Source organism: Telopea speciosissima, chromosome 2 (genome assembly GCF_018873765.1).
Source record: "Telopea speciosissima isolate NSW1024214 ecotype Mountain lineage chromosome 2, Tspe_v1, whole genome shotgun sequence".
In the NCBI taxonomy this organism is placed as follows: domain Eukaryota; kingdom Viridiplantae; phylum Streptophyta; class Magnoliopsida; order Proteales; family Proteaceae; genus Telopea; species Telopea speciosissima.
The window spans coordinates 50816608-51081977 of record NC_057917.1 but is presented as its reverse complement, the minus strand read 5'-3'; the positions used below and the strand labels follow the sequence as shown (position 1 = coordinate 51081977).

The window sequence follows — 265370 nt, the reverse complement described above, 5'->3', positions numbered from 1 at the left end:
CGACGATGCCACAGCTACTAGATCATTGTTACCAATATGCCAACATGTTTGATATCATGAAGGCGAGAAAAGCAGTGGATGGAAGGGCTCCCAAGAAGAAAAGGATGAGTGAAAAGGAAGACAAGAAAGGGGACTGCAAGAGAGCAAGGTTAGAGAGGGATTCACGTCCCGAGTATACCCCGCTCAATACCACCAGGACTAAAATCCTGATGGAAGTATCGGATCGAGGGCTACTCCAATGACCCCGACCAATGTTTTCAAAATTGGAGGATCGAAATCCGAATAAATTTTACGAGTTCATCGAGCGATAGGCCATGACACGGAGGACTACAGACAACTGAAGAGGGAAATAGAGGACATGATCCAGAGAGGCCACCTGAGGCATTACGTCAAGGAGGCGAGAGATAACCCTCGAGGCTGAGAAACCCCAAGGGATAACTGGCGAAGAGATGATAAAGCCTGAAGAGGTGGAGATAGGGATCGCCAAGGCGATCAGAGAAACAATCATCATGAAGTCAGGAGAAATCAGGAGGAGACCAACACATCCACAGCCCCGGCTATCCTCACCATCCTGGGAGGACCAGGGCAAGAGTCAACTCGTAAAGCTAAGGCGAAAGCGAGGTTTATGGCAGTAGCGGAGATCTCCAGAAAGATAGAGCGCACAGAGCCCGAGATCACTTTCTCAGACAGAGACATGGAGGGGCTGAGCTGGCCATACGACGATGTTGTCGTGGTCCAGGCAGTTATAGCCAATCAACCCGTCCACAGAGTCTTAGTAGATGCAGGGGCATCCGTAGATATGCTATCTTAAGATGCATATTTACAATTCGGGTTCGACGAAGGTACGCTGAAGCTCGAGACCGCACCCTTATACGGATTCTCGGGAGCGCCAGCGCCAATTGAAGGGTCAGTAGAGCTCCTGATGACAGTGGGAACCACCCCATGCCAAAAAATCGTGAAGGTCAACTTCATGGTCGTTCGGGCAGCCACAACCTACAACGCCATATTAGGCAGACCTAGTCTGAACGAGTTGGGAGCGGTAGTTCCTACCAAGCACCTGAAGGTCAAGTTTTCCACCCCTAATGGCATAGGGGAGTGCCAGACAGAGCAGAAAAAAGCCAAGGAGTGCCACACAGCATTCCTAAAGGGCATCAAGGGCAACTGTAGAGGAACAGCCTATCAGGTAGAGGTCGTTGACAACCGCGAAGGAGATAAACGCTATCAGAGGGGTGAACCAGTTGAGGAGCTCATGGAAGTCTGAGTAGATGAGCAGAACCCAACCAGGACAGTTAAGATCGGGTCCTCCCTAAGCGAGGAAGAAGCCAGGGAGCTCACCCTATTCCTACAAAGGAACAAGGACGTGTTCGCCTGGTCGCCGACAGATATGCCGGGCATACCCCAACAAGTCATAGAGCACGCCCTGCATGTGAACCCCAATAGGAAATCGGTGCAGCAAAAAAGAAGGACGTTCGGGCCAGAGAAACAGGCCGCGATGAAAGAAGAAACAGAGAAGCTAAAGGCGTCCGACTTTATTAGAGAAGAGAAATTTTCTACTTAGCTCGCAAACATAGTAATGGTACCCAAGCCGAACAGGAAATGGAGAATGTGCGTTGACTACACCGACCTTAATAAGGCTTGTCCCAAAGATGAATATCCATTGCCCCAGATCGATCTGCTGATAGACGCAACAGCCGGGCACGGAAGGCTAAGTTTCACAGATGCGTACTCTGGATACAACCAGATCCTCATGAAGGAGGGAGATGAGTTGTACACAGCATTTCGGTCAGACCAGGAGAACTTCTGCTACCTGGTGATGCCCTTTGGTCTGAAGAATGCGGGCACGAGTTACCAGAGAATGGTAAACAAGATTTTCAAGGCTCAGATAGGCAGGAATATGGAGGTGTACGTAGACGACATGCTGGTAAAAAGCATTAAGGCCCAGGATCACCTGGCCGACCTAGACGAGGCGTTCTAGGTGTTATAGGCCCACCAAATGAGGCTGAACCCTGCCAAGTGTGCCTTCGGGGTTAGCTCAGGTAAGTTTTTGGGCTATATGGTATCCCAAAGAGGAATTGAGGCCAAGCCAGAAAAAATCAAAGCCATACAAGAGATGAGCTCGCCCAAGACTGTTCATGAGGTGCAGAGGCTGAACGGGAGAATAGTTGCACTCGCACGCTTCGTGTCTCGTTCGGGAGACAAGTGCTTGCCATTCTTCAAAACTTTGAAGAACTTGAGAGAAGTGAAGAGTTTTCAGTGGACGGAGGAATGCCAAAAGGCCTTTGAAGACCTCAAAGCATACCTCGCTAATCCTTCACTATTGACGAGACCAGCACCAGAAAGGGTTGCTCCTGTACTTGGCAACGTCACCGGTGGCTGTGAGCGCCACCTTGATAAAAGAAGAAGACGAAGTCCAAAGGCCGGTGTACTACGTTAGTCACGTCTTGTTGGACGCAGAAACTCGATATCCCCAGATTGAGAAGCTGGCGTTTGCGCTGGTGAAAGCAGCCCGGAAGCTTAGGCCGTACTTCTAAGCCTACCCAAGTGTGGTCATGACAGACCAACCTCTAAAGAAGGTACTTCATAAGCCAAACATATTCGAAAGATTGACAGCCTAGGCGATTGAGCAGAGCGAGTACCAGATAGAGTACAGGCCTAGAACGGCCATAAAAGGCCAAGCTCTAGTAGATTTCATAGCTGAATGTACCCCAGGCGAGAACGAGCAAGAAGATGAGACCGTGTCAGAGGAGAAAATCAGCCCAGAGACATCCTAGACAATGTTCATGGACAGACCGAGTAATGCGGAGGTTAGAGGAGCAGACTTTGTCTTAACAAGCCCGGAAGGGTTCAAAATACAGTTCACGCTACTCCTACACTTTCCTGCCTTCAATAATGAGGCTGAGTACGAAGCACTGATTAGGGGACTGTGAACCGCAAAGGCTGTACAGGTCAAGAATCTAGCCGTACAGGTTGACTCGCAGCTGGTCGTAAACCAAGTCAATGGGGATTATGAGGCCAAAGATGATTGCATGGCAGCATATTTGAAAGAAGTGAAACAGTTGCTGAGCTCGTTTGAGAGCTTCGAGATAATCAGGATTCCACGTTACGAGAACGAGAAGGCAGATGCACTTTCACGTTTGTCTAAAGAAGAACTAGCACAGCTTGACAGGTCAGTATATATTGAACAACTTTATAGACCCGCTCATCTAGTTCGAGAGGTCGTGTTGGTCGAGGTTGAGCCCAGCTGGATGGATCCGATTGTCGCGTATCTGAAAGACGATGTCCTACCCCAAGACAAAACAAAGGCACAAAAGGTTCGAGGCCGCACCGCCTGATATACTTTAATATAGGGAGAGCTTTACAAAAAGTCGATCACAGGCCCGTTGTTGTAATGTCTAACTCCCACACATGCCCTGAACGCCTTGATAGAGGTCCATTAAGGCATATGTGGTAGTCACATGGGGGGACGCCACCTAACCTATAAGATACTGAGAGCTAGACTCTATTGGCCCAACATGCAGAAGGATGCCATCCAATACGTGAGGAGGTGCGAGCCATGTTAAAAGTTCGCAGACATACCGTGGCAGCCCACTACGGAGTTGGCTTCTATACTTAGTCCAATCCCCTTCGCTATGTGGGGAATGGACATGCTGGGTAACTTCACTCCAGCCTTAGGGAATAGAAAATATCTCGTGGTCGCGGTGGACTACTTCACCAACTGGGTAGAAGCTGAGCCTTTAGCCAAAATCACGCGGCAACAAATGGAGAAATTTTTCAGGGACAAGATTATCTACAAGTTTGGCCTGCCAAAGATCCTGGTGATAGATAACGGGAAACAATTTGACAACCAGCAGTTCGATGCATTCTGCGCCCAATACGCCATTGAACATCAAACGACCTCCGTAGCATATCCACAAGCAAATGGTCAAGCAAAAATACAAACCGCACCTTGCTCGCAGGAGTAAAGAAAAGGCTAACTGAAGCAAAGGGAAGGTGGGTCGATGAACTACTAAGTGTACTATGGTCGTACAGAACTACAGTTCGAACGCCCATAAGGGACAACCCGTTCAGGCTTGCCTATGGAACCGAAGCACTGGCTCCAGTAGAGGTCGTGGCAGGGTCACTCCAAAGTTTAAACTTCAATGAAAGAACATACTAGGACGGGCTGAGGGCAAATTTGGATTTTCTAGACGAAGTCAGGGAGGACGCGCTGATGAGAAACGTGGCATACAAACAAAGAACGGCCCGTTATTATAATTCCAAACTCAAGGAAAGGACATTCAAGGCAGGAGACTTAGTGTTACAAAAAGTTAGCGCCTCCCAACCACAGCACCAAGGCAAGCTGGACGCAAATTGGGAAGGACCATATGTGATCTCCAAGCAGATCAGGCCAGGGACCTATCACTTGAAGACCCCAGGGGGCAATAAGATACCTCGACCATGGAATTCAAAGAATCTAAAAAAAATTTATCAGTAAGTGATTGATGTTAAGTTATCCTTGATCAATGCAATATCACTTCGCGGTTCAAATATTATGCAAGCATCCAAGAAAGTCTGACTCCCGTAGTCAACACGAAAGCCTAACTCGCAAGGGCTAGCATGAAAGTCTGACTCTCGTAGTCAGCACGAAAGCCTGGCTCGCAAGGGCTAGCATGAAAGTCTGACTCTCGTAGTCAGCACGAAAGCCTGGCTCGCAAGGGCTAGCATGAAAGTCTGACTCTCGTAGTCAGCACGAAAGCCTAGCTCACAAGGGCTAGCAGGAAAGTCTGACTTCCCTAGGCAGAACGAAAGCCTAGCTCACAAGGGCTAGCACGAAAGTCTGACTCCCGTAGTCAGCACGAAAGCCTAGCTCGCAAGGGCTAGCACGAAAGTCTGACTCCCGTAGTCAGCACGAAAGCCTAGCTCGCAAGGGCTAGCACAAAAGTTTGACTCCTGTAGTCAGCACAAAAGCCTAGCTCGCAAGGGCTAGCACGAAAGCCTAGCTTGCCGGGGCTAGCACCCAAGTCTGACTCCCGCGGTCGGCACAAAGGCCTAAATCACAGAATTAGAAGAAAGACATGATCTCCTCAAGAATAGAGCTCAAACATCCAAAAAATAAAAGAATCTTTTATTAACCTCTTCAAAAATACAAGTACAAGCGAAGATCGCGATATACAAGAAAGTCACGGAGATCGTTCTCAGTGCAAATACAATAACCTGTAAGGAGAAAACGTGGAAAACTAAAAGTTCCATAGCCTTGCAAGCCCAAGGATGAAGCATCGACACCAGGGGTCATCAAGGGTGAGACAAGAATAGCATTGATAATCGCAACATCGGACGGGCTGATACAGAGCCCATCAAAAGTCATAGCCCTTGAGTGACCTGAAAACTGGAGAAGACTGCCATACTGAATGGGATTCACCATACAAATGCTCTGGACCCCAAGAAGCTCGGTCATCCCCTCCACCTCCTCGGCCAGGAAGAAGAGTTAGGGAGGAGTAAACGTGAGGAGGCTTAGGGTCCTTCAGCAGCTTCGATAACTCCACATCCCAACCTTGTAAGCACGTTAGCAGTGGAAAGCAGCAGCGTCAGTCTCCTCCAGATCTTCTACCCCTTTGTAGTAACCTTGCCACCCAAAAGAGATTGGTATGGAAGGAAACATAAAGGGGATGCTCCACGGCCAATCGCTCGAAGGACAGGACATGTCGACCGAGGATTGAAGCCGTGAAGTTCAATGTTAATGGAAGATTGAAGCCGAAAATAGAACTAGGCCAAGTCTCCAAAATTTGCAACCCCTGCGTCTAAAGAAATAGCGGAGCCACGCGCAACGGTAGAAGCATAAGTCCTTAGTGAGAATGAAGAATGGTGAACTAGCAGAGGGAGCCATAACCCTGTGAACGATGAAAGGATTGAAGCATGCAATCCCTATTTAAAGAAGAAAAATGACGGTTCGGTAACCTAAACTGCCTAGGAGGCGGATAAAGCCTCAAGCCACATGGACTAATCCCGCTGGCTCACGTTTTTCGTAGACATTGGAAAGGATACAGAGCAGAAGGATGATGGTTCAAAACCCAGAGCAACATAAATGGCAAGACACATCATGGGCTACGTGGCCAGATTCTGCTAAAGCACACGCCTCTCCTAAATGCTAGAAGCGGCGTGAATACAGGAATGACGATTCAGTTCCCATATATCCAACAGCACGTGGTCATCCCACATTGGCCCAAGGAATAATTTAAAGAGTGGCATTATCGAGAAAGCAGTTCAAAGGGCAGTTCCCATAAGTGGCAAATGAAATCAAAGGTCAATCGAAAAGAAAAGGCAATAAAGGCCTACTGGGAGGATTCACAGAAGATATTTGGGGAAAGGCCCAATGTCATAATGACACTCGTGTCTTGAAGAAGGAGAAACGTCAGAATTTCAAAGGGAAAAAAGAACGACGTGATCCAAGGTTCAGCTAGCTCGAGCAAAAGAATTCTTGATCAAAGGAAGGAACGTGTTCCAGTACTTGAGAAGGGTGTTTCATTAAAGACAAAACCAAGTTTCTACATCTCCCCCCCCCAAAAAACAAAAATAGAGAAGAAATGAAAGAGAAAGCATCAAAGCGTTCAGTTGCTGACGGGGGGATCGGAGATGGTGGCTGCCTCGGTGGGTGAAGGATCAGCTGGAGAAGGGTCCGACGAGAGATCTGCAGAGACCAAGGCTGCATCTTCAGACGGAGAAGCAGGCAGGATGAGCCCTTCCGAAGGAGCCACGATAGCGCTGGGGGAAGACGCCGGAGCAGGGAGATCCTCCTTGTCCACAAGATCTTCTACGCCCTCGGGCACGTCAGGGGTCGCAGGAACGAGCGAAACATAGTAACCGAAGCCAGAGAAGTCATATCCCGGGGTCACCTCAAGGACATATTTCACAGTATCTTCAACCCCAGTCGTGTAGCCCTTACGGCTCACCTCCCTCATATGCTCCCTCAGTTCATCTGAGGACTTGAAGGCCTCCAGTGCCACCTTGACAGCCTCATCGATAACTTGAGGCTGCCTCTGCTGAAAGACAACAAAGTCTGTAGCGATGGAATCAGTCTTCCTTACCGCTATGACAGCGTCATTCCTGGCTCTTGCCAGCTCTGTCTCCAGCATCACAATACGCTCAGTAAAGCACTTGTTCTCATCCTCATAACCTTGAGCTGCCTCAGTCATCCTAGAGATTGTGGCCGAGGCAGACTCCAATTGCTCCTCTGCGAGCTCCCTCATTTTCTTCTCCTCCTCATAGGAGGCAGACAAGGCCGCTACCCGTCGTCGTAGCTCGCTCGTCCCCCGAGTAACCTGAGAAGCAAAGAACACATCAGAGAGGACTTCAAAAGAACCACGAGAAGGACAGCCTGATTCGAGATATACCTTGGCAAAGTCCATTGCGAACGAGTTCAGAAGCTCCTCCTCTGGTAGAGATCGAAAATCCTCGACATCCTCCAAAGGTCCGTGGTTCATTAACTCGCCAGCCACACGAGGAGAGTGAAGGGAGGACTCCCCCTCGTAAACCTCCCACTAAAACTAAAGGTGTGTCTTCCCCCTAAGAGGAGGAAGAACGCTGGCTGAGCCCTTGTTGGATTTCCCCTTAGGAACGTCCTGGGGCACTGACTTGGGGGCCTTCGAAACTTGGATGGCCTCCCCCGAGGACACAACACCCTGTGCAGCTCTTTTAGAGGCAGGATCAGCACTCACTGCTTCATCACGCGGCCTCTTCTCAGGGATCTTGGGTGGCAGGACCTTGCTGGGCACTCTCTCTTTTCCCTTGGATGAATCTTCATGCCTCCTGTGGCCGCCGCTTGCAGAAGAGGAATCCCCTATGGAGATGCCTGGGAGCGAAGAACAAGTAGGACGTCAAGACTGCCTCTCCAATACCTTTCTCCTGGCTGACGTTGCCTGTTCATGAAGATCGTGGGTGTCCGGTTCGTAGTCCACTAGAAAAGACAGACGTAAAGTCAGATATGGATCGTGATCATAAAAAGATAAATTCGAGACGAAAGGGACTCACCCCGCGCTGAGCTCAGTTCGTGCTCAATCAACAGACCCTCATTTGTCAGACCATACACATTGAAAACCATGCCTGTCGCCACCATCTCGAGAGACCGCTGATCATAAGAGCTCAGTATAGGGACATGATTCCCAATCCGCAGTCGAGCGGGTCCCCAGTCCGCTCTAAAGGGGTTATCCTCAATGCGCGCAAAGAAAAAGCAATCTTTCCATTTCTTTGCCGAGTCGGGGATATGGGAGACGAAGGACTTGGGTCCATACGACCCCGGGGGACTGCATCGAGCCACATAGAACCACGCATCACCAGAGGGCTTCAGGTGGTAAAAATACAGGAATAGCGCCCACGAGGCCTTACGGCCGATTTGGGTAAAGAACAAGTAAAAACCTAGAAGATGCTTCCAGGAGTTGGCAACCAGCCGACCAAGGGAAATCCCAAAATGATCCAGCACTTCTAGAACGAACTGGTGAATAGGGAAGCGCAGACCGCACTGAAAGGCAACTTCATATAGACACACAGTATTTAGCCGTGGGGTGTTCGCCCTCTCAGTCCGGGTAGGGACCCAAGTCTCTACCAATGTAGGAAATCTGTATCGGAGGCGGAGGGCGGACAAAGAGCCCTCGGTCATGGTACTTTCAAAGGCTGCCACACCGGTGGACCTCACCGGGGCTCCCTCTTCCTCCTCAACTCCGGAGGCACTATCGCCATCGGTAATGCGCTCAACAGAATTTCAGATGTTGCTCTCTCACCGCTAGGCTGAGCGACAGGGTCTTGGGTCAATTGGCGGACCCGAGCAGAGAATCTCTTTGACCCAAAAAGTATAGACCATTCTTCTTGGGTCTCTTCAGAGCTCGCCTCAGGGTCGAAACCCCCACTCGTTTGGGCAGCATTACCGGAATCCCCGTGGGACTCCGCCTGGGAAGAAGAAGAAGAAGACATGATCGAAGAGACTTACTGGTAAAAGTCAGGAGGGGTCGAGAATGGGATGACCCTACTCGATCGACGCAAAGCCACAGAAGAAGAACTTGGTCCGAGAACTCGCAAGTACGATGGCACCGGAGTAAGATGCTATGACAAAAGACAGGAATGACGAGAGGTGCAAAGCTCAGAAAGGGAAAGAATCAGTAGAAGATTGATGAAGAAGTGAAATTTCAATTTATGCATGCGAAGAGGAAGGGACGTTTCCAAATCCAACGGCCAAGGGACGCAACCCATCGAATGGCTAGGGGTAGTTGGCGTTTGGCGTCTCCCAGAGAAATTAATGTTCATGCCACCTGACAGAACCGCACTAGAAGACCTGACATGACCAGGATCAATCAACTATAGGCTTAGCCTAGAGCTCATAATGCCTACGGACACGCGCCCGTACATTGGAGGAACGTCGAACGTCGCCTTGAATCGAGATACCTTTAGAGTTTTTTTTTTTTTTCTTTTTCCGGTCATGTGGCCTATGATGGCTGAATCAGCAAATCACACTCAGCCGCCAACTTGCCATATCACGTGCCGAGGAGATAATCGTAGAGCAATCCTAGCTTAACCCCCCCCGGAAGAACGCGTCCAGGGGAGTGGGGGACTCGTGTTGGGATAAGAATACCGGCCCCGGTCAGAACGAGCTACAGAGATCGTGAAATCTAGGCCCCGCTCGAGAGGACGATCGAGGGACAAAGGTGTCATTGCACATGCCCAACGAAAGAGATATCCTATGAAGCTTACGTAGGACACTCCAAGTCTATCAGGGATCGACATGGTCCTAGACTTCCGCCCACTTCACGCCTAATCAGGGGCGTGGGAATCAACGGATAAACATTATCTCCGAATTACATTCTCCAACGGTCTCACTCCACTCCGAGATTTCAGCTTTCCAATTCCGGCACAACTCGGACTCTCCACCACCTTAAATAAGGGAGGTAACACACGTCCAATCCATTTGAATTCTAATTTTTCTGACTATTGCTCAGGGATCTAACTTAAGCATCGGAGTAAGATCATCGGCCTGGCCCGGTACTCTCTGCTAATCCTTGTCTTGCAGGAAGGATTTGCTCCGAGAGGATTTCTGACGCAACACCCCCCATGAAAGACAAAAATCCAACCCCTATCAATGCTTCCACGTGCTCCCATAGTCCCATTCCTCCCCCTCCATGGTTCGTAATCTTGGATCGGATTGGTATCGGCCGAGGCCGATCCCGAGATTAGAACAATCTAGCAAGGTATTCCTAGATCAGTCAACTCGGTTGGATCAACCGATCCGATCAAATACTTGTCATTTTTTTGGGGTTTTAACCGTTATTTTGAGGATTTTAAACCCCCCCTTTTTTTTAATCTTTGATCAATCTGTACCGATTTTTAGTATTTTATAAATATTTTTCACCGGTCCAAGCCCGATCCACGCCAATTTTTTATCGACCCGGATCCGTACAAAAATCCAACCCCTATCAATGCTTCCACGTGCTCACATAATCTTATTCCCCCCCCCCCCCAGATCGTTGTCCCCTTTTACCTGCCCTGCCCAGTTCCCCTAGTGGCTGTAATAAGGGGGCACAATGACCACCCTACCCCTGCCCGAACACTCTACCCGGGTGGGGTCCCCACCCCCCTTATTACAAGCACTGGGGAAACTGGGCAGGCAGGGAACTGGAGGAGATAATATCCCCCCCCTCCCACTGGCACAGGGGCATGTTCCCATCGAATTATTGTCAATGAGCTCGGACCGTTGGATGTCCAAGCTATGATGTATTCATGTGTTGGCATCTCCACCTAGCATTGCGGCACTGCTGAGCTTTAGGGAATTGGTGAGGATATTTTTCCTGTTCGCAGATAGAAAACTCTTTCCAATTTGTAATGACTCGTCAGTCGTCACTACTCACTCGTCTGTTGAGGAGGGCTGACGTTGGGAAATCTGAAATTCGGAATAGCTTGCGCTGCGAACTGCGAAGAGCTGCTGGGAGTTGGGACTGGAACAGTGGAGCGACAAATATGTATGGATATGAAAGTCATGAATCTCGCATTGTGGTCTTCTCATTGTCGCCCTCCCTTCAAATTCATTTCAACTTCTTGGCGTTTAGGCCATTCAATTCCTTCATTTTCTGTAAACCCAAAACAAACATTGAAATGGGAAAGAACTCGATATTCGATCTATGGAGACTACAATCCCAAGTCAGTCGATTCAGATATCTATAACTGTAATTTGAAGATTACAAAATTGGGCCGTCAAAGAAAAGTTGAAGAAGCACGACAGATTTTCGTAGAAATGCCTCATCGGGACATTGTTTCTTATACTTCTATGATCACCGTCTATCTAAAAAATGGAGATCTTTATAAAGCTGAAGAGCTCTTTCGGACAATGCCAGGGAGAAGCATTGTTGCTGACTCTGCGATGATTGATGGGTATGCGAAAGCTAATCGAATCAACGATGCTAGGAGAATTTTTGACAGAATGCCTGATAGAAACGTATTCTCGTGGACAAGTTTAATTTCTGGGTATTTGAGTATTGGTCGCGTTGACGAAGCTCGTCAGTTTTTTAATCAGATGTCAGACAGAAACATAGTTGCATGGACAACGATGGTACTGGGTTATGCTCGGAATGGTTTGATCAGTGATGCTCGAGATATTTTCGACAAAATGCCAGACAAAAACATCGTTGCATGGACTGTAATGATTAAATCTTATGTGGAGGACTGTCAAATTGATGAAGCACGGAAGCTGTTCAATGAAATGCCTCACAGGAATCTGTACTCTTGGAATATAATGATTTTGGGATATCTAGATGCTGGGAGAGTGAGTGAAGCAATTGAACTTTTCAAATTAATGCCTCAAAGGAATGCAATTTCTTGGACAACTATGCTTACCGGTTTGGCACGAAATGGGCTGATAGAAAATGCAAGGCAGTACTTTGATCAGATGCCCAAGAAAGACATTGCTGCATGGAATGCAATGATCACTGCATATGCTGATGATGGCCTAATGTCTGAGGCAAAAGAGCTTTTCAATTTAATGCCAGAAAAGAATATTCTCACTTGGAATACAATCATAGATGGACATGCGAGGAACGGACCCAAACACGAGGCCTTGAAGCACCTTGTCCTCATGCTTCGGGCTGGCAGTAGGCCAAATGAGATTACTGTAACGAGTGTATTGACTGCGTGTAATGGTTTGGTTGAAACCGTGCAAGCGCATGCACTTGTTATATTGCTTGGGTTTGAAGATGATACTTCACTGACAAATTCACTGGTTACTATGTATTCAAGAAACGGAGACATTGGCTCTGCTAGGATTGCTTTTGAGAATCTTAGGGCTAAGGATTCTGTATCATGGTCAGCAATGATACTAGCATACTCAAACCATGGGTATGCAGACCATGCATTAGAGGTCTTTGCGCGTATGCTAAGATCTGGAACCAAACCACATGAGATTACCTTTGTGGGGGTCTTATCAGCCTGTAGTCATGCAGGTCTTGTTGATAAAGGTCTGAGGCTCTTCTACACAATTAGCCAAGCTTATGGTTTAGAACCAACAGCAGAGCACTACTCATGCCTTGTTGATCTCCTGGGCCGAGCAGGAAAAGTCGATGAGGCTTTTAAAGTGGTGAGTCAGATGCCACAGGGGAAGCAGGATGGGGCTATTTTGGGGGCACTGCTTAGTGCTTGTAAATTGCATGGGAATGTTGCTGTGGCTAACCAAGTGGGAGAAGCTCTGATAGAGCTAGAGCCAACCAGTTCAGGAGGGTATGTGCTCTTGGCTAGTGTTTATGCAGCACATGAAAAGTGGAGTGATTTTGCAGGAGTGAGGAAGAAGATGAAAGAGAGAAAGGTCAGGAAAGTACCTGGGTTTAGCCAAATAGAAGTGAAGAACAGAACTCATGTGTTCTTTGTGGGGGATAAGTCACATCCCCAAGTCAAGGAAATATATGCACTGCTAAAAGAGATTCTTCTACCCCAAATGATAGATATGGGTTACTGTAAGAGAACCCCCATTCTACTTGTATAGTTAAGAAGGAAGGAAATGTAATTCTCCATTTTACGGTTTACTTCAGATGCCATTTTGATCATGCTGCGTTCATTAATTTGCAGATCCTCAAAAACCATTCCCTCTTTGTTGTTTATCAAGAACCAAATAAAGTCTTTTCCTCTCTCATGATTGAGAGCGTGGGCCTTGATGCAATGGTTAGGTTGCTCCATTGCAATTGGGTAGTCATGGATTCGAATTGGAAATAGACTAGTGCATTGCGTATCAGGGATTGAGGTATCGTTAGCGGTCTTTGTCAATACTGTCCCGGATCAACCTATATTGGGCTTGGATCGGCCAAATAAAAGGAAATTACCAATTTTAGGAATTGGTCCTTGGATCAGTAATAAGATTTTGAAAAAAAGATCTTAAAATTTTTAAAAAATTCAGAAAAATGGAGGAAAAAAATGAAAATACCTAATTTTAGTGAAATAATGGACAAAAATAAATTTAAAAAAAAAACGTACAATTAAAATGTAAAAACTCTTAGAAAAAGTACTTGTGATCCAGGATCGGGTTGGATCGGCCGATCTAGATCCAATACCAATTCCTGTCCTAGGATTGGCCAAAATTTTGTTTTTTTTTGTAAAAATTGGCCAAGGATTGATATCAACATCGATAGATACTGTGCCTCTGAATCGATACCGATACCTCAATACATATTGGGCATGTTTTTTTTGGGAAGCAGTTTTCTGTCTGGGAGTGTGGCCTACTCCAGTATTCCCATGTGTCTATCTCCTCAGAACAAGGGGTAAAAGTGTCTTTTCATGTGGGGAAGAGAGAGATAGACTCATGGTAGTGCTGGTGTAGGCCACACTCCCGACAGATTTTTTTCTTTTTTTTTTTCTCTTTCTATGGAACTTGAATAAATTTCCTTGAAAATTGGAGATTGTGGTCCGTGGTCAAAGCAAGGAATAGAAGAAGACGCACAACCTAATAATCTGTGCCCATTGGAGACTGGTCCACGCCAAGTAAGCAAGACAAAATGCAAATTTACAGTCGAAGAAAGGAAGAAAAAAAAAAGTACAGGGCATATTTCTTTCTTTCGTTTTTTTTTCGCGCCAACGAATCCTTAGCTTTTCTCCCGGCGACCAGACTTCAAATGAAAAGAAAGCCTTCTACCAAAAAAAACAAAAAAAATGAAAAGAAAGCCTCAAAAGCACTCCTAAGTGACTTTAAGTTCAAAATTTTAACGGTCATATTCTTTTTCTTCACTATCCAGACGCTTTTCGTCGTACATTTTTTAAGATGTTTTCCTAGGGTTTACCACTCTTTTGCTTCAAGCTGACGATTCTGCTCAAATGCTGGCCGACAACAATGTCATGACCCCCCGCCTGGCTGTTTTCAAAGTTTTTTTTCATAGAAAATATGAGAAAGTTCTCCTCCACCGGGGTGGAATGTTCACAGCATCATTTTAGGGCAGGGATTAAGTTATCGGTATGGGTATCGGTCTCTATTGATACTATCTGGATCAGTCTCCACCGATATCAATTTGGATTGACCTGTATCGAGCTTGGATCAGTCAAAAATTGGGAAAATAGCAATTTTAGGGATCGGTCCGTGTATTGACTTGGATCGATCAAAAAATAAAATAAAAAAAAATCAAAAAAATGGAAAAAGTGAAAATTATTTAATTTTAATGAAATTATGGATAAATAAGAAACAAATTTACAATAAAAATGTTAAAATCTAAGAAATAGTTTACAAAACAGTTTTTAGTGGTTTTTTTGGTGAAAAAATCCACCAAAAACCAAAGTACTTATGATCCAGATCAGGTAGGATCGGCCAATTCGGATCTGATATTGATTCTTGTCCAAGGATTGGCCAAGGATCGATATTGGCCTCAGTCGATACTGTGCCAATCCATGCCAATCTGATATCAATATCTCAACCCATGTCTTAGGGTTCACAAAACCCCCTATAGGGTTTTAGTATGTTCCCCAAAACACTCTGCTGATACCCTCGCACATTTTAACCCGTCGGTAAAAAATATATATAAAAGAACACTAATGTGGCCGCATGTAGCCTACGCCTGGACACAACCCTCTAAAATGGTCGTCATGCCCCCTACAAAACGAAAAATCCCCCTATCGATGCATCTACTCCTCCCCTTGTTGGACACCCACACTGGTGCAAGGACCGCGTGATCGGGCCATGTTGTTCTTCTCATTAAAGGGATCTAAAAGATGCTAGCGAAGGATACACTAACACCATCTCTTTTTTATCTCCCTCTTCACCTGAAATGTCCTCTTTGTCCACCTACTACTGTTCTGTCATCCTTTATTTTCTGTCCCTACCCACATACCCTTCGTCAACACTCCCTCTTCCTGATAAAGTAGGAGGTAGGAGAGAGTCGATCCTACAACCTCCTGGACCTCTACTACCTCAGGTAAGGTACCACTAACTACACTAGTAGTTAATTCTCATTGGGCTAAGTCACCCCACGTGGCAAATTAGATGGGGCCCAAATTTATGGATGGGCTAGATCCCTTGGTCTCTTGGTCTCCAATCCATGTGTCAAGTTTCATCCTAAACAGAGTTCATTAAAAGTAACAATACTATATGCTTTGAAAAAACTCTAGAGACGACATGAGGGTGCATGGGCATCACTGGACAATTGAATAACACAATGATGCATGACAATACAGGGTGTAGACGCTGAATTTTGTCTCCCTCGGCGATGACGACAACAAGACACAAACAAACATCAGTATCTCTCACGAGAAGGACTCTTGCCCTTGCACCCCAAGCCATATAACCCTCACATCCCTAAAAATAATTTGAAAGACCCTTTTACCAAATGCTGAAGGAGGTACTACTCACCTGACCACGGCGGTCCCGCTAGTCGATTAGAGGGTCGTGGGAGTTGTAGAGGGCAGGTAGCCCCCTGTTGGGGGATGTAAGGGGACGGAGCCCTCGACATAAAATTTTATAAAGAGTCAAAAGGGAACTAAAACCCAAAATCCCAAAAATGACATAATCCAAATTAAACTATAAGGGGCATCCGCGGTGCCGTAGTATTTTTATTGCGGCGCTGCGGTTAAAGGTGAAAGTACCGCGATCATCAGCATTCTGACTTCATGTGCCATTTTCTCCACTTTCCTCCCATTTTGAGCCCCTTATCCACTCTCTTGGACTCTTTTTCAAGTTTCATCCATCATCATCCATGAATTAGACTCCTGTTACTCTGTCCGAGAGCTGAGTCACCCGAAATCCCATTTTCCATATTTCATAACTGCGTTTAGCCTTCTATATAGTTGTTACTATGTCCAAGGATAAGTATTGAAAGTCTCATTTCCAGCCATTACTCTGCTCGAAATCTAGTAGCGAAATTCTCATTTTCAGCCATTACTCTACCCGAAGTCTTAGAAGCAAAAAGTCCTATTTCTAGCCGTTATTTTGCCCGAAGTCTGAGTAGCAAAATTCCTATTACAGCTGTTACTCTGCTAGAAGTCTGAGTAGTGGGATCCCTTTTACATAGCCATTAATCTGTCTGATAAGAGGGAGGCAAGTCAATCGTTCGTCTACACCTGAGCTGTGGGGACACCTCATATTTCGTATTTTTTGCATTTTCTTTACTTTGAATAATTTCGTTCGTAGGTATACATCTCTACTCTTCCCTTTACTTTGGATACAATGTACACCATTAAAGTAGTTTACTTTAGCGTACATAGTAAATAATTTTTTATTCTTTTCTTTCTTATGTTTGATGCATCGCAATCTAGCCTTGCATGTTGGTATAAGACGTGTTACTATAAGAGAATTTTTGGAATCTAACATCTAGTAGAAAGATCGATTTAACCAGGCGAAAATGAGGTGCTAATACTTTCCCACGCTCGTAACCTAACCACTTACCCAGAATCACTGACTAAATCATATAGAATAATGTAGCCATTTCCACTCATTCTGGATGGGGCTACACCAATTGGATCCTGGGCCCAAATCCTAAGTGGTGACAACATTCATTTTGATATGTGTAACATTATCCCAAACCCTAGTCGCCAAGGGACCTCGATAAGTGAACAACTCTTCGGATCCCACTTGCAAGGCGAAGAACCCCGCATCCGAAGGTCGCGGTACTCACAACGAGTGAGTATTTGATTGTCTTAGCATCTAAAATTTGACTTGTTGCTCATCCATTCCTAAACTTATAAATCCAACAGTTATAAAATCCTCATCATCCTTCCACGTTGCTAAAAGTTAGAATTGCCTCATCATCCTACCACATTGCAAAAAGTTAATGAACCACCATGATAAACTTGTGATCTTCAAGTGGTTAAACCCATGACTTAAATGTTTTAATCGTGTTTTACAAAAAAATAAATGTTTTAACCGCGTGTATGGGTAGAATCCATCGGATGGTCTTTTTATGTAATCATTATTTTTTATAATTTTAGGGGGTGTAAAGTCCACTTCGGATGGTCATGTGTGAAATTTGGTGGTTTAATTCTATTATATGATCCATTGATATTGAATTCTTCCTTGTATAATTTTTAATATCCAACCTATTTTATTCATATATATTTGAATTTTTAGTTAACCTTTGACTTTTTTCCCTCCATGTGTAGAATTTAGAATGAGTTTGAAATTATATAAGAAAATGGGACCGATTGAACCTCCTAATTAGGGCTGAAATAGGTCGGGCTTTTTAAACCCCCAACCTAACCTTGAGTCCCCTTAGCTGCGCTAAGGCCCGACCCGAATTGACCCTAACTCAGGGCCTGGAAAAGCCAACCCTGACCGCCCTTAAGGTCGGGCGAGGCTGACCCTGATTGGCCTTGTTCATGGAATGGAGGAAGGGAGAGATGCATGGATTAATGGACTGAGTTAGGCTAGGTCGGAGAGAAAATTATCAATTTTACATAAAATAATAGATATAATAAATATTGTATCACTTACTATCTTCATATATATATATATATATATATATATATATGATGCATCTACTGAAAAGGGTTTCTAACGTGATGACTCCCAACTCCAACTAAACATGCATCACTCTATGAGTGTGTTGGCTGTGTTGACAACAATGAGCAACACCATAGCCAAACCGCATTGCTCAACTTTGGACATTATGGTGTATAAATTGAGAATTGATATTGGATGATATTAGATGACATGTCTTGTAGCTTACAATGGGTTGTGGAATATATATTGATTAATTTTGGATGTTACGGTTGATTAATTTTGGATGTTACGGTCGTTTTGAACATTAGAAGCATGTATTTCAAGTAAAAATTCCTCAATTTATATGAGAATAATGCCCTTTTTTTAAAATATAAACGTTTAAAACATGTATCGTCCGTTTTTCATTTTTTATCGTTCTTTTTTTTTTTTTTTTTTTTTACAGTTTTATTTGACCGTCCATTTGTAATTTTTTAACATTTAAAACCCGTACCTTTAGACTACGTTTTTTTGTCGTTCCCATTTTTGCTAACTGTGGACCCGCCCTCAAGGCCAAGTATCTCAGCCCAATCCCTATTCGGGTTTACAGTCATGTGGTAAATCTAGTGGGTCATTCCGTCATTTTATTTTACCAAAAAAAAAAAGAGTCATTCTGTCATTTTACCTAGGCGTTAAACTATATTTAACAAAATAAGGAATAGGAAAAAGGACTTTGTTCAGGAGCATGGTGTATGCATCCAAACACAGGATGGGGTGATATATTGACCATGTACTGATGTAGGGACCATGCTCCCAAACAGAAAACTCTTCCTCTAAAATCATATACACTTTTCTTTTTTTTTCAAGAGAGTAATTAAGAGGGCTAGATTGTATACACCAGTAGGGTATATATACCTTAGATTAACCTGAAGGATATAATTGGATCTAGGTCTAGTTTTACATGGGTCACCACAGGCTTGCATGATAACGCTTCTATGTTTGAGCCATGTTTCTATTCCAGAAATGACTTTTTTGTATTTTTGTTACTGAGCCAAATTTTTGGACAAAAAAACATGATTAATAACACATAGTAATTTCTATTTCTGGAACTTCTGTAAATTTTAAAAAATGCCCTTAAATACCCAAAAAATTGGTGGAGGTGGTGGTGGTGGTGACAGTGGAGGTGGTGGTTGTGGCGGTGGCGGTGATAGCAATGGTTGTGGTGGTGGTTGAAATTGATTGGATGTGATGTTTTATTTTGAACATGAAATTACTGCTTTACCCATCAAATTAACCATGTGCTTATTAAAGAGCAATCCCCCCCTTTATTTTTTCTTTCTATTTTTGGAATAGAGAAGCTTCAAATTGGAGCTTCTTTTTATTTCTCAACTACTTTAATGAATCAGTGTTAATAAACAGATTTCTCTACTTGTTTTTGTTCATAGAAAAAATAAAACAAAAAATTAGTGAAACTCCCTGGACTCTGGTGTGATTTACTTTGCAAACTCATGGCCTGCTCCTTTTCCATCAAACTCCAGGGCAGTTGTTTTAATAACTTTGAACCTGCCAGGGGACTAAGACAAGAGTGTCCTATGAGTCCTTACCTGTTCATTACTGCTATGGAATGCCTCTCCAGACTCATCCAAACCTACAGAGAACTCAACATGTTCAAAGGTATTAAGATTGCCAGAAATGCACCTGAAATCACTCATTTGCTGTTTGCTGATGACACATTACTCTTCTGCTGATCCACCATGGAAGACATGACCACCTTACAATCTATCATTGCTCTGTTTGAGGACCTCTCTGGTCAACAGATTAATCTGGCAAAAAGCAGTGTTTTCTTCAGTCAAAATATCCCTCTGGCCCATCGCAAGGCGATCATGCTTAAATTGGGGATTAAAGAGATGGAACCTTGCTCCAAATATTTGGGAACACCTATCCTACCACCAATCTCAAAAGCCCGTTGCTTAAATCACATTGTAACCAGAGTCCAAAATAAGCTCTCTTGCTGGCGCAGTCATCTTCTTTCACAAGCAGGCAGAACCACCGTTCTCATTAAATCCGTCCTACACTCCACCCCATCCTACCTAATGTCATGCTTTCCTTTCCCAACTTCTACTTGCAACCGATTAGATTCTATATGTGCAAGTTTCTGGAGGGGAAAACAAGTGGGACACAGGGGCTTAGCTTTTATTTCTTGGGCCTCTATTTGCTGCCCAAAAAAATTTGGGGGACTTGGGGGTTCAGAATAGAGCTCTCTTGATGAAATTAGGATGGAAACTCCTGATTGAGAATGACCCCCTTTGGATCCAAATCTTACAAGCTAAGTACTTGCCCAACTCCAATCTCATCAATCACCAAACACTGAAGAAAAAGAATGGCTCCTGGGTCTGGAAAGGAATTTGTTCCATTTTTGAGGATCTTAGTAAATTCTGCTGTTGGAAGATCGGGGACGGAAAGAAAGGACATATTTGGAAATCACCCTAGATCTCAACCCTACCCCACCACTGCATCTCCGCATCCATCATCCCACACCCCTACTATAATAATGTTGAGGACTTATTCATCAACCAAGCTTGGAATAGACCTCTAATCTACTCAATCTTCCCTGCCTCTTTGGCACAAGCCATCTGCAAAATCCCTCTACCAAGTCACCCACATCCTGACTTCTTGATCACAACCCATAACAAAACTGCTAAGTTCCTCACCCAAATTGGCAATGCGTCGCTTTCCCATTGGAATGCTATTTGGGACCTAAAAATTCATCCAAAATTCAAACTTTTCGCATGGAGGATGTTGCGGCAAGGAATCCCAACCAAATGTAGAATCACTACTTTGTCCCCTTTGCAAAGAAAGGGAGGAAACGGAATGGCACATACTTTTCGCCTGTGAATTCTCAAAGCGGATTTGGGCTGCAGGCTCCTTGGGCCTTAGAACGGCTCACCTACATGCCACAGATCTAACTCAATTTTTCCATTCCTTCATGGAGAATAACACACTGACACGGCAGCAGAAGGATACCATCCTCAGTGTGGTTTGTATTACTAGTTATTTCCTATGGCAAGCTAGGAACTCAATGAGCTTTCAAGAAGGTAAAGTGGTCCTATAACCATCATCAAAAACATCAAAAGATGGGAAAAGGACCTGAAAATCTTCAAAAACCTTGAGGAGGTTGCACAAATCCCAGCTATCGAACTGTTTAACACCCCCACCAACATTAGATTATCTCCTGACCTTGGCACCTCCGGATAGATGTCTCATCATCACTGATGGTAGCTTTGATCCTGCAACATCCATTGGAAGGTGGGCAGCGGTTATTTGTACTAATCATAAATTTATTTCTGCAACTATGAATTTTGGATGTATAGGTACAGCTGATGAAGCAGAAGCCAGAGCAATCAAACAAGGACTCCAGAGTGCACTTTCATTGGGAAGAAGGAGCATAGAAATATGGACGGACTCATTGTATCTAACACAATGGTTAATGGATCAGCCCACCAATCCTTGGCCCTGGGAACTTTTTCCAGTTTTAATTGACATCAAATATGTAGTTAGTAAGTTTGAGGAAGTCAAGTTAATTAAGAACCTAGACATGATGTAACTACTGCACATCAGCTCGCACGATATGGCGCAACAGAACTATTTTCAAGGAGATGTACTAGACGATATTTACAGAAGTTCCAGAAATAGAAATTACTATGTGTTATTAATCATGTTTTTTGTAACTGCCCCGCGTGTGTGTGTGTGTGTGTTTTCATGGTTTGAGGTATTGGTTTTGGCTCGAGTGATTTGTATCGGTATCGTCGATTTTGATACTTGGTTGATCTTGTCTTGGGGTTAATAGAGACGAGATGTATAACATTTCAAAAAATCCGATTTTTTGAAGAATCAAGGGTAAAATTGTTCGATCCGGATTGATTCGTGCTGATCTATATCAATGTCGTATCAGTTCAGGGATAGCCGATAGTAAATCTAATACTATGCCCTACAAATCCATGGTTTGTTGGAACAAGGTTATAGGTATCGGTATCAATGGATGTATGGGTCATTGTCAATGTCGATACAATATCAATATGAATTGGGCCATATTGACCCGTATCATATGTGAATAGATTGAAAATAAAAAATCAATCACTTTTTAATTGATAACCTTGATCTAGACTGATAATGTATCAATATCGGTTGCCAACAATATTGATATGTATCAGTCAATACAATACCAATACCTTGACGACTTGATCCATGGTTTGGAGAGTAGGGGTCTTAGCAATTGTTGTGAAGAACCATATATTTATTTCAACAGATGAGCTCATATCCATGGTTCTAATAATTGATTTTTAATTACCAAAAAAAAAAAAAACAAAGGTTTTGGAAATTACGCTTGATGCTGATATAATTCCAATCATTCATATCAACATCAGTGAAAATAAAATGGGAAAAAGAATGTTGTTTGGTAGTGTTGCTTCTACACCCAGATAAAAGCACACAAATTACTATTCATTTTCTCTTGAAATAAAAAATCTCATCTTTATTGATACTCTTACACTTATCCTCATTGGCCCATGTGTAGTTGCAAGCATGGTTTTAATGCACGGTATCAAAACGAATATCAACAACGCCCAAAACCGCTACGATACCAATACGGTATCGACTTGAATCGAATGTATTAGGCAAAATTACCCTTAAATTTTTTTTAAAAATGAATTTTTTGACCATTTTACCCCTTGTCCGTACCATGCTACCGATACAATATCAACACAATATAGATATCGATGACTATCAAAACCAATACGTATCGCTCAATACAAGCGATACGATACCAATTATTAGAACCATGGTTGCAAGGATACACGACCAATGTTTTGCAACAAAGAAAATTTATTGAAGTGGTTTCCATCCATAGTGGAATGAGCCGTGGAATCCAGATACCAAATGGTGGCCCAAACCACTACTACTACTACCACCACCACCATCACCACGTAAGGGAAGAGGAAAGATTAGGAGCAAACGTGGCAGTAGGTAATGTACTATTAAGTATCTAACCATACCCACCCAAACATTCTATAATATTACATGCCTAACCCAACCTCCGTTCTCTTTTTTATCTAAATATTCTTTTTTAATATCTAATGGAATACAATTTAGATCGGTTAATGGTTATTGGGGATGGGTGGTTGTTGGTGGGAGGGTCAGGGCCCGGCCAGGATAGTTGTTGGGAATCGGAGCGGCACAGCCCCTAAACGCCGTTTTCATGGGACCGACGGGCGGAGGGATTGGATAATAAACTTATGGACTAGAAAGTGTGTGTTCTTCTGGAAAGAGAACACCATCCAAGCACCTGATTCATTCTGATTGTAGTCAAAAGAAAGATAAACTTGATTCGGTGACATAATTACACTACTTTATTAAAATTTGTACTGTGGAGAGTGGGGAATTGGAATTGACCCAATAGATAGGCATAATCCCCTTTACTTCTTCCTTTATTAATTTTTAATGATTTCTTATCATACATAAGGTCCTCATTCATCAAGCCAATAAAAGAGTCGCTATACTTGAAAGAAGACACAAAGTAGGAAAAGAAGAAGACTGGAGATAAAAAGAGAGTTAAAACAAAGGTAAGGTGAGTCAGGGGAGAGAGAGATTGAAGTGGAGTGTAGTGAGTGGACCATGGTTTTAGTAATTGGTATCGATATCGGTATTGGTATTGGTTTTAATTGATATCAATTCAACATCGATCCAGATCGGACAGATTTATATCTGTTTTTTATTAAACTTTGAATTTTTTTTTTTTATATTTTTACCCTTATCTTTACCAATTCATCGTTATGGGATTGGCCAAGAATTGGTCAATCTGATACCGATTCCTCAAACCATGGTGTGGACCATAGAGGCAGTGTGAGTGCGAAGTAAAGTCTTAGGAATCAGTATCGTATATTCTTATATGTATAGAAAAACATCAATATGGATATACCGGATCGATGATACAATACCAACATAGGGTAAAAATATCAAAATCCATGTTGATATCGATATCTTTGAAGGTAAAAACGTTTGATACAGATCAACACGTATTGATATTGATATCGATTTTAGAATTAGCCAATATTCAAACCCGCATGTTTCTAAGATACTGTTTCAAAAATCATAATTGGATTGGTTGAATTGATCGATTCAAATTGAAAGATGCTTTGATTAATCCCAATTATGGAGGTTTCGAGTTTTTGACACCGGATAACTTGGGTTTTCAAATTTGAAAGGCCAATTCTCAAGTTTTTAGAACCGAATCTGATCCAATTGAAATCAATAAGAACCAATTCAACCCCCGATTCCGAGTTTAAAATCACTACATCGATCAAAAAAAAAAAAAAAAAATGATCAATTTTTTAATACCGATTCAATAAGGCCAGATCCGTATCAATGTGGTATCAAAATTGGAAACCAATACAGAAACCCTACGGATATAGAAACCTTGACCCTTTACAGCAAGCTAAAGACAAGACTGTAATAAATTTAGAAAGTGGTGTGGCGTGGTGGGGCAATAGAGAATGGCAGTCAAAAGTTGGGTAATTACTAATTTGTGGTAGCAGAATAAAAGCAGCAGCAGCAGAGAGCAGAGAAGAAACACAACACTGCACAACGGCAGAAAGTCTCAGACCTCTCTCTCTGTCGTCTCTGTTCCGGTGTTTCTTTCTCCTGGTGAATATTTCACATTACACAGACAACCCTACACGCCACAGTAGCAGAGTTGCAATAGAACGATTAGGAAGAAGAGAGAACCCCCAGAAGGGAGAGGAAGAGAAAAGGCTAAGAAAAGAGAAACATCATCTGCCATGGTAGGAGCTTCGAGTTTTAGAAAAGCAGCCACAAAGATCAAGTTTCCTTGCGCTTCTTTCTCAAGGAATCAACTACCTAAAGACGATGCTGTCCTCGTCGTCGTCAACAACAATGTAGGTTTTCTTATTCCCACCTCCCATTCCCTTACCCAACGAAACGAAAGAAAAAAGAAAATTCCTTCCTTTCTTTTTCGTTTTCTTTTTCTTTCGGTGTTTCGATTCTGCGTTCTTCTTTGTGATTAGGGATTTTCAGGCCACCGGACCTCTGTAATTGTGACTCCACTTCGACCTGTTTTCTCCAATCCGAAAAGTAACCATTGGGTATAGAGCTTCAGAATCTCTCCTTTTTCTCCTTTTGTTCATTACTATTTCCAGGCATTTTCAAATTTCCTCTTCGCTACCAAAAAAAAAAATTGAGTGGAACTAGAGAGAGAGAAAAAACCTTTACTCTTGTTTCTTCTTGGCGTTCTTAGGATCTAACAGGGAAGGTAACAAGGAAGGTGAAGAGTGTCCAATCTCACCTCCACCTAGTCCTTGATTTTTCACGGTTTCTGGTGTCTTAACCAAAATTTTTTTTTTCTGGAAAACAAAGATGAATCACCCAAATATTTTAATTACCTCTTCCTTGTTTTGTTTTTCAGATCTCGAGTTCATCTCTAGCAATGAAGCAGGAAAATGCCTCAGAGATCGTAGAGGAGACGGAATGCAGTAGCGTCAGCAAGGTAAATTTAATCCACCGTTTTTTAGGATTTTAATGAATTAAGAAAAATTTTGAATTCTCTCTCGCGAACACCTCAAGGTCTTAAGACTCATGGTGGTGGTGGTGGTGTTTGCAGAGCTTGTGTGCGATATGTCTGGAGTCCTTAAGTTACAGCACGACAGTGGGCAGCCCCGGGCAGGCTATATTTACGGCGCAATGCTCACACGCATTCCATTTCAGTTGCATCTCCTCCAATGTCCGCCATGGGAGCGTTACCTGCCCCATTTGCAGAGCGCACTGGACACAGCTCCCACGCAACCTCAACCCACCTCTTCTCCCTTGCACCACTACCCAATCGGATCCCGTCCTCCGTATCCTCGACGACTCAATCGCCACCTTCCGAGTCCACAGACGCTACTCCCTTCGCTCCGCCCGCTACGATGACGACGACCCTGTGGAGCCTGACTTCACCACAACCCACCCACGCCTCCACCTCATTTTAATGCCAATTCCCTTTACTCCTCCTCCGCCAACACCTCCTTACCATCAAGTGTCAACACCAGCTGTGCCACCGCTGAGAAACAGAGCTTATCTCTCTGTAACATTGGCACATCACCAAGCGACAGACCTCGTCCTTGTTGCCAGCCCCAATGGGCCACACTTGAGGCTCCTCAAGCAATCAATGGCATTAGTGGTCTTCTCGCTTCGCTCCGTAGACCGTCTAGCCATCGTTACCTACTCGTCTGCCGCAACTCGTGCATTCCCTTTGCGACGTATGACATCCCATGGTAAACGGGCAGCCCTGCAAGTCATCGATCGCCTCTTCTACATGGGGGAAGCTGACCCAGCTGAAGGCCTTAAGAAAGGCATTAAGATACTGGAAGATCGTGCTCACAAGAACCCCCGGTCTTGCATCCTGCACCTCTCTGATAGCCCCACGAGATCGTACTTTGGCCATGGCATTGACATGCAAATCCCAGTTCCGGTTCATAGGTTTCACATTGGCTTTGGCTTTGGCACTTCCAATGGATTCGTGATGCATGAATTCGAAGAGTTCCTGGCTAGACTGCTGGGAGGCGTCATCAGAGAGACCCAGTTGAGAATTGGAGAGAATGGAGGGGTTGTTCGGCTTGGGGAATTAAGGGGAGGGGAAGAGAGGAGAATTCCTCTGGACTTGGGTGACTGCGAATTCATCCGTGTCGGGTATAGTTATATGGAAGGTGGGGTGGATGAATGCATAAGATGCGGAGAAGTTGTGGTGGGCGTGGAAGACAAGAGGGAAAGCAGCCATGGTGGTGGGAGAGACGTTAGCATAGGCGGGAGAACCAGTGTTGAGGGTTGGGATTACCATGATCCTTACATGGCTAGAAGGTGGGCAAAACATTTACATGGATATAGGCTTTAAATCATCCCTAAACCTAAACCAAAACCAAAAGAAAAATCCATATATACACAAACACCATCTGTATCAATTGGCTCTGTTTAGTTCATGTGTTTGTAACAATGCTTTCCCTCTGGTGTGAGCCTGTGAGGTGACCAACTATAGAGCTATTGCTCCAAAGTTTTCCAAAATTATTCCTCAAGATATTCTCCCTCTTGTTTGGGAGCAATTGTGTGTCTGTATTAGTGAATCATAGATCCTGTAACTCGAGAGCACCTTAGCTTGTACAGAGAGATTAGATGCTTGACTCATTCTTAAGAATGTTTAAAGTTTTGGCTTTCCAAACCCATCTCTGCATCCATGTTTATGTGGTTTTCATGCCCTGCAATTTAACTCATAGGGGAAGAGAAGTACAGGGTATCCAGACTCATTAAAATAGCAGAGTTGCAATACATCTGCTTGGCAATAATTGTGAGTCATCATTTGTGAATCAAACAAAATGTAACTAGGAGCACCTCGCACAGAACAGAGAGAAGAAACCTGACTCATTCTTAAGAATGTTCAAAGTTTCACTATCCAATCCCTCCTTTGTTCATCTGCAAATTAATTCAGTACAATGGAGTGTCCAGTAGATAAAACTCTTTCTAAAACTACCACAGCGGTAGCATATTCTGTTCGGAGTAACACAACATGAGTTCTACTAAGTTCTTTGGGATGCCAATGATATGTAATCTTGTAATACTCATGTTAGGACTTTGCGGAGAGGCTGTTGATTCAAACCCGTGACCACCAGGATGAAATATAGCAACCTTACTGTTGCACCGAGGCCTGCACTCTCATGTTAGGCAATCTCAAAGCCAAAAATTCGAACAAACCTGCAGCAAAAATGTAGACACAATTACTAGCCCTCATCATCTTTCATCTCTAATAGCATTTTGGGAGTACCAATGGTTTGTAAAAAAACACATTCACAAAGGTCTTTTTTTTTTTTCTGATCAGAAACTACTGAGATTATGTTAAAATCATAAATACAATCATTTGTCTTGGTACAGCGGGTTTTAATAGCTAAATTATGAGCCAAAAAAGCATCAGATCTATCTTTTTTGGAAATACAAAAAGTTGATGCCTGCTTCAAAAAGACCTTAATATCCCACAACATCAACAATAATTCCCATGGCCATTCCTTTGTTGTGTTAGTGAGCTAGTTGATGATATCACTGCAATCAGTCCAGATGTTTATAGTTGTGCTTGGAGATGGCTTTGCTTGCTGCAATCCGAGTAACACCCCTTGAGCCTCGGCCTCTTGTGAAGTTCCTGTACAACCATAGTTAGAATAAGCCCCAATAAAATAACCCTGAAATAGTAATGCTGCCCATCCTGCTTCTTTGGTTGTTTCCAAGAAGCTGCCATCACATATAATTGTGATAGAGTTAGGAGGAATAAGTTGGGTTAGATCCATTTTACTTAAACAGGAGGGTGGAGGCCTAGGACTAGGTTCCTCATGTGGTTCCTCAAGTGGTTGAGGGATGAGGTAGAGCTCATTGGTCCATGTACAAATGTTATGCATAATTTTCAAAGGATTGGGTTTACTATTGGTGGACCAGCAGTGGTTCCTTTCGGACCAGATGAAATAAGCGGTGATAGCAAAAAAAGACATGAATTGCTTTGGTTGTAAAGTGGGCCATGGTTGCTGGTCCAAAAGTGATGAGAATAGCTGGCATAGGGAGTCAGCACGGGGAGATTCAGTATGAAAACCCAATGGACCTGACAACCAAATATGTTTTGCAATGTCACAGGACAAAAAGAGGTGCCATAAGGTTTCAATGCTCTTCCCACACAGGACACAAGAATCAGTGATTGGAAAGATCTTTTTTAAATTTTCTCTATTACCAATGCCATTAAGTAGAATTTTCCAACAGAAGAGTTTGAATTTAGGGTGGATCTTCAAAGACCACAAGGTTTTCCAAAGCTTAGGGGTACACTGGGAAGTAGATTGTTGGATTGTTTGGTTTTGGAGAATGTGTGCAGCAATTTTAGAGGTGATGGCTCCTGTTTTGGAGTATGGGCAAAAGAGGAAGTCCTCATGGGTATGCAAGGAGAGAGGTATTTTAGTGATTGCTGTCACTAAATCTTGAGGAAAAAGGGATTGAATGAGAGGTAAATTCCAACTTCTTCCGGAGATGATATCAGCTACAACCTGCAGTGGTGCATTAGGAGTTTGCAATTGAGTTGTATAGGGGGGTATATAATTCGGGATCCAGTTACTGTCCCAGATGGGCACACAATTCCCCTTCCCAATCTTCCATTTTGTGGCCTTCCTCAACTCAGGTAGGATCCTTCCAATACTGTTCCATGTCTAGGAACCAAGTTTTGGTTTGAAAGCAGGGTTTAGAATTGAGGATTGGGGAAAATATTTGGCTTTAAGGATTTTACACCAGAGAGCATTAGGTTGTGTAAGAAGTCTCCAACCAAGGCGAAGCAACAGGGCCTCATTGTGTAGAGATGACTGCTTTATACTTAATCCCCCATTGTTTTTATGTTTGCAAACATTTTTCCAAGAAATAAGTGGAAGCAGTTTTTTGGTGTTTCCATCGCCTCTCCAAAACTTGGAATTTATTGAATCAAACTTATGATGAACAGATTTAGGAAGGAAAAAGCATGACATAAGATATGTGGGTAAAGAGCAGATGACAGATTTGATAAGTACAGTGCGCCCTGCTTGGGATAAAAGTGATGCTTTCCAACAGGAAAGTTTCTTTTGAATCTTGGAAAGGAGGTTTTGACAATGGTTGCTCTTGTTCTGAGAGATTAGGAGAGGTGTTCCCAGATAAATAGATTGATTACTCATCTCTTGCAAATGGAATTGGTGGCAGATTTGGGTTTTAGTGGCAGGGGTTGTATTCTTGCTAAAGAGAATTTCACTTTTACTCCAGTTGATTGAAAGCCCAGAAATATCTTCGAAAAGTTGCAAGATGGCTTGGATGGGGTCAATATCTTCCAGGGAAGCACGGCAGAAAATCATTGTGTCATCCGCAAAAAGGAGATGTGTGATTTCAGGAGCACGTCTAGAAGTTTTTATTCCTTTGAAAAGATTAAGCTCTCTGTAAGTAGCTAATAGATGTGACAGACCTTCCATTGCAAGAATGAAGAGATAGGGGCTTAAAGGTCTATTATTTTTTCAAATGTCAAGGCATCTATTTTGCCATGTGGATAGAAGATATATCCATTCTGACTATTGGATAGAGCAGATATGGTGATAAGTCACATGTCAAATGTCAAAGTCTAATTCAATCAAATAATCCCTTTTGCATTGGCACGCGGTGTATGTCCATGCATATGTAGCAGTACTCTAGATATTACTGTGCATTCTTCCAACTCTGAGGGAAGAGGTGGTTCAAATTACAAAAAAAAGAAAAAGAAAGAAGATGGATGGCTCAGATTTATCTTGTGATTTTTGGAAGCATCACCATCCATTATTACATGGATAACTACCCTTTATTTTATTTATTTATTTTTGTTGGAGTGCATATCATGAATCCACCATTCTCGTCAGTATTCCTTTACCAGTAAGGGAAAAATTAGTAAACTGAGTTAAATTTTAATATATCCCCAAACCCTGTTAGAAATATAATGTAATGGGCAATAGTTTATGACTTATTTGTTTGTATGGCAATTTATTTGTATGTCACCGAAATTTCTTTGTAGAAGTTGGAGAAAGGACTGATAGCACGAGTATCATCCTCTTGTATCACTTGAATCAGTAAATACGTACTTGAGTTGAGTCGTACTAACATACTGTCTTTAAGGTATTTAAACAACCCGAATATGTGAGTTCACCTATCTTTTGAGCCTAGTAGCATCGAGTTTCACCAGGTGAAATTGGAGATACGATCGAATCTCTGATCGAAATCCTAAAAATTAGGGTTTGGAAAGTTTTTACCCAAACCATTTGGGATTCGATCTGTAATAGGTTTGGGAGTGTGCAAGAGGGTGCAGTACCCTCACACAAACACGTTCCAGCTGACCTCAGTGCTCAACACTGGGTTTCAATTGAAACCCAATCAAAAATCCTAAACCCTAGGTTTATAAAACCTTAGAAATAGAGGGAAGGAGGTGGGAATTGATGGTCTTACCTTAGATTCAAGGATGGACAACAAGTCTGCACCTCCAAGCTCTAGTCCTTCTCCCTTCTCTTCTTTCCTTTCTTTCTCTCCTTTTTCGTTTTTTGGTGTGATGTTTATGAGCCAAGAAAGGCTCACTTCATTATATAGGCAAGGGCCACATAGGCCTGTTTGCCTGCGCACCTAAACCCAGTCAAACCCATTAATTTTCCAGTTTGACCATGTCGGCCCACCACCTTAACTGCACACTGGTGTGTAGTTGTACAAGGGTAGCACAACATGATGGGACATGTGAGGCCAGGCTTGATCCAAAGCATCGGGTCTCACAAACAGCAATTCCATACTAGGGAGTTCAACATTCCACCGTTTAATGCCATAAGCAAATCATTGATCAGCTTGTGATGATCGACTGGTGGGTCATACTGTCGTGTTCAAACTAGATTTTCTCCAGTGTTTCTCACCCACTCTCAAGGGTGTTTAAGTAAGGTTTGTACACAATATAATGGGAATATTCTACCATGCATGAAGAGGTTAAAGAAGCATGGGTAAGTTACTTACGACCAAACATCTGGAAGTGTATTTAGATATCTCTTCCTACTCCCTTCACAACATGAGCACGTGCATGGAGGAAGTCCAACAACTTCACCTTACTCCTTGACGTTACTGCTCACATGTCACCAGTGTTGACAGTTGCTGGAGTAGTACCTAGACACCAAGTTCAAATTAGACCTGGTTTGGGCATGGGTGTAACAGGTTCGGATTACTCGGACTTCGGGCAGAGTAATGGTTGCCAAGTGGATTTTTGCTACTCAGACTTTAGGCAGAATAACGACCACGAGAGGTGTAAAAGACCTAGCACTTGCTCTTCGGGCAGCGTAATGGCATCACAAGGAACTAATGGGGAGTTACCTAAAAAGGCTTGATGAAAAAAAATGGGGAAACGGGGTTAAAATGGATAAAAATGTGGCATCGGGTCACTTGGGGTGCTGACGGAGTAATGAGGCTTGATTGTGGAAGCGGGAATGCGACAAACAAAACTTTGAGGCAGATCAAAAGAAGGCTGAAACACACTAAAAGGGTGGAAAAAAGGGGACAAATAGTGCGCCTCTCGAGGCTCTAGAGCTCTTCCTCAAATGGGGGCGAGACCCTCTATTTTTTGAGTTTTTTGGCAATTTTTTGGGGTTTTGGGTCCTTTTTAACTATTTGATCAAGACATTTATAATATGTGATAGATATTGGAAGTGTATGTAACAGTAGCTAAATTAGATTCCTGCTGAGCTTTAAGTAGCATAGTGAGTAAACGCCAAATATGAAGTCCATGAGGGTCAGTGACAATATTGTACAAACTCTTTTATCCTTAGTTTAATATAATTTCTCTTTTCCCATAAAAAAAAAATAGGAGAATGTTCTCTGTGCCGCAGTGCAGCCTACGCCCAGGCACATGGGCAGCCTGTGTAGAGGGGCAGGGTGGTCATTGCACCCACCCCCATGTGCCTAGGCGCAAGCTGCGCTGCGGCATAGAGAATAGCGCCCCAAAAAATATATATGTCATAGATATAGGACAATGGGAGTGTGTAAATGACACCTCTATAGTTGTATTTAGAACTTGACACCTTTTAATTGCCTCATTTATACTAAGTTCCCAAAAGTTATTTATGCTTTTTTATTGGAGGTAAAGTAGTTTTAAACTTTTCAGTGCAAGGATTTATGTAACAATAATTCCTCAATTTATATGAGTATATTTCCTTCTTTTTTTTTTTTTTTTTAAATCTTGTGTATTTAAAATATAAATGTTTAAAATGCATATTGTTTGTTTTCTTTTTTGCCATTCTCAAAATGTTTGACCATATTAGACATGAACAATTTTTTTTATTATCATTTTCGTCTTGACTATGGCTTGGTCTTAATTCTCGTAAGGTAAATGTAGATTCCCGTGTTATATTCATATTTTTAAATTGGAGAAAGAACGCTACATGGGCACGTAAGGTGTGCTGCCCCTGCGCCTAGACATAGGGCGAGCGAAATGATCATCGCGTCCTCATAGAAAGGCAGAATTTCCCGGGGTTGCAGTAGTCATTTCGCCCACCCCTATGTCTGAGTGCAGGGGCAATATATCACACACGCCGAGGTAGCGTTATCTTTCCTTTTAAATTTTGGCACCTACCTTCTCACAAAGTTTAAGCTATATCCTTACTAATTACCACTAGGGTTATGAAAATCGGATTTGGGGCAATGCGGATTCCAATAGAAAGGGAAGAAGGGCTTTGTGGCCATTAAAATTGATATGGCAAAAGTCTATGATAAGGTTGAATGGGGTTTAATTACCTCATTGTTTGGATTTTGGGGGTTCCCCCAGGAATGGCGCAACATGATCTATAACCTCATCTCATCAACCTCTTTCTCCACCAAGATTGATGGGAGTCCCTTTGGAATTTTTACTGCTTCCAGGGGCATCCGACAGGGTTGTCCACTTAACCCCTACTTATTCATGGTTGTCATGGAAGTCCTTTTTCGACTTCTTCTTACCTACAGGGACTTGGGGATGTTCCAAGGAATAAGTGGCTAGGAATGCTCCTGAAATCTCCCATCTTCGTTTTGTGGATGATACCTTTATCTTCTGTCATGCCTGTGATGAGGATATCCTTACTATTAAATCTATCCTTGAGCATTTTTCAGACTTGTCTGGGCCGAATATAAACTTTGGTAAAAGTGATTTATGTTTTAGTAAGAATGTTTCCCAGACTAATCGAATGAGACTTTCCTCCCTGATTGGTACAAGCGAAATGTCTCCCGATTCGTGTTACCTGTGTTCCAGACTTTTTCATGCTAGATCTAAATCAAAGGATTTAGGGTTCATTGTAAAGAGAGTCAAGAATAGATTTTCTTCTTGGCGGGCTAACTTTCTCTCTTTCGCAGGAAGATAGATTCTAATCCAATTGGTTTTAGCCGCTATCCCTTCCTTTTTGATGTCGTGCTTTTTGTTCCCTCTTAAGATTTGTCGTTCTTTGGACTTTATTAGTCTTAATTTTTGGAATGATTCTGCTGGTAGTCACAAAAAGTTCCATCTCATTGGCTGGGACAAGATCTATTCCCTTCTCACTGCCAGAGGGCTGAACTTAGAAAAGCCTCATCCCACAATAAAGCTTTCCTTTTAAAACTTGGATGGCGTTTGATTACTAATAGTGATGCTTTTGTGGGTAAGACTTTGAAGGCTAAATATTTTCCTAAGTCATCATCATTTGATTGCAAAGCAATTTTTAAACGAGGCTCCTGGATTTGGAATAATATCACTTACATTCTTCTTTCTTTAAAGAAAATTACTAAAGTTTCCATTGGTAATGGGAAGAATACTTATTTTTGGATAGATCCTTAGATACCTTCCATTCCTGGTTTCTCACTCCCTTTTGATCTTCACCCAGGTGAGAATCAACTATTGGTGACAAATGTTATCTCACACATGCAATGGGACAAGCCTAAAATTGACTCAATACTCCCCCCATCTTTGCAGATGTCACTGTTGATATCCCTATTTTCACTTAATGATGATAGATGGTTGTATACCTTATCTCCGGATGGCCATTTCGCTGCTAGTCATGCTGCTAGATTTATCTCCCTTCCTGATTGCCCCTCTAGAAGCTCTAGTTTCTCCAAGTGGTGGCGCTTTCTTTGGAAATTAAATTTACATCCTAAATTTAAACTATTTTTTTGACGTGTTTTACATGTTGGAATCCCAGTTAAAGCTATCCTCTCCAAATGAATCTCGATCGAACCATATTGTGTTTTTTGTGGCTCTTGTGCAGAGAAAATTTGGCATCTCTTCATCTCTTGCGAATAGTCTAATCGTCTTTGGGCTGCAAGTCCTCTAGGATTGAGATTTGAATGCTTTGCTCACTCCTCATTTGCTGAACTCTATGTTTCTATTTTCACTGATGGTTCTCTTGATAAACCATCCCTTCATTGGTTTTTATTTTCCTGGTTTTATTGTAACTTGTTATTACATTTGGGTTCTCCAGAACAAGGTTTCTAAGGGCTTAGCAAAGCCTGATCCTATGTATGTACCTAATTCGGTCCGCTACTGGATTTATGATATGAACATTCACCCTCCTTTTTCCTCTTCCTCACCTGATGATGACATTGATGTCTTTTCACATATTCTCTATGATCCATGCTTTGACCCCTTCCCCCTTTTTAATTTCCCAATTCTAATATGGGATTGCTAACCCAACCCTAAGAACCTCTCTACATGGGCTTTTTACGTTTTGGTGGATGGATCTCTCACTATAGTTGCTGATTTTTACAACCATCCAATCCTTTTGATGCTAAGCTGCAGGGAATTGTCGAAGGATTATAATATACAAGCAGAAAGAACATCCTTAGACAGGAGGTTTGGTGCAACAACAACAAAATATCTCAGCTTTTCAATCAGCCTACGAAGGCAACATGGACTTGGAACATTTTCTCAATGATAACCCAATCTTTTGATCTTTTTAAACATGATATCTCTTTTGTTTATAAAGTAGATAGTGTTCTGGTCATAGCTTGATATTTTGCTGAAAATTTTTTGCTGCTACACTTATAGCAGAAATGTTCCTGCTACAAAACTGCTATCAGTGTAGCAGCGAAATTTCGTCTATATTTTGCCACTACTGTGTTTCTAGGGTCATTTTGATTTTTTGTATACTTCGGATATGTTTTGTTATTCCTCTTAAGCAATCTATTTATCTACCATAAAATAAATAAAAAAAGGGGGAAAAAAAAATCTAAAAACCCAGTGATCCGAGGAGAAAAAACTTGGAATCGAATTCCATGATTCATATCTGAATCGCCCCGATCCGAATCCGATTTTTTAAACCGTGTTACCAGCCTTGAAGGGTAAACGGTAAACTATGTCCTCTTTCTCTCTATCCATCGTTGTGTCCTTCTATGATTAACAACAGCTCACGCTGCCTTCTCCTGTTCTCCAGTTATCCCCCACCCACCCACCCATCCATCGACTCCAACAGAACGAGGCCCTAGCCGGAATCTGGTTGAGATCTGACGCCGATCTCGCCTCTAATCCTTTTCGGAAAAAGGAAGGAAGAGGAGAAAATGTCATCCGGCAGCCGGTATATGGCTTACTCACCTTCTCCTTCTACTGCGCCTCACTCTCCTCACATACCTGGCGTTCGCTCTGCTACCAACGTTCTTGTCGAGCAACAAGAGAAGTAAGCTCTCAAAACTCGCCTCATTTACTTCCTTATCTCCCCCTCCCCCATCTCTTCGAATCGATTCAACGAAGCTTCATATAGCAACAGTTTAAAAAAAAGGGAACTCATTTTTCTTCTATTTTGGATCAAAAAATTAAGTTAAATTCTCGCGTTTCGAGTTTGTTAAGTGTTCGATTTCTGCTAATTTTTTTTTTGTTTTGGTTTGTTTCTGGTGAGTTGCTTTCATTCCATCTCTCTTAAGGTCAGTGGAAGCCGGAGATTCCCCATGATATGTCTTTGTTTCACATGGCCGCAAACGATTCTGCTACATCGATGAGGTTAAGCTGATAGCTCTGAAAATTAGGGTTCTTGATGTATTCGAGTCATTCATTTTTCAAGTATATCTATCACTCCCTCTGCGTAAGATCATTCGTTGTCTAGATTTCAGCATCTAATAAATACCCGAAGCTGATCCTAGTATTTGATTACATTCTCACTTACGCTCGCGGATGAGATTAGGAAAGTTTTCTTATTGCTCCTCTATTTTTCTCACTCCCCTGCTTTAGTTTTGGATGTTTCCTGCATGGATAATGGTTTAATTCCCTATAACATGCTATTCTCTCAAGGACAGGTTATAAACATCTACTTTTCAAGACTCTTTTTTGTCTGGCAATTGTAGTTAATATTTTTTGTTTTCACGTATGTTTGCTTACTAAATCACTCGATTTTGCCATTAATTAGGCCTGTAGATTGGTTTCTACTTTACTTTGATATGCTTTAAATGGAAGCCATTTCATTTATTTTTACAATGCTTTCTTTTCAATGGCATTAGCTTTAACTGTGTCAATCTTACTTTTTTGGTAATAAAATCAACCTTACTATTTGTTGGTAGGTATCTCTCCGAGTTACTGGCAGAGCGTCACAAGCTCAGTCCCTTTATGCAGGTGCTGCCTCATGGCTACCGGTTATTAAATCAGGGTGGGTTTCAACTTTACAATCTACTTGCAATTGCAGAAATTCTGTATTGATCTAACATAAGGCTACATGTTCTGCGTTCTATCTGTAGAAAATTTACATTCTTGAAAGTAGTTAGTTTTGATAATCAGAGTCATGGAGAAATTTGTATGTTTGGGATTCTTTCCCCCATTTTGCTTTCCGTTGCTGGCTTCAAAAAATGTTATGGGTTATTTTGGATTACGTTTGATGAAGAAGATTGGCTAATATTTTATGAACTTAAACCTGAGTAACCCAAAGCATGGATTAAAACAGGAACTCGAAGTGCTGCTAAAGTTTGATAGAGCGAAAATAAAAAATCTCCAAAGGTTGGCAGTGGATTTGGAATGTGTGTGCATGGAAATCATCGTTGTTCCTTAACTAAATCTCTTATCTATAAATGTGTATTAGGTCTTAAAAGCGTAATCTGTAGGAAGGGAATTGTAAATTGCAATTAAAATTGTTTATAGATGTACAGTTTTCTTTACTCTTCTAAGTTAAACTGCAGGCTTTAAATGGCAAATAAGCTGGTTATCTAATTGTGTTTTGTGTTTGTGAGAATTTAGATGAGAGAGGAATAGTGTATTAGGATCTCAATTGAAGAAGAGAGAGATAGCGATGGCAAGAGCTTTTAGTAAGGTTTTGGATATATTTATATAGGAAAGACATGATCGACTAATGCCTTAAAAGATGTGATATGTTGAGATGAGAAAGACAGTTTATAAAGTAAGGGAGCAGGAACACAAAACCTGAACCACATTTAATAATTCTATAGAGCATGATTCTTGGGTGGATTCACTGTGAAATCTCTTACATGTGGTTCATAATATAAAAATGCCTCCAATTGGGAATTATTTCAATTAGCTTTAGTGGTACTGAATGCTTGCTTTTGAATAGGTTCAAGATGAGATGTTTCATTTCTTGGGGTTTCTTGAGGGAGATTTTTTAGACTATGAATGTTAGTGTAATGTTACTTATATCATTTTAGAAAACGGTTAAAACATGCACCATGACTTCGAGGAGAAGTTATGCTTGCTGATAATTGATAAATGATTATTGTCGTGAACTTGTATGTGCTTCCATTGTTGTTAATAAAAAACTATAGAAATAATTGAACAAAAAGAAACTCAACCAGAACTTAGAAGACAGAGAACTACCGAAGACTTGATTTAAGTTAAAACATAAGGAGCGCAAATCACAAAATTTAACGAAACAGATCAATGGTTGCAGGGAACAACCCAGAATTTTAAGACACATAGTAATAGCAAGCCAGAAATTTCTAGAATCAATAACTAGCAAAAAGGAAGGTCTGGCAAACTGTTCTAGGACAGGCAAGGGTTACTTTCAGAAACCTAGACGTTTCTAATTGAAGCATACAACCACTTCATAAGAAAGGTAGTCAACTTTTTCCTCCTATTGTTCTTTTGGTCGTAATGGCTGAAACAAAACAATTGCAATAAAGGCAAAGGACCGTAATTCTTCTTTGGGCTTCAGTGTGTAAAGAATTTGAGGGTATGATTATTGCAGATATTAGAAGTAGTAGAAAAACTCCTTGGTATAGTTTTTGCTTTCACCTCTCCTAACACAAGCTCTGATTGAAATGTGAAAAAAAAAACCGAAAGAGATGGATAAAAGAATGACAATTACTAAAAATATGGTTTACCTTTTTCGAGTCAAGAGAAAACTCTTACAGCAGTCTTTGTATCCCTAAATGCGAAATCCTTTGTGGGATCTATACATTGCAGATGATGGAGGTTGTTTGATGCCAAGGCATTTTGGTTATCTCATTCCCTAGAGCCTTGGGGCCGAAAAGATCTATAGGTGCCAGAGACAACTTAAGGGAGACATCGATCAATAAGTACGCTGAGCTTTATGTTCTACCACATAAGCATGGATATTACAGTTAGATGATTGGAGAATTTGAAGAATCATGGGCTGGAACCATACTGAGGCTGTATCAAGGATGATGCACAGGCAATGGATTGTGTCTTTTGGGGATTTGTGGTTATTTTCAACAATTATTTTTCTGGATGATTGGGCTCTTGTTTCAAGCACCGGGTTTTTTGATGTTGATTGATTCTCTCTGTCATTATCATATATTGAGAGAAATTCAACCAAAGAGATTTCACAGAAAAAAGGAGGTGCTGAACATACAGGACATTCACAGCTAATTAGCTTTCACTAATTTGCCTTGCTTGTGTGTTTTTGGTCTGTAAATGCTATGTCCAGAAAGCTGTCACTCTGCTTCACTAAGAATTTGTGGCATCATTAAAGACTTGATCAGAAACATAGATGTGATTATTGGGCTTTGCTTGCTCCTTGTAATCTCATTCTGTTGCTTTTAACCGTTATCTTAGAAGCAGTAGTGTCATTTACAAGGGGAATTTGTGATTTCTCAGAAATTCCTTATCGTGCATCAATGAAAATTTCATATAATCAGATGGAAGTATCAGGTTGATGAACTGCTAGTTTTGGTTATATTCTCTTTCTACACCCTCCTTTTCATCTGACGTCATGTGTGCTTATGGTATATAGTATCTTTCCTTTTATTATTAAATAACATACCATATTTTGGGTGCATGGGGACTTTCTTCAAGTGGCTAGAAGTTTATGTATTTGTTAGGTGATTGTCTTTTTGAATTCATGTAAAACAAAGCTACAGTTTCCCCCTTCTAGGTTACATTCCTAAGATTAACTTTATTACATAGGGGGAGTGCTGATTTCTTATTAACCCATTTAATCGACCAATGTTGTCTGTCCGTTCTGTGGTGACTGCCGACTAATTTCTTAACAAATGCTAACCGGTACATCTTATTCTTGAAATTTGACATTTTGGAGCAGAAATATTGCGTGTAACCACTCTGTTGGGGAATGCATCACTTTTAGATCAAAGTGGGCTTGAACATGCTAGCCCCCTGACATCTGGAGGAATATTTTCAAATGGAGGAAGAGCCGATATGAATGGATGGACCTCAGCAATTCAATCAGAAGTACGGATACTAACCATTAACATAACTTATTTTTCCATCTAATTTTATAGCTCTTCAGAAGCATTTCTAACATAATTCTGCACGTCTAGTACTAACCTGAATTACGTTTATTGAAGTGTCTTTATTTTGAATTTCTACTGTCCACAATGAAAGGCAGTCTAAGACTAACATCTCCCTACTTATGTTAAAAAGATTTAATTTAGTAATCTAGCTCCATTTATAATCAGAAATTGTCCTTTCTCCTCTCCATCTTTTTGAGGTTAAAAAATAGATTATCTGCTATTTTCATGGAACATTTATTATGCCCCGTCACTGTCTTCTAGTATGGAAGCTCCGGATTCACAATTCGTGAGTGAGGACTATCTCTAGTACTTCTTTATTTGGTGTTGCTGGGACAAGCTGGCCCCCTCCCCAACGCCACGTCAAAAAAGGTGGGGGGGGGGGAGGTTATTAGCTTTTGGGTTGTAGTATTCACTAAGGCCTTTTTATAGATCTAAGTTTTAGGTCTTAAATCATTATTGATTCTATGTCCTTGAACATCCGGTTGGAGTGTATACTCACATACTGAACTCCATAAAAATGATGACTTGAATTGCAGAAATTGCAAAATGAATTTCAGCAATGGTGTTTACATTTTAGGACCTCTGGATTTAATTGAGAAATTTCTCCATGCCAGAATATTATTTTAACTTTTGCATGTTGTATTTGTTTCTATCCGCCAAATACGTACTTACTATGTGTGGACTTTATAATATATTAACCTACACCACCCTTTTGTTTTTTTTTTTCTGAACCTTAAGGATGGTAGTTATTTCTTACGCTTCCAAACTAATTCTGCAGTCACCTTTTTCAATTTCTGCTTATCAACACATGGAAATTTAACATGCAGAGGTTAGGATTCTTACAGTCCTCACCAGCACAAAGTTGGCTTGGATCACAGGGTAGCTCTTCAGGTCTTATTGTCAAGAAAACGATCCGAGTGGACATTCCTGTGGACAAATACCCTACTGTATGTGAGAAATATGTTGCTTTAATATTATAAGCGAAGAAGTTTTCCTAGACGGCCGTTTAGGAAAAAATCTCCTTAATGGGAACATAGAATTTTGCCACGTGGAAGTGTGATGTGGCAAATTTGACCGTTGGATATATAGGAACCGTCTGAATAAACCACATGTCAAATTTCAGCCTCAAATTCGATCATTTACCCTCCCATCTAATGCCTTACCTTCCCAGCTCCAATCCATGTCCATGCACCCCCCCCACACACTGTAGTCCTGTGCACCCTCTTGGTAGTCCCAGATTTTTCACTCTCTTGTTTTGCCACTTGGCAAGCTTGGATTGATCTGAAATTTGGCATATGACAGGGGACCTTGAGCTTTACTTGTCCACAAAATTTCAACCCCATCTGACCTACCATGTAACAGATCTTGATGCCCGTTAAGGAGATTCTTTGCTTAACATCCGTGTAGGAAAACCAGGTCCATGTTATAATGCGTTGTTTTATCTGGATTTTGTGGTGTTTGACATTGAACCGTTGTGTTCCTTTTTCTTTTGTTTTCCCATACTCTAGCAGTACAACTTTGTTGGCCGCCTCCTTGGTCCTCGAGGCAACTCTCTTAAACGTATGGAGGCAGGCACTGAATGTCGTGTCCTGATCAGAGGGCGTGGCAGCATCAAGGATCCCATTCGGGTAATATTAATACTGCTTTATCATGCACACGATGGGTGGATGGGCACATATCATGCATTTTGTAGGGACTAAAATGAGTGCTAATGGCTATTGTTCACAATTTTCAGATAACTAGCTACTTGGATATTACCTTCAGAGTGACTTGTGTCATGAATGAATATGTGAAATTTTAGATAGATTAGATCCGTGAAATAGTTAGCAAGTTTTATAGGGTCTGACCATGCTTTAGGTTGGCAATGATGAGACCTGGTAATTTGTTTCCCAGGTACATAAAGCTACAAAGAAATGCCCATCATTTATTTTGTTTACAAGCTGTATCCCTTGCTACAGAAACAAAATAATATCTAGCTGCATTCCTGGCCCTGGTTAGCCATTAGCAAGTGGACAGAGCCATATCTGTTGTTTTGTATCATTTATATATCAGATAGCTTGTTACTAGTGTCTTTTGATTTCCTTTATAGGAAGAAATGATGAGAGGAAAACCGGGATATGAGCATTTGAATGAACCTCTCCATATACTTGTGGAGGCGGAGTTGCCTGTGGAAATAATTGATGCCCACCTGATGCAAGCTCGTGAGATCCTTGAAGATTTGCTCAAGCCTGTGGTAACTTCTTCCTCCTTTCTCCCTGGTACACTCCATTTAATTCATATTTAGGAACGGTTTCATTTGTAGTTCTTTGCGTCACTGCATTTCCTTCTAATGATTTTACCTTTCTCTCCCTCAACATTCAGGATGAATCTCACGATTTCTTTAAAAAGCAGCAGCTCCGAGAGCTAGCAATTCTCAATGGTACACTCCGTGAGGAAGGATCACATTTGTCTGGTTCTGTTTCCCCATTCCACGACAGCCTTGGAATGAAGAGGGCTAAAACAAGAGGATAACTCAAAATTATCTCTTTTATGGCTTTTGGAGTCCGTGTGTTATATTTAGATTGGGCCAGCTCATTCACGCACGATAGGTGTCAGTGTGCTGGCATATGCAATCAATTAATTCAGGGACACACATTGATGCGTGTCGGTTTCAACTGTTTCCATATGATGTATGCTTATCTCTTATTTGGGTTGTGGAGGTTTGATGATACTTCCGAGTAGGTTGGGGACATCTTCGGTTGAGGTCTAGCTCTATATGTTGATTTCACAATTTTTTTTTAGAATCTCACCGAGTGTTTCCTCTATGTTATTTAATGCAAGCTTGCGATGACAGTTTTGCTTCAGTGATGGGAGTAGTCATAAAGGTCGGAAAATGTTTGGTTTGTATACAAAATGTGATACAAAATAGCATCCCATGATGCAGGTGGTTTGGTAGGTTGATCCTGTATTTATGAAGTTGTAGATTGTTCAAGTTGGGGATGCCGTTCCCTTATTTACACGGATGTTCAGATATTGTATGGATATTATGCCTTTTGGGAATATCTGGTTCCGAAAATTCTGCATTTGTTTGAAGGGCCTTCTTCCTCAGCTGGCTAGTGAGGTATTAGTGTCAAATCCTGTTTCAAATCCTGTTAATGTAATTTTCTTAAGATATGGTTGCAGGCTGTTTCATGTCACTCTCATCTTATGCAGGTCCCTTTGACTCCTACCACATTGATCGATTTAATGTTTGCTGAGATATATGTATCAAATTTTTGTCTACTTATGCCATGGCAAACACAAAAGGATCACTCTTTAGTACTTTTCTAATGTGTATTCCTTGACCGAAGGCCCATCTATGCACCTGTTCTAAAGAATAATGAAAGGGGGATGGAACATAGTCTTCAAATGGTGATAGAGGAGGCTTGTGATCAAGTCCCACTCTTAATGACCAAATCTTTCTCTTAAAGGGTGTTTCTTCCACTCAATCCTTGAATTCAGTTGTTTGAGAACCCACTCTGAGAAAACCAGAGTGAAGAATATGCTCGAGTTAAATTGAATTTTAAATTGGAAAATTCTATATCTAAAATCCTGTTGGATTTGACCTTGAAGGTGGTTCTGTTGTTCAGCATCATTGATTATTCGACTTAATGATGTTCAGGAGACCCCATTTAGCTGAGTTTCTCTTGACCCGTTGGCTGTGCCTCTTTCCTCTTTTATCTTTTATCTGTCATTTCCCATTTTTTATGTCTCATTTCATTGACCATCCTTCTTACCTAACTCTATCTCTATATTCCCCTTGAAGTAGGTGTGTGGTTCTCCATAAGATGGGTGCATTCATTTTGCTAATGCAAAAAGATAAGATGGCTGTCTGCTAACGCAAGATGATCCCAAAAAATAGGTGCTCTCTATTCAAATTTTTAGTATTATACAAGGGAACTAAACCCATAAACCTGGTGAGGTGGAACCTACGGGTCAAGAGACTCGGACTTGGGGGTGGGGATTAGGAGTACGTGTGGCTTTACAGCATATCTACCCAAGGAAACTAAACGCATATTTTACTCTCTCACACACATTAACAACAACAAACTCAGCCTTATCCCAACTTAACGTGGTTGATCACATGAATTCAAACAAAACAAAGTAGAAGTCTAGTTGGGGGGAAATAACAATGAGATTCCAATGATGGATTCTCTTCATGCAACGAAACTTTCTCCGTGTAATTTTAATTTCAAAATTAATCTCTTGTTACATCAGGTTTACATTTGACCTTTTTATGTCTACAACATGCCAAGGAAGTATGATTGATGATGGCCAAACATTAGCAATCCCACATCATCTTTATTTTCCACACATAATTTTTCAAATACTTTCTTTTTTTTTTTGTTTTTTTTCGTGGGGTGGGTAAGGGAATGAGGGGTATCTTAGATTTCGTGGAATAGTAGGTCTTGAACTCGAAACCTCCTTGGGGTTAGGTTTCTACCACACTAGCCTCAAGCCAGCTGCGCCAGCAGCTGTCCTCAAATGCAGAATTTTTAAAGACCTCTTCCAGTCTCTTGTTATTAGGCCAAATTGTTTAGCGCTTTTGTTTCAAGTAAAAAACTGAAGCATTCTTACTCGAAGTGTTGAATTGGAAAATACGGCATGGGATATTCATGAATATTATAAAGAGACTTCAATGTCTAGGAGAAGACGCTCTTAACACTGAACTTGTACACTAGGGAGAGAGAGTTTACATATTCAATAGTTTGTATAATTACTCCGGGTGATAATCATACACGGTGAACTCATACAGCAGCTTACCCTCCTCATCATAGTGCAGAAGATAATAGCAGCTATGACAGAAATAGCACGGGTTCTCCTGGGCCCACTTGTCGTCCACCGTCACCTTTGTAGCTAGATAAATCTTGCATGCTGAACATTTCTGATGACGGCTTTTCAATTGAAATGTGAGAACCGGATAAGCTACCTGGTTTTGTACATCCTCTGGGTGTATCAATCTCATGTCTCTAATCACAATGGCATGCTTGCAATCTCCCTGTACTAGCAATATTAAACCAATGAAAAAGGAAATGTTCATAAAAAAGATAAATAAATAAATAAATAAAATCTCCAAGGCAATGTGTGTGTGTGTGTGTGAGAGAGAGAGAGAGAGAGTAGACCACAATACAACTTCACAATGTTTCGTCCATTGTTTGAATGCTATTTTACTAAAAACATTATGTACTGAACTAAGTTACTCAATATTGTAAACTGTGACAAACCATCAAAGTGGAGGTCCAAATGAAGTATACAGTCAGGCACAAATGAAAAAAATAGCTTCATTGCTATCATCAATAATAGCGACATCAGTGCTTAAAATTTCACCAATGCACTCAGTAAATATCCGTCTCACTTAATGGTAATGTTAAACAAAAAAGGAAAAAGGAAAACCATAATAAATGGTTCTTAGACAAGTGACTCACAACTATGAGTGAACAAGGATTCAAGGTTATTTTGAAAACAGGTCCAGGTAAGAGCAAGGATTCACTTTCTAATGGAGGTCAGTCAGTTCAGCCCTCACTGAATAAGCATCACTTGTAACAGGGTCTATTTTCTATTGGAGTTTGCTATCTTAACACACTTGATGGAAGAACTGGGAAAGAACAAAAATGTCGTCTGGTAAGAGGTTGCCTCCAAAGTATTTGTTTGGTGCAGCTCCTCCAATTTCAAGGTTATTTTAGTACACATTCTATGAGAAGTTGGTTAACATAGTGTATTGTTCCCAGGTTGATACTGAGAGGGGGTGTGTGAATCAGTGGACTCTAAATTTTTTTTCCTGCAATCAATACTAGCCGTTCCCAGGTTGATACTGAGAGGACGGGGGGGGGGGGGGTGGGGGGGGGAGTGTGTGAACTCTAAAAATTCTTTCTTGCAATCAATACGAACAGAAACGTAGTCCTCTTGAATACACAAGCACTCAAACACACACTGACTGGCACTCAATCACAATCACAGACTCTGTTGCCTAGAGCTGATGAACATAATGCTGCCAAGAGCTGATCCTCACACTCTGCACCTCTCTATCAGTCATACAACCTCAAACACTGCAGGAGACCATCACTATTAGCACATAAAATCACAGAGAGTCGTGTAGAGTTCGGAGAGATGAGAAATCTCCAAGTTGGATCACCTCATTTGACCATCGGATGAGGAAGTTATGGCATTTTGAATTTCGGTCAACTAGGAAGCTCAAAATGGAATCTCAGGGGTGTTGTGCACGTGCACGCGCAATACACAATCACAGGGACCATGGGGTGCACAGATTCAGATCTCATGTGGACCGCACGATTAGAATAAGATGTTGTGGCGTTTTAATGTGCATCAGATGACAGTAAAAACCCCAAAAGCGTGGGCCAATGGAATCGGCAAAAACATCTCGAGAGGGTGTATCGAACACACACAAAACACCGAAACATGATGAACATCCTGTCACGACTGAAAAGGTAAAGACAATTTTCATTTCTGCGAGCATCGTACACCGCAAAACGCACCTGAGCGTTGCAATTGTCGGATTGGGCGGGAAGGTGCCTGTGCCTTTGGATTGGAATCTCAATCAGACCCCTTTCACTACGGTGAATCATAAAGCATTTTTAGGAATCCCTAGGTGCCCTATGGTGCGCATGCATTGCACCGAAACAATACACTTTGCAAGGTTCGATGCTTCATGAAGAGCTGTCCACGATACATCAACTCCAGAAGGCCAATAATACCGTGCGAAATAGAATCTAACCGTATTCAATGGTCAACCAATCTCAGCTAAAGATATTTGAATTTTCTCAAATTCCAACGTAGCCCTTAGCCCAAACTTCTTATGCACCTGTAACCTGAACTCATGTGCTCGATGAAAGGACAGCCTTTGGCCTTGAGCCTCGGCCAGTCCATACGGTTATGGCACCTCACATGCACACGGCTGCGGGAGTGGCCGCAACACCCTGCCTACCAGCCTGCCCACTGCTGCCAGTTGGAACTTCTCAGCCACATGGCCTGCCACTGTGCAGCCATGCTGTACTTCCATGTGGCACTGTGGGGCCAGCTAACATTTTCTCTCTCCTTAAACTTCATATCTATCTCCTCATTTTGCTTCTAATATCTTCTTCATCCAGAATCAAAACGACGCACTTCCAGTTGCGTTGGAAAGAGGACTCGATGCACTACATTTCTCATGAAGATTGTTTCGCCCAGTTCTGCCATTTAGCCCTCCAAAATGCCGACGAACCCGCTGCCAGTACATAGACCTATGAAATCAATATTCCAGAGGCATCAACCCATCACCCAAGGCTGTCTGAGGCTGCCAAACACTGAGAAAACATGCAATAAGATCCCCTATGCTGCTACATAGGATCGGATGCACCTGAATCACTGCCAATATGTCACATCATTGCCAAATGTCAAAAATACCCCTTTGAACTGTACCCACACCCCCACTGACCTCTGTGACTGACATAATAACCAAAACAACCCTGTATGCTGACTGTAACCTGTTTAGGCCATCTATGCTCTGTAAAATTACAGAAATGCCCGTGATGCTGTCCATGCCTGTAAATGACAAACCCCTAGATGATTCCCAAACACTGTGGGACCTCCGTGTACACTGCCAAACCCCTATAATGGTGTCACTGGCATTATGAACACTATAAGAACTGTTGGGGATGCTACGAACACTGTCCTGTCACTGCCTACACTGCTAGAAGTCTGCCAACTCACTAAAATGTTGCCTATACTATTTTGACCTTTGTAACTGCCCTGCACTGCCACTGTATACCATAGCTGTCACGGCGTCACGGCGATCCAAGTCGGTGGAGGGGTGTCACGTCGATATATCGACATGTCGCCCGCCATGGCGTTGCCATGGCGAGCATGTCGACCATGTTTTATTTTTTATTTTCTCTATTTTTAATGTGTTAATAGATGTATACTCAAGCCATGTTTTATTTTTTCTCTATTGTTTCTCAAGTTTTAAGAAGAAAATTCAGAAATCGAAGAAGAAATCGAAGAGGGAAAGAAGAAATCGAAAGAAATCGAAGAGGGAAAGAAGACAGGAAGAAGAAATCGAAGAGGGAAAGAAGACAGGAAGAAGAAATCGAAGAAGAAATCGAAAGAAATTGAAGAGGGAAAGAAGAAATCGAAGAGGGAAGAAGAAATCGAAGACAGGAAGAAGAAATCGAAGAGGGAAAGAGAGTCAGGAAGAAGAAATCAAAGAGGGTCGTCATGGCGTAGGTCGCCATGCAGCCCTCTCCAGCGCCAGGACGCCATGGCGTCGCCATGGCGACGCCATGACAACTATGCTGTATACTCCCAATAACACTGTGATGCACCAATATGCAGTGTTGACAACAATGACAACCAACACCCACTCACTACCATCTGCACTATGTGTTCAACAATGTGAATAAGAGGGACTCGCACCAAAAGGGCCAAATCAAGGTCTGGCACTGGTGCTCAAAGGATCCTAATCTGACACTGAAAGCTATATAAGGATAACCTACTAACTGGGTCTCTTAATCAAAGCTAAGTGTAACAGGGTTTTATTGGAGAGAATGAAGAAGAGAAGTGGAGAGGCAGTTTGAGAGCAAAGAAAAAAAAGGGGCATTACCAAGGATTAAGGTATCAGTCCATATCGTATTGTATCGCAGATACGTATTGGTATTGATATGATACACGCCGATACAATACTTTTTTAAAAATGGTTAGGCATCAATAAGAATCGTACTGTATCAGCCGAAACGGTTCAATATGGTACGATATTATCAATACCTATCGATACTTATCGATATGCCATTAAAGGCGCCTTTATGTTTCAGAACTCGAAACGAAGAACTCTCAATCGAGACTCCCAAGTTGCTCAACTTGGTGTTTTGCATAGATTTGAGTTGGGGGTTTGATTCAAGCATAAAAAGCGAATCAAAACATGCTAATAATTTTTTTTTTGGATCATTCAACAATCTGAAATCAGAGATTGAAGGAGAACTGTGCAGAGAAGGTAGGTTTCAAAAAAACTTGATTTTTTTGCTTAAATCATTGTTTTTAGACCCCTCCCCCCCTTTTTTTTTGCTATAAATCCATGGAATTAAGTAAACCTAACTAAATCATAGCATCAAACATATTTGTGCTCCGATTCTTGAAATTTCAGAGAAAAATGAAAACTGGTCATAATGGATTTTCTTTTTATTTCTTGCAAAAAACAAGGCATATGGACTTGGGAAAATTATATGTAAATCACAGACATCAGATTTGTGAACTGCAAGCATTGCACTATTTTTTATATATTTTTCTGTATATATATATTTATTTATTTATTTCTTTATTTTCTGCCGATTTTCAGGAATTTAAAAATAATTGAAAAAAATGAAAAAACTGAGGATTTTTTCATGAAAAAATTACTTCAATGTAGTTTGATAAAAACCTATAATGGATGAAATGCATCATAAACCTTGGATTGATGTATTTTTTTTCAAATGTTTCTATATTAGTTCAATTTATTTATTTTATAGAAAATAAAAAAAATTTGATTCAAATTAGTGTAATGTAGTTTGATAAATACCTGTAATGAATGAAATGCAACATAAAACTATCATACAACCGGCTATGATGTATGGTGTGGAATGTTGGGCAATTAAGAAGTGTCAAATAGATAAACTAAGTCTAGCAGAGATGAGGATGTTGATGTGTGGCAAAACTAGGAAGTAAGGAATGACCATATTAGAGCTGATTTGGGAATAGCTCCGATACATGATAAGCTGTGAGAAAGTCATTTGAGGTGGTATGGCCATGTTCAACGGAGGCCTTGGGATGCTTCAACATGGGGGAGTGATTTGATTCAGATTGAAGGAACTAAAAGAGCCAGGGGCAGGGGCAGGCCTAAAACAATCATAGGAGAAGTAGTGAGGAAAGCTATTCTAGCTTAGGCCTTGTATCATGTATGACTTTGAATAAAGTGGATTGGTGAGCAAGGATCCATGTAGCCGACCCCATTTAGTTGGGATAAGGCTATGATGTTGTTGTTTTTTTATTTGCTGGAAAATAAAAAGTGAAGGAAATATTTGAATTTTTTTTTTTGATAATTGAGGAGCATTGGTTCAATGTAATTTGATAAATACCTGCAATGATTGAAATGTAAATATAAGCTTTATGTTATCTTTTTTTTTAATGATTTTAATGCTTATGTTTGGTGTTTAGGAAGATGCCATGCCATGAGACAAACATTTGGAGGAATTATTGTCAGAAAATAGGGAATAATAGACTACATACAAGATGCAAATTTTGTGACACTGCCCATTATGGAGGTGCGGTAACTAGGCATAAACAACACATGAAAGTGCCCTGTAGAGTTAAGCAGGGCAATGCAAAAACTTCGAAGGGACGGTAAAGATAGATCTGATAAGGCAAAGGAAGATGAGGTACTCAATGGAGGATCTTGAGAATTATAAAGGGTCAAATATGAAAGCAGAAGAGGATCTAGAGTTGGCATGGGCGATGCGTGAGTCACGAAATGAAGCAAGACTGCAAGATTAGAGAAATGAGCAGTTGAGAAGAACTCAGTCCGCTCGACCACAACGTTAGGGCTCTGATTAAGCTATTGTTGGCTCCTCGTGTCATCCTCATATAGGTAAGAGCAAGGGTAAGGAACCTGTTGGGCTTAGTAGAGCATCTAGTATTATGGAAATGTTTGACCAGTTTGCTAAGAGTGACAAAGCCGAGGGTAAGAGGAAGAAGATCCCAGACATCTGTAACATGTATCCTGCTGCCTATAGAGGGAGGGATGAAGGGCAACAGAGGATAGAAGAAAGCTTTCATCCAAAGACATTGAGTGAAAAGAAAGGCAGAGCAATCTCGAGATGGTTCCACAGTGCCATGATTCTAGGTTCCAGCTCACAAGGACAAAGACATTTATTTCAAGGCCATGGTAAAGGAGATTCAGCATTATGGGACAAGTGTTAAGCCACCAACGCTTTATGAGATTGTTGGGCCTTACCTAAATGACATTGTGGAAGAAGTGAATGAGTATATTGAAACATTCAAGGAGAAGTGGCCTCCATATGGAGTAACCATTGTGTGTGATGGGTGGAGTGGTGAAGAGAGTGTCCATCATCAACTTCCTTATTTTTTGTGATAGCCAAACGATCTTCCACAAGTCCGAGGCGGACTATATTTACTTTCGAGTACGACCGGCACACATCTTGTTTGGCAAACTAGGTCACCCACCCTCCAAACCATGGCAATCCTTCACTAACGTCCCCCCCCCTTTTTTTTACTAAATAAAATAAGGGCGTTAGCTTTAGCTAGCGCACCCAGCAAGCGAAGGGTGGTCGTAGATCACAAGCAATCCTTCCGCGCATGTTAGCACACGCCTGTCAACACATTTAGTGATATTTGTATAAGTTAATGGATGAGGTTGTGGAGGAGATTAGGTAAAAGCGTTTATAGATAGTTGAGTGAAAATGCGGCAAATTTCAAGATGGCCGGACATATGCTTATGTTGAAAAGGAAAAATCTATTTTGGACATTGTGTGTAACACATTGTATTGATTTGATGTTCGAACACATCAGTGAAATGCCCAAGGTCCAAAAGGTGGTTGTTGATGTAAGGAAGATTGCCAACTTCATTTACAATCACAGTTGAGTTTTAGTACTGATAAGGAGGCACATGAGAGGGGATTTAGTGAGGCCTGCAGCCACAAATTATATTGCATTTGATAGCCTCCGTTCTCGAAAAGGTCTGGTTCAAATGTTTACCTATCCCGACTGGTTGTCTAAGTCTTACACAAGGTCTGAAATTGAGAGAAATGTTCAAGACCTCATCACATCCACAAAGTTTTGGGAAAGGGTGCCTACTTTATATGGTTATGATGCCACTCTTTTCAACTTTTTAGAGAGGTTGATGGGGATAAGGAGTAGACCATTGGTAAGATAGTAGAAGCCATGATTGTAGTCAAGAAGAAGATACATGACGACAATCCAATGGGAAACAAACAGTTTCTAAAAATTATAGAAGCCCGATGGGAAAGGATGTTGGTTCAAGGCATTCATTGGGCAGGTCATCTGATAATTCCTTTCAAGTACATGACTTAAGTTTTCATTTAAACACTTATTATTTACTAATAAAATCCTAATATCAATTACCATGATTTGCAGCATATTATTTGAATCCGGATATTCACTATAGCAACCCTATAAGGTATAACCAGGATGTTGTAATATGGCGTATGAGTAAAATTGTTCTTAGGAGTTATGTAATGTTGCCCTAGGGGCTTTATTATCTTTGTACCTCACATCTTATTTATTATAAATAGAGGTGGACTGGTGTCTTATTGACACAAGTCACAATCCCAAAACCATCATGGTATCAGAGCTCTAGGGAAAATCGACCTAGGGATTTCCAAAGCCGCCACCACCGCTCTCTCTCTTCTCTTTCTCTTTCTCAGTTTTTCCTTAAAACTGCCACCATCTAACCATCTCCGTCTCCTTCCACCTCACCACCGCCGCCACACCTTACGCCTCCCTCTCTCTTGGTTTCTCTTCTAACGTCACCGACAAACAGGGACTTCTGCCTCCCTTCATCGCCACCCCTTGATGGTGCTTTTTCCCACTGCTGAGGGCTTTTTTCCCTTTTTGTTTGTTCGATCTGCCTTATTCATGATCTAAGAAGGCTGTGTTTTTTTTATCCAGTGAAGTTTTTGTGGATCTGTTGATCTAGTCTTTTTCCTTCAGATTTGCGGTTGATTATCCCTTTTCTTTGTCACGATGTCGGATCTTTCTTCTACTACATCTGGTATAGAAGGGGCCGAAGGGCAAGTTCGCGGTTCTCATGACGGCTTCCCTACTTTCTCTGTGTGTGTCGTCCGTTTGGATGGAAGCAATTATTTGATATGGTCCAGATCTTGTTATCTCAACATTGACTCCCGCAAGTATTTGGGTTATCTCATTGGTGAGAAGGAGAAACCCACCACTGCATGTCTTGAACAAGACAAATGGAGTTCTTCCAACTCCCTGGTGATGTCCTATCTTCTCTCAAGCATGACAGTTCAATTTGCTCGTGGTTTTCTCCCGTTAGACACGGCTGCAAAAATTTGGAAGGCTAATCAAGAGACTTATTCACAGGTTGGGAATGATGCACAAGTCTATGAATTGCGTAAGAAACTTCATGAGACCAACCATAAGGAACTCAGCCTGTCCCAAGACTACTCTGAGTTGCGCGGCTTGTGGCAGGAATTGGATTTTTAAGATACATTCCAGGCCTCTATCCCTAAAGATGTGATCAAGTTCAAGAAACGAGAAGATAAATTTAGGGTGTATAATTTTCTTGCTGGACTTAATGTGGAGTATGATCAGCTCCGTGCCCAGGTTCTTAGCAAGGATGTGATTTCCCTACTCTGGAACAGGCTTACTCCCTGATTCAACACGTGGACAGCCATTGCGCTGCTATGCTGCCCCCTTCTTCCCAAGACCGATCAATTCTTCTGTTTGGCCTCCTGTGCAATCCAAAGGTGATTCTTCTTGCCCAAGTGATCGTTTTGAACGCAATCCTATCAAATATGATTATTGTGGGAAAGAGAGATGCACCAAGGAATTTTGTTGGAAGCTTCATGAGCGCCCCACTACCTCTTCCAACAAGGGTCGTGGTCGTGGGAAACCTTCAGCAAATCATACTGAGGCTACTACAGTTGATCCTCCACCTAGTGCTGCCCCTTCTACTCCTCCGGATGAGCTTACTAAGCTTCTTCGCCATTTGGTAACCAAGTTGGACTCCACCAGCCCTGCCAGTTCTGCTTCCGCTTCTTCTTCCACCTTGGTACCTTCGGATGCTGCAACCCCAGGTATTTCTTTTGCTGGTCTTTGTGCACCTACTATTTCCCAATCCTGGATTCTTGACTCTGGTGCCTCAGACCACATGACCGGTAAAGGCAATTTTTTCTCCAAATATTCTCCATGTTCTGGTAAGGACAAAGTTCGCATTGCTGATGGCTCTCTTTACTCTGTTTCTGGGAAGGGACCCATCACATGTTCTCCTACCTTGACATTAAATTTTGTTTTACATGTTCCTAACTTTACTACAAATTTCCTTTAGCTAAATGCTTAACACACCGACATCGAATATTGCATCCCGCGTTCACCACCGACATGCCGAAATTCCACAGTAGGGGGAAAGAATCTGCGCTCCTCGATACAGCATGCAACTTGCTGGCGGAACCGAGCTCTCTCAAGATAAAAATCCTCGGTTTCAGCAGAGGCATGGCAAGTCCTCCCGGCGCCCCGGTACCCCATCTCGGTCAGTGGCTCCTAAGATAACTAACACCCTCTTACCGGGGCCTTCGATAACCTTTTTAGCTTTAATTTAAGGACTTTTACCTTAAGCGGGCAGAAAAGGAGAAGGCTTCCGTCACAGGTGACAAAGAAGGCTGCCTCCCAGGAAGTGGCTTTCGCATCGCATAAGCAAGGTACCCTAGGAAAGAAGACGAAGGATACATGTGCTCGACAACAAGCAATAGCTGCCGCAGTCGCAGTAGCAAGACAAGAACGAGAAGGGAAGCCCCTTTTTGATGCATACATACAAGAAAATAGCAATTGGATAGTGATCACCCAGTCGGGTAAGCGTCGGAGAGGAATGGTTTTCTAGCGGTCTCACCGAAGCAAGGGCTAAAGGGTGGAAAGCAAGACAAGAATAGGGGTTTGTATTAGTCGTCTCACCTCCGACCTTAATTGTAAAGTGACATTTTTTTCCTTCTCATTATCTTTTCTAGGATTTGGTAACGGGGGAAACGATTGGCTCTGGTAAACCTTATGGTGGTCTCTATTTGCTCGATGCAGCTGCTTCTCCTCTTAGTCATGCTCATTCTACTGTTGTTGATCCCGTTGTTCCTCATGACTTATTACTTTGGCATAGACGTTTAGGACACCCTTCTGTAGGTACTATTGTAAAGTGACATTTTTTTCCTTCTCATTATCTTTTCAAGGATTTGGTAACGGGGGAAACGATTGGCTCTGGTAAACCTTATGGTGGTCTCTATTTGCTCGACGCAGCTGCTTCTCCTCTTAGTCATGCTCATTCTACTGTTGTTGATCCCGTTGTTCCTCATGACTTATTACTTTGGCATAGACGTTTAGGACACCCTTCTGTAGGTACTTGAATTAAAGCCTTTCCTAAGTTATTTTCCAAATGTAATCCCAAGGATGCTTTTTGTGATGCTTGCATTTTAGCCAAACAAACACATTCATCTTAATCTAGTTTGAATGCTTGAAATAATTCTCCTTTTATGTTAAATCCATTCGGATGTGTGGCCCTCCCTGCCCGGAGTTCTTCCATTTCTGCTTATAAATGGTATGTTTCTTTTATTGATTGTCATACCCATTGCACTTGGCTTTATTTGATGCACCATAAAAGTGATGATTTCAATTGTTTTCAATCGTTTCATAATTTTGTTCGTGCCCAATTTAATGCCATGATTAAAATTCATAGTAATGATAATGGAAGGGAGTATACAGATGGGGCATTTCAGGCATATCTTGCATCTCTGGGCATTCTCCATCAAACCAGCTATGCTGACACACCTGCTCAGAATAGGGTGGCTGAACGCAATAACCGTCACTTATTGAAAGTAGCTCGCGCCCTGATGTTTGAAATGAATGTCCCACCACAGTATTGGAGTGAGGCTGTTCTGACCGCAGCATATTTAATCAATAGGATTCCTAGTAGTGTTCCAATTTTAGCTCTCTTATTCAAGTTCTCCAGGGCTCCAATACCTTCATTATTCCACCAAAGGTATTTGGATGTATCTGTTATGCCTGGAACCATCAGCATCCCAATAAGTTGGAACCGCGAGGTCTAAAAAAGAATCTTTGTTGGTTATTCTCCTACTCAGACGGGCTACTGCTGTTATTATCCGCTAACCCGCCGTATGTATGTGACTATGGATGTTGTTTTTAATGAAGTTGTCCCATATCCGGCATCTCGTCAAGGAGGTGACTTGGTTAGTGCTGATATGCTTGATATGCCTATGCCTTCTATCCAGGAGAGTTTCCCATCCAAGGGGAAACTCAACCTGTTGTTGATCCACCCATTGTCCATACCTACACTCATCAACGTGTTCGTGGGACACAAATAGACACCACTATAGCTGCTACTCCAGATCCACTGGCTCCTCCTATATTGGATCTATCATCTCCAGGTAATCTTTCTCCACCATCTCCCATTATTTCAGATCCTTTTTTAGATTTGCCCATTGTTGTCCGTAAAGAAGTTCGAGCTTGTACGCAACACCCCATTTCTCAGGTTGTTTTGTATGAGTCTCTTTCCCCTTAATACCGTGCCTTTGTTACGTCTTTGTCCTCTGTTTCTCTTCCCAAAACCTGGCAGGAAGCTCTTTAAGATCCAAAGTGGAAGGGAGCTATGATTGAAGAAATGCCTACTCTGGAGAAAAATGATACTTGAAATTTAGTATTTCTTCCTCCGTAGAAAAGGACAGTCAGCTGCAAGTGGTGTTTCCTGTTAAACAAGATTCGGATGGCATTGTAGATAGATACAAGGCCCGGTTGGTTACTAGAGGATTCACACAGGGACCTATGGTCTTGACTACTAGGAATCGTTTGCTCTTGTTGCAAAGATGAACACGATACGTGTTATTTTGTCATGTGCAGTCAACCTCAGATGGGAGCTGCAACAATTAGATGTGAAAAATGCATTTCTCCATAGGGAACTAGAGGAAGAAATATGTATGGATATCCCTCCTGGTTTTGCCACTCATGAGACTCATGGGAAGGTGTGCAAGCTAAAGCGTGCCTTGTATGGTTTAAAGTAGTCCCCAAGGGCCTGGTTCGGAAGATTTCATGGTGCAATGGTCTCATTCGGCTACACCCAGAGCAATGTTGATCACACCCTTTTTATCAAGAGATATGGAACCAAGCTTTTCTATTCTTATCATCAATGTGGATGATATTGTTGTTCTCTCTCAACGGAAATACACTTTGGATTTGTCATCTGCGACTGGCATGTTAGGTTGTAAACCGTCAAATACTCCTCTTGAAGCAAACACTCATCTCTCTAGTAAAACAAGTAACCCTGTGGACAAAGGGCAATACCAAATGTTGGTTGGGAAGCTGATCTATCTTTCTCATACTCAGCCAGACATAAACTTTGTTGTCAATATGGTCAGTCATTATATTCATGACCCATATACTTCCCATTGGGATGTTGTGATCCGTATCTTACGGCATTTGAAGGCTGCCCCAGGTAAAGAAATTTTGTTCTCTCCTCATGATCATCTACAAGTGGAGGCTTTTACAGACTCTGACTGGGCTACCTCTCCTGATGATCGACGATCGACTTCTAGTTACTACACCTTTGTTGGAGGAAATTTGGTCACATGGTGAAGCAAGAAGCAAACTGTCATTGCCCGGTCAAGTGTTGAAGCCAAGTTTCGTGCCATGTCCTATGAAATTTGTGAATTAAGGTGGCTCTAGGGACTAATGAAAGACTTGGATCTTCCTACATCATTACCTATGATGCTTTACTATGACAACAAGTCTACTATTAGCATTGCCAATAATCCGGTCCAGCATGACCGAACCAAGCATGTGGAGATTGACAATCATTTCATCAAAGAGAAGTTGGAACAAGGACTGATTTGCACTCCATTTGTCAAGTCTAGAGACCAGTTGGCTGATGTTTTACCAAGGGTTTAAGTAGTAAAGTTTTTTGTCTTCTTGTATGCAAGTTGGGCATTTGTGATATCCATGCACCAACTTGAGACGCAGTGTTGTAATATGGGGTATAAGGGTAAAATTGTTCTTAGGAGTTTTGTAATGTTGCCCTAGGGGCTTTATTATCTTTGTACCTCACATCTTATTATTAATATAGGGGGACTGGTGTCTTATTGACACGTCACATTTCCCAAAACCATCAATTGGTGGAAGCCCTACGTAGAGTAGTCAATAGATTGGAGCCAGAGCTGCCATGGAAGGGCTGAATAGTACATTGTATAATGTCTAATATATGGCAACATAGAGTCACAGATTGAATTAAACTCTTTGAGTGGCTAATTAATGTTTCAATACCACTTTAAGTGAAGTAATTTCGAGAGATCCCTTGTGGATTTGCCGATCGAATGGCTATCCATGCTAGATCCATAATTTGCCTAGGTAAGTTAAGTTTAATAATTTATTATTTTATTTAAAATTAGTATCAAACTTTTAATATTATCATATGAGTTTCAAACTTTCAACAATGGAATTATTAAAATTGTGCAGCTGATTGGTGGTTCAACTGTGGGGGTAGGGCTCCAAACATGAGGAAGATTGCAATTCGGGTGTTATCTCCAATGGCCTTCACAAGTGGCTGTGAACGTAACTGGAGTACGTTAAGGTTGATACACACCAAACCCGTAATCGTCTCAATTATGCAAACGTATGTGTATTACAATATGAAGTTGAAGACGAAATATTTAGAGTTAGAGAAAGAAGGGGACGACATAGATGTCAACCCAATCGACATCAACCACATAATTGACGAAGAAGATTTAATTAGAGCATAGATAGAGGACATTGATAGGGTATTGGTGATAGATCGGTTGGGTAAGGACCGTCAAACAACTGCACCTGATCCAATCATAGAAAACATCATTACAAATGGATGCTGATGAAACACAAGCACCATCATATACACAAGCACAAGACCCAAACATTAGTAGCTCTAATGATGGTGATATTAGGAGGACAAGATCAGGTGCTCAGTATCGAGTTACCCAATGGGATAGTTATGATGATGATGGCGGTGATGGTGATAGTGGTGGTGATGATGATGAGGATGATGATGGTGATGGTGCAGGCGGTACTAGTAGTAGTGGGGCTTCACAGTCTTATGTTGGGTTGTAGTTCATATGTGAGGCAGGATACACATATGCAACTCAAGATGAAGATCATGGTGCTCACTCAAAGCCACAGGCTTACAGTCAGAAGCGTAAACGTCCCCTTGATCCATATGACCATGATGTACTTATAAGGGGCATGGGGTCACTGAGCACGAGTTCGGATCACACTGGTGCTTCATCAGGCCATGGACAGTATGCTTCTTCAGGCGCTTCTTCGGGCTATGAACATGGGGCTTCTTCGAGGTATAGAAGTTATGGACACGGTCAGGCACAACCACAACTCAGTACTTTACCGGCATTGGCCACTCCAGAGCAGTACACACGATTCTACTATAAATGGGAGACACATTACCATCACTATTTTGACTGTGATCAGTATTGTGCTTATGTTCAATCGGTGCACAACATCATCCAAGTCGCTCCTATGCCTGAAGACTCTTCCACATATGAGTTTGGACCACCCTGACACTCTTCATGGCATTAGATTATTACTACATGTAAGAAACCTCAACCTTTATAACAATTTCAATTGAATGCACTTGTCTCGTAATACGCTGTTCTCCATTTTAGTGTTTATGCATGATACATGTTATATATTGCTTATTTATAGTGTTTTTTGCTCCAAAAGTGTATTTTCAAGCATATCTTGACCATTTCCATGCTATCTTTAGCGTATCTCCATAAGATACTTCTCTTAAAATCACCCCCTGCGATACGATACCCAATAGCGATACTTTAATCCTTGGTCATTACCCAGTGCTGAACCACCCTATGTGGGGTCCTGGGAAGTGTGAGTTTGGAGTCAGTCCTAACTCCTAACCTTGGCATTGTTGCGTTAAGTGGCCATCTTCAAGACTTGAACCAAGGCATTTTCCCTGGCAGCTCGAACCTTTTACCATTGCTATAAGCAAAGAATGAGAAAAATGGAAAAAGAAGATGGTGCGGAGGGGGTGATAAGATAGCTATTTACATATGTCCAAAGATTATTCTATCTTCTCCAAGGTGGGGATGTTAGCTTTCTGACATATGCATAGTTCACCCATATTACAAAGACTCTTCTACAGATGAAGTATCTTTGTCAGATACAAGTCTTGGATTCTGACACCAAAATCCAAAACTTTTTAATTTGTTTCTTTATTATTTCTCAACAATAAAATTTCAATTTAGTTTCTACATGAACTTTTTTTTTTTGAAATGTTTTCTTCAATAAAGTTCCGCAGTGGCAAAGAGACCATTACTATGTTTATTTTTTGGCCTGATTTCATAGGGAAATCCAATGTAGTATTATTATATGAAGTGAGATCTCTGCAATATGAGTACCAGAAAGTAGGAATAATAATGTTACAACCTTGTAAAAGCTATATCTAATGCATGAAAGCAAGCAATACAAGCACATACCTGGTGACAGTATAGATACCCAGCACCAAGCCGAAACTCCAGATCACAGAAGCGAGTCTCATGCATGTCAACAGCTTTAAAATGAGGGAAGTCAGGGGTAGGAACCTTGCCCAACAATGCTTTTCGTTTTTGTTGTGATCCACCTGCTATGATGCATTCCCATTTCTCAAGTGCTTCTTTCTCACAGTTTTTAAGCCAATCAAATATGGGTTTGCTGTAATCTATAGCAGAGGGATCTCTCAAATCATTGCAAAATACGTCCTATAGAATTCAGAAATAGAAAAGATAGAACTTATTAGGTCTGCTAACATTATCATCAACAGTAATCTACTAACATTATTATCAACACTAACAAAAGAGCAAATAAGCCCCTTACTTCTATGAGGAAATATCCAGAAGGATCATGCTGTCCTGCTTTTTGCATCACCTGGTCGGTCAAGCAATAAATGCTATCCCTCAGTTCTGTAAGGGTTTGCCGTCCTAGGACCAAGAGCTCTTGGGTCTAAAAAAAATTCCACAGAAGATCAACAAGATTGCATAAGCACAGAAAAGAGAACCAACTGAAATGCAAGAGGCCAAAACAAAATAATGATAATGCACAGTAATACTGTACGAGAAAATTAATTTGAATTTATGGCAAGAAAATTGACTTGGGTGATTGATCAAAAAATAGTAAAGTAGAAAAGAACAAAGTTCACATGGTCTTCGGAAGTTAGTGATTTTAGGCAAGGTTCGAGAACTCGCGAGATCTCGGCGAGAGATCTCGCCGAGTTTCTCGGATTTTCGAAATCTCGAGACGAGATTGCCTGCGAGTCTCAAAAGTACAATATCTCGGCGAGATCTCGGCAAGATCTCGGTTGGATCTCGGTTTCGACCCATTATTTTAACCCACCTACCACTTAAATACCTTACCTAATTGGGCAAAACTCGACATATCTCGGCGAGATCTCGGATCTCGGGTCCAGATCTCGGGTTGACCCAAAGTTGAGGCTTCGAGTTGGAAAAAAAAAAAATGCACCAACTCGGCGAGATCTCGACTCGTCTCGGTTTTTCCAAGAGTCGAGTTGGCACCGAGACCCAAGTTTTAGTACCTTGATTTTAGGGGATAAAATAGGCTGGACCCAGTTCAAATCTATGGAGATTGAGGGGACATCGCAAGTACTAAGTCGCGACATGGTCCTCCGCCATGTATGACCTCCTTCCGGCGGCCCTGCCTGCCAGTTCCTCTCTGTCCAAACCCCACTGCCCTCCTCCTAACCTCTCCTCCACCCTTCCTCCCCACCCCCTATCACCAGTGCTAAGGCCTGGAACACTCTTTGCGGTCATGACCGTTCCTCTGCTAGGGAGGGTCACCCTCTCCACTTCATCCCACCTTCCCTTGTTGGTGACAAAATAGTTGGCTTCTGCCCTTCAGGGCTTCTTGCCTCTGAAATCTTCACATGGAAGAACTGTTTGGTAGGTCACTTCCTCGGGAGCAGACCTCCCTTCAATATTGTACAGTTGTCTCTAACCAAGCAAGGGATATCTCAAGGGACCCTAGATACTTACCTCTTAGACAATGGAGTTTCCATTTTCAAATTCTCTGAAGAAGACGATAAACTGAAAGCCCATGAAGGTGGCCCTTGGCATGTGGGGAAAAACTCTATGAGACCATCATCTGCAACTCAACAAGGTCAATTTGCACTCCACCCTGCTATGGATCATGCTTCCAGGCCCTCCTCTCCACTGCTAGTGTGAAAAGGGACTTAGCATCATCGGATCTGTCGTCGGCAAACCCCTTTATTCCGATAAGAGAACCAAAACAATGGATAGGCTGACGTTTGCTCGGATCTGCGTTCAGGTCTCTGCCGATGCTATCCCTCCAACCTCAGTTACTGTTGTGGATGATGAAGGTTTCTCCTTTCAACAAAAGATTCACTTTGAAATGCTCCCACCCCAATGCCTCCTTTGCAAGGCTTTTGGCCACCTCACTCAAGCCTGTACTCCCAAGTCCCCTGCTCCTGTTGTGCGCAAAGATGACCCTATCCACCCAGTGGCGAATGGACCCGGGTCCTCTATCTACCCGCCGCCTCATTCCATTCCGGCAGCCTCTGGTTCCCATGGCCCTAGCCGTGGCCCGAGAACAAGTAGGCATCGCAGGCCCCGTCGCAAGGAGATCCCGACCTCTGGTTCTCCTCGAGGTCATCCTTCCTCTGGACCGTTGGTCCTCCTTTCGGCTACCACTGGTCAAAACCGCTTCGATATCCTTCAGTCCGTTGCTCCCTATGATGATGGTGACTCCTCCTTTGTCCCCGTTGAGTCGTTGACAACCCTTCCTGCCGGCTCCCTTCCGCCTACCACCCCTGCTACTGACTTGTCACTCTCTTTCGTCCCCTCTTCTATTCCTACTTCTGACGCTAACCCCACTCGTGCCTCCCACACTCCCCATACTCCACCCCTACCCATTTATTCCTCTCAACCCTTGTGGGAGGGCCCACCCCTCCCCTCCTCCTTCCACTCACGTTGAGCCCCCCTTTACCACCCCCTCGCTCAACCTGGTCCCCCTAGGTCCCACCACCCTTCAACCCCACCCCCTCACCCCTGGGTCCTTCCACCTTCTCTACTAAAACCCGCTCTAACCCCCCTTGCTTCTGGCCTCTCCCTGTTCCTAACCTTATTGGGCCTAACCCCTCGAGCGGCCCATCGCATCCCACCCCACCCTCCCTAATCCCAATTATGCTCTCACGCTTTCCCCTAACTCGTCCTTTACCTTTCCACTTTTCCTGCCAAGCTCTTCTTCCTCCCTTTGTCCAACCCCTCAGCCCATCCAACCCCCTGCTGCCCATAGTTGTCAAGGTGTCACCTAGGCTAGGCATCCAAGCGCCTTGGACGCCCAATTGGTGTCGCTCTACTTTTGGACCCTCTCCAACGCCTAGGATCGCTTAGACACCGTGACAACTATGTTGCTGCCTCTTTTCATGTCTTTCGGCAGTGCAACATTATCTCCCTCCTTATCCCAAGAAGCATCCCCCCTCCCCAAGACTATTCCTTTCCCAATAATGAGAAGCTTACGCCTTTAAGTAGGGATATCTGTGACCACGTGCTCTGGCAAGGCAACTAGCGGCGTTTTGTGGATTCTCTATGCCAATTTTTGCACTTTTTAGGTTGAGCTATTTGCCCAGTTGAGCTTGGCTATCTTTGGTTTGTTGGTTTGTTGGGGTTCTTCCCCTTTGTTTCTCCAGGCCCTTGTGTTCCCCTTTGTATAGGTGGGGTCTTGTAATTCGTTAATTTTTTTTTCTCCTCCCCCCCCCTTTTTTTCTCCTCTCTTGGGTAATGAATTTTTATTCGCCCAAAAAAAAATCTAAAGAGATTTGGTCTAGATATGATTTCTCGCTATAGAAAGATGTTAAGTGTATTGTTGAGTGTTATTACGTGTTACCACTATTCTAAGGGTATATTTGGTAGTATGTAGTGATCTATGGGTAGAGTTGTAATTAGTTTATTTTAGTCATGTCCCTGATGTGGTGATTTATGGGTAGATCTGTAATTAGTTTGTTTAAGTCATGTCCCTTATTGTATTTGCACTACATTCAGTTTTATATAAGCAATATAAGAATTCTCAGTCAGACATGCTCATTCACCGTCATTTTCTCTTCTTTTCTTCTTCTCTCTTCTCTTCTTCTACTTTGATGGTTCTCTAAGGTTTGATATCAATTACGAAAGGAAAACCAATTGAAATGCGAGAAGCCAAAACAAAATAATAATAATAATGTACGAGAAAATTAATTTGAATCTCTAGCAAGAAAATTGAAAACTGAATGTATTCGCTTGGGTGATTGATCAAAAAGGACAAGGAAGAACAAAATTCACATGGTCTTCAAGGAAGCACGTGATTTTAGGGGATAAAATCAGCTGGATCCAGTTCAGATTTATAGAGATTGGGTCTGGATTTGATTTCTCGTTATTAGATCTTAGACAAGATTCAGATTCGATCGAGAAGAGTTGTGTTGCTTCCCTCTTGTAACAAATTCCAAACAGGACGATGACCTGAGAGATGAGCTCCTACCCCTCCCCCTCTCCTTCTCCAACTCCGCCCCCCCACCACCACCTCCTCCTCATCTGCCCCCGCCATCACCATCCCCTGGCTCCTCCCCCACCTCCATTCCCTTCACCTCCATCACCCCCACCATCTGCACCAACACCACCACCATTAATCGCTCCACCACCACCACTCCCTCTACCGCCATCACCTCTTCACCCTGCCATACTGCTGGCCCCAAATCTTGGGCCTCGATCATCTCCCAACCCCTCCCTGCTCCTTCCTCCAGCTCTGGCAACGCACTCCATTTCATCAAGCCTTCTGCATCTGAAGATGGTTCCCCCTTTGCCCTCTGTCCAAACAACATTTTGTCACCCGAAATCTCCAAATGGCAGTCTTGCCTTGTTGGACACTTCCTAGGTACTCGTTCTTCTTTCAACATAGTCAAGGCTTCCCTAACCAAGCAGTGGAAAGCCCAAGGCTCTTTGGACTCCTACCTCCTTGACAACGGTGTCTTCATCTTCAAGTTCTTCTCTGAGGAGGCGAAAGCACGAGCTCTTGATGGTGTACTCTGGCTAGTGGGCAACAAGCCAATTTTCCTCCGCCAATGGACTCCCTACATTCTGCTCCACAAGGTCGACCTCAGCTCCATTCCCTTGTGGATTACTCTGCCGGGTCTTCCTCTTCAGTATTGGAGCCTTGATAGCCTCAGCAGAATCGGCTCTGTAGTGGGCTACCCCCTTCACTCTGATGCTCGCACCAGGTGATTGGATAGACTCTCGTATGCAAGGCTGTGCGTTGATATCTCTACCGATAAACCACCACCTTCGTCCATTACAATCGTGGAAGAAGATGGGTTCTCTTTTGAACAGCCAGTGCAGTATGAGTGGCTCCCCCCTCACTGCATTCACTGCAAGGTCTTTGGCCACGGCTCACTCGAATGTTCAGGTAAAGCTCCTACCGTCGCTTCTGAAGAGACTCAAGCTCCCCCGACGCCTCCAACTTCTCTGGATCCTCTCTCTGTTCCATTGTCGACCTCAACAAACCTTCCGATGGAACCCCTGTCAAATTTAATGCCGCTGGACCTTCTCCATGCTCCATTGTCGACCGCAACATCTCTTCCGATGGAGCTCGCCGGAACTTCAAATGTTGGCCCCTACTCCTCTGCTTCTCTGCCGGTAGGCATGTCTCCTCACAGAGGTAGAACGAGGGGGCGCAACCTCCCTAGATGACGTCGCAGCGTCCTCCCTCCTCCAGGCTCTCTCCCGCGAAGAGAAGTCTCTCTGACTTCTGGCCATTTCCCTGGTTTGAACACCTGCGACGCTGAAGCGCTGACCTCCTGCAACTCTGCTGATCTCAAAGACCTACCTTGTGCTCCACCTACCTCGTCTGATTCTTCGAGGACGGAGGTGATTTTGGCCACCTTGGGCTCTGCTGCTGGCTTCTCTGTTACGCCAAAGAGGCTGATTACTGAAAATCTCGGCAGGCGCCACGGTCAATCTGAAAAAGACGCTACCGTGGTTAACCTGCCGCTTTTGCTGGTGCCTGAGATCTCTGTGCCTGAGACCCCTGTCCTGCCGCTGACGCTGTTGTCGCCTCTCCCATCGCGACTGGAGGAATTGTCTGAGTTTGGTTTCCCCATCGAAGGAAATCCTTTTAGCGTTTTGGATGAACCTGCTTTGGTCTCTGCGAGTTCTCCGAGTCAGGATCTTTGCCATTCGCGTGAAAGAGTTTTGGGTACTGTGATAAGGTATAACCCCCCCCTCTTTGTCCTTTTTTAAGCCCCCACCCCCTTTGCGACCTTCTTTTACTGTTTTACCCCCACTCCTTCCAAACCCCCACCCCCCCCAAGTGACTTCACTCCCAAGACACTACTGGCCTATTACCCTCCCTTTCTGGGGCCTCCCTTTCTCGGCCCATTCCCAAACCTCAGACCACTACCTCGAACCACCCACCTTTGAACCCTTCATCTTGGCTCACCTCCCAGCCCAGCCCAGCCCATTTGCTTCTACCCAGCCCAAATCTTTTTTTACTTACAACTTACCCATCTTTCAACCCCCAGCCCACCTTTACCAAAAACCATACCCCAACCCCCTTCCCTACCCCTTCTCCTCCCACCCAACCCTCTCTCATTCCACCTCGGATCCCTTCCTTTCTCCTTTTGAGCCCTCACATCTTCCCCCCCCAACCTCTCCACCTTCGTCCCCCCCCCCCTCCCCTTCCCAGTTGGCCTTATCCGCCAGATTCCACCCTTTCCTTCCTGGGGTGGCGCTGCCCCTCCCCCCTTGCAGGCCTCTTATCAGAAGCCCGGCGGTTGTCTTCGCTCGTAGGCGATACAAAAGCTCTCCTCCTAGGTTTGACCTGCCCCCTTTCACCTAGTTGTCATGTTGACAGGCTTTATCTGGAATGTCCGCGGCCTCAATTCCTTGGCCTAGCATCTCGAGCTCCGCTCTTGCATCAAATCCTCCTCTTCCTCCTTTTGTGCTCTCCTTGAGACTCGCGTTCTTCAGGAAAATGCCCCTCGCATCGCAGCTTCTATTGCTCCCTCCTGGTCCTTCCTTTCCAATTACATTTACTCGCCTTCTGGTTGGATCTGGATTCTTTGGGATCCCTCCAAGCTTCATATCTCCCCTATTCACTCTTCATCCCAGTTTATCCATCTTCGCCTCTCCTTTCATAGCTCCCCCTCTCCCTCCCTTCTTATTGTGGTCTATGCTCTCAACAAGGCCATCGACCGTCTTCCCCTATGGGCTGACCTCTCCCTCCTCAAGCCCGGCTCTGGTTCTCTCCCTTGGGGAATCGGCGAAGACTTTAATGTTGTCTGCTCTCATCTCGAGAAGGTGGGTGGCAGGCCCATTGACCTCATGGCGGTCAGCTCCTTCAATGACTGCGTTGAGGATCTCGATCTTGACGACCTACGGTGGTCAGGCTCCCCTTTAACCTGGCACAACCGTCGTGTGGGCCCTAATCGCATTGCTTACAAGCTTGACCGCTTTCTCATCAACGAACCATGGCTCTCCTCCCTCCCCCACTCCCATGCCTCCTTCCTTGTCCAAGGCCTCTCTGACCATTGCCCCTGCCTTATTTCCCTTCAGCCTTACTCCTTTTTTGGCCCCAAACCCTTCAAGTGTTGTGATATGTGGACCTCCCATCCCCTCTACCAGCCCACCATCAAGAAAGCTTGGCGTATCCCAGTCTCTTCTCCCTCTCTCCCCCTGGTTGCCCTGGTTCGCAAACTTCGGAACACCAAATCTGCTCTTCGAAGGTGGAACCTCTCCACCTTCGGCAACATCCCCTCCAGGCTAGCTTCCTACCGCTCTGATTTCTCTCAGGTCCAATTCAAGCTTCAATTCGACCCTCTCAATCCGTCGTTAGGCGCTGATGAGAAGCGCCTCGCCGAAGAACTTTCCTCCCTCTCCCTCTCTGAGGAAAGTTTTCTTCTTCAGAAATCCCGTTCCAAATGGTTGGAGCTTGGGGACTCGAACTCGGCCTACTTTCACCGCTCCATTAAAGCTAGGCACAACTGCAATTCCATCACCCTCCTTCTGGCTTCTGATGGATCCTCCCTCTCCTCTCCCTCTGACATCAAAGAGGCAACCTCCTCTTACTTCTCCTCTCTTTTCAATCCCCCTCTCCCCCCCCCCTTTCCCCTATTCCCCCAGCTCTCATTGACAAGTTCATTCCCCCCTCCCTCTCTCTTTCTCTCACCGCCATCCCCTCAGATGATGAAATCTCCCAGGCCATCCTCTCCCATAAGTCCAACAAGGCTCCGGGTCCTGATGGATTCAGTATGGGCTTCTTCCTCAGTTGTTGGGACTCTTCTCGGGGAGAAATCATCAAAGCCATCCGCAGTTTCTTCTTCCAGCCTGGTCAGCTAGCCCGGATTAATCAAACCTTCATCTGCCTCATCCCAAAAAAAGACGGGGCCTCTTCCCTGGCTGATTTTCGGCCTATCTCCCTCTGCAATTTAATTTACAAGTTTGTTGCCAAAATCCTTGCCAACCGGATTAAGGCGGTCATCCCCTCCCTTGTTAGTCCCAACCAGTCGGCCTTCATTGCCGGCCAAAGTATTGCGGACAACATCCTCCTCTGCTCTGAGATCGTCAGAGGCTTTAATCGCAAGTCGATTTCCCCGGCTGCTCTCTTAAAAATCGATCTCCACAAAGCTTTTGATTCCATCCGTTGGGATTTCATCTGTGATGTGCTCTCCCTCATGGGCTTCCCTCCAGTCTTCATTCGCTGGATTTATGCCTGTATCTCCACCCCTTCCTTCTCTGTCCTGGTTAATGGCTCCACCGCCGGCTTTTTCCGTTCCAAAGTCGATATCCGTCAGGGTTGCCCTCTTTCTCCGTTCCTCTTCTCCTTGGCCCTGGAAGTCCTATCTAGGAGCCTCCAAACCAAAACTGACCTCCACCTAATCTCCCCCCTTCCAAAGTGCAAGCAGATCAATCTATCCCATCTGGCCTTTGCTGATGACTTGATGATCTTCTCTAAAGCTTCCCACTCCTCCATCTCTGCCATCATGGACTCCCTTCATCATTTTGAGTCTCTCTCTGGCCTCAAAGTCAATCTCCTTAAATCCAAAAATTCTCTCTGGTATCTCGGACTTCTCGAAAGAAGCCCTCCACCTCTTGACAGGAATCTCCTTAGGGACTCTTCCTGTCACCTACCTTGGCCTCCCCTTGATCCCAGCCAGGCTCTCCTCCCACCACTGTACTCCCATACTTGACAACATTCGGAAGCGTCTCCAGCTCTAGGAAGGCAAGCTTCTGTCTTATGCAGGCAGACTTGAATGTATCCGATCTGTTCTCCAAGCAACCTACATCTACTGGACTGGTATCTTCTACATCCCCAATTCCACCATCGAGTCCATTGAGCGCCTCTTCTGCGCCTTCCTTTGGAAGGGTTGCGATACCTCGAGATTTCTCCACCTTGTTAGTTGGAATTCTATCTACCTCCCTAAATCTGAGGGTGGCCTGGGCATCCGTCGTATCCGCGACTCCAACAGAGCGGGCATTCTTAAACTAATCTGGAGAATCTCTTCTCGCCAGGATTCTATCTGGGTTTCTTGGGTCCATTCTCACCTTCTTAAATCGGATTCCATCTGGACTGTTCCCATCCATGCCAACTCCTCTTGGATCTGGCACAAGATCCTCTCCCTCCGGCCTTTGGCCCTTCGCGGCATCTCCTCCTCCATTTCGGTCGGTTCCTCCACCTCTCTCTGGCTGGATCCTTAGCATCCTTTAGGAATTCTCTACAATTTGCTCGGTCCCAGGGCCATTCATGACTCTGGCCTCCCCAAGGTGGCCACTGTCTCCTCCCTCATCTCCTCTAGGTGTTGGTCCCCTAACCCTTCCCTCAACCCTGCCATCTCCACTCTCATTTGGTCCACCCTCCCCCTACTGCCTCACTATCCCCCCAATCGTGCGGATAAGGTCACTTGGCTCCCTTCCCACAACTGCACCTTCTCTTCCTCCACTACCTGGAACCTTTCCAGAGACCCGTATCCTTCTGTCCTCTGGCACAAGCTAACCTGGTTTAAAGGCCACATCCCCCGCCACAGCCTAACTATTTAGAGAGCCCTAAGACTCTGCTTGCCCACCCAAGCTTTTCTGATCCACCGTAATATCCCAGCGTCCCCCTCTTGTAACCTTTGTTGGATAGGCCGAGAAGACATCCCCCACCACTTCTTTGACTGTTCCTTTACCTCCACCTTATGGTACAAGGCTTTATCCTTCATCTGGCCGCGTAGTAGAAGGATCAGAAGCTTTGAACGCAAATGGCAATGGTTGATTAACTCCTTTCCTAGGAACTCCATATGTGACACAATCGGGAAACTCGTCTTTAACGCTGCTATTCATCATATTTTGATGGAAAGGAACCTAAGGAGATGGACTTCCAACTTTAGATCGTTCGATGTGATTTGGAAAGCCATCTCCTTTGATGTGTCCACCAAGCTCAGTACCATCACCAGAGGCACTGTCAGGACAGCCATAGAAATAGGCATATCTTGACTTTCTGGGGCCTTGATCCTGCCCTTTTGCGGTCCTCCTCTGCGTAGGCTGGTAGACCGTTCCCCTCCCCCCCTTTTTCTCCTTTCTCCTTTCTCCCCGCCCCCCCCTCTTTCCCTCTTCTCCCTCTTGTACATTGATTCTTTGGTTCGCTCTCCCCTGCCCCCTCTTGGGGTTCGGTAATATAATTATTTACCAAAAAAAAAAGATTCAGATTCAATCCCGATCCGTGACCGCACAACAATATCCAAACCAAAATCCTAGTGGATCCCAAACCAGATGCATTACCACAATCCATATCTGGATCCAATTCCATCCATCCAAGCTGCTCAACCCAGATCCAACATTCCAACCTGAATTGAATTGGATCTACCCTTAAGACCCAAATCTGATTTAAATAAACGTATGACGAGTAGATCTCAGAATGAACCACCCATCAATATGTTAGGGTACTCAATAAAACCATTTAGTAGCTTTTTGAAAGAGTTTCAAGTGTCTATTTTAAACATAGTAAAGGATATGTATGATAGAGCTCAAACTCATGTTAGAACTCAGGGAATCAGAGGTGTTTGTGAAGCTTGTTTCTCCTTATAGTAGTCACGGATGGTTGACTGGATATATACAAGATGAGGTTGGCTAATGAGTAATGATATAGCTTTCGTTGACAGGACTAAGTTTTTGTTCTTGAACTGGGGGGTTGATTTTTTATACTTTTGGAATTTGATTTTTTTCACTATTTTTACTGGATCCAAATAGGGGGGTATTTGCTTATTTATGAATAATATCTTAAGTACATGAAATTATATTTGGCATAAATAAGCATCGCCCTTGACAACTATGATTCTTAGTACATTGTGTACACTAGTAAAGTTGGATCAATAACCACAAGTACCATTTTAAGTTTTTTTTTGTTTTTGGTGAAAATAATTCATGCATTGGGTTTAGAATGTCAAAAATAGGATGTACAGAAAAAACCAGATAAAAAAAAAAGCATTTTTGGGCCTTGAAACCACCAACTCGAGTTGGCTGGGAAAAAATCCCAGGTTTCGACCAGTTTCGACCAAATCTCGGTTTCTGACTGGTCGAAACCGAGATTTAGAACCTTGCATCAAAGAACCATGCCAAGCACGCTATCTTTGATGTGTTTGTCACTTTATATTTTTTCAAAGTGTATGTAATATATATATATATATATATATATACTTTATTTAGAAATATGTAAGATATATATTACTTTAGTGAAGGGCGGGCCTTGGTACAACGGTAAAGGTTGCTCCATTGTGACCAAGTGGTCACGGGTTCGAGATTGGAAACAGACTCCCTGAGAAAATAGGGGTAAGGCTGCGTATATTATGACCCTCCCTAGAACCTGCAATGGCGGGAGCCTCGTGCACTAGGTGTTGGGTTTTGGCTCGCATTGATTGCATGGAGACTCACATGAGTTGTTGGGTTTTGTCTTGCATTTATTGCATTGGGACTCTCATGGTTAGATTGATGGTCAAGCTGGGTTGAGTGGGATGCAAGGGAAGGATGCTTGCACGCCAAGCTTTGAATCTCTATATATTTTGAGGGGGTTTAAAATGGGAAGAGAGATATAGGGACAAGCAAGGGACATGCAAGATGTGAGGTGTGCGAGAGTGGACTGTTCTTGGGTTTACTGAGAGAGGGTGTACAAGGGATTTGGGTTTGGGTTTTAGGATTAAACTTAAACCATGCTTGTACTGTATTTTTCTCTTAGTGAAGAACAAGGGATCTCTCCGTGGATGTAGGCAGGTTTTTGCCGAACCACGTAAATCTTGCGTGTTGTTTTGTTTGCTTGTGTTTCTTCCTCTTGGTTGCGCTTCTATCCGTCGTCTATCGATCCCAACACTGGGTACGTCCTTTTTCGTCATATATTGCTTTAGTAAGAAATCATTGGACTGAATAGTCAGACTATTAAACCTGCCCAGTCAGTTCAGTCTGACTTTAACAACATTGCTGCTTATGAAATTAAAGTGGGGTTGGGAGTCTTGACTTTAAAAGGTGTGTTATACATGATCGCTACAAGAACAACACTGCTGTATGAAGTTGAATGTGAGGCAATAAAGAAACAACATATGCATAAAAGTGAGCCTTAAGATGAGAATGTTGAGATTGATGAGAAGCAAGACAATCAGAAAGGAACACATCAGTATTGAACTTAAGATTAGCACCGACACATGACAAAATTAGGGAAAGTCAATTGACAGAGTCTATCATGAAGTTATGAAGACCTATTTTTTTGTAAAAAAATTCAAGCAATGAAGACCAAAAAGTGAATCATATGGTGCAAATTGATCAAGAAGTTGGTCAACTTTCGCATGAACGAAGGTAAAAGAACGAGGATTCGTGCTATTGTTTATCAAACTTTTCATCGCCCAGCTCAATTTAAGGTATTAAAAAGACAATGTGAAGGCCATAGATGATCTGCAATGAAGTGGTGAAGAAAGATATGATTACTCATGAACTAACTGCAGGCACAGCCACACAGCAAAAGGGGATCCCTATTATCTACCCCAAGTAGGGATAAGGCTTATTGAGTTCATTTAGAGATATAAATACAATATGTGAAACCAGAGGGTAAATGAAAATGTGACAAATTAGATGAACCTAAACGCAGAAGCCTTGTGTGCGTGTGTGTAAGACCTTTGGGCTCTTTCATCTCCAAGCAAATTCCTGAGTTGCAAGGAGCAAGCCTTAATTCCTCAGTTTTGATGAGAGAATACAGGGCATTGAAAGATTCTGCTGACAAAATCTAAGTGCCCTAAATAATCTAAACTAAGGGCTAATATCATTCTCAACTCATAGATCTGTTAATTTGAAATGAAAATGCCCCCAAAATGCACTATTTATTTATTTGGGATGGAGGGGGGGGGGTACAGCTTCTCCCACAAATTGATGCAAAACTACACGAGCAACAATAAATTTCTCCCACAGGCTGTTAACTACAATGATTAATATTGACACAGAAGAAACAAATTATTTTTTAATGAATGATAGAACTATAATTTTTCCCCAATTGTGTACACAGGCAGTTGTTCCATAAGCACATGAACATGCATAGACACATTTACAAATTCATTAGAAACTCTAGACCCTAGGGTTCTCCCCTCCTTGCCTCTTTCTTCCAGTAATCAACCAGCAGCTAGCTGCTGCTCCCTTTTCTTTCTTTCATTCTTTTTTAATATGCTGATGAATGGTGCTATGCCCAAACATATGCCTGTATCAATAAGTTGGACCTTAAAAAGAGGTTGCTCCATCCTACAAATGTTCCTTTGACTCCACAAATCCTATATGAGCCGCATATAAAATCAAACGCCCTATTCAGCGTGGTAATCAGTTTGAATTCCAAAACCAACTAGAATAGTCCCATGCATACCACGTTAAGTCTTATTTGAACACTGAAAGCTGCTTAACTTGATCAACACGCCAAAGAATTAATGTGATCCTCAATTAGCTTAATCATGAACTTGATTGAGAACTAAAGGGTGCAGGGCCCAGTTCATTGAAGACCAAAACTAACATATCATCCCAATATCCCATTTTTTAGGGCAGTATCCTCCATTTCACCACTATTGCTCTCATAATATCCTCAAGCACCATTCAAATTTCCAACCTGTTGAAAGTCTAGGGGTATTTTTGTCTTACATTTTGGGTTTTTTGGGTTTATATGTAATTTCCTTCTATTTCTGTACTTACTTGTAATTCCAGGATGATTAGGGTGTTAAGGGTAATATCTAAACCCCTAACCGACTCTTTATTGGGTCCTTTTTTACCAATATAAGGGGAGAGAGTCTCCCACGATAGAACATAACAAAACTATCGTGGACTGCTCTCTCCCACCTTGCGGCCTGCTTCTATTATCTCTTCTTTTCTTCTTATTTTGATTAGTTTACCTAGATTCTGGTTTCTAACATGGCATCAGAGCAGTGGTAAACAAGTCGAGGGATTCCTTTCATTTCCTCTGCTGAATGTCTCCTTGCTCTAAGGTTTGTGCCTTTGTGGTGTGCAAGCCACCTATTGCTGCTCATGATTCTGTGTTTTGCCTCCTCGTATGATAAATAGGAGTGCTCTTATTGTGTCGTTTTTTATGGTGACTGTTGGTGATTCGAAGATCTAAGTCTCTTCAGTGCTGGTTCTTTTCCTTGCAAAATCGATAAGGGGTTCAGGGTTTGAACTTGAGATCGATGTTGGCTTTTTTGGTTGCTGGTGATTGATTCAAGTTTGCCAGTGGTGGTTCTTCTACGGTTGCTGGTATTAATATTATTTTTTTTATGATGGCTGGCCCCTCATTCTTCATTAGTGCTGGTACTTTAAAACCCTACCTATATCGATTTTGCCTTGCCTTTTATTATTGGTTTGTTGGGTTGACATCTGCTGGTCCATTGATTCTGCATTATTAACTACTGTTTTGAGGCTCCTTCATTGCTGACTTGAGTCATTAGTTGTGGTGTTGGTTTTTCTTCTTCAATTTGGGTTTTGTCAAAACCCCAATAGTGGCTCGATTTCTCTAAGGCCTAGTCCTTTGGTGGTTATTTCTACCCTAACTGTAAGATAGATCAGCTTCCAAACCAAAGTCATGTACTGGTGCACATCTTTGAGAGGACCATAGTATTAAATTTCGCGATATATTGGTATCTCGGGCCTACCGAGATATCCAAAATATCCGAAATATGGCGAAATTTTGCCGAAATATTACATTTTTTCTGCAATATTTCGGGAGTCCATCTCGGTGGGTTTTTGGCCATATCTAGGCCTGATACTTCATAGACACCCTTATTTAAGCTAAATAAACACATTTAAATCTTCATATTGCAAAAAAATGAACTCAAAGTGGTGTTTAGGCTTGCACCCTTGATTGACAGTACACGGTTGCCGACCCTAATGTATATAAATAGTTAAATACACATTGATTAAGTAGTTAAAGACATAAAAGAAATTTAAACAAACTAATTGAAACTCATAAGACATAATTTATAAATCTTATTCTCATAAACTCCATAATAGTCAATGACTCAATAGTCAATACTCAATAGCTCAATACTCAATACTTTAATAGGCAATACACAAAGTCACAACTCACAACTCAAGTTCACAAATCAGTGAAATCACAACTTACAACTTACAAGAGACAAGACTCACAAGACATAATTTATAAATCATATTCTCATAAACTCCATAATAGTCAATGACTCAATAGTCAATACTCAATAGCTCAATACTCAATACTTTAATAGGCAATACACAAAGTCACAACTCACAACTCACAAGTTCACAAATCAGTGAAATCACAACTTACAACTTACAAGAGACAAGACTCACAAGACTCACAAGTCCCAACTCACAAGTGTTAATAATAGTTGTTGTGCCTTCCTAGCTCAACCTCACTCATGGCCGCTGGAGTCGACGTCCATTGCTCTCTGTTTGAAGGACATATGTGGACCACGGTATAGTTTCGGAGAAGAAACGAGTGTAGCTGGCCAAAAACAGCTTCTGCCCAGCTCTTGGTTGATATTTCAACTGTTAGCTGGCGAAATATGGTATTTATAACCATGGTTTAATGAGTCATGTGAGGTCTTTTGTAACATTTCGGCAATATTTCGGTATATCGCCGAAATGTCCCGAAATATCGTCGAAATTTTGTCTTTTTTGGTTTCGCCTTCACATCTCGTCTCGGCCCTACCGAAATATTGTACCATGGAGAGGACCACCATCATCTACTCCAAACTTCTGATGAGGATCCATAAGGATATCCGTTGGCTTTGATGCAAGCATACCAGTGTCAAATAAAAGATCTAAAATATATTTTCTCTAGGATAGGCTGATGCCTTTCTTGCTTCTCAATACCAAGGAAGTAGTGGAGGTCACCTAGATCCTTGGTCTGAAAATGATGCTGTAAATATGTTTTTATCTCTGCAATGCCAGCCACATCATCACCTGAAACTATGATATCATCCATATAAACAACCAATACAACTAGTTTACCAATAAGTCGTCGAACGAACACAAAATGATCAGAGTAGCATTGTGAGAAACCACAAGACACTATGGTACTACTAAACTTTTCAAACCAAGCTCTGGGCGACTGATTGAGGCCATAAATTGCCTTTCGCAATTTGCAAACCTGAGTACCGTTCTCCCCCTGAGCAACATACCCTGGAGGTTGCTCCATATAAACCTCCTTATGTAGATCACCATACAAAAAGGCATTCTTAATATCCAGTTGAAACAATGGCCAATCATAATTAACAGCGAGAGAAATAAGTAATCGAACAAAGTTGAGCCGAGCAACAAGAGAGAAAATCTCAAAGTAAGCAACACCATAAGTCTATGTATAGCCCTTGGCAACCAGACGGGCCTTAAGTCGCTCAACAGAGCCATCAAGGAGGTATTTAATAGTGTAAATCCAGCGACACTTAACTAAGTCCTTACCAGGAGGCAGATCAACTAAACTCCAAGTGTTATGGGTCAAGAGGGCATCCATTTCTACATCCATGGCAGTTTTCCAACCAGGAAGACGAAGAGCCTCAATATAATGATTGGGAATAGTGGTAGCGGATGAAGATAAAGCAAAATTATTTATGGAAGATGGTAAGCGGGAGAGGGAAACATACCGATTAATAGGGTATACAACATTGGTCTGTTGGGTGCAGGAACGTGTACCTTTACTCAAGGCAACTGGTAAGTCATCAGACGGAGGTGGAGGCAGATCGTCACCTAAGGAAGAAGCTAGTAGAGGTGGAGAAACAGTTGGAGCAGTAGGAATCTCAACCTGTTGCACTGGCTTGTCCCAACGCTGATAGACCTGTAACGGTGGTGGATCCAAAAAGGGAACTAAGACAGGAACAGGTGAAGGAGCAACAACGGTCCAGGGTCCACTCATCCCCAGAAACAGTGGAAGATGGAGAGAAGTAAGAACTTCCCTCAAAAAAAGTGACATCAGCACTCACAAAATACCGGTGGGACACAAGATCATAACACTTATGCCCTTTCTGGTTACTAGAATAACCTAGAAAAACATATTTAGTTGACCGTGGGGAAAACTTATCAGAGGGACTGTAAGTTTTGCACAAAACAGACACACCCAAACACACGTGACGATAAATTAAAGGAAGACAGGCCGGGAAAGACAACAGAGAAGGGGGACTTATAGGCAAGAACAGACGAAGGCATGCGGTTAATCAAATAACAAGCGGTGAGCACTCCCTCACACCAAAACTGCTTCAGAACATGCATATGAAAAATTATAGTTCGTACTACTCCGAGAATATGTTTATTTTTGCGTTTCGCCACTCCATTTTGTTGTGGAGTGTAGGAACAGGTGGTCTAATGAATAATATAACGGGCAATACAAAAAACTGAAATATTATTTTGAACATATTCCAAAGCATTGTCACTACGAAAAATTTTAATAGAAGTGCCAAACTAAGTTTGTATTGCAATTTAAAAATTTTGGAATACAGATAAAAATTCGGAACGATCCTTCAAGAGGTACAACCATGTAAGACGGGAATGGTCGTCCACAAAAGTGACAAAGTACATGAACCCATGTTCATTCTTGACACGAAAAGGGCCCCAAATGTCTGAATGGACTAAAGAAAATAAAGATGGACTACGAGCCACAATGCGCGAAGGGAAGGACACACGATGATGTTTTCCCAACTCACAGGCTTCACATTCTAATATAGACAAGGACTTAAAAGAAGAAAATAACAACTTTAACCTAACTAAAGACAAGTGAACTAACCGACAGTGCCACTGGAAAGGAGTCACACCACCAACAAAAGCAGTAGCAACAGCAGAAGTTGCAGCACCATCGTTGAGATAGTTCCATCCTTTTCACACCCTCCACCAATCGTCTTCCTCGTGTGAAGATCCTAAAAAACACAATGGGTAGGAAAGAAGGTTACAGAACAATGTAAAGCTTTAGCAAGTTGACTCATAAAAAGAAGATTCAACGGTAATTGAGAAACATGCAACACAAAGGAGAGGCTAATGGAGGAAGTAGGAGACACTGGGGTAAAAGAATCATTTGCAAGTATAACAAATGGAGAGTAATTAGTGTGAGAAAAATATGTAAACAAGGAGGACTTACCAGTCATATGAGCAAAAGCCCCAGAGCTATGATCCAGGGCAGAGCAGTAGTGATGAAGAAGGTAGGTGTACCTGCATGTGCCAGAGCAGCAGAAGAGGATGAGTGCCCGGAGGATGTATTACTAGATGCCTCCAAACTCTTTAAACGTCGTAGTATTTGAGAGATATCATCACGGTGAGGAGTTGTAGAGGAGCTGCCATCTGTCTTTGGACCCGGTAGAGAATCACCAATAGAAGCACCATCGGGATCACCATCAGACACTGCACGATTGGCGACTGGTTTGCCCAATCTGGCTTGCCATGCTTGTCCCAACAGTAATCAACAGTATGACCAGATTTGCCACAATGAATACACTTCCGAGTAAATTTGTCACCAAACTGTCTACCAGAACCTCGACTATCACCACCACGACCTCCCCTTGAAGCTCGGCCATGACCACGGCTGATGGCAAATACAGAAATATCCTTGGGGGAGGAGTCATGTTTCACAGGAGAAGCAACACACTGGAGACGAGAGAAGGTGTCTGCAAGAGTAGGTACTGTCTCACCAGCAAGTATATGGACCTTGACAGCCTTTAGATCAGTGTTCAAGCCAGCCAAGAACTTGGACATGAAGAATTCATTACGTTGAGCCTTGAGTTTATCTATATCAGTAGTGAGGGGCTGAAAAACATTCAATTCTTCAACTAATCCCTTAAAGAAGAGGTAATAGTCTTGGAGAGACTTATTGGATTGCTAGAGCTGAAATAATTTTTCATATAAATCATAAATACGGTTCATATTCTTAGGAAAGAATGTGTCCTGAAGATCTTCCCAAACACCTTTGTCAGTGGTATGGAACATAACGTTGGGTGCAATATCCGGTTTCATACTATTCCATAGCCATATGAGAGTGATGGCATTCTCTTTCTGCCACTCACTGTAGGTATTATCCTCAGGGTCAGATGTAACGTGTTTTTAATTATCTCTAGCCATAATATAGACCTTTACAGCCTTTGCCCATAGCAAGTAATTGAACTCCCTTTTTAATTTGATAGAAGTGATAGTAACATTCACAGTATCAGAATGAGGTGGAGCAAAAGTATTACCAGAAGACTTGTCGTCACCCATGACACAGACTCAATACTCAGCAACAAGGTACCAACACCAAGTACCCAAATCAACAATGAAGAAGTCCAAGGGGAAAAAAATCCTCAAGTAACCAGCAATAGTAACCCCCTACACCAATAAACAAAACTTCAATTAATCAAACCCAAATTAGGGCAGAAATAACCACCAAAGGACTAGGCCTTAAAGAAATCGAGCCACTATCAAGGTTTGGACAAAACTCAAATCGAATAAGATAAACCAGCACCACAACTAATGATCCAAATCAGCAGTGAAGGAACCTCAAAACAGTGGGTAATAATGCAAAATCAATGGACCAGGAGATGTCAACCCAACAAACCAATAATAAAAGGCAAGGCAAAATCTATATAGGCAGGGTTTTAGAGTACCATCACTAATGAAGAATGAGGGGCCAGCCAGTGGATATCCCTATGGATCCTCATCAGAAGTTTGGAATAGATGATGGTGGTCCTCTCAAAGATGTGCACCAGTACAGGAGTTTGGTTGGGAAGCTGATCTATCTTACAGACATTTCTTTCATTGTTGGTGTCCTTAGTCAATTCATGCAGTCTCCACAGAAAGCACATTGGGATGCTGATGTCCGTGCTCTTCGTTATTTGAAGGGTGCTCCTAGTAAAGGGTTGATTTATCAGCCTAATCGGCATATGGATTTAGTTGGATACTCAGATGCAGATTGGGCTGGTTCGGCTAGTGACTGTCGCTCCACCACAGGCTATTGTACGTTTGTTGGGGGCAATTTGGTTACTTGGCGCAATAAGAAGCATACTACTATCGCCAAGTCAAGGGTTGAGGTTGAGTACAGGTCTATGGCTCATACTACAGCAGAGTTAATGTGGCTCAAGTCTCTCCTTGAGATGGGTTTTCTTGTGGCTACGCCAATGAAGATGTATTGTGACAACCAGGCAGCTATATATATTGCGAGCAATCCTGTCTATCATGAGCGGACCAAGCACATTGAGGTGGACTGTCACTTTGTTCGAGATGCAGTGATGAAGAAGCTAGTTGAGACTCCATTTGTTTCGTCTTCAGATCAGCTTGTTGACGTGTTTACCAAGTCGTTATTTGCTCCTAGTGTTCGCTCCTGCTGTAACAAGCAGAGCATGGGTAACCTATATGCTCTAGCTTGAAGGGGAGTGTTGAAAGTCTAGGGGTATTTTTGTCTTACATTTTGGGTTTTCTGGGTTTATATGCAATTTTCTTCTATTTCTGTCCTTGTAATTCCAGGGTAATTAGGGTGTTAGGGGTAATATCTGAAGCCCTAACTGACTCTATATTGGGTCCTTTTTTTATTTTTTTTTGGTAAATGAATATATTACTATAGAATACCTAGGACCTGTAACCAGTAACTCTAGAGAGAAGAAAAGAGAGAAGAGAAGATGGAAATTGTAAAATACTTGAATTAATTAATTGATAGGTAAGCCCCTCTATTTATAATAGAGGGGAAATTACAAATGGACTAAACTAGGCGATGTGGGACTAAAACCCACATTGCCGACTGTACCTAATAACATAATAAATAAACTAACCCCAAAACGACCAGAATACCCCCACGGTATTCTGGATTACATATTCCAACACTCCCCCTCAAGCTGGATCGTACAAATAAGAGAAGAAAGAAGATCCAGCTTGAACTAAAGAAAAAAGAACTCCTAATAACGCTAACACTCCCCCTCAAGTTAGCGTATACAAGGTATTAATGCCCAACTTGAACAAAATGGGAAAAAACTAAGTTGCAGCAGAATCCAGTTTGACATATGAATGCAGCTCCCAAATAAACCTTCAAGAACTTGAAAAAATAGATCTTCAAAACTTGGACAGACATGATCAGCAAACCGGGGCTGGAATGTCTTCCAAAAAAGGTAGCTTTCAACGATCTTCAATAGCTATCCAGTGATGAATCTCAGATTGTCATAGTAACTTAGAATCTTGAAGTGAAATAACTAGAGCAGCAAGCAGCAAAAACAAACTGAATCAGGCAGCGGAAAAAATACTGTATCAACTCAACTGAAAGTCCTCAGATAGGCAACAACCAAATATCTTCAATACTTCAATCTCCCCCTTACGGCAAACTCAACCCAATAACGAAGGATACCCAATGACAATGGTGGAGAAAACTGATCTTCTATGTTTTGCATCGATGTTCCTGCAAGTTCTGCATTCTGCAATGTCTGCAGGTGTACTGTACATAATCCCCCCCTCACGTGTAGTACACGTGGACATAACAGAGATGATGTAAGAGATAGAGCAAAAACATAATATTCCAGAATTTTCCAAGAGGTGCTAAGGGTAATGGAAAAGGAAGAAATGGCAAATTAGAGAATACCATTATCGTCCAAAGTGGTTATGGGTATATGCCTAAGGTATGGGATATGAAGGGAATAAGAATTATTGAAAGGGAATGGTGTTGGAAAAAAAGGATGGCATGGCTGTAATTTGGTGAAAATCCACTTTTAAATACAATCCAAGCCAAAGGGCAAACTGGTAATAAATCAGAATTTTCAAGGGTCAATTGGGTAGTCAAATAGGGGAATGGTAGAACTGTAAATAACACAAAGTTGAAAAAGGGATGGCATCTGGTAAATATGGGGAACAGTATAGGATTCCTTTGAAAGAAACAAAAAAGGCCATAGGGTCAAGGAGCAAATAAGTTCACAAAGTAAGGGCAAAGCTGGAAACTCAAATAAGGTAATGATGGCACATGATGACATGAAAATTTGGAGAATGGCTTAAGTGGAATAAACAGAAAAAGGAGGGGTAATATATGAAACTAGATAAAGTAATGATGACATAGGGTACTATTGGAGTAGTTGTCTTCACGTGAAACAAAGGGGTATGAATGGAAATCCAAAATAAAGCTAACCAAGATGAAGAGATATCGTGGGCAGAAGGTCTTCTTCAACCTCACGACACAAACAAAGGTGGAGAAAGTCACGGAACCAGACCTGGTTCGAAGGGAATATCGCAACAAATAGGGCTTTTTCAACCTGAAATATTGGGAAATACTTCGTAATCTTCAGGCCTCTTCTACTGTGAGAGAAGGAAGCATAGTCACCTTCAACCTTTGGCCACATCCGAAACCAGAAACGAAACCAGACTTGACTTCGAAGAAGAAAATTTCCTCACCTTTGATCTGTTCGATCCTAAATTTCAGGCAAGGCTTTGTAACACATAGGCCTCTCAAGATCCCCCAAGGACAGTCCCTGATTTTAGGTATTATGCCGACAAAGTGTGGCTGAAACAAGTTGGGGCGATAATCTGAGAACCAGACCTGATTTGGTTTCGATTCTCACTGTAGGAGCATCAACAGGAGCCAAGATTCTAGAGTTTCAGTCGCCCTTTGGGAGAGAACAACCACACAAAATTGCAGGAGGGAAGGAAGTTTTCGGCAATGGCCATCGACTCCCTCTCGACAACTAGATAGCACACATAATCCCCATTCGATTAAGTGAGACCTTCGATTCAGTGGAAGAAAACCAGCAGAGCCAGCAGAAACCCTCTTCTCATAATCGAGAGACAGGAAGACAAAAAAGGCACGGTGAAGCAGTATATAGTCTTCTTCCTCCGGCAGTCGTACAACGGAAATACTTCAACATGCAGGTGGAAATCAGGTGGAACCCATTCTACTAGCGACATCAAATCAGAGAAACCCTTAAGGCAGCAACTGTCTATCTCCAACCGTCATTGAATGAAAAAAAACAGAAGCATAACTGGAGAAAATTTTTCAGAACTGGAAACCGCAAGCCTTCAATGTATAACCACACGATTTCCAAATAAATAAAATTAAAAGGATGAAACAAGCAGGAAACCCTAGTTCTTCTTTTCTTTCTATGAACTAGGGTTTCTCCATAAATCGGAGAACCTTGAAACGACTCTCAAAACTGTAAATCTTGGAGAGAATCAATCACTAGTTACAACAGCTTTGATACCATGTAGAATACCTAGGACCTGTAACCAGTAACTCTAGAGAGAAGAGAAGATGGAAATTGTAAAATACTTGAATTAATTAATTGATAGGTAAGCCCCTCTATTTATAATGGAGGGGAAATTACAAATAGACTAAACTAGGCGATGTGGGACTAAAACCCACATTGCCGACTGTACCTAATAACATAATAAATAAACTAACCCCAAAACGACCAGAATACCCCCACAGTATTCTGGATTACATATTCCAACAATTACCGAACCCCAAATGGGGGTAGGGAAAGAGAACCAATATACAAAAAAGAAAGGGAAGAAAGGAGGAGAAGAAGGGGAAGGGGGGCGGCAACCAGCCTACGCAGAGGAGGAAGGCCGCAAAAGGGCTAAGTCAAGGCCCCAAAAAATAACAATATGCCTGTTCTTCCGGTTGTCAGTGGAATGTCTCTGCCGGATGTGTTTGAGCTTGGAAGAGACATCGGAAGAGATGGCTTTCCAAATCACGTCAAAAGATCTAGAGTTGGAAGTCCATCTCCTGAGGTTTCTTTCCAGCCAGATATGGTGAATCGTAGCACCAAAAACTAGCTTCCCAATAATGTCACAGATGGAGTTCCCTGAGAAGTTTTTGAGCAACCAAAGCCATTCACGGTCAAAACTCAAAACTCTTCTGCTCGGCGGCTAGATAGAAGACATGGCCTTGTTCCAGATGGAGGAGGTGAAGGGGCAGTCAAAGAAGAGATGGGAGGTGTCTTCTCGGCCTATCCAACAAAGGATGCAAGAAGGGTTGGCTGGGATGGTACGGTGGATGAGGAAGGCTTGGGTTGGCAGGCAAAGTCTAAGGGTTCTCCAGACAGTGAGGCTGTGACGGGGGATGTGGCCAGTGAACCAAACTAATTTGTGCCAAGGGACGGGAGGGCTGGTCTCTCTGGAAAGGTTCCAAGCTGAGGAAGCGGAGAAAAGACCATTGAAGGAGGGGAGCCAGATAACCTTGTCCACATAATGGGGCCGGGGAGGCTGTAAGGGGGGGAGGGTTGCCCAAATCTGGGAGATGATGACAGGGTTGAGATGGGGATGGGGGGTCCAGGAACCAGAGACAATGAGGGAAGGGACAGGGGCGTCTTTTGGGAGACCAGAGGAGTAGATGACTCAGGGACCAAGAAGGTTATAAAGGATCCCTAGGGGGTGCCAGGGGTCAAGCCAGAGGGAGGTGGAGGTGCCGTCAGCAATGGAAGAAGAGATCCCATGAAGAGCAAGAGGACGGAGAGAGAGGATCTTGCGCCAAATCCAAGAGGAGTCAACAGGGATGGGGACGGTCCAGATGGAGTCGGATTTAAGGAGATGAGAATGGACCCAAGTGACCCAGATTGAGTCTTGTTTGGAGGAGATTTTCCAGATGAGCTTGAGAATGCCTGCCGTGTTGGAGTGACCGATCCGGCGAAGACCCAGGCCACCTTTGGATTTAGGGAGGCAGATAGACTTCCAGCTGACAAGGTGGAGGAATCTGGAAGTGTCTCTTCCCTTCCAAAGGAAGACACAGAGGAGGCTCTCTATAGCCTTGATGGTGGACTTAGGGATGCAGAAGATGCCGGTCCAGTAGATATAGGACGCTTGGAGGACCGAGCGGATGCATTCAAGTCTACCAGCGTAGGAGAGGAGCTTGCCTTTCCAAAGCTGGAGACGCTTGCGAATGTTGTCAAGCATCGGAGTGCAATGATGGCTCAAGAGCCTGGCAGGAATCAGGGGGAGACCAAGGTAAGTAACCGGAAGCGAGCCTATAGAGAAGCCAGTGAGGAGGCGGAGGGTCTCTTTAGCTGAGTCCGAGATCCCAGAGAGAAAGATTTTGGATTTAAGGAGGTTGACACAGAGACCAGAAAGGGATTCAAAAAAGATAGAGGGAGTCCATGATGGCCGAGATGGAGGAGAGAGAGGCCTTGGAAAAGATCATCAAATCATCGGCGAATGCCAGATGAGAGAGATTGATGTGCTTGCACTTAGGGAGCGGGGAGATGAGGTGGAGGTTAGTTTTAGTTTGAAGGCTCCTGGAGAGAACTTCCAGGGCAAGGGAGAAAAAGAAAGGGGAGAGGGGACAACCTTGGCGGATTCCAACTTTAGAGCTGAAGAAACCCGCGGGGGAGCCATTGACGAGGACAGAGAAGGAGGGAGAGGAAATACAGGCGTGAATCCAGCGAACAAAGACAGGAGGGAAGCCCATGAGGGAGAGCACACCACAAATAAAGTCTCACCGAATGGAATCAAAGGCTTTGTGGAGATCAATTTTCATAAGAGCCGCAGGGGAGTGAGATTTGCGGTCGAATCCTCTTACGATCTCCGAACAGAGGATGATGTTGTCCGCAATGCTCCGGCTAGAGATAAAGGCCGATTGATTAGGGCTGACAAGGGAAGGGATGACAGCCTTGATCCTATTGGCCAAAATCTTGGCAATGAATTTGTAGATGAGGTTGCATAGAGAGATGGGGTGGAAATCAGACAAAGATGACGCCCCATCCTTTTTAGGGATAAGGCAAATGAAAGTCTGATTAATCTGAGAAAGCTGGCCAGGTTTGAAAAAGAAACTGCAGATAGCTTTGAAAACCTCTCCTTTGAAGGAGTCCCATCTGCTGAGGAAAAATCCCATACTAAAGCCATCAGGGCCAGGAGCCTTGTTGGCCTTGTAGGATAGAATCGCCTGAGTGATTTCATCATCCGAGGGGATGGCAATGAGGGAAGAGGAGAGGTGGGAAGGAATGAATTTATCAATGAGCCCTGAGGGGATAGGAGAGGAGGGGGGGGAGGGAGAGAGGGGTTGAAGAGATCAGAGAAAAAGGAGGAAGCAGCCTCCTTAATATCAGAAGGAGACGTGAGAGGGGAACCATCAGTAGCAATGAGGTGTGTGATGGAGTTGGAATTCTGCCTAGCTTTAAGGGAGCGATGAAAATACGCAGTGTTCGAATCTCCAAGCTCCAACCATTTTGATCTAGAATTCTGGCGGAGAAAGCTTTCCTCGAGGAGAGAGAGGGAGGATAGCTCCTCGGAGAGCCTCTTCTCATCAGCCGCAAAGCCCGGGTTGAGAGGGTCGGACTGGAGCTTGAATTGGATCAAAGAGAGATCAGCCCGGCAAGAAGAGAGTCGCGAGGGGATGTTACCAAAGGTGGAGAGGTTCCACCGACGAAGAGCAGATTTGGTGTTGCGGAGCTTTCTAGCAAGGGCAACCAGGGGAAGAGAATGGGCCGAGACCGGGATGCGCCAAGCCTTCAAGATAGTGGGGAGATAGAGTGGATGGGACGTCCACATATCAAAGAATTTGAAAGGCTTGGGGTCAAATAAGGAATACAACTGAATGGAAAGGAGGCAGGGGCAGTGATCAAAGAGACTTGGGAGAAGAAACGAGGCATGGGAGTGGGGAAAGGAAGAGAGCCAAACTTCGTTGACCAGAAAACGGTCAAGTTTGCAGGCGATGCGGTCTTGGCCGATGCGACGGTTATGCCAAGTAAGCGGAGAGCCAGACCAGCGAAGGTCATCAAGGCCAAGATCCTTAATGCAATTATTGAAAGGAGCGACTGCCAAGAGATCTAAAGGTCTGCCTCCAACTTTCTCAAGCTGGGAGAGGACGACATTGAAGTCGCCACTGATACCCCAAGGAAGGGAGTCAAAACCTGCTTTGAGAAGGGAGAGATCCTCCCAGAGGGGGAGCCTATCAATGGCCTGGTTGCAAGCATAAATCACAGAGATAAAGAAAGGGGAGGGAGAGTTGTGGAGAGAAAGATGGAGGTGGACAAACTGAGAGGAGGAATGGGATAAGGAGATGTGAAGCTTAGAGGGGTCCCAAAGGATCCAGATCCGACCAGAAGGCGAATGGGAATAGTTAGAAAGAAAGGACCAAGAGGGTGCAATGGATGCAGCAATGCGCAAAGCGTTTTCCTGGAGGACACGAGTCTCAAGGAGAGCGCAAAAGGAAGAGTTGGAAGATTTTATGAAGGATCTCAGCTCAAGGTGTTTGGCCATGGAGTTTAATCCACGGACATTCCAGATAAAGCCAGAAAACATGGAAACTAGGGGGGAGGGGACAACGAGACCCTAGGGGGGGTGCTCTTGGGTCGCTTACGGGCATAGGCAACAGTTGGGCTGCGAACAAGGGGGCGCCTCGAGGGGAGGGGCAAAGCAATTCCGGGGAGGAAGGAGTGGAACCGCGTGGACCGGGCTATCAGGGAGGGGGAGGAGGGGAAGAAGGCAAAGGTGGGGCCAAGGGGGATTGGAAGGGGGGATCAAAGGAGGGGATGAGGGGTTCAGAAGAGGATCTGGAAAGTGTTGGGTGGTAACAGAGAGAAATGGGCTCGGGATTGGGCTCGGGGTTGGGGTATGATTTCCAGTAAAGGTGGGTTGGGGGTTGAAAAATGGGTAAGTTATAGGAGAAGAAGGATTTGGGCAGGGTAGTGGATTTTGGATGGGCCAGAGGATAGTAGATGGGCCGAGAAGATGGGTCAGACGAGGTTGAGGGGGTATTAAGGTGGGGACCAGCAGGAGGAGAGACAAAGGGTTACGTGAAGGGTGGGGCCACTTGGGGGTGGGTGTTTCAAGGTGGGGTCCAGCAGGGAGAAAAGACAAAGGGTTACGTGTAGGGGGCCACGTGGGAGTGGGGAGAAGGGGGGGCAGAGGTGTAATATTCAATGATACAAGGGGGAGGGGATTAAAAGACGACAAAAAGGGGGGGGATCAAACCTGGGCACTAAGGCCAAGAGGTTATCACGCGAATGGCGTAGAGGGTTGCCCATTTCTTGGTCAGGGGCTGAATCAGTTCTGCAAGACACCATATCTGGCAAGGTTGGATGCGCGAGACAGATTCCAGTCACATTCAAATCTTCATTGCGATGGAGAAGCGGCATCAACCGGGGCTGGTCAACGATGGCAGGCAGGCAGGAACAGTCATCTACACCTTTTTTGAGCGTATTGGAGTAGCTTGCAACATCTTTTCCAGGCAACACAGTGGAGGCTCCAGCAGAGATGGCAGAATCAGAATTCTGGGATCCTGACGAAGCAGAAAGCAGAGCATCAGGGCCTAAAGTGGCATTGATATCTGGTGCAGTGGACGAGGGTTCTGCCGAAGGCGAGAGAGATGGCGGAGGTGATGGACATTGTTGCAGCGGCGAGGCACGGCGGCGGCGACGATGATTGTTGCGGCGTCTCTTATTAGTTGATCTTCCACGAACCTGAGGAGCAGTCGCAGGGACAGACGGAGATCGAGGAGCAGCGATAGTTGAAACAGGGGGAGCAGAGGATTCCAAGACTTCCTCGAGCACATGAGTGTCTATCGCTGCCAGCGAAAGAGGAGCAATTGCAGCACAGTTTGCAGTCGAGTGGCCAAAGACCTTGCAGTGATTGCAACGAGGAGGCAGCCAATCATACTTGACTGGTTGAGCGAAGCTAAAGCCGTCGTCTTCCACAATAGTGATGAGTGAAGCAGGGGCTGAATCGGTAGAGATGTCAACACAAATTCTGGCATAGGAAAGTCGTTCCATCTTGAGAGTTCGTGCATCCATGTGAAGAGGGTAGCCTAAAACAGATCCAAGGCAACTGAGACACTCTCGGTTCCAATAGTGCAGAGGGAGACCAGGTAATGAAATCCACAAGGGAACAGTGCTGAAGTCGACCTTGTGGAGGAGGAGGTGAGGGGTCCATTGGCGGAGGAAGATGGGCTTGGAGCCAACCATCCAAGGGGCTCCTTCCAGGACACTGGTCTTGAATTCATCCGAGAGGAAACGAAACACGAAGACTCCAGAGTCCAGGGGAAGTGTCGAAGGGTCCAGTAGCTTTCCATTGTTTAGAGAGTGAAACTTTGACGAGATTGAAAGGAGGTCTGGGACCAAGGAAATGCCCAACAATGCAGGTACTCCATTTCGGGATCTCTTGGGAGAGAAGGGAGTCGGGGCAGTGAGCAACAGGGAGTTCATTTTCAAAAGAAGGGGGGATAAAGGTGAGAGATGAATCTGTGGAGGAGAGGGAAGGGGGAGGAGGTTTGAAGAGCGATGACCAGGGTTTGGAGCCAGGGCAGTGCGAAGGAGAAAGTGTAGTCGACGGAGCAAGGGAAGAAGGATGGGGTGGGGAGGGGGGGATAGTGGTGGAGGTGGAGGAGGGGGGAGGGGGGAGGGGGGGAGGAAGGGTGGCTCATCGCACCATCTTCAAGTACTGTCTCTTGATCTACACCTTTTCCATTTGAAGAAGTAAAAACTTCAAACGGTTGATTGCGTATCTTACGCGAGTTTAATTACTATTGTTCTGCAATGTTTGATTTTTCAAATGGTTCGGCCATTGAACATTTCACTCAAGCTTTATTATCTGACTGGCATTTCATGCTATCTGTTTATGTTGAAAAGGGAATAATTGATGGACTAGTTCCAATTACGGAAAATTTTGTCAGCACCAAATTCTTCTTTATTTGGCGTAGTTTTTAGTGGAAAGTTTCATCTCCTCATTCGGGTCCTTTTTTTATTAATATAAGGGAAGAGAGTCAACCACAATAGAACATAACAAAACTATCATGGACTGCTCTCTCCCACCTTGCGGCCTACTTCTCTTCTTCTTATTTTGATTTGTTTACCTAGATTCTGGTTTCTATCAAATCTCCAGCATGCACCAGTTGTCTACAACTTCCCAGACCCCTATCATGATGTCTTCACTAATGGTAAAGCAGTCTTCTCTCCATTTTTATCTTTTAATAGTTAACAGGAAGTATAAGAGTTCTTTTCTTAGGTAGCAGGAAACATATAAAAATAATTCTTTAAACAGGGCTCATGTATTTGCAAATCCTTTTTCTAGACTCCAAACACTGATCCACTATTCTCTCCCAAAATTAAAAAGAGATACATTTTGCCAATGAATTTACTAGACAGGAAAAACATTTAAGACAGCAAAACAGAAACACAAGTCTACCATTTTGCTGATACCCATAATATCATCAATAGCACAATGAATGCCATGATTAAGTGCTTAAGTTACCCACCACACCATCGGTTTGTGGCCAAAATCAACACAATGCAAGATTTGTTTTAAGATACAAAGTCACTGTAACAAAAGTCTCAGTTTTGATTGCAAAAAAATGGTAAACTAAGAAAGAGCTAATATTGATACTGCTTGCTCAGATCAAAGACATCAACAGTAAATTTTCCTTCTAGCACCACAAGTTCCAGCACAGATGATATCTCTACGAACCTAAGCTAATACCATCAGGATGATGAACCAAAAAGAACTCAGTAACAGGTATCATTATGACTTGGAGATAATGAAGGGGAAGATAATACCTTCACACAACTTTTTAGGCCATGGAATATCTCAACACTGAGAATGACTTCTGGATATGAAACCGCAACACATTCCTGTATGCTTGATGACTTCACCTGCATATGCATTAAAAATAAAGCATGAAAAAGATAATCAGCCAATAACAAATATCTGATGGGCTGGAAGTAAGCATGAATTTGGCTTATGGTAAGGGCCAAACAGAGCCTTCAGATGAGCCAGGGTACCCAAACAAATATCTGATGGGCTGGAAGTAAGCACGAATTCAGCTCATAGCCCCAGCCAAACAGAGTCTTCAGAAGGTGAGGCATAGGCCTCAAGGCAAATCATGAACAAAAAGCTGTGAGCTGTGCATCTCATGAGTATGTCATATAGCTTTAAGAAGAAATTTTAAAAAATCATAAAGAAGTCCTGAGTAATTCTTGATAGGGGGTTTGTTTTCCTTTTCGTCTCTGTGTTTGCGAATATAGAATAATGAATTACTAAATGTTATGTAATTATTAGAGTGGGTATGTTTAAGAGTTTACAATTCATGCTTTAGGTAGTTGAAACATTTTGCTTCACACACCAAAGCACTTCAAAACATTGGCCCAATGGCTGCAACCTCAAACATGCCCGACAATGGAGAAAAGACCTGTTTCAAAAACCATTGTCAATTTGAAGGTGATCGTCCCTAAACAATTGTGATAATGAGGATAAGATCATACAAAATTCAGTTCACAGCTGGAGGGGGAGTATTAAGTGTTATGTTGAGTGTTATTAGGCATTATCACTATTCTAAGGGTATAGTTGGTGGCATGTAGTGATTTATGGGTGGAGTTGTAATTAGTTTAATTAAGTCATGTCCCTTATTGTAATGGCACTACATTCAGTTTTTATATAAGCAATATAGGAGGTCTTGATTAGACAATACCGAGACTCTCATTCTCCCTCGTTTTCTCTTCTTCTATTTGGTTCTTCTCTCTTCTCTTCATCTACTTTGCTGGTTCTCTAAGGTACGATATCAATAACGAAAGGAAAACCAATTGAAATGCGAGAGGCCAAAACAAAATAATGATAATGCACAATAATAATGTACGAGAAAATTAATTTAAACTTACGGCAAGAAATAAGAAAACTGAACATATTCACTAGGGTGATTGATCAAAAAGGACAATGAAGAACAAAGTTCACATGTTCTTCAAGGCAGCACGTGATTTTAGGGGATAAAATCGGCTGGACCCAGTTCAGATCTATAGAGACTGGGTCTAGATTTGATTTCTCAGTATTAGATCCTGGACCAGATTCAGATTCAATCCCGATCTGTGACAGCACAACAATATCCAAACCAAAATCCTATGGATTCCAAACCTAACCACAATCCAGATCTGGATTCAATTCCAACCATCCAAGCTGCTCAACCCAGATCCAACATTCCAACCTGAATTGAAATGGATCTACCCTTAGATCCAAATCTGATTTAAATAGGTGTATGGATCTCAGATTGAACAACCCATCAATATGTTAGGGTAATCAATGAAATCATTTCGTAGCTTTTGGAAAGAGTGTTTCAAGTGTCTACTTTAAACATAGGAAAGCATATGTATGACAGAGCTCAAACTCACGTTAGAACTCAGGAGATCAGGGGTGGATGTTAAACTTGTTTCTCCTTATAGTTGTTAGTCACAGATGGGTTGACTGGATATATACAGGATGAGTTGGCTAATGATATAGTTTGGTTGACAGGACTCTATTTGGTAGTCCAAATATGGGTTGACTGGGCATGTTACTTGGGGGAAGAATGCATCCAAGGTTTGCCATCTTCACGAGGCTATTTATGGGCTGAAACAGTCTCCTCGTGCCTGATGTGATAAGCTCAGTAGGTCATTTGTGGTTATGGGGTTACTCAATGCTTCTCTGATCACTCTATATTTGTTCGTCATCATGGTGCCAAAGACGTCATTCTTGTTGTGTATGTTGATGATATTACCATTTCTGGTAATGACTCTCTTCTCTCTCCCTTCGATTCTCCTCCTTTTTCCTCTCCTTGTTTGCTGGTTTATTAGGTTAATACTGTTACAGCTACAACTGCCCTTTCCTCTGTTGCCCTGGTCAAAAGAATTTCACAGAAAACCCCCAAACTGTAGTCCTCAACAGAGTTTCAATGTTTCAATCACAGCCCCATGAGAGGGTAGAATCCCCCACCCCAATGAGAATTCTTCCTTCCCCAAACTTCTAAAACTGCAACTCTGGTCATGTTTTGGATCTACTTTAGTAGCATTGCAAAAGCAGAGGGATTTTACAATAGCTTCATTGAACCTCCTCTTCTCCTTATGCTCTTCTCAACAATCCATTCTGTACATGCTACCTTTTTTCCCATCTGTTTCTTATAAACTAAATGAGACATGCAAAATACCTTTCACTAGTCATAGAAGCCAAAATGATACAAAACATGATCTAGACATTGGAAGTTTCACTTCCACTGGTTGCAGAATAAGAAGCAATATGTTATGGTTCAAGTACCAGATACATTCAATTAAAGTAAAGAATTTAAAAAAAAATGTTTAAGGTGCTATAAATCAATGAAAAGATTAAAAAAAATATAGATATATGAAAATGTCTACCCCATATGAGAACTATCACAGACCTTTGTTACAGAAGTCATTGACCTAAGGGATTTCATTCTTTCAATTTTCTCAGAGGATGAAACTGTGCCTTCATTGATCTTCCAGCTGCCACTGTTTCAAACCAATAGAGAACCAAACCAAACGTGAGGGGATAGAAATATGTCCAGAATGACAGCATCTAATTTTCTCATTTCCATTTTGTCTATTCCTGCACCTGCAAATTATTAACTTTTTTCTTTTTTTACTAGCAAATCGATGCAGTTGCATTAGACTATGATCCCATATGGAGGCCTAGACATTAGTCTACAAGGCCCACAAGGAACAGTTGGCAGTCCAATGGGCTGAAGTTGAGCTTTGGGTAGATATATATAGGCTGGGTTTTTATTTTCTTGGGCTTCATTGTATTGGACCTTAATTATACGCCCATAAAGTGAGGGTGAAGTAGTACATGAGATTAGTGGTTAAAGTTTAGTGTTTGATTTAGATTAGGGTACTTAACAATTTTTTAAGAATTCTGTTTTGAGTTTATTAAATCAAGTCAATATAAGAGAGTTACGAGTCCTTTAAGAGTGGAATTAAGAATTTCAAAGGCTATATAAATGTATACAAATTACAAACCCCCGTCAGAAAATGATTTGAATAAAGGATATTTAAGTTTTCTAAGATTTGGAGCTCTTGAGTTGTGCATACGGGATTGGTATTCCAGATCTGATCTCTCTCCTAGTTCTGTTCAACTCTGAGATCAAGTGTGATCTTTCTTCTCTTCTTCTCTGTCTTCTTATTCTCTAACTTCTTCTTCTAGCTCCTCTAATTTCTTCTATGATTTCTTATGATTCTCTTCTCTGTTCTTACGAGTTGTGTAATTTTTCCTACTAATCTTCTATTTTGATCCAAAAATAGTTTTATCAATTCTACATTAATCCTGGATTGTAAGCAGTTTTTTCACACCAGATTTTTCTAGAACCCTTAATTGCATTATTTGGTATTATAGCCAAACCTAAGATCATCATGCAGATTGACCCACGTATCTATGACATGCAACTTTCAGTTGAAGATGATATTAACTCGATCGAAGAAGGTAAGCCAGACACAATGGCTACTTTCATGGAGTTTAGAGAGTATCATAGAAAGGCCTCTGAAGAGTTCAATCAGAAAAGTAAAGCTATACTAGAAGTTTTACAACGATGAACCGAGAACAAGTTCAACAAGGAAAGAAAATCTTCAAGAGGAGCATATGATTGAAAGAGAAGATAAATTAAATGACAACCTTACAGAAGTTGAAGAGTCTCCTATAGAGAATTTTGTTGAACAGGAGATCTCCACAGAAATCGAAAACTTGGATTATGTTCTTCACTTCTCCCCAAAAATTCTTTGACAACAAGAATCCTACAGTCGCTGATTTTGTTTGTGTTATGAGAAGTAATGGATTGCCAAATCAAGGTATTGTTGTCAAGGCATTGCCTAGGCATCCAAGCTCCGTTGGTGTCAACTTGCATCTAGGCCCCCTCCAACGACTTGGGTCACCTCGACGCTGTGACAACTAAAGGCGATTGATTGTGGATGTTGACTGAGTGGACATTCTCCCCTACTTTAAAACTCGAGGACGAGTTTTTTCTAATACCAAGGGAATTGATGCAGTTGCATTAGATTATGATCACGTATGGAAGCCTAGAATGTAAGTGTAGAAGGATCACAAGGGGCAGTTTGCAGTCCAATAGGCTGAAATCGAGCTTTGTGTAGTTATATTATTGGTTGGGCCTTTTATTTTCTTGGGTTTATTGTATCGGGCCTTAATTATAAGCTCATGAAGTAGCGGTAAAGTAGTGCATGAGATTAGTAGTTAAAGTTAAATGTTTGAGTTAGATTAAGAAAATAGCATTTTAAGAGTTCTGCTTTGGGTCTATTAACTCATGGCAGTAGAAGAGAGTGATTAAGAATCCTTTTGTCTAAATAGTTTTGGAGTTGTTGAGCTGTGCATAGGGATTGGTATCCCAGATTTGAACTCCCTCCTCATTCTAGTTCTGTTCACCACTAAGATCAGGTGGAACCTTTGTTCTCTCTTCTTCTCTATTATTTTGATTCTCTGACAACTTTTTCCAGCTTCTCTGCTTTGTTCTTTGATTTCTTCTAATTATCTTCTCTGTTCTTGAGCGTCATATAATTTCTCCTACCTTTATTTTATTCTGGTCCTATACTAGTTTTATCAATTCTACATTGATCCCAAACTGTTAGCAGTTTTTTGGCTCCAGTTTTTTTCTGAAACTTTGAACTGCATTACAAATTCTCATGGTTATCACCCACCCAATCCCCCCCCCCCCCCAAAAAAAGGATGTCGTCAATAACTAGCATAAAACATCCAGACATACTTGAATGAATGTAATTGAGTTGCTGCTTTGTCTTCATCCTGTTTTTGCTTTCTTCGTGCCAGTTGCTCCACTTTTGCAATACAACTATTCTGACCACAGCAAACAGTCAACAGAGAAGGTATCACTGAAACAGTATTAAGCTGTTACAACATCAGATACAAACAAAGAAATAGCAGCCACTGAAGACAGCATATACCATGTGTTGCAGCTGTTACCAATATCATGTAAAGATAGCCTATTCAATCAACAGAAAACAAGAAGCATTTCATTTGTATATTTAACTGACCTTAATAGAGGGTGGACCTTGGCGCAATAGTAAGGTTGCTCCATTGTGACCAAGTGGTCACGGGTTCAAGTCAGGAAACAGCTTCTCTGCGAAGCGGGGGTAAGGCTGCGAACATTATGACCCTCCCCAGACCCCGCAGTGGCAGGAGCCTCGTGCAATGGGTACGGCCCTTTTTTATTTAACTGACCTTAATAAGGCTTATCCCAACAGACCAACAAAGGCTCAAGAATCCGGTTTCGACCTCGGTTTGGTCAAAACCGAAATATTTCAGGTTTTGACCCGAAATATCTCGGGTTTCAACCAAAAATTTGCATGTTTCTGCTGGCCATTTCGGTGGTCAAATGGCCATATCTTGGTCCGAAACTTCAGAGAAACCCTAATTAAGCATTTCTAAATATATTGGAACCTTTAAATTGTACAAAGAAAACACAGCCAAAATGGTAGTTTGGCTTCGTACACTAGGTTGATAGTGTATGTTGTACCTTACGGTATACCTTCTCAAATGTAATCTATTTTACGCATAATTTAGTACTAGAACACACAAAATTCAATGAAAACAATTAATATATGCATTAAGAATGAAGAAAAACCATTTAATATTACACAATGTCAAAGTGTTACAAGCAGTTAAGTCCAAGTGTACAACCAAGGTTAAAATACCCCCCTACAAAACCATTTCTCCAACTCTGGCCCCCTCCAATGCATTGGGTCGCCTAGACGCTGTGACAACTATGTACCCTTCAGACCTGATTTATTGATCAATTCTCTTATATCCTGTCTCGATGATTCCTTTTTTTTTTTTTTTTTTTTTTCGGATAGGTTATGATTCCTTTGTTTCTCATGATGAACAAGATAAGAGAATGTTAAACTGTAAAGAATGTGCCATAGAGGGCATATTTGGTTTTTTCCCCCTCCACCGACTCTAACGAATAGAGTCGGTTAGTGAGGGGGCATATATGTAACTTTTTCTCTGAGATTTTATTATAAATAAAGTTCTTGGGCTGGTCACATTGTTCACTCAAGCATTACAGCATTAGATCTGTTCTGTAAACATGGTATCAGAGCCATAAATCTGATCGTAGTTACACAACAGCCCCCTCCCCTCCATTGTCTCTCTCTCTTCTGTTCTTCTCTTGGTTTTTTTTTCTCTCCCTTTGTTCTTGGTTCTAACCATTCTTAAAGGGCAACACTAATGAGGTGATCAATTGATCTAGTTGCTGCCCTCCTCTTAACCTCAAGCAATCAATGATTTAGAAACTAGATCTGGATCGATTGCTGCTGCCCACCTTTCTGCAATTTGGAGTCTTCATCTTTTTTTTTGGAGATCTTGTCTTCCTCTCTTGGAGATCCACATCTGCAACTTTGGACAACATCTATCACATTCGGCTTCAGCTACAGAAATTATTTGTCTCTATCGACCTCAATTTTCAGGTTTTTTTTCAAAACCCTGCTTTATCAAGTTTGGGGATGCCCTTTCTGGATGCTGCTTAATTTTTTAGGGAAGGCTTATATAACCTAAAGGTGCACTCGATCATTTTTTTGGCCCTTTCTATTGGCTAAAATTGAAGAGATTGAGTTTCCTCTTTTTTTGCAGAGTCGATTTATTTTCCAGAAATGGATCTGAGTTTTTTGGGGTATTTTTGGCTTCATCGATTTGCATCTCTTGCTGGTTGCTGGTTCTTGTTTTATTGGGCACTATATCTGACATCACTACAGCCACATCTGGAACTGAATGACAGACTCGCAATGAGTACCTTCCCTTTGCTGCAGCAATCAAACTTAATGGTACTAACTACCTAATGTGGTCTAGGTCTACCTACCTGACTATTACTGGTCGTGGTCTTACGAGACACATTACTGGGACTACTGTGAAACCATCTGAAGGAGGGCTTGCTCTAGATCGATGGATCTCCAATGATTCACTGGTAATGTCTTTTCTTTTGAATTCTATGCAACCTGATCTTGCTAGTGGATACTTGTTATTGGATACTGCCACTCAAATATGGACAGCTGCAAAAGAAACCTACAGACATGTGGGAAATGATGCTCAAGCGTATGAACTCCGGAAAAAGGTTCAAGACACCTCCCAGAAAGAACTGTCCACCTCTCAATTCTATGTTGTTATCCGTAGCCTGTGGCAACAGTTGGATCATTACACTGATTACCAGCCTACTAGTGCACTTGATATTGCCGCTTATCGCAAGCATGTAGATAAAATCAGAGTGTATGACTACTTGGCTGGGCTGAATTTTGAATACGATCAGATTCTTGTTCAAGTTCTCAGTAGATCACCTTTTCCCACCCTGGAGCAGGCCTGTGCCTTGGTACATATTGAAAAGACTTGTCGGGCTGCTATGCTTCAATTACCCACTACTGATCGATCTGCGTTATAGACTGCTTCCAGCCCTACTCCTGTTACTGATGGATCTTCTCGCACTAACGCTTCATCTAAGGAGCCAGTTAAGTGTGAGCATTACAACAAACCGAAACATACCAAGGCTACATGCTGGAAACTCCATGGGAAACCTGCAGATTTTGAGGCCAAACGTGCTGCCCGTGGTAGAGAGAGAAAGTAGAGACTTCAAAATCTGCAGGTTTCCCATGGAGTTTCCAGCATGTAGCCTTGGTATGTTTCGGTTTGTTGTAAGTAGAGACTTCATTTTTCTTTTTGTTTTCCAGTTTTCTTCTCTCATCTCATTTCCCACCCCTCTTTCCCCCATCTCTTCATTCCCCTTTCTATTTAGACCTCAGATTTCCCTACTTTGTTCTGTTTGGATCCATATAGCTGACCCCATTAAGTTGGGATAAAGGCTTAGTTTGCTGTTGTTGTATCAAAACTCCTAACAAGGAACAGCTACAATAGTATGGGATATTTTGGTTGAGGACCCAAAAGACACAAAGATAGAAATTTAACTTTTTACCAGTTCTAAAAGAGAAAATTTAACAAGATTTATAGGTCTTATTAGCCACATCCTTGACACAAAGTAAACTAATGATTTTCTTAGAACATCAAAATTATTCACAAGAAACAATTGAAGAATAATATAAATTTTTGTTGACAGAAAATAAATCTATAAATAACTAAAAGATCTTGCTAAGTTGCTATTAATTGGATGGTCTTCAAGTTGGCTGGCTGGAACTAGCACATGCTCATATGCTGCTTCACCAGGGCCAACCAGGCTCTTCACCAAATTTCCCTACTGTGACAAGGAAAGTTTTCCTAAATGTTTGAGTCTTCTAGCCCTACTCCTGAAGTGGGTGTGGCACCAGGGACTCCCATCCATGTAGAAGGCAAGGACTCAAACTGATGGTAAGGGAGTCTACTGTTGCAATATGCCGAGTTTCCCAACCAATACATATTGTCCACCGATAGAAGGGAGAAGAGGAAGAGTTTTTGGCTTCTTAATAAAATTCACAAAGCTATAATGATATGTTTCTTACTTCATGGGGTTATGGATAATCAAGAAAGCACATGACCAGGGTTGGCAGGCCCAATTAGATTGGGGAATGCACCCATCTAACATCTCTTGAAGTGGCAGTGATGCCATAATTTCAGGTAGTGGCCACAAAAATTAAAAGATAAATAAAAGTAAATAGATATTATTCCTAGACACTTAAATCCAAAATTTTCATTTAAAAAATGCCACATAAATGCTTTAAGATTTGCTGTGGAAACATAGAACTGTGGGAAAAGTGCAAAAGCATCATGAGAATACATCCAATTCTGCTGCACGACTCTCTCTGTCAAAGGCTCTTCCCCGTTTCTTCCTCTTCTTTGAGTTGTTTTTACTAAACCTGCTAGAACAGTTATCTTCACCTTTTTCAACAATGGAGCGATTCAAGGAATCAGGTGAACATGAAGTGTTATTATTCATTTCTACGCTCTCCGAACATGTAATTTCATTGTTTGAGATTCTTTGATCTTCTTTTATCCTGTGAAAAATATGTATGTATCCAAGAATCAGATAGAGAGGAAATTTTGTTATTTCAGTAATTCATCACAAACCATGACCAAACAACTTTATGGAATAAGTAAAGCAAACATCTGCCTCATTTATGGACCGCAAACACGAACAATGAAAACCCAAAATGGCAGATAAGTTGCATCTACACGTACATGGACATCAGGGGCAAATAAGCAAGAAGTAAGGACATAAACCCTGAAGTCATAGTTGCACTGCAAAATAGCAGATCAAAGAGTGTTCTTAGGTGTGTCTCAAGTTTTCTTCTTGTGACAAGACCTCAACAACCAGAACCGGTAAAGAAGAATAAGAGAGAGAGATGAAACCAAGACTTTGGTGAGCTAGAACACAATGGAGTGAATTACTTCTATCATGGACTAGTTATTTCCTTTATATCAACCAATAATCAACACTTAGTAGGAAACCTACTAAGTCTAGTTACAATAGAAAACAATAACTGTCACTCCCCAGCCCAGTTAATAAGGACCAAGTGTGACTAGATGTCTCTGACATCCAACCAATCCCCCAGGATCAAATTAGTGCAGTACTCCATTTACAAACACGTCTCACAAATACAGTAATCAGAGGCAGCGGAAACAATTTAAATAATAGAGGTAACATCAGTAGTAAGAGAAGCCTAAGTGATATTTCATTTGTATAAAGGATAAAGCTTGTGATACAACTATACAGTTCTCAAAAATACCACAAGGTAAAACTATACAAGAACCATAATATAACTATACAAAAGTGTTATAAACACTAAAGAGTGGGGAGATAGCCTGGACTGTCAGGCTAAGATCAAGAGAATGCGCAATCATCACGTGCGCACGAAGCATCGTGCACTTCATACTCCAGCGCCGCAACTCTACCACCAGAAGTAACCAAGTCATCTGAAAAATAAGGATATCCACAGGGGTGAGCTCCACCGAGCCCAGCAAGAGAAACACACAAGCAAGTGCAAATAGTCCATGGTAAATGACCTAGAATTAAGAATGCTTCTAGTAACAATACTAAGTCTCATGAGGTATAAGTGCTACTGAAGTAGGTATGATATTCCCAGTCACGGAATGAACTCATCGGTCTTCCCAAGAATACCACTCTACTACGGTGGGGACCCGCCAGTTCCGGAATATATACATCAGACCCCGACGAATCCCCAGTGATAACCCTACTATTGTTCCCATTCCGGTATGTACTCATCAAACCTGGGATAGTGAATGATATTCCGGTATTAACCCTTCAGACCTGCCACGGGTTATCCAACACCTCAACCCCTGTTGGTAAGGGTCGTAGCATTGGGTTCATGCTAATCCTAACCATATGTATACTATCACGATGACATATGAATCATAATAGATAATACAGCAATTCTGTCCAACGTCATCATCATCATAATAAATTCCAAGAATCAAGCAATAAATGCAATGCAATATGGAAATGCAACCTAATATCATGCACATCTAATGCAAAGAAGTTAAAGCTAACAAAAATACATGATCAGTGTTATTAATATGATGCATGACATGGTAATCATAACAAATCGAAATTAAATATCACAAACACGCCGAAATTAAAGTCAAAATCCCCTTACCTAATATAATTGACTAGCCTAGGGCAGTAAAACTCCAGCAATCCAATCAGAAACAATCAAAGATAGGCTAGAACAGTCCTAAAATAGAACAAAATGTCACATATTAGGGTCAGAAGCAAGCTCAGGTCAAACCCAAGCATTGAGGGGCATTTTGGTCCAAAAATATTGGATTGGATTCAGAGGACAGAATTGGGGGTTTTGTTTGTAGGCCATGGATCTTGACATGCATGGGTCCAATTTCACTTTTTGGACAATTTCTAAGGTGGGTCAACCAATTAGGGAATCAATTTCAGAATTTTGGTTCCAATTTGGGGATTTTTGTTAATTAATCCCAATTACACATTTAGGGTTCATGAATTAGGCAATTCAGCCAAGAATTGGGTTCCTAAAATGGGGATTTTAGGTCACAGCCACATCTGAACCACTAATTGGTTTAAAACAGAATTTAATTGAGCATAATTTAATTAATAAAGCTTGGTTCCTAAGCTTTAATGGCATAAATGAATTTAGGCTGAGATTAGGCTGAATTAGAGAAGAAGAGAAGATGGGTAGGGATGAAATTAGGGCTTACCTGAATTCAGTTCTGATTTCAGTTGCAGGTAGCTTGATGGGAGGCAGCAAGGTGACTAATTGCAGTCCAATTTGCCAATTTCAGGTGAAAGGAACCAGCCCCAAAGGAATTCCTCTCTTTACTTCTTCTTCTCCTAAGGCTGAATCGTTTTTTTCAAGTCTTTAGATTAATGAATAGTGAAATGGCTTTTGTTTATATAGATATGATGACGAACGGCTGTTTGTTTTTAATAAGCCAAAAATCTGTTTTGTAAATTGGTTTCTTAAAACTAATTACGGTATATTTGTAGGTAGTGGTTAAGTTAGGGGCTATTTGTTTAATTAGGAAAAAAATCTGATTTTCTAACTTAATTCCTAAAAGTGATTCTAATTAGAAATTCGTACTTAATTAGTTCTTTTAACTATAAAATGATGTCATATGACATCAGGGGTAATCCGGGTACGGGTAATTACTGAAAATAGGATTCCCCCTGGGGATGTGGGTCCCACAGGTGGAAATGACTATTATACCCCTATAATTTATTTTAAGTAAATATATAATATATATACTAGCAAGATGGGATCCTTACCTGGCACTTGGCTAAGGACAGAGAGAGGCCCCGCAGGCCATCAATCCAGCATGCCAAGCTTATGTGTGGTCTTCTGCTAGACACCTCAGACTCATTTAAGGCCAAGGTAGTTGGCTGTTCAAGATGCCTTTATAGACGAGTCATGAGATTGGTCTGAATTTCTTAATCGAGACAGCCCACAACTTAGAGGCTAGCATGGGCAATATTGAACTAGAACCTGAAATCACACAGGTCCCAAAAGTTCAAATTTTTGCGGGTTCCACAATAACTACCTAAATCTAATTACAATAGCAAATAACTAAAGAGACATAACAAGCTAATAAAAACTCAACAACTAAACATAATCCCACAGTGCACTGTTTCTAATAGCAGCCATTGACGCCAGTGAGCACAAAGAGAACTTCATCCTGGTAGCAATACCAACTCAAGCATACCAATCATCAGCAGCAACAGTAAAGAAAATTCTTCATGACAAATAAAGCCAAACAGCAACGAGCAAACTAAGCAATAGAAAATACCAAACACAATCCAAAATATTATAGCAGCAACAGCAACATCATAAACCCTTCTCAAGACAGGAAAATAGTAATCTTCACAAAGTAAACAGATAAAAGTGCAGTATAGGTTACCCTGAACCACTTGCTCTCGTATTCCATTGATGGGCTAATAGAGAGGGCAGTGTGAACTGTGAAGTTCTACCTCTGAAGGTTTGTACATTCTTCTTGGGCAATTGTGGCTATTCAACAAAAAAGATCAGCACTGTGGGTATGAAAACAACTTTTCCTTGAAGCACGGCGGCCTCGAAATAAATCTTCTTCCCGCAAAGGACCTCCCAACCATCAAGTTCAAGCGAACAGTGGGAATTTTTTCTCCTCCAGGGAGTTGACTCAAACAACATCCTTGGTCACCATCCAAACTCGACGTAATAAAGTTCTTTTAAGAGGGGAAGAATTGATGCAGTTGCATGTACGTGGTTATTCTCCCTTACTTCCTGTTTATTCTCCCTCTCATTGGCTTACTATGTTCAAGTGCTAAACTGGTTCAACGCATAGTTCGAGAACTCGCGAGATCTCGTCGAGTTTCTCAGTATTTCGAAAATCCGAGACAAGATGGGGGTCGAGTCACAAAAGTACAATATCTCGCCGAGATCTCGGCGAGATCTCGGATCTCGGTCGAGATCTCGGTTTGACATAGGAAAATGCCAATCTGGGTCCTTTATATGCGTGTCAAATCTCGAGATCTTGCTGGAAATTCTTGGTATACAGACACCTATTTTGAAAGCTTTCCAACAAGTCCAAGATTGCTTAAATCTGATTTATATTGAAGGAGTTATGTACCGATCACACTTATTTCGGTGTGCGCGAATGCTGTCAAAATCGCTCTGAATGAAAATATATTTTTGGACATCAAAACAAATGAATATTTTACCGCACTTTTGATTTTTAGCAATGTTTTACCATATTAAGATTTATGGAATTTTTTGATTTGAGAAAAACCCCAGCATTAGAAAGTTGAAAATTGCACTTACCACCGAAAATCCAATTTTTGTTCTTGAACTGGGGGGTTGACTTTTTTTCCTTTTGGAATTTGATTTTTTAACTATTTTTATTGGATTCAAATAGGGGGGTATTTGCTTATTTATGAATAATATCTTAAGTAAAAGCAATTACTTAAATGATATTAGGCATAAATAAGTCTGTTTGTCCTGTGTCTGTCCTGGTTTCTAGCATAAGTAAGTATCTGTCCTGCTTTCCCACTAATTGAAACTCCTATTTGGAATTTGTTTTTGCAAAATCTGATAGTGCCATTGTGTTTAAATGGCCTAAAATAGGCTGAATACCAAGTTTCAAACCCAAACTAGGTCTAAAACCCACCGAGATGAGGCTTCGAGTCGAGAAAAAAAAAAGTGCACCAACTCGGCGAGATCTCGACTCGACTCGGTTTTTCAAGGGTCCGAGTTGGCACCGAGACCCGAGTTTTCGAACCTTGGTTCAACAATAAAGCAAGTTGATCCCTTTCGATACTTTTCCTTTCAGCCTCCAATCCTGGGGTAAGAATTATTGCTCTAGGGAAATCTAAACCCTAGATTCTTAGGCACTAATACAACACCTACTGCAAGAACGAAACCTGCAACCAGCTTAGTTTCTTCTAGTTCCACCAGTTCCTATTTCAGACAATTATTGTTAAGTAATAGCTAATTTATGGAACCATTATTGGTTGTTCTTCAGAGGTCTAAGCGTAGTGAATCACCACCTGAAATCTCAAATTGATTGGTGATTAGACAAGGGAGTTCTCTCATCTAGAACAAATCCCATTCTTCCGCCTCCTTTTCTGGTTGAGGTTGAAGACAAACTCTAGTTTTGCTTAAAATTAAAGAACAGATTCTCCTTAATTACCCAAAAAATACCTCAAATCTGAACTTTAGTTATATTCATCCCCACTTCATTTTAAATGCCAAAAAAAGCCTTTTTCAAATTCTTTTTTACAGTTTGGTCCTTTCACTTGTCTACATTACTCTTAAGGTGCTGAGTTGTTCCTGAAACTATGAAATTGTCTCTCATTCTTCTATTTGAGAATTCCGTAGCTTTAGTGAGCACATAGCGACCCAAAAGACGGGTATTGGTATCCGGGATTGCATTACCCCTTGAATACAAAGCCTGGCCTACTTGATTGGCCATCCATATAGTAGATCCAAATAAAAAAAGTAAAGGTCTCAACTAGATTTACTTTTCATTCTTACCAATCCCAAGGGTGGGGGAAGCATGGGCCTCAAATTGCGAGGAGTTCCCAATCCCAACCAGATCAGAGAAAGCATATGACTATAACCATGTGGCTTGGAATCCAACAATACCAAAAGTGTCCACATTAAACATCTAGCATCCATTGACATTAAGTATGATGGAGAAACCAGGGGATTAGTAGAAGCCTAGGACCAGTGGCCATCCGTTCTTAGCTAGGGTAGACCATATAACGTCTTCCTCTCATATTAGAGCCAATAAAATACCCTTAAAACATCTAGAGTAGTACCTTGTTGGAGGGTCCAACCCAAAACCTTAAGGCAATAGGTGGAGATATCTCCTCAAGTATATAGGCACCAAGGAACAAACTCCTCAAGTTATACCTCTATAATTCCCAACATCACAAAACTCCCCCTGACGTGTAGCTTCAACATACCTGGCTCTACAAGTAGACAGATAACTTAGGGAGAACAACAAACGGAACTGGGCTCTGATACCATGTTGGAGGGACCAACCCAAACCTTAAGGCATTAAGTAGAGATAGCTCCTCAAGTATATGAAGGCTCCAAGGGCCGAACTTAACCGATGTGGGACTATACCTTATAACTTCCAACATCTCAACAGTACCCAATACATAAGCTAGACAATAATCATGTCCATTAATTCTTAATTCCTATCGATTACAAAAGACCTTGGAACAATCTTGAGCTCTAATCCCCCCCCCCCATATTGCATCACTAGAAGATAGCTTCTAGGCATTTTCCTTCCTAGGTGGGGGCAAAATATCAGCTAAACATACTGACATAATGTTCACCTAACCTAACTAGTCCTTACCATGTCAATAGGGCTGAAACAATGGTACCACAAAGCGCAGAATGGACGGTTAATGTATCCCCACCATCTATCACATAAATGAACATAAAGAAACATGTACTAGTTCCTTAACCTCCAATGCAGCAAGTCACCAGAGTTCACCTTCCAGTCGGCTTCTTACAAATGTCTGCTACCAAAGCTTGGGAATTGCTGGCATCTGTCAACCATCTTATTCCCCAACCCTTCTATGAAGATCAAGTCTTCTTATGGACACCAATGCAATATAAAATCGTCAATATTGATAGCCTCATCATCAGTGACCACTTCATAACAAGTACCAAATGTATGCCTGCCATGTGGCCCACGTTGGACCAATGCAGTATATGTAAACCACCTTTTTCCCATGAAACCAGGTACAGAAATTGTTAAATTGTATGTAATATGCCATTGGGGGCATATTTGGGTTTTTACCCCTTCACCGACTCTAACTATTAGAGTCGTCAGTGAATCTGAGATCGAGTCTTTCTATTACGATTCAATAGGGACAGTTCCCCTCCGGCGAGGATGAAGTGACCATATTCTCGGCGATGCCTCCCCCTCCGGCTCCGCTCCGCTCTCTCCGGCATGCCTGCGCTCCCCTCCTCCGCAAGCTCTCCTCCACCTCTCAAACTTACACCTGATCCCCATCCCATTGACACCCTCCCCTCAACTTCACCCACTGCTTCTAACTCGCCCCAGACATCTACGCCTACCCTTGCCAAGAATAACCCGAACCACTCTACCTGGAGTTCCCTCCTCTCCAACACCTCCTCCACTACCATTGACCGAATTTCCTTACACTTTGTCCCTCCCTCCATCGTCGATGACTCCAAGATTGGATTCTGTCCCTAAGGGCCTGCTCGATGATGAAATATCCAAATGGCAAAGCTGTCTCGTGGGGCATTTCCTTGGCGCCCGCCACCTTTCCATGTAGTTAAAGCCTCTCTGCTCAAGCAATGGCACGCGGCGGTCTGTCTTCACCTACCTTCTCTCCAGTGCATCTTCATCTTCAGGTTCTCCGATGACGCGTCGATAAGTCAAGAGCCTTGGAGGGTGGTCTTGGCTGATTGCAAGAAGCCGATCTTCCTCCGGCAATGGGACCACCGCTCCTCTCTCGCAGAATCGATCTCAAGTCAATCCCCATCCGGGTAAACTTGTCGGTCTTCCTCTCCACTATTGGTGTGCCTCTAGTCTCGATGATCGTTGGATCAACAATTGGAAACCCTCTCTTCTCTCGACGAGCGAACCAAGAAGATGGACCGACTCTCCTTCGCCGGTATACGTGTTGAAATTCTTCGTAGATGTGCCTCCTCCCGAGTTCGTTACAATACAGGAAGAAGACGGTCACTCTTTCATCCAGAAGGTGTCCTACGAATGGTTGCCTCTCTATTGTTCGATCTGCAAGACTTTCGGTCATCCGTCAAAATGCACTGCCTCATGCACCCCCTGCTCCTTCGCCTCCTTCGAGCATCGGTGCTGTCCCTTTGGCTGCTGCGAAACGAAAAGGCTGCAACCCCCTGCGCCTCCACGACCACCGTTGCGCTCGTTGATGTCATTTCTGCGGCTTTGATCATTGTTGGCGTGAAGGATCTTTGCTGGAGACGATGCGGTGGAAAGCTTGAAAGCGCCTCGAGGAAGACGATGTTGTCGCCATGCCCCGGCCTCGATCAAGCCCTGGCGAAGCTGCTCTGTCGTGCGGGTCCCTTGCTTCCTTCTCGTGGCCGGAAAAAGATAGGAACCGGCGCCGGAGAAGATCACTGGATTCAGCCGAGGTTCCTACCCAAGGCGAGTTCCCCGATGCCCACCTACCCTCTGAGGTTGACCACAACAAATTCACAGTCCTTCAGTCTCTCGATCCTGGCGACGATGGTGACCCTGCAGCCTCAACTGCTCTTTTTGAGCCCTGCTTACACTACGAGCCCGATCTGCTGACTCCCCCTGCTCCCCCTCTTCTACCTTCGCCCTGCTTTCTTCCTCCTTTTGGCAAACCACTTTCGCCTTTACCCCCTGTCACCCCAAGCCTTTCACCTTTTAACACCAACACCCCTTTTGTTCCATCTACGAAACACCTTTTCACCAAACCCTCTCCGCGTGTCCTCACCCCCCCTTTAAACCTGCACATTCCCCCTTTTAACCCTACTAAAGCTTTGCCCATCTCTCACCCGACCCATCTACCCGCCAACCCAACCCCAACCCTTTCAACTCAACCCGTCATCTCAACCCACCCTCACCAACCCATTCTCCCAACCCCTTCTCCCCCTACCGTTACGCCCAACCCCTGGCCGAACCAATTCAAACCTGGCCCTGGCCCTTCGGCTGATCCTCTTTCAGCCCCTGATCCTCTACCCACCTTGCTTCCTCCCTCTCCTACTTCCCCCCTTGTTTGTTTCCCCCCTTGCGTGAGTATCAGTTGCGGCCCCGCAGTGTTCCCCCGGGTTCTCGAGTTAGTTCCTCAACTGGTTGGTTGCCCCGCCACCCTCCTTGCTCATGATCCCTTGGACCATTTGGAATGTTCGTGGCCTCAACTCCCCCGCTAAACAAGTGGAGATACGTGCCCGCATCATATCCTCAAAGTCCAACCTCTGCTGCCTCCTTGAGACAAAGGTTCTTGAACCCAATTGCTCTCGCATTGCCCATTCGCTAGCCCCTTCTTGGTCCTTCATCTCCAACTACTCCCACTCTCCCAACGGTCGTATCTGGGTGCTTTGGGATCCCTCCAAATTCCACATCTTGGTCTCTGACGCCTCCCCCCAACACCTTCATCTCAGCATCTCTGATCACCTTCACAATCATCTCTTCTTTTTCACCATGGTCTACGCTTTCAATCGTCCCTTGGATCGTCTCCCCCTTTGGGATGATATCCGTGCCATATCTCTGTCCGTTGGTTCCGCCCCGTGGGGCATGGGTGGCGACTTCAATGTCGTCAGATATAGTCATGAAAAGATGGGTGGTTCCCCCATTGACCACCAAGCGGTTGATCCCTTTAATTCTTGTCTTGAGGATGCAGGTCTTAACGATCTTAGAGGGTCGGGTGCGGATCTTACTTGGCACAACATGCGCTTTTGGCTCGACAGAGTAGCTTGTAAGCATGACCGTGTCCTCGTCAATGACACATGGCTCTCTTCCCTTCCTTCTTCCCATGCTGTCTTTGACCTTCCAGGCCTCTCGGACCACTCCCCCATCTCCCTCTTTGTTCCCCCCTATCTCTCCTTTGGTCCCAAGCCCTTCAAATTCTTCGGCATGTGGTCCTCCCATGACGGGTTCCTTCCTCTTGTTTAGTCCGCTTGGGAAATCCCAGTTCAGTCCTTCTCCTCCCCTCTTCTTGCCTTCTCTAAGAAGCTTAAAAATGTCAAAACAGCTCTCAAAACTTGGAACTCTACCACCTTTGGAAATATCTCCTCCCGTGTCTCCTCCTGTCGGGACACTCTCTCCTCCATCCAGTACCGTCTCCAGTCTGACCCTCTCAATTCCTCCCTTGCAGAGGAAGAATCCCTTGCTGCCTCTGAGTTAGCCTCCTCTCTCTCTTTCGAAGAGAGCTTCCTTAAGCAAAAGTCCCGGATTAAATGGCTTGAGCTCGGCGACTCGAACTCTGCTTTCTTTCACCGTTCCCTCAAAGCTAGGGTCAACTCCAACTCCATTCTCTCCCTTATCTCCGCCGATGGCTCGGTTCTCTCCTCTATCGATGCCATCAAATCTGAAGCTGTGACCTACTTCACGGGAATCTTTTGCCCTCCCCCCTCCACCCATTCCCCCATCCTGGATGGCCTCATCAATAAATTCGTCCCTCCCAACCTCTTCAGCTATCTCTGCTCCATCCCTTCTGACTCCGAGATTGTCTCAGCTATTCGCTCCCATAAGGCTAGTAAAGCTCCAGGCCCTGACGGGTTCAGTATGGGGTTCTTCTCCACTTGTTGGGACATCATCGGCTCGGACCTTACCTGCGCCATCAAGAGTTTTTTCTTTAACCCCCACCAGATCCACAACATCAACCATACCTTTCTCTGTCTCATTCCTAAATCCTCTGAAGCCTCCTCCATGACGGACTTCAGACCCATCTCCCTCTGCAACCTCCTCTACAAGTTCATTGCCAAAATCCTAGCCAACCGCCTTCAACTTGTCATCGACTCCCTTGTTAGCCCCAACCAGTCCGCCTTTATCTCTGGAAGAAGTATCTTGGACAACATCATCCTCTGTCAGGAAATTGTTCGAGGCTTCCACCGGAAATCCATTTCGCCTTCAGCCCTCCTAAAGATCGACATCCATAAGGCCTTTGACTCCATTCGTTGGGACTTTATATCCCAAGTCCTCCTCAAGATGTCCTTCCCCCCCTTTGCCAATTGGATCCTCTTCGCATTTCTACCCCGGTTCTCCGTTCTCCTCAATGCAGCCAGTGATACTTCTCCTCCTCCATTGGCATCCGCCAGGAGCTGCCCCCTCTCCCCCTTCCTTTTTGTCTCTCCCTTGAGGTCCTTTCTCGCAGTATCCAATCCAAAACTGACCTCCTCCTCATCTCCCCCATCCCTAAATGCAAGCCCACCAACCTAACCCATCTTGCCTTCGCTGATGACCTCATGATATTCTCTAAGGCCAATCCCCTTTCCCTAGAGTTCATAATGTCCTCCCTTCACCCTTTTCAGGGGCTTTCCGGTCTCCGCATTAACCACCATAAATCCCAAATCTTCCTTGCTGGAGTTCCCGACACCACCATTGCGACCCTCTCCGCCATCACTGGCTTTACCCTTGGCACCTTACCTGTCCGCTACCTTGGCCTGCCCCTTATTCCTGCCAGACTTTCAGCCCATCATTGTAACCCTATACTTGACCTCCTCCGCAAGAAACTTCAGCTCTGGAAAGCCAAACTTCTATCCTATGCAGGTCGCCTTGAGCTCATCAGATCGGTTCTCCAGTCTTGCTACATCTACTGGAGTGGTGTTTTTGGTCTTCCCAAGGCCACCATCAAGGCTGCCGAATCTATTATGTGTGCTTTCCTCGGAAAGGTGTGGACTCGACCAGATTCCTCCATCGCAAGAGCTGGTCTACTATTTGCTTGCCCAAATCAAGGAGGCCTTGGGCTCGAGGATGAAAGATGTCAATTTGGCGGCTCTATCAGTTGTTATGGAAGCTCCTCACCAACAAATCCAATATTTGGACCTCTTGGGTGTATGCTGGACACCTTCGTAGAGACTCTATTTGGACTGTCAAATCTGCCCCCGACTCTTCCTGGATTTGGCGTAGAGTGCTGCAAGTGAGGCATATAGTCAGGGGAGCTATTTCTTGCAGGATAGATGATGGGTCCCGGACTTACCTTTGGCTCGACAAGCTGGCATCCTTGGTGTCCTTGCCTCCATTGTCGACCCCGCACCATATTTGCTTCCGGCCTGGACAGGTTTACTCTAGTGGCTTCCATTATCACCAGTGGTTCGTGGTCCCCGCCCCCTTCCCCCCCGCCCCTCGCTGATCTGTGGAGCTCCCTCCCCTCTATCCCCCCTGGTCACCGGAAGAGGTGATACCATCTTGTGGCTCCCCTCCACCTCAGGTACTTTCAGCTCCCGCTCGGCTTGGGACTTGGTTAGACAAAGAGGGACCCCATGTCCTTGGCACAAAGTGGTTTGGTTTAAAGGGCACATTCCTCGGCAGAGCTTCACCGCTTGGCGTGTCTTAGCTAACTGCCTCCCCACCCAAGCTTTTCTCATCCATCGCCACATGCAAGTCTCCACCAGCTGCTGCCTTTGTTGGAATGGGCACGAAGATACAGACCATCTGTTCTTCTCGTGCCCCTTTGCTGCCTCCATTTGGAATCGGGTCCTTCGTCACTGCTGGCCCGCTAGGAGAACGCCCCTCACTCTTCCCCGTGAATGGGTCTGGATTGATATGACTTTTGGGGGTAATTCGATCTGTGACAGGATTGGCAAGCTTGCCTTTTGTGCTACTATTTCCCACATTTGGATGGAACGTAACCTTAGAAGATGGACGTCCAACTCCCGCTCTTTTGACAAGATTTGGAAGGCCATCTTCTTTGATGTTTCATCTAAAGCTTATTCCCTCACCATAAGTAGTGTCTTGGATACTCCAAGGAACAGGCTGATTGTTGTCTCCAGGGGTCTCCCTACCACCATTCTTCGCCCTAGCTAATCTTTAGCTTCGGCTTGTTGGCCCTCGGGCTTGTATATTCCCCCCCCCCTTTTTTCTTCGTAATTTAAATTTTCATTCATCCAAAAAAAAACTATTAGAGTCATTTAGTGAAGAGGCGGATATGTAATTTTTCCTCTGAGATTTTATTATAAATAAAGCTCTTGGGCTGGTCACATTGATCACTCAAGCATTACAACATCAGATCTGTTCTGCTAACATGGTATCAGAGCCATAAATCTGATCTAGGTTAAAGAACAGCCCCCCCCCCCCCCCCATCATTTCTCTTTCTTCTCTTCTTCTCTTCTTCTCTTCTTTTCTCGGTCTTCTTCTCTCTTCTTCTTCTTGGTTGTAATCATTCTTAAAGGGCAGCACTGATGAGGTGATCAATTGATCTAGTTGCTTCCCTCCTCTTCACCTTAATCAATCACTCAATGACTTAGAAACAAAATCTGGATCGATAGCTGCTGCCCACCTTCCTGCGATTTGGAGTCTTCACCTTTTTTTTTGGAGATCGAGTCTTCCTCTATTGGAGATCCACATCTGCCATTCTGGACAGCATCTATCACATTCATCTTCAGATTACAGAAGTTATTTGATTCTATCGATCTCAATTTTTTGGGTTTTTTTTTTACAAAAACCTGCCTTGTCAAGTTTGGGGCTGCCTTTTCCGGATGCTGCTGATTTTTTTAGGGAAGGCTTCTATACCCAATAGGTGCACTCGATTCATTTTTGGCCCTTTCGCTTGGCTAAAATTGAAGATATTGGGTTTCCCTTTTTTTAGAGTTGATTTATTTTTCAGAAATCGATCTAAGTTTTTTGGGGTAATTTTGCCTCAGAGATTTGCACCTCTTTCTGGTTACTGGTTATTGATTGATGGACACTAATTCAGACATCAGTACAGCCACATCGGGAATGGAAGGACAGACACGCAATGAGTATCTTCCCTATGCTGCCGCAATAAAACTTGATGGTACCAACTACCTAATGTGGTCTAGTTCTACCAACTTGACTATTGCTGGTCGCGGCCTTACAGGACACATTACTGGGACTACTGTGAATCCATCTGAAGAAGGGGCTGCTCTAGATTGATGGATCTCCAATGACTCTCTAGTAATGTCCTTTCTTTTTAATTCTATGCAATCTGATCTTGCTAGTGGATACTTGCTATTGGATACTGCCACTCAAATCCGGACAGCTGCAAAAGAGATCTATGGACATGTGGGAAATGTTGCTCAAGTGTATGAACTCTGGAAAAAAGTTTGACACCACCCAGAAAGAACTGTCCACCTCTTAGTACTATGCTGTTCTCCGTAGCCTGTGGCAACAGTTGGATCAATACACTGATTACCAGCCTACTAGTGCACTTGATATTGCCGCATATCGCAAGCATGTAGATAAAATCAGAGTGCTCCTTGGCTGGGGTGAATGTTGAATATGATCAGATTCGTGTTCAAATTCTAGTAGATCACCTTTACCCACTCTGGAGCAGGCCTATGCCTTGGTACATACTGAAGAGACTCGTCGGGCTGCCATGCTTCAAGTACCCACTACTGATCGATCTGCATTACAGACTGTTTCCAGCCCTACTCCTGTTACTGATGTATCTTCTCACACTAATACCTCCTCTAAGGAGCCAGTTAAATGTGAGCATTGCAACAAACCGTATCATACCAAGGCTACATGCTGGAAACCCCATGGGAAACCTGCAGATTTTGAGGCCAAACGTGCTGCCTGTGGTAAGTCCAAGACAAAAGCTAATCACACTGAGACAATCACCACAGCACCCACTACCGAAACTGGTCTCTCCCAGGAAGAGCTTCAAGCCTTCCGTTGAATGTGGGTTCATCTGCTGCCACTGCATCTTCTACTCCTGCTGCAACAGCTCCCACTTCTTCAAGATCCCATTTTGCTCACTCAGGTATTCCTTTCGGTGGTCATTGTGCATCGGTTGTATCCAGCCCTTAGATTATCTACTCCGGTGCCACTGATCATATGACAGTATCGTCAAGTCTTTTTCATAAATACTCTCCTTCTTCGGGCAAGGACAAAATTCGAGTAGCAGATGGTTCTCTTTCTTCTGTATCTGGAAAGGGTTCCATATGCTACTCTCCATCCCTTACCTTATCCTTTGTTTTACACATTCCTAATTTTACTACTAATCTTCTTTCAATTAGTAGTTTAACTAGATTTAAATTGCAAATTAACCTTCTTTCCATCCCATTGTATTTTCAAGATCTGGTGACAGGGAAGACGAGTGGATATGGTAAGGTGCATGGTGGTCTCTATTTGCTCAAAGATGGTTCTCCTACATCAACAACATTACCCTCTCCATTACATCAGCTCCATTCGGCTACTTCTGATCTCCATCACTGGCATTGCACCTTGGTCATCCACCTTTGGAAACCTTGTCCCGTGTTTTTCCTAAGTTAGTTCAGCATTGTAATAAAGACAAGTTTTTTGTGAGGCATGTGTTTTGGCCAAACAGAATCTGTCTACTTATTTAAAGGTCGTACCCAGTGCACAAGGCTCCCGCGTTTAGCAGGGTCTGGGGAGGGTCAAATGTACACAGCGTTGCCCCTGTTTCCATAGAGGCTGTTTCCAGGACTTGAACCCGTGACCAAGCGTTCAGCAAGTGAGCACTTGACCAACGCGCCAAGCATCCATTTCTGGTCATCGGTGGTTTATACCCTTTATAGACTATCTCTCTTGCACTACATGGGTCTACATGATGCAACATAAGAGTGAAGTGTTCCAGTGCTTACTGCTTTCAACTGTTCCATAAGATGGTTCAGACCCAGTATCAAGCTACCGTTAAAATTCTTCGAAGGGATAACGGCAAAAATACACTGAGGGTCAGTTCCAGAAGTATCTTGCTGATCATGGGATAATTCACCAAACAAGTTGTGTCGATACCCCTGCTCAAAATGGGGTGGCTGAACGGAAGAACCGCCATTTGTTGGAAGTTGCTCGTGCACTCATGTTTGCCTTTCATGTTCCTTCTCAGTATTGGAGCAATGTTGTCCTTACCGCTGCTTATCTCATAAATCGTATGCCCACTCGCATTTTGGATGCGCGTGCTCCTATTGAAGTCTTGCAGGGGTCCTCATCTTTCGTTGGCCTCCCAACATTTTTGGTTGTGTTTACTATGTTCGGGGCACCCATTCTCCTGGAAAATTGGAACCTCGTGGTTTGCGCTGCATTTTCTTGGGCTATTCTCCTACCTAGAAAAGATACAAGTGCATTATCCTCCTACTCGTCGTACCATAGTGAGTAGGGATGTTGTATTTCATAAGGCTGTCTCCTACTATTCACCTCCACCTCTTCAGGGGGAGAGTAGTAGTGAAGATGTGTTGGTTCTTGAAGACTCCGTTCGATCTCTTGATAGTGTTGTTGTTCCTGTCCCTGTTCCTATTCCTGATAAAGGGAGAGTGGTGAAGCTATTGCAGTTTCAACTCAGGGGGAGCGTACTCCACGTGTTCAGAAGAAAATTGATAACCAAATCTTCAAACCTATCAGAGGAGTCGCGCCAGAAACAAGCAAGTTGAGACCACCACCACTCCAGCACCTGTACCTATCCAATTGGAGTCTCTTGAGCCAGATCCAATTTCTCCTGGTAATATCTCTTCTCCTGAGTTTATTCATGAGTCTTCTCCTGAGTTACCTATTTCTCTTCGTAAAGGTACCAGGGCTTGCACCCAGCATCCTATAGCTCGTGTTGTTTCTTATGATTCATTATCTCCTTCCTATTGTACCTTTGTTTCCTCTCTTTCCTCTGTTTGCATTCCACAAAATTGGCAGAAGCCTATTGCAGATATAAAGTGGAAAGTAGCTATGGTAGAAGAAATGAAGACCTTGAGTAAAATAACACATGGGAGCTTATGGCTCTTCCTCTAGAGAAGAAACCGGTCGGTTGTAACTTGTAAGTGGGTTCTTGTGGTCAAGCAAAAGGTTGATGGTAGTGTGGACAGGTACAAGGGGCAAGGCTGGTTACTAATGGGTTCACACAGATTTATGGAATCGACTACCAGGAGACTTTTGCTCCAGTGGCAAAGTTTAATACTGTGAGAGTCTTGTTATCATGTGTTGTAAATCTAGGATGGGATCTTCAGCAACTTGATGTGAAGAATGCTTTCCTCCATGGAGAGCTTAATAAGGTGTACATGGATGATCCTCCTGGTTTCTCAACTGATACAACCAGTGGCAAAGTTTGCAAGCTGAAAAGGGCATTATATGGATTGAAACAGTCCCCTTAGGTCTGGTTTGGCAAATTTCACAAGGCCATGACCTCTATTGGTTTCAAACAAAGCAATGCTAATCACACCTTGTTCATCAAGCGGACTAGTGACAAGGTCACTATTCTCATCGTATATGTTGACGACATTGTGGTTACTAGGGATGACAGTGGTGAGATTATTCGTCTCAAGGATTTTTTGGGATGAGAATTTTAAATAAAAGATTTGGGAAAGCTAAGGTATTTTCTTGGGATTGAGGTTGCCCGGTCATCCAAAGGCATATTTCTTTCCCAAAGAAAATACATCCTAGATCTCCTATCAGAAACAAGATTATTGGGCTGTCATCCTAATGACACACCTTTAGAGGCTAATACCCGGCTTAAGGAATGTGATGGTGAACCAGTTGAGAAGGACCGTTATCAACGGTTAGTAGGAAATCTGATTTATCTCTCACATACACGACCTGACATTGCCTTTGCAGTGAGCATGTTCCTTATTCTACTCATATGGATGTTGTCCTTCGGATTCTCCACTACTTGAAGTCAGCACCAGGAAACTTTCGGGTTGAAGCCTTCACCGATGCTGATGAGGCTGGTTCCCCAGACCGGAAGTCTATTATTGGGTATTGCACATTTGTTGGTGGCAATCTAGCCACATGGCGCAGTAAGAAGCAAAATGTGGAGGCTAGATCGAGTGCTGAGGTAGAATTCCGTGCAATGGCCCAAGGAATTTGTGAGTTGTTATGGCTTCGAAGTTCACTCTAAGACCTTGGTGTACCTACTCTTCCAATGATGTTATACTGTGACAATAAAGCTGCAATCAGCATTGCCCATAACCCAGTGCAGCATGACCGCACCAAGCACGTGGAAATTGATCGACACTACATCAAGGAAAAGCTTGAAAGTGGATTGGTTTGTGTACCCTTTGTGAAGTCTGGTGATCAACTGGCTGATGTGTTCACTAAGGGATTAGGAGGAAAAAAATTTCATCCTTTTTTGTCCAAGTTGGGCATGTCTGATATCTATGCTCCAACTTGAGGGGGAGTGTTAAATTGTAAAGAATGTGCCATGGGGGGCATATTTGGGTTTTACCCCTCCACCGACTCTATTTAGTGAAGGGGCAGATACATAATTTTTCCTCTGAGATTTTATTATAAATAAAGCTCTTGGTTTGGTCACATTGATCACTCAAGCATTACAACATCAGATCTGTTCTGCTAACAGAAATCTTTCTTTGTTTGAAATGAATAAGGAGAAGCCAGAAATCTTGGATTTTTGGCAGGCTGCAGTTCTAAGACTATAGGATTCGGAGGAGCATCTTCTGGGGGCTGCTGCTATTGCTGTTCGTTGACCATAGTACATGAAAGAAACTAACAAGCATTTCAAAATTTCTTAAAGCCTGCTTATAATGGGACAATGAAAGCTAAAGATGTGATCTTCAGACAACTACCAGTAAAAGATTCAAGGAAATCACAATTATGTACTATAGAACAAGATGGATTTTCCAATTAATGAAGCCTGACGTGGGGGCTGCTCAGGGGGGTCTCCCATCTCCTATAGCTCTTTCTAGATCTTGTTGGCATAAAGGATTATTCCGGGGTATCAAACACCTTTTGTGTTCAACGACATTCTTACACTTATCAAAGAATGAGCATGAATGTAATTCAAACGTATAAATAGATTGCCAATAGAAACAATATTTGATTCTCAGATGCTTACACTTGAATGCATAGAAAGAAGTAGTAAAGGAAAGTTCAAACTCTACTCACTCTCCATTAGAGGACTCTTCTAGAAGCTGCAATGAATTCTCGTCGCCCTCTCGTTCCTAGAGTCAATCAATAGCAATTCTCAGGAAAAACTATTAGACTTTCTCAGAATTAGAGTCTTAACACCATACCTTAAATGCTTCTCTAAAGGCGATGTCCACCAGTTCCTCCTCCGTAAGAACTTTGAGCTCATCAACCCTATAATGCATTAATATCACATCGTGTGAACAAAATAGTAAATTTATTCAACAATGGGATGAAAACTTTCAGTAACTAGTCACATCTGATACAAATGTACACATTTAATAATGGTGATGCAGTGCCCAAATGAAATCAATATTCTTGTTCACTGTTAAGAGCAATGCTTAACAAACTAGCCACTCTATTTGCAGCAAAAATGTTGTATGGGGACCCAGAGAACATTTGAGAATCAAAGTCTCATGAAGTGGTCATTCATAGGGTTTGGAGCATGGTTATAAAGATTGGCTTTGGACCAGTTGCATCATCTTAAGTTGCTAAGCATATTGGTATTCATGTGACCATTCTTTTTCTTTTTAGATCAAATGGGACCACTCTGATCTATAATAGTGGATTGGCCAAGCCAATGGCAATATTCTCTGGTTGGGCAATCCTCTGTTTGGATCATCAAATCCATACTGATCCAGATCAGTATCATCTAGGAGTAACCCAACTTACGTACTGATCTTTAAATCCCTGGCGTGGAACAGTAACCTTCAACCCATAGGCTGTGGAGACAATAATTCTTTTGTGTCTTCCACTTCTTTTGTTGTAGAATGGAGTACCATAATCGACGGTGCCTCATGATCAATGTACCCTTGCCCCTGAAATTCTTTGGTTCCTGTACAATTTTTTTGAGGTTATTGCCTTTTTGTTACATTTATCACACAACTCAGCAAAAACAGCAAAGTGTTATGTACCTAATAGGGCCCACTCTAGTGTATGGGCGCTTAATTGTGCCAGCCTAGTATGGGATAAGTTAAAGGGCTTGATAACGCGTTCCATCAGCTTCGGAGCTTTCGGCGTATCAGTCAAGTACCCAACATTTGGTATCAGAGCTGGACACCACGTCACAAGTTCGAGTCACGAAAAGGGCTATCTAGGAGAGGGCTATCTGGAGTAGAGTGAAAGCTGTTAAGAAATGACTACCTACCGCTAGGCAAAAACCCTGGAGCAGAGTGGAGCCGCTTGGAAAGGGCTACCTACTGCCAAAGTGAAAGTTGCCTAGAGTGAGAGCCGCCGAGGACAACGGTTGCAGAAGCGTGGTGGTTTTTATGTGCCTAATGGGGCCTACTCTAGTGTATGGGCGTTAAATTATGCCAGACTAGTATGGGATAGGTTAAAGGGCTTAATTTAATGCGTTTCATCAGCTTCGTAGCTTTTAACGTATCGGTCAAGTACCTAACACAAAGATTTTTTTTATTATTTTCAATAACAATAGATTATTCACCCTCATTACTTTATGATTTAGATTTATACTTTGTTGACTATCTAAATGCTCCTAACATATTTGAGCCAATAATGCCGATTAACCAAAAGGTTCAAATCAAACAGCCACCACAACTAAGTTTAGATCTTCCTCCATAGGAAGGAGGGAACCATGCCATCTGAATCCCATAAGAAAAAAACCAACCAACAAAATGCTGATACAAACAACTGCTTCATCAGATTCTAGTGACACAACATTTCTCTCTCTCTCTCTCTCTCTCTCTCTCTCTCTCTCTCTCTCTCTATATATATATATATATATATATATATATATATATATATATATATATATGTGTGTGTATGTGTGTGTATGTCTGATAAATCCCATAGTTTAGCAAAACCTTAACTGGATGTAGACAGTTGGGGCAACCAAAGAAAGTGCGTCGTGTTGAGTCATCGTTTAAAATAGCACTTTTATCCATATGAAGCAAGAAATCCTAGCCAACCAAATCGTTTGTAATTGCAAAAGAAAAAACACTCTGTAATTGAAATTGAACTCGAGATGAAATCTACAAGGGAATCAAGCTACAACCCAAAAGACGGGTAGCTCTCAAGCCGTTCAAAAAATATTTTTTTGTAAATTATGGATGATCTACTTTTCTCTATTACACTCCATAAAGGAAATGACTTACTAGGGGGAGAAACCATAAAATACTCGAATGACAAAATCATGAAGTCCACAGTTTTGTGTCCATGTGTAGATGGGGGAAAAACCCCCAAAAAAGAAAACGTAACCAGTACCCAATTTCAAAGTCGACTTACGAAAGATCATCATTACATGCTTGAGATGAATCCGCAGAGAGTTCCACCTCCAAACTCTGCATCCAGAGAAAATCAAGTACACAATATTTAAACCAGAATGATTCAAATTCGATGGAATTGGCTAGGTTGGGAATTGAAAGAGTTGCAATCTAATATTTGTTCATATACATGGATTCATCACTTATAGGTAACATAAGATCTTCCAATTAGTGCAAATATTGGAGATGGACTTCAGACTTCAAGAGTGAGAGAGAGAGTGAGAGAAGACAATTCAAAATTAAAAAGTATTTGTAATAGAGTAACTCACGATGAGTTCTTGAAGAAACGAAGCTTTAAAGTCGATCAATCTGGTGATGGGACTGACCCAGTCCATAACGTAGATCGGTCCACCACGAGGAATGGAGTTGCATATGCTGTGATCTTGAGGGCCGCGAGACTCTACTATCTCCATTTGTTCGTTTGGTAATCCACCTTGCATCCTAGCTTTGTTCTTTAGAGGTAGCTCCAGGGCGACCCTCGAGGCCTCGACTGTCGAGGGGACAGGGGTTTCCCAACGTCCACTCCGCTTTCTAAAACCAGCCACAGTCCTTCAATCGTTTCCTTCCAGGATTTAGAAGTGGGTTCCCTCCAATCCACGATTTAAGTGCAGAATCAGTGTCTGACGATTCGGCTTGAATCGGCCGATTCTTTGCTCACCGATCCACTTAATTGCATCGCCTCAATAATCGATTTTTTATTCGCCTAATAAATATTATAAATGGACAAGAAAATGCTAACTGGTCGTGTAGCGCCTACATCAGCATGGGAGCCAATAGGCATGTGTGTAGGAGCATTTAATTGAATGGGATTATTTAGTTCATTAGGGAGTGAGCGGTAATTTCTCGCGGTCCTAGGTTTAGGCACAGGAACCACTCGATCAATTAGCATTCTTTTTCTCAAACTATGCTTTTCAATCTCACTACCTAGCAGTTCCCAGTCGGTCAGCCCTACTACTCTCTCTCTCTCTCTCTCTCTCTCTCTCTCTCTCTCTCTCCCCAAGATGGCAATTATTTCGCAATATTCAACCATAGGTTCCATGGAAGTTGATGATCCAAAGCCTCCTGACCCAAAAACCGTAAAAACAGACACAACCAATCGCTACATATGCTATACCAATGTCATTTGTAGAGGTGCTTTCAAGGCGGTCTACAGAGGATTCGACAAAATTGATGAGATCAAAGTAGCATGGATTCAAATCAAGCTCGATTATGTGTTGCATAAGCCACAAGACATTGATATAGAGTGATACATGTACCAGATAGGGAAGAGAGGACAAAAAATTGGTTGTTGCCCAGGTTGCAGGTATGTTCCTGTTGCCCCAATTGTAGGCGCCGATTTGGAATCCAGAAGGGTATTATGGTAAATACTAAAACCTAAGAGGGTATTTGTGAATGGAGAAAGGGATTATTCCAAGTTTGCGCCTACGATTGGTGGCAGCAAGAGCAAGGCTGCAACCCGGGTTACAACCAAAATTTTTCCGGGAGGAGAGAAAAATAATAATAATACTAAAGTAGAAACAAAGAATAAAATTGGGGATTTTGACTTTTAAGCCTTGTATCCTAGCTTGAGTGAGCAAACCTACCTCCTTGATAGAAAGAAAAAAATGTAGGGATTTTTTGGATAAGATCCACTCCTCTTTATTTTCTTAATAAATAGGCTGCCGAGGTTGTAGATGTTACAACTTACACCACTTCTCCTTTTCACACCCTCACAGTTATAACTTACTACCAACACTTACACGTTACATAACCGCTTACATGACCAATCACCACTACCCCATACACACTCCATAAACTTACTAACTACATGCATACAACTTCTTAATGTACCTATATGCGTGCAAATTCATGCAGGTAACACAGAGTTAGTGTCTCAGACCAATCCTCAAACAAAATGGATTTTGGACTCTTAAACTAGTTGGAAACCAATTAGGGTTGCAAACCATTCTGTTACATTCTCCTAATGAAACTCGTCATTTTCACAGAAGAAAACCTACAAGGAGAATTTGAGGTATTGTCAATGACTCAAGCATCACATTAAGGCTAAACAACAATAGTTATATCCTGTGTGAAAAATTACAATTCTTTCATTTACTATCTAAATCAAGAAGATTATGCTACGACCATGTATAGTTTTTTCGTTAGGGAAAAAGAACATGTTGCCTGGTCGCATGGATGCATCTAGACACAAGATCACGCAAAATTACCATGCTGCCCCCATGAAATCAAAAAGACGGTCCATGTTGATGCCCCTATACACGCTTTCATTGGTGGTGCAGGGGCCATATGACTAGGCAGTGATCTCTTGCTTTTTTTGGGGAAAAGAACGCTGCTTGGTCACATGGATGCATCTATACATTCAACATGTGGCACTACCTCTTTAAGTGTTTTCCTTACAAATTTACCAAGGAAGGGGATGTGAAAAACTCACTCCCTTGCCAATTGGTCATTAATTAGTCTCATAGTCTTGTCTGAATGATGGATTAATGTCATCTTCGGTTGTCTTCCATTTTGTCAAGACTTTGTATCTTTTGTCATGTATTTCATAAGTTTAGAGTGAAATCTTTATTAATTTATTGAAAGTAGGGAGAAGGTTCCTTTGACGCCCGAGTACTAATTCAAGTGAATGGATGGTCCCCACTATGAATTGTCAAATAAGGAGGTTTGCAATATAGAGAGAGATAGAGAATGTGTCCCACCACTTTTTGTGTCTTATCGTGTGGATTCCACTATACATAGGCATCATGCGAAAACTGTTCTCTTGAAAATAATGTACAATGAACTATTTTTCTCAAGGGTGCACCTTCTTGTTACTAAAGTTGTGTACTAAAAAGTTATAACATTCTTTCAATTATCCTATTATCTTATTTGCAAAAGTTATGTAATACAGTATTTTAATGTAGGGATAAAGGTTTTTAAACAATCGAAAGGTATTTACTATAGCATCAATGCAATATTTATGTAAATTATAGGATTCACCCACATTGAAAGAAAAAATTTATACTAAAAAGGCAAAAAAATGCAAGGTTACGGCCTTTTTTTCACCAACCTTGGTTACAAACAAGATTTTCCTTTTTCTCAAAACATGAAGAATGGTGCAAGGCGTGGTTTCCCCTCCATTGAACTCATGTTCTTTTTGTGGCGTAGAAAATCAAAAGTGGTGCCTCAAGCTGATATTTGGAAGGTCATCCTTATCATTGTCTGCCAAGAGATATGGTCAGAGCGAAATAAAAGAAGATACAACAATAAACGGAGTTCTCCGATGCAAGTTATTCAATGGTGCATCACTACAGTCTCGGACAGCTCTATATGCTAGGGAGTCCAGGTCAAGACAATAAATGACTTGATGATTGCAAAATTCTTCAAAGTTGCTATTGCAGTAGTCAAGCCTAAACAAGCTTTGGAGGTTCGTTGGAAGCCGCCTCCAATAGGGTGGTGCAAGCTCAGTATAGACGGGTCATCTCTAGGAAACCCAGGCTACATTGGCTCAAGGGGTATCCTCAGATATCATTTTGGAGCTACTAGGAGGTGCTTCTCCTCTTTCCTCTACGTTGGGAGTAATTATCAGGCGGAGATGGCTGCTTTCTTCAATGGAATTCTTCATGCTAAAGCTCTTGCAGTGGAAAGGCTGTGGATAGAATGCGATTCAGCGGCTGTGGTCGAAAGCGTCCTATCCTCTAATTTTCCTTAGCAGTTCCTTCAACATTGGTGGGCAGTAGAAGACTATCTTTCTGAGATTGAGTGGCGCATGACCCATTGTTACAGAGAAGGCAACGCTCCTGCCGATGCCCTTGCCACTAGAGCAGCTAGACATCAATCCACAGAAGTTTGGAATGGTGCCCCCAATTTCTTAATTTTGTGGATCTCTTGGGAAGCCTTGGGTAGGCCTTACTGCCATTTTAATTAGGATGTTTTTTTTTTCTATTTCTTTGGCTATTTGAGATCATTTCTCTTCAGCTGTTTGTCTCTTTTCTGTACTTTTTTCAATTTCAATACATACTTGCTAACTTCTAGCAAAAAAAAAAAGAATGGTACAAGGCTGATAAGACACCATAAACCTAAGTGTGCAAAAAATCCAGTAAAACTGTTAAATTATTTATGTTTTTTTAGTGGATAAGGATTTCCAAAATGCATGGGTCTAGGAAAATATTTATGATCTACACGTTTATTTTATGCTACATGGAAAGGTGATGTGGCAGTTGCGATTGTTGGGTATATAGGAAATTGTGTGTATTTTTAATATATTGAATATGATGCTCAAATTCAAACATTCAATCATTTATCCCTCCCAATTATGTTCATGCAACCCTTTAGTGGTCCATGCATTATTCTGGTAGTTACATTTTTTGAATGCTGTGTTTTGCAAGTTGACATTATATTTGGGCTGAAACTTGACATGTGAGCGGGGGACTTCGAGGCCTATCTGACCACAAGAATTCAGTCTTATTCAACATGTAATACAACAAATATAAGTGATTAGCTTGGAACATTTTTATATCCACTAGGATATGAACCATGCTCCCATTATTATGTGTCTTTATGCTTGACATTATTTGTCCACTACAAAAAGACATCAATGGCTTTCATATGAAATGTTTTCTGATTTGATCCAACCTCATGAAACATCTAGTGTTATATAGTCTAATCATTGTGAAGACTAGACACTTGTCTTATCTTAACATTTGATCCCAAACCTCAACTTTGAGCTACAGTCACTTGGGTCTTTAGAAGACCTTTTTCCTAGAGGATATTCAAACTATACTTATTTTTTGTGGTCTGGTATGGCTTAATAAATTTCCCCCCAAGAAAAAAACTCAATTTTGATGGATTATAGTCCTACCTGAACAATTCCTTTATGCAATGATACATATTGGAGGGGTATACCTATATATAACTGGTGATACTTGTCCCTGAGATCTTTTATACCCTAATAAGATTATCTTATCATGTTTATTTTTCTTATAGAAAACATGTCATTTTTTTTAAAGGATGCACCTTGTTGTCACCAAGGTGGTGAAGTTTGAAGTTATAACCATCTTTTGATTACTCCATGTCTTATTCCCAAAAGTATTTAAGCAAGGGCTAAAAAAAGATTTCAAAATAAGTTGAAAGTGCTTGTCATAATGTAATTTTTAAAAGATGTCATTATCCATACAAAATGCCACAGTCCACAGTGGGCCCCACATGCCACGATTTTGTCTATTTTGGCTAAGGTTCGTCACACGACTTTAAAATGTGCCTTTTCATATAAAAGTTTGCTACCACTTATATGGACATTCCATGACCTAGGCACGATCGATGTGAGACTAAATTCGATGGCACAACATCCACGCTTCCATTGCGGAATCATACCAACAGCATTCCCCCATACCTTGGCTCTGATACCAATGACTTCAAGTTTTTTCGCTTGGAAACATAATTTTAAGTGTTTAGTTCATTTGATGTATTTCATAATCATTTTCACTGCTTCCCAATGGGCTGAGCCAGGATTATTCTGGTATCTACTTACCAAACCAACTTTATAGGTCAAATCTGATCGTATACATAATATAGCGTATATTAAGCTGTCTACTGCCTGAGCATAAGGTATATTCAACTTTTTTTGTCCTTCTTGAGGACATTGACTTTTTGACAAAGTCTTTCCTACTACAATTGAAATTGATGAAGGATTGTCATTCTACATCCCGGACTTTTTCAACATAGAGTTCAATTACTTTTCTTGACTTAAACACAACCTTCATTGTGTTCTGTCTCTAGAGATTTGAATTCCTAGGCTATAGGATGCTTCTCCCATATCCTTCATTTTAAATCTACTATTAAGTTCATACTTGATCTTATTCAACATCTTTATATCATTTTCAGCTAACAATATGTCATTAACATATAAGGAGAGAATTGTAAAACTACTCTTACTCTTCAAAATATATACACAGTTGTCCAACTTGTTAGCCACAAATCTTAATTTAAGGATCGTTTTATGAAATATCAAATACCATTGTCGAGAGGACTGTTTTAATCCGTATAAAGATTTTTTAAGTCTACATACTTTATCTTCTTATCCCATTACCTGAAAACCTTTAGGTTATCGCATGTATATGGTTTCTTACAACTCACCATTTAGGAAGGTAATTTTTACATCTATCTAAAATAATTTTAAGTCCAAAATGTGCAAAAAGTGTCAATATCAACTTGATAAAAGTAAATTTTACTACCGAAGAGTAAGGTTCTTAATAATTTATACCTCCCTTATGTGTATATCCTTTTGTGGCTAACCAAGCCTTGAATTTATCAACAGATCCATCTACTTTATGTTTTTCCTTGAACTCCCATTTGCAACCTATGGCATTTCTACCCTTTGGTAGGTCACATAATTTTCGTACTGTTAATGTTGGTATCCAATAATGGACACTTGAATATTTCATTCAGTAATATATGGAATATATATACAAAAGAATGAATCAATCTACTGCTAATTACATGATAGGATTACAACAAATATGGAAATGTGGATAAGAGAGGTGAGCTGTAGAGATTGTGATTGATATCCGGTAAGACTCCCCCTCAAGTTGGAGCGTGGAGGTTGCGAATGCCCAACTTGGACAACAACTGGTGGAACTGTTCATGGCCAAGTGCCTTGGTGAAGATGTCTGCAAGTTGTTCCTGGGAAGGCACTTTACTTAGTGCAATGAGCCCTTGTTGTTGTCGTTCACGAACAAGGTGATAATCAATTTCAATATGCTCGATGCGTTAGTGGAAAATTGGATTAGCAGCGATGTGGAGTGCTGCCTGATTGTCATAATGTAGAGGTACCGGGGTCTTGTAAGGGAAGCAGATGTCACGAAATAAATAGATTAACCAGATGAGCTCACAAGTAACAACGGCCATGGCACGATATTCAGACTCGGCAGAAGAACGAGAGATGGTCTGCTATTTTTTATCTTTCATGAGACCAAACTGGAGCCCAATAAAACATCATAGCCAGTGGTGGAGCGTTGTGTCATTAGGCAACTAACCCAGTCAGAATCACAATAGACCTGGAGATCCAAGGTGTTATTGGATGCATAATAAAGCCCTTGCCCTAGAGTGGTCTTGAGGTACCTTAGTAAACGGTGAGCTGCATCTAGGAGCGGTTGCCTAGGCTGGTGCATGAATTGGCTCAGTTTGTTGATGGTATGGGCAATGTCGGGTCGAGTGGCCGTCAGATAGATCAGTTGCCCAACAAGGTGACGATAATTGGAAGGAACAGGGAGGATATCACCTATATCAGTGGTTAACTTCAAATTCTGTTCCATGGGTGTATCGGTCGGGCAAGCACCAGTGTAACCATAGTCTGTCAAAATATCAAGGACATACTTGTGTTGGCATAGATATAATCCGGATGTGGAACGAGCAACCTCGATGCCCAAAAAATATTTCAGCTGACCAAGATCCTTGATATGGAACTGTCTATGTAGCATGGCTTGTACATCAGCAATCATGGAGGAATCCGATCCAGTGATGACAAGATCATCAACATACAGTAGAATAAAGGTAGAAGCATCGCCCTTGTGAAGGATGAAAAGTGAATGATCTGTAGTGGAATGGCAGAAGCCGTAAGCACATAAGGTGGCAAAAAATTTGGAATACCATTAGCATGAAGCTTGTTTCAGGCCATATAGAGATTTATTGAGGCGACAAACAATATTCTCCCCCTTGCGACAATATCCAGGAGGAGGGGACATGTATACTTCTTCGTCCAAGTCGCCCTGTAGGAATGCATTGTTGACATCCATCTAGTGGAGGGACCAACCCCGGGCAATCATAAGAGCTAATAAAACTCGAATAGTGACTAGTTTCGCCATTGGAGCATAAGTATCATGATAGTCAATCCCTTCAATTTGAGCGTAACCCTTTGTAACAAGGCGAGCCTTGTAACGTTCAATGCTGTCGTCAGAACAACGCTTGATTTTGAAGACCCATTTAGAACCAATTGATTTTTTTTCAGGTGGGAGGGGGACAAGAGTCCGTGTATCATTTTGGGTCAAAGCCTGCAATTCAGCCTGCATTGCATCCTTCCATTCCCTGTGTTTCATGGCCTCAGTAAATGTGGCAGGTTCTTTACCAAGAATAATAGAGGTGAGAAAAGCTTTATAAGAGGAATTAAATTTTTCATAAGAGAGATAATTGGCTAAAGGGTGAGAAGAGGAGGTACCTGAAGAAGATGATTGCACAGGTAAAGTAGGGCAATGGTAGTCGTTCAAGCGGTGGGGGGTGTGTATGGCATTTTGGACGGGTATGGGGCGGTTGTAATGGGGCTGGTGTAGGGGAAGGATGTGGGGGTAATTCGGGTTCAATATCGGGGGGAAGGTCAGGGGTGGTGGGTGTAGGATCAATGGGAGGATCAGGGGTATGGTCATCAAGGGGGGATGGGGAAGGGGTAAAATAGGAGAACCAAGGGGAATAGGCTTGGGTAAGATGGCATAGGGAAAAATGTGTTCATGAAAAATGACATCCTGTGAGACGTAAATTTTGTTCATTTGGAGGTCAAGTATACGGTAACCCTTCTGACTAGGAGGATAACCAATGAAAACACCGGGTGAAGCCCGTTGATCAAATTTGTGTTGGATGGCATGATTCCACCTAAAACAAAGGCACCCAAAAACCTTTAAATGAGAGAGGTTGGGTGGTTTGTTATGGTGGATTTTATAAGGAGAACACCCATTCAAAACTGGGGTGGGAAGGCGGTTGATTAAGTATGCAGCGGTTAGGATACATTCTCCCCAAAATTCAATCAAAATGCTAGACTAAAAACGAAGAGCATGAGCAACATGGAGAAGATGTCTGTGCTTCCGTTCGATAATGTCATTTTGTTGAGGTGTGGCAACGTAACTGGATTGGTGGAGAACCCCCAGAGATTGGAGGTATTAAGAAATTGGGTGATTAAAAATTTTAATTGCGTTGTCAGACCGAATGCATTTGATGGTGACATTAAATTGGTTATGGATGATGGTAAAAAATTAGGAATTAAATAATTAACTTCAGATTTAGTACTCATAAGAAAAGTCCAAGTACTACGAGAAAAGTCATCCACAGCCGTTAAAAAATAAAGAGCACCAGATAAAGAAGTGGACTGGTAAGGACCCCAAACATCAAAGTGTACCAATTCAAAACAAGAACTAGTGGTAATTAAACTGTTTGAAAAAGGAAGACGAGACTGTTTATCTAAAGGGCAGACTGTGCACGTGCACTTATTGGAAATAGAAATATCAAAAAAATGGTGATGTAAAGAGGAAATGGTAGAAGGACCCGGATGACCCAACCTCCAATACCAAACATCAAAATGATTGTCAGGGACTGCCACCAGAAATGGAGGGGTTGAATCAAGGATGTAAAGACCACCACGCCTACTCCCCGTCGTAATAGTCCTCTTCAAATGTGGGTCCTGAAAAGAGCAGGAAGTAGACGTGAATGTCACAATTAATTTAGAAGAAGTACTGATTTTGCTAATGGACAACAGATGGTATTTAAAAGTGGGGACAAGTAACACATGGTTAATAACAAAACTAGGGAATAATGTAATAGAACCATAGTGAGTAACATGTGCAGTAGAACCATTAGGTAATGTAATAGGTAAAGAAGCAACATAAGGGGATATCGAAGCAAAGAGGGATGCATCATATGTAATGTGTTCAGTTGCTCCCGAATCCAAAATCCAAGGTGAAAATGGTGGGGAACTAGGAACAATACTTGCCATATTTATGATGGGACTATTACCAGAGGGAATGAGAGTCAATAAGTGCTGAATTTGATCATTGGTAAGGGAGGGCACACTGGTCGGCGTTGCAGCAGCTTCGGTGGCTGCAGTTATAGCAAATTGAGAAGTGGTGCCACGAGAAGGGGTGGCATCATTGCGTTTGGAATCACGACGAGCAGTCCACCAGTCTGGGTAACCATGTTTCTTGAAGCACCAGCTCTCCGAGTGACCATACTTGTCACAGTGGGTGCAATGGTACTGCAGCTTGGAGGGTGGATCGGATTTACAAGACGGGGCAGCAGGGGTGCGGCCAACAGCCATAGCGGCTTGATCTGGTAAGGAAGACCGGGCAATGGTGATGGACCTCTGTCATTCCTCTTGAAGTAAATGGGAATAGGCTTTGTTGATTGTGGGCAGCAGTTCCATCAACAAAATTTGACTGCGCACGGTGGCATAGGATTCATTTAATCCTTGAAGAAAATCGAGCAAAGCATTAGTCTCTAAAAACTCATTTAGAGTCTTCATGGCACCACACGAGCAAGGTGGTAAAGCACGATAGGAGAGAAGCTCATCACGATAGGACTTAATGGCTGTATAATAGGCCAAGATTGACTTGGTTCCTTGCACGTGGGTGGATAAGGCACTCCGGATTTCAAATATACAAGGAGCATTCTTCGGCGAGAAATGCTCACGGAGGTCCAGCCAAGCAGCTATGGAGGATGGAACCCATAGTATGCTGTGAGAGATTGAAGGGATTGTGGAATGAACAATCCACGAATGAACCATGCTGTCACAGCGGATCCAGTTATGATAATTAGGCAAAGCAGCGTCTGGCTTGGTTAAAGAACCATCAATGAATGGAAGTTTGTTTTTGGCTTCAAAAGCCATGATCATGGAACGGTGCCAAGGGGGGTAGTTGTCGCCGTTGAGAAGAGGCTGAACAAGTGCAGAACCCGGCTGGTTAGATGGATGAAGAAAGTAAGGGGATGAGACCGGTATCGCAGGAGAAGAAGATCCTGCCGGTATGGTTGCAGAAGGGAGGGCTACTGAAGGATGTTGATCGCCCATGGTGAAGATGAGAATGAAAAAAATCAGGAAGAAAACCAATGATCGATTATTTTATCTGATACCATGTTAATGTTGGTATCCAATAATGGACACTTGAATATTTCATTCAATAATATATGGAATATATATGCAAAAGAATGAATCAATCTACTGCTAATTACATGGTAGGATTACAACAAATATGGAAATGTGGATAAGAGAGGTAAGCTGTAGAGATTGTGATTGATATCCGGTAAGACATACTTAATTATTTGTCATTGAATCAATTTCCTCTCGCATGGCATTCAACTACTCATCTGATTCTCATGATTTTATCGCTTCACTATAAGTTACGGGATTAACTATTTTTTTCACATCTTTGTCAACTGTATCACAAGATGATTCGCACAGATAGAGATAGTAGTCATCTAAATAAGTTGTGGGCACTCTTGTTCTTTCACTCTCATTTACCCTAGGTTCCGGGTCTTGTTCTTGAGGATCAACTTGATTTTCAGGAAACTGAGTTCCTTGATAAAAAATTCTTGGTTCATTTTAAGGATCAATATCATAGTCATCTTTAATAACATATAGAGGTTCGTTATCCTCCTGTTGCAGTTCCTCTTCAAGTTTCTCTATAAATTCCATGTCACAACTCTCAATAACCTCTATTTCAAGATGATAGAACCTATATCCTTTTGATCCTTCAGGATATCCTGTGAACTTGCATCTAATCGTTCTAGAATCCAATTTGTTTCTATATGGCTCAGGTATTAGTTCATGGGCTACTAATCCTCATTTCTTGAGATTTTCTAAGTTTGGTTTCCAACTTATCCATAGTTTATAGGGTGTAGATTCAACAGACTTGGTGGAAATTCTGTTCAGAATATAGTTTGTTGTGAGTATGGCTTCTCCCCAAAACTTCTTGGAGAGAGAAGAATGTGATAAAATACAATGTACTACATTAAGTAATATTCAATTCCGTTTTTCAGCCACATATTTCTGTTGTGGTGTGAAAGACAAAGTCTTTTATTTAATGATTTCATGTTTCTCATAGAAATTTTCAAACTTAGTGGAGGTGTACTCTCCACAATGATTGGTTCTAAGAACCTTAATATTTCTTCCCAACTTATTTTGTACTTGAGTTCTATAATGTCTAAAGCATTCAAATGCTTATGATTTTCTACTTAGTAAATAAATATACTCATATTTAAAAAAATCATCAGTAAACGTGATAAAGTAAGTCTTTCCACTATGGATACTCACATTGTGCGGCCTACAAATGTCAGAGTGTATCACTCCAAGGAGTTCCTTTACTTTCACTTCCACCAGAAAGGGTTTCCTAGTCATCATACCAAATAAACAATGTTCACATGCATCATATTCAATTTTAGTTAACCTAGGAACCAACCTCAATATAACTATTTGTTCCATTTTCTTAATCCAAGGGTATACTGGTCTCATACGCTAAATGTATAAATCAATCACATTTACACAATCAATATAAATCAAATAAGTAGATGCATTTCCATTAATGTTGGTGGTAACATTGTGAACATTGTCTATAGTAAAAAACAAAAATAAATCGTGATCAGGGACAAACCGTCCTAAAGTAAAAGAACAATCATGTCGTTCAATAGTGACCCAGTGCCCATGAAGCGCACATCAAGACCCTTCATGATAAGGATAGGTACAGATATCAAGTTTTGGTGCATATCGGGAGCAAAAAGAACATCCTTCAGACGAAATTGTCCTTCCCAAGGTCTAACATATAATCTGTAACTCCTCTTATTTCACTATACAAGTTGTTCCCCATGTAGATCTTGCGATACCAGGTGTTAAAGACTTCAATTCTTACTATCCTTGAGTGGTCCTAGTAATTTGGTTTGTCGCACCTGAATCGATCCACCACCCCTCATATTGATCTCCAAACAGATTACACCAATAAACTCTTTACGTTGATGGTTTTTATGTGGTGTAGGGTTTCCATAAGTGTTCTTCCTTTTTTGAGGATTAGGGCAAGTAAACCTAAAGTTAACAAACTTTCCACACCCATAGCATACTCCAATAAGTACCTTTTGATAATTGATGGAGTTCAATGTATCCTTCCCCTTGAACCTATTTAGGTTGGTGTTTAGGCAGAGATGGCTGGTATTAGAACGAAACTAGTGTTGATGTGCAAGTGATTCCACATGTCCAGGCGCTAGCTAAGCTAGGTTGGGCTACGTAATGTTCACTCATGGATTTTATCATCATGCATTCTTGATAGTACTGTAACTACTAGGGAAGCTTATTTAAAGTGAGGTTTCCCCCCTAAAATCTCAATATCGTCTATGCCATTGCCCAACAAGGGGGCAAACTGTTGATGATGGTGGAGACTTGGTAATTGTCAGATACTTTGGATCCCACATCTACTAAGTCCCTAGCTAAAACCAATATCTTGTTGGTATGGTCTACCATATTTTCACTTTTAGTCATTCTATAACTGTTGTATTTATGGGTCAACAGTTGTGTGTGAGTTTCAGATTTTACGTGGTGTTTGACCTTCACAGCTTCAAGGACCTCCTTTGCGGTTTTGTAATCGTTAAACACCTTTAAGAGATGGTCATCCATCTTTATCAAAATCATACTACGAGCTCTTTTATCATCATCAATCCATTTTTCAGTTGCCTTTATTTGAGCAACGGTTGAGTCTTCTCCAACCACAGGTTTGGATTATAGAACATGGTCTAACTTTTCACATATTAATATGTATGTTATTTTCAAGTTTCATATCTCATAGTTTGACTCATTGAACTTCTCTAGGTTGGATGCCTCGTGTGCAATAAGTTTACTAGTCATGATGATGAAGTTCTGTTACAATGTGTAGTGACAACTACAACAAAAATACAACAGCAATAGTAGCCGCAATTCGTAAATGCTCAGGTGTCGAGTTGAAGTCGTTGAGAAAGGAGAAAAAAAAACTCATCGTAGATTTTCCCCTTTTGTATATGGTCTTTCTACTAATCTGTTGAGATCAGAGAATCACGTTGAAAAAAATATATTTGTCTGGGGTATTAGTAGTGGCTAATGTAGCCTTCTAAGAACTAACAAATTAGGGCTCTACAAAAAAGAGGATGAGCCAAATTTATTTTGGTCTGTGGTTGGAAGACCTAATCTGCTTTCATAGAAGATTGATGGTGATCGTCGTTTCTTTCGTTTTAGCTTTGCTTGGTAACAAACAAAGTAACAAAAAATATGAATCCTAAGTTGCAATATGACACATTATAGTAGAGACAACGAGAGAAAATGAGACGTATTCGCAGATTGTTGAACCAGAAGCTCTGATACCAATAATAGTTCACCGAGAAAGACTTTCAATTTGTTTTGGGACTCCACTTACATTGTTAGATTTTTAGATAGGTTTTCAACTCCCATAACTTTAGATCTTATAGAAGTCGATAGAGCCATTGTTGGAGCATGACTCATTTCAACAACATGGAAATGTCTCCACTAAAATTTCCATTCGGTTTTATAAATCATTGACCTATTCTCCAAAGAATGTAGATGAAGCAACTTAACCACATTACTAACATCTCCACTTGGCCATGTTGGCTGAATGCAAATTCTTAGTTCCTATTTCCAAAAACATCCATCATAATAGTTTCATAGCCGTTTCCATTTTCAGGAACAATGATGACAATGAAACATTGTCATGATGAGGAACATTCAGTTTCTATTCCAGACTTAGACTATTTTAAATCTAAAATAAATTCTAAATATTAGATTGCTCTAAGTCCCATTAAACTTATATGTTTAATATAGGCTTCCGTACGAACTCCCTTTGTGAGGGGATCGACTACCATCTCACTCGTAGGTATATAAGTTACTTTAATTTCACATTTTTCTACTATATCTCGTATATAGTGGTACTGTATTTTTATATGTTTTTCTTCTGAGCTATTTACGCCATTATGTATCAAACTTATTGCCACTTGATTATCATAGAATATTTTCACGGGTTCAATTATAAGATCCAGTCCAAATTCCATTAAGAACCGTCTTATCCAAATTGCATGAGTAGTTGCCATATTGTAAGCAATGTACTCAACTTCTTGTGTGTGTCTTGCAACACACCCTTGTTTCTTGCTATCCCAAGAAACAAATGCACCTCCAAATACAAACACATGACCAGAGGTGAAGTTTGAAACTATAACCATCTTTTGATTGCTCATTGTCTTATTCTCAAAAGTATTTAAGTAAGGGTAAGGGCTAAAACATGATTTTAAAATAAGTTGAAAGTGACTTATCATAATGTCATTTTCAAAAGATGTCATTGTCTATATGTAATGACATACTTTACTCTCATTAAAGAAAAGAAGTGTGATATACTAAAATGGTAAAAAAGAAAGGTTGCAATTTTATTTCCACCAACCTTGGTTACAACTACATTTTTTTTTAAAAAAAATATATCGAGGTCTGTTTCTAATGTTTTGGAAATTTGAAAAATATCGAAACATCATCAATATAATATAGTAAGAAAAAATATAAAATATAGGCATGTTACATAAATCAATATATTATGTAATCCTTTATGCTACATAAATCAATATATATTGCCACATCACCACTCCACAACAAAGATACAGGCGTACTTTATAAATCAACATTGGGCTAAAAAACCCCTTTCCCCCTAATTTTTTAATGAGTATTTCCCTCATTTTTAATCAACCGTATATATGGATAGATAAATCTTAATAAGTTAATGATGTGGATGTTCGATCTTGCATCATGATACTGTGTAAAGTAGCTATTGCGATAATGACTTTTCATACATTGGGTTGGTGGTAGCCGTATGGACATGTTACGAAGCTTAACAATGACACAACTAATATCTGTCATTTAGCAATCTAGTGGCCATAAAATTCATCTCATAAGTAAACCTCGTAACTCCTATATACTAATAAGATTTGAACTTAATCCAATACTGTACATAGCAAAAAATATATACTAAAATATTAATAAATAAGAGCCAAAATACATATGTAAATACACATTTATTTCTAAAAGAAAAAACCTCATTTATCAACCATATATGTGAATAAAAGAAGTTGGAAAGTCTTTTGAAGGATGCAAACCAACCATGTTGCCATATTTTTACTATATTATCTGGATAGGTAAGCAAGAAGAGTTGAACTTTTGACCTCTTAATGGTGAGGTGTTGATCATGCTAAGTTGGGTTAAGAACTTAAAGGACTCGTTTACCAGAAAACTTAAGAGATTTTTTTTTAATATATTCTATGGAAAGAGGTTGTTGATTTATAGAAAAAATAACTTTATCCAGGAGTGTGTGCCTTATGCTCACACAGAGGGCGACGAAATGATCGCCCCGTCCCCATTACAAGCAAAAATGTCGTCCAAAGAGATGCTTCCGTGTGTGCTCCCATTGGTCCCCATGCTGGCGCAGAGGTCACGCTCTCGGACAGAGAACAACCTCCCCATGCTACCAATTAATTATGTATTTAAACCCAATCCAAATATTATACATAGTGAAAAAGGAAAATAAATATTACTTAAATAACAATAATTAAGAGTCAAAATTATTGGCCATCCAAAATACACGTGTAAAAACGCATTTATTGCTAAAAGAAAAAAACCATATTTTTCAACCATGTGAGTAATAGAAGTTGAAAGTATTTTAATGGATGCAAACCATCTATGCTACCACATCTTTACCATATTATTGGGATAGGTAAGCGAGGAGAAATGAACTTTTGACATCTTAATGGTGGTGTTGATCATGCAAAAGCTGATTTGGTTTTGGAAATTGTTTGGTTTGATTTTTTTAACCTTATTTCAATGAAATAGAAATTTTGAAATAGATGAGGAGCTGTTTCAGATTTTGTATTTCATTTGATTTCACTTTTCTCTTTAATGAACACATGGTTAATTTGATGGGCAAAGTAGTAATTTTATATTAAAAATAAAACACCACTCTTCTTCTCATAATGGTCTCACTACCACTTCCACGCTACTGCCACCACCCTAAATGGATTTTTTTATTCTTGAAATATTTCATATTGATACAACCAAAACAATTTCAATTTCTTGACCAAAAATATATTTGTTGACTATTTCATGAAATCAAATCGAAATTGAAATAGAAATCGTAACAAATCTAGCCTAAGTTGGGTTAAGAACTTAAAGGGCTATTCACAAAAAAAAAAAAAAAAGAACTTAAGGGGCTGGTTTACCAAAAAAATTTAAGAGGATGTTAATTATTTTTTAAATATATTTTATGGAAAAATGTTGTTAATTTATAGGAAAAAATAATTCTTGTCCAGGTGTGTGTGCCCTATGCCCACATAGAGGGCGACAAAAATAATCGTCCCACACCTATGAAAGGTGGAAATATCGCCCAGACAAATGCTTCTGTGTGTGCTTCCATTGGTCCCATGTTGGCGTAGAGGTCACGTTCCCGGACAGAGAACATCTTCCATAATTTATGTCCCCTCACCCCCCAAATATAATATAGAGTTAAGTACTTAAATATGGGCTTTTTTTTTGGGGAGGGGAGAAATGACAGTTGGGATTGCATAAAATGCATCCATACTATAAAGTTTGTGAAATTAGATTTGGGGTATCTACTTTTATATTCCTGATTATACCCCCAATCACCACCACCACCATCGCCCAACCCAGCCCAACCCTCCCCTATGCCCCTCCCTACCAACTACCCCCACCCCGAATCCCACTATCCTGTGCAGCCCCAACTACCACCCCAACCATCAACCTGCAACTCCTCCTTTTCAAAAGATGATTTAAATTCGATTTTGATCTAGGTCGGCTAGAATTCTGGATCAACTAAAAAAGAAGAAGGTATCTATCCCTCTTCAACTCTCTCTCCTCTGTCCTTGCATTTCTCTCTCTTTCGGTCTCATTTTTTCCCTCTTCTCTCATCCCGCCATTACCACCGACCGAGCCCAGGAAAATTAAGTAGAGAATTGATGGCTGCACGAATGGGTTACATGAACTTAGGTTTAATGGATATCAGAGATTGAAACTGTGAAGCAACGACAACAGATGGTGAACCTCCTCATTTTATTTATAATGTTGTGCTTAAAAATTGGGATTTCATGTAACGACCTCAAACCAGGACAGGGTATAAGGTACCGCCCTTACAGGCATTGGTTAGAATCCACCATTCACATTTGTATAGCAACTCAACTCTCATACATCATTTACATACATAGCGGAAGACTTGACAACACTTGGAGCTGGATTTTAGGTTTACACATTGCATATACATCTACTGGTGGCAAATACTAAAGTTTCGCATAGTAATATATCAAAAGATTGTATTCCCATTGTTTAATCAAACATCATAAGTTATCGTGACCTGTCTCTAAAGTTAGTGCGCCATGTGCACTCACAGCCTACAGAGTCTGGAGTTGTGTGCATCTCTCTTTTGAACTTATCATTTGAAAAAGAAGTATACAATGAGGATGAGCTAACAGATCAATGAGGAAAATATAATATAATTAAAAAAGTGCTCATGTGCTTCAATTATAGTATACAAATACAACGTTTTACTGTTATGTCAGGTCTTAACCAATATTATGAAATACCGATAGTGCACTTTATAGTAGAGGTTAGCCTGGCCACATGTCATCTATTCACCTCTTTATCCCAGTACTACAGCCTGGGGGAGGAATGACATGGCTCGTACTCATATTCTCGTAGTCCCAAAGGATAACTTGTATTCTCGTAGTCTCGAAGGATAACTCGTAGTCCCGAAGGATGGCTAGTAATCCCGAGATGGCTAGTAATCTCGAAGGATAGCTTGTAGTCCCGAAGGATAACTCATAATCCCGAAGGATAACTCGTAGTCCCAAAGGATAACTCGTAAAAACCTCATCCATATAACCCCTACTAGAAAGAGACGCTATTCACCGAGTCACGTTCTCATAGTACTACTATTATCAATCCCATTCACTTGATTCACATATCTCGTACACTTGTTCGCATAACTCATACTTTTGTTCACATATTTCGTACACATATTTACATCTCTCATTCACATGTTCACATTTCTTGTGCACAAACATATACTCATACAACTTGTCATAACACCTTGACATTTATTTAATATCATATTATTTACCTCATAATCATATCATTTTAAATGTGTCATGTCAAATATTTCAATACACCTCATATGGCAACACATATACAATTCTCTCACATTCATTAATCATACATACAAGTCAAACATTCAATAATCTGTATCATGCTCATATACTATATTACACATCATAAAATACAAAATCATGTTCATACATTTTAATATACATCATATAGTAATACTAATATGATTCCCTCACCTTGCTTGTTATAATGATTCGTAGATTCAATCTGTTTATCGTAGCACTTAAGTCTCTCGAGTCCTAAAATATCAAGCCAAAATATCAGGTCAATACATCTTACAATCATATAATACCTACCATAGTACATATAAATATGTCTGAGTATATTAAATTATAATATATTCATGACTTGTGTGTGGGGTGTTACATTTCAAGTGATCTACATATAGCACATGAATCAACAATCAACCAAATGATCAAATGTCCCATGAGTTCAAAAGACAAGTCTTTTTTTTACCTTTCTTCTCCTCTGACTTTTACCTTATATTTTCCTTTACGTTTGGGGGAATCCTTAACTTGGCGCGGAGAGATCAAAACAACAAAACAAGGCTTTGAAGTTTATAATTGGTTAATTCCTCCATATGAACAGTTAATTAACTTACTAATCCAGTGAAACATTCTCCCTGTGATCTATGTCCTTTGTTTAGATTGATAATTTACTTTGGCTTTTAAGCAAACCCTTCGTGCCATTCTTTATTTTCCCCCTTGCAGCTTGCATGCTTGACTGCTTTTCTTATGTTAAAAGGACTTGGTATGGTTTCTACCAAAAAAAAAAGGGATTTGGTATGGTACTGGGATTTGGATCTTGGATTTCTATACATTGGTTATTTGATGTGATAAACATGAAAGATTTTTTTCTCCCTTTTATAAGCATTTTTTTTCAGCAGCAACACCCCTACCCCTCCTCTTCCCTGCATTGCTGCGATTTGGCACCCGCTCCCTCCTCTTCCCTACATTGTTGCAACGCCGCACCCAACCCTCCTGTTTCTTACGAGTTGCAACCCCACGCCCACTCCTCTACCTTGCACTGCTGCAACCCTAGGCCACTATATATACCTATCCCCAACCCCTGCCGCTATAACCCCTTTCCCCACTATCCTGGCCACTTTCACCCACACACTCCTACCCCACTCGATCTCCTCAACCCTCTCATTATCCCCCTCACACTAACTACCACCCACCTCTCTGAAACCCCCAATCCCTTCCTGTATAGCATACCCTCACCCCATCCTCCCTTCTTGAGGGCGTCGCAGCATGGAGGAGAGGGAAGGGAACAGGAAAGATGGTAGAGAAGGGTAAAAGTAAAATCGGATTATAACAAAAAAACGAGGAATCTCAACTATAATATCCGTAATAAGTGAGGTACCTGCATCATATTATGAAACGTGAGGTACCTTAAATGATCAAATTCCAAACATTGGATACCTTACGTGTCATTTTCCCAAACGTTGGGTATCTTAAGTGTAATTTATCCCTTTTTTTTTACAACAGGAGGTATCCGGCCTTTGGTCGACTAAATCCCCCAGGGCTCGTGTACGTCCCTGCAACACACACGAACCAAAGATACTAAAGCCCCCATATTCACTAGGGAATTTCCTCTCAGGCGGTTGGCTCCAAGGGGGGAGGCGGAGTGGAACTCAGGACCTTTAGCTTCCTTAGGCCTCGCCCCTTGAATTTACCCCTTTTTTTTTGGTAAAAGGGTTAAGTATGGTCTTAAAACTAAAAAACGCAGATAATCCAAGTTTTCCTTTGCTTAACAGGCGATTGGCCGATCCTACACCCTATCCCAAAAAAAGGGTAAATTATGAAACACCCCCTAAAAACATAATGAATCTCAAGTCACTCCCTCTTATCTGAAAATACTCAACCGTCCCCCTCTACACTAATGGTGTTATCTTCAGTCAAACCAAAAAGTGAAATGTCATATTTAACCTTAACCCATCTCTTTGTAACCCAACCCAACCCAACACTAACTATGGTTTCAAACCCAACTCTCCATGTCTCCTCTCTCTCTCTTTTGTAACTCTTGAAGACGGCAGCGGCAGTGGTTGTTTCAGGCAATAGCTTTTTCGACGCTTCATTCATGGCTGCATTCAAACCGGTGAAGCTTCTCGACCAGTGCAAAGTCGCCCCACCTCCGGGCTCTATCACTCCGACTTGCACTACTTGATGATTCTAATTCCACCAATTCCTCTCTGCGATCTGACCCATGCATGAGTTGGATTGGAATTGCTTGCAATCAAAGGGGAAACATTAGTGAAATTAACTTACCAAGTAAAGGCTTGCAAGGTGTAGTTAGTAACTTCCCCTTTCCCTCACTTCCTGCTCTTACACGTCTGAATCTCACTAATAATAAAATTTTTGGCTCTGTTCCATCCAACATTGCTAACCTTTCGGTTATCAACTACCTTGATCTGTCTATGAATCAGCTCTCTGGATTAATTCCATCTGCTTACTTACCAGTCTTAAAATCTTGTTTCTTGAACATAATCATTTCAGTGGATCGATACCTTACAGAATGGGAAGATTGAAAGACCTTACTATTCTGACCATGTACTCCAACAACCTCTCTAGTTTCATACCTGAATCTCTTGGTAATTTGAGCAATCTACGACAGCTTTCTTTGTACAAAAACAATCTGATTGGTTCAATCCCTACATCTATAGGTAAGTTGAGAGATCTGTACTTTCTATACCTATACTAGTGGAAACTCTTTATTTCTATGAATTCCCCTACCTCATATCTCATTTCACTGAGTCTCTTCTTCCCCAGCTCAAACACTCACTCTCTTCAACCCTCATCCACTTCTACCCTCTATTAGGAAATATCTCATGGCCTAATGGACCCAACCAGCCCATGATCTGTTACACTGAAGGAGACTCAGTCTCTTTCACCGTTGCTGAGTCCTTCACCGATTTCTATCATCTCTCCTCCAATCACCCAAAAGAGGCCATAGAATCACGCTCATTAGTGCCTCACTTGCCTACATTTGGATCTATTACCCCCATCTTAGCAATACAAGTTACCGTTTTCCCAAATACTGAAATCTGTATTGCGTTGACATGTAACCATTCGTCGATGGAAGAGGATTCAACCATTTCATGAGGACATGGTCTTCGATCTCCAAATGCAGTTACTTTTGAAACTTTGATTTCTGCCCTTTGCGAGAGTTCGAAGTTGGAACATCGTTGTTCACGGTAACAACAATGAAGAGGGGAAAAGTAATGGGAGGAGGAAGGAAGAGAAGATGAAATTAGGGTTTGATAGAGGGTTGGGTTCAGATAGTTCTTCGGAGAGTAGGGAGATTGCTCTACGAGAGTTGCAGGTCATATGAGGAAGAAGATCAATTTGGGGGTTTTTAGATTTCAAGGGTAAAATAGTAACTACACAATGGTCAAGGGTAGTTTAGGGTTTTAAAAAATTTAACCAGCTGACTTCATAAGTCAACAACATAAGACTCTAAAGCAGGGGGTGTTATGAGTATTTTCAGATAAGAGGGGGTGAATTGAGATTAGTTCCATTTTTAGGGGGTGTTTCGTAATTTACCCAAAAAAAATTATGGTACAAGAAAATCAACGGAATATTCTCTGTAGATTCCCATACTGCCGGTCTCATTCATAGGTTTCGGTTTGCTCTAACGGGCAGACCGGGCAGACCGAATTATTGACACCTTGCAACTCCAAATTTCAATATTATTTTATTGTTTTAAATTGAACTAAACGATATGATTGGCTGGTTGCTGAAATTTGAGTTGCTCACTAGGAATTAGGAAAAGAAAAACTTCGATATCAACTAAAACAAAATTAAATCCAAATAAATACGTTTCATTTACTCTTCAGTCTCGTCCTCCTCGTACTCAGGACATTTTTCACACTCAAATCATTCGCAGCAAAGGACTCCGGAATTTAAGTTAATTTTGTTCGAGCCATCTACGAATTCGTCCCTATCGCCGTCTTCATTTAATCGAAGGGTAAAGCTGTTTTCGTCTGTTCGTTAGTTTTGATTTGCTGTTGTATTGCATATCTGGCCATGGATGGCAACTCTGCTTTAAGTTCGTTAGATTTTCTAGTCCTGTGAGGTGATTTTGGTTTTCTGAACCCAAAAAAGTAAACTGTGATTACTGTTATGCCTGGAGATGCATCCATTTATGGCAAGTGTCTAGAGGTTCTGATTATACATTACCCACCCTTCAAAGCATTAATTACTTCTAGCTTTGATTTGATATCAGTATGTGTCTTTATCTGTAACATGGGTCTATTTTGGTATTTGTGGAAATATATTAGGAAATCGATTTTGGAGCTCTAAAAAAAAAGATGGAAATAGTATGTTTCTTTCCCCTGCAATCTGGGAAATTACGTGCTTTTAAAATGTGGAAATCTTAGGTTTCTTACTTTCTTTCCCCTGCAGTAGTGTCTGCTATGGGAATCATTACATCATCCAGTACCCTAGATTAAACTAGAGCCACTGAAAACTAAAGAAACCTGGCTGAGACTCAATTTGAGGGTGCCTGCCATCTGTATGAGGGCGTGGTGACTAACGTGGAAAGGAATTCCCAATTACGATTGGATTACATCAGGGTTCAGTCTTAAGCCCTTACCTTTTTGCGCGTATCATGGACGATATAACCAAGAGCATTCAAGGCGAGGTTCCATGGTTTATGCTCTTCATAACAGTAAACTATGATTACAGTTATGCCTGGTGATGCATCCATTTATGGGAAGTGTCTAGAGGTTCTGATTATACATTGCCGACCCTTCAAAGCATCAATTACTTCTATCTTTGATGTGACATCAGTAGGTTTCTTTATCTGTAACATGGGTCTATTTTGGTATTTGTGGAAATATATTAGGAGATCGATGTTGGAGCTCTGGGTTTTGGTGCTCTAAAAAAAAGGTGGAAATAGTATGTTTCTTTCCCCTGCAATCTGGGAAATTACGTGCTCTTAAAATGTGGAAGTCTTAGGTTTCTTACTTTCTTTCCCATGCAATAGTATCTGCTATGGGAATCATTACATCCTCGAGTACTCTAGATTAAACTAGAGCCACTGAAAACTAAAGAAAGCCAGCTGAAACTCAATTTGAGAGTGCCTTCCATCTTTATGAGGGCGTGGTGACTAGTGTGAGATCTGTGTGAGAGGTCAGTGCAGGGAATTCCCAATTACGATTGGATTACATCAGGGTTCAGCCTTAAACCCTTACCTTTTAGCGCTTATCATTGACGATATAACCAAGAGCATTCAAGGCGAGGTTCCATGACGTATGCTCTTCATAACAGTAAACTATGATTACTGTTATGCCTAGCGATGCATCCATTTATGGCAAGTGTCAAGAGGTTCTGATTATACATTGCCCACCCTTCAAGGCATCAATTACTTCTCTCTTTGATGTGACATCAGTAGGTTTCTTTATCTGTAACATGGGTCTATTTTGGTATTTATGGAAATATATTATGAAATAAATTTTGGAGCTCTGGGTTTTGGTGCTCTAAAAAAAAGGTGGAAATAGTATGTTTCTTTCCCCTGCAATCTGGGAAATTACGTGCTCTTAAAATATGGAAGTCTTAGGTTTCTTATTTTCTTTCCCCTGCACTAGTATCTGCTATTGGAATCATTACATCCTCTAGTACTCTAGATTAAACTAGAGCCACTAAAAACTAAAGAAACCCGGCTGAAACTCAATTGAGGGTGCCTTCCATCTTTATGAGGGCGTGGTGACTAGCATGAGATTTGTGGGAGGTCAGGGCAAGGAATTCCCAATTACTATTGGATTACATTAGGGTTCAGCCTTAAGCCCGTACCCATTTTGCACTTATCATGGATGATATAACCAAGAGCATTTAAGGCAAAGTTCCATGGTGTATGCTCTTCGTAGATGATATCGTTTTGGTGGACGAGACAAAAGAGGGGACTAACTCTACGTTAGAGCTTTGGAGGTCAACCTTGGAAATAAGAGGCTTTAAGATTAGTAGAACGAAGACGGAGTATATGATGCGTAATTTTAGTCACATTATGATTGATATTGATATGGTACAAATTGAGGAGAGAGGTACAACAAAGTGACTATTTTAGATATCTGGGGTCAATCATCAATAAAGAAGGTGATAGAGAAGATTATGTTTCACAAAATTAAAATGGGATGGATGAAGTGGAGAAGTGCGTTCGGAGTGCTGTGTGATCGACGTATTCCTTTAAAGCTGAAAGGAAAATTCTATCAGACTATTGTACGACCGACCCAGATGTATGGGGCAGAATATTGGGCGGGCAGTTAAGAAGTGTCATATTGGGAAGCTATGTACGGAAAAACTAGGAAGGATAAAATTAGGAATGAGCATATTAGAGTTGTTTCTTGGGAGTTGCCCCAATCAACGACAAGCTGCGAGAGAGTCGTTTGAGGTGGTATGGTCATGTTCAACGGAGGCCTAGGGACGCCTCGGTATGGAGGAGCTATCTGATTCCGATTGAAGGAGCTAAAAGAACTAGGGGAAGGCCTAAAATGACCATAGGAGAAGTTGTGAGGAAAGACGTGCATAGTTTAGTTCTTGTACCAAGTATGACCTCATATAGAGCCTTTTGGAGGGCAAGGATCCATGTACCAGACCCCTTTTAGCTGAGATTCTCCTGATTGTGCATATTTCCTCTTACTTTCAGCTTTCACCCTTCAATTTTCTTTTTATTTTCCATTTTTCATTTGTCATTTCTCATCGCTTTCCTCATCTCTTCATTCCCCTTTTTTTGTTCAGGCCTTAGTTTCCTTACATTGTTTTGTTGGATCCATGTAGTTGACCCCATTAAGTTGTTCTAATCATGGTGTTCAATAGTGAGATTCTTTAACAGCTCAACTCCTATAAAAGTGAAACCGATGCAAAAATTGACATTGTCATTGAATGTGTCGATACCCTCATTGTAGCTGTCAGTTCCTTCCATACTATGATGACACCCATGCAAGCTTCTATTGATCGATTGACAAATTTGGATAAAGGAGAAAGAGTCCGATGCAATCCGGGGATTATTCCAACTGTATCCCACGAGATCTATCGCATGGTACATCTGCCACCAACACCACTACATCATACACCACCACCACCATATGGAATTGGTCGATATGATGATTATGAAGTTGAAAGAGGCGAGAAATTGGACGTCCTCGATTTTTATCCTCAGAGTAGTTCCTTTGGCTCATAGTTTGGAAATTTTGTTTTAGATGGTAAGGTTGACTAAGGCCAGAAAGATCTTATTTGCAGAGGCTAAACTGAAGGGCACGACTTGAGTCTGGTGGATCAAGCACCAGCAACAGAATCGGACTCCAGGCATTGGGTTAGTCACTACTTGGGCTGAGATGAGTGAAGCTATAAACCAAAGATTCTTGCCTATTGACTACAAGCAGCTCATGAACCTTAGGTTTGCAAAGTTGAGGCAGGAAACCATGACAACTAAGGAGTATGTCGCCAAGTTTTACTATTTAGCCACTTGATTTGACTTTGAGTGAGATGAAGAGATATTGGTGCCATAGTTCTGCAATGGTTTGCACTCTTTAATCAGTGTTGCACTAGCATCAAACCGACTGCTTGCAATGGAGGATGTTGTACAAATGGCATATGAGGTAGAAGAAAGTCTGAAGTAGCCATACACTCGAAGGATTTTACAGATACTTTCCTTGGGGGTAACGATTCCAGTCAGCAACAGTATTCGCCCTAGGAAAAGTTATTCAGTAAACCAAATGATAGTGGTTCATCAATGGCACCTCCACCACCTAACCGTCCATATTCTCCACCTCGGCAAGGTTTCAACAAATCTACTGTGATGCCAAAGGCTGCTATTCAGTATTTTACGTGCAAGGGGTACTGACATATTAATGCTCAGTGTCCCAACCGTTTGGTGGTTTATATATATATAAGGATTCTTTTATACCTTATGTTTTAGAAGAATACCTTGGTTTTGAGACAATTGATTTGGAGGTAGAGCATGAGTCAGGTGAGGTCAACAACAATACAATGATGTGGAGCGGAGCGACACCCTTGTTACGTTCTTCATCCTGTTTTGACCACTCACAAGTCACAAGGTCACCGAGGATGAAGATTGCCACCACAACAGTATCTTCCTGACCTGCTTGAAGTGCAATGACCAATTATACAGTATGTTGTTCGATAGTAGTAGTTATACTAATGTCATCTCTGAAGACATTATTCATAAGTTGGGATTGCAGACAATGCCACATCCAACTCCTTACAAATTCGCATGGGAATCTCAAGATTATTGATTGGTGGTTGCTCACCTACTCTATCGGTGGATTCATGGATACGGTACAATGTGATATCCTCCCTTTGAAGGTGTGCCATATTCTTCTTGGTCCATTGTGGCTGTTTGATAAGAGGGTAAAACATTGTGGTAAATGGCAATAAGGCCATGAAGTTTCTTCCCGCTAAAGATCTCCCTGACATTAAGCTCAAGAAGGTAGCGGGATCATTTCTCTTGCAATGTATTGACTCATATGGCCTCTTTGTCCTTATCTCAACTCGATGGAGTCGATTACTTTTCAAAAGAGACGAATTGATGCATTAGCACTTGGTTCATTGGACAAATATGACCAACTTTGGAAACCCAAACCTAGATGGAACTGGTCCAACCTAGGTTTTTGGTCCAACAAGGGATGGAAGTAGTTTAGTTATTTTTATGTCTTTTCTTTGCTTGGGTAGGTAATAGGCTAGTTATGCTATTTTGAACTCTATATAGTTTTAGATAGTTGGTTTACAAGTTAATTTCAGTCCTAGAGTCTAATTAAGGGTCTTGTTATTTTCCTTTTATATATTTGCTTGTACCCATTATTGAAACATAGGATGGTGTTATAATATGGGTACAAGGGTATATTTTTCTTATAGGGGTATTTTTGTCTTGTACTCTTTTCTGGAACATTCTTCTTCATATTATAAATAAAGTAGGCTGTGTGCCTGTGTGTCTCATTGACACAAGTCATTCTCACAAATCTCAAAATTGGTTTCATCATGGTATCCAGAGCCAAGAAGAATCGACCTAGGGATTCGAGTTTTTATGAGTAAAAACACAATCGCTGCCAGCCACCAGATCGCAGCCCCACCACCACCATTGTCGTAAGCTCCACCTCCACTCCTCTATCTCTCTCTCTCTCCTCTCGGTCCACCCTCTCTCTCTCTCGCGAGATCCACCAACCCCACCGCCACTACACCCTTCCACCTTTCCCTGCACTGCCTTCGACATCTAGTGGCTCCTTTTTCTCGGTTTTTTAGGGGTCGCCCCATTTGATTTCTGCCTTCTCTCTCCCTTGGTGGTGAGTTTATCCCACCAAGGGCCCTTTTTTTTTCCTGCCATTATGCAGTGAATCTCCTTATTTTTTGGAGATTTCTTTTATGTGGCGTATGAGCGTATCCAATTTTTGGATTAGGTGTTTGTGATTCTGCAAACCAGCGGCTATGTCGGACAAAGAAAATTCATCTCTTTCATTTGGACAGGGAGGCTCCTCTGTGGCTCGTGAGCAAGATTTCCCCACTTTCCAGACTAATTCCGTCAAACTTGATGGGAACAATTATCTTATGTGATCCAAATCCGTTTCTCTTGCTGTGGGTTCCCGTGGTTTGACTGGCACCTCTGTTCGGCCCTCTACTGCTGGTAAAGCTCAGGACAAATGGGACATCGATGAGCTTAATGATGTCCTGTCTTCTCAGTTCTATTGATCCTTCCATCTCCCAGAGTTAATTTCTTCTGGAGAATGCTGTTGTTGTCTGAAGTATTGCCAAAGAAACCTATTCTAAGGTTGGCAACGCTGCCCAATGTTATGCCTTCCGTTAGAAGATTCATACTATGGAGCAAAAGGATTTGACTCTCAGTCAATACTATAATACCATCCGGGGTATTTGACAAACTTTGGATTTCTATGGAAAATTTCCGTCTACCTGCAAGGCTGATGCTATGGCCTATCGCAAATGGGATAAGAACCTTAGGGTTTATGATTTTCTGGCCGGGCTAAATATGGAGTATGACCAGATTCGATCCCATGTGCTTAATAGGGATCCGTTCCCTTCTCTAGAACAGGCTCATGCCATTGTGGCTTTTGAGGAGGGCCGATGGGCAACCATGGTTCATCCTCCACCTGTGGAGCGTGTTGCTCTTTATACTGCCCCTACTTCTGGGATTGCCAATGGGGTCTCTAGTCTCTACTGCTGCTGCCTTTGGTTTTGTCCGTGCTCCTGCTATGTCTACTAAGCCACCGATCAAGTATGACTACTGTGGCAAGGAACGTCATACCAAGGATCGGGGTTGGGAGCTCCATGGTCGCCCGCCAGAGTCACTTGGGCGCGGTCAGCCACGGTCTGGGGGCACTGTTGCCCATCAACCTGTCACTGAAGACAATCCTTCAGATGCACCTCTCTTTTGATGAGTTGACCAACCTGCGCCATTTGATGACTAGCTTGAGACTCAGACTTCAGCCCCTTCGGCCCATGCCAGTGTTGCCTCTGCTACTATTGCCTATTCTTCTGCTAGTCCTACTCCTTCAGGTATTGGGTTTTGTGGTCATAGCTCCTCTGTTCACTAGGTTCCCTGGAAAATTGACTCTGGAGCTACAGATCACATGGCCGGTTCCCCTTCCTATTTTTCCCATTATTTTCCTTTGGCTGGAAATAATAAAGTCAGGGTTTTTAATGGTTCATTTTCTCCTATTTCTGGGAAAGACCTTGTTAAATATTCTCCTTCGTTTGTCTTTGTCTTCTGTTCTTCATGTTCCAAATTTTTCTACTAATCTGTTATCTATTAGTAGTATTACTCGTGAGCTGAATTGTAAGGTCATTTTTTTCCCTTCTCATTGTGTGTTTTAGGACTTAGAGACGGGCAGTTTGATTGCATGTGGTAAGATGGAAGGTGGGCTGTACCTATTGGAGCAGCCTCCTACGACATTATCTACTGTGGCTTCTTTTCCAGGCTCTTCTTTTAAAGTTCTTGCTGATTTGCACACTTGGCATTGTCGATTAGGACATCCTCCCTTAAGAACTCTTGCAAATTTATTTCCTGAATTTTCTAAGGCTTGTAATTTGAACAATTTTCACTGTGATTCTTGCATTCTTGCAAAGCAAACCAGACATTCCTATCCTATTTCTGATGAGTAGTTTGGTTCCTTTTAGTTTAATTCATTCTAATGTGTGGGGCCCTGCCCGTGTTGTTTCTTCATCTGGTAATCGTTGGTTTGTTACCTTTATTGATTGTTATAGTAGAACTACATGGGTTTATTTACTGCAACAGAAAAGTGAAGTTTTTCATGTCTTTCAAAATTTTCATAATATGGTTCGCACTCAATTTGATGCCAAAATCAGAATTCTTCAGTCTGATAATGGCACTAATTACTCCGTGGGGACTTTTCAGTCTTATTTTTCTGCCCATGGGATTATTCATCAAACCTCCTGTGTTAATACTCCACCTCAAAATGGGGTTGCAGAGAGGAAAAATAGTCATCTCCTTGAGGTAGCTAGGTCCTTGCTTTTTTCCATGAATGTGCCTGTTCGTTTATGGGGGGATGTTGCTACAGCGGCCTTTCTTATTAATTAGATGCCCTCTCGTGTTTTGGGTAACAAAAGTCCCTTAAAGACTCTTCTTGGAACTGTTACTTTTCCTGTTCCTCCTAAAATTTTTGGATGTGTTGCTTTTGTCCAAAATCATCATGTCTATGGAAAATTAGATCCTCGGGTTGTCCGGTTTATTTTTTTGGGATACTGTGCTACCCAAAAGGGTTATAAATGTTATCATCCATCTTTCAGGAAAACCTTTGTGTCCATGGATGTGGTGTAAAAAGAATCTGTTCCTTTCTACTCTGTTCCTCTGCAGTGGGAGTCTGTTCAACATGAAGAGGTCCTTCAGTCTATTCCTCATATAGGGTTGTCATGGGAAGAAGAGGAAGTTCTTGAGGATGGTGTTACTAGTCAGGAACAAGAACAAAGCGAAAGTGTGGTCCCTATTTAGGGGGAGAGTTCTGTGGTTCCTACTCATGGGGAGAATACTTCTGTTCCAGTGGAAACCACAGTTCAGCAAGTTCAAGAAAATGAGGTTCTGCAAGAAGAGCAAATTAAAGTATATACCAGGAAAAGAAAGCAAGAGTAGCTCAAGCCTACTACCGTCTATCCCACTCAATTGACTGAAACGGTTCCAGGTCCTAGCAACCCTGTTCCCTCTGGTAAGCAATTATCTATCCCTCTTAGTGATCCTACTCTGGACCTTCCTATTGCTATTAGGAAGGGTAAACATAGCTGTACTCATCATCCCATATCTAATGTTTTCTCATATGACTCTTTGTCTCCTACTTTCCAGACTTTTCTTACTTCTTTGTCCTCTGTTTCCATCCTTAACTCTTGGCAAGAAGCAATGGCACCCTCGGACTGGAAAGAAGCTATGGAGGAAGAGATGAAAGCCCTAGGCAAAAATAATACATGGGGTTTGGTTCAGCTACCATCTGGAAAGAAAGTTGTAGGGTGCAAATGGGTGTTTGCTGTGAAACATAAAGCTGATGGGAGCATTGAGAGATATAAAGCCAGGCTTGTTGCTAGAGGCTTTACCTAGACTTATGGGATTAACTATCAGGAGACGTTTGCTCCAGTGGCCAAGATGAATATTGTGAGAGTGCTCCTATCATATGCTGTTAATCAGCGATGGAATTTATTTCAGCTTGATGTTAAAAATGCATTTTTGCATGGTGAATTGGTTGAAGAAGTCTACATGGACATTCCTCCTGGTTTTGATTCCCAGAAGACTTAGGGAAAGGTGTGCAAGCTTAATCGAGCTATATATGGACTCAAGCAATCTCCTAGGGCATGGTTTGGAAGGTTCCACAAAACAATGATCTCTATTGGGTTCAAGCAAAGCAATGCAGATCACACTTTATTCATTAAGAGGACTACTACATATGTGACTATGCTAATTGTGTACGTAGATGACATAGTTATCACAGGGAGTAGTCAGGAGGAGATTGAGTCATTGAAGAAATTCTTGCGCACTGAGTTTGAGATAAAAGATCTTGGTAAGCTTAGGTACTTTCTGGGTATTGAGGTTGCCTACTCCAACAAAGGAATCTCTCTATTGTACACCATGGATCTTTTGGCCGAAACAGATATGCTTGGATGTAAGCCAGCTGAATCTCCAATTGAACCAAATTGTCATCTCCAGTCCAAAGAAGGGGAGCCAGTGGATAAAGAGCAATATCAGAGATTAGTTGGGAGACTTATTTACCTGTCTCGTACTCGCCCAGATATTGCCTTTGCAGTAAGTCTGGTAAGCCAATACATGCATGATCCATACTCTACCCATCTGGATGCAGTTTATAGAATTCTCAGGTATTTGAAGGCTGCTCCTGGGAATGGGATTTCGGTTTCTCCTTATGGTCACATGAAGGTTGAGACCTATATTGATGCTGATTGGACTGGTTCTCCAGATGATAGGCGTTCTACTTCTGGCTACTGTACTTATGTGGGAGGTAACCTTGTCACTTGGAGAAGGAAGAAACAAACAGTTGTGGCTCGTTCCAGTGCAGAGGTTGAGTTTAGGGCAATAACCCAAGGTATATGTGAAGTTCTTTGGCTTCAAGGGTTGTTGCAAGACCTTGGAATTCAGGTTCAGATGCCAATGCGATTGTTTTCTGATAGTAAACCTGCAATTAGCATTGCTCATAATCCTTTTCATCATGATCGAACAAAGCATGTGGAGATAGACCGTCACTTCATCAAGGAGAAGTTGGACAGTGGTCAAGTATGCATTACCTATGTTCCTTCGGATGATCAGCTTGCTGATGTTCTTACCAAGGGCTTGAGTACTAAGTTGTTTAGTTCTATTGTTAGCAAGTTGGGCAGGATTGACATCTATGCACCAACTTGAGGGGGAGTGTTATAATATAGGTACAAGGGTATATTTGTCTTATAGGGGTATTTTTGTCTTGTACTCTTTTCTAGAACATTCTTCTTCATAATATTAATAAAGTGGGCTGTGTCTCATTGACACAAGTCATTCTCACAATTCCCGAAATTGGTTTCATCAGATGGAATAGACAAGAATTAAGTTTTTCTCTAAGTGAGTGTGTGACAACTCTGAGACCCTATCTCAGAGACTCAGACTTCTCTCTTCTTTCCTATCGGGGTCTACACCAGATAGTAAACAACCCGAAAGAATATGATGGACTTGAACCTTATAGGATCTCTAACACCCAATTTTGGACAAGCTTCTTTTGGGGTTGTTTTAGATTAATTTGTTTGTAGAATGTTAGATATGGGCCAGAATACCGTGGGGGGTATTCTGGACTTTTTCCTCTTTATTTATTTTTTTGTTTGTATGTGGTTTAGTCCCACATTGCTCATGTACATATGTTTATTCTTTTGTTAGTCTTATAAATAAAGAGGTGCTTGGGGTCACTAAGATCATCCAAACCTTTCCCTAATTTAAGTCTCTCTACATGGTATCAAAGCCGACTTCGAATTAGGGACCCCCCCTTCGATTTCTTTCCCCTTTTTTTCCTTCCATCATTTTTTTCTCTTTGTTTCTGCTTTTTCCTCCTTGGTTCTCCCTCTTCCATAAGGGCAGCACTACAAGAGCTGATCGTATGATCTAGTGGCTGCCCCTCCCTACCTCTTTTTCCTTTTTTTTTCCTCATGAATTAATACCTGCTCGATAGCTGTTGGACATCACTTGCCGTATTGAAGCCTTTAAGTTTTTTGGAGATCAACCCTTGCCAATATCGATATAGGGTTTCTATCATATAGGGTTTTGGATCTGAATTTCTGCAGAATATTTTCTACATTATACAGTGTTATTCAACTACAGTTACAGCCAATCATCTGCAAGTTTTGTCCCTCACTTGTCCTTTTATCGATTTCCACAATTCAGGTTTTTTCAAAACCCTGACACTATCGATATAGGGGTCTTCTTGTGCTGCTGGTTCTGATTTTTTTGTGAGGTGATTCAGCCTTTACTTTGAAGTTATTATTGGCCTTATTTGCTGTCAGTATGGGTGATTCGACCAATTCTTCAGCTACTTCAGATCAGGTACTTAATGATGGTCACAGCAAGATAGAGTACCATAGCTTCCCACCAAATCCTATTAAACTAGATGGCTCGAATTATCTTCTCTGGTCCAGATCTGCCTCTTTTGCCATTACAGGCCGTGGTCTCACCAAATATTCGGCACTGTGTTATGCCCATCGAACCAGACTCGCTCAGACAAGTGGCTTCCCAATAATGGTGTTCTGATGTCTTATCTGATAGGCTCTATGACTTCAGATTTACAGCATAATTTTCTTCTTCTGGACATTGCCTCTCAGATTTGGGCTGCATGCAAGGAAACATATGGGCAGCTTAGTAATGATGCCCAAGTATATGAAATCCGGAAGAAGGTCCTTCACACCACTCAGGGAGAACTTTCAGTGTCCAAAGACTATGCTACTCTTCGCAGTCTATGGCAACAGTTGGACCATTTCTCAGACTTTCACCCTACTACAGTGGCTGATATTGCTTCCTATAAGAAGCACGTGGATAAGATCAGGGTATACGATTTTTTGGCTGGCTTGAATGTGGAGTATGATTAGATCCGGGTTCAGGTGTTGGGCCATAAGCCTTTTCCCACACTTGAACAATCATATGCCTTGGTATCTTCTGAGGAGAACCGGAGGGCTGCTATGTTGCACCCTCCTATTGCTGACAGATTAGCTCTCAAGGCTACTGCCCCTGCCACTCCTGCTCTTAGTGGCACTGCTTCTCTTGGTGATTCCGCTGCAGGGAATGTTGTTTGTGAGCACTGTCACAAGCCCTATCACACCAAAGAGAGGTGCTGGAAACTTCATGGGAAACCAGCTGATTTTGAAGTAAAAAGGGCTGCCAAGACCAAGAATAAGACAAAGACCAAGGCCCATTAGACTGAGACTATTACTGCAGCCCCTGCTACTTACCCTGGTCTATCCCAGGAGGATCTACAGGCACTTCTACGTATGCTAAGGTCTTCCGCTGCCGTTGCCTCTACTACATCAGCTACTGCCAATTCCCCTGCTCCCTCAGGTTCATACTTTGCCCGGTCAGGTATTGCATTTGGGGGTCATTGTGCTTTTGTAGCTTCCCATCCTTGGATCATAGATTCTGGGGCTACAGATCATATGACCGGTTCCTCTAGTTTGTTTCATAGATACTCTCCCACTTCTGGGAAAGACAAGGTTAAGGTGGCTGATGGTTCTCTTTCTTCCATCTCTGAAAGAGGGTCATCAACTGCACTTCCTCTCTTCCATTGTCTTCTGTTTTGCGCATTCCTAACTTTACTACTAACCTTCTTTCCATTAGTAGTATTACTCGTGATCTTAACTGCAAAGTTACTTTCTTTCCTTCTCATTGTGTGTTTCAGGATCTGGAGTCTGGGAAGACGATTGGATTGGGTAAAGTGCACGGTGGGCTGTACCTACTTGATGACGGTCGCTTCTCTCCACCACCATTACATTCTCCACTACACCAGAACTCCATGGTCTCTTCTGAACTCTACCAGTGGCACTCTAGGTTAGGTCACCCCCCTTTAGGGATTTTAGTTCATTTATTTCCTAGTTTGGTCACCCTTCATACTAAGGATGACTTTTTTTGTGAGGCTTGTGTTCTGGCCAAACAGACACGTTCCAATTATCCTGTTTCAAATAAAAGGAGTTCTTTTTGTTTTAATTTGGTGCACTCTGATGTTTGGGGCCCTAGTCATAAACCTTCCATTTCTGGCCATCGTTGGTTTGTCTCTTTTATTGATTGTCATTCTCGACATACCTGGGTGTATCTTTTGCACACAAAAAATCAAGTTTTTTCATGTTTTCGGCATTTTCATAAAATGATACAAACTCAGTTCCAGGCTACTCTCAAAGTCTTGAGAAGTGATAATGGAACAAAGTATACTGAGTCCCAATTTCAAAAATATTTGGCTGACCATGGCATACTTCATCAGACTAGTTGTGTTGATACCCCCACCCAGAATGGTGTGGCAGAAAGAAAGAATCGCCACTTGTTAGAGATGGCCAGGGCTTTGATGTTTGCGAGGAATGTCCCATCTCAATATTGGGGGGATGCGGTACTCACTGCAGCCTATCTTATCAATCGGCTGCCTTCTAGAGTTCTTAACTCTCGTAGCCCCTCTGATGTTTTAATGGGACATTCCTCCTTTGTTGTGCCCCCCAAGGTGTTTGGTTGTGTGTGTTATGCTAGGGATACTAGATCTCCTGGCAAACTTGACCCTCGGGGACTTCGTTGTATTTTCTTGGGTTATTCTCTGACCCAGAAAGGTTACAAGTGTTACCATCCCCTTCCCGCCGTATCATGGTTAGTATGGATGTTATTTTCCATGAGTCCCTTTCTTACTATTCTTCGCCACCTCTTCAGGGGGAGAGTTCTAGTGAAGATGTGCCTTTTGAGATTCCTCTACCAGAGGTTCCTCAGGCTGCTGTCCAACCTACTTTACCACCACCCACGGCTGTTGCCCAGCCAACTTTACCACCACCCACGGCTGCTGCCCAGCCTACTTTGGATGCCCAACTTCCTCTGGCTGTTCCTCCCTCACCTAATGGGAATCCTTTACAGGGGGAGACCACAGAAAATAGTGTTGTTAATGTTCCTATCCAGGGGGAGCTGACCCCTGTCCAGAGGACTATTGGTGAATTTTAGAAGAGAATCAACGATAACTCCAACATCATCACCTATATAAGGGGCAGATCCAACAGAGGGTAGTTGCAAACCACTGTAGCACCAGTACCCATCCAATTGCCTGCTCCAGACCCGGATCCTTTATCTCCTAGTAATCCCTCTCCTTCCGACCTACCTATTGCTCATCGCAAAGGTACTAGGACTTGCACTTTACATCCCATATCTCGCTTTGTTTCGTATAGTTCTCTTTCTCCTTTCCGTGCTTTTGTATCCTCTCTTTCTTCTGTCCCTATTCCTAAAACTTGGCAGGAAGCATATACAGATGGAAAGTGGAAGGCTGCAATGTTGGAAGAAATGAGAGCACTACACAAAAATAACACGTGGGATCTTGTAGCTCTTCCTCCAGGAAAAAAACCAGTGGGATGTAAATGGGTCTTCGTGGTCAAACAGAAGGCTAATGGTTCAGTGGATCGGTATAAGGCACGTCTGGTTGCAAAGGGGTTCACTCAGACTTATGGAGTTGACTACCAGGAGACCTTTGCACCAGTGGCAAAGCTCAACACTATCAGGGTGTTATTATCTTGTGCTGCAAATCTTGGGTGGGATCTTCAGCAGTTAGATGTAAAGAATGCCTTCCTCCATGGGGAGCTTGAGGAGGAGGTATATATGGACATTCCACCAGGCTTTTTTGATGACAGGACTAGGGGCAAAGTTTGTAAGTTGAAACGTGCTCTCTATGGGTTGAAGCAGTCGCCTAGGGCCTGGTTCAGCAGATTTCATAAGGCTATGATTTCAGCAGGTTACAAGCAGAGCAATGCTGATCACACCTTGTTCATCAGGCGAGTTGGTGATAAGGTTACTCTACTCATAGTCTATGTGGATGATATCGTGCTGACTGGTAATGATAATGCGGCTATCAGGGATTTGAAGCTTCTCCTTGGCCGTGAGTTTGAGGTCAAAGATCTAGGTTCTCTAAAATATTTTCTAGGGATAGAAGTGGCTCGCTCTTCAAAGGGCATCTTTCTTTCTCAAAGAAAATATGTCCTTGATCTATTGGCTGAGACAGGATTGCTAGGTTGTCATCCTTCAGATACTTCTATGGATGCTACTACAAAACTTAGGTAGAAAGAAGGTGAACCTGTTGACAAGGGTGGTTACCAGCGGCTAGTGGGCAAACTAATCTATCTTTCTCACACCAGACCTGACATAGCAGTTGCTGTAAGTATGGTGAACCAATTCATGCATGATCCCTATTCCTCTCATATGGATGTAGTCCGTCGTATTTTGAGGTATTTGAAGTCTACTCCAGGAAAGGGAATTCTCTTATCTCCCAATGGTCACCTCAAGATTGAAGCTTATACTGATGCCGATTGGGCTGGTTCTTTTGACAGAAAATCTATCTCTGGCTATTGTTCCTTTGTGGGTGGGAACCTTGTCACATGGCGTAGCAAAAAGCAGAATGTTGTGGCAAGGTCCAGTGCTGAAGCTGAGTTTCGTGCGATGGCCCAAGGCATTTGTGAACTTCTATGGCTTAAGGGATTATTACAGGATATTGGTGTTGCTATCCATCTTCCAATGATGCTTTATTGTGATAATAAAACTGCCATTAGCATTGCTCATAATCCTGTCCAGCATGATCGCACTAAACACGTGGAGGTTGACAGACATTTCATCAAGGAAAAACTTGAAGCTGGCCTTATTTGTGTTCCCTTTGTGAAGTCTACTGATCAGCTGGCGGATGTGTTCACTAAGGGGCTGACTAGCAAGCTGTTTCATCCTATCTTAGTCAAGTTGGGCATGCATGATATATATGCTTCAACTTGAGGGGGAGTGTTAGATATGGGCCAGAATACCGTGGGGGGTATTCTGGACTTTTTTCCTCTTTATTTATTTGTTTGTTTGTATGTGGTTTAGTCCCACATTGCTCATGTACATATGTTTATTCTTTTATTAGTCTTATAAATAAAGAGGTGCTTGGGGTCACTAAGATCATCCAATCCTTTCCCTAATTTAAGTCTCTCTACATAGAATATAAGGGCTTAAGCATGGTTCTTAGAGTCTTAGGCTTGGGACCTGCTTCTCATTGAACATTCTTCAGTAATTTGGACTAGATTTCATTCTATGTTATTTATTCCTTTCTTAGTTAATCTTAGTTCTTGAAATTTTCTTAACTATGTTTATGTCTTGGACTTATTTTTATAGAGGATGGACCTCAGTAGGTGGGCTTTCCTATGCCTAGACCAGATCTCAACTCATCCAGGTTATTTCAATGGTGTCTTCCCAACATTTGACCAAGTCCTGGTGACTAGGTACTCAAACCATGCCAATTACAATAGACAGTGAGCCCAAGAAAATGAGCATGTGCAAATTGTGACTCAGGCACCCTTGCCATTACTGGTGCATATGTGGATGTTGGCTCAGGGCATGAAGTACTTCACTACACTGCCAATGCAAGAGTGATTAATGCATAGGTAAAGAGTGAGAAGGCTTTCACAAGCCCAAGAAAAATTCCTTCTTGAGAGGATACTATGATTTTTCTAGAGCTAAGAGTCTAGAACTCAAGTCATAGATCTGCCTCTTTTTATAGATTTAAGAAAAGGCTACGGTTTTCCTTTGTCAATGAGCTTATGATCTCTTGCTGTTTCTATTTTAACTTTTAATATTCACTGCCTCTCCTCTTTCTCTCTCGTGCATGCAGGCTGCTAGAATCTTCATGATACTATTCCTTCACTTCCTTGCTGAACTTGATGAATTTTTGTTTCCTGTTCATAGGTTAATGACAAATGTATCAGACAAAGACTGTCCCTAGTTCAAGTTTAGTTTGCAGCAACTCATTAGTTCAAAGTCAGCATATAGACAACAGTGCCACTGCAATGGCTCCTAGCAGTGGAGGCAACAATCTTGGCAGTAATAATTCTAATCTGGCCTCCAGGCAACGGTTACGTTGGACGCGTGAGCTTCATGAACGTTTTGTCGATGCTGTAGCGCAACTTGGCGGCCCAGATAGTGAGTTAGATAATTTTTTATTTTGAGTTTATTATGTATTTGATGACTGTGGAACATGCATTCCACATTACATGGTATTTTTGGGATGAAACTATGAATGAGCAAAGTATAGTTCAATTGCATAACAAAGAAAATTTGTGGTAGATACTATGATCCCACTATCCCAGTTGTAGATCGTGAATATTTCTAGACATTTTTCTAGTAGTCCTTTCGTATTTTGTAGTCTGTTGCAGAATTTTAATCACTCGGAAGGGGGGGGGGGGAGAGAGAGAGAGAGTGGAAGGCTTTTGAGTAATTGGCTATGCTGGTTCTGCGCCATTCTGAGAGATTACAGGAACTTCCTACCCTTCTTAGATGCATGAAGTTTGTTTGTAGATCTGATTATAAAGCTGAATTCAGTGCTGGAGAACTTGCCCATTTACAATTGATTACATTAGTACTTGGGTGTTGGGTTGAAGGGATAACTTGGTCATTTTAGACCCCCCCCCCCCCAAAAAAAAAAACAAAAAAACAAAAAAAAAAGAGAAAAATATTTTCCACTTTTCCAGAGAACCTTGTTAAGTGACTTAAAAACTTGCCACGTACACTTTGTGCAGTCAATAATGGGGTGTTAAGTTGAAGGGTGTGAATTATTCATTTTGGAACCCCAAAAAACTTGACTTGCAGAAACCCTTGATGACATGTTTGCGAAACTTTCCCAAGCACTGTGGAAAACTCGATTTAGTACAAGAAAGTCTGAAATTTCAAAGGAGCAGTCCCCTGAGTTCCTATTTTTTAAAATTATGTATAAAATTGGCATGATGTCAGTGTTTTTTGTCCACTATTACAGGGGCTACTCCTAAAGGTGTCCTCAGAGTCATGGGTGTACAAGGTTTAACTATTTACCATGTAAAAAGCCACTTGCAGGCAAGTATTTATGGTAATGAAAACCTTCCTTGCATCCTTCTCCTCCTTGTAACTTTTTGTTCTTTTATGGGTTTTTTTATTAATTCTTCTACTGTGGTGCATTCAGAAATACCGGCTTGCAAAATACGTCCCAGAGTCTTCATCTGATGGTGTGTACATCCGTCTTGCATTACATACACTTATCGCTGTTTTCATTTTGTAGTTGTTTGGAGATGTGAATTCTATTGTTTTTTTTATTATCAGCAGTAGTAGATAGAAAACAGGGTACAAGAGATACTTTCAGAATAGAAATTTAGTGATATTTTGCAAATGTAGGTATGAAGGCTGACAAGAAAGACTCAGGCGACTTGTTTTCTGGCTTGGATGGTTCTTCGTAAGTAGGAATACCTTTTCATGCTTTGTGCGATCTGAATTTAAGCTGGCAAATAAATCGCAATAGCCTTTTACATCGACGTTGTAGCTGTAAAAATTGCCAGTGTAAATTAATTACTGCCGTCCACAGCCTGTCTTTGCAAACCATTTTGGCATACCTCACCCGATTAACAATCAATTCAGCTTCTGGTTTATCATTTTCCCCACATGAATCAAGGGACTGTACTCTAACAACCTCATTAATAATCTATTTCTCCCTATCTTGAAATTAGGTTTTGTGTACTTTAACCTGAACATGATCAGGCCTGGCGATTGTTCAACTGTTAGAAGGTCAATTGACCTGGACCATTCCCATCTGTGCAAAAGGCTTGTTTGTAACCGATGGCTCCATTGAGGCGATCCAGTGGACAATACTAACCATCCAATCTCCTACATTCTTTTGGATGGTCCTAAAACTTATGTCAAGCAAATGAGAAAAAAAGTTCATCATTGGCTACATTTTTTCTGAAACATACAAATGTCTTTATTGGCTTGTATTATTATTTAAGGGCTACTTGATCTGAGGAATTTGTAATCTTTATGTTTGTAGTGGTATGCAAATAACAGAAGCACTCAAGCTGCAGATGGAAGTGCAAAAACGGCTGCATGAGCAATTAGAGGCAAGTCTTTCAACTTATAATTCTAGGAAGCACCTTTTCGAAATAGATCTATTGTCTATTGTTTTTGTCTTTGCAAACCTTTAAAATTCTTGAAGTCAAAGTGCAGAAATCTGTTTAAGTGGAGTATAAGTGTATAACATAGTTAGCAGAAAAGGCTGAAATGCTCTTAAGTCAGAAATTTGTAGCAAGAATAGCGAGTCTTGGCTACTAAGTAGCTTGCAAAATAGCGTCTCTAGAAAAAAGCAACTTTCTAGAAAGAGATCTAGTTGCTAAAACACATAAAGGAAAGAAACAGAAAATAGTAACTACCAAGTAGCTATTGACTAACTACTAAGACCCATTACAAAAAATAGAAACTAAAGTAGTAGTAGATCTAACAGAATATTCCAGAAATCTCCTAGATAAAGCAATCTTCTGGATAATCTCATCTCCACACAAATAACATGGGACCCATGCAAATCTCCAAATCCACTAAACAAAATAAACTCCAAAATAGAAACTAACTACTTAATCCTGTATAGGAGTTAAATACTAATATTTGGATTTATAGGATTGACCCATTACAATAGTAACCCAAAAATATTAAGCCCATGGCCCATATAATCCATTGGGCACTCAGCCTATCTTCTCTTCTTGCTGGAATTTTGCATCAATCTATCCCATGTTTAATATCCCAATTAATTCATTCCCAACTTTTTGCCATTGTTTCTTTAAAAAAAAATTGACCCTTTCTTGTACTGGCAAATCAAATAGAACCCGAATTTTGCTCATTCCAATGTGTTCCCGTATCCTAATTTACTACGGGTGAGATACGTATCCATCCTAAGATTAAAAAAATGCACAAGGCCCAAGATAGTAGCCTGTCCGAAGACTACTAAGCTAAAGTGTTTAGAGATTTGATTATGAATTGAGGATGCGAAGGTGTGATTCCCAAGGAGATGAGAAAACCATCTCTTGTTAAGTATCCACTATGTACAGTTGGGTCTCCTATTACCAACTTCTGACATCTAAAGAGCGGTGGAGTACGGTTGGTTGGGAGTTAGGATACATCAGTTAGGTTGTTTTTTGTGTCTAGTAAATATTGTAGATTTATAGTATTTGTCTATAAAACAGTTAGGCCAACCCATGTCATCCTAAGAGTGATATTTTTGTTAATGTTCTCTTACAATCAAAATGAACTCTTCATAGTTTTCATTAAAGAAAACTCTATGGGCGTGTTTGGTTGCAAGGGAATTGGGAAAGGGAAGTGAAGGGAAGGGAAGTTAAGGGAAGAGAAGGGAAGTTAAGGAAATTTTTTTTCCCTTTTAAGTCGTTTGGTTGCAAAGGAAGTCAACTGAAATTAATTTTGCTAAGTCGTTTGGTTGTCTGTGAAATTGATGTAAAATCAATTTAAATTTTTTTAAAATTTGTAATCCAACCCAGTTTACTAACTTTCACTTATTAAGGCTCTTTCTTAATAATTTATGGAAAAGGAACGCTAACCGGTGCTGCAGCGCAGTGTGTACTTGCGCTTAGGCATTGCCGTGCAAAATGGCCGGTGCACCCCCTGGAAAGGCAAAAAGGACTAGGGGTGCGCCGGTCATTTCAAACTTTTGTAATATATTACAAAATTTTAATAAATTGGAAATACTATTTGAAAACACATCATATCCACCCCATTGAGACCCATAACATTTACACACAAATGTGCATGGGCAATTAGAGAGCCTCTAAATTCTAACAATTTGGATGGTCAGATGGCAATGTCAAGTTCCTAATTGAAGTTTTCCAACTACGATGTGAGCACTGTATACAAGGGCAAGGATAGGGTTACAAGAAAAGAATATATATATGGAATAGAAACTCGGATCAAATACCATATCCAAAGACCAAAATTAAGCTCCAAAGGAAACACCAATGAAACTCAACGAGTGAGCCAAACATTATAAATCCAAAGTGCAAACAGTTCCATAATTAGCTAACAATGTTGTATCTTATGCTAACTCAGCTCTAGGTTCCCAACCCCACACCATTGTCTTTGCCAAAGTCAGATCTGAATCCATCCTTAGCCTTAGGCTGCGTTTGGTAGCGGTCTGAACAAAGAACGCCCGTTCTTGACTAGAAACGTTCTTTTGCGTTTCTCGTCTGGAACGGCGTTCTGAGACTGAAAATGACCGTTTGATAACGGCCTCAAGAACGCCGTTTAGAACGAAAATGGTGTTTGGTAAAACCTATTCTTCCCTATTTGATATTAATTACAATAATGCCATTTCTTTGTCAATTTTACTAAAAAAAGACTTGTAAAATCCTTTTCTCTTACCAACCTTAGCATAAAATTAAAATATCTCATTAACATAACCAAAGTAAGTATATAAATATGTCAAATTTCAAAGATGCCATTAAAATTGGGTTCTTGTGTGGATTAGTGGCATAACTGACTATGCTATGAACAGTTGAATAAAGAGGGCCTTGGTGGACTCGAACCACCATCCTCTTGGAACATGCTCATGTTCCAAGTGCTGTACCAATTTGAGCTAAAGACCCATCAAGTAGTATTCAACCAGTGGAGACAAAAGGGTATTTCTCCCTATTGAAGCAATACAATCAAGGAAAAACAACAGCAAGTAAACTCATTTCCACCTTTAACACACTTTCCCCACCCGCCAAACATCACACAACAGGTCTGTAATTCATGACTGAAACTTTGTACTGCCTCAATCTCAATGAAGACCAATGGAAATGGGGAAGATAAATAGGAGGAAGGGAACCGCATGCTATTCTGTCATTATACCAGCAGTAGTGATGTCAATATGGTAAGAATTGAACATTAATTCTTAATTAGTTTCTCCAAGAAATGGGACAGTTCAAACAAGAAATAAGTGAAGACATAAGAGGACTGATGAGTTTATCTGAAGCTTCACACCTTGGAATGGAAGGTGAAGATGAAGAAGACAAACTACTTTATGAAGCCAACTACTTCTCTCAGTTTTAGCTGATCTATTCTGCTTAGTTCTGTCCATTAACAGAGGACTCCCCTGTTTCTGTGGTTAATGTTTATTTAGGCCCGCTATGAAGGTTCTATATACTCACAGGATGTCCATTCAAATAAAGGTAAAGAGTATTTCAAGGTTAGTGATGTATGGAATAGTTTAAAAGCCAATGTTCATCAGGTGAAAAGGGTTGCTGTCCAAGCTAAGAAGTAAACTAGCTAAAGTTATCATCAATCAAGGATATTTCTTACAACTTGGGAGTCCAATCATTTCAGATTCCTAAATATCAAAGATTTATATCTAAAGAAAGGAATAGACAAAATTCAGGTCATTTTCCCAAGAATTAAGCAAGAAATGAGGTTCATAAAATGCAACACTTCTCACTTACATGGGTTCTCTCCCTCTATAGTGTCTATCTATCCCCATAGACATCTCTCCCATTTCTTCAAACCAGACCACCCATTTTCAGTCCCAAATATTCAACAAATATAAGAAAAAAACTCTCTTTCACTCACTTTCACTCAAAATGCAAACCCACCCCAAGGCTGAAAAAAGGCTAAACAGATCAATCCATTTAGAGAAGGTAAGCATCACCTCATAAAAGCAACTAGAAAGAATGCAACCACCACTCCATCAACACAAACACATGAACCCTCCCTTTTAAACCCATTTAAACATTATTTAGAAAATTAATCTTAGAAGAAAAATAAAACCACAGGTTTGGAATTGGAATAATAGATTTCATTCTCTTTCTGTAATACCCATTTTCTATCCATTTTTTCACCTATTCCTCTTTTTCTGTGGTAGTGAACAGTATTTTATTGTTCCACTTAATTTGTTTCTCATACCTCTTCAGAAGGCTGACTTCCATGCATAATTATACTATACATGAGTTTTTCGGTCACTGTTTGATGCTTTATACTTGTGGGTTAGTTCATGGTAATGAATTTTTGAGTGTGAAATATGTGGAGAGAAGTGTCGAAAGTGGCTACAGGTGGCAGGTCCTAATCAGTATGAACTTGACTAGATGGTCAAAACCATTTGACACTGTTTAAACTACTGAAATTTTTTATTTTGAAATGGATGAAGGGTGAAACTATAAAGCATAGAAGTGACACTGAATGCATTCCCTGGAACCTAGTGTTAACACCAATTGGTAAGATGAAGGAAGTTGACTAAGATGGTTCAGTGCTGTGTAAGTAAAGTCCAAGTGCTGTGAAGCATGACTTGAATAAAATTGGATGTTTAAAAAGGAAATGGGTGAAACCAAAAGAATTCAGGTTATATATAGTTAGATAACCTGAATACTTATAATTCAACTATGTGAGAACCTGAACACTTATAATTCAACTATGCAACAATGGCACTTCTATTTTTCATTGCCTGGGCACGTGTCAAACATCCACACAGATATTTCGTGTATTTTTTCTTCTCTTAAAAATAATTGGGAGAGAGAGGGATGGATAGGTTGCTTGTAAAAGGAAAACATATTACACATGGTGGACACGAATAGAAAACATAATTATATTCAAATTGAACAATAAAGTGATCACCCATAGGAGGAATACAACTATTATATACTGTTTTCTTTTTTTTTTTTGGTAAGAACTACAATATACTGTTCAATTCCATCATATACATATAAAGATGTGTCCACGGATCAATTTTCTAGCAATGTAGGTATGGTAGGCTGGAAAACAACAGTACCACACTTACACAAAATCAGGATCGCAGTGAACAAAAACTCAAAATCTGTGGACAGAATGAGACAATAGCAATAGCTCCTGATCTAGCTGTTGGATGAGGTTGTTATTGCAGTTGAAGGAAGGCCTCATGGGGCTAGACTTATGCTTAAAATTTTAGGCTCGTCCGATGAGGGAATTGGGAGATAAGACAGAATTAAAAAATAGAAAGTTATAGATTCAGAAATAGAAGGTAACAAAATATTATTGCAATTTTCAACTTACCACTCAGATGAAGTCTAGATTTGGATCGGAGGCGCTAGGGAAGGCATATCAGAGTATCAATGTAAACTAATGATCAGATCTTCTGAAATTAAGGACTGAACATCGATCTATGATGATGATAAACAGCCCTCTTTCAGGCACTAACAGTGTAATACAATTATCATAACTGAATAGAAATTTTAATACTACTGGGAATTAAATAGAACAGAGAAGAAAAGAAATAGGAAAAAGGATATGTTCAAGTTTCCCACTTGAACTGCAGAGCAGGCCTCCCACCTAACTCCAACCTAGTCTCCCACTAGGGTTTCTGTATCCCACAGATCTGCCTCACAGTTACAGCATAAAGCTGAGACAAAATGGGTAACAAAGGGGTGCTGATCCATACCTTTTCGGTTGAGGGTTGCTGATTAAAGGGGTGCTACAAAATTACAGAATATTCAGAAAATTGACACCAATAGATGTACTTGAGAGAGAACCATGAAACAGCAGTCCAAAATTGCATAGACTAGCCAAGATATAAAGAAAATTCTAATGTCTTTAGCAAATATTCCTTCCTTGTCTACCCACTGGATGGAGACCCCTCTTCCCTGATCTGTTATCTTAATATAGACCACAAGACTCCAGAAGAAATCAGATGCCAAAATGCTTTGGAGGATTATTGGATTAAGATTACTAGTTAGAGACAGGAAAGGGACTACTGGAGGAGACCTGTCACAGTTCAAAGATGTAAAGAGATTGATTTTGGGAATTTTTCATTCTGAAGGCAAAGGCTATTATTAGAAGTAAATTAAAAAAAAACTGGGATCATAGGAAGGCATCCGTTTTTTTTAATAGGAGAAAATCGAAAACTGGTCAGGAGAAGGAAAGATTTTAGAAGATGACAAGACCCAATTATGATCAAATTCAAGGAAACATATCAGTGGACTGTGGATATGCAAACTAAGAAAAAAAAAATCTCATCATAGCAAAACAGGAAGATTGCAATAAGGATCAAAGTCGAGAAGAATAAGAAACCATACATTCAAATTCTGAAACAGAAATCTAGGTTGCTGATAGTGCAGAATGTGGACTACAAAAGAGGATGGAATGGGAAAAAAAATCTTATCACAGCAAAACCTAACATCTCGATCTTTTGCTGGACATTTATCTCTATTTCTTCTCTCTTTCTAGATCTCATACTAGAAATCGCCTTGTGAACAAAACCAGAGAAGAGGAAGAAGGATATGAGAGTACCTTCGTTCGGAGAGATGAGAGCTTCGGAGCTTCTCAAAGAGACAACCACCACCGCTTGCTCGAGCTTCGAAGCCTTCTTAGAGAGACTGAACCAGCACTAGAGACGTTAGGGCTTTTGAGCTTCTCAAACGTTTTAAGAGATTCTCCAACCCTTTCAATCGACGAAACAACGAACAAAGCAAGGCTCGAAGTCGATTATTCTCGGGTTTTCAATTTACTTGCGTTTTTGGTCGGAAAATAAAAATTGCAATCTTACCTCAAAAGTGAAATTTATTCTCCATGGGAAAAACAATTCCCTGGCAACCAAACACCTAAAATTATTACCCTTGGGAAAAAAAAATTCTCTTTACATAAAAAATTTACATTCCCCTTGCAACCAAACAAACCCTATATTATTTACAACATGAATCTAAAAGGTTTGTGCTTTCTGGATCCCAAGGACCATCTACAGTCCTCATAAATGCACGAGTGCTTGTATGGAAGGTGGGTTGACCATTCGATGACCTCCTCCTTCAGTATCTCTTATGTTGAAAACCTGTTGATCTGTTGATTTACCCAATTCAAAAGCTTACATGATTAGTTGGAGAAGCCAGCTGTTGTATGAAGTAATCCAAGGTCCCATACTTAGTTGATGTGGGATTATTCCCTAACGTTAACTGCATTGCCATTGTCATCTGAGCCACTAACTGTTTTGGATGGTAATAAAGAAAATATGGTGACTTTTATGGGTATTGCTGGCTGGAGTTGGTTTTTGTGGACATTGTGGTCATTGATGAGTAAGGAGAATGTTTGTTAGATAGATCGTCACTTTTTTTGTGTATATAAACTACTGTGTTATTTAGATCAGATCAATAAAAGAGATAAAATTCCTTGAACAAGAGGGACGTGTATGAAAGAGAAAAAGAATACAAAGCCATGGCTAATCTGTGACATTCATGCCTGGGTAGTGTATGGTATGTTGTCTCAAAGATAGATGGTGTTATGGTTATATATTTCTTTATGGTTAGGTGGATTCAAATGCCTTACAGCATGTAGATGTCTAATTTAGGACTTATCAATGCACAACAGGTTCAGAGGGAGCTGCAGTTACGAATAGAAGCTCAAGGCAAGTACCTGAAGAAGATAATTGAAGAGCAACAACGGCTCAGTGGTTTTCTTGGGGAAACGCCTGGTTCGGTGCTTCCTGCCCTACTCCCTGGCGACAGCTGTCCAAAATCTGACAAGACTGATCCATCAACCCCTGCTCCAACATTTGAGTCTCCCCACCAAGACAAAGCTTCAAAGGAACGTGCTGCAGCAAAGAGTCTCTCCCATGATGAGTCTTTCTCATCCCATCATGAACCATTGACACCAGATTCTGGCTGCCATGTTAGTTCACCAGCCATAAGCCCAAAAGGCAAGAAGTCAGCCAAACAACAGCAACTAAGCATTGGTTCAGCATGTGCAAAACAAGAGATTATCCTCACACACCAGATACTAGAATCAAGTTTGAGTTCTGGTTTCCAGCAGCCATGCTCAGTTTCGTCAATTGGAGATCATTTGGATCCCTCATCTGGGACACCCTTTGATGATGCAGATCAGACTTGAAATGTTCATGGAAAAATGATGTATGATCCAATATTCCAGTATTCTGCTGTTGTCTATACTGCAGGGCTCATCTTCGCCTACCTCCGCCAAAAAAGCAGAAATGTTCTCTCCTTATATTTGTAGATGTAATTTTCAGATGGCAGCATTTATTAGGTAAAAAAAACTGGGTCTATCTTTCCATGTCAGTAGTTATTAGGATTAAGGATACTTTTGTGCTTCTAGACATTTCTTCTTTCCTTGCCTCCCTGTGTTATAATTTGTTGTTAGACATTAACTCTCACATCAAACAGAATTTCGAATTGAACTATGTATATCAAGAAATCATTAATGCTATCTTTGGAGTAGCATTGAACTAACCGTTGTTACTCCAATCCTCCAAAACTACTGAAGCATGGGATTTACCATAGAGGCTAGTGCTCATCTTTCTATCGATGAATATATGCTGAAATTCGACGACTTGGTGGCAGTAGCATATTTGTTTTATTTGATCACAGTGAGTACACTTGTGCCATGGCTTAACTACATGATCAAGACAGTTAAGTTTAATTTCATGCCTACGGTATAAATGGTAGGCAACAGGTTTTATCTATTGGTGAGCCACCTAGTTGTGTCATGTGGATTGATGATGTGGTAATTTTGACCATTGGATATTAAGAGAAGGGTCTAGATTGACCACTTGCCCAATTCCATAGAAGTCAAATTATATATCCTCTCATTTATTGTCATGCACCTTCTTGATAGTCTAAGTATTGTCAAGCATCTTCTTGGTAGTCCTAGATTTTTAATAGTGCTTTATTTTGCCACTTAACAAGTTGCGCTGAAACTTGACGTGTGAAGAGGGGACCTTTGGGTCTACCTTTCTACAAATTTCAGACTCCATGTGGTACAAATTGGTTGGCTGTCCACAGATTCCCTTTGGGCAGGCCTGTCCATAAAGCATGCTTCCTAAATGGTAGATATGGTTTCAGATGGCTTGATTAGCATATTTAAGGCACATTTCACTCAACATGTATTCACTATATCCCATGGATATCCACACTGATTTTCAATTGCCTAGTGACCAGTGACAACCAGGGGTTCAAAGAACGGGAATCGGGATCCAGATTGGTCCCGGTCAATTCCGATCCAGATGAATTGGTCTAGATCAACCATAATAGGCCTAAATTTGGATTGGCCACTAAATTGGTGTTTTTTTTTTTTTTTCTTACAAAAGGGTTTCCAATCTTCCTCTCCTTGTCAGCCAGTCCCCTGCCCCTCTGTCTCCCTCCCCCTGTGGAAAAGGATTCTGTCCAGTCGTGGCGGGAGCTGGAGCGTCTAGCCCCGCTAAACGACAGCAACATCAGGGGTGGGGTGATCATTTCATAGGTGGGTCCCACATGTGAAATGACCACCCCACCCCTGTTTTTGGGGGTGGTTTCCAAGCGTTGGATCGTCCAGCTCCCGCCACGGCTGGACAAGAGCCAGGTCAGCTACAAATTGCAGCCTGCAACTCTCTCTACCCCTGGTCTTGACCCATCCCCTTCCCACTAAAACAACTTCCTCCCCCCAATACCTCTCTCCCACGCCCCTTTCCTCCCTCACTACAACCCCACCCCATGCCCCCTCCCCCTCTTGCTATAACACCCCTCCCCTGTGACCCCAACCATTCCTCCCCCTCTTGCTTCATCAAATTCTTTTGAAGTTCGTCTTGTATCGCCTACTCAAAACAAGAAACCATCTTAATTTAAGCAGCATGGCTTTATTTTTCTCCATAGAGCTCTAGGTTTGGTTCGTTGTGGAGAAGATCTTTTTTCTACTTGAAGTACAACTCCGTGACCCTGCCCCTGCCCCTCTCCCTCCTATTGTAACATTCCCTTCCCTCCCTGTTTCCCCCTGTTCCTCTCTCTCACCCATGACCCCGCCCCTCCCCCTCCCATTCCCATTACAACACCCCACCCCAGTATACCTCTCCCTCCCCGTCCATCCTTATTCTCCTCCTCCTCTGTATGGCTCTAGTTCCCTCTCTCCCCCTTTTTCAATCACATGATGGTAACACGTGTCCATATGTTGTTACATAGTTTTTCTAATGGGATCGGCTGGATCGATCCTTCCCATTAACCCAGTCCACCTATCACCGATCTGATTCTGATTCTTGAAATGTTGGCCCCTCTCCCTCCTGTTGCAACACCCCTCCCCTCTTGTTGTAACTCCTCCCCCCTTATTCCTCTTTGTCACTCACGACCCTGCCCCTGCCCCTCACTCTCTCACGCCCATTGCAACACCCCACACCTACATCCCTCCCCCTCCTCCGCCTGGCTGTGGTTCCCCCCTCCCCTTTTTAATCACATGATGGTAACACGTGTTCGTCATGTTGACACATCTTTTTTAATGGGCTTGTTAACCCAATTCACCTGACACCGCTTCAAATCGGCATCGACATCGATACCGGTCTTAGCCGATTTCGATCCGAATCAATCATTCAGATTCCAATTATTGAAACGATGGTCCTCTCCCTCTTGTAACACCCCCTCCCCCCCCCTCCAATTCCTCTACCCCTCTCTCTCACCCACGACCCTGCCCCTTGGGTAACTTAGTTAATCCAAAGATTTGGTGGATACTTTTGTAAAACCCGTTTTTAGATAATCTCGTAATTTTTCCAATATACTATCCTAAGGATTATGGCCAATAGAAAATATGCTATATTGAAGGGTTGAACCAACTGGGAAGGGGTATGATCCCATTAGGATCCCATCTAGCATACCACATATAAGGTTAATGCCACATTCTCAATATGGTATTTTTCAATACGTACACAACCAAGTAGGAGTAACCGAAATCTCCCAAATTAAGTAGGTAATTATGCACTCATCCCTCCACAATAAAATATTACATAACAGACTATAGGGCATGTATAAATTTATTCTCATAACCCCAATCCATTGAAAATGTAATTGTAGAGATTCTTTATTCCAATTGGACCATTAAACATCTAAAAGATATTTTTAATAAAAAATATTAGTTTTGAAAAATGTGCAAACAATTTACTAAAATCCCATCATATCCGGATTTGTATCCAATCAATTACAGGCATTCTCTCTCTTTGATACTCCCAGTTAGGACAGTGGATTCCATGTTGAAAATCTCTTTTCAATACGGTGAAACACTGTGAATCCAATACATTGATCTACTGTCGAAGAGACATCAACCATTGGTGTGCCAAAACTTACCATGCGTAACTGCATTGATAAGGACCCCTTACTTAGGTAAAAGGACTGACCATACACAATTGACGAGAATTTCGTTTAGAAATAAATCGATAGTAACACATATATGAAATTCTTATATGATCTTATTCAATGTACGCACAGTATGTACACCCGCAGTTGTACCTTGGAATTTCCATTCTTAGGTACACATAATGTGACAACCATATGAATGAGGTGTCAAATTCCGTCCATAGCCATAAATAATTTTAAGTTAAAACAAAGGACTACCAAATGTAGACTATAAAATTTTGTCACTCCAAAGGACTCTCGCAGCATTGAAGAAATAAAACTATTACTGCTCTCAAAATTTCAATATCCACATTGGCAAGAAATGGCCATTTTACTCCTACAGGCTACAGGGGAACAAGTAGCATAGCCTTTCCAAAATCAGCCAAAACTTCTATGATAGGTCCAGTTCATTGTAATATGACCAAATCTACCTGTTGATGCAAAGGCGATGCCGTTTTGCCATCATTTTATGCAAAAAGACTTGTTCGGAAGTCTTCCGCTATGTGCACTGTTTTGATTTTGTTCCCGGTAGAATTTGCATCCAATCTTCACATCAATGGATATTACATAGAAAACCCTTTCCGGTGATATATAGCTCGTAAAAATCTGATGGACAAATCGAAATCATTGTCGGAAAAAGCACTTGAAAATTGAACTTTTGTCGAATTTTTGCTGGCGAATTTGCTGGCGAAACCTAGACAAATTTTTCATCGAATCCCAAGTCGCCAGTGATTCGGCGAAATTCAGTTTCACCGGCGAATCTGCCAGATTTGCACCAATGAAATGCTTGATTCACCATTCGTCGGAAAATTTCTGGGTCTCTAATGGCTATAAATAGCACCCCAAAATTAGAGGGAAAAGACAAAAAAGATAAAAGGGTTCATAAGATCTAGAGAAAATTCTAGAAAAAGAGAGGTTATAAGAAAGATCCAAAAAATAGAAAAATACCAAAATACTCCTGAGAGTCGGTATTCCACCTGGATCGCAGTAACAGAGTCGGAACTCCATTGGACTAAGTCTGTGGACCCCTTTTAGAATCTAAACAACCCTCTCTCCATTGCCTACGGCGATATGTGGGCTGGCTCCAATGGGACGCTTTGCATCGGGAGAGGAATGGCCCGATGCATCTCTGAATAAGCACACCGATCTGAGTTGAGTGTCCATTGTCGAAGGCAGTGCTGACGCAAACATTGCTCACATGGCTTTACAGACGACAAAGAAACCACTAGATGGGGCATGGTTTGTTGGATTGGGTGTAATTCATCCTTATTTCTCTAATATTTTTTGGATTGAGATCTTGATGAGAGACGTGATCTCACATAAAGATTAGGGAGATGATGAGAGGGAGAATCTTTTATTTGCATGTTTGGATTTTGAATTCAAACCATACCACAATCATGCCTTAATGGAATTGATCCACAATGACATGATTTTATGATTGATTGGTAATTGGCTCCAATATGGAAAGTCATATCACCATTGCCTCCTAAAAGGATGTTTTAGGAGATTTGAGGTAAAAAGTAAGAAAATTAATCCTATTGAGATCAAATTCAGATGGAGTTTTGGACAATACTAGAGGTTACCAACATCAAGAGAAAAAAAAAATCCCTCTTGGATTACAAAATAACTTAACTAAATAAGTGGATTCATGTGAGTATAGAAACTCTCACATTAAAACTTGTCGTGACAAATACAAAAAAAAAATCAGAATACCTTCCTTACTTCCCTTGACACAAAGAACCCCTACAAACCGCGATCCACGTATTAAAATTACCCAAAGAGCCTTCTTCTCTTCCACACAAAATTACGAAAGAGAAGAATATAACTTCGTCTTTGAATCAGAAATGGAAACTGAAACTACATTGTAACGTATGCTAAAACCAAATCTCACGAACAGAAAAAAAAAAAAAAAAAACTTGTTTTTTGTGCATACACTCTCTCCCTTCATGTCGCCATATATTTAGATTAAACTATAATAACAAAAAAAATCTCAAGTCGTTGACTTAAGAAAGCCACCTTAAGTTTGTGAAAACCATCTTAAAGTAGGAACATGCGGGCCCCCCTCCATACGTGAGGGAGGAAACCCATCAAACTCCCCCTGCAACTCACGTGGAGGAATTTGCCAAAACCAAAATCTGCCATGTTTATGCAAAAGTTAAGCTTCACCTTGGGTAAGATTTTTGTCATCATATCTGCATCATTCTTGTCAGTATTGATCTTCTCAAATTGCAAAATATTTTGTTCTAACACATCTCAAATCCAATGATAACTCATTATGGAGGATAAATGGGGGTTTCAAGACCATTCCCTCTAGAAGAGCGCAAAGGGTTCCTGATCTTTATTGATTGAGAGTCACTACCTAGATAAGGGTTAATGCCCTAAATAACTTAAAATAAATCTAAGACTCCACTCCGAACGAATCTAACCAAAGGTTAGGGTCCGTGTCAGGTTGTGGTCCAAGGAAGGTGTTAGGCACCTTGGTCCACCTGGTGAAAACCAAACTTCAACCCTTTAGGTATGTTGATTATGAAAGGGCCAATCACATGCAAATCTAGTGCACAAAATAAAAAGGGAAAGAGATGACATACCTCAATCCGACTCGCACTGCATGCTTAGGATACGTGAAAGTAAAGCATACACGATGAAGTAAATATGAAAATCCTAAGCTAAACATGCTAGGCTAACATACATACATGCTAGAAATTACAAAATTGCCATTCAGAATACATGATCATCATACATAATATTCAAAGTATGAGGAATAACTGCAAAAAAATTGTGCATAATATATGATAAAATTACTCCTATACCTAAGCATGAGTTAGGAAGAGGAAAAACATGAAAATGGGGTGGGGAATGGTCATGTACCCAAACAAACGGTAAAACTTATCGAAATACATTAAAAAATAACTATTAAAACTATTGATAAATATAGCCTACAAACATAGAACATGAAAATCAAAAGATATAGGATGAAAGAAATCTATACAGAAGTCTGCCCTACGGCAAGGAAAACATCTAGAAAATAATAAATATGTAGTAAATATTCTGGAAAATCTTGGAAAGAAGCTAAGGTAAAGACCTAAAATGTGATGTTAAGGGTCTTTAAGAAAACCCAACTAAAAATCGATATAACTATGCACATCACCGTTGTCCCATTGAGGATAACAGTAATGTGTGAGTAGTAAAACGATGATAAAATGAAATTGAGTAAAATAAAAATTAAAAGGAAGAAGGCTCACCTAGGTTCAGCTTTTGAAGAGGCAATTATGTTGGTGTGACCTAGACTCAGGTTTCAGAGAGCTCAAGTCGGAACTGGAATAGCAGAACAATAAGACTAGCTACAAAAGTGCTCCCAACACGCAATACTCTTTTTAATTGTGTGAAATCCCCCCAAAACGTAAGATGGACAATCTATTTATAGTCTTGAGGTTCCAATTTCGTCCAAGGCAAGTGCTCTTTGCTTCCATTCTTGTGGGATTTCATCCCTTAAAAGGAAAGGGTCAATCTTGGCAATACATAGAAGGAAATCACCTCCACTAGCCAAAGGAAAATTTGATTTGATTGTTAAGGTTTTAGAATCTTATAGGGTGTTCCTTGGGTCTTAGACTATGTCTTTGTGAGAGCCAATGTCGGCGAAAATGAGATCCAAATGAATCTCCAACGGATATGGACAGATCCCTACAAAATTGCAGATACTGGCATGTAATGACCTTTGGTTGGCATGCAATGAACTTCAGACAACGCCGGCCAAAGCGCAAAAAACGCCATTTGGCCACCAAACAACATCAGTCTCACAACAAGGTGTGCCGGCCTAAGTTAGTAAGAAATTGGCTTGGACTGGCACCATGGGTGGGGTCCGACTAGGGTTTAAGGTTGAACCAATACTAGTCTTGGTCCTTGGGGTTGGTCTTGGTCCAATCTAAACATATCAAATCCAATTAATCATAATTTAGAAATTCATTTATCAAATTAGAACCTCCTATGCCATCATGGGAGCTCAGAATACTACCTAAGACAATAAAGAGAACTCTTGGGTATAACTAAATGATCCTTCCACATTTCAAGGGAGTTCCAACTCATCATCATCTAGGCCACTCCGGGGTGACAAAATGAGATGTTTATACTCATATCAATATGCTTGGTCTTGTAATGAAAGTTTGGGTTTTTACTCATGTGTATGATATTCTGACTATCAAAATGAACAACGTACTCGTCCTGCATTAAACCTAATTCTTGAAAGAACCGTTTCATCCACAACAACTCCTGCAAGCTTTTGTTGCAGCAATGTACTCAGTTTTTGTAGTAGCTAATGTCACATACTTTTGCAACTTAGACTACCATGAAACTGCTCCACTACAAAAGTAATAGGTAATAGGTACCCCGATGTTGACTTTCTAGAGTCGACTTTACCTGCGATATCTACATATGTGTATCCCTACAATATAGGCTTAAACTTTTAAAACACAAACATGCATTGAAACTGCTCCACTACAAAAGTAATAGGTACCCTGATGTAGACTTTCTAGAGTCGACTTCACCTGCCATATCTGCATATGTGTATCCCTGCAATATAGGCTTACCACTTCTAAAACACAAACATGCTTTGAATGAACCTCTAAGATACTTCATGATCCACTTGACTGCTTCCCAGTGCTCTTTGCTAGGTTTTGTAAGAAATTTTCCCACAACTCCAACTGCATGTGTAATGTCGGGTCTTATACACACCATGACGTACATCAAACTTCCTACATCTGAAGCATAGGAAATTTTCTTCATCTCTGCTTTTCCTTACTCAATTGAAGGGCTGCTCAGTTTGAAGTGACTTGTAAGTGGGGGACTAATCGACTTCGCTTTATCCATATGGAATCTTTCAAGCACCTTCCGTATGTATTTTTCTTGTGACAACCATATTTTGCCTGCTTTCCTACCACAAGAGATCTTCATATCTAAGATTTGTTGTGTCGGTCCCAAGTCCTTCATGGAAAAGGGTTTTCTCAATTCTTGCTTCAAATTATTAATTTTGTTGATATCCTGTCCAACAATAAACAGGTCCTCAACATAAATCAAAAGATTAATAAAATTATCTTTTGAGAATTTCTGAACAAACACACAATCATATGCAATTATTCTTTTGTACTCATGATCCATCATAAATGAATCAAACTTCTTGTACCACTAGCTTGGTACCTGTTTCAAACTGTACAAGCTCTTCCTTAACATGCAAACCATATGTTCCTTACCCTTGACTTTGAAACATTTAGGTTGCTTCATATAAATCTCTTCCTCCAAATCACCATGGAAAAAGTTGTCTTCATATCAAGTTGTTGAACTTCTAAATTCAAGCTAGCTACCGATCCAACACAACTTGAATAGATGATCTCTTCATAATAGGAATTCCATCAAAGTTAATACCTTTCTTTTGCCCAAATTCTTTCATAATCAATCTTGCCTTGTACCTTAGTCGTTAGCTATTCTCTGGAGTCTTTAACTTGAACTCCTACTTATTGTTGAGTGACCTCTTACCTTTCGGTAAGTTCATCAAATCGTAAGTGCGGTTCTTATGCAAAGAATCCATCTCCTCCAACATAGCTTTTAACTACTCAGCTTCATGCTTATCGGCCTCTGCTTCTTCAAAGGACTCTAGTTCACTTACCTCTTTTAACATCGTATACTAATGTGATGGATAACTTGTAGATGGTTTACGCTCCTTAATAGATCTTCTCACTTAAGATCAACTGATGTCTCTAAAGGAGGTTGCTCCCCCTGTTCTCCATCATCTGTGGGAAGATCATCTTCACCACTTTGCACATCTTCCCCATCATCATTATAAAGCATGGGTAGAAGGACTAGATCAAGATCAATTAGATCATCAATAAATGGTCGAGGCTTTTCAACTTTCTTAAAATCTTCAATTGTTTGGTCTTCAAAAAAGATCACGTCTCTGCTTCTAATCACCTTCTCAACTAGAACCTATAACCAATAACTGAATTTGTTGTTTTGCGTATCCTAAGAAGATACATTGCTTTGCCTTGTCGTCAAGCTTTGATCGTTCATCTTTTGGAGTATGCACAAATGATTTGCAACCTAATATCTTTAAATGGTTGTAGAAAACATATTTCCTACTTCACACCTTTTCAAGCACACATTTCATTAAAGGAGCTAAGGGAGATAAATTAATCAAATAAATAGCCGTATGCATAACTTCTCCCTAGTAACACTGTGCCAACTTTGCTTATCTTACACCTTGCTTCTTTCCATAATAGTGCGGTTCAACCTTTTTACTATACTATAATGCTATGAGGTTTTGGGATCTGTCTACACATGCTGAATATCATGACCATTATGATAATTCTCAAATGGAATAACATACTCACCACCATTATCGATACGAGTGCATTTGAATCTGCCATGTTTCTCTTTCAATCATAACATGACAATTTTTGTACACATCCAAAACTTGATCTTTAGTTTTCAAAGCTTATGCCCACACTCTATACATCATCTATGAAAGTAACAAAATAGAAGCATCACCAAGTTTTTTCACTTTCATAGGACCACGTAAATCAAAATGCACTAATTCCAAAATATTTCTTTTTCTTTAAAAATAATTTTGAATAAACCTAACTGGATGTTGTTTACCAACTAAGCAATAAATATAATGATTTAAATATTTATCTTTCATGTTGGGAATGAGGTTCTTTTTTATTTGGATTTGCATCCCTTTCTCGCTTATGTGATCAAGTTGTTGATTCCATAAGTCTGTAGCAAATTCACCCTATGTTGTGTCCACCTCAGTCTTCCACACTTGTGCCTTTTCTTTTATACAGAGTGCATAGTTTACTATCTCTTGTCATCACAAGAGACCCTTTGGTAAGCTTCTAGCGACCATTACCAAACTGATTGTCATAATTTTTTTGATGCAACTTTTCTTTTGAGATCAAATTCAAACGGAGTTCTGACACATGTCTCACATTCTTGAGAATCAATTTGCAACCAATATTTTTCTAACACACATGTAACCCATATCCACAATTTTTAAAGTGCCATTGTCACCCATTTTTACAGCACCAAAATTACCTGCCTTGCAAAAGGTAAATAATTCCTTGCAATGGGTAGCATGGTATGAAGCATTATTATCAACAATCTGATCTGTGTCTTGAAACAAGATTCTTCACAACTTGCAAAAATAATTATTTCTCCATCCGAGTTAACTGTAATAGTATTCTTTTATTCTTTCTTCTCCTCCTTCTTTTAATTCTTTATTTTATATTTTATTTTTAAGCATTTTGTACTCATTTTTTCACATGCCCTTACTTTTTATAGTTGTAGCATGTAATCTTTTTTCTTGACTTGGATCTTCTCTTCAATTTCTCACGTTCGTGAGGTTTTCTAGTCTTGTTTCTCCCCCAATTTTATATGATAAACACCTCTTGTTGTGATGAACCCAATGATTTTCTTCTTGTCTATTCATTCAACAAATTTTTTATTACTTGACTCATTGTGAGAACCCCATTTGATGAGGAATTACTGAGAGATACTATCAATGTCTCCCAGCTATCGGATAATAAATTGAGAAGTAACAATGCTTGTAACTCATCTTCAGGTGTCATCTTCATGGATTATAGTTGATTCACAATATTCTGTACCACTTTCAGATGTTCTGCAATTGAACTTCATTCCTTATATTTCAAGTTCACAAGCCTTCTGATTAAGAAAGCTTTGTTGCTGATAGTTTTTCTCTCATACAACCTTTTAGTTTCTCGCATAACGAATGTGCCGACATCTTTGTGGATATGATGGAAAAATGTGTCATCCAACTATTGCCGAATAAAGCCAATGGCTTTCCCATCCAAGAGCTTCCATTCTACAACGGTCATCTTTTCATGTTTAGCCGTATCACCATCCACGAGTGTGTACAAATCCTTGTAGTAAAATAAGTCTTCCATCTTTGCTTTTTAAATCAAGCAGATGCTTACATTCAAGCGAATTATCTATGTTGAAGTGTTTCTCTCCATCGTTATACACACAATTACAAAAAACTTGCTCTGATACTACTTATTGAGAAAAACACATATTTTCTCACTTGTATTCAAATTAATAGACAAATACAATGGAAAACATATGCAAAATCAATAATGTAAATAATTAAATCAACCAAGCTACAAACCAAGCACACCAATTTTTAAAGTGGAAAACTTTTTCAAGATAAAAGGAAAAACCACAAGACCTAGTCCATATAAAAGCTTCCACTATAATAATAATGAGATTACAATATTCTTTAGACAATACTAGATGCTACCATTCATCAAGAGAAAAAAAACCCCTTTTTAGTTACAAAATAACTCACCTAAATAGGTGGATTCACAAGAGTATAGAAACCCTCACCTCAAAACATGTCGTGATAAATATGGAAAAAATTAGAATACCTTTACTACTTCAATTGAAACAAAGAACACCACCACACCATGATCCACATACGAAAAGCACCCAAAGAGCTTTCTTATCTCACACACAAAGAACGATGAAAGAGAAGAATATAACTCTGTTTCAGAAATTGAAAACAGAAAATGAAACTGCACTGTATCATACACGGAAACAAATCTCACGAATAGAGAAGTTTTTTGCGCACACTATCGCTCCCTTCATGATACCTGTAAGTACCGTGGTCCCTCGGGACTAGGTTTCCTTAGCCCTTTTGGTATATGGCGACATAAGATTTTGGGAGATGTATGTGTGTGTGTATATGAATATGGATAATATTGTCAATGTATAATATTGATAAATAGGGGATTGGGATCATGCATTAAAATATACTAATATAATGTGAAGTCGCCACCTAGGGTTAGGGCCTAGGACCCATTAAGTGTAACCCTACCCGTTGTGAGCGGAATCGGGCTACGTGACTCCATATGGTCCGACCAAAGATTCGGGTAAGGGGTCAGGTTACGAGTATGGGAAGGTGTTAGGCACCCACCTCGCCCGGCAGAAGCCGGTCTCTCTGTGTTAGATGCTACATAAGGACGAATGTTCTCTCTCTTTTATTACGAGGATGGGGGATATTATGAACTACATTCAGATGCTATGAATTGAACTAAAGCATAATAAACTACATTACATATATGCAAAATATGGACTAAAATGATGAAATATGAAAGGACTACATTGAATCAACAAAAATGCAGTAATTATACCTGTATGGTTGTATTCCCCTGGCTCAGAGGAGATAGACGAATGGACTGACGCCGATTCTTTCTCAGCAGAGTAACGGCTCTTTCAAGTGATTTGGAGAGGAGTAAACAGACAGAATAATGTCTGTAATAAAGGAGTTTTGATGGTTATCCATGCACAGACGGGATAACAATACCAATGAGCAAAAGCGCTTTATACTCAGAGGGACAATCGAAGGATCTGTCTGCCACAAGAAAACTTCAAGTACTCACACTCTTATGAGAGAAGGAGGAGAAATGAGGGTGAAAAGGGAAGAAAAAAGGCTAAGAATCACTTGGGGAGGGTCTCTCCACCCAATCTTCCTTGGGAAATGTGGGAGGGGACCCTCCTATTTATAGGGAGGGACCCCTTCTCTCTCCTGGCCAGATAAGTCCTCCACGGCGCCGTGGGTGACGTCAATAGGTTGATGTCACACCCCCTCATGGCGCCGTGAAAATCCTGTACACATCCCCACGGTGCCATGGGAAGGCATCCACGGTGCCGTGGGAAGAGTCCACAGCGCTGTGGGAGCGCAGTGCCATTTTTCCTTATTTTTGGGCCTAAAATGGGCTATTTTGTGTTCAGCATGTTCTTGGTCTTATGGGTCAGGTATCTTGGGTCTAAAAAGAGGGAGAGTGCATCATCCATCGTCCATGTCCCGTTGTCATCATTGCCAATTAGGGGGTGACAAAAAATCAGTGTCTACAATTTGCCCCTCTTTGGCCGAGGCCTGTGCCAACAGCCGAAGGGTAAAGACAAAAGACCGACTAATTTTATCACCAAGAGCATGTACTGCTGACGCTTTGCTCAAAGACGACAGAGTTGATAAAAATAGATGGTTAATCACGATGAAATCTTTTGATAATCCTCAAAAGAAAAACTCGGAAGAACCAAATCTTTATCTTGTGAGTATTGCTCAAATAATTTTTTAGGGTGATAAGGCATCGCTCGACCAAAGATCTAGATAAGGCACCACTCGGCCCATAAGATCGAATATGAGGGACTCCACTGGGATAGAATTTTGAGGGTGATAAGGCACCACTCAACCGAAGATCTAAATAAGGCACCACTCGGCTCGAAGATCAAATTTGAGGGTGATAAGGCACCACTCAATCGAAAGTCAAACTTAGATGGTTATAAGGTGCCACTCGACCGAAACCATCAAGTTTGGAGGGTGATAAGGCACCACTCGACCGAAGGTCAAACTTGGATGGTTATAAGGTGCCACTCGATCGAAACCATCAAGTTTAGAGGGTGATAAGGCACAACTCGATCAAAGATCTAGATAAGGCACCACTTGGCCCGAAGATCAAATTTGAGGGTGATAAGGCACCACTCGACCGAAAGTAAAACTCGAATGGTTATAAGGTGCCACTTGACCGAAACCACCAAGTTTGGAGGGTGATAAGGCACCACTCGATCGAAGGTCAAACTTGGATGGTTATAAGGTGCCACTCGACCGAAACCATCAAGTTTGGAGGGTGATAAGGCACCACTCGACCGAAGCATTCAGTATTGAGGGATTTCACTGGGGATTTTTTATTTTTTATTTATGTTCTTTCTTCTCTTTCTTTATTTTCTTTTTTCTTTTTTTTTTTTTGGTCCACGACACCGTGTGGGGGTCTGCACGGCCCCGTGTATGGGTGGCACCGTGTTTGCACGGCCCCACGTGCACGGCTCCGTGCTAGACTTCACGGCTCCGTAGGCAAACCTCCACGGCGCCGTGGGCGCGATGGAGAGTTTATAAATAGAGGGCTCCCTCCCTCATTTCTTCACTCTCATTTCTGCTGCGAAGCTCTGCTGTTTTTGATTTTTGACTTCACTCCCTTTTTATTCACTCACATCATGTCTTTCCGTCGACAAGGACGCCAGTCTCACCGGGAGTCACTACTCGGTACTACCGCTTGCGATGCACGAGCTGCATGGTATCCTTCAGGGGTTACCTTAGCCGACACTGCCCGCCATGGTTGCCACTCTATATGGGGCCAGGTCAGTACTCTTACTCTTTCCCTTTCAATTTATGCATTTTATTTATATTAGCTTAATACCTCACCACATAGATTCGAGGTAACGTCCCTAGATTCTGCCCCAAGCACCTAATGGCATGCAAATCTAGGTAACGCCTCTAGATACCATCCTAGGCACCTAGTGGCACATAAATCAAAGTGAGGCCATCAGACACTACCCTAAGTGTCTTTTAGTATGTAAATCTAGGTAACACCTCTAGATACCCTCCTAGGCACCTAGTGGCATGTAAATCAAAGCAAGGCCATCAGACACCACCCTAAGTGTCTTTTGGCATGCAAATCGAGTTAATATCCACCTTTTTTACAGTCTCTCTCTCTCTCTCTTTTTTAACTATTTATTTAATTGTTGTCCCAATTATTTTGGCTAATCATTTGCCTTGTTTTTCTTTGCAGGGCAGCCCCCTTCCTTCGTCCAAGAAGTATTGTGGGCTGGAGGCTGTTTCAGAGTGGTACCGCACACTCTACCTGGCGGTACAGTCGTGGGTGGTTCGGACCGGGCTGGGACACATCGCCTCGTCCCTAGCTCGCGAGTTGGACAGCCCGACTGCGAGGGCTCTGATAGAGAGGTGGTGGTCGAGCACCCATACGTTTCACCTTCCCTTTGGTGAGGCGACGGTCACCCCCTAGATTTCTACATGATCACGGGATTACCCTTTGGTGGGGTACCCGTGACACTGACTCCGGAGGAGAGGATTATAGCCTCGACGGAGCCATCAGAGCGCCTGGAGTATTACAGGCAGCAGTGGGGGATTGCCGTTACAGGGAGAGAGATCCTCGTGTCGGTCCTAAGGGGTACCTGGGATGAGAGGGTCGTTACAGACCAGTCGTCGTCCGTCCTTCAGGATTAGCAGGCTCGATGCTTCCTCCCCTTATTGCTGGAGGAGGTGATCTTTAGCGATATGATGGGTACAGTGACAGTCGATGCCGCATATGTTCGCTTCTTTGAGCACTTTGACGTGGCCATGGGCTACGATTAGGGGGGTTCGGCGTATGCCTACTTCCTAGATATGTTAGAGTATCCGGTTGTGGGGTCGCTGAACCTGATCGGATGCTGCTACGTCCTATGGGTTAGTTCTCTCAACTTTGCCTTTTTCTCTTTCTTTTTTATTTTTATCTTATTCTTATTTATTTGAGCTCATTTATGATTATCTATTACAGACGTGGAGCTATGAGATCCTTCGGTTCCGGGTCCCCACTTTCAAACCTGGGGATGACCCCGGAACCACCTTTCCTCGGACTACGCGATGGCGTAAGTCCCATTTGCTCAGGAGCGGTAGCCATAAGGACCTTGGGTCCATTCGCGGCCTCCTGAACTAGCTGTAGCCTACCGAGGTAAATCTAAAGTGGTTGTTTATCTTATTTTCTCTTTTCTTCTCTTTCTCTCTCTCTTTTTTTTTTTTGCATTGATCATGACTCTTACTTGACAGGCTTCTCTCCGCCCTTATTTGGGGGAGATGATTTTAGAGCTGGACATGTTTGACAGGGCCTCAGCTCTCTCCACTCGCAGGGTCCTTTTTGAGGGCCCATGGGGGTTTGCCTTTTACTTGGGAGAGCGAGTGTCCCTACAGTGGTCTGAGGCTCGCTTGGTGCCCTGCCCTCCTCCTGCTCGGGTCCATCAGCCAGCCTTGATGGATCGGGATGAGATCGAGCACTGGAGGGTTGGTGAGCCTGCGACTGGGCTGGTGCTAGCCGAGACGGACTATACCAACTTCCTTCTCTGAGAGACAGTCTACGTCCCCCTCACCCACGAGGGACCTCAGGTAAGATCTTCTCCATTTTCCCCTCTTCTCCTTAGATTGTTAAGCTAGCTTTTATCCTGGTGTGTTTCTTTTCTTGACAGTTTCCAGGTCACCCCATGATTTCAGGGGTCTATGGTGGTGGGAACTCTTCTCGCGCCTCCCGAGTAGGGGAGGTGGAGTCAGGTGTTGGGCCTTCTGGAGAGGTTCCAGCCCTGCGGATTGCTGGTCCAGATGAACACATTCCAGGGTATCGTTCATGGTTTATTCGCCACCACGAGCTTGGGATGGTTGAGGTCATCTTACCACCTCCTCGGGCTGCAGACATGGACCTAGGCCTCCCTCTTCCTTATGATGGGGTAAGCACATCCAACTTTTCTAACTTCATCCATTATTTTTCAAATTCTTGACATCTTGGGTGATTATCATGTTTAGGTGGATGTGAGCCAATATGCCGACATGAGGCGCATGATGGCGAGCATGGATGAGACGATCATCTCGCTTGTGGACATGGGCTATAGGATGGTAACACTTCGTCTCTTTCTCCCCCCCGCCCTCTCTTCTTTTTTTTTTTATTGTTATTTTTTTTTCTTGCTTATCTTTTGATTTTCCTCTCTCTCTCTTTCTTTTTTTTTAGAGGGTTGAGCTCGACCATTGCCAGAGAGAGATTGAGAGACTCAGGCTTGCAAATGATCAGTTGCAGCTCAACCTTACGCGGGTTGAGGTCGAGAGGGATGCCTGATAGCGTCCCAAAGCGGAGAGGGGGAAGGCTTGGATGTTGATGATTACTCCCTTGAGTCATGACCGCTCCTCTTTTTTTTGTTTTTGTTCTGTTTTTTTTTTATTTGGAAGTATTGTTACAACTATGTACATTTACTCTCCTTCCCCTCTTCTTTTTTTGTTTATACATTTTGGTATGGATACTGGTGCAATTTTTATGTACACTTTTCTTCTTCTTTTTTTGTATACATAAACGAATTGTTTATGAATTCATTGGATATTTCTTTCTTTGAAATGCACATGAGACTCCATCCCTTTCCTTAGAAGCACAAATTCCATTGGTAAATGGTTTTATTACATGAGAAAGGACAGAGAAATTGAGAAAGGACAGACAAACAAGTAAAGATAGGAACATCAAATTGATATCACTTATTTGTAACATTTTTCGGATAACAGAATCACCACTTCTTGTGTCACATCTCTAGGGTTCTGAAATTCTCCATCTTAGGTTGTTCCTGCCTCGGAGATACTAAGGAAGGGATATAAAAATTGGTGTGAGTTAAACCCATGAATCTCACATAATTGTACCATGTTGTTTCTGGTTTTTCTATCTCGACCTTCATCCAAGGGCAGTTCTATTGGATTTCTTGGACATCTTTCTCTTCCAAATATTTCTTCCAGTCTTGGACCTTGTGGAATTCTGACTTCTCCCTTTTTAGTTGATAATGCATAGGCCGGAGGTGAGGACACGGAATTGGTGTTACCAATTTTAGTTTTTCCATTAACCACATTTGGAACACCGCTGGAGATCCATGAAGGAAGTCTATTCCGTATTTCTGAGACTGACTCATGGTATCAAACCCTTTGAATGTTTCTGCTAAAATGGTAGGAGCGATGTCGCATCCTTCTTCAATTTGCCTAACCACTTCTGTAATTATTGGAGACATGCCTTTTCCTGGAGATGCTAACAAGTACCTCCCAATCATACAGAATAAGTACGCCCACTTTCTGCTTCGGATCTGTCTTTCTTCTTCAAATCCATTGTTGTTGAAGATCTTCACAACTTTCAACGCATCCACCTTGTCATAATTGAGAACTTGCTTTAACTCCTTCTAATTCATGGTAAAGAAATCTCCCAAATTTTTGAAAAGCTAATCTTTCTTCATAGTTGGGAGGAACAACTTTCCTCGAGGGGGTGACATCATGCAAGCCCAGAATTCTTCAATGGTCGGAGCCAGTCAGACTTTTTCGAAGCGAAACGCATATAGTTGGGGGTTCTAGCACTTTGACACTTCCTTTAGTAAGTCATGATGGAGCTTGAAGCAATCGATTCTTCCTAATACTATTAGATGGTGATCCTCTAGAAGTGTAGGCTCATCCACATTCATCCGGAGAGTCCACTGACGCAACTGTTCATCGAGTCCTTCTTTCTTTGGTCCCCTCATACTACCTGCATCAGGGATTGGGTTAGCATTTTGTGCTACAGAATAAATAAATCCTTTATTAATAACCAGCTCTAGATGACTTTACTCCTAAGCTAGGTCAAGGAATAGAAGGCCAAATGGAAAGATTTACTCATATGTGCAAGGGACGCCGGCTAGCGGAATTTATGGGAGGAAACCAATACAATGCCCTCTCTTTTTTTTTTTTTTTTTTTTTTTTTTGAGACCGTACCCGAATACATCAAGTTGCCTACATATCCCTTCGGAGGAATCAGGTCGAAAGTAGTTCAAATTGCTTCGCATATCTCAGACAAAATACTTCTTTCGCTGGTCCATATTGACCAGACCCCCGAAGATCTTCTCCGTCAAGATCAGAGAGTTGGACCGCCTGTCCTGGCATTATGGTCTTGACTTTGTAGGGTCCACTCCAATTGGGTTGGAACTTTCCTCTTGGGTCGTGGTTTGGAGCTTGCTGCTCTCTAAGGACCAAATCTCCTTCTTCAATGCTTCGAGTGTGGACACCCTTATTGAATGCCCTAACCATTCTTTGCTGATATTTCTTGAGATTGTCTATGGCCTTCATCCTTTTCTCATCTAGGAGATTGAGCTCTTCGTATCTGGCCCTTACCCATTCCCCTTCTGGCAATTGACTATCGAGTAAGACTCGAAGAGAAGGGACCTGAATTTCTATCAACAATATGGCTTCCGTCCCATATACCAGAGAATATGAGGTAGCTCCAGTAGAGGTTCGGATGGTTGTCCGATATGCCCATAAGGCTAGTGGAAGTTTCTCTGCCCAGTCATTGTGTGTGTCAGCCATCTTTTGCAATATGATCTTCATATTTTTGTTGGCTGCTTCTACTGCTCCATTAGTCTGTGGCCGGTAAGTAGTAGACTTATGCCTCTTAATGCCAAATTGGTTACAGAGTTCTTCCACTTTTTCCCTGAAATGCAAGCCTTGATCTGAAATCAACTATTGCGGTACACCGTATCTACAGATGAGATTCTCTTTTATGAACTTTGCCACCTTGGTGGAAGTTAGAACTGCATAAGATTGAGCCTCCACCCATTTTGTGAAATAGTCGATGGCGACTAACATGAATTGATGTCCATTTGAAGCATTTGGAGTTATTTTACCAACTACATTAATTCCCCAGGTAGAAAATGGCCAAGGGGTATTTAATGAGTGCAACTCAGTCGAAGGAATATGAATGATGTTAGCAAATATCTGGCATTTATGACATCGCCTTACAAAGGCAGCACACTCAGGTTCCATAGTGACCCAATAGTATCCCATCCTGAGAATTTTCTTGGCCAACATCCTTACATTCATGTGTGGTCCATATATTCCTTGATGGATTTCTTCCATAATGATTTAAGCTTTATCCTCATCTACACATAATAGTTGGATACCATCATAAGACCTCTTATACAACAAGTTTCCTTGGAGGATGAATTGAGTAGCATATTTTCGCAAATGCCTCTTCTCTCTTTTTGAAAACTCTTCAGGGTACCTCTTTTCCTTGATGTAGTCGACCACTGGAGCATACCAAGGCCTTCCATCCTCGGTGAGTGTATTGATTGGTTCTCCATATGCTGGGCGGGTCCTTCTTTCTATTAGGAAGGGCTGGATCTTATCCCGAGTATCACATTCTACCATGGATGCTAAAGTGGCTAAAGCATCAGCAAATCGATTGCTATCCCTGGGTAGATACTCAAAAGAAGCTTCCTCAAAGCATTGCGTCAGTTGTTCCAGATAAACTTAGTAGGGCTTCAGCTTCTCATCCTTAGTCTTCCACTTTCCTTGTGTTTGATAGATCACAACAGAGGAATCTCCGTAAACTTTAATTTTGTCAACTCCTACAGACAGAGCCATTTCTAACCCAATAGCACAAGCTTCATACTCTGCTATGTTATTGGTACAACTAAATTTCAATCTAAAGGCCATTGGCAAGTAAAAGTCCTTTGGGGTTATCAATAATACCCCTGCGCCAAATCCTTTTTGATTGGCAGCTCCATCAAAGTACAATTGCCATCCTCTAGTTGGTTCGGCTTCTATGGAGTGCAAATCTTCATCTGGGAAGAGGTCCTCTATTGCTCGGGAATCATCCTCTGAGGGAAATGCTGCTAGATGGTCGGAGATTGCCCCCCCTTTCACAGACTTTTGACTGACATAAGTTATGTCGAATTCTGATAATAACAACAACCACCTAGCCATTCTCCCTGTCAATGCTGGTTTCTCGAAGAGGTACTTAATTGGATCCATTTGAGAGATCAACCTGACGGGATGTGACACCATGTAGTGCCTTAGGCGCTTAGTTACCCAAACCAGAGATGTACATGTCTTCTCTACTGGAGCATATCGAGTTTCATACTGGAGGAATTTCCTGCTTACATAGTAGATTGCATGCTCTTCTCCATCCGCCTTGCCAACTTGGGCCATTATTGATCCGACCGCTGTTTCTCCTACTCACAAATATAGAAGCAAAGGTTCACCGAACACTGGAGGGACAAGTATAGGAGGAGAAAGTAGATACTCTTTGATTTTCATAAAGGCATCTTGGCATTTCTCGTTCCATTCTTTCGGCTCTTTCTTCCTTAGGAGTTTGAAGATACATTCACAAGTGGATGTCAACCGAGATATGAATCTGCTGATGTATTGGATGCGGCCCAAAAACCCTCGTACCTCTTTTTCTATCCGGGGTGGTGGCATTTCCGTGATGGCTTTTATCTTGTCAAGGTCCACTTCTATCCCTCTTTCGCTGACAAGAAATCCCAATAATTTTCCTGCTTTGGCCCCAAACACACACTTATGAGGGTTCAGCCTTAGCTTGTATTCTTTGATTCTTTCAAAAAACTTTATGAGAGCTGCAAAATGGCCTTGTCGGTCAATAGATTTGACTATCATATCATTGACATATACCTCTACTTCTTTGTGTATCATGTCGTGTAGGATAGCCGTGGCCGCTCTTTGATATGTTGCCCCAGCATTTTTCAACCCAAAAGGCATTACTTTGTAACAAAATGTGCCCCAGGGTGTAGTGAAGGCAATTTTCTCCCTGTCTTTCGGGCACATACTAATTTGGTTATATCTTGAGAAACCATCCATGAAGGTCAGTAGAGTATGGCTTGCAGTGTTGTCTACCAAAATGTCAATGTGGGGTAACGGAAAATCATCCTTCGGGCTGACCCTATTTAGGTTATGAAAATCCACACACATTCTGACTTTCCCATCTTTCTTAGGGACTGGGACAATATTGGATAACCATTGAGGGTATTGGGTTACTTGGAGAAATCCTGCATTCCATTGTTTGATGACTTCTTCCCTGATCTTCTCACTCCATTCCAGCCGCATCCTTCTTAACTTCTGCTTGACTGGGTGAGCCTCCAGATATGTTGGTAGTTCATGTTGCACAATCTTTGGATCGATGCCGAGCATATCCTTGTAGGACTAGGCAAAGACTTCCTCAAATTCCTTGAGGAGAGAGATCATTTGGGATGTTTCGTCATTGTTGAGAGAAGCACCAATTTTGATCATTCGAGAGCATTGATCGGTCCCTAAATTTACGGGGTGGGTGTCCTTTCGGACGGGTTGAGCTCTTCTTTGCTCTAATTGTTCTAACAGATTATGATGTTCTAGGACATTATCATCATCAAAAGAATAGGAAGAAGAAGAAGAAACATACTCAGAATCGGCAATTTTATTCATGATAAGAGGAAGAGTACAGACAGACCCAATGGACTGGACATTTCCACCGGACTCAGATACAGACTCAGAGATAAACTTAGACAGGATTATGCTAGAGCTGGTTACAACTTTAGACTCATTAGTATGAAAATCTTCCATCATTCTTGCCCAATTCGCTATGGATCCTTGGAGAGGTTGTATGAGAAGATGTGGCGCCGGTTCTTCTTCCTCTTCTTCAATGATCACCGCCACTTCGAATAGCTCGCCGATCCCATGATCTCCTTGAGCTTCTTTCTTGCTGGCTTGATCCAATTCCATGCCTATCCAATCCACTTTATCTTCGAAGAATATTTCGAGCCCTGGCAGACGTTCGCCCTGCTCTTGATTGAACCATGGTTCTTGATTTCCACAGTAAGGGAAGTCTTCTCCCTCTTTCACGAAGTATCCATTCAGAATCTTGAAGTATGGCATGTCATTCGCTGCATTGTCCCTCTGTCCTGTGGCTTTCTTCTTTGGGTTCTTCAGGTTAAACCCTAATCCACAACGGTTGGCATTGGCTGGTATCTCCGGGAATGCCGGTACCCCCTGTTGGTTCTTTCCCAATCCTAATCTAGGGAAATATTTCATCTTTTTCATGATCTTTACAGAGGCCTCGCTCCACATCGTCAGGAATTTCCCTAGATTCTGATCTTCTTCACTTGTAGAGGTAGTACAAATGTGGCCAATTTCAAACCCACCCAGCTGCACTTCCTGCGAGGATGAACCACCTACTTCAATGTTGGCCAAAGTGTGTACCATTTCTGGGTCTCCAAAGATGGTAATTACTTTCTGGTCATATATGAACTTTAGCTTTTGATGAAGACTTGATGCTAGGGCTCCCGTTGAATGCAGCCATGGTCTTCCAAGCAACATATTGAAGGATACTTGAATGTCGATGACTTGGAAGTCTATGGTAAAGCAGGCTGGTCCAATCTTGACACTGGTGGTAAGAATCCCAATTACCTCCCTTCTGGAATCGTCATATGCCCTGATGGTTTGACTGGACGACTTCATCTTGTCTAGAGATAAACCCATGCATCTGGCTGCTTTGAGGGGCATTACATTGAGGGCGGACCCATTGTCTATCAGAACCTGGGGGGCCTGATTCTTGTTACATTCCACCGTAATGTAAAGCCCCCGGTTGTAATTCTTTCCTCTTGGGGGTAAATCCTCTTCTAAGAAAAAGAGTGACTAAATGGCATAAGTGGCCCCCACTATGTGAGATAATTCCTCAGTCCCCATTTCTATGGGCACTTGAACCTTGGTAAGATCTTTCAAAACAGCTTCTCGGTGGGTTGGTGACGCCATTAATAATCCCCAGATTGAGATATTAGCTTGGGCTTTCTTCAATTGGTCTAGTACTAGGTTTTCTGGCTCAACAATCGCCATTGATTGGCTAAACCGATATTTTTCCACTGTCAACTCTTTATTCTTGAAGTTTTGGCCACTCCTGGTTTTCGCCACATTTGACTCTCTTTCTTTAATGACCAACTAGACTGGGCAAAAGTCCTCATCTTCTTCGTCACTATCAGTGATGATAAGAGGAACCTTGGGACAAATTCGGGTTTTACCTCCTTCATTAGACAAGGCCATAATAGACTTCCGGGCTTGATTTAGGATTCCTGATAGGGTTTCTTGCTTTTTAGCAACTTGCTGGACTGCATGGGATTCTTCTGCCATCAATTGGCCAATAGCATGAAAGGCTTTCGAAGTTGCTTGATACATCTTTCTTGCTTCCGCCAATGACTTATAGAAGTTGCGATCCTTCTTTTCTCCTTGAGAAACTGAACTTTTGGACCTCTCTTCCGGGCTTGAAATAACTGGGTGGATATTCCCTGTTGGGTCATTTACTGCTCCTCCCTCATTGACATGACACATAAAAATCATCATGTGCTCTTGCCCACGCACGGTATTCTCTGTTACCCTGATTTGGGGACGAAGGAGGAGTCCCACATAGGTCTTGTGCCAGAGCTAAAGTTAGCTTTACAAAGTTTTCCAAATGATGGATTGCTTGAGGGAGTGACCACTGCTCTTTGACAGGTTCTAGCTGTTGAAGCTCTTCTTGGTACTTATCATCCAAGACCACCATTCTCATAAGCATTTCCTGGATCTTGTCTACATCCCGATGGATCTTGTTCACCTAGAATGACAAAGCCCATGGTGCGGGTTCGTAGATGTTTTCATATTTTTCCAGACGCGTCCTTGGTTGCCAAGGTTCCTCATCCTCTGTTTCTTCTTCTCCTTCGGACACTTCATCATTGGATTCCTCTGATGCAGATTCTTGCTCACTTTCCTCTTCTTCAGATGATTGTTCTTCTTCTAACGGCTCTTCCCCTTCCTCATCGATGTCCATAGGAAAGATACCTCTGGTGGGGTCAATCTGAAATTCCCTGAGGCTGATATCATTGATCCATGCGTCCCATGTTTCACTTCTTCGGGGTGGATCGGGATAGGAGAATGAATCCGAATACAAGACCAGGTTTTCTAGAGGAGTTTCGAACAGATCACAGACCAAAGCATTGACTAACCAAGTCATGTTTTTCAGCTCATGGAGGGTTTGAGCGAGTACATCGCTCTTATTTGGCATCACCAAGCTTTCGCAATGTGCTGCGAAGTTACTACACACCAGATTTGGAAATAGAGAAGTAACCTTGTACAGGATCTCTTGAGTATTGGTGGAAACATCGAGTATATCTGCGACCTCATAGAAGGGGCTCATGCTCCAACGCTCAAAATCTTCTCTAGACACCGTCCAATCGCCTCCGGGGACCTCTGGAAATGATATCTCCTCATCATCTCTGCTTTCATCCTCATCTGATGATATGGGTTGAATAAGGCTGGTAGGGTCATTATTATCATCGCGTCCGATGTTATTTACCCAATCCATCGCTTCTACTCCTTCGCCCTCCATCGTTGGACTTTGCTCGGCATACTCTATCCATCCCTCGTGGATTTCTCGATCGTCTACCTCATATGAGCTATTGTTAGTATCCGCCCCTATATGGATAAGAGAGACTTCTTCGGTCAAAGCTTGTCCAATAGCTAGTGCTGAGACTGCTTTAAGGAGCTAAGGTGTGACTGATGATTTCATTCCCTTCTTCTTCTTTAGGAACCAAGTGACATATTTCGGATGATGAGAAACCATACTTGCACAATGGTGTCATTGTCTCGAGACCCTCTAATCCATACTCTAAGAAGTCCAACTTTCGAAGCCGATTGATGGATGCTATACCTATGCCTTGGTCACATGGTTGCCCGCCTATTCGGATATTCCCGTTACAGTTGGTTTGAGCGCAGTAAACGTAAACCTGCATCCTTTCTGCCTGTGCTTGCCGTGACTGCTCATCTCTTCCTAAATACCACGGGATGGGCTGGATCAATGTAGTAGGATCTTGGAATGGTGTCTCTTCCTGCAACATATTTACTGACCCTGCAGATGACTCTGGGGAATAGGTCTCCTTCACCAGTGGTTGTGAGATTTTCCATGCAGGTATCTGGTATTCTACCCATGTGGCACCTTCTGACTTTGGATGATAGAAAGGGGAATCAGACCGATTCACTTCCTGAGACACCTCTTGTCGAATCTGTGGCTCTTTTCCTCCTTAAGTTTCTTGGTCAATATTGCTATATAGACGTGTGCCTTCATTAGGTTCCTCTTCCCGAGTGGATGAATCAAAGTGGTAGGATCTGCTTGCTCAGCATCCTCTTGAAGCATGTTTACTCTATGGTTAGGCAGAGGATTTGTGGTGACATTTGGCGGCTTCTTCTTCTGAAGTTCAATTTTGCCCTCGTCAATCAAGTCCTGGATCGCATGCTTAAGAGCTAGGCATCTATCCATATGATGGCCTTGTTGGTCGTGGTAATGATAGTACAGATTGGGCTTATACCAGGTAGGTGGATTGTTCAAATCTACAGGCCTAGGAGGAATTGAATTGATCATTCCCTGCTTCTTGAGCTTGGCGAATAACAACGAGGGTGCCATTCCTTTAAAGTTGAAATTCCTCCTGGATGCTTCAGATTCAGTTTGGATCACAAGAGGGGTGGATCCTGCGGCTACCACCTGGACTTCTGTCGCCTGGCTGCTTGTCCCTACAGTATTTCCTCCTTTGACTCTTGGGTTTTTTCTTGCCAAATAGCTTCCTGATGCTTCACGGGTCATACCCTGATTCTGCCTTTCTTTAAAGATCTTATCTTCAATCTTCTTCCCAATTGTCATAAGAGCATCAAATGTTTTGATGTGCTGGTAGTATATCTTCTCACGGTACTCCCCGTACAGATTTTCTAACAATATCTTGACCTGCTCCTCCTCAGTAGGGCGATTCCACATCTTTGCAGCCTTCTCTCTGAACCTCATGATGTAATTTGAAAATTCTTCACTTGGTTCTTGCCTCAAGGTTTCGAATTCTCTTCGAGTAATATCCATCTCGGTGTTGTACGAATATTGCTTAGTGAAAGCTTTAACCACAGAGGCCCAAGACTGGGTTTGAGTGTGATCAAGCTGGATTAACCACCTCACCTCAAAGCAGATCCGGCCAAAGAATACAAAAATGCCTGTCCCATTTGGTTTTCAGAAAGTCCCCATGATCTGGCAATGGTGGCAAAAATCTTGAGATGAGCCCTAGGATCTCCCGATCCGTTGAACTTATCCAATTTCCACTTGAAATCTTCGGGGATTTTTCCTTTGGGAAAGAACACCAGGTCTTCTTCATCTTTTTCTTTGACTTTGTCCTTGACAACCACTTCCAACTCGGCTACTTTTTCTCTCATTTTCTTCTCCCGTTCAGTCTCAGGAGGGTCCATAGGGTGGCTATCTTCCCCTTCTTCTACTGGTATGATGATTGGAGTCTTGAGGGTTGCGGGGTTAGTTTTTCGGACTTCTTGCTCTGCTGGTCCAACTATGGATCCACCCTTAGATAGTTCATTGATCGACTACACTAGTTGTGCCATGAGTTACCACATTTCGGCCATGTCTACTTGCAGCCTATCCACTCGATCTTCGATGTGACTTTCAGACAAGTGGTCCTCCGGAGGATTCATGTTACTCACAAGTAATATCTCAGAAGATGAACTAGAAGAATGAGAAGGAATCATGGATCTTGAGAAAAATGGTGGGCTGGCTCGAGTCAACCTTCCGCCGTGTCGGATCTAAATGGATAAGGACAAAATCATACTTCTACGAAAGAGAGAAGAATACCTAGTTTAGACCCTAAGAAGGCTAAAAAAGAATTTTATTTTATTTTATTTTTTTTGTCATTTTTTCCTTTTGAGTTTTTATGATTTTTTGGTATTTTATAACATTTATTTCATATTATTTTATTATTTTATTCGACTCAAGTAATCGGAGTGGTCATTAGAGTTTCAGCAGACTCCTTCTGAGATCAGACTTTGAATGCCGTCATTGCCCAAGCATTTTCGAACACACAAAAAAAAACAAATAAAAGAAAGATCTTAGTTACCGGGTTATTGACGATTATGTCTGGAGTCAAAATGAGATGCCCTCTTTTTTTTTTCGAGGGACATGTAAGGTTCCATTATATGGAAGTGGACTTCCATTTTTCTTTGAGGGACCATCGTGGGACTATGGAATTCCTTATCTTTGGTGGCCTCTCATATCAAAACCAGGTTAATCGTCAAATGACCCTAAACTCGGTCTTTCTTATGGCTAACAAAGGTTAATTTGTGTCGTACCCTAATCATATGTGGTCTATTTTCCTACATGATGCATGTAATGGGTAGGCTTCCATAGGACAGAACAAGGCCACCCTTGACAGAACCGATATACCTATCGCTTGTGATCGCGAATTGTAGGCACGTGGTTCTTTTGATATACCTGGAGAATAGGTCACACAAACTCAGAGTAATCGAGCTAGTGCCTTTTTTGAGTGGCAAAGCAATCCACAGCACACTAGTGAATACCCTCGCTGGTGATTCTAAACTCGTATAGTAAATATCAAGGGCTGTAGCTTCATCGCGAATTACCCATGACTACTCATGGGGTCCAACGACTAACTACGGGGGTAAGAGGGGTTCCCATGCAGTGTATGTGTGCAAGAAAGTGGTACAGGAAGGGGCTATCATCCGATCTCAGAGTACTTAGTATGACATGCCTCACCTCCCCGGGGGTAAAGGCACGACAGGGCGTACCCTCGCCGTTTGATTTCACTTCAAGCACTATGCATGATGCGGTTAGTACACACTGGGGTTAGCCAGACAAACATATTATGGTATTTATTTTTTATTTTTTTTTTTTGTACATTTTATATATATATATATATATATATATTTTTTATTATTATTATTTTTTTTTATTATTTTTTTTTTATTTATAAAAGTTTAGAGAGAACATTCTGTCATTTATTGATAGCACCTATTTAGAGAGTTTGACCTCGGGTGGACATTTGTCCACCAAGTCCCCAGTGAAGTCACCACTGTAAGTACCGTGATCCCTCGGGACGAGGTTTCCTCAGCCCTTTTGGTATATGGCGACATAGGATTTTGGGAGATGTATGTGTGTGTGTATATGGATAAGGATAATATTGTCAATATATAATATTGATAAATAGGGGATTGGGATCATGCATTAAAATATGCTAATATAATGTGAAGTCGCCACCTAGGGTTAGGGCCTAGGACCCATTAAGTGTAGCACTACCCGTTGTGAGCGGAATCGGGCTACGTGACTCCATATGGTTAGACCAAAGGTTCGGGTAAGGGGTCAAGTTACGAGTGTGGGAAGGTGTTAGGCACCCACCTCGTCCGGCCGAAGCCGATCTCTCTGTGTTAGATGCTACATAAGGATGAATGTTCTCTCTCTTTTATTACGGGAATGGGGGATATTATGAACTACATTCAGATGCTATGAATTGAACTAAAGCATAATAAACTACATTACATATATGCAAAATATGGACTAAAACGATGAAATATGAAAGGACTACATTGAATCAACAAAAATGCAGTAATTATACCTGTATGGTTGTATTCTCCTGGCTCAGGGGAGATAGACGAATGGACTGACGCCAATTCTTTCTCAATAGAGTAACGGCTCTTTCAAGTGATTTGGAGAGGAGTAAACAGACAGAATAATGTCTGTAATAAAGGAGTTTTGATGGTTATCCATACACAGACGGGATAACAATGCCAAGGAGCAAAAGCGCTCTATACTCAGAGGGACAATCGAAGGATCTGTCCGCCATAAGAAAACTTCAAGTACTCACACTCTCATGAGAGAAGAAGGAGAAATGAGGGTGAAAAGGGAGGAAAAGAGGCTAGGAATCACTTGGGGAGGGTCTCTCCACCCAATCTTCCTTGGGAAATGTGGGAGGGGACCCTCCTATTTATAGGGAGGGACCCCTTCTCTCTCCTGGCCGGATAAGTCCTCCACGGCGCTGTGGGTGATGTCAGCAGGTTGATGTCACACCCCCTCATGGCACCGTGGGAAGAGTCCACGGCGCCGTGGGAGCACAGTGCCATTTTTCCTTATTTTTGGGCCTAAAATGGGCCATTTTGTGTTCAGCATGGTTCTTGGTCTTATGGGTCAGGTATCTTGGGTCTAAAAAGAGGGAGAGTGCGTCGTCCATCGTCCATGTCCCGTTGTCATCATCGCCAATTAGGGGTGACAAAAAATCAGTGTCTACAATACCATATATTTATATTAAAATATAATACAAAAAATGTGAAACCTTCCTCTAAAGCAGGTTTAATTCGAACTTATGCGACGCATGGTTTAAGTTCAACTACTATATATACCCCCGTGATGTGGGCATTATCTGTAGAGAAAATGGATCAATTTTCCATCTCACTAATACCATACTTTGAAGAACCATCTATAATAGCCCTTATAGAATCCGTGGAGCTCAGTCAAGCCTCGCACATTTCCCGTACGTGCGAGAAGTGTGGGACAGAGCACATAAAGAATCTGTCTATTTCAGATGTTGACCAGTAGGAACAAACCCTCTCCAATTATTTAAACAAAATTTCTTTTCTTGATCCGAGCCGATCTACTGTGTTTATCAGGCTGCCACTATAAACTGACCGTGCCGACTCAATATTTAGTTTTACCCTGCAGTCCCCACATGTTCTAATTTTATTAAAGAACCTCGTGTCGCATGTCGGTACGATCCAAATAACACCTGGGACTTAACATCTCAATTTCGGCATCGAAATCCACTTAGGACTTTAAAAACACTTTGAAATAACTCATTCTTTTAGTGTCCTAAACCAAACAAGCCCTTAGGACTTTAACAAAACTCTTTACAAGAATTCATTCTCTTTTAGCCATTAACCAAACATGCCCTAAAGGCTACCTATATAAACATCTCTTAGTTTTGAGAATCCATTTCTCAAAGGCTAAGCTGAAATTTCGGTTCTGGAAGGAGAAGGAGCTAGGTGAGAGAGACTATGGATGACCCCCTTGTTTGGACTGCATGCTACTGGATCTTATTCCTCACTATGTTGATCATCAATATGCAACCTTAAAACCCTTCTAGGGTTTCAATTCTACTTTTGATCATCTTCTAAGTTCTATTTTTGCTATCCTTGAGTTGCATCCTACCAATTTCTTTCAAGAATCATGTTGATCCTTCAATAGCTAACATCTAACCTTGATTTTGATTTTCAATTCTATTAATTAACATCAGTTAAACCCTACATGCTTAGTTCTTGAGTTCCTCAACCTCATTTGCCCAATTCCTCTTTCAATCTTTGTAAATTCGGTTATTTCAAGTTAATTACTAAGATTTTAGCTTAAAATTTAATTGATCTTAGATTAGAGTTTTTAATTCTTTGATCATGCATGCAATGGTGTCAAAATAACCCCATTGTAATGCTCTCATCTTCCCTCTCTTCATTCTGATTCATTGATCAGCTCTTGGGAGCTAGAACATGGAAAAACCCCTAAAAATCCTAAGCTGTTTCGGGGGGCGGATGATGAAGAGAGGTCAATTAGTTCTGGGCTGGGCTTGAAGATCCGGCCCCTTGCTGAGGGTGGATTTTGGCCTTGTTTGGGCTGGGTTATGGTTTAGGCCTCTTGTAACCTTCCCTAACCTTCTTTAATACTATGTTAGGGTCCTTGCACTAACTTGGATCTTTCTCTTGAAGCTTGGAGAACTCTTCCCGTTGCTTGACCCTTCTAAAACCTAAGGTGAGTGGGTTTTTGTTGCATGATTGTATTTCTAGTACCTGATGCTGTAACCATATATGATACTCTTAGTCATTATCTTAAATAACATTGAATCTGATTTCTTGATTGACAATCTTATAATTTATTCATTCTTCTATAATTCATTCATGTCAATTGCTATGTTATTATTATTAGAGATAATTAATTATGTTTACTGAAATTATGTGATATGAAATACTAGTTCTCTTATGGTTTATTTTGTTAAAGATGATTTGGTTGTGAATTCATGTATTGTGAATTAATTACTATATGAATGGTTTATGCATTGAGGTATGCTTGTAAGACCCTGTGTCCTTGAGTGGACGTGTATATGGAACACGGTGCACTCTTGGATACAGTATGTCATCATCTAGAATACATGGTTAGGTTGGAAATCTCAAGCTACAACCCTTACTAGCAGGGGTTTAGGTGGTAGGTAATCAAGCACTAGATAGTTGGAGTAAGGGATATACCAGGATCAGATGTACTGATTATCGGGGTCTGCCCGAAGATTTTTACCGGATGCCAAGCGAGGAGGTGGGCTCCTTATGGTATTGGTTGAGGGGGCGTGGCGGTGATAAAAAGAAGTGATCCAAGATGCTTCCTGATATCAGTACTGTAGCTTGAACTTAGTGACTTAGTATGCTTGCTAGGTGGTTAAGTTAAAGGTGGGATGTTACATGCATCATGCAATTGATATTTACATTTAATAAAATATATTGCATGCATCATTCGTATGTTTTATGATTCCCTCTCATTGGGCTCAGTGGAGCTCATACTCGTGGAAAACCCTCTTTAGATGTTTGTGCAGGTGATGGACTACTTGTTTACGAGTACGTAGACGATGATAGTGATGAATTTGTAGATCGAGAACCCGAGGAGCATGATGGGTCTTGCGTCTGTGATCTGTGTACCTTTTCTTAGGCGGGCTTAATGTTTTAAGCTGATCTTTTGTTACTTCTCTTTTTGTATGAATACAGAACTATAATATATGTAGATATTCCTTTTTGGATAACTATTAATAGTTTGTTTTTGGGTTCTTATACAACACCTTTGTATATATAAGTTATCATATGGTCCTCAATGGACTTCGTTGTATATATATTTAATTTAATTTTTCTTTTGTTACTTTAATTCTTTCTCTGGCATGTGCTTGGTAAGAGTGCTACATTGGGATCCTGGTAGATTTGGATGCATGATAGCATCGGTTCATACCATGCCTGGATTGCTCGGGGCGGGGTGTGACAACTTGGTATCAAAACATTCGTGCTCCGCTCTTACCAGTACTTTAAATATAGTGTAATAGCATTCTTGGTTCACAGACCCAAAAGTGAACTTATATATGAGTTTAAAATAAAAACCTAAACTAAAAGTCATCATAAGTAATAGAAACTGGGTAGTAAGCTACTTAATGGCAGTGAGAACTGCAATGATAAGAATAAAACTTAGACAAGAATAAGATTTCATAAATGAAAATTCATATTAATATATAAACCAATGAGTTGTAGTACAAAATTCAACAGCAAGGATGCTGAATACATTAGGTAGAAATATAAAACATACGAGAAGAGAAACTAAATTAAATCTGAAACTTAAGATAGAATTCAGCAGTACACATTGTTGATTACATAGTTCTTTCAAATAAAATAAAATGGGGCTGGCACGCCGAGCTACCTCTACTGTGGTGGAGGTGGTGGTGGATACTGTTGGAAGCAAGGACTCCATTCTTTCATCCGTTTCTCCAAGATTGCCACCCGTCTGCCAACAACCTTGTGTTGAAGGTAATGGTTGTTCCCTTCACATAACTTCTAATAACAAACTCTTCACCTTCATGAGCAAAGAGTAGGGCGTGGTAGAAGTGCCTAGCTAGCTTTGGGTAGCATAGGTCATTGAGTTCCAACATCGGACCCCATCCAAGCTTCTCAAACCTTTTTCGAATTCCAAATTGCTCGAAGTCTTGTGTTATCACTTTCCTTTCTAGCTCAATGGGTTTACCTCCAAACTGTGTCTCGAATCGTATCTCGTCCTCCATAGAAGTATACCAGTAATTATCATACCATGTGATATCCTCCTCTTCATCAGCCATCTTCAACTATCTACAATAAGAAAGGTAAGAGATTGGATTATGTAAGTAAAGTTGATAAACATAGAAATAAAACACAAAAAAAGAAGTGGAAGTAAAGATTTTTTTTAAAAAATATCAGCAAGAAAATGAACAAGAATCATCTAATAAAACAAATAATACAATGTATGATTATATAAGAGTTGGGATATCTTACTTCTATAACCTAAGCAACAAGAAGATTAAAAAAAAAGAAGAGGAAATGTAAAAAAAATTCAGCAAAACAGAATTTTCAATATTAACCTCAAATATATATAGATATACATGTTATTAGAATAACCTAAATGACTAGAGGATACAAAAAAAATAAAATATCTCTATGCGAAAACTTACAACAAGAAAGAAATTTCAGCAAGGAACATGTATGGACATTAATCAAACCTAGTAACTTTTGGACATGCTACCCAAGAGTTTAACACTCTATTTATATGAGATCATGTTGGGGGTCTTATATGCAAACAAAAAATATCTCTATGCGAAAACTTACAACAAGAAAGAAATTTCAGTAAGGAACATGTATGGACATTAATCAAATTTAGTAACTTTTGGGCAGGCTACCCAAGAGTTTAACACTCTATTTTAATAACTTACAAAAAATCTTCTCATTGTGTTTGTTATTTAATGGGGGTTTGCTGTGTGCATGCGTATATATTGGTTGGTTTCTAATTCTGGAATCTAGATAATATTTTGGTAATGTAAGGCTAGATAACAAGTAATCTTAACCCCAAATATCACCCTGATCTAACATTCCCAGTCCCAGCAATAGAGGTATAATCAACAGTTCAATAATAAATGTAAAAAAATATGTATAAAAAAATACCTTGTTTACATCTAATTCTCACTAATTTAAGTGAGCCAGATGAAGTGAAGACAACACATGAAGCAATACTTGCTATTTCATGTCCAGTTCCCAGTGAAATGATAGCGTCCAAGAGCTCTTCCAAGAATTTTCAGAAGAGTTGAGTTCCAAAGACATAGTGCTTTCCTCGATGAAATGTGTTTTCAATTAAAAAGTCTGGTCTATTCTGATGGAGGAAATCAGAAAAACACATGACGGGTTTGAACAAAATGATGTCCCTCCTTAATAAACCAGATGGCTTCAGAACATACCTATTTTCAAGATTTTCTAAATAGTGTAAATAATTTCCCAAAGAATCCCATGTAGAAGAGTATTCACCACCAAACCTATCAAAAGGGTACTCCGAAGTTAGATTCTCGAGTCCTGGTTCAACATCGTAATTGTCGAGTCCTAGATCACCATCGTAAAGATAATCCCCGCCTGAATGACATAGCCTGAACTCAGCCAGTACAGGTATGCATTCCATCCAAGGGAAAGAAAACATTATAAAGAGCAAGGAGGGGAGACAAAGGAGGAGGAAGAGGGTTTCTGCGGAGGAGAGGGTTTCAGAGAGGGTTAGGGTTTCTGCGGGGGAGAGGATTTTTGGTTTGGTTGGAAGGGGACATGGTAAATGAGTATTGGTTCGGTTGGTTCGGTTTATTGATAGAAGGGATATATGGAAATGCAATTGCAATTGCAATTGCAATTTCAAATAGGGGGTGTACCTCCTTTCACAATGTAAGTCGCAACGTCACATATCTTAACCACGCATACACATACACACAACAAACCCCCATCATTATACATCGATCATCTTTTCAAGTTACTTGTATCACCATCCACGAGTGTGTATTAATCCTTATAGTAAAATAAGTATTACATCTTTGCTTTATGAATCATCCAGATGTCCTCATTCAAGCTAATTATCCATGTTGAAATGTTTCTCTCCATCGTTATACCCACAACTATAAGAATCTTACTTTGATACTACTTGTAGAGAAAAACAAACATTTTTCTCATTTGTGTGCAAATTAATAAACAAACACAATGAGAAGATATATGCAGAACTGATAATGCAAATAATCAAATTAATCAAGCTACAAACCGAACACACCAATTTTTAAAGTGAAAAACGCTTCAAGATAAAAGGGAAAAACCACAGGACCTAATCTAGATAAAGCTTCTACTATAATAACAATGAGATTACAATCATCTCTAGACAATACTAGAGGCTACCAAACATCAAGAGAAAAAAACCCTTATTCGATTACAAAATAACTCACTCAAATACGTGGTTTCACAAGAATATAAATACCCTTACTTCAAAACATGTAATGACAAATACGAGAAAAATTAGAGTACTTTTGCCACTTCGCTTGAAATAAAGAATATCGCCACATCATGATCCACATATGAAGAGCACCCAAAGGGCCTTCTTATTTCACACACAAAGAACTACGAAAGTGAAGAATATAACTCCATTTATGAAATCAAAAACATAAACATAAACTGCACTGCATCGTACCTGAAAACCAAATCTCATGAATATAGAAGTTTTTTGCGCACACACTCTTTGCCTTCATGATACCATATATTTATATTAAAATATAATACCAAAAAACCCCTAAGTCGATGACCTAATTAAGAAATCCACCTTAACTCGATTTATGAAATTGTCTTAAAGTAGGAACATATGGGTCCCCCTCCGTATGTGAGGAGGAAAGGAAACCCATAAAATCCAGGGCTCCCTCTCTCAATTGATTTCGCCTCCCTCTCCATCTCTCCATTGTATGTGAGGTAAAGGTCTAACGTTTCGTGAAAACCCTAGCCATTGGTGGTGGCTAACATCAATGGGAATGGTTTGCTACTATGGTGGGAAGAACTTATTGTGGAAGGGCTAAGATTACATGGAGGTCTGGTGATAGCGAGGCTAAAGGTAACCACTAATCTTCTCCTTGTTGTTTGATTTAAGTTTTGAAATGCCTTCCTCACCGGTGAGACAATCCACTTTCCCAACAGATGTCTTTCTTGAAACAATGTTTAATATGGATTCAAAACATGAAACTGGGATTCTGATTGGATCAACCCTAGAATCAGTATTTTCTTGGCATAATGGGTTTTACTATACAAGGATCAGATGAGCCGATTGGCCAAAATCAGGATCTTGAAACTATGATTTTACAATGTGATGGAGTTGGATTTAAAATATGACCAGTTCAAATTCAAGAAACTTTTTGTAACAAAAAAGGAAAGAGATATCGATCTCTACATTGTACACTTATTTTTAATGAGGATATTTAATAAAAAGTGAGGCGGGAGAATGGGTGAGTCTTGGCATAACAGTTTAGTTGCGCAATTGCAAGCATCAGGTTACGGGTTTTTATAAAATTATATTATGATAAAAACATGAAAACAACCTCTCCGTGAAACAGGGGCAAGGTTGCATAATACTTTGCTAAATCCACATTCTTCCTTACCCTTGATCTGGAAAACCATAATGAATTATGAAAGTCCTTCCCACTTTGACCCGAACCCGATGCAGAAAACTGAAGAAGAAGAAGATTAGAAGTACGGATCGGTCCCAAGCCAGGAGACTCAGAACGAAACATCTAATCGAATCTCGAGATTTGATATCCCAATCTAACGGCAAATAAAGCGTACTTTGGCTTTAGTGTACACCCAGCTTTATTCTCACGCCCTCCAAATAAATTTCGCATCTTTCTTTCCACATAGCCCTTTTTTTTCCCCTCACATCGAATCTGTGATACCTTCCAAGCAACCAACCTCCTACACCCTCGAAAATTAAAGTTTCTCTCCTGCGCGAAGTTCTCAGAGTCGGAGAAAACCGTGGAATCCTACGTTTTATCCATGTGGGTGGCCTTTCTTCTTCTCCCTTCTTTTTTTATTTTAAAAATAATTTTGGATTGTTCTTAATCTGCTTATTGTTTCCTTTTATTGAATTGATCGATCGTTAGATTCTCTGCATTTTAGAAGAAACTGTGAAGATTGAATTTTTTGAGTATTGTTTTCCTCTTAAAGTGACTATCAAGTCTCTGTTTGGAAAATTTTGTAATGTTGTTCGGTAGTCAGGCGGTCAGATAGTGTGTTCTGGAAAAAAAAATTTCCCCACCGGATCGATTTATCATGCTCAATGACATGGGTTTTGGGGTTTTATCAAAAGGTTAGGGGAGAGCAACTCTAGGTTTTGGTCTAAGATGTTCTGTAATGATTAATAATCTTTTGCAAGGTTTAAATTTCAGTTTATTCTATAAACTTGTTCATAGCTGTTCCTGAAAGTGGGGTGAGAATGATGGCTAGATCATTTTTAGAGGTGAGGGGAAAATGGAGAAACAGGATGAAGGGATAGAGAAACTAGAGCCCCAAAGTAACCTTCTAGTGTATAGTTTCTATAATATAACAATTAACAAGACTTAAGACAGTGCTCTCATGATTGGAGTTTAGTGAAGAAACATAGCTGAACAAGGATAACCCTTATGTGATCTTCTTAATGTATTTCCTTAGAAAACAATATTGAGGATTATATATTTATGAAGTGCATTGTCATCTGATTTCTTAGTTTTCTACTTGTTTGTTCATGTCGATCTAGAGGTTGAATCTGTATAATTTGTCTTTTTTTTTTTTTTTTAATGCACAAGAATCCTCTGTTACCAGGATCTTAGATATCTTATTGTATTTCCCTGATTTTGGTTTCTCCATTTTTATAAAGGTCTAATGATCATCATTGTAATTGGTGGTGCTTTTTCTGTAGTGTCTCACCCAAAGGAACCATGTTTTATACCCCAGATTTCCTCTGTTACTGTAAACATGACTTGTTGGTAGTCTACACTGCTATTTGGATATCCTCTCTCTAGTTTTCTACTGCTGCAACATACAACGGTTTACACGGGTACATCTAAAGTATAATGGAGAACACAGTCAAGTTTGAGTATTGAAATGCAAAGTTGTCTACATCTGTGGAGAAGAAGTCATTAATTGAAGGTGTGGAAGGGAAGGGTGGGTTTTCACCGAGATTTGAATCTTGAAATGAAGTCCTTTAATGTCACTGTTATTAAGAACTTGTGGTTTGAGGCATGCAAATTTTTTGCTTCTAGTTCTGTTACTGGCTTTTGATTATCTCCGCCACTACCTACTGACTATGTTTTGAAACTTTAATTTTGCTTCCCCACCCCCCCCCCCACCTCCCAAAAAAAAATAAAATTTATTTGTGATAGCTGTAGGATTTTTCACTCCACATTTTCTGTTTCTAGAATTGATAAATTGCTCTTCCCAGTTTTAGATAAATGAAAGATGAATCAACCTAAGACTGTTCCAAGTTCAAGTTCAAGTTCAGTTCGGCCAGTACTTCCTCGGCAGGATTTAGAATGTACTCAACCTAAGACTCCAAGTTCAAGTTCGAGTTCAGTTCGGCCATTACTTCCTCGTCTGGATTTAGTCTGTACTCAACCTAAGACTGTTCCAAGTTCAAGTTCAAGTTCAGTTCGGCCATTACTTCCTCGGCAGGATTTAGTCTGTACTTCCAATAGCAGAGGGAGCACTAACACTATTCTGAGCTCAAGGCAAAGGTTGCGTTGGACACATGAGCTCCATGAACGTTTTGTGGATGCTGTGGAGAAACTTGGCGGGCCAGATAGTGAGTTTAATCAACACTTTTTTTTGGTGTGTGTGTGTGTGTGGTTTGAAAACCATGGAATATATAACTAGATATATGGTGAAGTGATATGCTTACTCAAAAATAACATTTATCTATCGACACCGCAAAACATTTAATACATTGCATGTCTTATTTTTTGGCAAAGGGGTGCTGGTGTCTTTAGTTATCCCTCCAATATAATGGGATCCATTATTTCTAATGTGGCTTCTTTTATTTTGATCTCTTTTTTTTTTAAATTGCAGAATTGATGCTAATGTTTGATGAATCAATTACTTAGTGTGATGCTAGTTCTATCTTGGGCTTGGAAAGAAAGGAAAAATAGTTTTATTGCTTTGGTTTCAAGTGTCATTACATCATGGCATTTTATTCTGTTTTAAAACTGTATTAAGTAAGGTGGTTGGTTTGGCTTGTCTTGGTGACCTGTGTCTGCGCATTTCCTAGGTGGTAAAAGTTAATGATATTTTGTTAGATACATAATAAAGCTGACATATCGGCTTGTGTGTCTTAATTTTGCGAGAAACTTGAAAAAGTTGCAAACAAAAGATGAATTCATGTGATGAAGAACTTATAAGTTCAAAATTTATAGAGAATGGCAAACTGTCATGGCAATGATTATGGAAAAGCAAATAGCCATTGCAAAATCAGAATCACTCCTTATATTATCACATTTACAAAATGATGCTGACTAGAAATCAATTTCTGGGTTGTAAAAGCAAATGACCAGTCAAAAACCAATAGATATGGTGTGTAAAACATCCTATTCATCTCAAAAGAGTAGAATATTTTCTACTTCGTTTTGGAATCCCCCATGCAAATTGGATAATTCAAAGTCTCATTATTCCAAGAATGGTCCAGAGCTTGATGCAGTGATGCTGGTGTGGGCTGGCTCGAACATGATTGGATGCCAAGACAGAGAACCGGGTCCAAGTTGGGTTTTGGCTCTAGTAGAATATCTAGGATTTGATTTGGAATTATATTGTTATCTGTTAATTTTTGGGGAGATAGCTACATATTTGTTTCAAGTTCTCTATTTTATTTTAGCATCCTATATTGAGTTAGTTTCCATTTTCTGTTGGAGTCTCTTATATTTATGGATGTAACCAACACAATTAGTAGTTGATTGAATATGGAATATATTTCATTGAGTGTGCCTGCGTGGCCTGTGTTTGTGCGTCCTCCCCTCTCTCCCCGTTCTTCCTTGCATTTCAGATATTGCAGGAGTGCTCTTCATTCCATCTTCACTCCATCTCAGGTGCTCTCTTATCTCTTCCTTATTCCCTTTGCCTTTCTATTTCCCTTCCTCTTTCATTTTCCTTCCATCGCTAACCTTTCCTTCTTCTTCTTTGCTATTATTTACTGTTATTGTTTCTCTGTTCACAACTTCTTTCAACCTGGGATTTTGGGTGTAGGTTGTCTACTCATAGGCAACCCCAAAACCTAGAGTTGCAATTCTTAAGACCCTTCCAGTTGTAAGAACCAAACCCATAACCATACCTGCAATTACCTTGTCCTCCTATACTGATTTCAAAGAAAACTTTCTTATTTTCATAGTCGATTATTGGGTTGTATTCTATGGATTGAAGAGACCTGGGAGTTGGGATTTATATCCTAAAATCCTGGTTCATTTGGATCTTATGTGAGAGAGTTCTCCTAACTGCAAGAAAACTCTCCTCTGCTGCCTTTTCGATTGGGAGGTTGAAGACGACTCCCCCCCCCCATTTGAAGTGGACTTTCCTTATTGCCCTTCCGTATTTTGTTAATCGAGTGTTGTCCTTTTTTTTTCCCCAAGTTTACCACCGACTCAATAATTCCTGATCCCCTTTATATCCATTCTCTTGTACCTATCATATAACCCTTTGAGAAATCTGGTTAATTACCAGATTGCCACTCCCATTAGATTTTGATCTATTTAGACACTTGGGTGGGCCCATAGCGATCCCAAATAGGGTTTTCCGACCTGGGATTGCATTACGGTTGCAAACAAGCCAAGCGAGAAGGATGTGAATTTTCTTATTCACGATCAAGATAGAGTAGTCATTGAATTTTATTCAAGCATGGAATGGCCAAATGCAAATTGTGACTGAATAAACCCTGAAGAACCAGAACCGAGAAGAAGAGGAAGAGAATAGATGAAGGGGTGGGGGAGAAGAGTGAGGACTGTCAAGAGACTGATCAAACTTGACAGCCTCCCTCACACTGTCTTTGTTTATGCACACCTGATTACAACCAAAGGAGGATTCTTAATCATATTAGGAATCCTAGTTACAATAGGAAAATAGAAACTAATGGAATCCTAGTTACAATAGGAACTAAACAGAAAATAGAAACTAGCACTAGGCAATCCTAATTACCAACCACATACAGAAGAGACACATAGAAGGGAATCTCAATTAGAATATTGGAATATTCTAATAGAGATTACCTTAATTCCCTATGAGCTTGATATACTTCAACACAAATATTTTGAATAATAGGGCTATTAGTTATGGATTGTGTAACTGGGCTATGTTCTTTCAGAGCTTAGTTGCAGTTTTGCTGAAATGCATTAGCAACATCTGGTTGGTACTCGGTGGCAGGCAATTGCTATTTTGGTTCATGTCTGTTTGGTGTTTCAAGTGTAGATAGTAGCTTAGTTTGGTTAGTTTCTAATTATCCTGTTTCATTAATTTCTAACGTCTGATTTTTAGTAAGGTTGATGCCTTGATGGTGTTGACTTGAAAGTTGATAGCCTGCTAGTAATGGCCCCAGATTGAAGCTTGAGTTAGAGGTCCTTAGGAATAGGTTTTCAAGACAAAACAAGGCCATGGCTAGCAAAATATTGGATCATGGATTCTTAAATCACTCGTAGTCATTCAAAGTCAGGTATTTGGAACAGAACGGGATCTAGAAATAGTGACTGCGAATCAATTTCCGATTCAAATGTCAAACAATTTTCAGATTCAGGATGGCTAATTTAATTAAAATTTTTTGAAATAAAACCTAGAGAAATCCCTTAGATTAAAATGGATTTAATAGAGAAATTGGTGAATAAAACTGAAATGAAAAGCAAAGAAGTTAATTTGAATTTACATGTTGCAGAAGATTGATGTTAAGAGGAGTGAAAACAAAATGGCATTCACATTGAACAGTATAAAGGTTTGAGCATTAATCCTTTGGAATAAAAGGATCCATTACCTCTCAAATGTGTAATTCCATTTAAGAAACTAAAATAAAATTTGATTATGATTACATGTATAAGCCTGTGTTTTTTTTTTTTTTTTGTGGGGGGGGGGGGGGCGCTACTCAATATTACAATGATATAAGACTGCTTTTTCCCTGTTGGGGTGTGGGTTATTTGATATTTTTAACCTCAACCTTGAACCCCAATTTAGATTCTAGACTTATATTTGACTTGAATTTTTTACTCTTAAAACACCTAGGGGTATCCTATAAGAGATCTCTCTTCTAAACAAGTGAATTCATATGGAAGGACCTCTGCAGAAACTTATTCCAATTTATCCAAAACAAACTCTAACTAATGCTTCTATGATCCTATTAGCTAGGCTCTTTAATTTTAGAGAAAATTACAAATAAGACCGTTATCACTTCGAACTAATCCCATGTGACAAACCTATAGTAGTTGCATACTTCCATGCTGATTGTTTTCAGAGATGCTGTATCTGCTTGGTGAAGCTATATTGCTAAAGCTGTTACTGATTTTTGTTTGATCAATTTCAAGGTGCTAATTATCTGGTTTATTGTAGTTTGTTACTTTGATGTGAACAGGTTAGGCCTAGAAACTGTTATTTCAATCTGAAACTAGTTGTCAAGGCGTTGCCTAAGTGACCGCCTTGGAATCCAGGCACCTTGACAACTAGTATTTCCTTGTTGGTGTTGCCTTGCGTCGAAGCCCCCTCCAACGCCTTGGTTTGCCTGGGCGCCGTGACAAGTATGATGTGAAATCAATTAGATAGGTTGTATGGAAACGATCATAACAGTGTTTGAATTGGTTGAAAGCTTGATTTATATTTTTAGTGAAGGATCGGCTCATTGTGGCGTCCCAGGTGCCAGAACTTCAGCCTAGTCATGTTGAAGAAACCTGACCTAGGGTTGTAGGTGCTAACTTTAGGAATTAGTTGCTTTATTTAGGCTGCCAGCCTGTGTTTTTCATGCACTCTCTGTATTATCTTCCCTCCCCACCCTTTTCGGTCTGTGGAAGTTGGGCTTGGGGTTTTCTTTGGGTGTTTGGTGGAGGGTTCATCTGATCTTGTAGGGCAGGTTTCTGGAGTGGTAGTTGTTTTGTTGTTGTGGCCTTGGTGGGGTGCTGCTTCCCCTTTAAAGGATTTTTTGTGAGAAAAGGTACTTAATTTGAGTCTTCAGTTTCAGGTGCTGTTGATATGGGCTAGAAATTAGGCTTCACAGCCCAAGAGATGGATCAGTATGGGTTAATTTTTCATGGCATATTAAATTCGGGATAGATTTGGCATTGAGGATGATGTGGTGGCACGGATTCAAAGAAGCTTTTATGGAGATCTGAGAAACTCCCATTCTGATGTGAATATGTGATGGAAGCTATTGATATGAGTTAAGCTTGTGTTTTTCCTACTCTGTATATTTCCCTTTTTCCTTTTCTTGGTCTGTGGTAGGTGGTGGTGATTGCCTCTTTTGTTGTTTGGGCAGATTGCTCTTGTTGGTCTTGTAAGGTAGGCTTCTGGAGTTGGAATTGTTTAATTGTTGTGGTTTTGGTTGGGTTCTGCTTCTTTCTCGTTGTTTTCTCTTCTCTACTTCTCCCTGTTTAAATTGATCAGGAAGAGAGAGGGTGGAGGATAGTGTTCCATCAGATTTTAAAATTTCATGCTTTTAAATTCTGTTCTAGGATCTTGATTTATCAATAATCAATGGTTGGATGGATTGATTGGGTGGGTTCAATCTAATGATGACGATGGCCCTGGTGTGATCACACCTCATAAGAAAGGTCATTGTGTGCTCTTTGGCTGATGAGCTTGGTCTCGGCAATCTCTGTGATAGGAAGACCTTTTTGATTGACTGGCACCATTGTCAGGTGTAGGTTGCCTACTGCCATTGTTGTACTATATGTTTACTCTGCCTAGTTCTTCACATCAATACAGCTTCTCTGTTTTCCAACGCAGGGGGGGGGGATCACATTAGTGCGAAGCAACCATATGGTAGACCTACATAGATTTGATGGTTGGTGGATTCAAGCCTCTGGGGATAGTTTCTGAAGTGAGAAGCAATGTTTAAACCCACGCATAAAATCATATCAGAGACTCAGATCTGAACTAATAAAGTAACCCTAATTTGAGATGAGAAATGAAAATTTTTTTTTATGTTGCCAGAGAAATCAGGATTGACTATAAAAATTGTGATCGACAATGTGGAAGAAGATGGATAAATTATCTGTGAACCAGAATAGCAGAGAAAGAACATTGTACTATTCACAATGAATAGTAGTTAAGCTGTGACCATCAAGCCATGGGAGTGAGAGATAATCCATTCTCATTGCACACATAAAAAATTCATTCCATAAGCATTACTGCTTTTTTGGCTTAGGATGATATTGATAAACTCGTGCTAAAAATCTATCTATATAGTCAATCAAGGTACTAAAACTTGGAACTCGACCCTGGGAAAAACCGAGATCTCGGTCGAGTTGGTGCATTTTTTTTGGGGTAATTTACACATACTATCCCTGAGGTTTAACGAAAGTATAATTTTACCCCCCAGTTTTGGATAATTCTGCGTACCCCCCCCTAAGGTTTACAAACATTAACAAATACACCCATTCCGTCAGTTCATGACTAACAGTGTTAAAATTAAGAGGGAAATTGACCAAATTGCCCTCTTTCACCAAATCTGAAACCCTCTTCACCCCTTCTCTAGCTCTTCTCCTTCTTCTAAAACCTAATCGTTTCCATTTCTCACTTTCTATGGGAGACTGACCCTTTAATTTACTTGGTGGTTTGCTTCTCTTCTGAAACGTGTGTGGTAGAGCACCCAATTAAGAAGGTAGGTGTAGTGTAGCTCTCCATTTCTGATTTTGTTTTTAAGATTCACCTGCAATCTGTTAATGAAAAGGGCAGACAAGCTACTTTACAAATGATTCACATGGGGGGATGGTGGAGTTGATATTAGAAGAGACAAAAACCCAGATTTGATTAAACATGACCAAGAAGAAGAAGAGACATTGTTCGTGAATGGAAGGAATTGTTTTACAGGAAATTCTCTCCAAAGAATCACTGCTCCTCTGGCGTGTGCTCTAATACACAATGACTAGTAGTAAATTCTAAAATTTACAATCTGGGTTACACAAGCTCCAGCGTCGTTAAAACTATTCTTTGTGGAGCAGGGACAAGGGAGGGTCAATGGCTGCGTAACAGGACACTTGAAACGGAACCCATTAAAGACCCTAAGAACAATACAGTAGTTCATTAATTCTTAGTTCAGGATTTTTGAGGAAGGAAGCTTTTGATGTCTGCCCTGAAATTCGATTAGGTTTTAGAAGGAGGAGAAGAGGTAGTGAAGGGGTGAAAAGGGTTTCAGTTGCAGGTTAGGGTTCTTCAAGAATAAAAATAAGGGAAACAATTTGGGGAAGATGAGCGCAATTTGGTCAATTTCCCTCTTAATTTTAACACTGTTAGTCATGAATTGACGGAATGGGTGTATTTGTTAACGTTTGTAAACCTCAGGGGGGTACGCAGAATTATCCAAAACTGGGGGGTAAAATTATACTTAGTTAAACTTCGGGTGGTATGTGTAAATTGCCCTTTTTTTTAACTCGGTGGGTTTTAGACCTAGTTTGGGTCTGAAACTTGGTATTCAGCCTATTTTAGGCCATTTGAACACAATGGCATTATCAGATTTTGCAAAAACAAAGTCCAAATAGGAGTTTAACTTCGGACCCTAAGTTGGTAGGCGACGACGTACTAAAATACCCTACTCTACACATAATTTAGTAATAGAAAGCGTTAGAGCAAGCAAAACATTCAAGTAATAGCTAAACTACTTAAATAAGCATTAGAAATTTTAAAGTGTACAATACATCAATTTGTTTAACAATGTTACATTGCATAAAATGTGATCGACTAATGAATTCAGTCCCAAAACTATCCACATAGAATTCCCAGAGCTAAAATGAGTCATAGCCTTCAAATGGGGAGGAAAACAGCTTTTGGACAAAACTCGATTGAGTTCTATCGAGTTAGGTGAGCTTTAAAGAAGTAGATGGGTCAAGATCTGGGTCGACCCGAGATCTCGACCGAGAAAGTGTAATTTTTTAACTCATATACCAACTCGACTCGACCTCTCAAAAAAATGAGATCTCGGTCGAGATCTCGCGAGTTCTCGAACTATGCAGTCAATTGCCTTTTAATGTCAATATTTGCTTCCGATTTTGTCAAGTGGAGTCAACTGTGAAAAGAAAACTCACCAAATCCTGGTAAAATGTATGACCAGATTTGAAACTATGTGGAAGTTTCTGAGCGTCAATTAGGCTGGCTGCTGCAATTGCATTATTTAAAGATCTGTTAATAACCATATGTAATTATAGTTTTCTTTTGTATTCTTACAGGGGCTACTCCTAAAGGTGTCCTTAGAGCCATGGGCGTACTTGGTTTAACAACATTCCATGTCAAAAGCCATTTACAGGTAATATACCAAGTCAATCCTTTCAGTTGTCCTTTCTTCACATTTCTTCTGATAGGATCCCCCTCCCCCTTTGAGGGGTTGGTGGTTAAACTCTTTTATTCTGGTGTGTTCAGAAATATCGGCTTGCAGCACACCAGCCAGAGTCTTCAGCTGATGGTATGTGTCTAACTTGCATCAAAGGGACATTCTTGGTGATAAAAACCGCTAGTTATATTCATATTTTTGTTACTTAATGAAGTTGTATTACAGAATAGGGACTGTTTCCTTAACGTTAGTAGTATATGAATATATTCATACCAAAAATTGGCAGTATCTGACAATTTATGTTAGAGACTCTATTGAAGTATCAGTGAAAATGTTATTCGTTGTAATGTAGGTAAAAAATCTGACAAGAAACAAGCAGGCAATACGACTTCGAGCTCAGATGGTTCCTCGTATGTGAAACTTCCATTTTGTGCTCTATGTAATTTTAGATTTTGATGGTAAAACGGTACACACTGTTTATGGGTTTTTAAAATGCTGAATCTAGGAAAAGGAAGATATCACGTCTCATGGAAATGATGGATGTGCAGATCTTGGCAGATTGACCATCAGTGACTCCCGTATAGGAGTTATCTACAATTACATTAGATAATATTAACCATTTAGTTTGTCATGTCCTTTTAGAGGCTGTTCTGAAATGGGGAATGGTCAAGATAAATTTCTTTGATGCCTGTAATCTTTTTGAATTACATTACCTTTGTTATATACTTGATATTGAAAGTATTCGGTGGAAACATGGAATATATTTTTTGCAGCAAGGCACAAAAAACTCTAGAGCTGAAGTGGAAGACAGAGGAGCAAAAGCAGCTGCACGAGCCACCTGAGGCAAGTCATTCTCTTTACAGTTTCTTGGTGTACTTAAGATGGATAAATTGTTGTTAAGATTCATCTTCGCGTACTTGCTTTTTATGTTTTCCCTCCTTTTTTTTTTGGTCCCCTAGTTAGATCTCTGACTCCAATGTAAAAGAGTATGCCCAAATCTTGAAGTGCAAGTATAGAAGAATGAGTGTTAGATAAAGGAAGAGTTGAGTTGCACTAATAAAAATAGAAGGCAAAGCTGTATTTCCAACTACTATGGTGGCCTTTGACTGAAGGCCAAAATGGTAAAAATGGGGAAAAGGGAAAATCATGATTGGAGCTGGAGTTATATTGGATGTTGTGACATGAGTATTTATTTCATAAGACATTGCAGAATAAGAGGTCAAACCGGCCGCCGACAAGATCAATATGGACCAGCCGATCCATATGGATATCGGCCAAATATTGGCTATTTACTCAGGTATTGACGGGATCAGGGACCAGTGATACCAATACAAATCAACCGATACTCCTGATCTTATTTCTACATTTAAAACCTTGAATTTTGGATTCTATTCTGCTGGCCTGTTGGATTATTTTTTATTGGCATTTTATGCTACGCTCAGTGAATCTTTCTGCTTCTACCTTGGAGAAGGGATTGGATTTAACATTTGTCTTAAAAAAAAAAAACTTGTAGAGCTCCTATTTCATTAGGAAGGGATTGCTTATCCAGTTTCTTCATTTAATTATTAAAGGAAACCACCCTGTGTCTCTCTTCCACCCCCCATGGAAAGGATGACCCTACCCCTCCAATCCCACCCAGCCCATTGGTCAAGGCCGCCCGCATACCTGGAGCGGGCAGTTTGCCCAACCTCTGCCCATTTATTGAACAGTACTCATTGTGGTTGATTCGTATGTAATTTACATGCACTGGTCATATCTGGTTTCTTCTGTTCTGATGCTTTTCATATGCTGCACTTGTAGACTTCGATTGTGGAAAGGTTCCATGTTTCGGTTTTCGACCCTGGCCGAAACTGAAACTTCCCAAGTGTCGAAACCTAGTCAAAACATTTTTCTGGGCCAAAATCGAAACTTAGGTCTCAAGGCCCAGAAAATGGTTTTTTGACCCTTTTTTTTGCTGCCTTTGTTTTTTTAAAACCATTTTATGCCTATTCCATGGATTAGTTCAACCCCCCCCCCCCCCCCCAAAAAAAAAAAAAACCGAAAATGGTACTTGTGGTTTGGACCCAAGTTTGCTAGTGTATGCTGAATTCTGCTGTACACCAGCCATATTATAAATATTGACTACATTTAATTTAGGTACTGGAAATGTAAGTATGCAATTAAAACAATCAAAACATACATTAGGTTAGGGAAATACAAGTATAAAACATTCACCACTCAATACCACATGGAGTTTCTTAGCGGGTCTAATCAACGAGCTGCATATGATCGGCCAACGGTGTCTAAACATATATTAATTCGAAGCCCATCATGTATTAACCCTATTATTTTCAAAGATTTGTTGCATGAAAATCATATTTTAAACCAGGAATTTCAATAAATAATTTAACAACCTCAAAAGTATTCCGACTCCGTGAAGTCATAGATCGGGCCATTCTATCTAAAATATAAAAAATTGAAACGGAACTACTATCTCTATGCACTGATTCTTCCAAAAATTAGATTTGGGGAAAAAAACTATTACCTTCAAGCTCTAATCGCGTAAATCCAAGATTTAAAAGGGTTGAATAAGGAAAAATGCAAAAAAGTGGGAAGAAATCCAGTGCTTTGGCAAAAAAACTGCAAATTTTTGGCAAAATACCAAGGAGCAGTGTCGAAACCTGCGAAACTAGTATCGATCATTGGTTTTAAGTTTCGACCAAAACGTAAAACGATGGGCAAAGGTAACTTCTTGTGTTAAACAATGCATTTACTACATTATTATGGACTTGGAACTTAAAATGTTGCACAAAATTTAACCACGTAAAACAAATGAGAGAAGCTAGATTTGGGAAAAACTAAAATTAAACTAAGGATGTTGAGATGGATGAGTGGTAAAACCATAAAAAATATTAAGGAATGAATATATTAGAGGTAATTTGATGTAGATCCCAGCCCCATGCGTGGGCTGACATACAATCGAAGGAAGAAGATCCTGTCCAGCCAAGACCAGTCAGCTCGAGCCTAACCAAGTTCAGCTCTGTTTCAACCTCTCACACACATCACACACCTACTTGTGAAATGTGCCCTCCCCTACTTTGCAACTTATCTGAAATCAACAACTTATCCAACACCAGCACCTTGCACTGGTCATCTCACCATAAAAAGATATCACCAAGAACTGTCTGTTTCTGTATGGTTTCGACACTCTTTTATCCTCCATCTGATCATTAATATGGTGTCCATCCAAAATCTGTATCAGTAACACCCATTCATTCAATTACAACTGTTATAGACCTGTCTGGTTGAAAGTGACATGCCAAATGTACCATTCTCTTTTATGATGCAAGCTCTAATTGACACATTCTTTCTGGGAGCGATCCGATAAAATCTTGGTCATAGGTCACAGTTTATCATGTCCACTCCAGTTATTTTCCCACAAACGTTTTCCTACAACCCATTTAGTTTCATCCAATTACTTCTGTTCCTCTCCGAATCCCAGCCCCATAAGATATTCTAACCTTCGTCAGAGCCCACCTAAACGTTTCAACATGTGCTGGTGTGAAGAAGACATAAACATGTTTCACCATGTCCTTTAAATTGACATCTATAATTTGATGGATCTGCACTCCTTGAGAAGTATTGAAACTTGTTGATACATGTTCTGGGCCAATCTGGGTTCCTTGTCATGCAGGAATTAGAATTTCTCATTTATGGTATTGGTGCCACAAGAGGCAGAAGGAACCAAGAGTTCTAGTTCATCAAATTTAAGTGGACTTTGTAGCCAATAACACAATGAATATAAGCTGTCAACTGCTTTGACAGTAATAATGCCAGAGACATTGGCATACAAGCCTCACCGTTGCTCTTGTAGTTAGGCTGTTGAACCAACAACAGTAACAGTATAGTAGCATAAACAAAACAACCATGAATCTGGTGATGTTAGCTTTCTTGGGCCCAATTGGCACAAGTTGATTCTATCATGAGCTTAAGGCTCTCATTCAAAGTCCACAGAAAGCTTTGGCTTTTAGATGGAGGAATATGATTGTGGAAGGAGGATTCATCTGTGATTGTTCAATGGGCTCCATACTCATGTTGGGGGGGACTATGGCGCTACCTTTACCTCATTGGGATGGCTAGGGCCCTTGCCACTGAAAGAAACTTCTCTTTTACGTGGAAGATGAGATCTGCAAATTCAAGTGTGGATGAGTTGGCTAGGGGAGCAGTTAGACAGACATTGAACATGGGTCCCTATCTGAGTAGTCCCTTACATTGTGAGGTTTGGCCTTTGGCAATCTGCTTTGGTATCTTATTATAACAAAATTTCTTGGTTATCTATCCTAAGAACAAAAACAATAGATGATGATTCGTGTGGCAGATAGGGAAAGTTTCCTTGCGTGGTGACAGTTTCTGCCACATGGAGGCTGATTTTGCTCTTCCTGATTATTGGATGGATCAAGTATCCTTTGGATTGGCCAGATGTCAAATCTGATGGCCTGTGATGTATTTGACTTTTGTCTAATGGCTTCTATTTCAGTGGAACTTTCAGATAATTGATTTTTCAATAATTTTTCTAACGTAGCTGAAATTCTGTAAATTTGGGAATTTTGCTGAAACCGTAGTTGTCAAGGCGTCGCTTAGGCGTGCCTAATTGGTGTTGCCATGATTTTGCACCCTCTCCAACGCTTTGGGTCGTCTAGATGCCGTGACAACTATGGCTGAAACACTCCCATCCCAACCCCCACCCTACTCTAAAACTCCCAATGAAAAAATAAAAATGAAAAGGCTCTTAGCATTTTGGTCTCTTTTTGTATCTTGAGAATTCAGCTGACCTTCAGAATATTTTGTAATCCGAAGTACAACAGGTCCAGAGTCAGTTACAGGTGGGGGAGGCAGACCAAGGCAAACACCAGAAGGTCACTGAGGAGCATCAGCAGCAGCCCAGTGCTGATTTAACTGAAGCATCTGTTTTGGAGACCCCTGTTACTGTTGACAGTGGCCCAGCACCCCTCAGTATTGAACCATCAGTCCCATTTGGATCACCTTCCCAAGATAAGGCTGCCAATGGATGCTCCCCTCCTCCTGCCTCAGCTGATGACTCTCACAAATCTGTCAAGAGTGAACAAGCATCCCCATCTTCATCCAAGCCCCCCCTCCAAGATGGGGCTCCCAAAGAGTGTGCACCTGACCCAGAATCAGACAGGACTGAACCATCGACTACTGTTCCAGCTTCTGGGTCTCCCATCAGGGCTGCAATGGCACAGAGTGGTTCGGCCGCTGAATCTTTCTCATCTTCCCAAGAAACATCTGTTTTAGATACCACTAATTGTCATGTTGGATCCCCAGATAAGACTCCAGAGGGTGAGAAGTTAGCGAAGAAGCAGCGAGTGGATGAGGGACCAGCATGTTAATAACCAGAGATAGACTGATACTATAACCAGAGAGGTTGGAGGTAGCCTGGGCTTGATTCGGATTGCCAAGCATGGTAGTTTGATCCTTGAATGACATTTTAGGCAATGAAGAGTGGTTTGAAATGTTTCAGGCACTGATATGTGATACTTGTGGATGAATGGTCTATGCACTTGCAAGATTTTTCTATTTTTCTTTTATGTTATAGTTTTTGTAGTTTCTGAGAAGTATTTATTATCTGGTTGAACAAATAGGTACTGGATCTGGGATTTGTACTCTGATTCTATACTCTTACAGAGAGGCTTGTTCATTTGCCATTTTTTTACTTCATATTGTCGTTTAAGTCTGGGTTCGGGTAGGCTTTATTGTTCTCTCTCATACAGTTGGTATGCATGATTTGGCCACCTCAAGAAATCATGTGAACTCCACGAATTCATTCATGTTTGCGAACATCTGCTGTGTAAGCGTACCCCTTAATGATGGTAGATTTATCTGACTTTGATACCTGAAGGTTGAACAAATATGCTTTAACATTAGGGAGAAAGAACACTGCCCAATCATGCACTCTGTTCCCCTATGCCAAGACATGGGTTGCATTATGACTGCCGCATCCCTTGGAAAGATGAAAATGATCAGAAGTGCGGTGGTCATTTTGCGTGCCCATGTCTTGGCACAGGGGTGGAGTACACTGTGTGCCTGAGTGGCGTTCTCTTTCCCTTGACATTATTATTATTCTTTTCGGGCGGGGTTGGGTGGATTTATAATATGTTACTTTACCTTTGTGGATTGAAAGATGGTAATCGAGGAAACTTATAATTGCCGCCCATACATGGACCTCAAGCATTAGTGGATTGAAATACATTAATCCAATCCTGTTTGCAGGGATAAATAGTACTGGGTCTACTGTGACAGGCACGAAGCCATTTGTATCACCTGAACTTGAAACGCTAAATGCAGCTGTAAGGGCCTTGGGCTTGGCCAGTTGTAACTAGACATGGGATGAATGCCATCTTCACCTTGGGGGGTTGCATTAAGCCATTAATAGATGTCTTACAAGTTACTATGGTTCAAGGAATTGGTATCGAATCAGTGAATCGTATTGATATTGACAAGGGCCAATACTGATTCCTGGCCAATTCCGTATCTGTGGATTGGTACAGACCAAATAATCTCAATCATATCGGCCGAGATCAATACCGTATTCGATTCCTAAATCACTATAAGTAACTTTTACATGATCTGTGCAATTTGGATGGAATTTGAACAGAAAGAAGACCTGCAAACTGCACAGTTGAAAATGATCCTTAGATAGGCTGGTGGTATCTCTGGCTTATGATGAATAAAAGTTGAGAATATTAAGGATCCTATTGCAGATGGGGAAAAAAATACCAGAATGTAGCAGCTACATACGCAAAAACAGTATGCAGAGTTTTAAAATCTACTGAAAAAGTCTAGTCTCTTCTTATTGAGACTGCACCGAGTTCTACCAGTTATAGAATATTTACAACGAAATTCACAAACCATAGAGTGAGAATCAGTGGCACTGATTCTAGATGTCATCTCCATTATTGGAACGAGTAGTAGCTCGTAGTACCACTACACAGTGCAGGAGAAGTGCCTCCCCAAGATTGTGTATGTATCGCCTGATTTCAATTTAAACTATCTTCTCCATCTTCATCAATGTCATCGATCCCAACCCAACGGGTGAAAGCAAAAAGAAACTCCTTGAAGGTCACCATTCCATTTTTATCCCAGTCCATCTCCTCTGCACCAAAAATAAAGAGGGTTATAGTGACGAGAATCACAGAAAATGCCGAGATTGGTCAGAATTAAGTACTAGATTTGTGGCTTAGGATTCTGGTAGATATGACCATTGTCGGAGGGAAAGTCCAGATCCATTTGCATCAGGGCAACATTGACAAACTCTAAATGGTCAATGCGACAGTAGCATGAATCCCCATAGAAAAAATGTCAACATTTTTCTTAATGGTGAAAAAAAATGAATAATGAAGCAGAAAATATTGAAATATCAAGCTTGTTATTGTAACGACCAACCAAGAAAGAATGGGGGTCCCATTTTGGCCCTAGAGCCTGAGGGTAAAAACTTGGATAAGCTCCAAGTAATCAGCAACCTTGTAAGATACCAAAGAGCACCAGGCTTGATTGATTACAGAGATGGGCATATATAGGGGTGCAACCAGGCTGGGTTGTCCTAGGGTCCTCGATCCTCATCCCACAGCCAGTTTGTCCAGTCTTAGGCTACGCCAAGCCTCAATAAATAAATAAATAAATACATATATATATATATAATTAAAGGCTCTCTGACCTAAGGCTGCCTCCTCATATTCATTGTCATGCTAATTGTTTCAAGGAGAGAAAAAATGATTTAAAAAAACAATGTGAGAGGCTGTAGTGTACCCTGCTTGCTCAGAGAACCCTCTCCTTATATATGGGAAAAGAAGCATGCACCACCATCGTGCAAATTGCAATATACCCCTCCCACATAATAACAGAGGGGCCCACTCTGACACACATTCTTCTATTCTGACCATGTGGACCCCATATGGAAGATGCCATTCTCCATACATTCACTATTTTTTCAAAAAAAAAAAATAAATAAAAAAAAAATATATATATATATAAAGGGTCTTTCTATACGTCACTATGAAGAGTGAAGCAAAATGCTTCACTATTTATTCCCTAACCTTATTTTTACACTGAACAGTAGTTAAAATATGGGTAATGGTGTAAGTTCACATATACTAGAATCTACCTTCCTTCCCCGTCAACCATCTCCCTCTGCAACCCCCTTCCTTAATCGCTACGAACTCCATGATGTGTAATGGAGCTCAAATCGGACTTCTGGTTCACTTGAACCTCCCCACCCCCTTTCTCTGCTCCATCACCTTAGCCCTTCAAACCTTCTGTGGGAAAACAGGGGAGGATAACTATGCTTCTGCAGTTCTGCTAGCATTGTCGTACAATAAACCAACTATATGAGGACCCCGCCCCCCAGTCCGGCCATCTCTGTGTCACGAGCTGCCAAATTCGATCAATTGGAGAACAAGACAAAGACGAACTAGAATAAGGCTGACCGAATTTTTTCTTCATCACAAGTACAAGAATATGACGAGCAAGAGAGATACAAGTAACAACTGAGTTGGGCAGAGCCCCTGTTTCGATAGCCATTGAATTATCTATTCTAGGAGAGCAGCAACAGAATGAGGGCTTCTCTGGACATAAATGGCTTTCGATTCCCTGCATCTGAGATGGTGTCTCTCACCCTTCGTCAGTCTCGAGGAGTCCTCCAAGGTCACGTATGTCAGCATCGATAGCGTTAAAAGTGACAGACAGAATGATTCCAGTTCTAGGTTCGATCATCATCAGCAATGGACAGAGAACGACTCCAAGATGAGTTGGGGTATGGATTGTTAACTTTGGCCTCCATTTCTACAGGTTCATCTGCATTTTTTTATCCAAAGCTTGGGGTTTCATTGCCTTCGGCTTCAGATATTTAGGCTTTATAGAGTACTCCGGGGTTCACTGCAATGGAGTGGGGTGAGCAAGGTAGAACTGGAGTAAACGTAAGTCTTGAGTTGGCAAGAGGGCACCCTCCCCCCTGCTTTGCTGGTGGGAGAAAGTCATGAAACAGAGGTAGGTGGAGTCAAAATTCAGTATTGTCATACTTTTGCATCACCGACCAGAAACCCCTGAATACCCCCTACCCAAGAATGTGCTCTCCTTGCTGCTGCTCACCTCTGCCGCTTGTTGAAAGTGAAAGGAGAAAGAGAGAGAGAAAGAGAATGAGAAAAGTGGGGAGAGAGACGGGAATCAGGGCGGAAGGGAGAGGTAGAGTACAAAATTGTCACTCTACTTCAACTCGGTAAAAATACTTATAAGGGTAAATAAAATGATAGTGAAATGAATTCATTCACTCTCCATAGTGCTGCGGAAGAAAATCCTATATATATATGGTGAGGGGTCTCTGGGATCACCACCTTTTTGGGGAGTTGGAGGGGATCAATCATGCATCTAAGAACATTTCGGACACTTAGAAACTATAGGGGAGAATAATTATTCCATTTACTTTTTGCCATTAGATATATATATATATACATGGCTGGTCTGAGCCGGGCTCAACCCTAACCCACCCAGCCAGCCAGCCCTGCCCAACTTTTGGCCTGGGTTTCCCAAGTCTAACCCAGCTTGCGAGCTGAAATCCCCAGCCCAAGCCTGGGAATTTTCAGGCAGTCTTGGGCTTTTTGGGTCAAGCTTAGACCCACATCTTTAAGCACTGGTGGTAGTGTCACTGCCCCCTTGATCTTAGCCAAAAGGCGGAGAAAGGTCAACCAGGTCACATATTCATGTTCATATGCCAGATGCATGTCACTGTTCTATCAATCATGTATGCCAAAGAACACACACACACACACACACACACAGAGATCACTGACCAAATCTCTTCAGTGCTATTCGACCAGAAGAGCGTTCCCCTGAATTTGTTTCATTTATGGCCTGCACCATCTCATTTTTGCTGACATAGCCATCTTTATTCTTGTCCAAGAAAACAAATGTATCAACTAACGTTTCAAATGTCGCCTCCAGATCTGGCAATCCCATCTGTGATTTCTAGCAATTTAGTCAAGGAAACTTAAGGACTTAAAAGCTTTCCATATGTGTTAAAAGTAGCAAAAGAACAAGTGTTCACAATGGAAATATTGCATTGGAGATTGGAAGATATTTCAGTTCTGGTCACACATGTAGTTTTTCAAAACCAACACTCCTGAACACCCTAATCATGCAAATAGTTGGACAATTAGGATCACAAAACAAAAGATATTTATCAATCAGGTTCCCAGGATCAGGCCCAAGTAGAAAATCTTTACTAAATACATAGTTGTCAAGGCGTTGCCTAGGCGCCTAGGCACCTTGAAAACTAGGCGGGCGCCTTGGTCGCCTTGTGTTCAGACCCCCCTCAATGCCTTAGACCCCGTGACAACCATGACTCAATTCCATGAATTCCACAAACAAGGAACAAATGCTCCTTCCCACACGTTAAAGCATTAATACTATATTACAACTTGAGCAAGGAAAAATGAAACAAGGCCAAATGGAAAGGAGGCTAAAGAAAGAAAGGCAGGAGAGAGAAAAAAAAAAGGGGGGGGGGAAATAAGAGGAAAATATTAACTTGGGAAATGAGTGATCAGGGTTGGCATAAATAATAAACATTCGGGTGTAAAAAATAACAAATGTGTACTTCGGAAGTAAAAAGTAAGTGGAAACTCAAATGAGTTAAGAAACAGGCTCTAAAATTAGAGGTTCTACCAAAAGGAATACAAGATACTTCAACAAAATTAACAAATTCTGGTATCAACTTTCACCATAAAACTGGAAATGTTAAATAAAGAATGAATTCTGCTTAATATGCACAAAATACACATATATCATACAGAAATAATCAATTGCAAGAAAAGTAGCAGAGAATAAAAATCATATTTTTGGATACAGCATGAAGAGCTGCTGGATCCTCCTTGAGAAGATAGACGAGGCAGAGGAGAACAATGAACTCGTTGAACTTCATACCCATGTTCTCATTGATATCACATGCTTCAAAAAGATCACTGATCTCCTCCTCAGTGAAAGAGATCTCTAGTTTATGAAAACAATGCTTCAGCTCTTCTGGATCTATTGTGCCGTTTGAATCCTCATCTGTGAAAAGAAATGAGGGAAACCATTTAGCTGATATAAAAGTCCATAGAATAAGAAGCATCTATACACCAAAAGTGATACCAGTCAAACTCTTCAACCATATTTAATTAACACTCATTGGCCTTAAGCATTTGCTTCAGTCCAACTTAACGATTATAAAAAATAAAAAAAAACATTTTTAAACATTTGCAGCATTTCTTTCAGGTTTTTTTTTTTTTTTTTTTTTTTTGCGGGGGGGGGGGGGGGGGGAACAAACAAAAATTGATTACAATCACTTGGAGTATTTTTCTTTATGGAAGAGGGGAGGAGGAATCAAAGGGAAGGGGAGGGTGAAGGTGGGACTCTATCCCAGGTTTTGGCCACAACAAGCCCAAAACTTAGCCAGCTGAGATAGCTGGAACCTTCAATTCCACTTCATTAGGGCAATTTCCTCTGTTAACCATAAGTACTCGCCTTCTCTCACCATTTCAACCCTACCCATTTCAGCCTTGTTCTCTTTGCACTTTCAACTTGCCTCAAATTGCTCCTGATTGGTGCTTCCATCAATCTTCATCACATATACACAAAACATCTAAGTTGACCTTCCATGATTGTGTCGGTAACACGGTGCTAATCATAATTGTATAGAATGTATTATTTTCAACTCCTCTAAAGGATTTTTCAAGCAACTAGCTTAACTTTTCATTCGGATATGTACGAAGTATTAACATTGTACAGTATAAATGAACAAAAAAGAAAGAAGTGGAAACATAATCTAATTCTTTTCTTTATCGATTATATATTCTTTACGCATCTACTATACTATAGACTATAGGGGTATATCTCTAGATAGCCAGGAGGATAAATATGTATCATGATCATGACTATTACTGAATATGTATGCAGGGGGATCAATGAATTTGTATGAGTATCTATTCTACTTCTAGAAATTAACCATGTGCCATGAACCAGATTTGAACTGGTGACACAAATATTTTCAGTTATCTGCTCTACCAGCTGAGCTATCACGACTATTCCTGACGCATCATCCTCATTCTACTGGAGTTCTTGGGTCTATGTCAATTAAAGGACTAAAAGAACATTACAAAGTCTTACCCAGGCCCTGAAAATTCTTGGATCTTCAAAAAGATGATTTTGTAAGTTTCACCATCCTTCTAAATCTTGCCAGTCAACCATCAGAACATCCCAATCTCAGGCAAAACCATAAAACCATTTTATTTAGGCAAAAGCTTTCCTAGATGGACTCGATGGGAAAAACTACCTTCGCAAACATGGGGAAATGATATGGCAATTCTGACCTTTGGATACTAGGGGAATGGTCAGAACTGGCCACATGTCAGATTTCAGACTAAAATTCAAAATGATATACCCTCCCATCTAAAGGAATACAACTCAACTCAGCCTTATCCCAACTAAATGAGGTCAGCTACATGGATCGTTTTTCTCCATTTAGCTCTATTCAAAGCCGTACTTGCTACTAATCCTAAGTTATGCATGTCTTTCCTAACCACTTCTCCTATAGTCATTTTAGGCCAACCCTTAGCTCTTTTCACTTGTTCAATCTGAATCAAATTAGAGTGGGCGAGCCTTAGTGCAACAGTTACGTTGTGCTATTGCAACCAGGTGTTTGTGGGTTCAAAACTTGGAAACAACCTCTACTGCGAAGCAGGAGATAAGGTTGTGTACATTTTCCCCTCCCAGACCCTGCAGTAGCAGGAGCATCGCGCACTGGGTTGCTCTTTTAATCTAAATCAAATCACTCCTCCGTATGGAGCATTCATAGGCCTCCGTTGCACATATTCATGCCACCTCAAACAACTTTTCTGCAACTTATCATGTATCAGAGCTACTCTTAAATTAGCTATAATTTTCATTCTTTATTTTATCTTTTTTAGTTTTACCACTCATCCATCTCAGCATCCTCATTTCAGCTACACTATGTTTGTTTATATGTTGTTTCTTCACTACCCAACACTCAGCTCCACACAACATTGTTAGCAGTATATATCCTCTGAAATTTTCCTTTAATGGAATACATCGATCACACAAGACTCTAGATGCACTCATCACTTCATCCACCCTATTCTGATTCTTTGTGCAACATTATCCCGTATTTCTCCTCCTTTATTTATGATTGAACCTAGGTACCTACATTTTCACTTTGCGAAATCTCCTTATCATCAATTTTCACCACCTCACTTTCAGTCCTATTGTTACTAAAGTCACACGTCATATACACTGTTTTTGTTCTACTTATCTTAAAATCTTTTGATTCCAAGGTCGATCTCCATAATTCCAACTTTAGCACAAACAAATATGGGATTAAAGCCGATTCCTAATGTAATCCAATTGTAATTGGGAATTCACTACCCTACCCCATCCCAACAGGTCTTACACTAGTCACTACACCAATATACACTATGTCCACATATCTCCCTATCATCAATTTTTTCCTATCTAACGGCATACCCTCCTATATATTCCCTAGCACCCTCTTGGTAGTACATAATTTGTTCAATGCTTTGTTCTGCCAGATGGCCAACTCGTTTTGGGCTGAAAATTGCCATGTGGGCAGTGAACCATGGGGTCTAACTGTCCACAAATTTCAGTCTCATATTGCCTACATGCCCACCCATGGAAAACCCCACCCATTTATAATTTCTTCGTTCCAAAATTCAGCTACATAAACTATTGCCATCTTATAAATGCCTTTTAGTTACAACAGATTGCATCAAAAGTTAATTAATATTTACTTTTTTTGCCTGTAATTTAATTGATATTTATTACACAAACTTCTCTTAGCCTACCCTAAAAAGTTGGGAAAAGGGTCTGTTGATTGAGTTGAGATGAGTCGACAATCAGTTTGTGGATTCCCAAAGGAAAATAGTATTTAAATCCATTAATCAGCAATATTCATTTTAGAGTAAATCCTTAAGCTTAATGAAAAATATTGGGCTATATTCACAATAATAAGTTAAATTAATTATAAGTAACTTATTGTGTTTTCCGGTCAATATTTCTTAGACCTAATATAAATTCATATTATCCCTGACAACTATGAATAAAACAATATCTAAGGTAGTCCTTGAACCAGTGTCATCATAACTTTAAAGTTTAAACTGAACAGCAGGGATCGAGGTCCAACTCTGGTGTCTTTGTCCATGTAAAAGTCTTCTAGAAGATGTGTGATGTGTGTTCCACTTATTTCTCTATATACATTCCTAATAAATGTTTATATTATAAATTTATAATTATGGGATTTTCTGAGCTCTCTCTATGCCAAGAGGATATTAGTTCTTCATAAGTTGAATACAACTTACAAAAAATATAAACCAGGAAAAAGAACCAACCAAATTGCTCAAAAATTGTCTTGCACTTTCTTAAGCTTTCATCAATTTTTGGGAATTTCAGGATTATGCGGTTGAATGATTTCATCGTCGTTCCTTCAGATGCCCTTCTCTGCATTGCTTCAACCATTTTGGCCTCAAGCTTTGTTTCTGGCATGCAACCCTTTCTAGAAGACTCCCCCTTTCCCAGCGCTCCTCCCATTTTAGATCAGTAAGAGGAACAGGATGCAGGATAAAAACCAAGTATGTACCTGTCTAAAAATAGAAATGAAGGTGGTAGTAAATACCATATTTAACTTTTGTCAAAGTGAGTGATATGGAGCCGATAATGAAGTTGACAGGTAGAATATTTAAGAGTAAACAGAAAATATGCCAAAGATGGTTCAGTAAGGCCAGCAATGGGTATCCCTTTACCTGTTTACCTGCCTTCCCTGTCCCTAGTTTGGAGTGTAAGGGTAAGGATTTCATGCCTCATAAGAAAATGAGAAGGGTAATAAGGGTAACAGGGCCTTAACTAAGGCTCAGCCCATATATCCATTACCCATCCCACGTAACATATCCAAATACTCTCTCAAGCCCATAGCCCATTGGAAATCACCAAATGATTAAAAAAGCATCATTGAGGCTTTACGCCTTTACCTACCATACCTATTTACTTTCCAGATAAAGGGAATTTTCACTGTAAGGGTAAGTTACCAACCTTCCCAACACTGCCATCCTATAATTCAGTAAATCATCATTATAACCAGTATAACGAATTATCGATGGCTATCCCATCTTAATGGAAACTTTGACCAGCAACTGAGCTAGAAAAGTAGGGAGAACCTATGTCTCTGATGTCTTTGGGAATTCAGATCCATCTCAAGAACAAGCTAGGAATGGAACAGGGTGGCTCTCATCCATGCCATACCTGAACCTCCTAAAATAATGCTCAAACAGCTTTGCCCTCTGAAATTTGCATGGAGTTCACCTATTTTTTAAGCCTAAAGGAGACAGGGTGCCAGTGTCCATGGGACGAGGTAGGTTGGGTCCACTGCCTGGGGGAGTGGGGGTTGAAAAGACCATATCTGTCCCTAAACCGAATAAGTGTCGTAACATATCCATTGCCATCCTTAGTCATAGCATGTCTCTAGGGCTTCAGTGTCATGTAACATGTATGAGTTCATGGAATCAGTTCGATTTGGCCTACCACATATAGGTTTCTACAGGTCTCCTTTGTTATACATTGTCTATTCTTATCAATTGAATCAGCCATCTATTAAAATAATCTTAGCAAGTAAGAACAAATTATAACCTAGCAAAAAAATTCTTCAAAATTAAAGGTTAAAACAAACCAAATGATCAAACAGCCAGGTAATTTCTAATATCACGCAGCAGAAATCAGCAAAATAATTAATAAGATTAACCAAACAAACTAACAAGTGATGGACAACCGATATCAGCAATTCAAAGGATCTTAAGGCCAAAATTCAGCATTAAAAAATCAGTACAGTAAACATAAATTTGACTATAAGAATCAGATTTCAGTCAACAAAATCTATGGTGAAACTCAATTAACCAAACTAGAAAAGATTATGAGAGATCTCTCCAGTTAGAGAGCCGTTTGGCATAAAATCAATCCAATATCATGATAAATTAGACAGAAGCAATGACCAAAAACACCAAAACAGCTCCAACATGAATGGCAACATAACTGTTATAATCAGTTTCTAAAACCTAACAGAAAAACGCAGTAAAAGTTCCTCTCCGTTCATAAATCAAATCAGCATGATGGGTGGCACGATTTCAAATAGTACGATTCAGGGTGACTGTTTGTTAGTCCATATCTAATCCACTACCATAGCTCAAGAATCAGAAATCAATATTGTATTGACATTCAAATCAAGCCTTGTGTAAATAGCAGCAAAAGGATGGCAGTAAGCCCCTTTCTTCAAGGTAGTAAAAATAATGCACCTTGAATAAATTATAGAAGATGAGATTATAATAGCAAAACATGCAGACCCAACCAACTAAGCAGGCAGTTCTAGAAGACCAGACCCAGAAATTCTTCAAGGGAGAATTTCACTTTTCCTTCAAAGTTTGCAAGTTTGCCTATAAAATTAGATACTCACTCGGAATATTTTTCTTCACTTGTACCTAAAGAAGTGAAAGTTGCATATCCAAAAGTTCTATTACTTCTGTAACAAGTCCACACAATACTAGAGGAAGAGAAGATGGAGAGAAGTTGATGGAAGAAGAAGAAGAAGAGAGATCTAAACCCACAATAGGTTCAGTGTGTCTATCGTGGTCTGCCAATAGGTTACTTATAATAGCAAAACAAAGTCACTAAGAGTATACATCGCACAAGACTAAACCCAATTATACCCTAACTAAGAAAACTGAAGACAAACAATTATACCATGATAGGGAAACTTCCCTATCATGACTAGATTGCCACCAATAAAAGTGCAATAACCAGTGGTAGATTTCCTATCACCGTTAGAACCATCCCAGTCTGCCTCAGAAAATCCAACCAGATCAATATGCTGATGAAGTCGATTAATAAGCCCCTTTCCTAGAACCCTCTTCAGATACCTTAGGATATGATATGCTGCTTCCCAGTGAGTCTTTTCAGGTGATTGCATAAAATGGCTGATAACACCAACAACAAAGCATTTATCAGGTCAAGTAACAATCAGATAAATGATTTTCCCAACTAATGTCTTGTATCGGTGCTTGTCCTCAAATTCCTTGCCATTGCTTGCCCCAAACTTCTGGTGTTGATCCATAGGAGTATCAACCGGTTTAGAGGCAAACATACCAGTCTCAAACAAGCGGTCTAACAAAAGATGCATGGTATCAACTTTCAAAGTGATAACTCTTAACTTGTGAGACTTCTTTCTAAACTAATCCCAACTGAGTTGGACCAACAAGACAGCTCACTCTTCCTTCCTCCCTCCCAACCCTCTTTAATCCTTGCCAACCAAATGGCATTGAGTCACCATCAACGACATGGGATACTACAATAGAAACAGAAAACAAGTCAAATCCAGAAACAGAATTTCGCCCCGAAAAAAAAAAAGCAATGATGCGATGAGATTGTTCAAAAAAAATTTGAATGTTGACTTGTTGGATTCCCGCCCTAGCTGATCTACAACCACTCTCTCCCGGTGGTTGAGCAAGAAAGAAGCAAGGGCCCAACCATATACAACAGCCAGCGCACGCTAGCGCATTGTAGCTTTTCAGATTTTTCTGGTGCGCTAGGCGCCCAACTACTTGTTTTAAGTGTGACTTGATTCTTTGTGATCTGCAGCTACCCTACGTTTGCACCGTTTGCAGGAGGACAAAGAGCCGATCCTAATGGCAAATGGATCCAAGAACAGATGGTTTGGAAGGAGGAGAAGCTTGACTGAATTCCTACATCACTACAGTTCCACCTATGTTGTACCCTTCCTCCCAAAGAATTCCGTCTGACATACATACTGGTATCACCCTGTGAAGGAAAGTCGGACAAGTTAAGGGTTGTCCAGCAAAGCTAGGGATACCTGAAATTAAGAAAAAGAAATGGATCCAAGATATGTGATTGTGTATTTATTGGGTATGCACATCATAGCATTGCATATAGATTTTTAGTGATCAAATTTATGGATAATATGTTTCATGCTAACACCATTATATCATCAACCTTTGGCCCAACTATCACATTGTAGTGATATGGAAGACACCGGTAGCAAGACTCTGTCCCATCATCATTCTTATGCTGTTGAATTGCTATGATTAAGTTCGCAAGTGTTCAAGTTCGATTTTCATTGGAAAAGCTCCCCTATAGTTTGTAGTCATACAAATCATCTGTTGAAGCCATGAGAGACAAGTCTATACTTTTCATTTCAAGTTATTATTTTCAACAGTTCCACTAGAATACCAATGTAAAACAGTAACAAGAAAGTTAGGGATTAAAATAAAGTTGAAAAGTGCAGTAACTTCGTTGTTCTACCCAGATATGCCAGTATACCGAACGTAAGTAACATTGAAATCGGATGTATCCAAGAGACAGCGCCCATTTTGATGTATCAGAAAAACTAAACTCCTAAATCCGCAGAAGCTAGGACGGAATACACCAGATCTCCTAATTGACAGAAAATTATTAATTTGAGACCAATTGAGAACGATCAGAAAGGGGTTTTTTTTTTTGGTTTTTCATAAATCGTTAAGAAATGCATGATATAGCCAAACTACCAAACGTTTGACGGAGTTGGATTTAAGTCTTTACACACCTTGATGCATCTAGTATTTATCAAACATTTAATTTTTCACTGAAACCAACAGTTTAACACACGAACACAGAGAAAGAGAGAATCTAAGGTCCGCTAGACATGGAAGAACGAAACAAAGATAGAGACACACCTGGGTTTTTCCAGTCTTCACTTACGAAATCTTCACAGGTTCGATAGAAGAAACATCATAAAAAGCCATTTAACAGGGAAAGAAATATAGGAAAAATCACAAAAAACAAACAAGAATAACAAGATACGTGAGAAGAGAGAATCATCCAATGATTTATTGCATGCACCAAATTATAGCCTAATAAGAGATATTCCAGCAAAAAAAAGGTAAAGTACATTGATGAAAAGAAGAGGAAAATTTTCTACCAGCGCATATGAGAGAGAGAGAGAGAATCTAAGGTCCGCTAGACATGGAAGAACGAAACAAAGATAGAGACACACCTGGGTTTTTCCAGCCTTCACTTACGAAATCTTCACAGGTCCAATAGAAGAAACATCATAAAAGGCATATTTATCAGGGAAAGAAAAGATGAAAAATCACAAAAGACAAACAAGAATAACAAAGATACGTGAGAAGACAGAATCATTTTCTACCAGCGCATATGAGTTAAGAACCAGACTTCGGTTCCAGCTTACTCGAATTAAATCTCCATATAATGGAACTGATAAAACCCCTTAAAAAGAAGACACCAACAGAGAGAGAGAGAGAGAGCAACTAACTGGAAATGAGGGAGCTGAACAAGTGGGTTTCCTCTTTTCCTGTAAAGTGTAAAGCTTCGAGTTCCTGGGGATTTCTCTCTTAACAAGTGGGTTTCCTCTTTTCCTGTAAAGTGTAAAGCTTCAAATTCCTGGGGATTTCGCTTTGGATTGATAAGGGTTTAGATTTATTCTCTCACACGATGAGGTGACAGAGGAGTAAGAAGAAGAATGGGTTGAAAGGGGAGCCTCATTACTAAACTTGGTTCCAAGGAAAGTTGGGTTTGTTGGATTCCTCAGCTTTCATGGGTTTCTCAACCACACTTGCTCTGCACCCACCACGTAAATGTGTTGCATCTTCACTTCATCTTCATTTATATTGTTTGCCATTTTGAAATGGCAGTGGGCGGTGGGGGAGGTGGGCAGGTGGCTGATGAGTGATTTTGCCTTTATTTTATTATATTAAGATAACAAAAAAAAATTATTAAATATGATAAAGGATCATCAATCGCCTTCTCATATATGAGATAGATAGCTGGAGATAGGTTAAAACTCGAGTCCGGATTCGGATCGAGTTCAGATCTCCAGATATGGTTGTAGGTGGACACGTGTCCGTTCAAAAACTTGTTACCCATTGAACCTACCCATTGAACCTACCTACTCCTCTTTCTCTCTCTCCCTTCGACTTTTTATGTTTTTCATTCCTCTTCACATAACACCACCACCTGTTCTTCCTCATCTCTTTCATTCCAAATCCACCCAGCAACTGCTGCTGCAACCATGTCACATTCGTCAATATATTTTGCTTGCTCAATAGCAATGCTGTCAAAACCCAAGAAAAATAGAGATTAAACCTTCCAAGAAGCTTGGTTGGGATTTTTTTTTTCTTCTTCTTGTGAGAGAACTTATATAAAAATTAGGATCGAACCAGTCAAAGAAATCTTAGGCGAGCTTGTTGCCCTCCATCATGTTCCATAGCTCTCAATGAGTCCATTTATCATGCAATGACATCTTAGGTACTTGACTGATAAGCCAAAAGCTCCAGGAGTTGATGGAACACGTTAAATCAAATTCTTTAACTTATCATATGCTATGTTGATTCAATCTAGTACCTATACACTAGAGTGAACCACATTAGACACGTAACGGACAACACATCCTTTTTGAAAATATTCTCCAAATTAACTGGATCATGCCTTCCTTGAATTTCAATAATAATAAAAGAGGTGGTAAAAAAAAGGCGGGGAAAACTGCAAAAATAATTATCTGTTAAGGAAAGTTGTGTTTTTTTTTTTAAATGGTAAAAGATGAAATATATTACTAGAAATTAGAAAAATATACAATGTTCTTAGATTGAGCATACCTAGCAAGATTCATAGCTAAAGCTATACAAAATGCATCTCCTTGAGTGTCAAAACATATATCTTGGGATATATCAGAAATATAAGATACCAAAGCCAAGGAAACTTGGTTGGAGATGGAAGAACATCAGTGATCTGTTGATTTGAACACCGCACTTCTTTTATCTTCAATCCCAGACTAGCAGCATGGTCAAGGCTTATCCGAATACTAAATAGTTCGGGTTCTATAATTGGTAGAATTTATATAATTTGTAGCAAAAAAGATGAATTTGCCATCTAACAAAAAGATATAGGACCATCCTGCCATACTTAGTCCAGATATATTGTGTCATGCACAAATTAAAACAGCAAAATTGAACACAGGTAAGGCAAAGGAAGAAGAAACTAATAAAACCTCCTCATTACTATAAATTACATCATGAGACGAAATTGAGGGGGGGATAATTTTAAATCTACCAATCATTTCTTGATATGATCCATTATCAAAATTGGATCAGGCTTTTCTGACCCAATAACAACTTTGTTTCTGGCTGCCCAAATAAAATAATAAGTAATTATAAACAAACTAAAAAACCACACTAAAGATTGTTTATCTAGTTTATGGTTAAAATAAAATGCTAGGCAGAAATCTTTCAAACTTGCATAAGCCAAGGATTCAATTCTCAGCCCCAGAGGTCCAGTCACCCATATATGTTTAACCCAATTTCAAGATAAGAATAGATGTCAGGAGGATTCGACACAATTTCCACATAGAGCACAGGAAGGGTCGATCTGAATCCATTTTGAAAGAGTAACCTTGATTGGGAGTCCTGCATTTAGCAAACGCTTGAAGAATATCTTAAATTTTGGGTGAATCTTAAGTTTTCAAAAGAATTTCCACCAAGAGTCGATAAAAAAATTGTTGTTAACAGAATTAGGATTAAGTTCTATAGCAGCCAGTTTAGTACTCAGGATGCCATTTTTGGCCCTAGTACACCACCAACTATCATCCGAAGTTGAAAGATTTATCATTTGAATTCGGGAAAAGATGGCCAAAGGTAACATATCATTTAACAAATCAGAATTCCAATCAGATCCTCTAAAACTATCTACTTTTCTCATTCGATCAGTAAGAACAATAAAAGTAAGAGATGAGGTTGAGAAATTACCTGAAAGAGATGGAATCCATTTATCAGACCAGAAAAAAATAGATTTACAATTCCCTACCTTTTTTATCAAAAAAATTTTCAAAGATGGAATAATATATGAAATACTATTCCAAGTCCAAGAACCTTTTCTTGCACGAGCGTTAGGATCAAAGAAGGAAAGCTTGGGAAAATATTTGGCTTTTAGGACACAAGACCAAAGAGATGAAGTCTCCTTGAGTAGTCTCCATCCTAACTTGATCAGTAAAGCTCTATTATGGTACTCAGCCTTACGAAATCACAGTCCCCCTTTTGATTTAGGGGTGCACATTCTATCCCAGGAAATAAGAGAAGTTATTCTTATTTCCCCCCAACATTACCCAATCAGAAATTTAGACAGATTGAATCAATATAAACTTTAAGAGGGAACAGAAAATAGTTCATCAAATATGCAGGGGTAGAGGCTAACACCGATTGAATTAAAACATTACGCCCTACATAAAATAAAAACTTGAATTTCCATGAAGAGAGTTTCCTTTGCATTCTTGACACCACTCCATCAAGTTCCTTAACTTTGGACCTGCAGTGAAATAGATTAGTCCCCAGATAAATCGAGTCTTTTGATATTTTCTTAATACCAATGAGAGAACTAAGGAAGCCTCTATCCGTTATAGGGACGTTTTTACTAAAATGAATTTCACTTTTAGAAAGATTAATCTCTTATCCAGAAAGATCAGAGAATAGATCAAGAATAGCCTTAATGGTCAAAAGATCATCCCGAATGGCTCGACAAAAGATGAAAATAATATCAACAAAGGAGAGTTAGTTTGAGAGACATATCGATAAAAGATGATCGGTACCTGTGTTTTGTGGTCTCATATTTTATATTAAAAAATCTCAAAATTAACAATGATTAATTAAGAGGAGAAAAGGTAGCCGGTAGTGCTTCTCTCTCCACATGTAGAGTTGATCCGGATTCAAACCGAAAAGAGTTTTTTTTTGTTTTTGCAATTTATGAGAGACATGATAGATAAGTTTTTTGTTTTAACATGATGAACATGTTTATCTGCAAAATTGAAGCACTTTCTTTCACCAAGATGAAGGGTTCACACGTGAATCTGAGGTCATCATCAACCCTCGAAAAAAAGTAGTGCTATTTTGTCCTAGGGGACTTCCACCAAGAGATTCCTTCTCTCATGTAGTGCACGGCATTGGATCAGGTATTGACCATCTCAGAAATTGATATAGATTGACACGGATCAATCCGTATCAAACAATTTTAAATTATACACTTGTTCATAGTATTCCACGAATGAGATTCAGATCCTCTCCAATTGCTTGGGTGTCCGATTCCCTATCCAAACATCTACCAACAACACCACCTACCAACACCAAAGGATATGTGTCCAAGTCCTTTCCGCCGTTAAATGGATGATTAAAGAGGAATTGGAGAGGATCTTTTTCGTTCCACCAGTATAGCATGATCAACTTATGTCAATACCAACATGGATCACCCAATACCGATACCTCAAACCATGACTTCCATACCGGAGGAAATGAGATTCAAACCCATGATACATATTGGTGTGTAATACCCTTCATTGACACCCATTCAAGTGCAACTCGATGGATGGTTATTTCATCCTTTCCGGTGGCCTGAAAAATTACATCTTTTCTTATACTTTTATTTTTTGGGGAGCCGTGGTGGAGAGGTATTTGAAACGTTTGATGAAACTCGCGGCCTAGGAATTCAACAATATTAGTGCTACTGTGCTACTCATGATAAGCTGAAATGGAAAAATTAAGAATCAAAGTCCGCAAGTGTCAGCCAAACGCTTACATACAACAACGGTAAGGGTACGTCCCCCTCAAATTCCTCATAAAATATAGACCACTCTTGTTTCCTACAAGAACAATAAAACATAAAGAGGGGGGGGGGGGGGTACAAGGAGACCAGAAGATATGAAACATCAACAGATGAAAAATGAGAAAGAATTACAGTTAAAACACATTATATGGTAAGAGTTGGTCATGAAGAACGATGTCTTCGATGGTTCACCCGCTTCAGAATGCAAAGGCGTATACGCTGGCTTAAGGACTCTAACTTCTCCAACTTCTCACGCTTTGGCTTCTTTGGACCAACCGGAGCTTTCTTCTTCTCCTTCACAGAATCTGATGACTTGTGTTGTATTCTTCTCAAAGGTGTCGCAAGTGCCTTCAAGGTCATCTGCAAATAAAAGGACATAAAGAAATATGATGGTTGGAGGAAATTTCATGTATAGATGTATTAGCCAAATATGAACCCAGATTTCCTAGGTGGGACATATCAAATGGTTCCCCTCAATACAGCCAGGCGCAACCACATAACGCAGGTCGGAGCTACCCTTGCTTCATTCTGCTACTATCCTGAACCAAGGATACGACATATCGAATGGTTTACCCGTATCCAACCTTGAATACAAAAGTCAAAGCTAGGGGACAATAACTTCATTCCATTTCCCATCCTGATCCATGATACTTTTTGACATAATGAATCAGACTCAAACAATTCAAAAGATTAACGGAATGGGAAAGGAATGAAACCTGATGTTTGTTGTTAGTACTTGTACAATCTGCAGGAGAACCTTCTTCACTGCCTCCTAGAGAAGAGCATCTTCCCCAACTCTCACGATTGGAGCTCGAATACGAGCAGCATTCCTCATTCTGCCCATCTGTCTTATCCTGAGAAATCAGCAAGGGAGAAATTTTAGCACAGATACAATTTTAGGCAAGCAGCCAAACTACAAATCATTGGTTAGCCTTTATAACAAAAATCTAACTTTATTTGATGGGTAAAGTTTCCTTTTTCCCCATACAGTTATATAATCAAGAGGATAACTTGGGGCCATGACCCATGCCAGGAGTAATCCAAAACGAGGACTACCGTAATTAGGAATCAAAATCATCCTGAGACAAAGCCAGCTTTTCTCAACGAGTAGAAGAGCCACAAAAGACTTGGAGTAAGTAGAGACTACAGGCAACACTGCAATACAAAAACTGTAATGTATGCCTACACTTACATGAATGTATGCCTACACTTACATGAATTGATAAGAGTCTACATGAAATCACTAATCACTGTACTATGTTGGACGAGAATGTCCAGAAAAAGTGTATCAGATTCGGCTTTGTTGGGTTTTTTTCTGGTTGTGTGTGGGTGTGGAGGGGGGGGGGGGAGTCGTTTTGGCTAACTATTGAACTTTAAACCCATGCAATTCTATGGGGCAGTTGGACCTCTCTTTACACAGGATTTGGAACTAAAATACATATTAAAGCTCAACTTCAATGGCGTTGTAATTCATTTGATTTTTTTTTTTTTTTTTTTTTTTTTTTTTTGGGGGGTGGGGGGGTTAGGGTGGGGGTGAGGGGGACAAAGAAAATGAGGAACCAGCACTGAAAAACCACAAAAGAATTTCAGCATGCATATCTATCAGTCTATCAGTAGTTGGACATCAATCTTAAAAAAGGGAGATCATTTGAGAGTTTAGATCTCTAAAACTGGCCAAATAATCACCTGCAAATGTAGCTGCTCATCATCTTTTGCCTTGTCCAAATCATTAGCATTATTATCTTCGTCCAGAAGGGAATCCTGATGAAGATAAAAGGGGAGGATCAAAAGAGAAAAAATAAGTTATTGATAACACAAGCAGCACTGAAAAATAAATGAAAGCAAAACAAACTTACCAAGACATCTGGAACTGGTGGGAGTTCAGATAGAAATTCGCCTATGGATTTTGTAGTCGAAAAGCAAGGTGGAGCAGATGATGAGCTTGCAGCATCAGTACCAGCATTAGGAAGACCCGTTATTATTTCACATAAGAGGCGCTGAAAATGATAAATAGGACCTTAGTAAAAATTGGGTAGGAAAAGTGTCTTGAGAGCAACCATGGATTGGCTGCTCCAACCAGTTGAACCACCATTTTTTTTTCTGAAGTTTGTTGACGTAACCAACAAGAGATTGACACAACCAGTTGAATCATCATGCAGATGGATGGACCAGTAACCAAATAGGACATGTAATCTCCTTACATTATGCTTTTTTTAATGCCCCAAGGAGAGTTGGGCTCATGACCTCTTAATTGTGAGGTGCTGGTCTTTGCTGACTTAGCTAATCCCTTGGGGTTTTACATTATGTTTTATCTTGTACACACAATTAAAATATTAAATGTGTTATCAGAAGAATCAGACAATTATACAATATCAACTAAACACATGACTGCTGGGCCACCACCTTAACCTTGTCTGTTTACATTTACAGTATAAATACAAGTTTTCAAGCTTTCAGAAACTAATTCCTTTGAGTCAACCCTGCCTGTTGAACCAGTGCCCCCTCAGCCCTGAGAAGTCAATGGACAGCCTGGGTTTCAGAACTCTTTTTTTTTTTTTTTTTTTGCTAAAGGGTCAGACAGAATATATTAAGAAAAAATCGGAGAAAAAAAAAATACAGGAAATATGTCTGGGCATTGCCAGACTAATACAGAACAATGAGAGTTACAGAGGGGGGAGGACCCCACCTTTAGCAATTGCCATCAGCAGGGAACCCAAAACTCACCCACGCGAACTTGGTTGGGAAATCATATTAAAGTATAAACAACATCTAGACCTCCTCAGGTTTTTGACAGCTTCAGACACCTCCCATCAGCTTTCTAAAACTTTCTTGCCTTCTTCATGGTTTTGGGACACATTGCAGTTATGTCCCTGTAGTTTGGTGGCTCTCAGTTAACTGAAGTTAAAACCAGTACATATTAGCCCCAGAAAAGCATGGACCAATTGACTTGACCTTGTAAACATTTTTGACGATAAAAATGCCCTTTGGGTACAAATAAAAGAAAACCATGGGAGCTTCAAGAGGTCTCAGCAATATTGCCCTCCATTCAAATTGGTGTCACTTGTGAAGACAGTGGCAAAACAAATTGAAATTTTAGTTTCAATTGTAAATGATGGGATTTTCATTAGCTAAAAACATATAATAAACATAAGTAAGGGGTACTTTTGTCAAATTACCTATCAGTTCTTGTCCGCTTAGAGGGGGAAAACTCCAAAAAAAATCCAGATTTGGTATTTTTGGCCAAATCACCTATATTTCTTGGTGGAACAAAGTACTGGGGACTACTACATTGCATCTAGGGCAACGATTTGCTGCATTTAAGCAAGATTTGTGTAAGATTCAAACTTAGAGGTATGCCCGTTTTCCCCAAAGGTTTCGAGCCTTCCCGGAACTCTATGTGAATACTGACATAGAGTTGGAGGAACAGTTTTGTAGGGATGTTTTAAGCTTGGTTGTACACTTGCAATTGGCTTCTTGTAACATTTGTACACTTTTACTTACGTAACACTTTCACATTGTGCAATTTTACTGTTTTTTCTTCATTCCTAATGAGCATATTTTAGTTGTTTTATAGAATTAGTGTGTTATAATATTACTAAATTATCCGTAGAATAGATTATATTTGAGAAAGTATACAGCATGGTGCAACATATACTATCAACCTAGCGTAAGAAACCAAACTATCATTTTGGGGTGTGTTTTTACAATCTAATGGTTCCAATATGTTTAGAAATATTTAATTAGGGTTTCTTGGAAATTTAGTACCAAAATCTGGCCATTTGACCACCGAAATGGCCAGCTAAAACAGGTACAGGTACGGTTGAATTTCGGTTTCGACCAAGGTCAAAACAGAAATCTCAAACCTTGCACAAGACAACATAATGCATCACTTTTGGCAGAAGTTATTTTTCCCCTCTTAAATAATAGGTCAAGGTGTGGGTAATAAGTCGCACAAAAAAAAAATTTGAGGAACACAAAAGAAGCATATATAAGGAAGCCACACAACTCAGGATAGACAAAAATAAAATAGGTACAGAATCATCTATGGTCCCATCTCATTTTGGTAAAAGTTAAACTGATCATTGGAATGAGGAATTATAATATGGCTCACTACATCAAAGTGATCCCCCACTGCTACTATACAGTCTTTTACCATACCATTTTCCATGTGTCACTCTAATCCCAGCACCCCAATTTGGAAAGTAAGTCATTAGGTGTACACAATGAATGAGCAACTTGAGAAGGATAGAGGATATATGTTATGGCCTGCTTTCTACCATGCTAAAATTTCTGAGGAGCAAATGATAGTAGAGTTTTTCAAGATCCAACAATGATGTTGAAGGAAATCACCTCATCCATACCAGCATCAACCTTCAAGTCCCCCAAATTGTAATACTTATCAAAGTTACTTGAAATTGCAGAAGAAACTTGAGGTGGGTGAAGAACATTGTAGAAGAAAATGGACACCGAATCATAATAAAATTGTGGTCGTGGAGAGTTGTGGTCACCATCAAATTTAATAATATTTTTATCTCCCTGCAAAAAATCAAATTATAGTCTCGCATTCTTCATATAGAAGATAAACTAGAATGGTGCAACCCATACTTAAATTGCAAGCTTCTTATCGCACAACAGTATACAGAACAAAAAAAAGAGTAAAGAATGCCCCATTCGGGATCGCTAATACCGCGTAAGATTTGAAGATTAGATCTGAGTGGTGTGGTTGAATGAAAATATCCCCCATTGCATGTCCAAATAAAGCAGCTATGTAAGTTTTGGGGGCAACCTGCAGGCATCACCAAACAACAATAAATTTAGATCAAATAATCAATTATATTGCATCTTGTTTGAGGCAAGGGCCGTGATCGGCAGAAGGCACTTGTAGAGCCCTCTAGGCTTCTACCTGCTTCCATTGGGACTTCATTGTGTGAAACTTCAAATGGTCAAATTGGAAATGAAGGTCAGTGAAGTGCCACAGATCTGCAATCTAAACATAGGGGCCTTTGTGGGTAATATTGCATGGTAGAATCAAATGTAGATGTATCTCCATTTGGAACTATCTTTCAAATTGAAAATAGAATAATATATTGGAAACCACTCAAGTCATAATTATCAAGGCGGCAAAGCGACCATGATAGTGGAGAGGGTCCAAAATCAAGGCAACACCAACAAGGTGCCCAAGGTGACCAAGGAGCCTGGACGCCTAGCCGATGCCTTGATAACTATGACTCAAGTACCATACCAAGTGGTTGATCTGAAAAGATAACAAAACAATCTCAACAATGTCAACCATCCACCAACCTGTATACAATTAAGGTTCATAATATCAAACTTGGCTTTCTTCTGAATGACACGTCGCATGTACTGGACAGCCATTTTAACCTGATAGGACAAATATAAGTATCGCTGACATGCTCAAGGGTTTGAAAAATCTAGAGACTTACTCCCAAATACCGACTAACAAATCCTCCAATAAGCAGAAGTTACATTGTATGAGTTAAAACAAGATAATAAGGGTGTCTTCAGACAACCTTTCACATATTGCATAGAGAAGATGTAGAGAAGTTCATTTTTATCAAGTGCAAAAAAGTATTCCGTCACAATTACTTTAGTTTCAAAAAGGGACTTGAATCAAATATATAACATCCCTAAGAATTGTTTATCATTAAGCCAATGTCTTTAAAGTACTCATCTTTCCATAACAAACAGGTGATTAGAGTTACCACATGGGGTAAGGAAAATTTATAATATCCCAAAGGCAAGGCCTTATTAGTTATTCACAAAGCAGTTTTATAAGTAGGTCTACGGGTAAATTCAGGATGTAAGGAGGTAACGCATAAACAGAAACAAAGCCAGAAGGAAACAACCTACTTCCCTGTGAAGGCTTCTCACTTGGGAGGAACAGTGAGATAACCCCCAAGCCCTTATTGCTTCTGTTTTCCTTCAGGAATACCCTAGCTCAAACCACAGTAAAAATAAATTTGATTTATTAATTAGAAAAATGCTTCATGCATTAGCGCATTACCCACATTGATGGTGGCAATCACAAATAACATAAGGAGAAGAAGAGACAGAGAGAGAATAAATAAAGAAGAAGTATTCACAGGAACACTATACTTTGCTCCGTTCTGAAGAAAAGCTGGTGGGAGGTTACCTCAATCTCTAACCCTATTCTATCAATTTTATGAATGTTTTGCCTTTTATTTTCCACTAAAGTTTATACAGTTACCAAATGGGAGAAAAACAAGAAAAAGATGATTGGAAACAGTTCCAAGGTCAATGACCAGGCTGGGAGATTGCAACAGAATGCGCCTGGAGTTCGCACCCTCATTCCACTTCTGTCCAAGTTTCACATTCCTAATATCATCAAATACTCCCTCTATCCTGCAAAGACAGTCCCCCTCTCCATTTTTGGCTGTCCCAAATTCTTTGTCTATGTCTCAAATTAAGTAAAGAGTTTTTGTTTTGTTTACAAATTTATCTACTTGCATTGATTACCACGTCTTTTTACTGCCCAAATTGAAAAGAGTTTAAATAAGTAATGGGAGGGCAATCTTGACTGATAAGAGAGTTTTAAATGGTTTATCTACTCATCCTTATACTTTGGAAATTTTCAAAGGGACAGTCATTGTAGACAAATGGAGTATGTTTTCTGAAAACCAGATACGAGGAAATCCAGGATAAAGGAGCCACAGAGGTCAAGTAATCATCACTTCATCAGAAAACTGGGACCATGCTCCCCCCAAAAGAAAGCAAACACTGATATATCATGTTAACTAAGAGCACACTAAACATGTCATCTGAGCATCAGCCCATCTTGCTCAAGAACAGAAGAGAAGCATGACTTCTTAAGAGGGAAAAAAAGAGTTTGAGAGAGAAAACTAAATAAATTTCAATGAATCCCAAAGAGGAAAAAATAGATATGCAATTCTCTGTAGAATAGGAGCCGTATACAACTTGAGGGTATGCACAATGCCCAAACAAAATATGAAAAGAACAAAACTTGAACAAGGCTGGAGAGAGAGAGAGAGAGAGAGAGAGAGATACTGTGAATTTAGGAAGCCGGATTTTGTAAACATCTACTAGTTCCATCATCAGATCAAATAAGTTTGAGAAGGCACTATCCAACACCATCCCTGCAATAGAAGGGTCTTCTGCTCCATAAAGAAGGCTGCTTTACATTTGTGAGAGCAGCAAGTTAATAAGGATATTGAAAACTCCAAATAAAAATATTGACCAGATTTTTGTGTATCATAACCATACAGAAGGATAATGGGTACCTTCCCACCAAAGAGATCAAGATGAACATTTAAGCAGTTTACAGACAGTTTCGGTGTACATGCAAAGTAAAAAATAATTTAAATTGCTCTACAAGGGGAAAGTTTCAACACAAGAAAGGGTGGAAAATTTCTTCTTTTGTTTTTTTTGGGTCAAAGATTAGGAAGACGGATGTTCCTTCCTATGATCTTCTGTTCCTTTTATTTACCCCTTGCTTTATATTCAAACCAACGTGCTTCAGAGTTCAGACCAAAATAATGCTCTTATCATGACAATAAAAGTTACCTTTTTTCTGAATTTGTTGACTTCACCTGGCATGTATTTGAACTATTGTGTTATTTTTTAATTACTACATTCATAATTCCATTCATGTATTTCACTTTTTAAAACTATTTATTTCATCATAGTTATGTATATCGTTTTCCTGGAAACAGCCTCTCTGCAAAAGCAGGGGTAAGGCTGCGTACATTATGACCCTCCCCAGTCCCCGCAGTGGCGGGAGCCTCGTGCACTGGGTACGCCCTATTTAGTTATGTATAGCGTTTTCATTTTTCTGGTTATATATGAATCTCATATATTTTGCATATTTCTTTACTAACTAAAAATCTATGGAAGCACGTGTGTTATGTTTTTTACACTTCAAATGCCAAGCATCCTGCCTTCAGCGTCTGAAAGTTGAAAAGGAAAAAAAATTCTTAAGCACTTCTCTGTTAACCAAAATCATCATGCACATGTAAGCATTATAAGGGAGCATCTGAAGTGGAATTGTTGGAGCTTGTTGCAACAAAATTCATACAATTGAAAAAAGCATTTCATAGACATTTGGGGTAATCTGAATTGGGTATCCGTATTTTTCAATAACATTTTTGCTTAGGAATCCTTAGGTTCATCTACTTGTACGTGTTAAGGGTATTTTGGCTAGCTTATATGTCAGTAATGGTTGAGTAGGGGTATGATAATAATTATCAGTGCCATGTGAGGGTAATTTTGTAATTTTGGGTTCAAATGAAGTTTCTAGCTACTTAGTAGATAAGTCTCTAGTTACCTTATGTATAAGTATCCGGTTACCCTTGTTACTTCAAACACAAGTAACTAGTTATTTATAGAATAAGTAACCAGTTATTTATAGAATAAGTAACTAACACTGAATGCATACGTAATGCTTTAATGCTTCTCTTTAGAGAGAGAATGAGATGAAGATTCTGTTTTCATGAGAAGCACCTTCTCTCTAGAGTCTAGGCTCTTCTTATCTATACTTATTCTCCTTCTATCTATATCCTATCCTCAAACTCCTCCCCCTCTCCCTACTCTTCCTAACGAAATATATTTGTTTCTTTCCATTTAATCCTTCTTTCTTGTTCTCTCTTTACAGATCTGCAAGAAGAACCTAGCAGTTCGATTAATTTAGCTTGCAAATCTGATCAGCTTCTTTTCCTTCTCTTATTTCTTCTTCTAGTACTTTACTCAAAAGTTACTGTACACAGGTACCATAAACAACCCCAAAAAGTAACCTCTTTCTTACTTTTTTCCTTCTTGCTTATATTTTTTAAGCCCTAATCAGTCTTAACACTCTGCCTATCACTTCTTCCTTGTAGTTCAAACCTAGAAATCTTAACCTCTATGCTGTCCTTTATTATCTCTCTTCGTAATGCATATATACTGTTTCTCACGTTCTTGTGAGGTGAAAGAAGACGACTTTTCCAATAGAGAGGCAGAGAATCCAGGACGTACCCCTTATGAGTTGAGGCACCGTAGCAGAGTTTGGTAAAAACGATCCACGTGGGTGCGCGGCAAATCTTCTCGTCAGAACGCCCTACCATCACCAGGATCTATTGGCAAGAATCTCATTTTTTGGTAGTACGAAGGGGGAATTGGCGCAAAAATTGGATAGGGGTCAAGAAGCAGCCAGGCGCTGGTGGCTGACTCAATTGCCCCGGTCGAGCAGCTAGGGGTCAGATCTTTGGAACAGGGGTTGGATAGGCCATACGACTGGCGGACCTGTCACTCAGAGCTCTTTCTCAGGAGCTCCTTCTCGCACGGGGCGGGGTGGACCGGTGCAGCAGGATTTTCCTTGGGAGGTAATAAGGAAAGAATTGGAATGTGATAATATCGATCTGACATCCCTCCATAGCACAGTGAAGCCTATCAACAAGAGCTGCCACGCTAGCACTCAATCTCTCTCCTTCTAGTCAGCTCATTGAAGCACCTGGTGCCCTGGAACAACATTGGGTAAAGGTGGGATGCTAGGTGGACAAACTGGTCACACAGGTTACACATTTTCCAAAATACAATTGCAATGTGTTATCATTCCATGCAAAAAAGGATGAAAATAGCATATTTCCTTGGGTCATCCTCTCATAGGTGAGCACGTATTTTTCCATCTCATTAAGCTTTTTCAATGGGGAAAAGGCAATAGTCATTCACATGAATCCCGAGTAAAAACTAAATGATTGAGTTTAAAGTGAAAGGAGAATGCTCATTGTCTTTTTAGACCTGATTCTGAAGAGAATGGAGATGGGTGAAGTTAGGCTTTCTAATGATAGAATAGGCACTTTGCCTGTAAAAATATTCCATTTCATGGAGTATTAACCAACTCCTAAATTGTCCTACACATCCTAAACCGTTGGACCATTTAAGCATTGTTAACAGTTGATATTGCATATGCCTGAGTGAAAAACAAACTGCTTACAGCTGCAAGAGCTTTGGTAGCAAGAAATCGATGATAATTAAACATGACCAAGAAACTAATAAATGTGCCATTTCCACGAGTTTAAATACCTTGTGACTGCACCCATTGAACGTCCCCAAAGGCCAATGCATGAAATTTGTTTGTTGCTTCGAAGGTAGGACACCACAATTTTAAGGTCATCTTTCTGATAGATATATGGACAGCCATAGCAAATACATTTTTAGAATTCTCAAAAGCTATGGAAGAAGGAAATCCAAAAGAAAGAAAATTATCAACAAACCTCATGCCAACCAAGGCTGACATAATCGCCATCAGATAAACCTGAACCCGAAAAATCGAGAGTGAAGACAGTAATATTTGAGGGAAGCAGGACCACAGCAGCCTCATTTGCATCTGCTCGACATCCACTGATTGGTCAATGAAAAAGAATAAGCGAGTGTCAGTCACTTCATAGTCTACTGAAAACGGCAAACTGAAGGGGGAGAATCCATAGAGGGGGGGAAAGGGGATAGAGCACAGAATAAACTGGAAGATTGGTTCAGTAAGATCGCCACTTAGAGATATTCAAGCACATATACAGGAACTTATATAGTTATATGTAGCTAAGCAAGGTAAATTTGAATATCTAAAGAAATTACTCTTCAGAAAATTCCCTAAAGAAATTCATCCACGAGAACCAAAATAAACCTGTTGCCATGACAGTAAATAACACATGGAAGAGTAGCGTCATCGGGAAAAGGAGAAGGCACATAATGACTGCACTGCAAGGCATGTCCCCTTCCATTCCTGAGCTGTTAAAAATATCAAATAACACGGTCATAAGCCACAAAAAGGAAGATGCATGTTGATAAAATGATAAGCAAAGACAAAAATACAAAGTCTAGTGAAGGATGTCTGAAGGAATTGAATGTTAAATCACTAACAAGTACAATTGTACAAACGACAGAATTTTAGTAAGTGATCTCCATACTTGCCTCCAAGTCCAGTCTCTTGTATTTTCTGCCTGCAAGAGTGAAGTCATTTTCCCACAAATACTGGTTTGGATTATACTCAGCCCTGTAAATCCAACATATAACATCAAAAGTGAAAAATAAGAGAAGAGCTTTCAGAAGACATTTGCTGATAATATTCATATTCAGACTTGGAAAAAACACAGTAAGGCATCAAAAGTGAAAAATAAGAGAAGAGCTGTCAGAAGACATTTGCTGATAATATTCATATTCAGACTTGGAAAAAACACAGTAAGTAATTACATTCATTTACAAATTACAATATGAGGGAAAGAAATGATATGCCTCCTGTTATATAAGAATTATGTTTTTAGGGTGCTGGTTGTCACAATGTTTGTGAGAAACAGATGATAGCACCAGACAGATTTTGCCACTGGCCTAGCTTGTGAACTAAATAATGCTAAAGGCACTATTTGTAACTTTTTTTTAAGTTGAAACTCCCTTTATGCAATCTTGTTAACCTAAAATTAGGTTCAGATGCAAACCACAGGTAAGGATCACAGGACAAATCCTTAGGATCAGAATAGGTAAATTTTGAAATAACTCAAAAGTGAGCAACCTCACAGGACTGCAATCCAGGTCGAAGGACATTAAGGAATAGGAGAATAAACCCTCAAATTATGGCTCCAATCCAATGGTTGGATCCAGAGTTGTAGCACCGACTAGAAAATAGAAACTTTCCAAAATAGATTTTGAAACCTGTAGAAAATAGAAACTCGAATTTGGTAGTCAACAGAAATAGCTAGTAAGGATCAAATAAGAACATAGGACAGTTTTAGTCTAATAAGTACAAATTAGTGAGACTGGAAAATAGTAACTACTAGAAAATAGAAGTTAAGGCAAGTATGTTGCTCCCACAGGCCGTCAAAGAGGGAAGTTACTGCCAACAAATAGGGAATCAATGGATTGATTTGGTGACTATTCCAGCACTAAGCTATGATCTGAAGCTGAGAAGAAACCAACAGTAGTTATTGGACAGAATAATACTTAGTCTGTGTATGGTATGCATTCCCATTCTTAGAATGCAGAATGCATTCTTAATTGAGAATGTGACCATTGTTTGGACATCTGTTTAGCAAAAATGCATTCTTAAGTTTGGAATTCTTGTGCATTGCAGCAAACACTTGGTGGGCAAAATCTGTTGAATAAGTACATATAACGATGAAAGCAGGTAGCCAGCCACCAACAACATTTACAATTGATTTTAGAATTCTCAAGCACTTCATCAGACACTTGATAGACTAATCCCTTTTTGTCTTTCCATCCGAAATTGAATCACTTCGCCAACGGTTTCAGCAGATCATCATTTGTATGGGCCAAGGAAGAGCTCATATAGAGTTGTTTCTCACTGGGGCTTTCTATGAATTTCAATAATACTCAAATAAACATTAAATTGAACAAAGCTCCAATCAACGAATCCCACACCCATTCCCCCAAAGTTATTAACAGTTATTAGCAATTAGTACTAATAAGATCCAATCTTTCTACCAATATAACAAAGAGGCACTATAATCCTCACTTTCCAGATGTATATAGTGAAAACTACTCAACAAAAATAGAAAATCAGATGAAACAAACAACACAAAAGGACTGAAACCAAATCCAACCAAGATAATCAATAAGACGAACAGAAGAAATAGACAGTCCATATTCTGAAAATGAACAGTAAAACTCTATCATAACAACTCCGTAAAACGGATGAAAAAGTGAACAGAGAGAACATGAGCTGGAGTTTTCACTTTCACGGAGGTTTCGAATAGAGATGCACAGAATATAAGATCCGTCAGTAGACAGAAAGCTCAGACGTCGAGCTTCAGAGCTCTATGCCTGCGCATTCTTGTCTTTCTTCGGTGTCAGTTCCTTTCGACTTGTTAGAAGATGATCAAAATCCAGCATTATGTCGAGAGGGAATTTCTAAGCCGATGAAAGTTATATTATTAGTGGTTTGGAGCTTGATTTTCTGATGGTTTGTTAACAAATCCGTTCAGCCTCTCTTGCGATGAAATGCTGCCTTACCTTCGTTCGTTTTCAGTTGTCAACAGTTTCGCTAGTCTCCATAATTTGAATCGATGAGGATTGAGCAAGAACGAGAACGTCGGAATGGGCATTCTGATGCGTTCCAGAACTAGCCTTGTTCTTGCCCTCGTTCTAGGCATTGGAATGTATACCAAACAACATTTTTGTTGATTTAGAATGCATACCAAACACAGCCTTAGAACATCAAAACAGAATGGTAAACTGATATGCGCAAGAATGAGGAAAACAGAATCTGAACTTGTATGCACAAGAATATAGAAATCAGAAACTGACCTTAAAAAGAGTGGAAGAAGAATGATATGGACTATGTCTCTCACTTAGAACTTGACTAGCATCTCACCCAGTCCAATTTGGCATCCCACCAAGGTTGTCATTGCATTTCATGAGAATAAACTGCATCTCACAAAAAATCAAAGCAAAGAGCTATAGTTTTGTCAAAATTGCTGCGGTATTAAGATCCTCCTACTCCTTTATTTATAACTTTTCAACATTACAAGAAAATATCAACTCTTCATGCACAAGCAAGAGAGCTCTAGAGAAAACAAAATATAAGCTTCTATACTACTACAAATTAGAAACTAACTAATTAATCCCGTATAAGACTTAAATCCCTAGTATTTGGGCTTATAGAATTGGCACACTAGAATAATAAACCCAAAAATACTAAGCCCACGGCTCATACAACCCATTGGACACTCAAAATTAAACACATTAATCTATTCTTGGTCCAGTTTGATGGCATGGTTTCCTGCTGGCTTTCTTGTTCTTTTGAATTTCATGGATGGCTCGCTCTTCCATTGGAAAGAACCATCTCCTTCTTTGGGAAAATTCTGTTGTAAGGGCTCCATCAGCATTGCCCTTACTAAATCTGTTGGAAAATGAACATAAAACCTCTTCTCCTTAATGAAATCTCCAATGCTTGATCTCTACCTTTCACGGATCTCCGGAGCGAAAGAGATGAAGTGATGCAGAATTCCAGCAAGAAGAAGAAGAAGAGCCTGGTGTTTTGGGTTTGGTTCAATTTTTTGAGTCCAATAGAACTTGTGGTTCAAGATTGGTTCAAGCAAGACTTAATTTCAAGTCCCCAATGGGTTATATTGATGTAGATCAAAATATGAAAAAAACAAGACCAAAACACTATTCAGAGTACTGTTCACGTGAACAATGTCACAGTCAATATTTGCCTTATTTGGGAATGCTTTTGAGAAGATCTTGTGGGCCCATCAAGTGGAGAAAGCTTCTATCCTAATGCTGTCAAAGTTTAGTTTCTATTTTCATATTCAGAAAGTAGGCTTAAGTTTCTAATTTCAGTTTGTTATTGTTTCTATTTTGTTCTCTAAAATAGAAGTTTCTATTTTGATGTATGGCAGCGAGATTTTATAGGAAGTTTCTATTTTATGAGTTTTATGAATCAGTAGTTTTCTTTTTTAGGACTGCTTAGTTTCTTAATTAGATTGGGACTGGGTTGCTTTGTAATTGGGCTTATTATAAAAAACATGTATGTGGCTGAACAGAAGAGGACGGAGATTGAAGAGAATAGACTTATGGTTGAAACTATAAGGCGCGACAATGGTGAGAGGCCCTGGGTGAGAGGATGATGACCTGAGAGAGCTGATCCTATCCCCACTTCTATATCCTCTTCTTCTTCTTCTTCTTCTTCTTCTTCTTCTTCTTCTTATCCTTTTATGTTTCTTCTTTCATATATAAACAAAAAAAAAAGCAATAAAGTTTCGGTTATATTCAATTTGTTCTTCCTTATCGTGTTGATCAAGGCTGCATTCGATCCTCTCACTGGTTCTTCCCTGGTTCGAGGTCAATTTTTTGTTTTCTATTGTAATGGACCAATTCTACAATCCTAGGTGTTTGTTTTTATTTTCTTTAGAGTTTCATGATACTTTCAATTTTCAAGAGTTAAGTTGTAATGGAACTTTCCTTCGCATGTGCATGGAGAGTTTCCTAACTCTGTTATTTCTAGGGGTGTCAATACAGCCCGCTCGGCCCGAACCCGCCCTGAGCCCGGCCCAGACCCGACCCTGATTTTTCAACCCGAAGGACAGGTTAGGGTTTAGAAATAGCTTGAACCTGGCAGGGTCGGGTCGGGCTCAGGTTTAGGCCTCGGGTTGAGTCCGGCCCGGCCCGAACCGACCCTGAATTGTTTATAAGTATATATATATACTTTTATATATACAATATATAGATATATAGATATTTATATATATTATATTCTTCTTTATCCTAACAAAAAATAATAAAAAAAACTCAAAACCCTTGAAACCTAAAAGCGATTCACATTTCACTCTTTCCCTTCATCCGCCGTCCCCAAACCCCATCTCTTTTCCCTCTGCGATGTCTGGATTAGCCTGGCGATTCACATTTCACTCTTTCCCTTCTCTTTCCTTTCATGCGCCGTCTCCAAACCCCATCTCTTTCCCTCTGCGATGTCTGGATTAGCCTCATCTATCATTCTCGTTTGGACTTTGGAGGAGAAGGCTGACGAGGAGTCTCCAAAACCCATCTCTTTCCCTCTGCGATGTCTGGATTAGCCTCATCTATCGTTCTCTTTTGGACTTTGGAGGAGAAGGCTGACGAGAAGAACTGCAAGGCGAGTTTCGACCCATTAGGTATGTCCGATTGTTCTTCTTGTTCTGTATCTCTCTCTTGGTTCTGTCTCTCGCTCTCTTCTCTTTGCTCTTTCTCCTTTTTTTTTTTTTTCTTTTCACTGGGTCGAACCCTAGAAAGGGTTAATCGAAGTTTCAGAGGACAGTTATCTGCCTATAAATTTAACAGTTTCAGACTTCAATTTGTTACTTTTTTTTGCGCCTGTTTCAGTTCCGTGTTCTTCCCCATTTAACCATGGAAGTAGAAAGAGTAAATCTTCATGAGAAAAGGAAGTGTGACTGGTCATTGCTTCACAAAGATCTTTTCGATTTAATTCTGGAGAGGTTAGGTCCTGCCGATCTGATTCAAGTCAGCTGCGTTTGCAGTTCCTGGAGATCGATTTCGCCTCCTTTCCATCTCTGGCTGGTACTGCAAAAAAAGGGGTGGTGGGCGTTTTCGCTGGGAATCGACAATGGTTTTTTTTTTTTTTTTATTTTTTTTTATTTTTTTTAAAGTCAAATGGGTGGAGTGTATTAACAGATGAATAGCTATTTGTTTGAGGAATCAATGGCAAAATTTTCCAAAATATCCAAAACGTATCTGTAAGAGGTGAATGATCTGCTTGAGATCGAGAATTTTCATGCCTTTTCCAACCCTTTGGCATCATTTGTTGCCTACCACCTGTGTTATAGTTTATGCTGATTCTTAACAGTTTTTAGATAGCTAAATATATTGTATGAAAGGGATAGTGAAAATTATTCTGGTTACCTATAAGGAAAATCATTCTGGTTCTGTAGTCTTTGAAACTTCAAAATTTAGCTCTAGATCAAGTGATCAAGATATTTTCTGAAGTGGCTCACCAACTGAATGCATACATATAAATATAGAGTCCTGGTAATGTTCATGAAGCTCATAACCTACACAGTTTTGATTATTGAATAAGATTGGCTTTGCCTTCTTCTAATTCCGTGTGATTCAGAATATTGTTGTGAGATGCTGAGGATCCGTGGGATTCCAATCTAGTTCCAGGAGAGATGCTTGGTCTATATCCTTTTACTTCTCTTCCATTCTTCTTCATTTTGTTCACCATCAAATCTGGTCAGTGTTTTGTTTTCTATTCTCTTCTTGTGAATACCCTACTTGTTGCAATTTCAATTTCTCAATTGATTGCATCTGTGATTCCAAGTCTGATTTCCAGTTCTACTCTATTTTAAAATCAGATTTGATTTTCTGTTTCAAATTACTATCTTCATATTATTTGCTGAAAACTGTTGGTGTTTTTGATGCACTTTTGATTACTGTTTGAACCCATTAAGATCTGCTATCAGTAGTCAATTCTAGAATTCTATTTTAAAGAATCCTATCCCTAATATTTTTATTTATGGATTTTTATAGATGTATGTGAATTATTTTATTTAAATTTACAAGTCCCTCTCTCCCTTTCTCTCCTTCCCCTCTTATTCTTCTTCTTTAAAGAATTTCTCTGGTTTTTTTTAGATATATTCTTTGATATATATCAATCAGGGTCAAAACAGGGCCAATCAGGGCCAAGCCGACCCTAGAGTCGGGCCGGGCCGGGCCGTGTTAGGGAAAACCCTGGCAGGGTCAGGTCAGGGTTGAGGGTTTCTTGGCCCTGCCAGGGTTGGGTCAGGGTCAGGGTTTAAGTTAAGGGCTCTAGGGTCAGGGTCAGGGTTTAGGCAGGCCCGGCCCAACCCAACCCATTACACCCCTAGTTATTTCTTAGTTTTACTAAAAACCCAAAGAGAGAGAAAGAGAAAGGACACACAACTCCCCTACGCTTTTGAATTTCAAACATAGCTTTTGCTTGTCAGTTATGTGAGATTCAGAGCTCCTTCGTTGTGAGATGCAGTGAAGCCCTTGGTGGGATGCAGGTAGAAATGGTGAGATGCTAGTCAAGTCCTAGGTTAGAGGCCTAGTCCATATCCTTCTCTTCCCAAGGTCAGTTTTCTGTTGTTTACCCTTTTCTGCTTATACAAGTTCAGATTCTATTTTATTCTTCTCCTTACTATCTGTTAACTAACTTACTAACCACTGTTAGTTCTCTCTTCAGTTTCCAGATCACTTTCTAGTGCCATTATAGCCCCCACCTCTGTCTATCGATCTCAACTTCTATTGGCACTTCATTACCCATCTTTGTGTAATATTACAGCAGTACTTCTTCTTTAGTTTCGATTTTACAAAACTAATAGCTGAAGTTTACTTGCTAATTTATGTCCACCCTAATTCTAAATCTTAACTTTGTTTCTAATTGGCTTGGACTTTCTATTTTTTTATTCTACTTGCAGTTTTCTATTACTTGGTAAATCTGGTTGCTGTTTTGATGATCTGCTATTTTTGAGACTGCCCCATATCTCCAAATCTGACCATTAGTGCAACATAAGATTTTACAAACCTGTTATCCTTGACAAATAGACCATTCGACCAGAATTTCATGTATATCTGAGTTGTTTAAATAAAATTATTCAGTTTTCTCTCAGTTCGGATTCTGTCCCTATATCTGCAATCTTGTCGCAAGCTGATCCCCAACTGGACTCACTGGTTCAATACTAGCACTGGATTACGAAGACTGAAAAATACAAACGATAAGGAAGATGGCTAACTGGAGCCAATTTAAAATAAGCCTTCTGCTCCATCACCTGCCTCTGCCATTCCAATCACCAAGAGCACCCCCACACTCCTATTGTCATGAGGGGGAAATCTGAGAGGACAGGGACTCAAGGGCGCAGTTCCATTGGTTTTCAGAGTGAAAGTCTGTATCCAATAGAGGGAGGTTTGGTCTCTTGCAAATCCATCAATGATTTGCTTGGGTGCATGGAAATGTGTGAGGGCAAATTGAGTTTGGGGATAATGAGGATTGTATGCTATTATTTTCTCTTGCTCTTCAATAAACTTACAATTTTTCTTCTTTCCTTTTTCACAGATAAGATTCAATTATAAGACCAAGATGGGTACTCCATCCCTTTTCTGATGTCAAATGGGAAGCAAATTTACATATTTTTCCCCAAAAACTGCCCAGAGGGAACTAAAAAATTTTGCATATGTTCAAACAAATTTTGTCAATCTACAGAGTTTGCAGGCCAATAAAGTGCCTTCCCATTGTCTGATCAGGGCCAGATATGGACACATAATAAAAAGTTTGTCAAGGACTTCAATGACAGGTAGTTTTCAACTTTTCCCAATGCATATATACTTGCTTATCAGAAACTTCACAAAGATGGAGGTGATAAATTGATAAATCCATCAGTTAATGACTTCCCGAATATAAATGTAAGCCCCCGTAGGCCTAAACATGTCAAAAAAAAAGTTCCAAATTCAATAATTAATTTACTAGCAATGTAATAGAAATCTTAATCAGCTTTCTAAGAACAGTGTTGCATCTGATGAGTATAAAGCATGGTTCGAGATTTCAGTTGAAAGTTCGAAACCACTGAAATCTCGCAAAAAAATTTGGTTTCGACGAAGGTCAAAGAAAATGCAATGCGACTCACTAGGCTTACAAGATTTCGATCGAAATTTCGGAGTTTTGGTGATATTTCATATTTCAGTATCATTTCATGACGATACATAACATTACTTATAAAAAGCACTGTTTTGACCCAAATAGGTCGAAATTTGTAAGTGTCATGGGTTTCGACTCCAAGAGGGAGAAGAGCCAAAAAAACTCAGATTTGGTATTGCTGGCCAAATCACTTGCATTTCTTGGTGGAACAAGGTGACAGGGACACTACAATGCATCTACATCAACAATTTGCCGAATTTGAGCAAGATTTGTGCAAGACTCCAAGAGGGAGAAAAGCCAAAAAAACTCAGATTTGGTTTCTTTTTACCAAATCACTTGCATTTCTTGGTCGAACAAGGTGACAGGGGCACTACAATGCATCTACATCGACAATTTGCCGAATTTGAGCAAGATTTGTGCAAGATTCCAATTCGGAGGTATACCCTTTTTCCCCAAAATACAGTTGGAGGAACGGTTTTGTAGGGGTGTCAACAGTTGTACTTGACTACTTACGACTCACGAGTGCACTATTAAATGGCTTGTATTTATTCCTAATGCATATTTTAATTGTTTAATTGAAGTTTGTGTGTTCAAGTACTAAATTATGTATAGAATAGGCTACATTAGAGAAGTATATAACAGGGCATGGCGTACACTAGCAACCTAGGGTCCAAAACCAAACTACCACTTTGGGTGTGTTTTTTTACTATCTAAAGGTTCCAATGTCTTTAGAAATGCTTAATTAGGTTTCCTGAAGTTTCAGACTAAAATATGTCCATTTGACTACCGAAATACTCAAACGAATTGTGCAGCCAAAATGGTACGAATTTCGGTTAAAATATGACCGAAACCTGACACAGTTTATCAAAATCAAAATCTTGAACAATGGTATAAAGGCAAAATACTTAAAATCAGAAAGTGCTTAACCACTTAATACTGAGATCCTTGAGCAGAAAAACCAAGTTAAAACAAGGAAAAGAAATAGATGGGATGCCACGAGAATGGGGACACTGCTCTGCCACTCAACTGAAAGGAGAGGACTTTCGCCTGTGGTGTGGTCCAACACTCCAACCTATGGAATTTCATTACTTCATCCCCCCCCCCATTGCTCAGTGCTCCCTGCTGCTTCACTGGGCTTCATCCGTCCCCGGCGTGGATGCATGTAGGATGGAGGAGTGGAGACATGTCATCACAGATCTAGCTTATCTGCTGAGACTTAATATTGATAATGCCATTAAATGAAATTGCCAATGATGAAGCCATGATTGTGCAGACTACTTTTGGCTCTAACAACCATTGTTAAGCATAAGTTTTGACTTTGCTTTAAGTCTCCAAAGATAAGGGGTAAAACTTGAAACTAATGACCATTATAAGTAAAACAAGGGAAAATGTACACACCAGCGGGGTGTTTTGGAATTTCATACGTTAGCACCTTATTGACCATCGGATGGGACAGCAAGCATCTCAACTATTCATTCCTATTATCGTTGCATCACCCACCTACCACCGCCGCTGCAACGATTCCTTTTCCCCTCTCCCTGGTCCTACACTCCCTCTCCAACCCCTTCCCCTTCCCTCTCCCTTTCCTCTCTCCTCGCCCCGGCCCCAGCCAAGCCGCTACAAACAATCGGTGCCCTGCATCTCCCATTCTCTCTCCCTCTCCCCCGGTGTCTCCCACTCTTCCAATCTCTATTCAGAGGTCTCCCCCCACCCCCAACTGCCCTTTGCCCCTCCCAATCCCAACCCCTCCTACAGCCTCCCTATCTCCCCCCACCTCTGCATACCCCCTCCACGTCCTTTGTCCTCCGCCATCTTGACCTTCTTTCTTAGATTCAATCCTTATTTACTGCCTCTCCCTTTCTCTCTCTCCCACTCCGTTTCTCCGCATCCCCCCGCTCCTCACTGCATCTCCTGCTAAGCCTGCAAAGAAATTGTTCTACTGAAAATCTGAATCCTCACCACACTACATCGGGTTATTATAGCAGGAATCAATTCATAGCAGGGTTCTCACAGTTTCTTTGCAAATCCAAAAATCGAATCTCTCTAACAGATTCTCATTTACTAATTCCTCTTATAAACAACCCTACTTTAGATTTCAGATTTTCAAATCTTTCGTCTTTTCCATCCTTTTTTTTTTATTTATCTTCCTCTGGTTTTCGTTCTTGACGTTAATGAAGGAAAAGAAAACTACTCATGATTATGGCAGCCGATGTGAGCTCTGTTGAGGTTTCGGTAAATTTCCTATATAGGGTTTTCGCTATAAATCTATAGCGAGAGTTCTTTCTCTGTATTGAAAAATCTGAGAGAGGTGTGAGGAACGAGCGACTGTAACCCCATTCTCCATTGATAGTGAAACAAATCTCATCTCACCGTGGACGTAGGCAACCTTGCCAAACCACGTAAATTCTTGTGCACATTGTGTGATTGTGTTTGCAATTTCCATTCATCTCTACATCGTGTTATGTTTTACAACCTCTCTAGTGCAAATACTTAATGGGTACAAAGAAGAAGAGTAAAGAACAGAGTGTAGTGGTTAGAGATCAAATTGTTTGATTACTAGAGACTTGCTTGGAGGTACTGGTGCGTTCTCTTCAACGGAATTGGATCTTGATTTGTACATCCATGGTGACTAGGATAAGCCCCTCAAATGAAGGTTTGTTGTGTTCTTGATTCATTTGTAACTTTCGATGGTTCAGCATCATTAAAACCATCTTCAAGTATCATCTCTACAACTTCAACTACTTTCCTTTTTCTTCCCCCTCTTTTGTTTTTCCCAGTCGATAAGAACACCTTCGCCGCTGTCTCAACTCTCCGGTGCACATCGGACGACAGCCATGGTTGATCACCTGGAAAAAACCCCTAGCGAGGGAGAGAGGGAGGGGGAGATGCAGGGCTTCGATCGTTTGCAGCAGCGGGAGAGAGAGAGAGAGAGAGAGAGAGAACGGGAGCTGCAGCAGAAGTGGTTGCAATAGCTAGATTACGAAGGATGCAACAACGGTAGAGAAAGGGAGATGCAAGGACGGATGGATTGAACAGCTGGGATGCTTATGGCCTCATCTAATGATCAATACAGTGCTAGAATGTATGATTCCAGTATATAGCGCTAATGTGTAGTTCCCCTCCCTATAAAAATAAATACTAAATACAGCAGGCCTCATAATATTCAATATTTCATAAATCAATTACCATTTAAATCTGTAATTTCAGGATCCAAGTTAAGCGAACATCTAGGGATAAGCAAGGCTTTAATATCCTTCCGTATCCATCGATACATACCGTATCTTTAAGGTACCGATATGATGCCTAAAAAAATTTGGTATCAGTACATGTAAAAAACTTCATCCTTTATATGTAACCAATTGAATGCACTTGTCTCATCGTACTTTGTTCTCCCTTTTATACATTATATTTTACATATTACTTATTAATAGTGTTTTATGATTCAAAACTGTATTTTTCCTATCTCCTAAGCATTCCATAAGTTTCTTGACCATTTCCATAAGTATCTAGCATATCTTGCCTCTCTCCGATACGATACGATACGCCTATTAAAATCACCCTTCTAATACTTTAAACCTTGGGGATAAGAACAAATTTTGATATTCCCCCTTTGTTCTTGATAACGTTGAATTTGACAATGAGCTCGTTCAAATCCTCACAACAGATTTAAAGATATAAGCAACAGATGCTGGAACCATCCGCATTTTAAATGTTGTCATCAAAGTTCAACTGAAACATAACCTAGATTTAGATGATGCTGAAAAGAGAAAGATCAAAATTGTCAACTCCTAGGCACCTAGCAATCAACGGACCATAACCACTTAGAAATCATTGACTGCCAGTACAATAATCAATCAATTGTTCGGAATCACTCTTTTTTTTTTTTAAACCCTTGTTAGGATGATGTTGTCCAGTTGATAAACTTTGATAAACTAATAGTAACAAAATTAATGTGAGGAAAGTGTCCTTTAGGAATTATAAGGAGAACAAATGGCCACATTGTGCTTAATATACTTTATGAGCATAGAAACATGTATTTCTCTGACAAGATTCACCTGGGTAGGTACATATAAGGATTGCTTTAAACGCTGGATGAAAATGATTTTCAGAAGGCAAAGTTAAAGCAAATCAGATTGTTACTTGCACACTGAATGGCCATGTGTGAATTGAAGGAAGAGAAAACTACAAATCACATTGTTCTTGTTAAATCAAGGAAACTAAAAAACCAACGGAAAATCCGGTCAACCCAAAACAAATTTCTCACTAATGAGAATACGTAGGAAAGAAAATGAATCTGCATGTAGTGTACAATCCACCAAACTTTCTCCACCTTGACAAAATGTTATATGTACCTAACTCGACCAAGTAAACATGTATGGATTTCATTCATGTAAAACATGTAAGTCGGAGCATACATAATCAAAGGAAATTGTTTCGTTTAAACTATATGTTTACTTGTCCAATAACTAATAGTCATACCATGTCACTAAACAAAATCCCACCCTTCTTGATGAAACAGGCTTCAACCATAAGAAAGCATGTCTCGGGCATATCCAAATCGGTATACTTGACAGTGTATCAATTTTAAATAATGTTATAGTGTTGTCCAAATAATTAGATGAACATATTTTATTTTATTTGGAAAGTTTTGTCTTTTAAATACTATTTTTAAGTTTCCAACAGGTTAATTTGAAATAAAACAGACATATATTTTTAGAGCCACAAAAGAAAGGAAAAATGAAGGTAGCAAGGGATACATACCTTGGAGGCCGAATCACAAAATTGATGAACTGATCAATCATCTTAACAAGACATCACTCAGTCACTCCACCTTGAAAAGTATAAAGAAAATGCAGCGGAGTGTCTGAGAAGCAGAGAGTTCAATCATTCACCATTTACAGATCCGAAGCCCCTTCCGAGCCCCAGCAATATAACACTGTCAAAGGATGTAGCTCTTGAACGAAAAAGCTTTCCGCAGCTGGATAATCCTCTACAGTAAAATGCATATTAAACCCCCACAACTTCCCAATTCACAACATCTGAAACTCCTGATACGAGAGAAAGCAGGCATCTTCACTTGTTAGACCTCAGATCTTCACACTCCACCCAGTCAGAAAGCAGAAGTCACATTCACCTTGTCAAAGATCTTCAAGAATCTCCAGAACCTTGTCATTCAAACTCTTATTCTCTAAAGTTCCAAACTAAAGCCCAGAGCCGTATCAAACGATCAATCTGAACAAAATCATTACACTTCCCCTCAATATGACGCCATACCCAGATCGAATACCACTAGTATCCAACAAATGAGCATAAAATTCAAAGCTAACCTAAATCACTGCCCAAATTTCAACGTATATCGAACCATGAAATACATTTCATTTCTCACTTCATTCCCCAGATCTAAAACCGCAGGTTAAGGGAAGGAACAAAAAAAAAAAACGACGAGAATGCTCACGCAACCTCCAAGTAGCCCTACAAAGTAGAAGTCAAAACAAAACTATACAGTTACCATAGGAAAGAAATAGGAAGATACAACGAAACGAGAAAAAAGGGAGGGAACCAGAATGATACGAGTGCTCATGTGAACAGAAAATAAAACGAAATCCACAAGGGAAGCTTCCGAAACTGCTTCGATGGTTTTTTCCTGGACATGTAGGAGCAATGCATGACAAGTAATTACTTACTTATAAGTTATAATCGTAGATTCAG

General features: G+C 40.9%; 8 protein-coding genes and 1 long non-coding RNA gene across 28 annotated transcripts; 6 read left to right on the top strand and 3 right to left on the bottom strand.

Annotated features, from left to right (window-relative positions):
* The first annotated feature begins 10903 nt into the window (after nt 1–10903).
* Nucleotides 10904–13018, top strand: LOC122649583 (pentatricopeptide repeat-containing protein At4g02750-like). The gene has a single exon (XM_043842788.1). It carries the CDS (start codon nt 10979–10981, stop codon nt 12983–12985), a length of 2007 nt encoding a protein of 668 aa, XP_043698723.1. The 5' UTR covers nt 10904–10978; the 3' UTR covers nt 12986–13018.
* Nucleotides 13019–24699: 11681 nt separating this feature from the next.
* Nucleotides 24700–26847, top strand: LOC122652048 (E3 ubiquitin-protein ligase WAV3-like). Of its 2 annotated transcripts, none has more exons than XM_043845692.1 (3): nt 24700–24837; nt 25395–25445; nt 25560–26847. In XM_043845692.1, exons 1-3 carry the CDS (start codon nt 24721–24723, stop codon nt 26826–26828), a joined length of 1437 nt encoding a protein of 478 aa, XP_043701627.1. In that variant the 5' UTR covers nt 24700–24720; the 3' UTR covers nt 26829–26847. The 2 variants fall into 2 exon arrangements, with proteins under 2 accessions (XP_043701627.1, XP_043701626.1); XM_043845691.1 differs by having other exon boundaries at nt 25365–25445.
* A 9128-nt stretch (nt 26848–35975) lies between these two features.
* LOC122652049 (KH domain-containing protein At5g56140-like) lies at nt 35976–43175 on the top strand. 10 transcript variants are annotated; one of them, XM_043845694.1, is made up of 7 exons: nt 35976–36129; nt 37004–37089; nt 39946–40094; nt 40984–41103; nt 41668–41784; nt 42246–42389; nt 42518–43175. In XM_043845694.1, exons 1-7 carry the CDS (start codon nt 36014–36016, stop codon nt 42665–42667), a joined length of 882 nt encoding a protein of 293 aa, XP_043701629.1. In that variant the 5' UTR covers nt 35976–36013; the 3' UTR covers nt 42668–43175. The 10 variants fall into 10 exon arrangements, with proteins under 10 accessions (XP_043701629.1, XP_043701635.1, XP_043701633.1 ...); XM_043845700.1 differs by having other exon boundaries at nt 35986–36129; nt 41665–41784; nt 42246–42414; nt 42518–42661; XM_043845698.1 differs by having other exon boundaries at nt 35987–36129; nt 41035–41103.
* Nucleotides 43176–44842: 1667 nt separating this feature from the next.
* LOC122652489 (snRNA-activating protein complex subunit) lies at nt 44843–121362 on the bottom strand. 3 transcript variants are annotated; one of them, XM_043846240.1, is made up of 12 exons: nt 121157–121362; nt 120850–120905; nt 118713–118779; nt 118585–118640; nt 110850–110854; nt 99887–100095; nt 95885–95973; nt 93539–93629; nt 90915–91010; nt 60812–60937; nt 60436–60696; nt 44843–45173 (listed from the first exon to the last, which is right to left on the bottom strand). In XM_043846240.1, the coding sequence occupies exons 1-12, from the start codon at nt 121325–121327 to the stop codon at nt 44892–44894; spliced, it is 1509 nt and encodes a 502-aa protein (XP_043702175.1). In that variant the 5' UTR covers nt 121328–121362; the 3' UTR covers nt 44843–44891. The 3 variants fall into 3 exon arrangements, with proteins under 3 accessions (XP_043702175.1, XP_043702174.1, XP_043702176.1); XM_043846239.1 differs by lacking the exon at nt 110850–110854 and having other exon boundaries at nt 99887–100103; XM_043846241.1 differs by lacking the exon at nt 110850–110854 and having other exon boundaries at nt 93539–93623; nt 99887–100103.
* A 22353-nt stretch (nt 121363–143715) lies between these two features.
* LOC122652280 (myb family transcription factor PHL7-like) lies at nt 143716–170503 on the top strand. The gene is made up of 7 exons (XM_043845979.1): nt 143716–143820; nt 160273–160506; nt 161336–161412; nt 161519–161561; nt 161728–161785; nt 162374–162443; nt 169681–170503. The coding sequence occupies exons 2-7, from the start codon at nt 160284–160286 to the stop codon at nt 170197–170199; spliced, it is 990 nt and encodes a 329-aa protein (XP_043701914.1). The 5' UTR covers nt 143716–143820; nt 160273–160283; the 3' UTR covers nt 170200–170503.
* A 36661-nt stretch (nt 170504–207164) lies between these two features.
* LOC122651352 (myb family transcription factor PHL7-like) lies at nt 207165–222535 on the top strand. Its single transcript, XM_043844716.1, has 7 exons — nt 207165–207305; nt 208727–209086; nt 216675–216751; nt 216865–216907; nt 217128–217185; nt 217549–217618; nt 221620–222535. Exons 2-7 carry the CDS (start codon nt 208744–208746, stop codon nt 222163–222165), a joined length of 1137 nt encoding a protein of 378 aa, XP_043700651.1. The 5' UTR covers nt 207165–207305; nt 208727–208743; the 3' UTR covers nt 222166–222535.
* LOC122651353 (probable calcium-binding protein CML21) lies at nt 212615–236274 on the bottom strand. Of its 6 annotated transcripts, none has more exons than XM_043844719.1 (6): nt 236202–236274; nt 231223–231474; nt 227670–227872; nt 226618–226792; nt 223739–223928; nt 212615–212627 (listed from the first exon to the last, which is right to left on the bottom strand). In XM_043844719.1, exons 2-5 carry the CDS (start codon nt 231419–231421, stop codon nt 223813–223815), a joined length of 693 nt encoding a protein of 230 aa, XP_043700654.1. In that variant the 5' UTR covers nt 231422–231474; nt 236202–236274; the 3' UTR covers nt 212615–212627; nt 223739–223812. The 6 variants fall into 6 exon arrangements, with proteins under 6 accessions (XP_043700654.1, XP_043700652.1, XP_043700655.1 ...); XM_043844717.1 differs by lacking the exon at nt 236202–236274 and adding an exon at nt 236076–236157; XM_043844720.1 differs by lacking the exon at nt 236202–236274 and adding an exon at nt 236102–236135.
* Nucleotides 236275–240503: 4229 nt separating this feature from the next.
* LOC122651784 lies at nt 240504–265003 on the bottom strand. Of its 3 annotated transcripts, XM_043845318.1 has the most exons (14): nt 264796–265003; nt 264423–264525; nt 251471–251552; nt 251184–251287; nt 250777–250903; nt 250586–250680; nt 247577–247700; nt 245831–245911; nt 245217–245315; nt 244880–245065; nt 242386–242526; nt 242216–242290; nt 241246–241383; nt 240504–240889 (listed from the first exon to the last, which is right to left on the bottom strand). In XM_043845318.1, the coding sequence occupies exons 2-14, from the start codon at nt 264461–264463 to the stop codon at nt 240692–240694; spliced, it is 1491 nt and encodes a 496-aa protein (XP_043701253.1). In that variant the 5' UTR covers nt 264464–264525; nt 264796–265003; the 3' UTR covers nt 240504–240691. The 3 variants fall into 3 exon arrangements, with proteins under 3 accessions (XP_043701253.1, XP_043701254.1, XP_043701252.1); XM_043845319.1 differs by having other exon boundaries at nt 251467–251552; nt 264423–265003; XM_043845317.1 differs by having other exon boundaries at nt 264423–265003.
* LOC122651785 lies at nt 245072–256437 on the top strand. Its single transcript, XR_006331512.1, has 3 exons — nt 245072–245163; nt 252946–252954; nt 256427–256437. It is a non-coding gene; the product is annotated as an uncharacterized LOC122651785 (long non-coding RNA).
* Nucleotides 265004–265370: the final 367 nt, after the last annotated feature.

Bases quoted from the DNA above. Each gene is read 5' to 3' on its own strand.
- LOC122651352 (XM_043844716.1), top strand. From the start codon at position 208,744: ATGAATCAACCTAAGACTGTTCCAAGTTCAAGTTCAAGTTCAGTTCGG. The intron at 209,087-216,674 runs GTGAGTTTAATC...GTATTCTTACAG, and splicing joins GAAACTTGGCGGGCCAGATA to GGGCTACTCCTAAAGGTGTC. The intron at 216,908-217,127 runs GTATGTGTCTAA...GTTGTAATGTAG, and splicing joins GCCAGAGTCTTCAGCTGATG to GTAAAAAATCTGACAAGAAA.
- LOC122652048 (XM_043845691.1), top strand. From the start codon at position 24,721: ATGGTAGGAGCTTCGAGTTTTAGAAAAGCAGCCACAAAGATCAAGTTT. The intron at 24,838-25,364 runs GTAGGTTTTCTT...TTTGTTTTTCAG, and splicing joins TCGTCGTCGTCAACAACAAT to ATCTCGAGTTCATCTCTAGC. The intron at 25,446-25,559 runs GTAAATTTAATC...TGGTGTTTGCAG, and splicing joins AATGCAGTAGCGTCAGCAAG to AGCTTGTGTGCGATATGTCT.
- LOC122651353 (XM_043844719.1), bottom strand. From the start codon at position 231,421: ATGGGAGGAGCGCTGGGAAAGGGGGAGTCTTCTAGAAAGGGTTGCATG. The intron at 227,873-231,222 runs GTTGGTTCTTTT...TTCTTTTCACAG, and splicing joins GACAATTTTTGAGCAATTTG to ATGAGGATTCAAACGGCACA. The intron at 226,793-227,669 runs GTATCCAAAAAT...CTAAATTGCTAG, and splicing joins ATCCAGCAGCTCTTCATGCT to AAATCACAGATGGGATTGCC.
- LOC122652489 (XM_043846239.1), bottom strand. From the start codon at position 121,327: ATGCAAGGTGGATTACCAAACGAACAAATGGAGATAGTAGAGTCTCGC. The intron at 100,104-118,584 runs GTGAGTAGAGTT...TATTTTTCACAG, and splicing joins GAAGAGTCCTCTAATGGAGA to GATAAAAGAAGATCAAAGAA. The intron at 60,938-90,914 runs GTATTATCTTCC...AATTTTTTTTAG, and splicing joins GCCTAAAAAGTTGTGTGAAG to ACCCAAGAGCTCTTGGTCCT.
- LOC122652280 (XM_043845979.1), top strand. From the start codon at position 160,284: ATGTATCAGACAAAGACTGTCCCTAGTTCAAGTTTAGTTTGCAGCAAC. The intron at 161,562-161,727 runs GTGTGTACATCC...TTGCAAATGTAG, and splicing joins CCCAGAGTCTTCATCTGATG to GTATGAAGGCTGACAAGAAA. The intron at 162,444-169,680 runs GCAAGTCTTTCA...AATGCACAACAG, and splicing joins GGCTGCATGAGCAATTAGAG to GTTCAGAGGGAGCTGCAGTT.
- LOC122651784 (XM_043845317.1), bottom strand. From the start codon at position 264,463: ATGATTGATCAGTTCATCAATTTTGTGATTCGGCCTCCAAG. The intron at 247,701-250,585 runs GTATTTAAACTC...AATGTAAAGCAG, and splicing joins TCAATGGGTGCAGTCACAAG to CCTTCTTTATGGAGCAGAAG. The intron at 240,890-241,245 runs GTTTCATTCCTT...TTTTATTTGCAG, and splicing joins GTACTAACAACAAACATCAG to ATGACCTTGAAGGCACTTGC.
- LOC122649583 (XM_043842788.1), top strand. From the start codon at position 10,979: ATGGATATGAAAGTCATGAATCTCGCATTGTGGTCTTCTCATTGTCGC.
- LOC122652049 (XM_043845693.1), top strand. From the start codon at position 36,014: ATGTCATCCGGCAGCCGGTATATGGCTTACTCACCTTCTCCTTCTACT. The intron at 41,785-42,245 runs GTAATATTAATA...TTTCCTTTATAG, and splicing joins GCATCAAGGATCCCATTCGG to GAAGAAATGATGAGAGGAAA. The intron at 42,390-42,517 runs GTAACTTCTTCC...CTCAACATTCAG, and splicing joins AAGATTTGCTCAAGCCTGTG to GATGAATCTCACGATTTCTT.